This window comes from Mobula hypostoma, chromosome 6 (genome assembly GCF_963921235.1).
Source record: "Mobula hypostoma chromosome 6, sMobHyp1.1, whole genome shotgun sequence".
Classification (NCBI taxonomy): domain Eukaryota; kingdom Metazoa; phylum Chordata; class Chondrichthyes; order Myliobatiformes; family Myliobatidae; genus Mobula; species Mobula hypostoma.
In genome coordinates, this window is record NC_086102.1 from 43,062,277 (window position 1) to 43,350,634 (window position 288,358).

Below are 288,358 nucleotides of genomic sequence, written 5' to 3' on the forward strand. Positions count from 1 at the left end.
TGCTGCTAAGTTAACAAATTTCACATCTCGTGCCTGTGATAATAAACCTGATTCTGGACCTTTTCAGGACAAAGCCTGTGAAAACTATCATCTTACTGCTCCAATAACATACTCGAGCAGATAAATCTAAAACTACAGAATCAGAAAACGCTGGAGAAATAAAGTTAGTGTTGTCGGTTAGTGATCTCTTTTTAGTTATCACCTTAACAAAAAATTATCAGACTGAGTTATTAGCTGTTTTGGCCTCCATAGTTGCTGTCTGACATGCTGAGTACTTCTACCATTTACTATTTTTATCTCACTGCTGAAGTTCTTTCCTTAGCAAATAAAATTTGGTTAATAATATTTAAGTTTTTATTGTCTTGATTTCAGACAAAGTCAACACTTGGAACTCTCAATTAACATGCAGTTCTATCACAGTAAGAATTTCTCTCCATTAATGCCAATAACTGTGTGGTCTAGCACATACTACTCCTTTTCCTTTGCATCATTTGGGGTTTTGGATCCATCAAGGTAACAGAGCTCTGCTCAAATATCAAAAGCTTTACGGGCACAACTGTGTACTACATCAGTCATTCTTTGATGTCAGACTTGTTTCATGCATAAAATGTTGATTGGAATCGAAAAGAGAAGAATAGGAACTAATGCTGTGTCCTGAAAACATGGATGCACTGAAGATGCACACCACATTGAAACTGCAAGAACTGCAGAAACCCAGGCTTTATTAGAGGCCCATTCTTATGCCTATTTTGTCAGCGGCTTTTGCCATGTATTCCTCAGCTTTATGATTATCCAGCAAAGCAGCTGAACAATGGTAATGAGAAAATAATGTTCTTTAAAGAAGTAGAAGGATAATTGGATCACTTGTGACAGAGTTATTAACTTGATTGTTTCAGTCCTGAAGTTAACTCACCATCTGTCTGCTCACAGCTATTTTTGTCTACACAAGCCTAAAATAAGTGATTGCTTACTTGCTTATCTTTTGAACATCAAATGTACCATGGCATGAACTATATTTACTCCAACGCCAGCTTACAAGATGCTGTGACCACGGTATCCAGCCTCTTCATACTTGATGTGTTAATAGAAATAAATAAATAGCTCACCAATTATTATTAGGGATGAAGTCGATCCTTTCCTATGGGGAAGTTCTGTGGTCGGCAGTATCCAATCAGAGACTGATTATATGTCCTCCTTCATCTCCCTTGTCTTAATTGTTGACTATCACTGTCACTCCAATCCTGCTCTCATCCTGATTCATTTCTGAACCAGAATGAGTTGCTGTAGCACACCATTGCTCTAAGCTGTGAAATGAACTGTTCAACACAATGGGCTTTTTGATCGGAGTGACTGATTCTTCCAACATGTTCACAGTAAATGTATTATCAAGGTGCATATTTGTGACCATATACAACCCTGAGATTCATTTTCTTGTGGGTATTCACAGTAAGATAAACAACCAATGTGCAAAAGACAACAAACTGCAAATACAAAAAGTAGAAAAAACAAATAATAATGATAATAACGTTGACAAGGAAGCAACAGGCTCAGAATTGGTGACTTCTTCCCAGAAACAGAAAAGTTCCTTGTGGCAATACAGGACCAGGTGGTTAACACAAAAAATATATCAAAAATACATAATAAAAGACCAGCAAATTCAAGACAATAAATACAGAAAATGCCAAGAGAAACCAGAAACAATCCAACACATTACAGGATGCTGCAGCAGTTTAACCCAATCTGATTACTTACAAAGGCACAATTAAGTGGCAAACATCATTCACCAAACTCTTGCTTTAAAATATAAACTCATTAAAGACACCATACTTTACTATAAATGCAAACCTGATCCAGTTTTAGGGTCAGAATCCTATAAATTATATAATGACTGATCCATTATTACAGGTAGGACAGTCAATAATAAAGGTCTGGGTATAATATTAGAGGATAAACCAGCAAGAACAACTTACCTAATAGATATAGACATTCCAAACACATATAACGTACAGAAATCAATGTGAAAAACACCAGAAATATGCTGAATTAAAAGAGGAAATTGAAAGACTATGGAACATGAACAGGGTATACATAATACCAAGAGTTATATTTACAACTGGTATCATCCCAAAGTCACTACACAACAGCATTAAAGAATTAGGGTTTACAGCAATATTTACGTAAATCTTCAAAGTGCCACAATACCAAACACTACTAGAATAATACAAAAGTTCCTAGCAATTGTGAAATAAGTGTGCTTGGCTTCAGCTGACAAAAATTATAAATGAGCAATAAATACTGTATCAAGAACATGAGATGAAGACTCCTTGAAGGTGAGTCTATACGATGGGGGAACAGATCAGTGATGGAGTGAGTGAATTTGAGTGAAGTTATCCCCTTTGGTTCAAGAGCCTGATAGTTGAGGGATAATAACTGTTCCTGAACTTTGTGGTGTGGTTCCTGAGGCTTCTGTACCTTCTTTCTGAAGGCATGGGTGGGAAGAGAGCATGACCTGGGTGGTGGGGGTCCCTGGTGCTTTCCTGTAGACATGCTCAATAGTGGGGAAGGCTTTACCTATGACAGTCTGGGCCATAACCAATACTTTTTGTAAGTCTTTCCTTTCCAGGGCATTGGTATTTCCATACCAGACCATGATTCATCCAGTCAACATAGTCTCCACCACACACCTATAGAAGTTTGACAACGTTTTAGATGACATTCCAAATCTTCGCAAACTTCTAAGATAGCAGAGGCATTGTTGTGCTTTCTTCATAATGGCACTTATATATTGGACCCAAGACAGATGCTTTGAAATAATAACACTGAGGAATTTAAAGTTACTGACTTCCTGCACCTCTGATCCCCTAATGAGAACTGGCTCAAGGACCTCCGGTTTCCTCTCCTGAAATCAATAATCAGCTCCTTTGTCTTGCTGACATTGAGTGAGCAGTTGTTGCGGCACCTCTCAGCTAGATTTTCAGATCCCTTCCTATATGCTCCACTACCACCTTCGATTCAGCCAACGGCAGTGGTGTCGTCAGCAACTAAAGACCACTAACTACATTGAAATCAGGTGAGCCGCGAGAGTAATTGAATTCTCTGGTTGGATGCTTGAGCCACATGGGAAATGATTTTTCTCCAGTTAAAATTCTGTAATGTTTTTCCAATATCTTCTTTTGATTTGATGTTTAGATAGTCCATGGAATCAACTTTGCATTAATTAGTTTTCATAATTTGTTTCTCAAACATATTGTGTCATTATATTAAATATCATTGTTATCACTAAGTCACAAGAGAGAAAAGCACATATCATCAAGATCATATTGCTTGCAGCCATGCAACAAGTCAATGAAGCTTTTAGCTCGCATTATTGAAATGTAGCAAATGCTTGGTGGCTTCTGGCAGTCAAGAATATCTTAACTCTCATGGGCTATCTCAGGTCACAGCTTCCTTGTTAAATCAATATGGAAAGCACTTCATTTGATATGAATAAAAAAATGCAACTATTACAACAACCCATCCACTTTTTGTTTCATTTCCTATATAAGGGGGCAAGGAGAATTTACACCCTGAAGATGAACAAAGTATTTTTACTAGATCCCTGGACAAGGATAGTAACAGACAGTATGGGACAGTATCTAATGGGGAAGGGCAAATTATGATGCCATTAGGCAGGAACTTAAGAGCACAGATTGGGAATGGATGTGAAGGTTCCTTGAGGAGCACTTTTTTAGGGTTCAGTATAGATTTGTCCCATTGAAGCTGAGAAAGGATGGTAGGGTGAAGGGACAATGGTTGACAAGAGATGTGGAACATCTGCAGTAGTCAAGAGGAAGAAAGAATCATATTTAAGGTTTGGAAATCAAGTATTAGGTATAGCTCTTGAAAGTTACAAGTTAAGGAAGAAGGACCTTAAGATGGGACTTAGGAGAACTAGAAAGGGGCATGAGAAGGCCTTGCTGAGTAGGATTAAGGAAACCTCAAGATGTTTTACACTTACATGAAGAACACGAGGGTGACTAGAGTGACAATAGGACTTATCAGAGATAAAAGAGGAAACATGTGTCTGGAGTTGGAGAAGGCAGGGGAGGTCCTTAATGAATACCTTCCACCACGGTGAGGGACCTTGATGAATGTGAAGTGACTGTAGAACAGGCTGATATGTTGGAATATGTTGACGTCAAGAAAGAGGATGTGCAGGAACTTTTGAAACACATTAGGATAATTAGGTCCCCAGAGCAGGATAGGATATACCCTAGCTTACTGTGGGAATCAAGGGAAGAGATTGCTGCACCTTTGGCACTTATCTTTACATCTTCAGTGGCCACAAGAGTAGTGCCAGAGCGTTAAAGGGTGGTAAATGTTATTCCTTTGCTCAAGAAAGGTAATGGGAATAATCCTGGGAATTATAGAGCAGTGAATCTTATGTCAGCGGTAGGCAAACTATTGGAGAGGATTTTTAGAGACAGGATTATGAGCACTTGGAGAAGCACAGTGTGATTAGGGATAGTCAGCATGGCTTTGTGAGAGGCAAGTTAAACTTTACGAGGCTGATTGAATTCTTTGGGAACTAACAAACATATTGATGAAGAAAGAGCAGTAGATGTGGTGTATATGGACTTCAGTAAGCCATTTCACAAACATGAGAAAATCTGCAGATACTGGAAATCCAATGCAACACACACAAAATGCTGGATGAAGGGTTTCAGCTGAAACATCGACCAAAACATTCATGTCCAAAGATGCTGCTTGGCCTGCTGAGTTCCTCCAGCATTTTGTGTGTGTTGCTTAGTAAGGCATTTGACAAGGTTTTGTATAGTGCACTTGTTAAAAAATCTGAGCTGCACCCTACTCTTTGCGATTTTTATAAATGACTTGGATGAAGAAGCGAAAGGGTGTTATGGTAAGATTGCAGATGTGGTGTTGTGGATAGTGTAGAAAGTTGAAGTACAGTTGGCCCTCCATTTTCGCGGGGGTTTGGTTCTGGAACCCCCCCCCCGCGGATACCAAATTCCGCAGATGCTCAAGTCCCGTATATAAAATGGCGTAGTACGAGGGGTGATTGATAAGTTCATGGCCTAAGGTAGAAAGAGTCAATTTTAGAAAACCTAGTACACTTATTTTTCAACATAGTCCCCCCTATATTTACACACTTAGTTCAGTGGTCGTGGAGCATACGGATCCCTTCTTTCTAGAAGTCGGCATCTTGGACCTCCAGCAAGTGGTCCACAGCAGGGGTGATTGATAAGTTAGTGGCCTAAGGTAGAAAGGGACGAGTTATACAGCTCTCGTTACATGCACATGCAGTTTAATTCTTTGAGTGATCATGTAGAAGGTTTGAAGTTAATAACTCATTTCCTTCTACCTGAGGCCACCAACTTATCAATCACCCCTGCTGTGGACCACTTCTACGAAGAAGGGATCCATATGCTCCACGACCGCTGGACTAAGTGTGTACATGTAGGAGGAGACTATGATGAAAAATAAATGTGCTGGGTTTTCTAAAATTGACTCCGTCTACCTTAGGCCACAAACTTATCAATCACCCCTCGTATTTGCATGTAACCTACGCACATCCTCCCGTATACTTTAAATCATCTCTAGATTACTTATAATACTTAATACAATGCAAATGCTATGTAAATAGTTGTTATACTGTATTGTTTAAGGAATAATGACAAGTTATTTCATTTCTACTCTCTATTAGAATATAAGGTGAACTGGATTAGCAGTTATATTCCAGTATACAGTATACTTCTGTATGAAACAGATAAATCTTCTGTGCGTTTTCATGAATATTTATGCAATATTTTGCAGTTCACAACCTTTACATTGTTTGCATAGGTATGCCATACATTGCACATTTTATATAGGTTGTATAATCTTATTATAAACACAAGCAATTTGCATTAAAATATATTTTTGTAGTCCAGTGACTGGAATAATAGGGAAATATCACGTTGATTTACCTCTGATCCTGTGTTCATTTCCAACTTAATCCACATTTATACTAAGTTTATACTGACTTTATACCAAGATTGCTGTGCCAAAGAAACAATAAAACAACAAATTGGATTTTGAATACTGACTTCAGGCCATGGCCTTCGGCAACCAGACCAGCAATGAAGCAAATCAAAAAAAATACTGCCCTGGATTAACGCGTCTGATGTTGAGATGGATCACACCAGGAGTCACTCAATTCCACATTCACCAGCATCAGCACTTTCCCCTGTCCAAAATAATGTAGACAATCTGAAGAGGAGATTGGAACCTGTTACAATCCAAATATGAGATGAAAAGGGGGACTGCTAGTGATGAGCTGATAGTGAAAATAGGCTCCACAAGTTATATTCCTATCATTGTGGTTAAATTTAGTCATAATAAGTAGTCCCTCATAGTGAGGGATTGTCTTCTGAAGAAATTTTCTGTTAACTTTTTAAGACACTTTAATTCATTTGAAAATGACGATATGTTAGTCATATGCATTAAAACCCCAGATAATGTAGGTAATTGATCCTAACTTTGAACATGGAAATTTTTAAATAAATTTTAAAATGACCCAATTTATGCAATTTTAGGTTCTATTTCTGCTTCTGTTTACAAAGAAACATGCTGTGATGTCTCAATAATTCTGCAAAAATCCATTACATGTGTCTGTTATATTTAGACTGGGACATGGGAGCACAATTAGGCCATTCAGCCCATCAAGTCTGCTCTGCCATTCCATCATGGCTGATCCCAGATCCCATTCAAACCCATACATCTGCCTTCTTGCCATAATATTTGATGCTCTGAGCAATCAGGAAAGTATCATTTTTGCTTTAAATATACCCACGGTCTTGGCAGCGCATTGCAGATTCACTACTCTCTGGCTAAAAAAAATCCTCCTTACCTCTGTTCTAAAGGGTTGCCCCTCAATTTTGAGGCTGTGCCCTCTAGTTCTGGACACCTCCACCATATTTACCACAATCTCCACATTTACCTTATGTAGTCCTTATTCAGTAGGTTTCAATGAGATCCCACTGCATCCTTCTAAATTCCAGTGAGTACAGGCCCAAATCTGCCAAACGCTACTCATATGTTAACCCCTTCATTCCCGGAATCATCATTGTGAACTTCCGCTGGACTATCTCCAATGACAACACATCCTTTCTAAGATATGGGGCCTAAAGCTGAAGGGAGTAAAGGAAGGGAGGGGGAGGGAATTACCAGAAGATGGAGAATTCTATATTCATACCAAGGGGCTGGAGACTACCCAGACGGTATATGAGGTGTTGCTCCTCCAACCTGAGTTTAGCCTCATCATGGCAGTAGAGGAGGCCATGTATGGACATATCTGAATGGGGGTGGGAAGCAGAGTTGAAGTGGGTGGGGACTGGGAGATCCTGTCGATCTCGTTGAGCACCTCTGCTGCGTCCGCCAAAAGAGACAGGATCTCCCGGTAGCCACCCACTTCAACTCTGCTTCCCATTCCCATTCGGATATGTCCATACATGGCCTCCTCTACTGCCATGATGAGGCTAAACTCAGGTTGGAGGAGCAACATCTCATATACCGTCTAGGTAGTCTCCAGCCCCTTGGTATGAACATAGAATTCTCCAACTTCCGGTAATTCCCTCCCCCTTCCTTCCCCTATCCCCATTTCACTCTGCCTCCTCCCCCAGCTGCCTATCACCTCCCTCATGGTTCTGCCTCCTTCCACTACCCATTGTGTTTTCGCCGATTCCTTCTTCACCTTTCCTGCCTATCACCTCCCTGCTTCCCCTCCCCCACCCCTTTATTTTTCCCCTTACTGGTTTTTCACCTGGAACCTACCAGCCTTCTCCTTCCCATCTTCCCCCCACCTTCTTTATAGGGCCTCTGCCCCTTCCCCCTACAGTCCTGACGAAGGTTTCTGGCCCGAAACATCGACTCATCGTTTCCACGGATGCTGCCTGAACTGCTGAGTTCCACCGGCGTGTTGTGAGTGTTGCTTTGACCCCAGCATCTGCAGATTATTTTGTGTTTTAAGATACCACTGCTCCTACACTAACTCAATGGTTTTCCCAAGTAATGTTATGTCTTAGTTTGGAAAAAATTAGAAGTAGAACTTTTGACCCCCAATTTGATTTTGAGAGAAGGTGGGGCTCTTTTGCTAAATATTATCATTTAATTTGAATCAATTTACATGGTTTCCTTCCAATTTTATATTATATAAATGTGATTTGGTAGTTGTTGTTTTCTTTTTCTTTTTACACACACACACACATACACACACACACACACACACATATATATATAAATGATTGTAAGATGTATCGCTCTGGAAATTGGTTCCTAATGGGGTTTTTTTTCTCTTTTTTTTTGTTTTATAGTTAGTGATGTTTTTTTAGTTAGTTGGGGTTCTCTTTTTTTCTTCATTTTCTGTTATAAATTTTTTTAAATTAGCATATATATGTTTTTTTTCAGCTTTATTAATTATATATATACTAATTTGCTGAATTTCTGTATTTTATAGCTGTAGAAGATTATATTAATAAAATGATATAAAAATGAAATGAAATGGAAATGTGATTCAGACCGACTCAAGTCAGCTTATATAATAGTTGATGTGGGAATCCAACAGGTGATGGTAGCTTCAATTCCAGGTGCATAGTATGACAACAAAAAAAATCAGGAAAGCAAATGTGAACATATTTAATTGCCTAGAGCTGTGTGCTAGCACACATTTACAGAACCACTCTGGCGTGTAACAATAAAACATGAATTTGGCAAAGAAATGTAATTTATTATTATTTCATGTTTTAAATCCTGAAGCAAAAAATGCTAATTTACTACAGTTTACATCAGAATCAGTGGAGGATTACATGATGGATGGAAGCCACTTGGTCACAAGAAAATGGGAGCACAAGTAGACGACTCAGCACTTCAAACTTGCCCCTCCATTCAATCTGACTGTGGATGGTCTAGGCTGGCCTTAACTACCCTTCTGTGCCAATCTCCCATAACTCTCTACTCTTTGAATTCTGTCACTTCCATTGGCTCCACCACCTTTAGGGACAGAGGATTCCAAAGGTTCACCATACTTTGAAAAGAGGTGTTTCAGCATACTTCAGTTTAAATGGCAGGTCCCTTATTGTGGACCTATGTCCGTTCATTCATGACAATCTCAACAGTGGGATCTCAGTCTAGATTTCCACATCTATCCCGCCAAACCCCCTTAGGATCCTAGGTGTCCAAATAAGGTCATCTCTTCTTCTAAATTCCAAGCAATACAGAGGCAAACTGTCTAGCCTCTCAAGATAGGACTATCCTGCAATATCAGGAACTTCCCTAATAAAACTCCTTTGGAATACTTCCAATGCCACTATGCCTTTGTTTAAATAAGGTGAGCAAAACTGTACACAACTTTCCAGATGAGGTGCTACCAACATCCTGTACAACTGTAACAAAACCTTCCTATTCTTGAAATCCATCCCCTTAATAAAGGCCAGATGCTGTTTGCTCTTTCAAGAGTTTGTTGAATCTTGGTCAATTCAGAGAAATTCAGCTAGTCCTATTCCCTTATCTACTCCCCCAAATTGGAAGTGTTCAAGTTACTGATTGCCAATACTCTAAATGATTATGTGTTGACAGCGTGACAAAAAAAAGTTTCAGACTAATCGTCCATCAATTATGAAGCAATCCTTTATGGATTATGGAGACCTTCATAGATTACTCTAACTCTACAGGCAAGAACAAAATTGAAGAGGGAAGGGGGCAGGCAGGAGTCAGTCAGGAAGATACACAACTGGATCATTAATCCTCTGAGTAGTTCTGGGAACAGATTTATTAAATATATTTGATACACGACAACTACTGACACAACACCAATAACTTAGGGGAAATATCCCAAATCGTTTCATCAAGGCAAAAGAAAAGATAAACATTGAACTAAAATGGATCCAAGAAGATGAGTGATCAACGGTTTGAATAGAGCTGTGGTCATAACTCAAAGAAGAGAAGTGGAAAATTTAAAGAGTGCTTTCAATGTAGTGGGGGGCCAAGCAGTTACTGCCCAAGTCAACAACAGTGAGACAAAAATAGGGTGGAAGGCAAAATCAAACAAGATTAGATGAAAGGAATGAAGAATTTGAAAGAGGATTGCAGTCTTTAAACATCAGGGCAAAATAGAAAGATTTTGACAATAATAAATATTGTGAGGGTGGAGGGAAGAAAAGGCCAGTGTGACCTGACTTTAAGACAGGGCTTATTACTGATCTTACTTCCTTAAAATGCAGCACAATTCTAGTTAGTAATTACAATGATCACTCTGTAATACACACAGTATGCAAGGAAGTTGATAAGATTCCATAGATAACATTTAGTTTATTTCGTTACAGTTCCTTCCAGAAAATAATTGGCAATGTGGTGGTTAATGCCTGATTAAACATTTCAGCAATTGACTTCATCTGCATTGAAGTATTTATAATTCTGTAGCTCCAGGTCCCCGTTCAAAGACCCAGATCTCAGTTCCAATTAGATGATGAAATGTCAAATAAAATTACATGATCTATCATCAAAAACATTTTGTTGATATTCATGAAATAAATAGAAGTTAGCATGGAAAATTGGGCTGGTATTCTTTATTTTAAATACGAATGGACCCCAAGATCTCGTGAAAACCTGTAATCATTGCACAGAGATCACTGATTTTTTTAAATGCTGAAACAGAATTAAAAATCAATGTGTGGAAATGCTTTTACAGACTCTCTTTGAAGTGCTGTACGTATCATATTTTTTCCCTAAGGAAATGCTGGTGGAGATCCGTCACCTCCTGTAACCAGGGATCCAGCCCGTCAATGGCCAACACAGGGTACCGTTGAGTTCCTGAAAATGGGATTTCAAGATGAGATCTTAGTGATAAAAAAATTCAGAGGACATCCCCAGAAGGCTTATTGCCTTGTCACGTTGCTCCAAAATGTCATGGTCATGATGACAGCAAATAGTAAGGAAGAAAGGCCCTCTCTAATTGTGTGTTTGGAGCATACCTACATATTTCATGAATTTGCTTGGGGAATCTCCTTGCACTAGATTCACCCCATTAAACCATAGGATCCTGAGCAATGACAATGTTGAATTGAATTGAATTGAATTGACTTTATTACTTACATCCTTCACATACATGAGGAGTAAAAATCTTTACATTACGTCTCCGTCTAAATATGCAATGTATAGTAATTTATAATAAATAGTATATACAACAGAGCAGTCAGTATAACATAGAAATACAATTGTATCAGCATGAAATAATCATTCTGATGTCCTGGTGGAAGAAGCTGTCCCAGAGTTTATTGGTCCTGGCTTTTAGGCAGCGGTACCGTTTCCTCAATCGTATCAGCTGTAACAGTTTGTGGTTGGGGTGACTTGGGTCCCCACTGATCTTTCAGGCCTTTTTTACACACCTGTCTTTGTAAGTATCCTGAATAGTGGGAAGTTCACATCTACAGATGCGCTGGGCTGTCTGCACCACTCTCTGCAGAGTCCTGCGATTGAGGGAAGTACAGTTCCCATACCAGGCAGTGATGCAGCCAGTCAGGATGCTCTCAATTGTGCCCCTGTAGAAAGTTCATGCCCCTCAAAAAGTTTGGAATTTCAAACAGCAAGTTATAAAATCACACTGGTGCCTGTCAGTATCCATATAGATGTCACATCAACTTCCTGCGACTCAATGGCTTTGCCATTAGCTATACCTATTGGCTCTTCCCCAGTAGTCAAACATGGAATGGCTGGTGCTGCAACAATGTCAGTGCAGGTGGTGATGTCATGACCATCTTACCTAACAATTTGTCATGACCAAATGTGTGAAGAGCACCTCCGCTCCGTCCGCCACAACAGACACGATCTCCCAGTAGTCACCCACTTCAACTCTGCTTCCCACTCCCATTCAGACATGGCCTCCTCTACTGCCATGATGAGGCTAAACTCAGGATGGAGGAGCAACATCTCATATACCGTCTAGGTAGTCTCCAGCCCCTTGGTGTGAACATAGAATTCTCCAACTTCTGATAATTCCCTCCCCCTCCCTTCCTCTATCCCTATGTCACTCTGTCCCCTCCCCCAGCTGCCTATCACCTCCCTCATGGTTCCACCTCCTTCTACTACCCATTGTGTTCTCCCCATTCCTTCTTCACCTTTCCTGCCTATCACCTCCCTGCTTCCCCTCCCCCACCCCTTTATCTTTCCCCTTACTGGTTTTTCACCTGGAACCTACCAGCCTTCTCCTTCCCACCCTCTTTATAGGGCCTCTGCCCCTTCCCTCTACAGTCCTGATGAAGGGTTCCGGCCCGAAACGTTGACTGATCGTTTTCACTGATGCTGCTCGACCTGCTGAGTTCCTCCAGTGTGTTGTGAGTGTTGCTTTGACCCCAGAATCTGCAGATTATTTTGTGGGAAGTGAGAACTATATTGCAATATCACATTTCCCTTTGGAGTACAGTGCTTTCAAGTCATGTCATGTTCATTCCTATTCTGTTAGCCCTCTCAGCTTTCTCTTTTCCTCCCCTGCCCTCATGGCGTACCTATCACCTCTGTCTTGTTCCACATTTATCACGTGGGCCACTGTCCTCTCCTATTATATTTCTTCTTTAGCCCATTACCTCTTCTATCACCTCCCCAGCTTCTAACGGCATCTCCCCTCTCCACCCACCTCACCTGGTTTCACTACCATCTGCCATCTTGTATTCCTCCCCGTCCTGCAACCATTTTATTCTGGGTTCTGTCTCCTTTCTTGCTAGTCCTGATGAAGGGTCTTGTTCCAAAATGTCAACTGTTTATTCTCTTCCATTGATGCTGCCTGACCCATTGAGTTCCTCCAGCATGTTGTGTGTGATGCTCAAGATTTCTAGTATTTGCTGATTCTCTTGTGTCAAAACAAGTCAAGCCAAGATAATTGCAAAATGCATACCTGGTATGTAGAGGTGCAATGAGAATCTTACTTGCAATAGTATCACAGGCACATAGCATCAGAAACACAACATTAATAAGTCTAACTTATATTAAATATAAATTACACAACATTATAGTTTAAAGAAAACAATTAGAACAAAAAAAGTCCATTGCAGCACAAAGTAGTCAAGTTGTTGCTATACTGAAGTAATGATTAGAGCTGTGCAGGTTGGTTTGGGTCGAGTGTTTGAAGGGAAGTAGCTTCATTTCAGTAAGCAATGAAGCTAATTACTTGCATCTTGAAAGGAAACCTAACCACTTGACTCTACAAGATCAGCCCCTAATAAATAATCAATGCTCTGCTTTAATTATAATGTCTGACACACTACCAATTCCACGAACTGCCTTAAACTATCACTGCAATTCGTTAGTGACACAAAACTGCACTCAGTCATAGCTTGCTGAACTTTGTGAAAGTTTTCTCACCATCATGTAGAAGACTTTACCTTCTCCATCTTTAAGTGTCATGTCAGATGTTTACACGAATAGGCATTTCAAGACATTTGAAACCTTCATTTGGAAATATTCTCTTTCTGTGATCTAACTCCCCTAATGTTGCAGCTGACTCCAGGCAATATGTGTTTCCTCAGCACAGGGACCGCAATAGATTTGATTGTGTATCCTCACAACTCAAATGGAAAACATGATACACTAACAAACACTGACCAACACGTGTTGATCAATACCCAAAGGGCTAATGAATGAAGATGGATACCATAGTGATAGTATAGATACATAGCATATTTTAAAGGAGGTGCAAATGTAAAGGACAAAGATTTTTAAAAATTAGATGCTGAAATCTGAAATAAATGAGAAAAAAGGGCTTTTGGGTTTTCCGGTGACACAATTGGATTGAAAGAGGAGACTACACACTGGTTTGGGTGAGAGATTTAAAAGGGAGGGGCTTTCTGGTTATTCCAATGGTCCAATCAAATTGTGATTTATTAGCAAGGGCAAATAAAAATAAGGTAGGGAGAACTAGAGTGGCCATAGTTGAAAGTGGACCAGTGTTAGAGTAGGGAGGATTTGGCTCAACAGGGTTGGGTCAAGTAAGTTTTTGGTAAGTTTCTTCTGCATTCTTCGTCAGTTAGTGCAGTGAAAATGGCTCCAGGGACTGTATTGTGTTCTTTCTGTGGGATGTAGGAATTCTGGGAGACCTTCAGCCTCTGGGATAGCCACATCTGCACCAGAATGTGTTACGGAATGGAGCTGCAGCGTAATGACCTTCAGCTCAGACAGGAAAATGAGGTGGTGACAGATAGGCCAAAGTTGATTTCTTATTTTCATTTGATTAAAAAAATGACAATGTGTTTACTTCGTAAATACTTATGTCTGGCAGTATGTGGGCATATTAAAGTTTGCACAAGCTTCAACACAAATCAAGCAGATGAATTAGGAGCTGGAATAGGCTACATGGCTCCTTTAGCCTATCCTTGTCATTGACAAGGATCTTGTTTGTTCCTTTTACAACATCAGCTCCACACTGTCCTTGGTAACCCAGCCCCAGGACTAGTACAATTGCACTGTGTTTAATGCAGTCACCCAGTTTCAATTCCAACCTCTGTTGGTGCTTGTGTAGGATTTGGATGTTTTTCCTGTAGGCTTCACGCAGGAATTGTTTCCTCTCAAAACCAAAAATATACTGGTTGTTAAGATTAACCACTATATAAATTATTAAGTGCCAATAGGGAGGAGGGAGAATTTGGGGATGTTAATGGGTACATATGAGAGAATTGGGTACAGGGAATTAAGTGGGAGAATAAGATTCCTCTGACCGATTGCAAAAGCTAACGACGACAAAAGACCTCCTGTACGGTAACGGTCTATTAGGGAGTTGGCAAAGAAGCAAAGTGTCACCAGAGGGCCAGGCTTAGTGTGTTCTGGTTTTGGCTCAAGAGGTTTTATGTGAGAAAGAGCAAGGCATCTCAGTAAGCTTCTAGTGAGATTTTTTTCTTTTTTTATGGAATAATACGTAGCTATACTGGTGAGAATGGGCCCAGGGTCAGTGGTATGAGATGTGGGAAATTTGGGAGATCTCCTGTCTCCCTGTTAGCTACAGCTGCAAGAGGTGCATTGAGATGCAGCTCCTTAGAGGCCGTGTTAAGGAACTGGTGCTGCAGCTCGATTAACTTCAGCCCAAACAGGAAAATGAGGAAGAGATACTGGCAGGTAGCCACCCCTAAATTGCTGGAGGCAGGTGCCTGGGGGGCCTGTCAGAAGGAAAGGGAATAGGCAGCCAGTGCAAGGGACCCCCATGGCCGTTCCCCTAAATAATGCCCCTTTGGATACTGCCTAACTTCAGTGGTTGGGAACATGTTGTAATCCATAATTAAGGATGAGGTATTGGGGTATTTGGAGGCAATGGAAGTCCAAACAGGCTTGGGGTGCAGACTTTTCAAAAGCCATGGGCTTGTAAAGGCATTAATCACAAAGGCTAATTGAATTTTAGTTTTTACATCCATAGTATAAAGGAATAACTTTATTTCGACCAAGTTTGGTTAACAATAAAGGACGGTGGCCTGGTACAGCCTTAGAAACAAGACCATCCCTTTAGAACAGAGGAATTTCTTTAGCCAGAAGATGGTAAATCTGTGGAATTCATTGCCAAAGATGACTGTGGAGGCCAAGTCATGGGTATATTTAAAGCTGAGATTGATAGGCTCGATTAGTAATGGCATCAAAGGTTATGGGTAGAAGGTAGGGATTGGGTTTGAGAGGGATAATAAATCAGTTATGATAGAATGGCAGACTGGACTCAATAGGCTGAATGGCCTAATTCGGCTCCTTTGTCTTATAGTGTAAATATATGCGTTTTTTTCCCTCTGTAGTTGGGTGAGATTAGAACTAGAGGTCACAGGTTAATGTTGAAAGGTGAAATATTTAAGGGGAAATTGAGATGGAATTTAGTCACTCAGATTGGTGTGAGTGCAGAATGAGCATCAGTGGAACTGATGGAGGCAGATTCATTTGCAACACTTAGAAATCTGGATAGCTATGTGGATGAGAGGGATATAGGGTTACGGTCCAGATGCAGGTCTAATCTGGGATTAGGCAGTAAAATAGGTGAATGGACTAGATGGGCCAAAGGGCCTGTAATCTGCAGTAAATTTCTATGTTCTATGTATGGAAATGCAACTTCTTGCTCCTTGCTTATCAAGAAATTAGCTCATTCTGCCAATAAAATATTCATGGACTCTGCTTCCATTGTTATTCTAGCTGTATTTCATTAAGGCTAAGTGTTCAGAATTCTTGGGGCAGATATGGCTGAGCTGCCCTTGACAGGGATAACAGTGATTATTCAATTTTGCAAGCAGGGTGAACAGTGAACAAATGGACTTTTAAAGATGCATGAAAGCTTCAGAAATATTGTTAACAGGAGGAACTTGCATTTTAGTTAGTATGATCCTTTGTGCTTTTTCCAATTGATTCCATGTCTGAACAACACACTGATCTTGTGTTAGAACCAAGAGGACATTTCAGACCACCAAACTGCCATCATCCATCTCAGCCTGTCGTTATTCATTCCATAGCTTTAGTAAGATACAGTTAGATGGAGTTTAACAGCACTTGCACTTTCACACTAATCACAATTAAACAAGGGCACCCTCTAGTGACAGGTCCAGAGTCAGCTAGTTTCAAGGAGGTCACCAGTTGATCCTAAAGCAGATGTACATATATTTTAGAAAGATGTAATGAGAGTTCTTTCAAATATTTTAATAATTTAAACACAATTACTTTTAGGTAAATAGGATACGACAAATTTGTCCTTAGATAAGACAAAATCTGAGTCGTCAACAAATGGGTTCATAATACACAAACCAGCAAAATTTTTCTGTTCTTGTACTTCTTGAGTGATCTCGGCCAAGCCTGTTGATATTCAGTATTAACAGAACAAATGACCTCTTTTCTATTGGTGGTTAAAGAACAGAGAAGCTTAAAGCAGACCGACTTCCTGCTGTTTCCACATTTCCTTTTTACTGCTACAGAGTTTTGTGGCAGATGAGACTCTTGTAGGAGGCTGGCAGGAGTCGTATTAATAAGTATTAACTGGCAAAGTACTTGAGACTGCTTGTAAACCTCATGGAAATCCTTATCTCAGCTGGTGAAGGACTCACCTCAATCATCACACCCACGTATCCCTCAGCATCCTCTCTGCATTTACTGTATTGTTAGCAGACTTTCCTTGGCCACAGCAGACTGCTACCAGCCTCCCATCACCCTGTCACCTATATTCTGCCCAAAATATTGTCTTATATATGGTTAGAAATTGCTGGAAGGGCCTTAGGATGTAGATGTCGTGAGCAAAGCTGATACTTAAACAGTTACAAACAACAGGAATTCTGCAGATGCTGGAAATTCAAGCAACACACATCAAAGTTGCTGGTGAACGCAGCAGACCAAGCAGCATCTCTAGGAAGAGGTACAGTCGATGTTTCAGGCCGAGACCCTTCGTCAGGACTAACTGAAGGAAGAGTGAGTAAGGGATTTGAAAGTTGGAGGGGGAGGGGGAGATGCAAAATGATAGGAGAAGACAGGAGGGGGAGGGATAGAGCCGAGAGCTGGACAGGTGATAGGCAAAAGGGGATACCAGAGGATCATGGGACAGGAGGTCCGGGAAGAAAGACCGGGGGGGGGGTGACCCAGAGGATGGGCAAGAGGTATATTCAGAGGGACAGAGGGAGAAAAAGGAGAGTGAGAGAAAGAATGTGTGTATAAAAAAGAGTAACAGATGGGGTACGAGGGGGAGGTGGGGCCTAGCGGAAGTTAGAGAAGTCAATGTTCATGCCATCAGGTTGGAGGCTACCCATACGGAATATAAGGTGTTGTTCCTCCAACCTGAGTGTGGCTTCATCTTTACAGTAGAGGAGGCCGTGGATAGACATGTCAGAATGGGAATGGGATGTGGAATTAAAATGTGTGGCCACTGGGAGATCCTGCTTTCTCTGGCAGACAGAGCTTAGATGTTCAGCAAAGCGGTCTCCCAGTCTGCGTCGGGTCTCACCAATATATAAAAGGCCACATCGGGAGCACCGGACGCAGTATATCACCCCAGTCGACTCACAGGTGAAGTGATGCCTCACCTGGAAGGACTGTCTGAGGCCCTGAATGGTAGTGAGGGAGGAAGTGTAAGGGCATGTGTAGCACTTGTTCCGCTTACACGGATAAGTGCCAGGAGGGAGATCAGTGGGGAGGGATGGGGGGGACGAATGGACAAGGGAGTTGTGTAGGGAGCGATCCCTGCGGAATGCGGGGGGGTGGGAGGGAAAGATGTGCTTAGTGGTGGGATCCCGTTGGAGGTGGCGGAAGTTACGGAGAATAATATGTTGGACCCGGAGGCTGGTGGGGTGGTAGGTGAGGACCAGGGGAACCCTATTCCTAGTCGGGTGGTGGGAGGATGGAGTGAGAGCAGATGTACGTGAAATGGGGGAGATGCGTTTAAGAGCAGAGTTGATAGTGGAGGAAGGGAAGCCCCTTTCTTTAAAAAATGAAGACATCTCCCTCGTCCTAGAATGAAAAGCCTCATCCTGAGAGCAGATGCGGCGGAGACGGAGGAATTGCGAGAAGGGGATGGCGTTTTTGCAAGAGACAGGGTGAGAAGAGGAATAGTCCAGATAGCTGTGAGAGTCAGTAGGCTTATAGTAGACATCAGTGGATAAGCTGTCTCTAGAGACAGAGACAGAAAGATCTAGAAAGGGGAGGGAGGTGTCGGAAATGGACCAGGTAAACTTGAGGGCAGGGTGAAAGTTGGAGGCAAAGTTAATAAAGTCAACGAGTTCTGCATGCGTGCAGAAAGCAGCGCCAATGCAGTCGTCGATGTAGCGAAGGAAAAGTGGGGGACAGATACCAGAATAGGCACGGAACATAGATTGTTCCACAAACCCAACAAAAAGGCAGGCATAGCTAGGACCCATACGGGTGCCCATAGCTACACCTTTAGTTTGGAGGAAATGGGAGGAGCAAAAGGAGAAATTATTAAGAGTAAGGACTAATTCTGCTAGACGGAGCAGAGTGGTGGTAGAGGGGAACTGATTAGGTCTGGAATCCAAAAAGCGTAGAGCTTTGAGACCTTCCTGATGGGGGATGGAAGTATATAGGGACTGGACATCCATGGTGAAAATAAAGCGGTGGGGGCCAGGGAACTTAAAATCATCGAAAAGTTTAAGAGCGTGAGAAGTGTCACGAACATAGGTCGGAAGGGATTGAACAAGGGGTGATAAAACAGTGTCGAGGTATGCAGAAACGAGTTCGGTGGGGCAGGAGCAAGCTGAGACAATAGGTCGGCCAGGACAGGCCGGTTTGTGGATCTTGGGTAGGAGGTAGAAACGGGAAGTGCGGGGTGTGGGAACTATAAGTTTGGTAGCAGTGGATGGGAGATCCCCTGAGCGGATAAAGTCGTTGATAGTGTGGGAGACAATGGCCTGGTGCTCCTTAGTGGGGTCACGATCGAGGGGTAAATAAGAGGAGGTATCCGCGAGTTGTCGCTGTGCCTCGGCAAGGTAGAGGTCAGTACGCCAGACTACAACAGCACCCCCTTTATCAGCGGGTTTAATAATAATGTTAGGATTAGTGCGGAGGGAGTGGAGAGCATAACGTTCCGAAGGAGTGAGGTTGGAATGGGGACAAGGTGCGGTGAAGTCGAGACGGTTGATGTCCCGTCAGCAGTTGGCAATAAAGAGATCCAGAGCAGGCAGAAGACCAGAGCGGGGTGTCCATGAAGAAGAGGAGGGTTGAAGACGGGAGAAGGGGTCTAACTTAAACAGTTAGTGACACTCAAGTCATTTACACTTAACATGATGCAAGAGTGGAGTCACACACAGAGATCACAGGTGAGACTCTAGCGAGACCAGAATTTAGTTACTAAAATAAGTGATATTTTTAAACAGCAATGGCCTGGTATAAATTATGATGTAATCAAAAGGTTTGGGAAATGTATGCAATATCCATTCTCTTGAATACTGTAATTCTTAGTAACAGACCCTCAAAGCAGTGGCAGCTGACTATTAGACTTCAGCAAATGCACACAATTTGAAAAAGTAATCTTTTATTAAAGCCCATTTACACAGAGTGGCTGAGGAGCCATTTTCCAAATAAATCTACATTGAACAGACAAGGCGGCTTAGTGTGGGGATAAGCTGGATGAACTGGAATGCACTTTGACTGGATCAGATACACATTTCTCTCAATTCTGCTTGTGCAATAGGGAATTACACTTGCATGGATCTTAAGCAGTGGTGAGGATAGCTCTCTCTCTTATCTTCCTTTTCCTTTTCTTCTCGATGAACCTCTCAGTTGCATCAGCAAAAAAGGTCACATCCTCTTTCTCTTCCATCTCACGCTGCAAAAACTGTAGTCCAGCCATATTGAAACCAATGAGATCCTGTAAAAGCAGAACAGAAATAAAAAGTTACCAATGTATTCATACAAAATCCACACTACTCCCAATCAGCGATGCTAGTGCTAAATTTCTGATTTCTTACTCTGCCTGGAAGCAAACAGCAACTCTAATGCTGTGTTATACAGTATATAGTAGGCCCAATGCAGGATCTACTGTTATGCCACTTAACATTTATTTTTACACTGTACATTACTTACCGATGAAAGAATCAGTTTTTCATATGGCCATGGTAAGGTCTGGATAGCTTAATTGAAGGATCTGATATTTTTAGCAGCTGTTAGGTCTATTCCCTGTGTTACCTATTTTTACAATTACGGTTCTTCCATTTGGTTTTTGCCTTGCTCAGATTTAAAGGGTCGTTAAATTTGTTCAACAAAAATGAATGTTCGCATTAAGTGCTTTTCTCAAAAGATGCTGCATTACCAGCTGAGTATTTCCAGCACTAATTTTGTTTTTTAAAACAGTGATTACAATTATTCCATGCATTTCTACACAATTTGATAAATAAAAGCTTTTAAATCAGCTTTGTGCAAAATGTATAATTTATTTCTAACATTCTAAATGAAGTAAGATTACTTCTTTGAAATAACTTCGAGTCGGGCATAATTACTAAGTGAAACAAAATCTTATCGGAATGCATGCGCGATATTCTCTAAAGTAACCAACTACTCACTGTTGCTTATGAATAGAAAATACTGGTGAAACTCAACCGCCTTACAATATGTTCTGTATGACTCCTAAATACAGTCTAATTGAAAAAAACTTCTTGTCAAACCATCCCTTAATAATTTTGTTCCTGAATGTAGTTAGTATATTCATTCGGAAATGGTTATCTATTGTTAGCAACACACATCAAAGTTGCTGGTGAACGCAGCAGGCCAGGCAGCATCTCTAGGAAGAGGTACAGTCGATGTTTAGGGCCGAGACCCTTCGTCAGGACTAACCGAAAAAAGAGCTAGTAAGAGATTTGAAAGTGGGAGGGGGAGGGGGAGATCCAAAATGATAGGAGAAGACAGGAGGGGGAGGGATGGAGCCAAGAGCTGGACAGTTGATTGGCAAAAGGGATATGACAGGATCATGGGACAGGAGGCCTAGGGAGAAAGAAAAGGGGGAGGGGGGGAATCCCAGAGGATGGGCAAGGGGTATAGAGAGAAGGACAGAGGGAGAAAAAGGAGAGAGAGAAAAAGAATGTGTATATAAATAAATAACGGATGGGGTACGAGGGGGAGGTGGGGCATTAGTGGAAGTTTGAGAAGTCAATGTTCATGCCATCAGGTTGGAGGCTACCCAGATGGAACATAAGGTGTTGTTCCTCCAACTTGAGTGTGGCTTCATCTTTACAGTAGAGGCGGCCGTGGATAGACATATCAGTGGGAATGGGACGTGGAATTAAAATGGGTGGCCACTGGGAGATCCTGCTTTCTCTGGCGGACAGAGCATAAGTGTTCAGCGAAACGATCTCCCAGTCTGTGTCGGGTCTCGCCTCGCCAGTGTATAGAAGGCCACATCGGGAGCACCGGACGCAGTATATCACCCCAGCCGACTCACAGGTGAAGTGTCGCCTCACCTGGAAGGACTGTCTGAGGCCCTGAATGGTAGTGAGGGAGGAAGTGTAAGGGCATGTGTAGCACTTGTTCCGCTTACAAGGATAAGTGCCAGGAGGGAGATCGGTGGAGAGGGATGGGGGGGACAAATGGACAAGGGAGTCACGTAGGGAGTGATCCCTGTGGAAAGCAGAGCGGGGGAAGGGAAAGATGTGCTTAGTGGTGAGATCCCGTTGGAGGTGGCAGAAGTTACAGAGAATAATATGTTGGACCCGGAGGGTGGTGGGTTGGTAGGTAAGGACAAGGAGAACCCTATTCCTAATGGGGTGGTGGGAGAATCTGTTGTTAGCAATTGTTTGTTGCAACAGTTTTAATGTTTTATATACACTCTTGGTTTTAGTGTTAATGTATTTTAGAGGTATTATAGGTATTTTAGATTTTATTTCCTGCTCAACGCGTCAGATGATAGTCTGTTACTCTAATTTTGTCTCTGTTTACGCCTATGATCTATTGGTTTGTTATGAAAGAACTGTGTCCATACCTTCATTTCATTGATCTTTCCTATTGTGTTTTTTCTCAAACTGTCAATAACTGTAAGAAGCATCTGATTACTTGTGATCTGTCCAAAATGAATTCTGATGGGAAAAAATATTATATAAGCCATTAGTTAGTTTTATAATCTTGTACCAGAATAAGCAATCAGCTTGATCCCAAATATAGCAGAAACTCAAGAACACTCAACCCTCCTTTACTTCTGGAAAACAACAAAGGCCCCACTTTCAGCTTCTCCTCAATGGCATGGTTGAGATTCTGAATTTCCTGTGGGGAATTGTGGACAACTGCTGAAGTATGCCACTGCAGCCTAACCTAACAGTTCTTTAACCTTGGCCTAACAGTAACAATACAGACCAGTAATAACCTTTCAACATGTATATCACTCATTCATGCACCCCTCTTTGACCACAACAGCAAATTATTCAAATGTTCTGGTTAAGGTTCACACAATCAGCTTTGGGCTGTGATTGGTCAGAACGTACAGACATTAGAGACAAAATTTTCACATCATTGATATTCACTAAATCCAGCTCTAGTACCACAAACAAGAGTGTCTTTATTGGTTATGTGTATTCCTGCTATGCGTGATTTTTTCTGAAATTGCTCAGAGCACAGAAGAATTGGACTGAACAAAGCATATGCAATAGCCATGAGGAAGAAAATTGCGACTGCAACCACGCCTACTCATTGAAAGACAATCCACAAAAACAACAATTTATGCAAATTCATTTCCTTTTCTTTGCAAAAGAACAAAAGGGAACATATTTTGTGTGGAAGGTAAAGAAGAATCAAAATATTTTGGTCTAAGTACTTACCTAAGAAGAAAGAAAAGGCATCGGCAAATGAGTTCGACCTCTGAAGAATGTTGAATGTACTCATTAAATAGAGTTAGCAGATCAGGGCTGTAGGAAAATGGCAGCACAAGCAATGATTCCTCCAGTTCACTAGAAAAAAGCCAAGGTAAATATAAATGATCAAATGGTAAGCACAATTCAAATTGAAAGTGCTCATAACTTTAGATTTGTTTTTCTACATTTTTTTTTAATATTTCAAGACTGATGAATATTTATAAACATTAAAATCAGATTTTTCATTATTATTCTTTTCCACTAACTTCAAATTTTGTCCCACAGGCAAAATGTTATGATACCAGAATGCTTAACTTAGGGATTCAGTGGCACATTTCTTATGATAGTTTACAACAATTTCAATATCTGAAGTAATAGTCCAGATCAACCCTCATTCCTGCTGCATGGTCTCGACCTGAAAAGTTGACCTATACCTTTTGCCAGCACAGATCCTGTTTGAATCACTACGATTTTCCAGCACTCTGTTTTTGCTTCAGGTTCCAGCATCTGCAGTCTCTTTTCTCTTTCCATGACTCTCTGAAATGGCTAAGTAAGCCACCTAGATCAACAGCACTTTGGGACAGGCAATGAAAGCTTAGCTTACCTGAGGCACCTGCACCTCACAGTTAATGAACAACTCAATGCATTAATTAGGAAAATTACACTACAAAATAAAATCTATATTTTAAACTGCTGTTCCTTTATCACTGTCCTAGAGTGACACTGAAGATTATGTGCTGAAATTGTTGATATGGGACTAGAACACAGAAGTAAAATCTGCAATGAGTTTGACACGAATAAAGGTGTTAAATTGTCACTCACCTTGACTTGACTTTTCGAATAACGTCGAAGACATAACGTGAAGGCTAACAAAAATGTAAAGATTAACATATGTAACAAGATAAAGAAAGATACTAAATTATTAAACATACTGCAAGTTAAAAACATAAATGCATCAAAAAATTTCCATTAGCACAGGTAAACAAATAACAAAATAGTTTGGAACCGGAAAATTCCTTTCATGTCTTTATTAGTACTATCTTAAAGCAAATCTTAAACTAGTACTGCACTCAAAATCAATTAGATAGCTTTTTTCATAAGAATAGCATTATATTAAATGAGGAATAAATTTTAATCATTTGTAACTAAAACAATGTAGTACTTTCAAAAGAAGATATAAAGATGAATTAATTATGTGAGTTTAAATAAGTTCAAGACATTCACAATTTCACCTCTCTTCAGTGAACACCCTGCCACCTGCTACTGGTATGTCACAAAGCGAGACAGGCTGGACTCAGTGTTGGCAAGGAGTGGAGTATATCTCACTTCACCCCTTGCCAACACTTTACCCCAGATTGATCCAAATGATACAAACTATGGTCATTCAAATGGAACATCACATTTGATGACATTTCCCTCACTTTTCCAATTTGACTGCTGGATGGACTACTGCATATTAGTTCCCACTTTGGAGATCTCATAGTTAAGGGGTCTCATGGTTCAAATGTGTATTCACTCTGCAGCATCCTAAAAATCTTAAAGGAAGAAATATCTTCAGCATGCTAGCTCATGCTCTCTGTCATACATCAGGCTCTTGACTCTAACTAGGGCACAGCAAAAGTCACAGAGCATGTTTCCATTAATAATCCTTTACCCTCCATTCCCTCAAACATCGCCCTTCCTAAAGGTGCCTGTCAGCCCAATAATCACAGTGCCTTTTACTGATTATTTCTCGATCCTGCATGAAAGCACAGTCTACAACGTAACTCAAATCTAACCGGTAAACTGCCAAATAGAATGTTTCATAATAACAAGAATAATAAAAGTACTGGGGAGGATTAACTACTCACAGAAATATTTCCAAATGCAGCCAGTATAGGGTTGGTAGGTAGTGGAAGCTGAGGTGAATAAAGACAATGCAAGTTACCTTCCACAACATGAACACAGTCAACACTGATGTGAAAATGAGACATGCAAGATTGCTAGGTTGGAGTTATTACATTGTTATTTACACAACATGAAACGGGATTATTCTCTAACTCTGTCAAAATTCTGATGAAGGATCTCTGCATTATTATTTTGGGCAATGACATGAAACTAGTGTTGTTCACAGTAATTGTTGTGCGATACTGATATCAGCTCACTTTAAAGCAGAATTCTCAGTTACTCTCAGTAATCTTGTTCAATTCTACAGGAAAGTAAAAAGAAAACAGCTGAACTTAAGTACAAGCTACTTACAAATGAACCCCATGACAAAATACACTGAAATTCAGATCCTTTGTTGCAAAGTACAAGTTATTTTTCAAAGTGACACTAAGGCCTAATTATTGCTGAGCCAAAGCAATAGCACTAAAACCACTGATTGTATTGTGACTCACCAGCACATTTCAAGATAAAGGTTTTTAAATGAATTAAAATAGAACATGTTATATTAGAGTTTCTTGCTCAGCTGCACAATCCTTCTTTAATGTGAATGGCTGCTCAGCTTACTTGTTGACATCACAGCTGCTGTACACTAGGAACAGCTCCGCACTGACGCTTGATCGTGGATGTCAGAGAAGGAGAGTTATTTTGCTGTGATCACTTGATCTTCGTAAGCAGACACTTGGAAGGCAATGGCAAATTCTGACTGATCCTTTATCTTACTCTGCTGGCACTGTCGATCAATGCTTTGAAACAAACTAAGAGGCCAATGATATGCGGATATGGTTCCTTTTGTTAGCTTAAGGGTGACTCGCTTCCACTCCAGTTCTAGGGATTCTGAGGTGAATAATGAGACAAATACAGTAGTTGCAGATTCTGCCAAAAATGGGGCAGGAGACACTTTGCAGAACTGGAGAGTGTGTAACCTGGAGGGGTGGAAACTGCACTTCTCCCATTGCCTTTACTAGGCTTCTGTGTGCTCTATAGACCCAAAGTCCCTACTGCCATCCCGAATTTTCCTTCCCCTTTTGAGCAGTCAAGGATCAGAATCCCAAGAGCGAGTGGAAGTGTGGAGCTTTTACAAGGAGGCTTTGAGAATATCCTTTGCCTCTGATTACCTGGCTATAACAAAGCTAGGTATATCACGTGTATTTTGGAAGATTGGAATCAGTTTGATATCACTGGCATATGTCATGAAATTTGTTACCTTTGCAGCAGCAGTTCAATGCAATACATAATAATAGAAAGTAATCTTGAATTACATTAAGTATATATATTTTTAAATAGCTGAATTAAATAAGTAGTGCAAAAATCGAATAAAAAAGTAGCGAGGTAGTGCTCATGGGCTCAATGTCCATTCAGAAATCAGACGACAGAGGAGTAGAAGCTGTTCCTGAGTCAGTGGGCGTACCTTCAGGCTTCTGTAGCTCCCTCCTGATGGGAGCAAAGAGAAGAAGGCATATCCTAGATGGTGGGGGTCCTTAATGATGGGCGCTACCTTCTTGAGGCATCGCTCCTTGAAGATGTCCTGGATACTGTGGAGGCTAGTGTCCGTGACGGAGCTGACTAATTTTACAGCTGCCCGCAGCTTGCTTCAACCAAGCAAAAGAATGCAGTCATTGGATTCTAATTAGGGTTTTAACGATGAGAGTATTGGCCTAGGAGAAGATATTAGTATAGGTCTGGCTACCTTGCCACTGGATTTGGATGGTACTGTGGAAACAGTTTTGGTGCTGCCTCTTGGGGGCTTATTGTTAAGAGAAGGAGTTCCGATTGGAATAGATGGCATTCAGTTATTGAAACTGGACCTTGCCCAAACTTCCAGGATTGATTTTGGCTGAATCCCTCAAATCTCTCCACCTCGAATTCCATTGATTTCATGGTAAATGACAGCCAAAAATTTAGAATTCAAAGGGGATGAAAAGTTACTTTGAAAAATTACTTTAATTATTTACTTCACTAACTTACCACAATTAGAAACAAGATCTTTTAAACTAATTTTAAAATTAAGGTTGAGATTGAAAGCTGACTTAATCCTGTAAAATCATCACATGATAATAGGAAGAACAAGTGTTTTGAGATGTGACTAGTTGACAACATGTACAAATCTAAAATTTGTTGCTCTGCATTTGTATTGACTTGTCACATAGTTGGCCTCGCTGGCTATAGAATAGCACGTTAATAAGGAACTTTGAAAAAAATATGGAAAAACCTAACCTCTTTGCCTGCCACTATACAGGCTCTTCTGTGTTCCTCCAGTTTCCTGGTCTCTTCCCTATAAAGTTCAATTGCTTCCATGATCCGCTCAGCCTGCCAAGAACATGCAACAAATGAATTCACTGGGGCTCTCAGAGATCATGTACTAATCTATTCTATAAACTTTAGAAAATATTATTTAGTTTGATGTACTTACAGCTTTAACAGTTTCTATAGTCTTCTTCCCAGCTAACCCTGCTTCCCCTTCTTTCTCTCCAGGAATCTATAAAACAAAACTCCATCGTCATTTTCATGACAACTGTGCACAAACTTCACAGCCAGGCCTATTGATAATGGACTGGAAATATTATAAATAGCAGGAATTCAGAAGGAGAAAGTTTTTAATCTAGTACTTCTGATCAATAATCCTACTTAACATGCACAATATTACAGAAGGATTTCTATTCAACACCTAACACCATCTCAATAGTTATATAGTTCAGGCAGCTATTTTCAAGGATCAAATATTGAGAGAAACCTGGACATCCACTAAAGCTCTTCTGTATTCATGTCAAGAAGGTTAATAAGCTTCAGTGGAATATATAAAGAACCAAAATTTCCCATTTAGAAATAGTGCTACAAAACTAAGTCCTGATTGACCACCCATGATGTTGCATGAAAACAGATTAGAAGCAGGAGACAAAGAGATGGATTTTTTTTATACACTGCAGATGAGAGAAGCTCAGTTTATCATTTGCAGCCTGACAATGCAATTGACCAATTCCCAAGGGACAATTATAAATAGTGCATTAAGATATACTGGATCAGTGAAAAACTCACCACTGGTTCATCTCCTTTTCCCACACTCTCTTCAAATTCTGCTTCTCTTTGCTGTGGGAAATTAACAATTAATTTGCAAAATGCAAACAATTCAGAAATATAACGACATCCACTTCTATACACAACTGTCAGCTCAATCCTTCTAAATGCTTCCAGTAAGATGCCGGTGCGTTTGGACACAGCGGCTTCTACAGGGCCAACCAAAGGTATTATTGTCTTTGTTTAATGTATTTTTTACGATCACAACACTCAGCTGGGCATTAAGTCTACTTATCAGCAATTTCTTCATTGGCAGAGAAATTGAAGGAGCTGGACTTGGTGAAGATCGCGCAGCTGCCTGTGACAGAGAGGCGTTGGAGGAGTCAGTGCGCAAAGGAGGTGTGCGATCTAACAGCAAGTGATCGTCTTAGTCGTTTTGTGATTGCAAGACCCTACTGGACATTGTTAATGTGGAATGCTAAAAGTCCGATTCACTGGTTTATTGGTGGACGGCGGGGGAGCTGCATGGCTTTAATCATAGTGAGGACCAGGCCTCAAGCTGTAATGTCGCCTGTCTGCAGCCGCCCAGGAGAGCCACAAGCATCAGAAGGCAAGATGTATTGTGTTCAACTGCAGACTGCTGCAACATTCATGAACTCATGGATTTGAACGATTTTTTTTTGTGTGACTATATTTCACTGCAGTCTTTTATGTGCTATATGTGCCTTGTGCTGTGTATGATCATTGGCAATGTGTTTTACATCTTGATCCTGGACTCACACTGTGTTGTTTGGCTGTATGCATGCATATTTGTGTATAGTTGAATGAAAATTAAACTTGAAATGCTAGCAGAGAAATCATGAATGATCTGCTTTTAAAATAGTTCTTGTTCAGTAAAGATTTAATTTAAAGATATAGATTCCTCCAATGTCCCTACAAGATTGGCTATATTTCTTCTATTTATTTTGTCAAGATTTTGCAGCCCATTTCTCTGCTTTTTGTCCAAAACATGAGCCCAAACGTTACCGGAAAAAAAAAGCCAAGTTGACCGAGAAAAACATCTTCAATGGGTTGGGAATAAATGGAAGGAAAGTACAAAACATATTCCCCCTCAATCCAGATACTTAAAGATCTTTCCATCATTACAACATTGGTAATGCTGGTAACAGCTGAAAGCACTGAGCCCATTATATAAATTGTGCATAATTTAACTTTTTACGAAAGTTGAGCAAACACTATGGGTTCTTGAAGCCAATCGAAAAATGTTTTAATTTGTCTAGATTGATACCGTTTCTATCTGGAGACTCAACAGACTGCAGATGCTAGAACCTGGAGCAACGTACAAAATGCTGGAAGAGTTCCTGCTCGAGTCCTCAGTAACGTACTCTTGGTTTCCACCTATTTCTCAACAACCTGTTTGTCCTGAACAACATTGTTAAAATGGGTTCCGCATACTATACATGTTGAGAACATCCATTTCTACCTCAATATTATTTTTCTCACCCCAACAAATCAGGGGTAGTGGATAATTTCAGATGGACCTTTGAAGTTAAAGGCAGCAAGGGTGTCCTCAGCATTTCTGTAGAGTCTTCTCAAGGGCAGTTAAAGATCGGCAACAAACAGCTGCACTGCTAGTGATACATGATTCTGAAAAATCATTGAATCAAACACACTGCTTGTCCAAAATTCAGTGCTAGATAAACAGGAATTTCCTCCATCTAAATGCTACACAGATCTAGGCTAACCTTAAGTGTATTCTTCTCCCTATCCACTGTTTGTAATGAAGCAAGATCATTCATAAACTTTGCATTATACTTCATCTTTAGATGAATTTCTGATCTCTCTCCCTATCAACAAGGCCACCTGCTTCCATCTTCCTTACACTCCTTCCCTGTGCTCTATCTCAGCACATCTGATGCTGAAATTCTCACCTATGCCAGTTCTTGTCATGCCTAACTACTCTAGTGCTTTTCTGAGCATTTACTTTGCAACCAAGTTATTCTGCTCTATTACAGATTCATTCAAACTTGCACCTTATCTCATTCAACTCCCATCTGTGTTAATGATACAAATTAACTCCTCACCATATTTTTCAATTCCTCCAACATTTTACTTCTCCATCATCTTTGTAATGCCAGTTCTCCAATATTTCTGTCCTTCTGATCATCATATCATGATATGCAACCATCTAAGCTCTGGAATTCTCTCCCTAAATCCCTAAGCGTCTCTACCAACCTTGCTCTTTAAATCCCACTCTGACAAAATTTTAGTCATTGTAACTCACTCGTGTCCAGTGCTCCTGCAGCCTCCTCTACTTTAGTGCAACCCATCGTAAATTGAGGACTGCTTCATCCAGCACCTCCGCTCCATTCGCCAAAAGCAGAACTTCCCGTTGACCAAACACTAATTTCAATTCTCATTCCTGTTGCAACATGTCGGTCCATGGCCTACTTTTGTGCCAAGATGAGGCCACCCTCGGCTGGAGGAGCAACACCTATATTCCATCTGGGTAGCCACCAACCTGATGGCATGAATATTGATATCTCCTTCTGCTATAAAAGATTTCCCTCCCCTCTTCTCCTATATCCCATTCTGGCCTCTTACTCTCCTCACCTGCCTATCACGTCCCTCCTGGGTCTCCTCCTCCTTCCCTTTCTCCTACAGTCCACGCTTCTCTCCTATCAGATTCCTTCATCCCCAGCCCCTTATCTTCCCTCCCACCTGGCTGCACCTCTCACCTTTTAGCCCCACCTTTTATTCTGACATCCTCCCCCTTCCTTCTCAGTTCTGAAGAAGAGTCTCAGCCCGAACCGTCGACTGCTTATTCATTTCCATAGATAATGCTGGACCTGCTGAGTTCCTCCGACATTTGTATGTGTTGCCTTGGAATTCCAGCATCTGCAGATATTCTTGTGTTTACTTGTTGTGATATTTGTTCAATGTCAAATCTTAGTTGACAATGCTCCCTCCTGCAAGTTGGGGAATTATTTTTACTAAAGTTTAACTATGATTTTCAAAGAAATTTATAAAACCTGAGTGGCCTCAGCCCAGTTCCTCAAGAGCAACAGCTGTCAGCAAATAGACAGAGTTTGTTGGCGGAGAACACTGCGCCATGCTATTGTGCTCTGCCATGACCTCACTCTGCCCAGTTTGCACACTGCGCCCTCAGCTCTATGCTTGCAGTCCAGATCCTAGCTCATGTTCTGCAGTAACGGCTGAGCCAGATCGCCAAACAATCAGGCCTATTTCATCTAAATCAATATAACTTATTTCCCCTTGAACAACAGTGAATGACACATCACCATTTCTCTCTCTTCCTCCAGAATAATTGGTTCTCTCGTTCGGTCCCACAGTCGTAGAGATTTATCGTGAGAGGACGAAACTATGTGATCTCCATTTGGGCTGATGGCCAGACACCAGACCTCCCCGTGATGTCCCTATACAGAACGAAAAACAAACAATCATATTAGATCAACAAGGCTTACTGATCTATAGTGAAACTGGAAGTGGCCACATTCCATCAGCAGCTACCAGGAACTGTACATTTAAAGAACAGGTTGTCTGTGCAACAGAGAAACTAGTTCCTGTGGAATACCAGTCTATAATTCCAATCATGATGCTGTTTTAGACTTAATTAATCATTTATAAAGCAGCCAAATCAAAACTCAAGTGTTTTATCTGCCCGCGGTGATCCATGCTCAACATTTCCAACACCTTTTGCTTCAAACCAGATTTACAAACCCGCTTCCGCTCCACATTGACAAATACAGTACTGTGCAAAGATCTGTGAGGCTTTAAAATGCCTTTACTCAGAGTGCTGTGGAAGAGAGTCATGAATACATTCAAAGTTAAAATCAATAGATATTTATGGAGATTGGGTGACAAAGTGGATCTGAGACAGATGTTTAGCGATTATTTTATTGAGTGGTGAATTAGATTTAAGTGCTCACGTGAGTCATTTACTTCCACTTCTCATCATCATTTGTCTTAGTCCAGAGCAACAATTTTGCTACTGCTACTAATCAATACTGAGTACAAACTCAATGCAAGAATTCATTTCCATGTTGTAGTCAGAGCATCTAGTTTTTGTAATTATTACAATAAACAATAATTATAAATTCAAAAGCAGCCAATTAACTCCTTGAGGAACATCTTGAATGTTTAACTAGGTAATGCAACTTCCACTGAAGTTATACTTACTTCCAGAGTTTGAATATGCTCAAATTTGTCAGCATCCCACTGTTTGATTTTCCTGTCTTTCCCAGCAGTGAAGAAGAGATGAGTTTTTGCTACAAACTTCAAGGACATTACACTGCAGGGAAATAGTGAGGAAAAAAATGGCTTTTCTAAGTACTTAATCTTTTCTTCAGTTATATAGAATTTACCATTTTTTGTTGTGTAACCCTAAAATTGCTGGAAGTTGACTGCACAACAAATAATTATCACATGCAGTTGATTTGTCTCTCCACAAAAATACATGATTCTGAAAAGCACCGTGTGAAATTTCCCTTTTTAAATCTGCATGGTGCTTTATTTTTAAACGTTTTTAGTATCTTCCTCTCCAACCATTCCTGCTCCAATCCCTTGTAATCTTTATATTTTTATTGAATACTTTCAATTCAGATTCTCATTTTTACTCTAAGTGTTTATTTAGGTGCCTTTTATTATACATATGTCAGTACTCATAAATTTAAAAGATATTCTTATAAAAAATGCTTCAATTGTTTAAATCTTAAAGCACTTATTTTTCTAAACGTCAATTCCAACTTCTCATCCTCATTCCAACGTACAAAGCAAAAATGGAATGGCATAACTCATGAAGGCTAGCCCGAAGTGATACCTAATAAATGTATGTCTAAGCTCAGATTTCAAAAATCAACATAACAGTTCCCTTACTGTAAATAAACTGTGTATTACCATTCATAATACCCAAACAGCATGCAAAGTATATTCATTCATATGAGTAGTGCAGACCCTTGTCCATTGCTACAATTGTGTCTAATGCTGTAAACTATCATTTAGTTATTGCTGCCTTTATATACCAGTTCAGAGAGACCCTTGTGTGCAATTTCCCAGTACAGTTTAATGCAACAACAATGGCAATCATTACTAAAACCATTCTTTGTGTTGAAGCAACGACCGACTGAAGCCTCAGGTGACTGCTCCTCCTGTAATCTTGATAAAGACATAAATCAGGAATAATGCACTCTTCTTTATTGTGAAACTATCCCTACCTGTCATCATGAGCAAACAGTGACCTGTGGCAGTCACCAAATTCCAGTCCCCAAATCTTCACGTTCCTGTCAGCTGAACCAGTTGCTATTAGAGAGCTATCCTAGAAATTATAAATGAAGAACGATACATAAATAAAATAAGGAAGGATATATAAATAGAAAATGCTCATTGGAGGTACCTTACCAATCCTCACAAAGCATTAAGTTAAACAACTACAACCCCTTTGACCAAACAGGTAGATGTTGTAACAATTAGAACTGTTCCATAAATAAATGTCAGGTCCAATACAAAATAGGTTAAGGTGACTTGTTCCAAACAGACCACACATGACTCATCACTGTGTGCTATCCTATTTCATTAGATTGCTCTTTATTCTAAGCAGCCCCGTTTATTACATGCCAATCCACTGTTCACTGCTTCGATCTATGCCATCCATTGTTTATCGTCTGCTCAGTCCATCTTTCACCATTCTTCACCTGCTCACTCACTCTAATCTGTGCCACCTACTGCAAAGTTCGCCTCGTTTCACTGTCCAATCCAACATTCAGAGTGCTCTCCTCACTGCCGAACATATACTCATTGGTATTATGAAAAATGGAGTGGGAGGTTGCTTAACTTGAAGAAAGCACATTGGTCTTACAGGAATAGAAAACCCTACACAAAGGAGATACTTCTTTTAAGATAAAAGTGTTAGTTAGAAAGCACATCATGGGCATGATGTCAAATATACTCTCCAATCTTGCAAATAATTGGATAGCAATGACTTTCAAATTCACAGTAGAAAATCTGATGGGTTAGAATGTAGGCTGAGGGCACAAAAATCTCCAGATTTGTCTAATATTAGTAGACGATAGGTAAATGGAGGTGAATCATTGGTCAATTACAACTAAGCCTATTTTACTTTTACTTTATGAGAAATTTCATTTGTTTAGTTAGAGGTAACCAACAGAAAAAAACTATCCCGATATTTTATATCAATTTGCTCTCCTTTTATTCCACAATACACACTAATACTGAATAGAAACAAGCAATGGAGAACACACTTACGTGAGAGATATCCATACAAAGCACAGGTAGCTTGTGTCCATAAAGAGAGAGGAAAAACTGTAGGAATAAACACAAAGAAACATAGAAACTGACATTTTTCCCTTTCTGATCTTATTAATTACAATTTTATTTCTACTCACAATATTAAAGATGTTAATTCAAAGGGGTTATTGTTAGCTACGTTTAAGATCTTTTGTATCAAGGAAGCATGTTCCAAGACTGCTGGTTTATGCAACACCTCTAGTTATATGCAAAGTACAGTCGTCCCTCGGTATCCACGGGGGATTGGTTCCAGGACCCCCTGCGGATACCAATATTCGCGGATGCTCAAGTCCCTTATATAAAATGGCGTAGTATTTACATATAATCTACAAACATCCTCCCGTGTACTTTAAATCATCTCTAGATTACTTATAATACCTAATACAATGTAAATGCTATGTAAATACTTGTTATACTGTATTGTTTAGGGAATAATGACAAGAAAAAATAGTCTGTAGATGTTCAGTACAGATGCAACCATCGTAGCCAATGCCAATTCTCCTGTGATCTTTAAGTTCTTGAGGCTGTAGCGCTTTACATAGCTAGCCAACCATCCTTACTAGCCTTAAACTCCTTCCTCTCACTCACAGCACAAGTAGCGAACGAACAAGACGTGAGGCAAACAATGCTCAAACAACGAGTGCTGGAGAGAGACTGAGGATCTGTGAAATGGCGGGAGGCTACAGCAGGGTATGCCTACACATCATTTCATTCGTGTGGATTCAGCGTAGTGCTCGGCACGCAGCAAATTCAAGTTTTGCTTTTTGGAACTTTCTGGAACTTTTTTCCCCGAATATTTTTGATCTGCGGTTGGTTGAATCCGCGGATGCGGAACCCGTGGATACGGAGGGCCGACTGTAATTCAATGATTTCTCGTCCACCATGAAATCAACATACTCATACCTTTCATTTACCTTCCTATGTCATGCCACTGTTTATCTTATCTACACTAGGTAGCTGCACAATATAATTTTCCGACAACCACAGCATTAATGATCACTCATTCTTGGGAGTTTTGAAGAAATTAAGACCTTCTCTAAAGTGCGCGTAATACAAAGATTTATATAGAGTACATCTACACTATAAGCCCAGCATTGGTGCCAAGTGATCAATGGCTTTGCACAGACACTAAACTTCTAGATGAGTTTCAAAGCCCAAAATTAGTTTGAAGTGATAGGATGCTCTCTCCTCTGGAATCTTCTATTCTGTTGCTGCAGTATCAAGCTAGAACAGACTGTAATTTTCATAATACATTTGATTGGAGGATGTGGGCATCTCCATTGGTGCGAACATTTATTGGCCAACCACAATTGCACTTGAAATGGTGGTGGTGAACTGCCTCCTTCAACTGGAATGATGGCATTAATAAGTGGTGACTCTTTGTGTGCAGATCCGATGGGAATCATCAAATATTTTGGTTTAGGACTACAACAGCTGAAATCCAGTCACAGCCATATAAGCAACGCGTTTTAAAAAATCTATCAATCCTCAGAACCGGCAGACCCTGGATGTACTTCGCCTTTAAGAAAAAGTGGGCCGATCTGCAGATGTAATTGAAATGCAGAGCCCTTAGACACCCACTCCCGACTATCCTGCTGGTGAATGTACATTCTCTGGAAAATAAAACTGAAGACCTCAAAGCAAGATTGCCATACCAGATGGCTATCAGGGACTGCTGTGTACTTTGTTTCACGGAAACTCCCTCCTGCCAGTTTGGACGCAGCGTTGCAGCTCGAGGGCTACACTATTCACTGCAATGACAGGACAGTTGAGTCTTTTAAAGGTGGAATATGCTTCATGATTAACTCATTGTAGTGCAGAGAAATGGTGGTTCTGTCTCAATTCTGCTCACCAGACCTGGAACATCCAGCGGCCAAGCATCATCCATTTTATGTCAAGGGAGTGTTCCACTGAGCACCATGATCAGGAGGGGGAAAAAAAGATCAGCCATGATTGAATGGCTGAGTAGACTCGATGGACGAAATCGCCTAATTCTGCTCCTATGTCTTATGGTCTTATGATCAGCAATCATGAAACAAAGCACCCCGATGCCTTCCCTATCATTGCGAGGTATTCAAACAAGGCCAACTTAAAGAAGTCTCTGAACAACTACCACCAGCGTATCATCTGTGAACCAAAGGAGCCAACACAGTTCACCACTGTCATATCACCATCAAGAATGCTTACCATACAACTGGAAGATCTGATCACCTGGCTGTATTTCTACTTGCTGCGTACAGGCAGAGACTGAAGACCTCAGCATCAGGGGTGAGGACCAAGAAGGTATGGGCAAGGGAGGCGGAGAAATGCTCACAGGACTGCTTCGAGTCGGTGGACTGGACAATATTCAGGGATTCGACTTCAGATTGGAATGAATTTGCCACAGAGGTCAATGACTTCATTAACACCTGTGTGGATGAGAGTGTGCCTTTAAGAACATACCGGACATATCCAGAACAAAAGCTGTGGATGAACCAGGAGATTCGTAGCTTGCTAAGAGCTAAGACCTGTGCTATTCAAGACCATGATCCAGAGCTATACAAGAAGTCCAGGTATGACCTACAGAAGGCTATTTAAAAAGAGAATAAACTCCAGTTGAGGTTAGAGACAGAATCAGATGTACATTAGTTCTGGTAGGGTTTGCAGGCCATTACTTCCTACAAGCTGAAACCAAACATCATGAGTGATTGTGATGCTTCACTCCCAGAATAACCCAACACCTTTTAAGCGCGCTTTGAAAGGGAGAATAAACCTGCACCTGTGCGAATCCCTGAAGCATAAGCTGACCCTGTGATCTTTGTCTCAGAGGCCGATGACATTACATCTTTCAAGAGTGTGAACCCCTGCACAGTGCCAGGCCCTGATGGTATGTATACCTGGTAGGACACCGAAAGCCTGTGCCAACCAACTGGTGGGAGTGTTTAAGGACATCTTCAATCTCTCATTGCTGCTGTCAGAGGTCCCCACCTGCTTCAAAAGGGCAACAGTCATACCGGTACCCAGAAAGAGCAGGGTGGGCTGCCTCAACCACTAGCAGCCGATTGCAGTCACACCTACTGTGATAAAGTGCTTTGAGAGGTTGGTCGTGGCCAGAATCAACTTCTGCTTAAGCAGGGACCTGGACGCGCTGCAATTTGCCTATTACCATAATACTGTCGGTCTACAGTGGATGCGATCTTATTGGTTCTCCACTCTGCCTTGAATCACCTGGACAAGAGCAACGCTACGGTCAGGCTGCAGTGTACTGATCGTAGCTCAGCATTCAACACCATCATACCCTCAGTTCTAATCAACAAGCTCCAAACCCTGGGCCTCTGAAGCTCCCTCTGCAACTGAATCCTCTACTTTCTCTTCAGGAGACCACAGTTAGAGCACACCAGAAATAACATCGCTTCCTCGCTGACAATCAACACTGGTGCACCTCAAGTGTGTGCTTAGCCCACTGTGCTACTCTCTCACACTCATGACTGTGTGGCAAGGTGTAGCTCAAACACCATCTATAAATTTGCTGATGGCACAACTATCGTTAGCAGAATTTCAGAAGGCAATGTATAGGAGTGAGATACATCATCTGGTTGAGTGGTGTCACAACAACCACCTTGTACTCATCGTCAGCAAGACCAAGGAATTGAGTGTGGACTTCAGGAAGGGGGAAACCCAACAATTCTTACAAATTTCTACAAATGTACTGTGAAGTGCATTCTAACTGGTTGCACCACCGTTTAGAATGGAAAAAAGTTGCAGAAAGTTGCCAACTCAGCGAAGTCTATCATGGGCACTAGCCTCCCCAGCATCGAGGACATCTTCAAAAGGCGATGCCTCAAAAAAGCAGCATCCATCACTAAGGACCCCCATCACCCAGGGCATGTCCTCTTCTCATTGCTACCATCAAGGAGGAGGTACAGGACCCTGAAGACACTCAACATTTTTAGGGAACAACTTCTTCCTCTCCACCATCGAATTTCTGAATGGACAATGACCCATGGACACTACCTCACTATTTTTTGTTCTTTTTTGTACGACTCATTTAGTTTGTTTTTATATATATTTATTTCTTATTGTAATTTACTTTTTATATTACATATTCCAATTTTGCTACTGCAAAACAACAAGTTTCACGGCATATACCAGTGATATTAAACCCGATTCTGATTCACATTCTGCAGTTCCCCTACTTGTACAGGTACCCTCACTACAGGTGCACCAGGGTAAAAGGATCAGGATTTTAGCCCTTTGATAACAAAGGAACGATGATGTATTTGCAATTTGGTATGATGACCAATTTAACCCAGAAGTTGGAAGTTGTGGCACTCGATGTACCAGCAAGTGCAAGTTTTCATGAATCTTTTACCTTGAGTGTGTCCGTGTAGAATACTTTAACGGTACAATCAAGCAATGACACAGCCAGCAGCTTCTGATTAGGGCTGTAGCACACAGATAGTATATCTTCATCCAGCTGAAGTGTACGGGTGTGATTCAAAGACAGTCTGTAGTTGTGATAAAAGGAGGTTTGAGGTCAAAATCAGCCAGCTCATAAGTAATTAGAATTGAAGTATCACATCATTAGATGAAACGTACCATTCAGTTAAAAAAAATCACCAGGAAGAAAATATTTGATACAACAAATGGGATAGAGAGCAAGCTTGTAACACCATTTCAAAGTAATCTATAGAATAAAACGAGGAAGTACAGATTAAAATTGCCAAAACAATTCAGGAATGGCGTCAAAGTTGCCCAACAATGAGGAAATAGGAGCACGAGCAGGCCACCTAGCTTTCAGTGAATCCTGACTGCACTATCAGAAGCTCTCAGATTAGGTGTCAAGTTGCAGCTCCATCAGTTCTCTCTGAAGCACACAGAAGAAACTCAAAGCCCAAAAGAACTACAATTGGCATTCTCAACAAAATAAATCGTTCAGTCACCCATAAAGCTCTTTGGATAATGTCAAAGGAGCTGCTGCTTGTTTGACCAGTATGGGGAATTCTACATAAATACTTATCAGCTCTAAAGTACTTTGTCATGCATTTTTAGGAACTGGGAATGCTCGATATGAAAGTAAGTCTTTCTTTAACAATTTACATCTTTATTTACTACATCTACCCTGGGTACTAATAAGAGTATGGCTTTGACCAGCCATTTGCCATAATACACTTGTAATCAGTGATCTTTTCAGAAAATCCCTCACACTCATCTACAAAGCCACAATTCAAGTGAGATTTTCATTGACCAGCAGCTCTTAGCTGCATTTCTGATTCTTTGCTTTCAAGAACTGCGAATTTGAACACATTAGAGGCACAGTTGAAGTAGCATATGGAGAGCCCTTTCAGATCAACCCCATTAAGACAATTTTTGATGCTATGTTTGATGCACTGTCAGAAAAATATGCAGCAGGCCTGTAGCGGGTAATGAAGGATTTTCTCACTGGAGCTTTTGCAGACTATCCATATATGATTTGCTTGCTAAATGACGCTTTAAAAAGTCAAGTTTCCAAATATCACTCTACTTCTTCCCACTTGCAAATGCCCAATTTGAAAATTTGGCTGAGTGGTGCAGTCACAACAAACTCTCACTCAAAGTCCGTAAGTCCAAGGAACTGACTGTAAACTTCAGGAGAGGGAAACCAGAGGTCCATGGGTCAGCAATCATGGGAGAACCAGAGGTGGAGAGGGTCAGTGACTTTAAATTCCTGTATGTCACTACCCCAGAGGACCTGTCCTGGACCCATCATATAAATATTATGCGAAGAAAGTATAACTGTGCCTCTGTTTCCTCAGGGGTCTGCAGAGGTTTAACATGTCATCAGAAACATTGGCAAACTTCTATAGGTGGAAAGTGTGCTAGTACGGGATCTCCAATGCCTTTGAGCAGAAAATCCTATAGTAGTGGATGCAGCCCAGTACATCACAGGTAAAACCCTCCCAACCATTGAGCCTATCTACATGCAACATTGTCGTAGAAAAGCTGCATCAATCATCAAAGATCCTCACCACCCAGGCCATGCACTTTTCCTGCTTCTGCTATCAGGTAGAAGGTACAATTGCCTCAGGACCCGTCCCACCAGGTTCAAGAACAGTTACCAACCATCAGGCTCTTAAACAAAAGGGGTAACTACACTCATTCTTCTTCTGATGTTCCCACTTTTAAGATCTCGTTATCTTGTTATTTCATGCTATTTATTTATATTTGCATTTTCACAGTTTGTTGTCCATTGATCCCGTTTACAGTTACTGTTCTATAGATTTGTTAAGAATACCCGTAGTAAAGGAATCTCAAGGTTATATATGGTGATGTGTATGTACTATGATAATAAATCTTACTTTGAACTTTGAAGAACCCCTGGCTGAAAAAAAGCATATCCTTGCTCATCATGTTTTTCCAAAGACTTTGTAAAGATGTGGAAGAAGTTCTTGTGGTCGGATGAGACTAAGGTGCAACTTTTTGGCCTCGACACTAAGCGATATGTGTGGCAGAAATCTAATACTTCACATCAGCCATGTTATATGCACTTCATTCTATGGGGATGTTTTTCAGTTGCAGGGACTGGAGATCTAGTCAGGCCTGATGGGAACATGAATATTGCTCAATACAGAGAGATCCTGGATAAAAACCTGCTAGCCTCTGCCAGAAAGCTTAAACTGGAGAGGAAGTCTGTCTTTCAGCAGGACACCAACACAAAGCACACTGCCAGAGGAACCATGGAACAGTTTCAAATTAAGAAAATTGATGTCCTTGAGTGGCCCAATCAAAGTTCTGACATTAACCTGATCGAACCTCTCTGGCAAGACCTCTAGATTGCTGTCTGCTGCCACTCCCCAACTAATCTGGCACAGCTTGAGCAATTTTGCAAGGAAAAATGGGCAAATGTTGCTCCATCAAATTGTGCAAAGCTAATAGAGACTTATCCAAAAAGACTACTGTCTGTAATAGCTGCAAGAGATGGTTCAAACTAAGCAAAGAGGGATGACTGCTGATTTCTCAGTTTTTTAATTTTTAGTTCGTCATCCTTTGCAAGTTTCCTTTTTTGGGGGCTCTACTGTGAAAATCAGAGCAAGTGATTCACAAATACAAATTCTCAGTTAAATTGATCAAAATCCCTGGTTGTATTTATGTGAATAATGGGTTGGGGACTGAATATGTTTAGAAGGAACTGTAACCAGGCCCCTTGATGAGCAGAGCAGGTAGCTATTCTTTGTGCATTAAATCAAAACCTTAATTTATTCTTCCTTTTATAGCTTACCTTGTCTGTGTGGAATCTTCATCCTTCACCAACTCAAATTCCCAAAATTTCACTGTCTTGTCAGCACTTCCAGAAACAAAACCACGCTAGAAAGAGGAATTTAAACATGATAATCAACATTCATAAAATAATTCTGAGGGAATTGCCAGTTCAATGCCCAATAACTTCTTTTCAGTTCAGATTTCAATGACAGTCTAACCCAAAAAATGACCGTTTCTTCTTTCTTCATTGAATGCTATTTCACATTTCCTGGTTAGCCTTTGACAGCAGATAAGGTTCTACCCCCAGCTTTGCCTTCTGTAAGAGATTATCAGGACACTCTGGGACGGCATTACAATGCCTACTTCTGAGTTCTGTCATTGTAATCCATTACAGCTTAATGCCCGACTCCCAGATCCATAGTGTCAATGAGCTCAACCCTCTGCATCTGTAGCAGGTGTAGCAGAATGGAGGTCTTGGGCAGTGACCAGATCAATTTCACCTCATTTTTATTACCTATCAAGTGTCTTTGAGAAGGCAGCAGTCTTGAGCTGCTGCAGTCTATGTTGGGTAAGCACACCCGAAGTGGTGAACACCAGGAGTTTGGTTCTGTGATAATGAAAGAATGATTGCCTTTATAAATCTCAACCAGCATAATATGCGAAGTGGAGAGAGCTTGCAGATAGCTAGGATCCCCTGTGCCTATTCCCTTTGTCCACCTACTGTATCTTAGTATCTGCTGGACAAATTGTATCACACTCTTGGACCAGAATAGGCTCAGTGGACCACACAACTTTCCACTCTGCAAAAAAAAATCCCCAACACTACTTTTGGAAGTCAAAGGTGTCATGTTACTTGACTCTGGCCATGGATTAAGGCTTCTGCTACATGAAGAGAAATGGATTCTGGCACATAGTTTTGTGGGTTTCAGCGCCATAGCTATCTTCCACAGATGTAATTAATTTATTCAGGTAGTGGATACATTTTGATTTTCCTTTCCAGGAGAATGTATTAAATTATTTATATGTAGACTTTAAAGTTTCCTTAAGATAAATTTAGACATTTCCTGCATTTAATGTGCAGGAATGCAAAATAAGTGCAGGAACTTATTATTCCTTTATAAAATTTTCCACAACCAGCTAATATCTAAATGGTTACCATTCATTAAATTCTGTCTGCATGCTTACTCACAGCTTTTGTGGTAAGAATAACAAAGACATAAGGTTAACACAACAGCAATTTTTAGAAACAAACTATAGGCCTAAAATTGTACAGAACACGTTACCTGGTCTGGTGCCAGTGAAACAGACCACACTGCTCCATCATGGGCATCAAATGTCTCCAACATATTTCCTGAAGCTAAATCAAAGAGCTGTAGCTTTCCAAACTATATAAAACAAGAACAATGACACAAAATGTGACAACACTTTATATGTAATCTAAATCAGCTGTACGCTGATACTAAGCTGAACCTATATCAACTACTATCAATCAGCTGCTTTCATACTTTCCATATATGAACATCTGTCGATAGTTAATACATTTAGTATAAGAGCAGTAAGTTTATATTTCACATTGAACACCCAGATTGTTTCATTCTCAAATGCTTTCCACATTGATCAGATCCACATGCCTACTTTCATACATCTGAGTTTTCTTAATCCGACACAGTTACAGATTGCTTTGGAATAATGAGTTCCTACAGAATTCAGTGGAATTATTCAAGGCCAATTTGGAAATCAAATGAATTGACATTCCTTCCATAAATAAAAATGGCTAAGTTTATGAGAATATAGAGGCTGGTGGGTAAACTGTCCTCACTGGGGTTCAACAGCCCGCTCTGTAACTGGATCTTGGACTCCTTCATAGAACAACCCCAGTCAGTCCGACTTGGCAGCAACATCTCAAGCTCCATCACGCTGAGCACCGGTGCCCCCCAGGGCAGTGTGCTCAGCTTGCTGCTGACTCACGACTGCACCGCCAGATTCAGCCCCGATCGCATCATCGCGTTCGCTGATGATGCTACAGTGGTTGACCTCATCAGCAACAATGATGAGACGGCACACAGAGGGGAATGGTGCAAGAACAACAACCTCAGACTCAACATAGACAAGGCAAAAGAGATAATTGTGGACTTCAGGGAGGTACAGATCAACCACTCTTCATTGCACATCAATGGCTCTGCAGTGGAGAGAGTGAAGAGCACAAAGTTCCTTGGTGTGCACAAATGGGCAATCTAACCTGGACCCACAACACCACCTCACTAGTCAAAAAGACACAGCAGCATCTACACTTTCTGAGGAGACAGGCGTGCAAGGCTCCTCGCCCCCATTTGCACAGGAGAACCATTAGCAGAGTCCTGTCTGGCTGCATCATTGTGTGGTACAGAGGTTGCAAGGTATCAGACCAGAAGCCCATACAGAGGATGATAAAAACTGCTGAGAGGATCGCCAGGGTCTTCCTTCCCCCTAATCATGATATTTACCAGAAACATTGCTGACAAAAAGCCCAAAGCATTGTTGAGGATCCCCACCAACCATTCCACAATCTCTTTGACCCACTACCATCAGGAAAGGAGCTATACAGCATCAGGATTAGCACTGCCAGACTGGGTAACATCATCTTCCCTCAAGCTGTGAGACTAATGAATAACCTGCCACCACTGAGGTTATTGGAGAATGCATTATATTCTATATGTATTGCAGTATTTACTCAGCAGTATTTACCCAAATGTACACATTGTAACAGCATTTACTCAAAGGGACATTGTATTTTCTATATTCACTATGTAACTGCTGCTAGCTCAGTGGAAAGTATTCACTGTGTAGCCATGACTTTTGACCTAATCACTATTAATTCATGAAGAGAACTAGAATGAAACCAAGTAGAAAGATAACGGTGGCGAGTAAGGTAATGAACTATGTGGCAGTATGTCAAAATAAGACTAATTAAGAAATAACTGTGGTTAGGGATGAGGGGACACCTGGTCTAAAAAGTAAACTAGGACATAATTAAATTGGGGAGTAAAACAATAGTGGAAGGTCGAGAGCGGATGTATTGATGATATGTGATCACAGGCCGACTGGATATGATAATGTAGCTAAGATAGGAAATTGCTATAAAAATGCTGTATACAAGCCTCGGGGGGGCAGTCAGCGACTAGCTTTCTGATCGTCTCAGCTTTGATTTGCAAATTAAAGTTTAAAACTTCTTGAAGGATTTTCTGCGTCTCCTTGTCGTTTGTGAGAAACGAGAAACCACGACAAGGTCTTGTCAGTAGGTCAGCCTGCTGTTTACTGTACCGTTTACCTGTGCTGCATGGATATGGAATTATATTTTATTAACTTATTTATGGTGATAGTTTGGTTTATGTGCTGCGCTGTGTTATATTTTTGTGGGTGCACCGTGGTCTGAAGGAACATTGTTTCATTTGCTTGTATCTGCACAGTCAGATGGCGATAAACTTGAACTTGGTTACTATTGTTCCCAATTTGGATAAAACTTGAAGTGAAATTACAGAATTTGACTTCACCACGTTCTCTTCCTCTGAGAACAGGTATTAGTTTTCTTTTCTGAAAACTTTCAATAAGTTAAGATTTGCTTGCTTTTGAACCAGAAAATCAGATGTTAAACGGATTTTTAGTTTTTAAACTATTCGATGTTATGAACAACAAAAAAAATTAGATTCCTTTTCAAAACAAAAGATGAGATCTGTTTAAAAGGTCAGACGGTGGAAATAGCAAAATAATCAGTTAAGTGATCTTGGTAATGTAATTAGAGAAAAGCTTGTTTTAATCAATAAGCACCAGGTAATTGTTAATTACATTGTTAAAGAATTTTGTTATGGAATCATCTGATGATTATCTCGGTAGGTGCACTGCTTAATGCTGGATCATGATACTTTTGGAGCTTTTGTCACAATGTATGCAGAGATCTACAGACGGTGAGTATATTATTGTAAAGAGCTTTTTAATAGCAAAGAAAGTCTGTTTTCAGTTTATTCCAATTCCCCACATCAGGAATTACAGTACTCAACTGCTGAGAAATGATATCATTATTTTATCAAAACAATTCAAATCAACAAACATTAAACTGTAAATGTTGAATAACTGTTGTAGAGCAGCAGATCTCTTACCTTAGTTCCCAAAATAACTTGTCTATCTCCAGGAACAAATAGGGAACAGAGTGAGTATTCACAATCCATGGTTCTGATACACTGTAAACTAGACCTGAGGATTACAAAAGCATGGCTGTCAGGATCTGTTCAACACATTTTCTGTTTAACAAAATGGTTTAATGCTTCAAGCATGCACGTGGAAAATACTTTATAAGGCATTTTGTATGCATCAATAGTTTACCAATACTGTAACCAAAATTGATTGGCTACAAATTCAGTTGACCTTTGAATTATATTGGCTTGCATTTCCTTGGCTAGTAGGTGTTCACAGATGGAGTCTATTTCGACATGTTTGTTTATGGAGTTATCAGAAGAGAACCACGCTTTTAAAAACACTCATGCCTGCTTCACATTCGCCTGGGCCAGAACCTCTGCGGTGTCCCAGTTAAAGTACTGTCCTTCCCGGTCTTCATGTACCGAGATCATCAACAGTGGAACGTGCCTCTGTACTGCCAGTTTGTGTCTGTATCAGAACGGTGGTTCAGATAACACCGTAAACTGAAGGGGTAGCCAATCAGGACAGCGGCAAGCGAATGGGGGCACTTATAAACACAAGAACTCCCAAACAGGAACACCAACAACTGCACACTGAGATGTCACCCTGACTAGTGATCCAACATCTGCAAGCTAAACGCCAAGCTTGGCAAACACAGCCACCTCAAAAGCCTTAGCCCGTGCTACCAGTGTTCAACACCGTCCTAAACTTTACTTGTAAACATCTCTATATGGTTGCTCCTCATTCCGGGGAATAATGACCTAGCCTGGATAGCCTCTCCCTGTAATTCAAGCCCCCAATCCCTTCAACATCCTCGTAAATCTTTTCTGCACTCTTCCCAGTTTAACCACATCTTTTCCATAATAGGGATACCAAAACTATACAGAGTACTCTAAGTACAGCCACACCATCAGCTTAAATCCTGCATCCCAAATCTTAAACTCAATACCCTGATTGACGAAGGTTAGCGTGCTAAATGCCCCTATCACCACCCTACCTGTGACACTGCTTTCAACGAGATATGCACTTGTACTCCTAGGTCCCTCTGTTCCATTACACTCCCCAGAGTCCTATGATTCACAGCGTAAGTGCTATGCTAGTTTGTCTTTCCAAAATGCTTCAGTTCATACTTATTTGTACTGAAAGCCATTTGCTTTCTCTGCCCACTTCCTAACTGATCAAAATTCCCCTGTAATGAAGTGTAGGAGATGCAACACTTGTCCCTGTACCTTCTACCTCACCATATCCAAGGACTCAAGCAGCTTTTCCATGAGGTGAAGATTCAGGTGTTGTAGAAATGGGGGGGGGGGGCAGAGGTTGGTAGGTGACAGGTGGAACCATCTACAAGGGATTCCATCTACTCCATTCAGCACTTCTGACTGGCCTCATCTACATTGAGAAAAGACCACTGTTGACTAGCCAACAATTTTGCAAAGCACCGATGTTCTGTCTGAAACAATTACCTTGAGCTTCTTATTCTTAACTTGAGTTTAAGAGCCACGAGGTTGAGCTTAAGAGCCGAGAGGTAATGTTGCAGCTATATAGAACCCTGGTCGGACCCCACTTGGAGTACTGTGCTCAGTTCTGGTCACCTCACTACAGGAAGGATGTGGAAGCCATAGAAAGGGTGCAGAGGAGATTTACAAGGATGTTGCCTGGATTGGGGAGCATGACTTATGAGAATAGGTTGAGTGAACTCGGCCTTCTCTCCTTGGAGCGACAGAGGATGAGAGGTGACCTGATAGAGGTGTACAAGATAATGAGAGGCATTGATTGTGTGGACAGTCAGAGGCTTTTTCCCAGAGCTGAAATGGTTAGCATGAGAGGGCACAATTTTAAGGTGCTTGGAAGTAGGTACAGAGGAGAGGTCGGGTAAGTTTTTTACGCAGAGAGTGGTAAGTGTGTGGAATGGGCTGCCGGCGGCTGTGGTGGAGGCTGAAACAATAGAGTCTTTTAGGAGACTGCTGGATGGCTACATGGAGCTTAGAAAAATAGAGGGCTACGGGTAAAGCCCTGGGCCGGCTGGTGGCATAGTGGCATCAGCGCTTGGACTGTGGGGCGGAGGTTCCGAGTTCGCTTTCCATCCGTGCGGGGTTAAGAGCTGGTGATCCCTTTGAAAAAAAAACTCACCCGGCAGAAGGCAATGGCAAACCACTGCTGTAACTTACCTGGTATGTGATTTCCCACTACGTCAGAGTGGCGTGCGAGGAAGCCGTCCGCTACCCGGAAAAATTCCAGATGCGACCTTCATTATTATTACGGGTAAAGCCTAGCTAGTTCTAAGGTAGGGACATGTTCGGCACAGCTTTGTGGGCTGAAGGGCCTGTATTGTGCTGTATGTTTTCTATGTTTCTATGTATGGCATCTCAACTCTCCTGCCTAGTCCCACACTGACCTATCGTCAGCCTTTTCCATTGTCAGGGCGAGGTCCAAACAGAAGAACAGCATCTCAAATTTAACTTTCCATTTCCAGGTAACCCACTGCTCCTATATTCGTTTCCCATTCCCAGCTGTTCACCCAGTTCTTATATCAACTCCCATATCAAAATTCATCACCTTAACCTGACCTCCAACCTGATTCTATCTGCTCAACACCCACACACACTGGTCTACCTGGGTTTCTTCTCCCTGCCTTTCATCTGTCCTTCTCACCTGGTTCCATCTGCCCATCATACCTCACAGCTGGTTCCACCTATCACCTACCAACCTGTTTCCCTCTCACTTCTACATAGTGACCATCGTCCCTCTTAGTCCTGATGCAGGAACACAACCCAAAACATTAATCATCCCTTTAGCTTCCACAGATGCCTGACTGTCCAGTTCTTTCAGCATTTTATTTTTTGTTCCACACTCCAGCATCTGCAGTGGCTTGTGTCCTCAACACTTTGTTTGGGTTCTCTAACTCAGTACAAGCAAATGAGAGGATTGAGAACCGTTTAAGAGGCTTTTCTCTTGGACTGTCTTATTTTGTTTCCTCTGTGTTTTAAGTTTTCCCACACAGAATTTGGCATCAAATGTGGTTTTTAAAAAAAGTGATAACAGAAAGTCAAATGCCACAAACCTGTTCCATATTTTGACCGTCTCAGCCGAGGCAGAAAGTACTGCAATGTTGTCAGAACTGAAGGCAAGTGTTCTTGCATCTGTTCTATGGCCTGCAACAGTAATTCTGGCCAATTTTGTGCATTCTGATGGTTTCTCCATTGATATATTCAGATTGAATGCTTCCACTGTGTTGTTCTGCAACAGCACTACAATCTTTAGCCCCCCATTTGGCATATGAAGAACACTGAATGATCTACAGAAAACAAATCAGGGTCAAAAAGTCAAAGCAGTAATAGGTTATATTCCAAGGCCAAAGACAGAAAGCTACATTTTGTTCACATTAGTTCTTCTTCTTAAGCGCATCACCCTCTACAAGAGTCCTCTGTCGTGGGCCAGTCTTTCAATTTGACCCGAGGTGTAATGCATCTTCTTAATGTATCCTTCCTTTCCCAGGGATGAGGTCTTTGGAGCTTCTGTACCTTTGTGTTTTTAACAGGATGGGGTTGCCTCTTTTGCAGCCAGGCTTGGCGAAGCTTCACATTAGGTTGCATGGGCAAATTATAAATTAAGGTTATCCTCTGAAAATGGGGCATCAATGGATTGTTCAGCAAAATAAAAGAGCTAAACCTTCTTTTATTTCTGGTTTCAATACGATGCAGCTGTAGTGATGCCTACTAAGATTTTTTACCTTCATATAATGACAATACAGTTCCAAATTAGTAAGGTATCCAAATATATATTTAAAAGCTGAGATTAACTGAAAACACAACATATCAACATGGCTTTAAGCATTTAACCAACTGGCAGCCTGGAATTCACCACTGGCTGAAGCACAACCTTCTACCTCCATTAAGTGCTGGGCCCACATTAGCTGAACTGTCATGGAGTCCACAGAATCATATAGTTCTTTTAACATTTGAATTAATTCAATTGATTTCCATGTGTTTAATTAATTATAAATTTCTGTAGTTTATCTGATGTATTAACATTTTTTTAAAAAGGACATCATTTTTATAATATAATCTTCATTTTTAATTGTGCTTCTGTGTTTCAAAATGTTTGTGAATGTCATAAACATTCAGTGAAGGCTGTGACTGTCAGTGAGCCTGTGTAAGGCTTTATTGCCATCAAAGGCATGCTTGAACTACGGCTTTGACAGCACTTGCTGATCAGCTGGGCATCAATTTCCCAATGAAAAATTGTCCTTGGGAGTCACATTACAATAAATGGTATAGTCCAAGTGCAGGCAAATAATAAGCTTGTGCAGCTCACTGACCAAGGAGGTTCAGCTCAAAATTATCTGTTACTTACATAATATCATAACTTTACAGAGGATAATCCTATAGTTACATTGCACAGCAGAAAAGTGCAATGTATTAACCTCATCTGACCAATAAATAACGTATAGATCTGTACATACATTCCATATACAACTACGTTTCAGGTTTCCAGACTTATGTTCAGAAGAGAAACACATGGTCATTTCAATTTTAGCCAAAAATCTCAGGACTTTCTTTTTAAAAGTTGAAGCAATTATTTTTAAATATCTCAATGAGCTAGAACTCAAATTTTGGATTAAAAAAGAAATTACATCACAGGTAAACCTTACTTTTGGGACAGTTGTACAACAAAGCCGTACCTGACTTTTGCTGAGGCTTTAATTTTGGTTACCTCCTGAATCTCATCTTTTAGGGTTCGTTCCACAACAGGATCCAAGTCAATGCCAGATTCCCCTGACTCAGCTCTTTTCCTATGGAATACCAAAATAAAGTTCATTTAAATAAATACAGTAAAATAAGGTAATTCCAAACAGAAAGTTTGCTATTTACTGTACTCAACACTGAAGACCTGAAATAGTTGACAATTCTTTTTGCCTCCCACCAGATTACAACTCATTGAATAGAAAATTATCTCTTCTTCCATTAGTAAATATCTTTAATTACATTAATAAAGTGTATAGCTCCACAATAGTTATGATAAAGATATAACAAATTTTTAGGGGCACATGGTTTAATTAGTCAATGTCAGCATGGGTGTGATTTCACACATCCTCCAAACAATAAACCTATAATCATAGGATGAGCATAAGTATACAAGTAACTGGAGCCACTGGAAAGAAAATACTTCCATCGAATGGTCTCATTGTGGTGATCAAATGACACCATATAACAGACAACAGAATGTCCAACTTCCTCTCGTTGAGAGGAAGCTACGAAACAGATCCAAGATTGTATCTTTCCAGATCTCTGTAGTTCCTTCTATCTCTGCTCTCCACTGGATACAGGAAGCAATGCACCGGTACATATTAATTCATTCATTTATAATAAATGGTGTCACTCGACCACTACAATGAGTGCAGGCAACAGAAATGTTTTCCTTACTTTTTAAAGCAGTTTTTGATGAGTGGATTTGCAGAAGAAATCAAACTGCAACAATCACCAGCCCACATTTCTTCCCATCATTCTTTTGAAACTGCAGAATACAAAGCCTGACGACTGCACAATGCAATTTTCTATATCCACATACCTCAGATAAATAAAATCAGATTCCTGTATATATTCTTAATGATGTAAATTTAATATTTACTGCCAATAGCTGGCCCAAGTTGCCAACAAAAATGCCACTCACAAAAACATAGCATTTTCTGTGGTGTGAGCTTTGTTTTTCTGATGTTAATTGGCACCTGACTGCAAATGGCTCCAGGAGCCCAGTGGCCCAATGACATAAGTGCCAATTATCTTCAAAATTCTCAATGTCAGTACTGCACACAAGAAGTAGAGAGTACATTTTGTTAGCAACTGAAGAGTACTTTGATGGTAACAGAAGCATTAGATTAAGGTAGAAACTGAAACATTATAAATCCCTCGAAGAAATTAAAAATCAATTCTTAGGCTTTAAGCAATTAAGTGGACATGCTCGGGATCTTACATGCTTTCCACCTGAACAGGCCCAAGATTAATATCCTCAGAAGTAGGCTTATTTTTGCTATTGAGAATTAAGTTGCCTGGCAGAGGGATTGAAAGCTGAGCATAGATTCTGTACTGAGAAAACCTGAGCTGGAAAAAGAAGGTAGAAAACTAGTGAAAGTAGATGCCAGGCTGAACAAACAAAGGTTGGAAAATAAACAATAAAAAAGTCTGGTTGAGCCAAGAGTACAGAAAATGAGTCATAATACCTTTCAGTTAATTGGTACAAAGACACATATGCTTCTTTGAATAACATTTCCCAATCTCACATAGAAACCTTGATAGATAACATCACTTCTTTCAATATTGTATCAGACTCAGCTTGTCTACTCATTCAGTACCCCTATAACCCAGTGAGACCTTTCTCACCTTCATTTCTTCTTGTACTGTGTCATAAGCAACTTGGAAATTTTTTATTTGGTCGACTTAGCCATTCAATGAAAAGCATCAATCAATAGTTACAGCCTGCTGGCCTGAAAGGGACCTATTAATTCCCATCCATAGCTTTGTGTTAACCAATTCTCAATCTGCACTGGTATATTATCTCCAATTCTGCATGCTCTATCCTTGTCTACCAATCTGGAAACACAAATGCAGTGTCTTTAAAAGTATTTAGTCCCCAACCCTTTGTTCACGTGAGTATTAAAACCAGGGATTCTGATCAATTTAACTGAGAAGTGTTATTTGTGAATCACATGCTCCTTTTTTTTCAGAGTAGAACTGAAAAAAACAGGGAAAATTGTAAAGCATGATAAACTAAAACTTCAAAAACTGAAACATCAGTAAGTATTCAGACCACTTTGCTCGATACTTAGTTGAACCACCTCCCATAGTTATGACAGTCAGTAGTTTTTGTTTGGCTATGTCTCTATAAGCTTTGCACAATGTGATAAGCATATTTGCCTATTCCTCCTTGCAAAATTGCTCAAACTGTGTCATGTTAGTTGGGGAGCAGCGATCCATAGCAATCTTGAGGTCTTGCCAGAGATGTTCAATTGGGTTAAGGTCAGGACTCCGACTGGGCCACTCAAGGACATCAATTTTCTTTATTTGAAGCCATTCCATGGTAGCTATGGCAGTGTGCTTTGGGTCATTGTCCTGCTGAAAGATCTACTTCCTCCCCAATTTAAGCTTTCTGCCAGAGGCTAGCAGGTTTTTATCCAGGATCTATCTGCATTTAGCAGCATCCATCTTCCCATCAGCCCTGTAAAAATTTCCAGTCCCTGCTGCTGAAAATCATCCTCAGAGCATGCTACCACCTCCACCATAGTTTACAGTAGGGATGGAGTTACCTGCCTGATACACAGTATTACATTTAGGCCACATGTACCACTTAGGTGTTGAGGCCAAAACGTTGCACTTTAGTCTCTTCTGACCACAAGACCCTCCTCCACATCTTTACAGTGTCTTCTAGGTGATGCTTTGTAAAGTCCTTACAGGCAAGGATATGCTTTTTTTTTAAAGCCGAAACTTCTTTCTTTAACACTCTGCCATAAATACTGTATTTGTGCAAGGCCTTAGAGAATGTGGAGCCATGAACTTCATCTCCAGTTACAGCCACTGACTTCAGCAGCTCACTCGGAGTGACTGTTGGCATCACAGTGGCCTGTCTTATAAGTGCCATTCTTCTCCAGCGACCACGTTTAGAGGAGCAGCCTGACCTAGGCAGTGTGGCTGTGGTTTTTTTTAGATTAGATTATGAGGCCACGCAGTCCTCTTTTATTATCATTTAGTAATGCATGCGTTAAGAAATGATACAATGTTCCTCCAGTATGCTATCACAGAAACAGGAGACAAACCGAGACTAAAAAACTGACAAAAACTACATAATTATAACATATAGTTACAACAGTGCAGAGCAATACCATAATTTGATAAAGAACAGACCATGGACACGGTAAAAAAAAAAGTCTCAAAGTCTCTCGAAAATCCCATCATCTCACGCAGACGGTAGAAGGAAGAAAAACTCTCCCTGCCATGAAGCTCCAGCGCCGCAAACTTGCCGATGCAGCACCCTGAAAGCACCCGACCACAGCCGACTTGAGTCCGTCCGAAAACTTCGAGCTTCCGACCAGCCCTCCGACACCGAGCACCATCTCTGCTGAGCACTTCGCCCCCATCCCCGGCAACAGGCAATAGGCAAAGCCAAGGATTTGGGGCCTTCCCCTCCGGAGATTCTCGATCGCACAGTAGCAGCGGCAGCGAAGCAGGCATTTCAGAAGTTTCTCCAGATGTTCCTCTGTGCTTCTCACATCCGTCTCCATCAAATCAGGATTGTGCACGGTACCTACTTAACAAATACCGATATCATTTTGGAGCGGCCGCGCACGCCGCCATCTTCTCCTCCCCTCATATTTTTTCCACTTTTTCACGATGGACTGCACTGAGCTCTGAGGTATGTTCAATGACTTTGTGATGGTCTTGTGCCCTCCCCCAGATTTGTGCTTCTCTATTATCATTTCCCTGACTTGTCTTGAATGCTCTTTTGCCTTCATTTTGATTTGATCTGTTGAACATTTACTGTACCATTGGATCTTACAGAGAGAGGGGGTATTTATTCTTCTGAATTCATTGAAAAGGGGTGATTCTCCAATTTTCTACATCAGCAAATTGGTTGGGTTTGTAAGATAATATACAGTATTTCACCTGAGGAAAGTTAACATAGTAATTACAACAGGGATGCATACTTTTTCAGCCTCACAATTTTGGTTTTTAATTTTTAGCAATGTTTTGGAATTTTTCTTTTGATTTGATATGATGCAAGTTTTATTTATTGACGTATAGTGCGGAACAGGCCCTTTGAGCAACGACACCCAGCAATCCACCAATGTAATCCTAGCCCAATCACAAGAAAATTTACAATAACCAATTAACCTACTAAACACCATGTCTATGGGCTATGAGAGGAATCTGGAGCACCCAGAGGAAACCCACAGTTACTGGAAGAACGTACAAACTCATTATAGGCAGCGGTGGGAATTGAAACCCGGTCGCCTGTACTTTAAAGCCTTGTGCTAACCATACTACCATGCGACTCCCGTTTGTAGATTAATTCAAAAATCCTACTTCAATATATTTTTAATTTAGAAAATGAGCAGTAAAATGTGAAAATAAATGTGGGGGCTGAATAATGTTTTTTAGGGCGTTGTATGCCACATTCACTCATTCTCCCTTCTAAATTTACTAAACACATCCTTAAAGTCGTCCACAAGATTAGTCAAACATGATTTCCTTTCTATAAATCCACATTGTTTCTCCTCAAATATTATCACTGATGTTAAGGTTAAAAGATAATTTTGTCATGGTCATGCTTTTAGAAGTACAAGTTAATGACTTAGGCAACTGTAGGGGCATGATAAAGAAGTTGGAAGATAAAAGAATAATTAGATTTGGGGTTGAAAATGAGGAACCAAGCTTTCAACTGCTTAGCTGGACTGAAAAGGACAAGATGCATTGAATGTAAAGTCATCAGAGGTAAGCAATTTAGATAGGTCAATAAGACAAGGAAATACAGAATAAATGACAGGAAACCATGTCATGTAGAGGAACGGGGGACTTTAGAATGTTGATTTACAGATCTTTAAGGATAGCAACATCTTAAAAAAGGTATAGTAAATGCATTTTTTTTAGCCAGTGCACAGAATAAAATAATAGAGATTATGCTAGAACAGTCCTTGACTTGAGTTAAGTCACAGTTTCAGTATAATTTTGACCACAATGACACAGGAAAGATGTGATTGCCTTGAAGAAGGTGCAGAGTGCAGAGGAGATTTACAAAGAAGTTGCAATCACTGTAAAGTGTTAGCTTTGTGGAAATATTAGACAGAACGTAAGACTATAGAACAATATAGCACAGAAACAGGCCCATTAACCTATAATATCTGTAACAAACACAATGCCAAATTAAACCAAATCTCTTCTGTCTGCACATAATCCACTCTCTGCATATTCATGTGTATATCAAGAAGCTTGTTTTAAGGCCACTATCATATCTATTTCTACCAGGACCCAGGCAGCCCATTCCAGGCACCTACTTCTCTGGGTTAAAAAATTTGCCTGCATCTTGCCCTTAAACCTTTCCTCTCTCACCTTAAATATACATCCTCTAGCATTTGATATTTTCTACTGCATTACTGGCACTGGATGGAGATATTGTATGAAACACACAAAGGAATGAGAGGCAATAGAGCGGGAGGAGAAGATGGCCGCAGCGGCCACTCCGGTGGTGATGTCCGTTATTTGTCAAGTAGGGTGCTATGCACAATCCTGATTTGATGGAGACGGACGTGACAGCACGGAGGAACAGAAGTTTCACCAGATGAAATGCCTGTTTCGCTGCTACTGCTACTGTGTGGTCCAGAAACTCCGGAGGAGAAGGCCCCGAGTCCTCAGCTTTGCTTGTTGCTCGGCGGCCAAGGCAGGGTCAAAGCGCTTGGCAGAGGGTGGTGCTCAGAGAGGCTGTGTCGGAGGGGCTGGTCAGAGGCTCGAAGTTTTCAGACGGACTCAGAGTCCGCTGCGGTCGGGTGCTTCCAATGGTGCTGCATCAGCAAATTGGCAGCGCTTGGAGGTTCATGGCGCCTGCGTGAGATGTTGAGTCTACCGGGACTTTGAGACTATTTTTTTTACCGTGCCCATGGTCTGCTCTTTATCAAATTATGGTATTGCTTTGCACTGCTGTAACTATATGTTATAATTATGTGGTTGTCAGTTTTAGTCTTGGTTTATCCTGTGTTTTCTTGTGATATCATTCTGGAGGAACGCTGTATCATTTTTTTAATGCATGCATTTCTAAATGACAATAAACGAGGACTGAGTGTCCTCATAACCTAAATACTTCTCGTCAGATAAACAGGCTGTTTGCGTGACAGTGAAATTCCGAAGAAAATCAGGAAAAGCCTGAAGCAGGGGAGGCCTGAACATTCCTACCGGGGCAAGTGAAAACGCAAGGGAAGTGAAACAAAACTCCTCTGAAGTGACTTCTGGCAGATAAATAGTAACAGCTTTCCTGTTCCAAGAAGAGTTAAAATCGTAGTTGGCACTCGGTGGTGTCAGCAGATCCCAAGCTAATAAGGTCATCACGACAGCATCTTCCTTGAGGAGGGAGCACATCTATAAAATAACTTTGCAAATGAACCTTAGCCAAAGGAAGTTCTTCAGTGTCTGCCTGGTGTACAGTATATGACTGGCTCAGCAGATACAACTAGCAGAACAGTGGATCTAAACTGTACGTGTTTGGTGCCAACTGGCACATGTTCTCTGCTGAAGATGCAATGAAAGAAACCTTCAGTGTAATGAACTTCCATAAGGTTTAAGGAAACAGAAGCTCTTTACAAAATACATACAGACAGTACTCTATCCAGTTACCGTCCTCAAGTCTTTAATCCGAAAGCTCCCCCCTTAAATCAGCATTAATCAGGAAGCAAACATTTTACGCAAGAAAATAAAATACTTTCAACTTATAAGAAGTGATTTTTTTGTCCAGCAAAATCACCTGGAATGTCAATCAGCTTCCTACGTTTGCAAATTTGCTGTTTTCCAAAAATACCCAAGAGAGTATTACAGGCATTTTTTGATTTTAATAGCACTTATCTAGTTCCTTGATAGAGAAAACCTTGAAGAATTGACCAAAAGTTACAATCAGCTAAGCCGCATGGGAAAAAATATAGAACAGCTTTACAATGTTATTTGCAAGACTGCCAAGTCCAGTGCTATAGCAGAACATGAGCCAAGAACAGAATGTTCCATAGCGCTGCACGTTTGAACACTACAGGTCACGTTATGAGGATCCTGTCACTCTTTTAAGTCTGCTGATATGCTGCAACTTAACTAACATTACCTCTATTTTCTAGTAATGCAATTTATTTATTAATTTATTCTCAGTTCTTGCCTGCCTGCTCAGAAACCAACAACTGAAAGAAAAAATATGCCCATGGAGAGAAGTAGTTCTTGAGCATTTGTCAATCTTCTTATAAAATGTTTTTCAGACCATCACAGCCAAACCTTACATTGCCAACTTTCTGCTCTAGCATTCTGTAAGATCAAGATAGCAATCAAAAGATTATTGACTAATCCTTCCTTTATCAAGTGAACAGCCACTGAAATCAAAAGTAGTTACTTTACTAGCAACCTGGTAGAAATTACCTAAATGAGCATAATATCAGGAATCAAACCTGTACCCTTTGATTCTGTACCATTTACTGCAGTCTACTTAATCAAAGGTAGTAGTCTGGAGCAGGACATCAAAATACTTTGCACTGTATGTCACCTTAAAACTTCAATTACAAGTGATGAATGATATGGTAGAAAATACTGAGGAAAATTGATTCTAATTCCATGCAACACACACAAAAATGCTGGAGAAACTCAGCAGGCCAGGCAGCATCTACGGAAAAGAATACAGTCAAAATTTCAGGCTGAAACCTTTTGGCAGGATTGGAAAAAAATGCTGAGGAGTAGATTTAAAAGGTGGAGGAAAGGTAGAGAGATGTACAAGGTGATGGGTGAAACCTGAAAGGGGATGGATGAAGTAAAGAGCTGGGAAGTTGATTGGTGAGAGAGACGGTAGGCCATGGAAGAAAGAAAAGGGGGAGGAGCACCGGAGAGAGGCAATGGGCAGGCAAGGTGAGACAGGGAAAAGGGGATGGGGAATGGTGAAGGGAGGAGGGTATTACCAGAAGTTTGAGAAATCAATGTTCATGCTAACAGGCTGGAGGCTACCCAAACGGAATATCAGGTGTTGCTCCTCCAACTTGAGTGTGGCCTCATCAAGACAGTAGAGGAGGCCATGGATAGACATATCGGAATGGGAATGGGAAGTAGAATTAAAATGAGTGGCCACTGGGAGATCCCACTTTTTTTGGCAGACAGAACGTAGGTGCTCGGTGAAGCGGTCTCCCAATCTAAGTCATCCCTCACCGATATACAGGAGGCCACGTCAGGAGCACCAGACACAATAATATGACCCCAACAGACTCATAGGTGAAGTGTTGCCTCACCTGGAAGAAATGTTTAGGGCCCTGAATGGTAGTGAGGGAGGAGGTGTAGGGGCAGGTGTAGCAATTGCTCCGCTTGCAAGGATAAGTGCTGGGAGGGAGATCAGTGGGGAATGCCAAATGGACAAGGGAGTCGCTTAGGGAGTGATCCCTGCAGAAAGCAGAAAATTGTGGGGGGGGGTGGAGATGTACTTGGTGATGGGGTCCCGTTGGAGATGGTGAAAGTTTCAGAGAATTTCGTGCTGGACACGGAGGTTGGTGGACTGGAAAGTGGAAACAAGAGGACACCTATCCCTGGTAGGGTGGCGGAAGGATGGGGTAGCAGACGTGAATGAAATGGGAGAAATACGGTTGATGGCAGCGTTGATAGTGGAGGAAGGGAAGCCCCTTTCTTTGAAAAAAAGAAGACATCTCTTTTGTTCTAGAATGAAAAGCTTTACAAGAGGCCATACCGGGAGCACCGGACACAGTATGATTGGGACACCACTTTGCCGAGCACCTACACTCTGACCACCTGAAAAAGCGGCATCTCCCAGTGGCCACCCATTTTAATTCCATTTCCCATTCCCATTCTGATATGTCTATCCATGGCCTCCTCTACTGTGGTGATGAGGCCAAACTTAGGTTGGAGGAACACCTGATGTTCCATTTGGGTAGCCTCCAACCTGAAGCCATGGTCACCGGTTTCTCCAACTTCCGATAATGCCTCCATCCCCCACCCCTTCACCATTACCCATCCCCTTTTCCCTCTCTCACCATATCTCCTTGCCCGCACATTGTCTTCCTACGGTGCTCCTCCTCCTTTTCTTTCTTCCATGGCCTTCTGTCTCTTTCAGCAATCAACTTCCCAGCTCTTTACTTCATCCTTCCTCCTCCAGGTTTCACCTGTCACCTTGTGTTTTTCTCTTTCCCCTCCCCCACCTTTTAAATCTACTCCCCAGCATTTTTCCTCCAGTCCTACTGAAGGGTTTTGGCCCAAAACATTGACTGTACTCTTTTCCATAGATGCTGCCTGGCCTGTTGAGTTCCTCCAGCATTTTGTGGGTGTTGCCCGGATTTCCAGCATCTCTTGTTTTTGATTCTAATTCCTTTAGAGCAGGGGTCCTCAACCCTTTCTGCATTGAGGACCGGTTTAATATTGACAATATTCTTGTGGACCGGCCGACCGGGGTGGGGGGGGGGGTTGTTCAAGTAGGGTTAAACTCACCTCAACATGTCTTTTACAGTTAGGGGTGCCAACTTCTCACTCCCAAATAAGGGACAAAATTAGCAGTCAAATCGCGGGACACTTGCGTTTACCCTGAGGAAGACTACTGTGACCATGAAGCCTTGCGCAGGCACCTGTATGCGCATGCACGTACGTGCCAATTTTTTTCCACAAATCGGTTTTGGCTTAATCTTCCCAACTATACTGTACAGACATTATTTCTACTTTATATAGGTTGTGTATTTATCATATCATTCCTGCTTTTACTATATGTTAGTGTTATTTTCGGTTTTATGTGTTATTTGGTATGATTTGGTAGGTTAATTTTTGGGTCTGGGAATGCTCAAAAATTTTTCCCATATAAATTAATGGTAATTGCTTCTTCACTTTACGCCATTTTGGCAGGAAAGGTTTCATAGGAACGCTCTACCTTAGCGGGGGAAATACGGGTTTGTAAGGGACAAACCAATTTAGCCCAATGTACGGGATGTCCCGGCAAATTCGGGACAGTTGGCAACCCTATGTTCAAGTTCAACAGTGCATGACGGGGAATGAGGAAAGGTGCAGCTGACATATCGTTTCCTTGCGGCCTGGTAGCACATGCTTTGTGGTCCGGTACCAGTCCGCAGCCCAGTGGTTGGGGACCGCTGCTTTAGAGTTCAGGGCAGTAAAAGCTTTAATTCAGCAATACACATTGTATCAACTAAAGAGCAATGCAATTCCAAAGAATTTTACAGTTTGTCAATATGTATGTCTGTGAAGATTCTCCACATGTACAGTATTCTGAATCCATTCTATCTACATATGATGCTTTCAACTTAAAACAATTGTCAACGTGCATTTTATAACTTCTTTTTATTAGTCGCAACTTGCACTTCTGTTTTCTGTGATCATGATTTAGTTTTGTAAAATATTCCTGATTTTTTTTCTTTTCTGAACATGTCTTAAAAACTTCTCTCTTCTTCAGAGTCACAGGTCCAGTTTTATGAATCTTTCATAATACTAGGGGTCTATGACTTCTACCATAGCTCATAAGGTTGTCATCTGGGATATCCTCCTCTCTTCCATTGTGGATAGTGAGATTCCTATCGTGTCTAATACAATATAAATCTAACCAAAATATTACACTTAAATTCCAATTAACTCTAATGCTGCAAGAATGCATCAGAATCGGAATCAGGTTCATTATCACCGGCATGCGACGTGAAACTTAGCAGCAGCAGTTCAATACAATACATGATCTAGCAGAAAGAGAGAAAAAAAATAATAAAATAAAATAAAACATCATAATAAATAAACAAGTAAATCAATTATGTATATTGAATAGATTTTAAAAATGTACAACAGAAATACTGTATATTAAAAGAAGTGAGATATTTCCAAAGCTTCAATGTCCATTTAGGAATCAGATGGCAGAGGGGAAGAAGCTGTTCCTGAATCGCTGAGTGTGTGCCTTCAGGCTTCTGTATCTCCTACCTGATGGTAACAGTGAGAAAAGGGCATGCCCTGGGTGCTGGAGGTCCTTAATAATGGACACTGCCTTTCTGAGACACTGCTCCTTGAAGATGTCCTGGATACTTTGTAGGCTAGTACCCAAGATGGAGCTGACTAGATTTACAACCTTCTGAGCTTCCTTCGGTCCTGCGCTGTAGCCCCTCCATACCAGACAGTGATGCAGCCTGTCAGAATGCTCTCCACGGTACAGCTATAGAAGTTATTGAGTGTATTCGTTAACATGCCAAATCTCTTCAAACTCCTAATAAGGTATAGCCACTATCTTGCCTTCTTTATAACTACATCAGTATATTGGGACCAGGTTAGATCGTCAGAGATCTTGACACGGAGGAACTTGAAGCTGCTCACTTTCTCCATTTCTGATCCCTCTATGAGCATTGGTATGTGTTCCTTGGTCTTACTCTTTCTGAAGTCCACAATCAGCTCTTTCGTCTTACTGATGTTGAGTGCCAGGTTGTTGCTGCGACACCACTCCACTAGTTGGCATATGTCACTGCTGTACGTCCTCTCGTCACCACCTGAGATTCTACCAACAATGGTTGTATTGTCAGCAAATTTACAGATGGCATTTGAGCTATGCCTAGCCACACAATCACGTGCATACAAAGAGTAGAGCAGTGGGCTAACCACACACCTCTGAGGTGCACCAGTGTTGATCGTCAGCGACGAGGATATGTTATCACCAATCTGCACAGATTGTGGTCTTCTGGTTAGGAAGTCGAGGATCCAATTGCAGAGGAAGGTACAGAGGCCCAAGTTCTGCAACTCCTTAATCAGGATTCAGAATAAGATGTTTTTGCTATTGAAAGCAGTAACTTATTTTATGTTTGCTAATGAGTTAACTAAAACAACTTTTATTTTACTGAGGTATTTGGTGGTGAAGCAGTCTTCATCAAGTTATGGCAACCCTGTGCTAAAGACAGTGCAATTATCTCCGAACTCCACCAATTCCAACCTCTGATACTGTTTGCTCTGTGGAGTTAGCATCTTCGCCTGGAGATGACACTGCATTCCTCTGGATAATGACTTTTCTCCACATCTCAAAGATATGAGGAGATACAGGATGGTGCATTATCCGGTAACTGTAAATTTCTCTCTATTGGGGCTTGATAGTAGGGGAAATTGGATAAGTTAATGGGCTTGTGTAAGAGAATGAGTTGGAAGAATGGAACAGATAGAATTGCTCTAAGAGAATGCCTTTGTACTTCACTTACTTTGCCTTTTTCTTGGCTTTCCTTTGTTTCTTTTCGATCTTTTTATTCACCTCCTCTTCACTTAGAATCTTAAAAACCTCAAGAACACTATCTGTGCCCTGTAAGAAATAGTACAATAATTAAAAGAGATAGTCGCAAGACTGGTTAGCCTTACTTATTCAATGCAGCTCCATTAAAATTTGGAGCAACCAATTAAAAAATGTAATAATCATATGTTTAAATTGCACTTAATTTGTTCTATTCTACATAAAGAATAAATAGTTAAATTATAATATGAGAGGCAACTCGTTTCATAAGATCTTTGAATTAAGTTTGAAGGACATAAATACTGTGTGACAATTTGATTCTTGACTAAGGTAGAATATTAACACGTGGGAGTAATATTAAAACTCAAAGATAAATTTAGCTGTGCCTTGTTTAAGTTTCCTTATTAAATAACTATTTCTCTAAACTATATTAATATACTTAGCATCCCAAGCACAAGCAATTTCACAGGAAATCTGAGAGTAAAATTATCCCCATTTCATTGCACAACCTGTAGGTGCCATCAAAACATGTTTTTGTTTCTAAAAATTAGAGTAATAATTTCCAATCCCTAATAAACATAATAAACAATCAAAAAACATGACTGCATTTTAAATAGAATTGGCTCATTTGTAAATTAAAATTTATACTTGAATCCCTCAAAGTTTCGTAAAGCCCTAAATCTCGATCTGATAAATTTGCTCTGAGTTCAATTTCAGAGCACACGCTGAGAAATTGGAGCATTCAGTATTCACAATGCCACTATAGGACAGCTACACTGAAGAATATCTCTCACCTCTCCCATGTTTACCCACATCAAACAATGGTTAAAAAAAACAAATTCAGGGTAAAATGTTCCTTTCAACTTTGTAAGAGTCTGCGTTGAAGAAATAGGAAGAATACAAGTGAGACTGCATTCATTGCACATTTCTTTTCATTGAAAAACACTAGAACACTATTTTCAGTGGCTAAAATACTCTTGAGAAATGTGTAGAGACAAAGCCACCATGGGGCTTGGAGGCTGGGAGACAACTTGGGGAAGAGGGAGAGTCAAGGGAAGCTCTGTGTACAGCCTTCAAAACAAAAGAATGTTTAAAATGTTGAATTTCAACTGTTCGTCATTTGTTTGCAGGATCATTAATCAATATTTGGCCACAATTACAAATCAAAAAGGAATAGAGATAAAAATAGAAAGGGGCAGACTCATTTTTTTAAGAATTAAAGGCAGCAAATGATAAAGGTGCTGGTGGGTTTAGTACTCATTACAAAAATTATTTTATCTGATTTGTGGCAAGTTTGTGGACTTGAGTTCTACATACCTAAATCATTAGTGTCTCAAAGTAAAACATGAAAGGTACTAACCTCTGCACAACCAGCAACTGCAAGCTAAAGAGTGCACGTGCTAGCCTAATAACAGTATAAGTATAATACCAAACAAAGCTGCTACTTTTAATCAACATGTATTAAATCGCTGAATATTACAGAATTTGACTCCACTTGTTGGCTATTCAATTAACATATTTATGAACGCAGTGATACTTACATGACAGATGATAACTTCCTGACTGAGATCAGTTGCTAAGGAAACAACACGATTCCTGCCTGCCCTAAATACAGATCCAATCTTCTGACAAGATAGTAAACGCTGTAAAGACAAAAGAGGATTACAGTAATTATTTAAAGCTTCATAGGATCCATAACAACATCTCACCTAAATCACTTAATATCAGAATTTATCCCTGCATAGTTCCACAAAACAAGCTTTTCACCAACCACATACACGTTGAACTGCATTTCCAATTAAATGTATTTGGAATAACTATTATTTTATTTATAATTTCCATGTTTTTACTTTCTGAAAGCAAAGTTTAGTTTGTATACAGCTTCATCAGTTTTTTTTAATCCATGATTGCTTACAAATTCAGAAGGTTGAGAGGAGTTAACTCAAATTATTTCTTCCATTCTAACTTATGAATTTCAATGCCACCTGTAATTTAGGAAAAGAAGTGATTTTGTTCAGTTGGCATTATCTAGGATGAAGTTACAGTATAAGTCTACAATTACAGAAGTTTCACCTCCTCAGGATCTTCATTCAATTCCTCTTCAATTAGTTCAGTATTTCCCAAGGAATTTTTTGTCTTTTTTGCATCTGGTTCTCCAGCTTCTTTTGCCTGAAAAGTAATCCACAATGTATATTGTACATGAAATAAATATCTACTTTCTTTAACTAGTTGTAGACACGTTACGAGAAATGATGCACAGATGTACTGCCTTGTCAAATGCTTTATGTCGAAGTTATTAAATGAAAAGTTACTTTTTTGTACATTAATTGATGAGATACACAGTACAGTATATTCCAGTTAATTGGGTCATTGGTTACTCAGGGCAGCCACTTATTTGGGACAACTCTTAAAGAACAAAAACTAATAGCTGGGTTTCCCTTTATTTATTTGGGACAATACACTGCTTAATTGGGACAGGAGACAGTTGCTGATCAGTTTCTAACTAACATCAGTCACGTACTCAATGTGTGGCTATTAGTCATTACATTGTGCTTAGACTGAACTGCTTTTAACTATCAGTTGTACGTGTTTGTGTTCTACAAGCAGTGATTTTTATCACTGATAGCTGGTGAGATATAAGCAGTAAAACAATTCAGTTTTGCTCATTGCAGTTTCAAGTATTCAGATTTGGAGATGCCAGAAACGGCCGGGAGTGAAAATGAAATGATCACTATTTCAAAAAGTTAGATACTATGAAGAATTTGAAGCTATCAAAAATCATATTGAATGTTACCTTTGTCCCCAGTGGACACTCAGCTCTTACCTGTGGGTTCAAGTAGCTGTTTGCATGCGACAGCAGACACACACTAGTACATCACTCTGACAGGCCGACTAAACCATGTGAGAGTAGCTGGTGGGTCTCACACTCCAGTGAGACAGGGACATGTCTGTCCTAATATTTGAAGTCAGCTCCTGTGGACTGGGTGAACGGGATCTAGTGAGATCCAATGGCCTGGAAGGCGATTCTGCAATGCTACATGGAGAACGAAGAGCATACTGAGGCACAGAAGACATGGTCATCCACTGCAACCAGGGAAGACACTAGTTGTGATGTCCACTTGTCCCACTGGACCAAGACTTCCGAGATCAAGAGAGTGGAACTGCCCCAGAGCAACAGCTTTTCCACTTAAAAAAAACTCTCCCTCACAGGTTTCCTGTCATTGTCAGGAAACAACAGTCAACCACCAGTAATATTGGTAGTGTTGTAATTTTTCTGTAGTTCATTCAAATTTATACTCAGTTAAATGGTAGTTTGTTTTTAACTATTTCTATGAAGCTTTGACTAATTGGGACAGCTGCTTAATTGGGCCTAAATGTACCAGCCCTGATGTGTTCCAATTAACCAGAATCCAATGTATTGGAATTTTTCATGTGCTTTGAACTGCCTGGTTTAGGTTATCCAAGTCTCAGAAACCTATGGGAAAGCATGAATCATTGCTACTAGTAGAACATGACTTTATGCAACGTCTGCAGTCTTGACCTTCAAATCCACTTTTCTTCAATGACCAAAGACAGTGCTGGCACACTTACATTCAGTGGCGAGTTTCATCACTGATACCTGTCTTCACTAACAGGTGTCTCCAAAGACCTGTGAAGAGGTCCATGCATTCAACATCTCATTGCGAATTTTTATCATCAGAGAGCAATATTGTACAGCAGGGAGAAATAAAAGAGGACCTTCATATTGTGGACATTGAATGCAAGGCCAGTTCTCTATGTTTTAATGAAAACATCGATGATGGCTTGGAGCTTAGTCCAACTACCTTTTTTTGGATCCAACTACCTTTTTATGGTTTTCTCAGATGATATTATGCTTGAATTTGGAGAAAATTAGAAGCAATCTCTATGATTCCTCACTTAAATTTGAACAAACCTGGAGATCTTTTATTCAATATTTTCATTTAATGTAATTTTTTTTTCTTCTCTTTTTTGCTCCATATTTATATTCCCTTCTTGTTTTTTTTTACTGTTTTTAATGGAGGTCGGGTTTGAGGACGTGATTTTAAGTTCTTTAACTCTACTTGGTTCTAAGTTAGCCCATTGCTTTGCTTTGCTTTTAGTTTAGTTGCACGGTGGGTTTTTTTTTCCTTTTCTCTATTGATATATATATAAAAATGAGTATACTATTATGTTACCTTATTATGTTATGTTTAAATTACATTGTTTGTATCATTTTTTTATCTGTATTAATATCTCCTGTAATTTTATTATATTCTAACAGTGTATTAGTGCCTATATGGCTTACCTTTTTGTATACTTATTCAATGAAAAGATTTAAAAAGAAAGAAGAAAGGAGCTTAGGCTCTGGACAAACGAAACACAAATGTCAATGTCATCTGTATACTGCAGATCATCTACTGAGGTTTGGCTAACCTCTGAGTGGAGTCATGTGCAAAGACTCCTCATTTTGAACTACAATGGACCTGAAGTTAATCAGCAAAGAAAACAATTGTAAAGTAAAAAAAAAAAATTGCCAAATATTTTGTAAAACCACAACTTCAGAACTGGGTCTATGCCTGGACATTAAAACATTGGAGAGACATTTGAGTGTTCTGATCTAATTGATGCACAGCATTCGGGAACTATGTTATGAACTGGTGAAAACATACGTTGAAAGGAGATAAAGAGATGAACCTAGATATAAAATACCTTTGAAAAGGTAAACTTGTACATTCCCAAGAATAGATTACAAGAACATATGTTCAAACAAATAAAAGGCTTATTGAGGGCTGCTCCCAGAGGTTTTTCACACAAGCATTATCAACTCACTGCTTTAAAAATAACAGCTTCTGAGTCTTGTTATTCCATGTAGAACACAAAGACTGTGGGTGTAGTGGACAGTGAGGAAGGCTATCAAAGCTCCCAGCAGGATCTGGACCAGATGGAAAAATGGGCTGAAAAGCAGCAGAAGAAATTTATAGTCAAAGTTGAGGTGTTGCACTTTGGGAGGACAAACCAGGGTAGGATTTATATAGTGAATGGTAGGGTACAGAGGTATGGAGTAGAAGAGGGATCTGTGAATAAACATCCATAATTCCTTGAAAGTGTGGTCAAGGGTAGGTAGGGTTGTAAAGAAAGCTTTTGGCACACTGACCTTTGGCACAGGAAGAGCTTCTTCCCTGAGGTTGTGACCCTGCTGAACCTCACATCACAGCGCTAAGCAGTATTGCACCCATACTGTACTGTCTCAGTACTTTTATATTTGTGTGCTGTAGCACTTAACTATTTATTTGCAGTTATTTTTGCACTTCTGGTTAGATGCTAACTGCATTTCATTGACTTTGTATCTGTACTTGGCACAATGACAATAAAGCTGAATCTAATCTAATAAATCTAAGTACTAGGTACAGGATTTAGTATATTAAGCTGAAGGTGTACAAGATGTTGGTGAGCCCTAATTTGGAGTACAATGTGCAGTTTTGGTCACCTAACTACAGGAAAGATATCAGAAGGATTTAAAGATGAAGAAAATTTACAAGGTAGGTGAGGACTTTATTCCCTGGAGTGCTGGAAAATGAGGGAAGATTGAATGGAGGCATACAAAATTATCAGGGGTATAGACAGGGTAAATGCAAGCAGACTTTTTCCACTGAGGGTTAGTGACACTAAAACTAGAGTTCAGAGGTTAAGGGTGAAAGGTAAAATATTTAAGGGGATCTTCTTTACTCAGAGGAGCATGCAAGTGTGGAACAAGCTGCCAGTAGAAGTGATGGACGTGGGATCGTTTTCAATATTTAAGAGAAATTTGTTTGAATACATGGATGGCAGGGGTATGAAGGGCTATGAACCAGTTGCATATTGAGAGGACCTGACAGAATAACAGTTCAGCTCAGATTAGATGAACCAAAGGGCCTGTTGCTACACTGCAGATCTCTATGACTATGACTCTATCTGTACTGCAATATAACAACAATACAATACCAGGAAGAATGAGACACTCCTGGATTGTCAACAATACCACATCACCTTCCAACAAGCCTTTGGGGGACACTTGGAGCTTGACAGATAAATAGTACTACATCGTATGGTAGTACAGGTCGACCTTGGGTCCCAATGGTGCTGGATTAGTGAAGGTCGGCCTGTATCACTAAAGTATCGAATAATGTAAACTATATAATTTTTGTGTCATTCAAGTGATTTATTGTCATCAGCCAAACTTTGTAGGTCAGGTAGGCCAAAAAAAACCCAGATTCAATGGGGCAAAAAATTGAGAAAGTGCAGGACTTTAGTCAAAGTGCGCATTATGATGGGTTGTTCCAACATCTAAATTATACCTGTAAATTCATAACAAATTTAAAATTAAGTAAACTATAATACAAAGAAATGTCCAAACTAATTAATAATTATCTCCACGTGTCCTCACTCATGAACTTTACCTCATCTAGATACTGGATGTCCCACACCCTCAGTTCACTGTCAGATGATCCAGTCATTATTCGCTTTTCATCTGAAAGTAACACAAAATTCCATACCTGGAGCAGGAGATAAAACCAGAGTAACAATACTTAACAGTTTGTTTTTTTAATCATGATTCACACAATTTGCACATTGTACCAAACCGCAGATGAACTAAGGAAACAAGTTAAATACTTGCTTACTAAAACAAACATCTGATGTATTAAATAGTGTAGATGACCCCAGTGTTACTGCTCAGGTGACTGAGAAGACAAAAGAGAGGCACAAATCTACTTCAAAGAATAGGAATTGTGTACATGGATATTGTGCTTAACGCTACCCCGCAGAGTGTACTTTCATTGTACTGATCTTGGGAAGTAAGTAAATGAAAAAGACACTTGCTTGGGCTAAAAAAAATGCTGTGCCAGGAACCTGATGCTGAAGCAATAATGAAACTCTCTGTTGGACATTTTGGTACTAATGACAGAGGAAGGAAAAGCAAAGAGGGCCTGAAAAGAGAATTTAGAGAGCTAGGTAGAAAGCCGAGAAGCAGGACCTCCAGGGTAGTAATTTCTGGATTGCTGCCTGTGTCACATGCCAGTGAGGGTAGAAACAAGATGATTTGGTAAATTAATGATGAGAAGCTGGTGCAGGGGTCAGGGCTTCAGGTTCTTAGATCATTGGCATCTCTTCTGGGGGAGGTATGACCTGCTAAAAAGTGACGGATTGCACCTGACCCGAGGGGAATCAATATTTTCGTGGGCAGGTTTGTTGGAACTGTGGGGAGGGTTGGAATTGTTGGGGAGGGTTTAAACTAATTTGGCAGGGGGATGGGAACCAGAGTGAAGGGACTCAGGATAGAACGGATAGTACAAAAGCAAAAATAGCATGCAGTCAGAATGTCAGGAAGGGTAGGCGGATGATAGGACAAAATTGCAGCCAGCAGGGTGAGTGTCAGTGCATTAGGAATGCACAATCAAAAAGGGTAGCAGATACAGTACTCAAAGTGTTATGTCTCAGTACACGGAGTATAAGAAATAAGGTGGATGATCTTGTGGCACTATTACAGATTGTCAGATGCAATGTGGCCATCACTGAATTGTGGCTGAAGGATGGCTGTAGTTGGGAGCTGAATGTCCCAGTTTACACATTGTATCAGAGGGATACGAAGGTAGGCAGAGGGGATAGTGTGACTCTGCTTGTAAAAAATGGCATCAAATCAGTAGAAAGAGGTGACATAGGATCGGAAGATGTTGAATCCTTGTGGGTTGAGTAAAGAAATTGCAAGGGTAAGAGGACCCTGATGGCAGTTATATACAGGCCTCCCAACAGTGGATGACAGATTACTACAGGAAATCGAAAAGGCGTGTCAAAACGACGAGCTTATGATAGTCATGGGAGATTACAACATGCAGGTCAATTGGGAAAATCAGGTTGGAAATGGATCTCAAGAGAGTGAGTTTGTCGAATGCCTACAAGAAAGCTTTTTAGAGCAGTTTGTCATTGAGCCTACTAGGAGATCAGGTATACTGAATTAGGTGTTATGTAATGAACAGGAGGTGATTAGGAAACTGCAAGTAAAAGAACCCTTAGGAGGCAGTGATCGCAAAATGATTGAGCTCAACTCAAATCATAGCAAAGCAGTAATGGCGTGAGTTTCTGGGAAAAATTAGGATAGCTGTATTCCAAAAACAAAGGAATACTCAAAAAGGCAAAATAGTACAACTGTGGCTGACAGAGGATTAGGAAGCTTTTAAAACCCTACAGGGAACAACTAAGAGTCATTAGAAGGGAAGAGATGAAATATGAAAGCAAGTTAGCAAACAGTATCAAACTGAATAGTAAAAGCTTTTTCAGGTATGCAAAAAATAAAAGAGAGATGGGAGTGGATATATGACCACTAGAAAATGGGGCCAGAGAAATAATAATGGACCAAGGAGATGGCAGGTGAACTAAATGAGTATTTTTCCTTAGTCTTCACTGTGGAAGACACTAGCAGTGTGCCAGATGTTGAAGGGTGTGAGGGAAGAGAAGTGAGTGCAGTTACTATTACAAGGGAGAAGGCACACAAAAAGCTGAAAGATCTAAGGGTACATTAGTCACCTGTAACATATGAACTGCACCCTAGGGTTCTGAAAGAGGTAGTAGAGATTGTGCAGACATTAGTAATGATCTTTCAAAAATCACTGGATTCTGGCATGGTGCCAGACGACTGGAAAATTGCAAATATCACGCCTTAAGAAAGGAAGAAGGCAACAGAAAGGAAATTATAGACCAGTTAGTTTGACCTCAGTGGATGGGAAGATGTTAAGAGTCAATTGTTAAGGATGAGGTGATGGAGTACTTGGTGACACAGGACAAGATGGTACAAAGTCAGCATGGTTTCCTTCAAGGAAAATCCGGCCTGATGAACCTGTTGGAATTCTTTGAGGAGATTACAAGTAGGATAGATAAAGGGGGGGGATGCAGCTGATGTTGTATATTTGTACTTTCAGAAGGCCTTTGACAAGGTGCCACACTTGAGGCTGCTTACCAAGTTAAAAGCCCATGATATTACAGGAAAGATACTAACATGGTTAGAGCATTGGCTGATTGGTAGGAGGCAGCGAGTGGAAATAAAAGGATTCTTTTGTGGTTGGCTGCCAGTAACTAGTAGTGTTCCGCAGGAGTCGGGAGTTGGGACCACATCTTTTTATGCTGTAGATAAATGATTTAGATGATGGAATAGACAGCTTTGTTACCAAGTTTGCAGATGATACAAAGATTGGTGGAGGGGCACGTACTGTTGAGGAAACAGGTAAGCTGCGGAAGGACTTAGATTGGCAAATAAAATGCAACGTAGGAAAATGCATGGTCATGCACTTTGGTAGTGGAAATAAATGAGGAGAAAATCCAAAAATCTAAGATGCAAGGGGACTCGGGAGCTCTTGTGCAGCACACCCTAAAGCAGGGGTCCCCAACCTTTTTTGCACTGCGGACCGGTTTATTATTGACAATATTCTTGAGGACCTGCCGACCCGGGGGGGGGGGGGGGGGGAGGTGTAGGGTTGCCAACGGACAAGAGTAGCAGTCAAATACATTGTGTTTACCCCGAGAAAGACTACAATGACCATGAAGCCTTGCGCGGGCACTAGTGCGCATGCGTGTACACGCCAATTTTTCCCCTACAAATCGTTCTTGGTGATTCTGTTCGGGGGGGGGGCGGGTGTTAATCACAACCGGAATATAGGTGATAAGTGGCTAATACATTCAATTTCATGTCTAAAAGGGTTTATCTAACGAATTTAATATTAAACACACAGCGCATATTTTCCTTGCATTAATATACTGATAAGTCAATTATCAGGGGAGCTTGAAGTAAGTGTTAAATGAACTTCCAGTAGAAGTGGTAGAGGCAGGTTCGATATTATCATTTAAAGAAAAATTGGATAGCTATATGGACAGGAAAGGAATGGAGGGTTATGGGCTGAGTGCAGGTCAGTGGAACCAGGTGAGAGTAGCGTTCAGCACGGACTAGAAGGGCAGAGATGGCCCATTTCTGTACTGTAATTGTTATATGGTTATATAAGTTACTTATAAGTCAGTAACATCATAACATTTTAAGTAACGTTTGTATATTAAACACGCAGCACATATTTTCCCCGTATGAACATATAAAATCATTGTAACACAGCAATATCGCTGAATCAGTGGGAGCCCTGGGCTGAATACTTGCTTCCCTGCAACAAGACGGTGCATCGAGGGGTGACGGGAGACAGCGATACTCGAAGGGGGTTCCTTATGTCCAGTCTATTCCGCAATTTAGTTTTCATTGCATTCATTGCAGTGATATGTTGGAAATGGAAGCAACATTTTCAGTCCTTTCATGGCTATCTCAGGATATTTAGCCTTGACTTTGATCCAGAGTGCCGGTAGAGATGTTACATCAAACATACTTTTCATCCCGCCATCGTTTGCAAGCTGGAGGAGTTGATCACCTTCCTGCGCTGACATGGATGATGCGCGGGTAATGACCTTGTGTGCGTTCAAGCTCAATGGTGTGCGTGACAGGGAATGAGGAAGGGGCAGCTGACTCATATCGCCAAATCATATCGTTTCCTCTCGGCCCGGTAGCACATGCTTTGCGGCCCAGTGTTTGGGGACCACTGCCCTAAAGGTTAACTTGCAGATAGAGTCAGTAATGAGGAAGGCAAATGCAACGTTAGCATTCACTTCAAGAGGTCTAGAATACAAGAGTAGGGGTGTGATGCTGTGGCTTTATAAGGCACTGGTGAGGCCTCACCTTGTGTATTGTGAACAGTTCTGGGCTCCTCATCTAAGAAAAGATGTGCTGGCATTGGAGAAGGTTCAGAAGAGGCTCACAAGAATGATTCCAGGAATGAAAGGGTTATCATATGAGGAACGTTTGATAGCTCTGGGTCTGTACTCGCTGGAATTTAGAAGGATGGGGGAGGGATCTCATTGAAACCTTTCGAATGTTGAAAGGCCTAGGCAGAGTAGATGCGGAAAGGATGTTTCCCATGCTGGGGGAGTCTGGGACAAGAGGGCATAGCCTCAGGATAGAGGGGTGCCCATTTAAAACAGAAATGCGGAGAAATTTCTTTAGCCAGAGGGTGGTGAATTTGTGCAATTTATTACCATAAGCAACTGTGGAGGCCAGGTTGTTAGGGGTATTTAAGGCAGAGCTTGATAGGTTCTTGATTGGACACGGCATCAAAAGTTACTGCGAGAAGGCCAGGGAGTGGGGCTGAGGAGGGGAAAAGAGGATCAGCCATGATTGAATGGCGGAGCTAAATGGCCTAATTCTGCTCCTATGTCTTATGGTCTTAGGATATAATGGGAGCTATGCTGACATCCTTCTCTTTGCTTGGCCATACAACACTCCTCAGCCAAAGATTTCTGCTGTAATGACATAAAAAGCCAGTGACCACCATAAAACTTATTATGAGCTTATTACCATAGAGATATCTTTAGGTAGAAGTATTCCCGGAGGACTGATCCTTCAGCTTGTTTCCAGGCACAATAGCGAGAAGGGGTAGAGCTGTAACCAGACTACTGGTGCATTAACACTGCAGTAACATCATTGCATATATGCCCGCATTTAGCATTGACCCTTTCAGTCCTGGGAACCCATCCTGAACACAAAATAGAGGCATTTAACTGTTTATTGGATGAGATGCTAGACCAGCACAACGTGACTAACCTCACTCCGATGACCAACCAAAGTCTTGAAGCAATGCTGTGTATCCAAATCCCACCATTTAACTAATGTGTCCTTCGAGCTAAAAGACAAGTAAAAATACCCATGAAAAATCAGGATATATGTGGGCATCAAATATTTATAAATAGAAAACTCACAGAGCAAAAGCCTGGTAGAATAATTAAATAAACACTCTGTTGAACATCCGCACCAATAGTACCAAGCTGTACTGCTCCACCATAAGTGATATTAACACACTGCCATTGGAATTTTCTCCACCTCAGCCCACTGATGTTGTTGAATGGCAGAGCATAGTTGCGTGGAAATTGGCTATTCTTGCTTTCAGTTCTTCTGTTCTTGTGTTTTATGATTTGTCAAACCCTCTGCTGGCTATTGTGTCATGGAACTAGCTGGAAGGTAGAGGAATCCTCACCTACTATCAGTTGTTAATTCCTACATTAATTACTGCACCTCTATTATAACTACAATCAGCCATTGTATATTTTCTAGTTTCCATTTTAACAATATTGTTACCATAGCTAAAGATCTTGTGAGATGTTTAAATTAAGAGAATTATCACGTCTTAAGTTAAGATCTCAAAGTTCCAAAATTCCACACCTTTCTCTCTACAGTTTCTTGTTACCAGCTGCAGGTCTTTTAAAAACACAAGAATGGCTTCATCAGTAACTTGATCTTGTATCCTATGTTCCATTTTACTCTTTTCAACTCTTGATGTTTTCTTACCTTGAAACCAGAAAATTTCTGCCCTTCAGAAATTTGGCCTGTGTAATAGCATCTTTATGTCCTTTCAACCTGTATAGTCCGCTCTCATTGATAACATCCCAGACGATGATTTCTGTGTCCTGTAGAATATTAAAACAAGAGACTTGTTTTCAAACAGGTCATATTCAATGATTTGATTTTCGCTAATACGTACCGCTGACAAAACATTCCAGGAAGGTCAAAGATTTAAAATTCAACTAGCCTGCAAGATGTTTGCATGAATACTGGGAGATGCGTGCCCCTTCATTTGGTGCAAATGATCTAATTTACCTTTGATCCTGAAACCAGTCGTGCTCCAAGGCTGTCATAGCTGAGAGTTGTCACTGCTGCTTTGTGCCCATTAAAGGTGACATTGCTCTCTCCAGTTATGATATTGAATATGCGTATTGAGCCATCTTCATATCCAACTGCCAGGTGTTGGCCATCAGGAGCAGAGCACAAATAAGTTACATCATGCTTAATGCCCTTAAGAATCCACACCTGTAATTACAACAGACCACAAAGATTGCACTTCAGCTCTTCTCCGGGGGAATTTTACATTAACAGAATATGTTCAGATACTTAAGTGACATTGTTTGCTTTATCTGAACAGTAGGTCGGTATAAGAAATGAATGATGTTTTCATTAAGATTCCGAAATTGAGAAAATTTCTTCGCTACAGGTTGCAAGTCTTTAAAATTGTTCCCGCCAGATAATCACAATTGCTCAGCCATTGAATATTCAAGACTAATATTAACAGATTTCCAAAATTGGAGACAAGAATATTTGGCATGGACAGTGGACATAGGGTACAGAATGAGTTGTGCTCTTAATTAGTGACACAGCAGGCTTAAATAGGTTAGGGTTTGGGTGGATATATTCCTTCCTGCTTGTCCTTTTCTTAAGCAATCTCAGAATTTCCTCATTTAATGGTCAAATTCCTCAGGAGTCTCCGGAGATTCGGCATGTCATCAAAAGCCTTGGCAAACTTCTATAGATGTGTGGTGGAAAGTGTGCTGACTGGCTGCATTGCAGCCGGGTATGGGAACACCACTGGCTTTGAGCGGAAAATCTTAACAAAAAAAGGTGTGGATTCGGCCAAGTATATCACTGGTAAAACCCTCCCAACCATTGAGCACATCTACATGAAACACTGCCGTCGAAAAGCAGCATCCATCATCAAAGATCCTCACCACCCAGGCCATGCTCTTTTCTCACTGCTGCCATCAGGTAGAAGGTACAAGAGCCTCGGGACTCGCACCACCAGGTTCAAGATCAGTTACCACCCCTCACCCATCAGGCTCTTGAACAAAAGGGGTAAATACACTCATTCTACTTCTGGTGTTCCCACAACCAACGGTCTCACTTTTAGGGCTCTACATTGTTATTTTTGCTTGTTATTTATGGTTATTTATTTATATTTGCACAGTTTGTTGTCCATTGATGCTGTTCACAGTTACTGTTCTAGTGATTTGCTAAATATGCCCGCAGTAAAAGAATCTCAGGGTTGTATGTGGGAACATCTGTGTACTCTGACAATAATTTTTACTTTCAACTTTGATTTACAGGCAAAAATGCAGCAAATTAACCAACCAGTGCCCAGAGCGTTGCTAACCTTTTCTCCTTTTCGGATATCCCAAACAAACACGTGCTCACAGGCCGCAACTGCCACGTATCGACCTTTCTCTCCACGTAGTTGTACAAAAACAATATTTGCCTTCGGACTTGCAATTACTCCAAACACTGCACTGGCAGCGTAGCGTAGATATTGCTTTGTCAGTCCCATGATCAAGGGCTAAGCTTGGTAGAACATTTAAAAAAAATCTGATGAAAACAAAGAACAAGCAGTGAATTACTGAAACTCATATTTTATATTACTTGTGTTTTCTAATGAAAAAAGGGTAATTTTGTGAACTACATAACTGAAAAATAAAACTGGGTTATTGTAGCTTCTCAGCCTCTCTTCCAAGACTTCACTCGTTTCTACCTATCAATCATCCCCCAAGTATTTGCTCTAAACCTCATCAGTTCATCGATTTCAACAAATATTGCATCAATTCAACTTCATCGATTACTTCTCATCTGCGATTGTACTCTATCACACAAATTATTCACTCCATCCCCCTTGCTCATCTTCCCTCAATGTGCTTCAACTCCTCACCCCTTTAGAATCTTCAGCTCCTTCCCAACCCGTCGCTCCCTTCCTCAACTTTCTGCCTTCTACTCTTGTTTGCCGCACTCCCCTGGCTTTTCTTCCTCTAACGTCCCCTGCTTAATCCCCGCACACCCTTTCACTGCCTCTTCTATTCCTCAATCCCCATCTTCACCTCAACACAGTGCTCAACATCTCTCCCCTCCCTCCCTTCAACTTCCCCTTCCTTCCTCTGTTAATCCCCAACCCCACACCCGTGCCTTCCCCTTCCCCTTCCCCACATCCTCACTCTCACGTTGCTGCTCCACTCCACACCATCCGGAGGTTCCGCGGAAAGACTTCTCTCAGACTCAATCACACGATAATCGAGTCGCTGAACAGGAGACTCGCGGTTCCCAAACCACTGACGCTGGAAACTCTACAGGAACACACGCACACAAAATGCAGCGGGTCAGGCAGCATCCATACAGGGGAGTAAACAACCTGCGTTTAGTCATCTCTTGCTGAATTACCTGGGGTTTACCTTTGAAACCAAGCTGAGCACTTTCTATTCTAATATTGCATAAATCTCATACATACCCAGTGTCCAAAACACTAATATGGAAAACACGTGAGATAAAACAGTTGACATTTGTTTTAGCAACATGTGCCTACATTGATTGGAATCTGAAATGTTAAGTGCTTTCAGAATTTTCTTCATCTATTGATCACTGTCGAATCGATTTAATGAGTGAGCTGCCTTAGCTTCTGGTGCAAGGAATCCAAAGGATTCACTGCCCTCTATATGAAGAAATGTCTCTGTCCTAAATGATTCCATTTTTTAAAATAGTGACTCTGATTCTAATTTCCTCGTCCAGCAGAAATTTTCTCGAGCCCTTACTAAATTTGGAATGTTGAAATGAAATCTCTCGGACTTATAAAAGTGTCAGTGTAAGTTTCAGTCCCATCTATAAATAAACCTGTGGCGCAATAGAATTTATTCTTTTGAGATTTGGAAAGGATTAATGATTAAGCACAGGTCATAGAAACTGATAAAATCTCGTGGGGAGGGGGGTCGCCGACAATAAAACAAGATACTCAGAAGACGATTTTATACCATGTTCTCATAACTGCTAGTTGGGTCATTCGACTTTTGTAAAAATGCAGAGATAATGGAATAAGCGAAACATTTAATATCTGATATTATAGAAGCCTTACAATGAAAACCGATTTCACAGTTCAGTCCTCAGCATTTGAAGTTGCACAGAAGAAAGCGGGACATCGATCTGCGCTGGCTCGACTGGTCGAGCTTGCTTGGTGAGGGGAAGTGACGATGAGGGTTGCTCGGGGTCACGGTCGCCCTGTGCGATGGGCTGTGGAGCTTGGGTTGTTCGGCGATCCTGTGACTGCGCAGCGACTCCGGCCGCACCACTGCACTAGCACTCTGCGGGGAAGGGCGGTGAGAGGCCGTGGGCCCCAGTGGTGGAGAAGGCAGGCCATCCGCAGGGGGAGGCAGGGCAGCAGGCGGCGAGAGGAGATTGACCAGTGGCCCCACACCCCTATCTCCGTCCCTGGCTGCCCTTCCCTCTGCCTTCCCCTTCTAAGCTGACTAGCCCTTGCACCACCACCACCCCCTCCCCCCGTTCCCCACCCATCGCTGGGGCATTCATACGCACGCCCCACACCCACAAACACGCTCTCTTGTACATTCATGCACCCTCCTCCAACACACAAAACACACTTGTACATCCTCCCCTAACAACACACACCCGCCACCTTCCAGTACTCAGCAGCGAGAGTGATCGCCTTATCGATAGGGTCGGAGAGCTAAAGGCACGGTTCGGTGCGAAGACCGAACTTGGGACAGTTACCGATTGAAGAGTTGATCGTTTTCTTGGTCGAAGGAACATGGATCCCTTAGGGGCCCGCTCTCCCATTGTGGACATTCAGACTCTGTCTTGCTGGGCCAACAGTTCAAATAAACTTGACACTGAATCGGATGGACTCAGTAGAGGAGACTCGTCCATCCCTTCCCCTTTCCCTTACAGAAAAGATATTAATAACAAAGTAATTCTTTGGTAAGTATTAGGGATTTGTTTCCCTCTTTATTCAAATTGGCTCTCAAGACGTTTAACTGATTCCTGTAAAAGCATAGTAATTTTATGTTTATAATGACCCTTGCTAGATTTGTAATCAAAATTGATCATACTTGCAGTTTTTGCTAACTTTTGAATCGTGAATTTTAAAACAACCCTGCAAGTCTTTGCTCAGTTGACTGAGATAACTGGGTAAACCATTGTCCTTCGGCTCGAAATGTCGACTGTACTTTTTACCCTAGATGCTGCCTGGCTTGCTGAGTTCCTCCAGCATGTTGTGTGTGTTGCCTGGATTTCCAGCATCTGCAGATTTTCTCTTGTTTGTGAATAGCCATTGTCTTCCTGCAACTTTTATCTATGGAGGTTGGAGCTGGTATCATGCTGAGGTCACTGTGCAGCTGATAACTTGGATAGTACATGAAAATTAACAACTGCAGATGACAAAAATCAGAAAGAAAAAGAGAAAATACTAGAAAAATCTTAGATCAGACAGTATCCACAGGAAAAAACATGGTTGAGTTGCTGAGTTTTCGTTTTGCAGCATTTTCTGTTTTTTATTCTTGGACAACACATTTAGGGAGGCGAACCTTAAGTACCAGCAAGAGCAGGTGGAGTGGGCATGACTGACTGTCAAAGAGACAAAGTGGAGTAGGATCTTATAAACTGATTCATTTTCTAACAGATTTTCCCTTTTGGACATTGTTCAGGATGGTGGTTTCTGAGAGAAGTGCAGCCACGGCTAGGAGCCAGACATAATTACATACACAGAAACAGTTCATTTAGAGTGCTGAATTGCTGGGTGAACAATTGCTATTCTACACGAAACCTATCTCTTTCTCCCCCAAGTCAATTTTACTGTATGCTGGGGGAAGTTTACGTTGATGAATTAAACTACACCTTGGGACGTGGGAGAAAACTGGAACAGCTAGGGGAAACCCATGCAGAGACTGGGTAAACTGCGTACAATATTAGAAGTCGGGATTGAGCATGAGTCACTGAAGCTGTGGGGTAACGGCTGAACTGGAAAGAGCCAGGGAGATTGACAAGGAGAAAGAGGAGTTAAACACACACAAAATGCTGGAGGAACTCAGCAGGTCGAGTCAGGTTTGTTGTCATTTAATTATATCCATGCATACCATCAAATGAGACAATGTTTTTCTGAACCAGGGTATGAAGAGTAGTACACATAACACACAATAACTTATGAAAGTAAGGATAAAGTCTATAGATGAACATCAAATAAATAAACTAAAATGCATAAATTAAACATTGTAAGGAACAGAACAGATGAACCAGTGACACTTTGAATACGATGCGGCAGGGAGGTCAGAATCCTGAAGGAAGAAACTGTTTCCCATCCTGATCGTTCTTGTTTTTATGCATTGGTCTCCTGCCTGATGGTAGAATGTCAAAGAGGATGCTGCATGGATGGGTGGGACTCTTAATAATACTGAGGTTCCTGTGTACACTGCACTCCTGATCAATGTTCCCGATGGATGGTAGGGAGATCTGCTCAGCTGTTCTCACAGTTCTTTGTAGAAACATCCAGTCTGATGCTCGGCTGCTCCCGTACCAGATGGAGATGCAGCTTGTCGGGATGCTGTCAATGGTGCTGCTATAAAATGTAGTTCAGATGGTGGGGGAGGAGCCTCACTTTCCTCAAGTAGTGGAGACACTGCTGTGTTCAGGGAGGTGATATTAGGGACCAGCTGAGGTTGTCCATGATGCGAACTCCAGGAACTTGGTGCACTTAACTCTCTCTCTAAGGGGGAGCCATGTATTCGCAGAGGGGGTGGTTCATCTCTACCTTCCTGAAGTCCACAAAGATTTCTTTGGTTTTTTTCCACATTCACTTAGATTGTTCTTCTCACACCAATCCACCAGGTCAGGCAGCATCTATGAAAATGAATAAGCAGTCAATGTTTCAGGCTGAGACCCTTTTTCAGGACAGAAAAGGAGGGGGGGAAATGGGGGGAGGGGAAGGAGGCTATCTAGAAGGTGATAGATGAAGCCAGGTGGGTGGGAAAAGTTGAGGACTGGGGAAGAAGGAATCTGATAGGAGAGGAGAGTGGACCATGGGAGAAGGAGACCCAGGTGGAAGTGATAGGCAGGCGAGGAGAGGTAAAAAGCTGGAATGGGGAATAGAAGAAGAGGGGTGGGGGAGGGGAAATATTTTACTGGAAGGAAAAATCTATATTCATGCCGTCAGGTTGGAGGCTACCCAGATGAAATATAATGTGCTGCTCCTCCACCCTGAGGGTGGCTCATCTTAGAACAAAAGGCCATGGACCGACATGTCGGAATAGGAATGGGAGTTAAAATGTTTGACCACCGGGAAGTTAGAGTGCTATTGTTCTGCCATCATATAGCACTGTAAATGCTTAATTACGCTGGAGGGGAGGAAAAAGAATGAAAAAAAAATGAATAAGTATTCAAGGGGATAGATGAGCATTTCTGTAACTGTGTGAATGTGTGAACTGTGTGAAGCCTCACTGGTACGTGGATACAGAGCATTGTGAAAAGAAGGGTAAAGCCCCAGAGGTAGTTTTTGAAATAATATCAGTGACGGGAAAATGTATGAGGTTCTGCAGGCAGAGTTAGGTTGCTAGAAAAGAAGTTGAAAAGCAGGATCTCAAACATTGTAATTTCTGGATTACCATGTCCTAATAAGAACAAAAATAAGATGATGGAGCAGGTGAATGTGTGGCTGGAGAGGTGGAGAGTTGTAAATTTCTAATGCACTGGAATCATTTCTGGGATAGGAAGAACCAATACAAATTGCCTCAGCAGTACCATGAGCAATGTCCTTTCTGGATCTGCCAGTGTTATTGAGAAGGGTTTAAGATGGTTTGGCAGGAGGAATTTCAAAAGAGAAATGGGGTTAATTAGTAAATCAGAACGACAAATAAATAGCAAAAAAAATCATTCAGTAAAAGGGTTGAAGTGCAGGAAAATATTGATGATAAAATTAAAACTACTTTATCTGAATGCTTGAAGCATTTTCAAGAAAAAGAGGAACTATTGGCACAAAGTAAACAGATATGATTTTAATTATATTGGAGAAATGTGACCATTTGGTGATCAAAGCTGGGAGCTAAATATTCTAGGGTATTTGACATTTAGGAAAGACTCGAGAAAAGGAAAAGGGAGTAGTATTACCTTATTAATAAGAGAGATCAGTGTAGTAGTGAAAATGATCTTGATAGATGATCATGTAGAACACGTCTATTTTAGACAAGCCAAGGATAGCAAAAATCAGAAAATGTTGATGGGGAATTATTTGTCTGGCAGTAAGCATTTACAATATTAGCTAGATCATGTCAGCAAATTGGAGTTGCTTGTGTTATATAATACAGTAATCATAGAAGGCCTTAACTAATAATTCAAAACTGACATGATAAGGTGTTAAATAAATTCATGGAAGTATATAAAATGCTTTTCTAGAGGAGCCAACCATTGGAAAAAATAATTCAGTTCTTTTCTGCATCAAGAAATGGTTAATTGATAACATTGTTGTCAAGGGACCTACAGGGGAGAGTGACCTTTAATCCAGAGTTTAGAAGACGGTATAGTTCCATGTGTGACCTGAATTTTAAATGTAAACAAAGGACACTGAAATATGAATGAAGAATTGTCTGTGGTTAGTTGGGAAAATACATTACATGATATGATGGTGGACAGACAATGATTAGCATTTAAAGACAAATGCATGAGTTGCAAGATGCATATTATATTCCTTTCAAGCACAGAACCCAACCAGTAGAGTGTTTATCCATATCAGGCAAGAGAAATTAATGGAAGAGTTAAATCAAGAGAGAAGCTTTTAAAGTTGCCATAAATAGTTGTAGGCTGAATGGTTAAGAACATTTTTGAACTCAGCAATGGAAGGTCAAGAAATTAACAAAGAGAGGCAAGACTGACTGTGAATATAGACCAGCAAGAAACATAAAGTGGGCTTTGAGAGATTTTATAGGTATGTGCTGAGAATAATGAGGGCAAATATAGGCCCCTTAAAGAAAACTGGGAGAATTTATGATTGGGAATAAGGAAATGGTAGACAAGTAAACAACTAGTTTGCATCTGCAGATGCTCTGGTTATCATCTTCGAAAGTTCTAAAAATTTGGTGCTTTAAATGTGTGCTAAATGCTAGAATCTGTAATATGTGATGCACCTGAGAAAAATTATAGGATTGAGCAGAGCCAACATGGATTATAAACGGCAGGTCATCTATTGATGTAATCTTTTGGAATTCTTTAAGGATGTGATTGTGACTGGTCAAGTGGATAAATGGGGACTAACTGGTAGATGTCCTATTTCTTGTATCTTTAGAAGTCTTTTCAACAAGGTCCCACATAGAAGGTTGATAAAACAAAGTTATAGCATGTGAAATTGAGGATAATGTACTAATATTGATTGAGAATAAGTTATCAGACAGAAAGCAAAGATTGGGAATAAATGAACTGTTCCAAGGTTGTGACTAGCAGGTTATCACAGGAATTGATATTTGGCTGCTAGTTGTTTTATAGTCAATATCAGTGATTTGCCTGAGGGAATCAAGTGTCATATTTCCAAACTTGCTGACACTGGTGAAATTGTTGGGATCATGAGCACTGAAGAGGCTTCAAAGGGATATGAATAAATTGGATGATGGCAGATGGAATATAATGTTGAAAATGTGAAGTAATCCACTTGAATGCACATAACCAAAAATTAAGTTTTTTTTTGTTATATGGCAGTTGAGTAGTATTGATACTAAAAAAAGAAATATTGTGCTTGTACACAATTTGCTGAAGGCAAACACGCAGGTGTAGCAAGCAAAGAAGCAGGCAAATGGTATGAGAGGATTTGAATAAAGAGTAAGGAAATCTTAGTGTAGATGGATTGGGCCTTGGTGATAAATGTTGAGGAATATTATGTGTGACTTTGGTTCTGTACTTAAAAACAGATCTAGTTTACATGGATTGGATTTTTTGGACTGCCTTCAGAGATGGTGGAATTCCCATATGGGGAGAGATTAAATAGCCTACGGTTCTATGCTCTGGAGTCTAGAAAAGCTAGAGGAGATCTCACTGAAACATATCGAGCTCTTAAAGGAGGATATGGAAGATAGGGTGATATAGCAACTGTTTTGTGTGTGAACACAGGTCAGCACATTATGGAAACCAGCCTTATCCCCATGGACTCAACCTGTACCTTTTGCTGCCCTAGTAAAGCCTCTAGCATAATCAAAGACCCTACCCAGCCCAGACATTCTCTCTCCTCCCCTCTCCCATCAGGCAGAAGATAAGAAAAACCTGAAAGCACAGACCACAAGGCTCGAGGACAGCTACTAACCCCCTGTTATCAGGCTTTTGAATGGACCTCTTGTACGATGAGATGGTCTCTTGACCTCACAATCTATTTTCCTATCATCGTGCGCTGTACTTTCTCAGCAGCCGTTACACTTTATTCTGCATTGTCATTGTTTTACGTCAATGTGCTGTGTAATGATTTGCATGAACAGTATGCAGGACAAGCTTTTCACTGTATCTTGGTGTATATGTCCTCTATGTGAAGTCCAAGACCTGAGAACACAATTTGAGAATATAAAGGCTAGAGCATTCACATCTGAGAGGAGAAACCTTTTCATTCAGAGAGTGGTGAACCTTCAGAAAACAGCAAGAAAGATAGAAAGAGTTTGGCATTGATAGAGCCAAGTTTGGCACAGGTTTTCACTGAGATGGTCTCATGATGGACCTGCGGATTATTATCACAAACGACAGGAATTCTGCAGATGCTGGAAATTCAAGCAACATACATCAAAGTTGCTGGTGAACGCAGCAGGCCAAGCGGCATCTATAGGAAGAGGTGCAGTCGACGTTTCAGACCGAGACTCTTCGTCAGGACTAACTGAAGGAAGAGTGACTTCAGTTAGTCCTGACGAAGGGTCTCGGCCTGAAACATCGACTGCACCTCTTCCTATAGATGCTGCTTGGCCTGCTGCGTTCACCAGCAACTTTGATGGATGCTGCAAATTATTATTGTAGTTTGTATCATCTTACAAATATCAATCCAATCAGGCATCCTCTGCCATGTCTCTGTAAGTCTGTGGCCCCCACACTATCTTCATTAGTTACTGGGTTCAGAACGCAAGGTTCTGTTGAAGTTTGGTCACTTAGTATGTTTGAAAAGAATCATCTGTTTTTCTTTCCTCCACAGAGCTAATGACATGATCATGGCATTTTAAGGATATTGATTGGGAAATAGCAATAGTTCTGCTGTTCATGGACGGAATGCCATGTCACCTTTCCCATCTATCAGATAGAATGCTCTGTTTAACACTAATGCTGTCCTCCTTCTGAAGTATCAACTTGAACTTTATATCTTGCCTGTGAGAATAAGTACAAACAAACAATCTCACTCGACCAAGACTATTATATGATCTACTGAGGGAATCAGTGATAAAAGATGGCACCAATATAATTAGTAGCAGTTGGTTATCCTAGTACACGTGAGTTAGTATTAAGGGCAATGGTTATTAACATTAAAACAAATGCACGGTAGATTTCTCTTGATCCCTCTCGAAAAGAGGATGAGTGGTGTTTAATATGGAATTTTGTAATTATAGGTATTTGCTGATGAGGTGTGCAATTGCACTTTGTTGGGATACACCTTCTCTAAAATTGTAAGTGCAATAACTACAGTAAAACCATGTTTATTCAGACAAAATTTTAAAATTTGCATTAGTAAGTAAGAAGCATATTTTCTACTCAGACTGATCGGCAAATCTGAACATTGCTTTATGGTAGTTTTCTCATTGGCTTTGCAAAATATCTCATGCAGCTCATAATCTACTGACAGTGTAAGTACTTTGCCTTTTGGCTCAGGAGCAGCATTGTCCTTCTGCATTGTTCTGGCTTTTTACAATTGTATCTTGGTGCATCGTGGCATCTCCATTTTACTGGTGCACCCTATCCTCGTTGTCTGCGTCTTCAGACAATGCTGACCCACAGTTATGCAAGGAACCTATTTCTACCAACGTCTCGTTATATGCACCCAAAACTGACAGTTATGCGAGGAGCACCACTTTCCCGCCAATACATGTCATGTGGGCGCACCTCACAATCTCTCTCCCGCCACTCTCGCATTGGTTTTGGCAAGGTGTGGATGCGCGATCTTAAACTTCTGTTAGTTTTACCTACGGTGCAGTGATTTTGCGCTTGAAATATTTAACTATGCCTCCTAAGCATCCGATGTCATGTCCTGGGCCGTCAGCCGAGTGGCAGAGAACCGCTTTAACACTTGAAAAAAAAGTTGGAAATTATAAGCAGCACGGCATCAGCTGAAGGTAACACAACTCTGGGATGCTACTGCCGGGAACAGAATCTTGCCTTTAAAGTTCTTTTGTTGCTTGATAATGTACCAGCCCATCCTAAACATTTGGACAGCATTCATCCTAACATAACAGTGCGTTTCCCGAGTTGGGTAGGAGGCCAAGTGGTTAAGGCATTTGTCTAGTGATCTCAAGGTCGCTAGTTGGAGCCTCAGCTGTGGCGGCGTGTTTGTGCCCTTGAGCAAGGCACTGTCTACGCCCACCTGGACAAGCCAACGAGCACTGTGAGGGTCATGTTTTTTGACTTCTCCAGTGCGTTCAACACCATCCGCCCTGCTCTGCTGAAGGAGAAGCTGACAGCGATGCAGGTGGATGCTTCCCTGGTGTCATGGATTCTTGATTACCTGACTGGCAGACCACAGTACGTGTGCTTGCAGCATTGTGTGTCTGACAGAGTGATCAGCAGCACTGGGGCTCCACAGGGGACTGTCTTGTCTCCGTTTCTCTTCACCATTTACACCTCGGACTTCAACTACTGCACAGAGTCCTGTCATCTTCAGAAGTTTTCGGATGACTCTGCCATAGTTGGATGCATCAGCAAGGGAGACGAGACTGAGTACAGGGCTACGGTAGGGAACTTTGTCACATGGTGTGAGCAGAATTATCTGCAGCTTAATGTGAAAAAGGCAAAGGAGCTGGTGGTAGACCTGAGGAGAGCTATGGTACCAGTGACCCCTGTTTCCATCCAGGGGGTCAGTGTGGACATGTTGGAGGATTACAAATACCTGGGGATACGAATTGACAATAAACTGGTCTGGTCAAAGAACACTGAGGCTGTCTACAAGAAGGGTCAGAGCCATCTCTATTTCCTGAGGAGACTGAGGTCCTTTAACATCTGCCGGACGATGCTGAGAATGTTCTATGAGTCTGTGGTGGCCAGTGCTATCATGTTTGCTGTTGTGTCCTGGGGCAGCAGGCTGAGGGTAGCAGACACCAACAGAATCAACAAACTCATTCGTAAGGCCAGTGATGTTGTGGGGATGGAACTGGACTCCCTGACAGTGATGTCTGAAAAGAGGATGCTGTCCAAGTTGCATGCGGTCTTGGTCAATGTCTCCCATCCACTACATAATGTACTGGGTGGGCACAGGAGTACATTCAGCCAGAGACTCATTCCACCGAGATGCAACACAGAGCGTCATAGGAAGTCATTCCTGCCTGTGGCCATCAAACTTTACAACTCCTCCCTTGGAGGGTCAGACACCCTGAGCCGATATGCTGGTCCTGGACTTATTTCATAATTTACTGGCATAACTTACATATTACTATTTAACTATTTATGGTTCTATTGCTATTTATTATTTATGGTGCAACTGTAACGAAAACCAATTTCCCCCGGGATCAATAAAGTATGACTATGACTAACCACACATTGCTCTAGTCTGTGCTAGGAGTGGCGCCCCACACAGACTTCCAATCTGCGCCTTGTAAGGCATGAAAATGCCCGACGCAGGCCTCTCATGGTCTGAGTCGACGTTCCCTCCCTCCCCTCCTGCCACTTAATACAACATCACTGATTCAACCACTCGACCAAGGTGTGATCCACATTCAAGGTGTGCGTATTTTTTTTACCACGAACTATCTCTCAGATGCTGCAAGCAACAGACAATTTTGGAAATCCTGGGTGAAGGATTGGTGGAAGTCGGAACACTTGGCACAAATGGCAATGGACATGGACCCATGTTTAGAACGAAGTCAGCATTTCAGTCATTCCCTGCCGTCAGCCCTTCTTCCCTACAAGCAAATTTAAAACAAAATGCTGCCAAGCAAACAACCTTCACCACTTTATTCAAATCCGTAAAACCTTCTGCTGCCAGCAGTTCTAAGAGTTCTGTGAGTCTTCCTTTTCACCCCTTGCTATGATCCTGACAACCACAACCAACCACCTTATCTATGTAAAGCTGCCCGATACCACAACAACCACTCATCTCCCAGAGCGAACACACCTGCCACTGTTGGTGAGTACTCTACGCCCTCGGATGTTAACTTTCTATGATTTATTACATTGAATATTACCTTAAATTGATGAAATATAATGCAAATGTTGTCTTGTACTGCTGCTTTTGTGTCGTATTGGTATGAAAATGTGGATAAATTACAGATAAAACATATTTAGGAAGCCCTCTGGAACACATCCCTATTTTCTCCATTTAAATAATTATTCACATTATGCGTCAACTTCGAGGAATGTATCCCCCGCATATAATGAGGATAGGGTGTACTGCATTTCATCTTGCATTTATGTTCTTACAGACATGTATGTTGTTACAATACTATCAACTGAGCTTAAACAGATTAGCTTTCTTTGCTGACATAAATAAGCAGGTGCTTACATGGTGTTAATGTGATGCTATAGGAATCACAGATGGAAATTGCCACTGTCTGTTTCCTTTCCTGATCCCACCCCCTTTACTTTCTGCAGAACTGAGGTGGGTTTTGAATTGAGTGTATCGTTTCTGTTGCAAGTCATGGAGTAATAAGAGACAATGTAATACTAACCACTTCCCTTTCTCTAACCTACCTCTTCTGCTTTCTTCTGTTCCTCTGTCCTCCCTAATAGCTGAGTGCCATCCAGAACTTTGGCTTCATGTACAATCAAAATTTGGTTGTTACGAAAGATTCTGTTTCATTGACTGAGGAGTGGATGTGAATTTTGATCTGATATTTAAGAAAACCTGGTTTCAGAAGCTTCAATGACACTGATTTTATAAATGGACTGGTCGACACAGGCATTGCTTCTGTACCTCTGGAAGTTCATCCACCATCCTTTCAATTTGTCTTTCGCTCGCCACAGTAGGATTACAGCTCATGAAATCTCACTGCTTCTCCACTCAGCCTGACCAATAGCAATACCTACGTCAGGCTGTGTTTATTGTCTGCAGCTCAGCATTCAACACAGTCATACCCTTAGTTCTATTCAACAAGCTCCAGAACCTGGGCTTGTGTACTTCCTTCTGCAACTGGATGCTGGACTTCCTCACTGGGAGACCGCAATCTGCGGATCAAAAATATCGTTTCCTCACTGACAGTCAGCACTAGTGCACCTCAAGGATGTGTGCTTAGCCCATTGTTCTATTCTCCCTATACCCACGATTGTGTGGTTAGGCACAGCTCCAACGCCATCTATAAATTTTTAGACAATCAAATTAATGTTGGCAGAACTTCAGATGGTGATGAGGTGTACAGGAGCAAGATAGTGGTGTTGGAGCAACAACCTTGCACTCACTGTCAGTAAATCCAAGGAATTGATTATGGACTTCAGGGAAGGTAAGTCGAGGGTTCAGAAGTGAAAAGAGTGAGCAGTTTCAAGTTGCTGGGTGTCAACATCTCTCAGGATCTATCCTGGGCCCGACACATCGATGCAATTACAATGAAGGCATGACAACGGCTATTTCATTAAGAGTTTGAGGAGAATTAGAATGTCATCAAAGACACTGAAAAATTTCTACTGATTTACTGTGGAAAGCATTGTAACTGGTTGCATCACCGTTTGATACGGAGGCGCGGGGCCACTGCACAAGATCGGAAAAAGCTACAAGATGTTGTAAATTCTGCCAACTCTGGGCACTAGCCTCCCTGGCACCAGGGCACCTTCAAAAGGTGATGCTTCAGAAAGGTGCATCCATCATTAGGGATCTCCATCACCCAGGGCATACCCGCTTCTCATTGCTACCACTAAGGTGGTGGTATAGGAGCCTGAAGAGAGACACTCAAACTTTCAAGGACAGCTTCTTCCCGCTTTGCCATCAGATTTCTGAATGGACAATGAACCCATGGACACCACCTCAGTATTTTTTTCCTCTTTTTCAACTGCTAATTTAATTTTCTTTTTTGTATACACTTATTGTAATGTATAATTTTTATTATTATGTGTTGCAATGTACTGCTGCCGCAAAACAACAATTTCACGACATCTGCCAATGATATTAAACCTGATTCTGATTCAGATTGAAGTACTTGGGAGATGGTAGCATCCAATGTATTGCTATTTCCCTACCCAGTAGTCATGTACTCAGCAGCTGTCTTTGAATCTTTGGAACTGGTTTTCCATTTCACACACGGGACTTTAAAAAAAGTGATCATAGTGCATAATCATTGTTGATGGACTTTTGATAACTATTAACGAGGACATTTGTGACAATATTTCTAATTAGGCAAAGCATTGTTACTTAGTGGACTGGCAGAGAGGATTTGTGCCCTAGGTGTGGTTTGGTGGTACTTTAATATATTAAGTGAGCTTGAACATATTCTGGGCTTTTATTTATATCTGTCTCCAAAAACTGTCCTAATGAAGGGTCTCAGCCCGAAACGTTGACTGTTTGCTCTTTTCCATAGATGCTACCTATTCTGCTGAGTTCCCCAGCATTTTGTGTATGTTGCTAATTAACAGGAAGGGTGGCATTTAATAAGGGGAAGTTTTGAGACATAAACAGAGCCTTTAGCTTCTTGTTCTTGCTCTAGAGTTACATTTCTTAGTCCTTCTATCCCTCTTCCTAAAAGTTTTATCAAAGCATTTCTTTTCAGGATGTAGTTTGTTCATTTTTAATTACTTACTAGGTTAGCAGTTGTTTCCTTGAGAGGATCTGTGTAGTGTACTGAGATATTTTTCACATAGAAGGTTCCAAATTGTTTGCAAACTTGTGGTCTACATTGATGATACCACTGAGTGATGGGCTCTCAACTTGTTTGTTATAATTACCTATGTTGGTATTCTTTGCTTTTATTAAATGATAAATGTAACAAATTCAAATGGGCATCAAGTGTTCAAATGTTAACAGGGTGCTTCTTCTTTTAGGAAAGGCGATGTAGTCTTGCTGAGGTGCACAGCCATTGTGAATACAACTAATGAATCTCTATTTGACAAGAATCCTATAAGTGAAAGTATCCACTTGCATGCAGGACCCGAACTCAGGGACGAGTTACAGAAATTGAAAGGTGAGATCCGTCCTGTAAATCCAAAATGGTTCAAACAGGGAAGTAAACATTCTCCATTTCATCTTGGTTTGGATGTATTTAGCTAGCAAAGAAGTGTGTCTCACTTTTATAGAAAAGCTCAGTTGTCTTTGGACATTTTTCAAAGAAAAAATTTCTACTATATTTTGAATAGAAATTGTAATGGTAGATTTAATGAGATGCTATTCTATGTGATACGTTCGCCAAAGGCTCTTCCGCTCCATTACCCAAATCACCATCATATTTATAACCACCTCTGGTTGTGTTTTCTGTTGCAGTTAGTTCTAACTACTCTGACTGGTTCCATTTCTGATTTTGTTGTTGGGAATTTTCATGCTGGATTGAGTTAGGTCTGACCACTTTCTGCACACTGTCCGTCCTTCTCTTGATATTTTATGTTGCTACATCCGATGAATATTGTAAGCATGTCTTTGAGACGTGGGACAAATCTGGAGCACCCTAAGAATACCACATAGTCCGATTGGGAGATTACGTAGACAATATGGGTTTTCCTATTCTTGAAGCTAGCTTTTCTGTGTATTGCTTCCAGCAGTAGCTCCACCCAAACTGGTTGTGTTAATATGGTCACATCAACTCCTTGTACCATCTTCTACATCTCTTTCTGCCCCAGGCCATTAAAATTCCGATTTCTACAGTCTCACTCAATAAGCTATAATGAGATCACTTTGGAATATCATATTTTCCCACCATCATCCTCCCAAATGGCTGCTGTCAAGGATTTTTCTCCAGCTGCTTTAATTGTTCTGTAATGCTCCCCAAATATTCTGCCATATAATCCCTATTAATCTCATTAATTTTTCAGCTTGCATTCTTGTTTACGGCGATAGTTTTTGACTACTATTTTGAGTTCCTTACGACTTTTGTACCCCTTCAGTGCCAGCATGAAGTGGATCTTAGAATAAGTGGCTGTTCTTTATCACCTGAGTTAAGAATTTACATTAAAATATGTTGTCATTTAGAGGAATAAAATCTACTCTGCTGAATTAAATAGCTATGTTGTGTTACGAGCAACAGCAAATTCTTCTGTGATGTGAAATGTGAAATAACTTCTGTTTTTAAGTTTGCCGCACAGGGGAGGCGAAAATGACCAAAGGGTTTAATTTGGCTGCGAGGTTTATTATCCATACTGTGGGGCCGCGATATAATGCTAAATACAGAACAGCTGCTGAAAGTTCCTTGTACAGCTGCTACAGGAGTGTACTTCTGTTAGCCAGGTAAGCATTCTGGAGTTTTATAGTTACAAAAGTAGAGGAAGAAGAGATTTAGTGTCGTTCTTATGTGTAATCCTGATTTCCATTCCCATTGTTAGTAGGCAACACATGGGCAAGGGTTGAATTATATTTTTATTTTTGAAACTTATCATGCCTACTAGAATTTTCTATTTTACTGGAATTCCAATTTCCATTTTAGCTGAAAAAGCAATAGCATTGGTCCAGTTGATCTTCCAGAGCAGTACTTTGTTGCATTATTTTGGTATCAAAGTGACTTGCTTTCCATTTTTGGATTTAAGCTTTTGCTTGAGCCCTTTTGTGAGAAGAGGTGGCCACTTGGTCTATACCAAGTTTCTGAGCACATTCCCTCGGAGTCCTGTTCCCATATTTCAGGGGTCCCCAACCTTTTTTGCACCGCGGACCGGTTTAATATTGACAGTATTCTTGCGGACCGGCCAACCGGGGGCGGGGGGAGTTTCAAATATGGGACACTTGTGTTTTCCCCGAGAAAGACTACCGTGACAATGAAGCCTTGCGCGGGCACCTGTGTGCGCATGCATGACATACGCATGTGCGCACGTGCCAATTTTTTTTCCACAAATCGGTTTTGGCTTAATCTCCCTGACTATACTGTACATACATTATTTCTACTTTATATAGGCTGTGTATTTATCATATCATTCCTGCTTTTACTATATGTTAGTGTTATTTTAGGTTTTATGTGTTATTTGGTATGACTTGGTTGGGTACTTTTTGGGTCTGAGCATGCTCAAAAATTTTTCCTGTTTAAATTAATGGTAATTGCTTCTTCTCTTTACGCCACTTCGGCACAAAATGTTTCATAGGAACGCTCTACCTTAGCGGAAGAAATACGGGACAAACCAATTTAGCCCGATATACGGGATGTCCTGGCAAATATGGGACAGTTGGCAACCCTATGTTCAAGTTCAACAGTGCGTGACAGGGATTGAGGAAAGGTGCAGCTGACTCATATCGTTTCCTTGTGGCCCGGTAGCACATGCTTTGCAACCCGGTACCAGTCCGCGGCCCGGTGGTTGGGGACCGCTGCCATACTTAACAAGACAAAGGAGCAGAAGGAGGCCATTCGGCCTATCAAGTCTGCTCTGCCACTGCACCATGAGCTATACTATCCTCCCATCTAGTTCCAATTTCCGGCTTTTTTCCCATATCCCTTGATACCCTGACTAATTAGATACCTATCAATCTCCCTAAACACCCTCAATGATTGGGCCTCCATAGCCTATTTTATCCATAGCCTACTTGGTTCTCTATAGCCTATTTTATCTTCCATTCTCATCAACTCCTTGTTTCTTCCCCCTTTGATCCTGCTACCCATATACACTAAGAGCAATTTCAACAGACAATTTATAGTATCAGCTTACCTTTGGGAATACGGGAGGAAAACTGGATTAATTGTGAAACCTACACATTTTAAGGGAGAACATGCAAACTCCACATGGAAGTGACTGGAGATCAAGATCAAAGTTTGATCACTGAATTTGAGGCTAACTGCTTGCCATTATGCTGTTCTAGAGCCGTGGTATACTGTATAAAGGGTACTCTGATTTTTAGCTTTTATTCTTCTGGTCAGTGGAATCATAATTTAACAAGCGCAGATGACTAAAAGATGACTATTAAATAAAATCATTGCTTTGAAATACCCAACTGAGCATGGAAAAGGATTCTCAGTAAAATCACACATGTGATCTGGAATGTACTAGAGCAAAAAAAAACAGGCTCATTATCTTAAGAATCATTCTGATTTTTTTTTAAATGCAATTTTGTACACTGGCATAGAGCACAATTATTCTCCTTTAAACTCTACTGTACATCAAGAGATTCTAACAGTATTTTTCAATTTTTAGCACGTTGCTTTCTGTTATCATTTTAGATGTCAGTTCAGATGTGTGCACCAAAAGTGAAGTTGACTCATAGCATTCTGTTAGACCATCCTGATCTGTTTCTTTTGACCTCTTCTAGGGAGCATTCAATGTCTTCATTGGGATTATCTGTCATCAATATACCAAAAAGGGGCTACCCTTTGGAGGATGCTACCAACATAGCTCTGAGTACGTGTTGCTCCAGTTAACTTCATGAAAGCCGAAGCAGGATACTTTTGCTGCTTTAATCAAAACTGGCTAATGTCTTTTATCATCTCTACATATGTTAAGTTTCATATTCTAGGCCCTGGTTGTGAGTCACAGGAACTGTATTGTTGTAATATAGACTACATTCAGTCAAGAGTCCAGTTTTGTTATTTCATTGACTTATGATTTCTTTACAAATGATCAACTTCATTATTTGCTGTTTGCACATTTTTTAATTGCCACTCACTGTAAAATTCATCCTTTTCACCATTCCCTGTTTCCAAAAGGTATTCATAGAAAATGCAGAGCTACTAAATTTATTGGAGAAAAAATTAAGAGCTGTTCCTCAAGTTTGTTGCATTGTTGAAAAAACATTGTTATTTACACGAAGACATGAAGAATGGCTTTGGATTGGAGACAGGAAGATTACTGGTAGCAAGGAAGTCTACTTATGAGGGAAAATTGTTGATTGGATTTGCTTTTCCTTCTACAGAGCTGCTTAAGGGATAACATATTCAAAATTGTGATGGGTTTTGATAGAGCAAATAGTGAAAATTTGTTCTATCTGGCAAATGGATTGGTCACCAGGGGTAATAGAATAAAGGGAATGACAAAGCAGCTCGAGAGAAATGAGTTTCAGAGCATCGTCGGGATTTGGAATGTGTTTCTGGAAGTTTGCTGGAAACGGACTCAGCAGGAACGTTGAAAGGGTAGTTTCATTTAAAAGGTGACTAATTTGCAAGATTATAGTGAGGACAGCTAGGTTGTAGGAGAACATTTCTAAAAAGTGGAAAACAAGATGAGTCAAATCACAACATAGCGGTTAGTGATCCAGGTTCAATTAGCACTGCTGCCTGTATGGAGATTGTACGTTCGCCCCACCACCACCACCACCGCGTGTTTTTCGGGTGCTGCAGTTTCCTCCTATATCCCAAAGACACAAGGGTTAATGGGTTAATTGGTCACATTAGTGTAATTGGGCAGCACAGGCCTATTGGGCCAGAGGGGCCTGTTACTGTGCCGTATCATTAAATGAATATATTTTTTTTTAATGGTCAAGAAGATTGAGAGCTTCAAGTTCCTAGGAAAGACTATCATCAATAGCTCTGTTCTGGTCCAACCAGAAGGAAAGTTCACCTGTGCCTCTACTTCCTCAGGAGTCTTCCTCTGGTTGTATCCTAGCCTGGTATGGAAACGCCAGTGCCCCTGAATGAAAAATCTTATAAAAGGTAGCGGATACGGTCCAATCCATCATGAGTAAAGCCCTCCCAACCTTTGAGCACATCTGCACGGAGTGCTGTCGCAGGAAAATAGGATCCATCATCAAGGCCCCCCACCACTCAGGCCATGTTCTCTTCTTGCTGCTTCCATCAGGAAGGTTCAGGAACAGTTATTAACCCTCAACCATCAGGCTCTTGAACCAGTGGGGATAACTTCACTTGCCCCCTCACTGAAGTGGTCCCATAATCTATTGGCACACTTTCACTCATGTTCTCTACTTATTGCTTGTTTGTTTGTTTGTTTTCTTGTGTATTTGCTCAGCTTGTTGCCTTTTGCACATTGGTTGTCAGTCCTGTTGAGTGCGGGCTGACATTGATTCTATAGTGTTTCTTGGACTTACTGTGAACACCTAGGGTTGTATATGGTGACATATATGTTCTTTGGTAATAAATTTGCTTTGATCTTTAAAGAAATGTTGCATGTCCCCTTTGATTCTCTATAGAAAGTATACTACACCACGCTCGGTATGGCAGCTTCTCTACCTTTGACATCAAGAAACTGCAGTTTTGTGGACACAGTTCAGCCCATAATGGAAATGTTGTGGCCGTTACAGAGGCTTGACTGCCACAAGGGTAGGAAGGGATACTGGACATTCTGGAAGCGTAAACTGGGAGCAGATGTTCTTGGGGAGGAGGGAACATAGTCAGGAGGAAGAAGGAAGAATACTTAAGGTTTCGGAAGTAAGGATCATACAGGGCTCCAGAGAGTGTCAAAGTAGCCAGGAAGGAGCTTAAGAATGGATTTAGGAGAGATATAAAGGAACATAAGAAGGTATCAGCGAGTAGGAGTAAGGAAAATCTTAACATGTATAGAACAGGAGGATGGGCATAGTGAGGATAGGACTGATCAGGGATAGTAGAAGAGGTGGGGACGTCCTTAGTGAATACTTTGCTTCAGTATTTACCAGTGAGAGGGACCTTGACAATTGTGAGGACTGTGTAAAACAAGCTGATGTGTTTGAACATGTCCAGATAAAGAACTGAAAACATGGGTACATCAGAGATGTCCTTCTTTTTCAAAGATAGGAGTTTCCTTCCTCCACTATTGATGCTGCCCTCTTCCACATTTCCTGCACATCCGCCCTCTATCCATCTTCACACTGCATTAACAGGGAGAGAGTTCCTCTTGTTGTCATCTACAACCCCTTGAGATTCCATATCTGGCTCATCATTCTCCTCAACTTCAGCCATCTTCAATGGGAGCCTACCACCAATCACATCCTTTGTTTCACCCCCCCCCCCACACTCTCCACTTCCTGCAGGGATTGCTTCCTCTGTGTTTCCCTTATCCATTCATCCCTCCCCACTAATCTCCCGCCTGGCACTTATTTTTGAATGAGAAAGAAGTGCTGCGCCTACACATTCACTTCCTCCCTCGCCACCATTCAGGGCTGCAAAGCACTTCACCTGCGAAGCTGTTGGTGTCATCTATGAAGCAGACTCGATGGGCTGAATGGCCTACTTCTGCTCCTGTTGCTTTTGGTCTTATGTTACCCAACTCTCCCAACACGGCCTCTGCTTGGGCCAGACCCAGTGGAGATTGGTAGACCGCTTTTTGAGCACCTTACACAAAAAGCAGCTTTTCCTGGTGGCCATGGATTTTAACTCCAATCCCCACTCCCATTCTGACACGTCTGTGGCCTCCTTTTCTGCTTCGATGAGGTTGGAGGAGCAACACCTCATTTTCTTTCTGGGCAGCCTCCAATCTGATGACAGGAACATCGACTTCTCTAACATCCATTAATTCTCCCCCCACCCCCATTCTTCAATTCCCCACTCTGGTCTCCCTCTTACCTCTTCTCTTCACCTTATCTGCCGGTCACTTCCCCCTGGTGCCCCTCCTCCTTCCCTTTCTCACATGGTGTCCACTCTCTTGTCCTATCAGATTCCTTCTTTCCAGCATTTTACCTTGTCCACCTATCACCTCCTAGCTTCTTACTTCATCCCCCATCCCCCACACACCTGGCTTCACCTATCACCTTCTAGTTTGTACTTCTTTCCCTCTGTCCACCCTTTTCTGGCTTCCCCCTTCCTTTCCAATCCTGTGAAGGGTCTCAGCAGCCGAAACCTCCCCTCCATATGCTGACTGATCTTGCGAATTCCTCTACCATTTGTATGTGTTGCACGAGATAGATAAGTCCCTGTGGCAAGACGATATATACCCCAGGTTTCTACAGGAAACGAGAGAACAGATTGTTATGCCTTTGACTATGATCTTTGCATCCTCGTGGTCACAGGAGTAATGCCAGAAGATTGAGAGGGTGGCAAATGTTATTCCTTCAGGAAAGGAAATAGGGATAATCCTGGGAATTCAGACCAATGACTCTTACATTAGTGGTGGGCTAACTATTGGGAGAGGATTCTTAGAGAAAGGATTTACAAGCACTTGAGCACGTACAGTCTGATTAGGGATAGTCAGCATGGTTTTGAGGGGCAGGTCTTGCCTCACAAGCCTGATTGAATACATCAAGGAAATGGCAAAACAAATTAATGCTGGTGGAGGATGTGGATTTTTGTAAGGCTCTGGTTTCCTCCCACAGTCCAAAGATATGCAGGGTAGGTTAATTAAGCACTGTAAATTGTCCCATAATTTGGTTAGGGTTAAATCAGGATTGTCAGAGGTTGCTGGGTGGTGTGGTTCGAAGGACCAAAGTTTCTATTCTGCGCTGTATCTCAAAATAAAATATTCTGCCTAGAGGTCTATGAATAGTAGTGTTGTCCACAGATCTGTCTTGAGATCTCTTTGCAATTTTTGTAATTAACTTAGATGAGGAAGTGGAAGGGTGGGTTAGTAAGTTTGCAGATGACATATAAAGGTTTTTTAGTTTGTGATTGTCAAAGATTACAATGGGACATTGACTTGGGGTCTGAGAGGTTGCAGATGGAGTTCAATCCCGAAAAGTGAAATGATACACTTCGGAAGGTTGAACTTCCAAAATTAATTTTTTTTTTATAGGCATCTGTTAGTCTCATGAGACCATGGATTTGTGCCTTGGAAGGTTTCCAGGGCGCAGGCCTGGGCAAGGTTGCATGAAAGACCGGCAGTTGCCCATGCTGCAAGTCTCCCCTCTCCACACCACCTATGTTGTCAAAGGGAAGGGCATTAGGATCCATACAGCTTGGCACCGGTGTCGTTGCAGAGCAATGTGTGGTTAAGTGCCTTGCTCTAGGACACAACACGCTGCCTCAGCCAAGGCTAGAGCTAGCAACCTTCAGATCATTAGACAAACACCTTAACCACTTGGCCACGTGCCGACACTTCCAAAATTAATAATACAAGGTTAATGGCAGAATTCTTAGCAGTATGGAGGAACAGAGGAATCTTGGGGTTCACATCCATAGATTATCATGTAGGTTGATAAGGTGGTTACGAAAGCATGTGGTGTGTTGGCCTTCGTTAGCCAGGTTGAGTTCAAGAGCCATGAGGTAACGTTGCAACTTTGTTAAACTCTGGCCAGACCATAATTGGAGTATTGTGTTTGGCTCTGGTTGCCTTATTATAGGAAGGATGTGGAAGCTTTAGAAAGGGTGCAGAGAAAGATTTACCTGAATGCTGCTTGGATTAGAGAGCGCGTTTATTTATTTTGGTAAGTAAATGTTGGTAAATGTGAGGTCATCCACTTTGGAAGAAATAAGTGAAAGAGCAGATTATCATTTAAATGGTAAAAAAAAAATGAAGCATGCTGCTGTGCAGAGGGAATTGGAAATGCTTGTGCATGAATCACAAAAGGTTGGTTTGCAAGCTATCAAGAAAGTAAATGGAATGTTGGCCTTCATTGCTAGAGGGATTGAATTTAAGAGCAGGGAGTTTGTGCTGCAACTGTACAGGGTACTGGTGAGGCTGCACCTGGAATACTGCATGCAGTTCTGGTCTCCTTACTGGAAGAAGGATATACTGGCTTTGGAGGCAATGCAGAGGATGTTCCCCAGGTTGATTCCAGTGATGGGGGGGGGGGTTTGGACTATGAGGAGAGATTGAGTCGCCTGGGACTGTACTCGCTGGAATTCAGAAGAATAAGAGGAGATCTTATAGAAACATATAAAATTATGAAAGGGATAGATAAAATAGAGGCAGGAAAGATGTTTCCACTGGTAGGTGAGACTAGAACTGGGGACATAGCCTCAAGATTTGGTAGAGTAGATTTAGAATGGAGATGAGGAGGAACTGCTTTTCCCAGATTCTCTGCCCAATGAAGCAGTGAAGGCTACATCAGTAAATATATTTAAAACAAGGTTGGATAGATTTTTGCATAGTAGGGGAATTGAGGGTTATGGGGAAAAGGCAGGTGGGTGAAGATGAGTCCATGGCCAGATCAGTCAAGACGTTATTGAATGGCGGAGCAGGCTCGATGGGCCAGATGGCCTTATCCTGCTCCTATTTCTTATGTTCTTGTTTTATTGAGATGCAGCACCGAGTACATCCTTCCAGCCCTTCGTGCTGCACCGCCCAGCAGCTCCCCCACTTTAACCCTAGCCTAATCACGGGACAATTTATAATGACCAATAAACCTACCAAATGGGAGGAAACCAGAGCACCCCGAGGAAACCCACACGGTCACGGGGAGAACGTACAAACTCCTTACAGGCTTATGATAAAATGTTGAGTGAGCTTGGGCTTTTCTCTTTGTCGTGAAGGAGAATGAGAGGTGACTTGACAAAGGTCTGTAAGTTGGTAAAATGCATTGATCGGGCAGACCACCAGCACCTTTTTCCCAGGACAGCAATAGCTAGTATGAGAGGGCATCAATTTAATATGATTGGAGGAAAGTATAGGGTGGTGTCAGAAATGGGTTCTTTCACACAAAAAGTGGTTAGTACATGATCGGGTAGAGTCTAATACCTTAGGGACATTTAAGAAACTCTTAGTAAATGGATGAAAGCAAAATAAAGGGCTGTACGTTAGATTGATCTTGAAATGCGTTAAAAAGTCAGCATAACATTGTTGGCCAAAGGTTCTGTACTGTTCTATGTTCTAAATTAGCCTTCCCTCCACGTGCTTAGACTATCATTCCCGTTGCCTCATTAAGGCAGCGAGCACAATCAAGGACCCCATCTCAGACATTCTGTCTTCTCCCCTCTCCCATCAAGCAGAAGATACAAAGCACATGTCACTTGGCTCAAGAACAGCTTCTATACTGCTTTTAGCTGGTTTGCTAGATGGACTCTTGACCTCACAATCTGCCTTGTTATGACCTTGCACCTTACTGTCTGTCTGCCTGCACTTTCCCTGTAACTGTAACACTTCATTCTATACTCTGTTATTGTTTTACCCTGTTCTACATCAATGAACTGTTGTAATGAATTGACCTGCATGAATAGTATGCAGAACAAGTTTTTCACTGTAACAATAATAAACTAGTTTGTGTTGAGAGAGTGGACACTGGTTCTAGAGGCACATTTAATCAGAATCAGGTTTATTATCAGCAGCATGTGTCATGAAGTTTGTTAACTTAGCAGCAGCAGTTCAATGCAATATATAATATAGAAGAAAGTAAAATAATAATAAATAAATCAATTACAGTATACGGTATATGGAATAGATTAAAAGTGCAAAAAAAACCCAGAAATAATATATTTTTAAAAAGTGATGTAGTGTTTACGGGATCAATGTCCATTTAGGAATTGGATGGCAGAGGGGAAGAAGCTGTTCCTGAATCGCTAGGTGTATGTCTTCAGACTTCTGTATCTCCTGCCTGATGGTAACAGTGAGAAAAGGGCGTGCCCTGGGTGCTGGAGGTCCTTAATAATAGACGCTGCCTTTCTGAGAGACTGCTCCTTGAAGATGTCCTGGGTACTTTGTAGGCTAGTACCCAAGATAGAGCTGACTAAGTTTGCAACCCTCTGCAGCCTCTTTTGGTCCTGTGCAGTAGCTGCCCCCCCCCCCCCATATCAGACAGTGATGCAGCATGTCAGAATGGTCTCCACGGTCCATCTGTAGAAATTCTTGAGTGTATTTGTTGACATACCAAATCTCTTCAAACTCCTAATGAAGTATAGTCTTGCCTTCTTTATAACTGCATCGATATAACTGAATCTTTCAAACCTCTTAAAAAATGTTGTTATGTTTCAAAGAAATCATCTCTCATTCTTCTAAACTTGGGTGTTTAAGCCTAGTATGCTTGATCTCACCGCATGGGACAAATCCTACATTCACAGAGTCAGTTGGTGAATCATCATTGTAATTCTGTTGTTGAAATTATATTACTCCTTTGGTAGGGAGACCATATCTATGTGCAGTATTCTACTCCTGCTGGTGGCATTAACTCAGAATTAATCACTAATTCAATTTCAGTAATGTAATGCACATTTTGGTTTAATACTTCAAAACTGAGGTGAAAGCGACATTCTTTTAGTTCATTTCATTGTAAGTATAGGTTATGATATGTTTTAAATACATTTAAACATTTTTACACAGTGTTTATATAATTGTCTACACAAGTGAAATCTACTGCACACTGTTCTTTGATCATTAAGCTAGTGGAAGAACCAGTCATAATAAACACTTAGCTCTCTTTCTAAATAAGTTGGGGAGTGATTAATAGTTTTAATTTTTCTCCCTTTCAATTTTCAGGGACAGTTAGACGATTTTTGGAGAAACATGGAGACACCATTGAGACTGTTGTCTTTGCAGTTACAGATCTAGAAGAGGTAAAATGTCAATTGTTTTGGTTGAGGGAGTGTTTAGAGTGACAGATTTCATTTACTCATGTTAATCTTTGGAGAGAAACTCTTAATGATCATCTGATGTTACTGTCAAAGCAGCAAAGTGATGTGGCAGAGCTAGGGTTGCCTATAAATGCAGACAATCCTTCCTTCTGCAGTCATTTACAGTTTTAAGCCTGTTTTTCTTGCTGCGATTCATTTATTTCAGCCCATACGCACCACTGAAGATGTTTTATTTTAACTGGCTTTTATGAAATGTTCCTAGCTACTGGTCAGCTACCCAAAAGTCAACAGACTTCATAATATGCTTCTGATTTTTTAATGCAAGTTCCAAAGTATTGGCTGTCATTGATTCATAGAGCTGTACTGTACAGAACTGGACCATTTGTCCCAATATGTCTTTGCTGACCATGATGCCCATGCAGGATCTTAACTTTAACAAACATTTTCAAGTTTGTCAATACAGGAGAAATACTTATACATTTCAATAGCATTTTTTAAAGGCTTTTTTTAAAATGAGAAATGCTTATTCCTAAATGTATTCCTAACCTTTAATTCCTAACTTTAAAATAACAGTTGTCCTTGCCTCAATGTTAATGTTGCTGAATAAAACAATAATTAACAAATTTGGAAAAAAAGCCATCATTGAGATTTGAAGGCTACAAGCAGATTTCTAACACACTACAACAATTTTCTCCCCTCTGTCCAAAATAAGTATTAAAAGTTCGTTAATGTTTGAGATAATTGAGTGGACAGAAAGCTGCTTCCTTAAAGTAAGATTAGAAACACTGCAAGGTTTAAGTAAGTGTAACATTAAATTTTAAGCCAATATTTTTACTTAAAGGAGATTTAAAAACTTCTCAAGACACATTGGAACCTATTGAAGTCAAAGCTCAAGATATTTTGATGGTATTAGTCTTTTTTAACTGCTTTTAAATTAAAGTTGTTTTTCAGGGCTTTTGCGGACTATTATCTTTTTGCAGTGTATTACATGAGTAGGAAATATTATTGCTAGAATATTTTTGTTGGTGAAAGGAAAGATGCAATATTAATATCAGATATACTTTCCCACAGGCTACATATTTGAAATTGATGCCTTTGTATTTTCCACGGTCTTTGGAAGAAGAAAGAAGATGTTTGCCAATTCTTCCTGCTGATGTAGGAAATGCTGAAGGAGAACCAGTCATTGCAGAACGCCAGATTCGAATACTAGACAAGCCAGGGATACTGCATTGTAAGTTCTGATGTATTAATAGTTTATTAATTATTGCAATAATGTTTTATTGCAAAGTATTTTAAGGAAGCATTTCCAGGACAATAAAAGTTTCATTTCTGGAATGAGTGCTCAGTTAATGTAATCTATCTAACTCAGTCATCTTTTGTGTTACACCTGCCCCTACATCTCCTCACTCACTATCATTCAGGGCCCCAAACAGTCCTTCCAGGTTAGGTGACACTTCACCTGTGAGTCTTTTGGGTTCATCTGCTGTGTCCGGTGCTCCTGGTGTAGCCTCCTGTATATCGGTGAGACCTGACGCAGACTGGGAGACTGCTTCACTGAGTACCTATGCTCCATCCACCAGAAAAAGCGGGATCTCTCAGTGGCCACCCATTTTAGTTCCACTTCCCATTCCGACATGTCAGTTCGTGGCCTCCTCTACTGTCACGATGAGGTCACACTCAGTTTGGAGGAGCAACATCTTATATCCCATCTGGGTAGCCTCTAACCTGATGGTGTGAACATTGATTTCTCAAATGTCTGATAATGCCCACCTCCCCCAACATTCCCCATTTTGATTTCCCTCTCTCACCTTATCACTTTACCTGCCTGTCACCTCCCCCTAGTGCTCCTACCCCTTTTCTTTTTCCATGGACTGCTGTCCTCTCCTATCAGATTTCCCCCTTCTCCAGCCCTGTATCTCTTTCACCAATCAAATTCCCAGTTCTTTACTTCACCCCTCCCCCCCATTTCACTTAGCACCTTGTAGTTCTTCCTGTCCTCCCCCAACTTTCTTACTCCGACTTCTTATCTTTTTTTTCTAGTCCTGATGAAGGGTCTTGGCCTGAAACGTCGTCTGTACTCTTTTCCATAGATGCTGCCTAGCCTGCTGAGTTCCTCAAGCATATTGTGTGTTTTGCTTGGATTTCCAGCATTTTCTCTTGTTTGTAACTTGGTTTTAAGATGCAATGTCTCATTTTAGTTAAGCTAGAAAGTTAATTTATCAAGCATTAATTTTGTTCTCAATTGGTCGTTCTGTATAACTCTGCCTAGCAAAGTAATTGTGCATTCCCTTTTTTGTTGTAGTTCTTGTTTTATTTTTTTCCCTGCACCTGCCAAGGAAATTTTTTGTTGTGTCATCGTCGTGTTGCATTGGTTATACACTGCTGGCTTTATTTCTGTATTTTATTTTAATTTGGTCAATAATTCAAGGAAGATTAACTCAGCAATTGGTAAAGGTTCCATAATGATTTTTTTTTAAAAAAAACAGAAGTTTTCTTTGGAACAAGTTCTTAAATATAGTTGGATAAGCAAGAAGTACCGAAAGCTTTGCATCGGATTTTATCTATACATCATCTATACTATAATTAATAGGATTTATGCTTTGAAGTAATTAATTATCTTGAGAGATTTCACTGCAGTATTACCAATCAAAATGGAAACTATCAGAACAAAATGCTGCTGATACTGGTCATTTGAAGTAAAATAGTTGTAGAGAATATGCAGGCAGCTTCTGTGGAAAGAAAATTTCAGGTCAGTGAACTATCATTGACAAATTTATCACACCTTGCATAATCCACTTCAAATGCAAACTTGCCAGATGTGCCAAATGGGTGATTACAGATTTTATTGAAGGCAATAATTGCTCTTTTACTCCAATCCGTCTGCGAAATTTATGGTTAGCCATGATCTCATTCATTTGAGGGAATAACTGAACTTCTCCTGACCCCATGTTTTCTTCTAATTTCTTTCTCTTTTATTTATTATAATCTGGCCTGTCTTTGAGAGTATAGATTTGGAATTCAGCCATGTATCTCAAATGTTCTTCTGCTGATTATTGCAGTTACGTAATGTTGCTCTGAAACTTTGGATGTGCTTAATGAGTTTTCCACTACATCTGTTTTCAGTGATAATTATGTGTTGTCAGATTTTATGGAGCAGTGTCACACAGCTCTGTGTGAAAACTCTGAATATTTGGGGTAGCATTTGGCTTAAGAAATGCGGCTTCATTTATCGTTAATATAGCTGACTCTGAATCTGATGAGGAACATCTTGATCTAGAGGACATTGGGACACATGCATTTGCTAAGATGGAAGGAGATATAGATAAGCAGAGACGGCTGATTCTCCAAGGGCAAATGTCAGATGCAGCTGTACAAAAAGCACATCAGAGGAAGTAAGTACAGATTATGCTTGTATACATATATAAATAAATAAAATATGAATACTTCTGTATCCTGCTGAATAATAAAAGGATCACTTCATAATTTTTTCTAATCTGGATTGAATTGAAATGCAACCAATTAGGAACATATTACTCAAGAAGAAGTAATGTAACACTCCTACGTAACAAAAACAAACTTTCATTGTTTTATTCAGGTTCCTATGCCAGAAAATGAGCTGCGGATAATGCTGCATATAAAATGAAATATTTAGCAACTTCAGTATGTTCTTCAATAAACTGTTAGTAATCATTTGTCAACCCAGATAAGTGTGAGGTGGTTCATTTTGGTAGGTCAAATATGATGGCAGAATATGGCATTAATGGCAAGGCTCTTGGCAGTGTGGGGGATCAGAGGGATCTTGGGGTCCTAGTCCATAGAACACTCAAAAGCGGCTACGTAGGTTGACTCTGTGGTTAAGAACGCATATGGTGCATTGGCCTTCATCAATCGTGGGATTGAGTTTAAGAGCCGAGAGGTAATGTTGCAGCTATATAGGACCCTGGTCAGACCTCACTTGGAGTACTGTGCTGAATTCTGTTCGTCTCACTGCAGGAATGACGTGGAAACCATAGAAAGGATGCAGGGGAGATTTACAAGGATGTTGCCCGGACTGGGCATACCTTACACTCTCCCCCCACCAAATTTAGTCATGTCCTCATGACGTTGAAATAATTCGCCAACGCTTCCTGCAAAACACAAAGTCCAATCCAGGTGTAAGAGGCAGTGACGTAGCTCCCCAACACAGTAGAGGTCACACTCTATTCCCCTGGTGGTATGTAGACCAGCCTATCTGCTGGTTTCCTAATTCTCTGAGACCTCACACCCCATCATCCAACTTCAGGTTCCGACACTACTGGGGATACTTCTGGTCTACGGGCGAGGGCTCCCCCGATCTATCACTGGTGCCCACCTGCAACTTGGAGCCCTCTGTCCCGTGATCAAACCCCGCTTCCTCCCCTTCAGAGTCCTGCTGCAACCCAGGCTGCCCACACTTCCTCCCCTCACTTCACTTCACCTGTCTCAATGGGAGAAGGGCCGGGGGCCTCTTCCTCAATCAACGGGGAGTTAGCGAAAGGTGGCATATACCACACATCCAGGTCCTCATCGTCTGAATCAGTATCCCTCTCAGGGGTGGGGGCCAGCCTAACCTCGTCGGCTGCGGGCCCCACAGTCGCCCCACATTTCCACAGAGTCCTCCTACTAGGTGTAGGCTCCAAGTCGGGCTCTGGGTCCACCTGCACCTCTTGTACCGGGGCAGCAGGTGGTTCCGATGGAGAATCTTGACAAGCCCATTCCCATCCTCTGGTTTCACCCGGAAAACGGGTAGGTTTGGCATCTGACTCTCCACCATATGGGCCGTAGCTCCCCAGCGGTCAGCCAACTTATGCTTTCCAGGTAGCCACAAATTCCTTATGAGGATTCTGTCTCCTGGCTGGAGTTAGGAGAACCTCACCTTTTGATCATATCTCCTCTTATTCCCTTGATTCTGCTTGGCAGCCACAACCCCAGCTAATTCATAAGCCCTTTTCAGCTCTCTTCTCATGTCAGACACATACTTCAGATAAGTCTTTGGTGGCAAGTCACCCTCATCAGTCCCAAAACAAAGGTCAATGGGCAACCTCGCCTCATGCCCAAACAGCAGATTATATGGTGAGTACCCAGTAGCTTCATTTCATGTACAGTTGTAACTGTGAACCAGATGCCCAATATGTTGACTCCACTTGCTCTTCTTGCTGATCTCCAGGGTTCCAAGCATGTCTAGCAAGGTCTGATTAAACCTCTCTGGCTGGGGATCACCCTGCGGGTGATAGGGCGTGGTCCAAACATGCCCAGTTACTCACGGATGAGTCTGCTCTCGAAATCCCGTGCCTGATCACTATGCATATCTGGTGTAGTGGTCCGTGATGACTAAGACATTCACTGTGTTGCTGGCATCGGGTTCTATTGTCAGGAAATCCATACACACCAGGTCCAGAGGCCCCGTACTCTGCAGGTGGGACAAGTGTGCTGCCCGCGTAGGCAGTGTCTTCCGTCGTATGCATCAAATGCACGAGTTGCAGTATTCTTCAATCTCCGACTTCATTCGGGGCCAGTAGAACCGGTCTCTGAGCAATCCATAGGTCTTTTCCAACCCCAAATGTCCAGAATCATCATGAAGTGACTTCAACACAATCCTCCGATACTTCTCCGGCAGAACCAGCTGGCAACGCCGGAGTTGGTCTGGGGGTGACGTGACCCAGTATAAAATCTGGTTCTTCAACTCCAACCAAGGCCATTCTCGCAGTAATGGAGGTAGTGACGCACGTTTCGTCTTCTCCGCCTGAGCCCTATCTCCCTTTTTGACCGCCACCCAAATGGTACCAATGCCCGGATCATCTCGCTGAGCAGCTGTCACTTCCCCTGAACTCAATTCTGGCAGTTGATTGGTCTTCAGAGCAGTCACGTTACAATACACTTGGAGGATGGCGTCATCAGAAGCCCCCAATTGGTCCACCACTCGATCCTGCCCCTCCTTTTCCTCTGCCTTCACGATGATGGCAAACTGACACATGGCATTCACCCCCAGGGCAGGAACGCTCTCCCACTCCTCGTCCCTGTCCAGTCCCTCATGCCCCTGTCAGGACAAAGCGTCCACATCAATGTTCCAGCTTCCTGGCCGGTACTTCAGGCTGAAATCATAGGCAGACAACGCCGCCAACCACCGATGGCTTGTGGCATCCAGTTTCGCCGAGGTCAGGATACAAGTTAAAGGATTGTTGTCTGTCCTCACCTCAAACTTGGCCCCGTAGAGATAGTCACTCAGCTTAACCACCACCGCCCATTTTAACGCCAGAAATTCCAACTTGTGCGTGGGATAGTTTTTCTCGGAGGGTGACAGACTCCGGCTGACAAACGCAACGGGTCTCAACCCGGTGCCCTGATCCTGATACAGGACGCCCCCTAGCCCTCCTGGCTGGCATCCGTGTGCAGTACATACGGCAATCGGGGGGTCCACAAAAGCCAGCACTGGCGCTTGGGTCAGCAGCTCCTTCAATGACTGAAAGGCCTCTTCACAGTTTACATGCCACCTCGGTCCAAAGGGCTCTGACGGGTTAAGATGCTCTCTACCCTCCTGACCATTTTCCCCATTCCTTTCTTCCCCAAGGGAGGGTAACCGCCCAGAAGCTGATTCAACAGGTGACTCACTTTCGTGTAGCCTTTCAGGAGCCTCCAATAGTAACCACAGAACCCGATGAATCAGCGCAGAGCGCTCACAGTCTGGGGTCTTGGCCAAGTGGAAACCATCTCTTAGCTGGATCTGTAGCTGCTCCATCCATGAGACTGTGTGCCCAACATAGCTAACAGACATCTTGCAGAACTGGCACTTGTCCAGGGAAAGTTTTGACCCTTCAGCTTTCAGGCGGCCCAGCACCTTCAGCAGCCTCGCTTCATGTTCTTCCAAGATGGATCCAAATACTATGAGCACCCAGATACACCAATACCTCAAGTAAGTTCATATCCCCCACCGTCCTCTCCATGACTTGCTGGAAGGTTGCAGGAGCTCCTGAGATGCCCTGGGGCATCCTTTCGAACTGGAAGATTCCCGGGGGTAAATAAAGGCCGTCTTCTCTTTGTCAGCCTCATTCATGGGGAACTGGTAATATCCGCTTCTCAAATCCAGTACACTGAACCACTTTGCACCACCCAGACAGGCCGGTGCGTCTTCGATCCTCGGGACCGTGTACTGGTCAGGGACGGTACACCTGTTCAGAGTCCTATAGTCCACACACATCCGTATCTTTCCATTCTTCTTCTGGGCCACTGCTATTGGGGACGCAAAGGGACTTTGGGACTCAGTGATGATCCCAGCTTCCTTCAACTTACACAAATGCTGCTGCATGTCTTCCACGTCTGCAGGGGCCAGTTGCCGTGACCTCTCTCTAAATGGGGTGTCCTCGGTCACCTGGATAGCATGACGAGTGCTCTTGGAACAACCCACATCAAACTCGTCAGTGGAAAAGACACCTTACAGCTTCAACATATTCCCTACCAACCTCCACACCGCAGGCACCAGCGAGTCCCCGAAGTTGAATGACTCTGCTGTCAACATCCCCCCCCGCCCAATAGTTTCTCCCCGGCTTGTTTCACAGGGACAGTGGACATTACTGTCACCAGGAACAGGTGCGCCAGGGGCATCTCCCACTTGAAGGTGAGCTCCCTCTTCGTAGCGTTCGTGACAATCACTGCAATCCTGCTCGCCTGTACAACCGAGGGCTTCTGCAGCTTGGGCCTCACCAGTACCCCAGCAGGAAATCCCGACTCCTCGAGGTCTTCCGGAGCATCCACTAAGAGGGCCTCGCCCTCGGGCACTCCAGGAAATTTGGGGGTCCCCATCACTCTTGCTACTTCCCCGGGCTGGACCACCAGTGACTTCGACTGGGTGAACCGCACAGTCCCTCGTTTAAATTCGGTATCTGATCCAATGCAGCCACACACTTCCTCAAAAGCAGCACAGAACATCGGGTGCACGGGCAATGTCCCCAGAAATCTCTTGCCAGCCTTCTCCTTGCGGGCCCCCATGAGTCTCCTCACAAGAGGGGTGTTGGTTCCCAACAGAATTGAAACACCGCCCTTCTCAACCGGGTCCGGACAAATCAGCACTAAGGTATCAAGGACCTCAAACACTCCCACGTCGGCCTCCAAGAACTCCAGCTTCGCTGACAAATAACAGTCGTACGAATAATCCTGGACAAGCCCCCACAATTGTGTCCCTCAGGCTCAGCCAGCACATGTTCATCTAGGGGAAGACAGCTTCTGGCCCCCCCAAACTGAGAAATCTTGTTTGTGTGGATGTTGCGTGAGGTGTTGCACGGCTACAAATCTGCACCACAAAATATCTGACAGTACACCATATGCAATTAACTGATTGAACTTTATAAATCTTAATCCAAATATAGGGTTAGTAAAGAAAATAAAAAGAAAAGGGGCCCATTTTAAGAGAAAAGTCAAAAGTACACGTTGGAGCTCACAAATACGGCCATGCATCAGCCATCGACCTCCGAGTGTCGCCAACCTTCGGACCCTCGCTCTTGGTCTACCCCGTCCGGTGGTCTTTCAGCACTCTCCACATGCGTCTTCCTTCTTCTCCTCTCGCCGACCAAAGACGGCAAAAATCTCTCTTCCAGACTCACAAGAAAGAACAACAGCATTCCAAACACCATTATCTCTAGTCATAACCCAAACATTGCTGCTACAGAGAAACCATTACATTATCAGTGAAACCTTACAGCATGTTACACAGCAGTGAAACCTTATAGCCTGTTACATTTGTATTTGCCCAGTTTGTCTTTTTAGTTATTATTTATTTAGAGATACAGTATGGAATTGGCTCTTTTGCCTATTGAGCCCCGCTGCCAAAACCCCCTGATTTAACTATAGCCTAATTACAAGATAATTTACAATGACCAATTAACCTACTAATCGATACATCTTTGGACTGTGGGAGGAAATCAGAGCACCCGGAGGAAGCACACACATTCCAAGGGAAGGATATACAAACTCTTTACAGAGGATGCCGAGATTGAAATTTGAACCCTGCCCAAAGCTGTAATAGTGTCGCGTTAATCACTATGCTACCATTGCACATTTGTTGTTTGCCAGTCTGTGTGTGTAGTTTTTCATTGATTCCATTGTACTTTGTTGTACTGTGAATGTCTGCAAGAAAATGAATCGCAAGGTAGTATATGGTGACATATACATACTTTGATAAGAAATTTATTTTGAACATTGTTTAGTAATTATGGGGATGCATTGTCTTTAATCTTCAATTTTAACTGCATGTGAGAAGAGTGGCTTTTTTGCTTCATTTCAGAGAAACTGAATGTGTGGTGGCAACCGCTGGTCATTGTTTTCACATGCAGTTAGAACTGGCAATGAAAGACTAAGTTCACCTTCTTTTCATGCTTGCTAAATACTATTCACTCACAATTCTTCATTCTCCCTTAGCTATAACCGTTGGCTGTGTAGAGCTAGAGCAGCTGATCTCTCTGATGTTGCTTCATTAAAAGCTTTATACCAGACAGGTGAGTGACTTTTTGACTTCAAGCAAGAAAAAGCTATAATGTAGATCAAGCTGGTTCTTTCCAGCTGATCTATGATTCAAATGTTCAAGGGTCTATGCTGTCTGTACTTGGGATATTTGGCTTAGTGATTTACCATTTATGTTTATATTTGTGATCTCTTGCTGCTTTCAATTACAGCAGGAAATTAGATCAGGAGCTTAGATGAATGCTATTTTGATGCGATTGAAGTAGGAAAGATAGCAAAGAATAAAGTATAAATCTTTGCTAAAAGCCATAAGGCCACCATAAGTTGTCCTCTGGGCTTTGTCATCCTTAGTTCAGTATTTTTTCAGTGGAGCACTAATCTTTGTAGCCAAAAACACAAAATTTTCTTCTTCAAAGTGGTCAATTATTTTTTCTTTATTTGCAGTCCTTAATAATATGATCCAAATGCACCTAAAACGAGTTTTCTATTGAGACTATAGAAAATCAGCATCTTTATGTATTTTTGTAATTGTTTCCAGATTTTCACTTTCTTCCAACTCTTATGAAGTTGAAAATGAGTTTCCCAATCCTTGGATGCTTTAAATGCTTAGCCAAGAATTATTTGTTTCTGTGCAGGCATGAAGATTAGGTGATGTAGATTTGGCTTGGGCAGCTAAGTCCAAATCTTGTTGTATTTCAGTTGTTAACCCAAGTGCATTTTTCAGCAGGTTTCACTAAGTTGTTTCAGGTGCTCAAACTCCAGCTGACAACCCCTTCTACCATTCATGCCTCTGCTGTTCTGTGTTCTGGGAAAATGGAGCAATATGAACTTGGTTGTGTGGTTCATCTTCTGCCCGAGTTTTATGATGATGCGGTAGTTGGGAATATGAAGTATAACAACGTAACTTGGTCTTTTAATGTGCTGATACATCTTTTGTATTAAAAACAATCCAGTGACTTTTTGGAAGGATTATAAGCAATCACACTTTTTATGGTGCTTTTATATTTAAATATTGCTGGAAATATGCAAAGTAGAGGTTACAAAATGAAACAACACATATTGAGTAAGTAAAGGTGCTTTGAGGAGTAGTTTTTCCACCCAAGTTATTAGTGATTTTCCTCAGGCATTGTTGAGCCTTCTAAAGAGCAATTGCTATTACTTCACATTTGTAAAATTTTAAATTGTATTTTAGTATTGTTCTGTAGGTAAATATTTCCTCTAAGCACCTGCTTCCCACTTAACATAATAGTTATCTTTTTAATTTGTTGCAGGATATGATAAAAGTGGCCATATTGTTGTGGTGATAGTAGGAAGAAATATTCCTGTAACACTAATAGACCCTGATAAGGTAAGATTCATTGAAAAGCTATTACTACATCTGTAATCTTTTAAAATAAAAAAAATTATCTTGCTTCGCTGCTGTGTTTCAACACAGTTACATATCTTTCTCCATCAATAAATGTGAAGCTTTTGTTAATACCTCTGCAAAAAATGGTTTCAAAGATTTAAAAGTTTTGTTAATTCAATTCGAAACAGTGTTTTCGTAAATACTAATGCTATAAATTAGCATGTAGGAAGCTGTGTATATGTTTACTGTGTAAGGGAAGGCTTTAGTCAATGGTAATAAAAGCAAGGATGTAATATTGAGGTTTTATAAGGCATTGATCAGACCACATTTGTGAGCTGTCTTGGCCCCATATCTAATGAAGGATATACAGGTGTTGAAGAGGGTCCAGAGGAGGTTTTGCAAAAATGATTCCGGGAATGAATAGGTTAACATATGATAAACAGTTTTTGACTCTGGGCCTGTACTTGCTGGAGTTTAGACAAATGAGGCAGGGGATCTCATTGAAACCTACCGAATATTGAAAAGCCTGGATAGAGTGGACATGGAGAGGATGTTTCCACTAGTGGAGAGTCTAGATCCAGAGGGCATAGCCTCAAAATAGAAGTAAGTTTCTTTAGAACAGAGATGAGGAGGGTTAGGGTTGAAGATTAGAGACAATGTATCCCCATAATTATTAAACTATGTTCAGAGTAAATTTAATATCAAGTAAACTTCTTTAGCCAGAGGGTGGTGGGTGAATCTATGGAATCTATTTTCATAGGCATATTTAAAGCTTGATAGGTGATTGATTAGTAAGGGCATCAAAGGTTATGGGGAGAAGGCAGGAATATGGGGTTGAGAGGGAATATAAATCAGCCATGATGGAATGGTGGAGCAGACATGATGGGTCAAATGGCTTAATTTTGCTCTATGTCTTATGGTCTTAATTTAAACCTCATTTGCGGGAGATTCCTAACAGTATTGATTATAGGGAATCAATTTGAGTTTTCAAAAAGAATTGCATAGATATTGAAAGGAAAATAATTTGCAGGGGGAAATTAAGGGAATGATTGGAATAGTGTAGAAAGAATCAATGTAGACTTGATGGGCAGAATAGTAGCTTCCTCTACCGTTATGGTTCTATGATGCCATATTAGAAACGTATATGGAGTTACAAAGTGTTTCCGCTTTGTTTGCATCTGTTTTACGTTAGTGAAGTTAAAATTTTATTGACTTTTTTCTCTTGATCCCCACCTACCCAAGGGTGAGAAAAGCCATGTTTATTGCATACCATTATTAATTATTTCTAGTCTTGAGAAAATTGTTAGATAGTCTTGTTGATGCAGTTCGACATCTAGAAAGTGTTATGAAGCATTAACTGGAAGTATGCAGAGGGTCATCTTCATTTTCCAAAGCATGTGTCATTTCTAAAAATGCTGTTTCTTCAACACAAAAAAAAAGATATTTAACAGAAAAAGCAACCCATTGAAACTTAAATAAATTCAGAAAATATAGAGATACAAATCTTCAAGATATTATTCTCATTGTAACTTGTGGCAATTTCTCATTCCAAGCATCTCTATTTGTAACTTCAAAACATTAAATTAATTGCAAGAAAAAGACGGAACAGAAATGCGAGTCTAACTTTGTGTTTACTTCGTGAGGTGTACACGTATCTTGTGGTAGCGTACAGTATTACTCAAATATTACTGAAATATTAAATACACAACACTCCTCTCTGCTTACCTATAAACTCCAACTCAATATAGAACACATCTCAGCAATATGCACAATATACTATGTAATACAACTACTATACAGGCATCCACAGCATAGTAAATTTTAAATTGTCCCATTCAGACTGGAAGATTTAATTGCTGTAGAGTTTTTCTTTCTCCTTTGGGATAATGTCTTTCCTGACAAAGGGATCACACTGCTTGGCAGGTGAGACTTGTGGTTGTGAAACAACCTCAGGTTCTGGGCGTCCTCTGTGGTGGTTGTAGGAGTTGACCCTGAGACTGCAGTAAGTGGTTGTGAAGCTCTACACAACCTTTCTTCTCCTTTTCTCGGCCTTTCTCTCTGGATCTTTTTCTTCTTTCTAGGATGTGTATCTTGATCTTGGGAAGATGCATTTAGTTCACTGGAGTATTATCCTATTGCTCCTTTTATCATCTGATCTCTCCTCTTGGTTTCTTCATCTACAACATCATTTGCTGAATTCTCTGTTTCTGTATCTCCATTGACTCCTTTGTTTTTGGCCTTCCATTCATCCAGCTGGGCTTTGGTCTTTGCATCTACTTTTACAAGCAGCTTTTTGTCTCCCACTTGAAGTTCCTGCAATAACCTTAATGTACACAGTAGATTCTGGTTGGTTGTACTCACAAAAGTCGAATGCTTGCAACTTTCCTGAAGTTCCTTGAACTCTCTTTCAACTTAAAACCAAGCTATATTTCGCAAGCAACTGTCTGATTAACATTTAAAATCTTTCTCAGATATGTTGCCTACAAAAACTGTTGTAGTCCAACCACTGCTTTCATCAGTGTCACAATTCCTCTGAGCAGCATGGTCTAACATGCTTTCCAGCTAGAGGCACAGAGGTTGGCACCAACATCCGTTTACCTTCTGCTGGACACTTAATCACTTGAGGCATAGTCCAATACCTTTCTTAATTTGGATTCAGTTGCAGGAGATCTGGCATGTAGCTGGTGGATAGATCTCCAATCAAGTTGCAGCTGTCTCAGCCACTAACATCTCCACAATGTTAGTACTCCTGTTTATACCATGCACAAGCTCAATGTGGCTTGCTGGTTGTTGTATTTCACTGTCACGAATGTCATTCCCACAGGAGTTACCTTTTCTCCAGTATAAGTTCTTAGTTGGATATTTGCAGGCTTCAGTTTAATATCTTTGAAATGCCATTCAAACTCATTTTGTGGAATGACTGATACAGCCAAGCCACGTCCAATTTCATTTTAATTAATTTGCCATTCACTTCTGGTATAAGCCATATTGCTTCTCTATTGTTAGTTTTCAAATTGTAAATCTCAAGGCTACTCAAGCCTGCGTCACTCCTCATTATCAGATTTTTTATCAACAAGATGCAGTTTAGTGCTTTTTGATACTGCAACTTTTTATCTTTTTCTCTTCCCTGTACAGTCCATTTATTTTTGACTGCTTGACATGCTCTTTGTATGTGTCTTACTTTGTTGGATTTTCTGCACGTTTCACCTTTAAACCTGAATTGATCTGGCGTATGTGAGTCCCTGCCACAATGGTAACGCAATTTGTTCAGCTAGGCCTGTTTCTGTTTAGACATTGCAATTTTGTTCATACTCACTTTCATTCCTGACTGCAACCCAATTGTTTCTGTCTGCGGTTTCCATTGATATAACAGTTTCAACTGCTCTTTTAAATGTAATCTGTGCTTTGGTTAGCATTTTTGAATGCTTTCTTGTAAGACTCTACAAACTAAATGTTTGCTCAGCGAATTATTAAGCCTGTTACCAAACTGACAATGCTCAAGATAGTCTCTTCAATTCAGCCATGTATGCTGAAATGGACTCTCCTTTTTGATCCCACTTATGAACCTAAAGCGTTCTGCAATCAACAGTGGTTTTGGTTCCAAATGTTCCTGTATCACTTTCACAATATCAGCAAAACTCATTTCAGCTGGTTTGTTTGGAGCAGTCAAATTTTGTAGCAAACTGTATGCCTTTAAACTTAAAGCACTCGGCAAAATTGGTACTTCTCATTTGCTATTCCATTTACTTCAAGATACTGTTCAATGTTCAATTAGCTCAGTATACATGAGCCAGTTACCTGTTGAACAATTGAAAGTGTCAGTCTTCCCAATGTTGCTAGCCATTTCTGCCTTTTTTAATGATTTTTATCACCTGGCCCTCACTGTTTATGAACCCATGAATTTTTTACGTTTTCTGGTCTTTTTTTTAACTTGATTGTCTCTGCACATGCTGCATTGTTTTTTTTAATCGACCATTCCTTGCTGTGCCTTTTTTTTAAAACTCCATTGCTTCACTGCACTTCAACAGGTTGGTAGCTGTCTTGGGTTTGTTTTTAAAAATAACTCATCGCCACTGTTATGTTTTGTAACTTCAAAATATTAAATTAATTGCAAGAAAAAGACGGAACTGGGAATGCAAGTCTAACATTGTGTTTACTTTAAGCAAGGTGCAGACGTATAATATGGTAGCGTGATGACATGCGCAATTCACGTATTTTTACATGTAACCTGCAATGAATTATTTCAATGAACAAGAATGCTTAATCAAACTACACACACACACTCAACTATTAAATACTCAACAATACATGCTACAACATTACACTTAAAACTGCTTTACCTACCAGCTTCCAGGTTGAATGTCTGAAATCAGTCATGGTCATGTATCAAATTATAAGTATGACTCCATTTTACCAGATACGTTGCTTAATTATTCTTCACCATTTGCTATATTACTGCTCGATTAAAGCACTTCACTTCCATGTCTTTTCATTTACCACTGATTACATTTTCAAATTGGCTACAAGGATTGGACAAAAAGGGACTGGTGTATATTGTTTCCAAAGAGCAACACATAATGAGCGTGCAGTTGAAACATAGACCATGGTTTATAATACTGTTTATTTTCTTTAGGCTCTGCTGTATTTTATTCACATTATGGACCACATTGCTGTAAGGGAGTTTGTCATGGTGTACTTTCATACTCTAACCAGCGACCACAATCATCCTGACTCAGAATTCCTCAAGAAGTTATACGACATAGTTGATGTAAAGTAAGTCTTGCCGATTTTGCAGATTTACTTAATTTACATAAGTGTTGCACCAATTTTTGTTCAGATGGGAATTAAGAATTGTCAGTAATGCAGGTATCATTATCTAATGTTCTCAACTAAGGAGAGAGTTTCGAGTTGATGACATTGCTGGGTCTGAAGTCAAATACAGGCCACACCAAGTAAGAAAGGTTGTTTTCCCTCATCTGAAGAACATTGGTTTACCTTATTTTATGTTTTCTGGTATTTTCATGACTTACTGAGACCAGCTGTTCTAAACATTCCAGATTTCTGTAATTACTTTGTGGCTTTTGATCTTGTCTCTGGATCAATGGCCCAGAGCTTTGATTGGCAGCCATGTGTCTGTTCCAATTTTCTCCCCATTATGTCTTAAAAGTTTAGATTCTAATCTTTAGAGGAATATGGACCAAACACAGGAAAATGAGTTCAGCTTAGACAGAAATCTTGCTCAGTGTGTCATGGCACCTGTGAATCTGCTATTCCCATTTCTGATTTCTATTGAAAATTTAAAAGTTGAATAGCTATTGTTATCATCATTCGGAAGCCATAAGTGTCCATAGCACAAAATAAAGTTACACTTAGAACTCAAAACTGTGGATGGTGGAAATACAAAACAAAAGGTAATTGCTAGAAGAACTATGGTTGGGCAACATCATTTGGGGAGAGAAACAGAGTCAAGTTTCAGATCGGTGGCTATTCATCAGAAATGGAATAGTGAGAAAGCAAATGAGTTAAGTTCAGCGAGAGATGACAGGATGCAAACCAAAGTTGACAAGATGTCGCAATAATTTTGTTTCACTCTCACTTAAGTCCTGGTTAATCACCAAGCAAGAGGACGTTGATTTCCCATGGATAATAAAAAGAAGTGTTTAAGAAGGTGATGAGAATGAAACTACACTAAAGCCTCAAGTGTAGTGTTCAATAGTTTGTAATTTAAAACATAAGTTTTAGCTTACTGGTTTCAGTTTCAGCTTGTTCATAAACCTCCTCACATTCCTGACCTCCTACTGTTCTTCATCACTATCCCATGTCTGACCACACACCCAGCAGATCCACTGGACCACAGCTCCGGCCACAAATCTGCTCATATTTTAACCTCTCATTCATGAACCCAGTGTTGTGTGTACTTGGATCCTTAGATGGTGTGCTGGTAGATAATAAGGACTTAATTGTGGTATCATTTTTTGCCTCCAATTGCTTAGGAAAAAGGTGACATGATAATGGTAAAAATTTCTTACTTTTTGTTTGCTTACTTCAGATACAAAAGAAATATGAAGGCGTTTTACTTTGTACATCCAACATTTCGGTCAAAGGTATGACTTTTATGTGATATGATTTACAGCATTAGTGATCAGCATGCTGCTGGTGGCATTCAAAGCAAAGTTGCACAATGAGCAGGAACAAAGTATTATGCATTGCATTCATTTTAGCAAAACATAAATTTTGTATACTGCTGTGTACATACATCTATTGATGCTTCTGGACATATCTTCAGTGATGTTCCTGGAATCATCGGGTGTTTCGGGTCTTTCAACATCATACAACCTCCTCCAGGTGACCCAGCTGGGGCTGATCAGACCCCAGCTTGTGTCCAGATGGCTAGCTACTTATGACTCCATGGCTCCCCTCTTTTGAGCCACAGCCATCTTGAGGCCCTCTCTGCCGCATCGGTGGTACTGCGGACAATACATAAACAGCAAGTGCTTCAAATTGCATTCTTAGCTATTGAATGCCATTTTTTTTGGATGTAATGTTACTGACAGCATTTTTGTTCTTCTCAATCTGCATGATAAAAGATGGCCATGAGCCACCACATTGAGCCAATATAGATGGTGAAGGAGCTCCCAAGATAATGCTGGGTGGGAAGTTCCAGGAATTACTCAGCAGTAATGGAATTCCAAGTCGAGATGATATATGACATGGAGGGGTATCCACAGTATATGCTGCTCTGATGTGCCTGTTGCCCATGCCTTACAGGTGGTGGAGGTTGTGTTTTTGGAAGGTGCTGTTATTTGTCGTTGTGTCGTGCATTTTGTAGAGTAGTAATGTCACATTGTTGAGGAGGCTGCTTACTTCTGGTAGAGTAACACAAAAAATGCTGGAGGAGCTCAGCAAGTCAGGCAGCATCTGGAGAGGAGAATGAATTGTTAACATTTTGGGCCAAGACCCATCAGGACTGGAAAGAAAAGGAGCAGGAGCCAAAATAAGAAGGTGGGGGGACAGGGAGGTGTATGAACTGGCAGGTAATGGGTGAGACCAGATGAAGAGGAAGGTGGGTGAGGCTGGATGAAGTAAGAAGCTAAATCGTGATAGGTGTTAGAGGTAAAGAGCTGCAGAAGAAGGGGAGACGGTGGACCATAGAATAAAGGGAAAGAGGGGAACTAAAGTGGGGTGATGGGCAGGTAAGTAGAGAAGGATGAGAGCGTAACCAGATTGGAAACCGGGGGGGGGGGGGGCGCGGGAGATTGAGTAATTACCAGGTTAGTGAAATTGAGGTTCACACCGTCAGGTTGGAGGCTGACCACACGTAATATGAGGTATTGCTCCTCCAACGTGAGTTTGACCTTGTTGTGACAGTAGACATGCACGGAGATGCCAGAATGGGAAGTCGAATTGAAATGAGTAGCCACTGGAAGCTGCTGCTTTTTGCAGTTCCCCCAACTTCTATTTGACCTCATCGTGGCAGTAAAGGAGGCCATGCTTGTCACACCTCATATTCCATCTCAATCCTGATGGTATGACCATTGATTACACCAACTTCCAGTAATTGCTTCCACCTTCCCCTTCTCTCCTTTTTCATTCACCAGTCTGGTTACCCTCTCACCTTCTCCTCACTTGCCCATCACTGCCCTCCTTCCCTTTATTCCATGGTCCACTGTCCTCTCCTATTAGATTCTTCTTCAGCCCTTTACCTCTTCCACCTATCATCTGCTAGCCTGTAATCCTTTCCCCTCTCCCACCTTATTTTGGCTTCCTTTCCAACCCTGATAAAGGGTTTTGGCCTAAATGGTCAATACTCATTCCACTCTATAGATGCTGCCTGACTTGTTGATATTCTAAAGCATTTTGTGTGTTTTGCTCAAGATTTACAGCATCTGCAGAGTCTCATGTGTCTAAACCAGCAGGATGCTTTGTTCTGGGATGGTGTTAACTTTCTTGACTTTTATCAGAGCTGCACTCATCCAGATGATTGGAGAGTGTTCCATCATGCCCTTGATATCTACCTTGCAGGTGATGGGAAAGATTTGGTGTGTTAGGAAGTGAATCACTCACCACGGGAAACTAGCCTCTGACTTGCTCATGTAGTGAAGGTAACATACACAAATGCTGGAAGAACTCAGCAAGTTAAGCACCATCTATGGAGAGCAATAAATAATTGATGTAAGTTTACTACCCTCCATAGGTGCTGCCTGACTTGATGAGTTTCTCCAGCATTTTGTGTGTGTTGCTGAAGATTTACAGCATCTATAGCATCTCTTGTGTTTACGGAGTGAAGGTACTTGGGTTATTCGACCAATTGTCTGGTTGAGACCCCAGGAAGTTAGTGTTTGGGAGGACTCATTGATGATAGTGTCATTAAATATCAAAACTAAGTGGTTAGACTCTCTTGTTGGAGATCGTCATCGCCCAACATTTGTCGCATGGATGTTATTTGCCACATAACAGTCGCCTGCATATTGAGGAATGTTGTAATACCAGTAAACTCATACTTTGAAAGTTCTGTAATGATTGAACCCATTACAGCTGTAGTATCTGCAGATTTTTAGCATCTACAAGAATATTTAATAACCAGAGAGTCTATAATTCTTGGTATGCATGCTTTTACTTAACATTGTTCCCAAGTACCTAATTAATATTAGATTATTTTATCTAACTAAAATAGTTGGCAGATTTAAGAGCAACAGTGGCCAATGCGGAGGGCAATCATATCGTAGATGTTCCAAAACTTCATTACACCCTGGATGATCAATTGTTACAAAAGTGTAGCATAGCTTTCCAGAAGCATGCAATGTACAAAAGAACACCACACCTGATGTCTGTGTAAATCAAAATATACTTCCATTCATCTTAGCTGTCTAATTTATCCAAATCTAAATTATATAAATGCAACCTTAAGTCTTTGACTATTTGCAGCTACTAAATGTTTTTGCTCTTTAAAAACTTATTAGAAATCAGAAATATTCCTTCTATCATATTTTAGTTGAAATTTTGAATGCAAATTAAATTTAAGTTTGATTTCCCCTGGTCTCTTTTCTCTTTCTCTCAGTCTTCTGTTCTAGTTATATTTTTAACTTTTGAAATTGAATCCAACTTGTATTTGCTTCACCTTTTTCCTTTTCTGAAAAATGTGGTTGACCTGTCTTTTTGTTTTTATGGTGCATACGTAAGCTTCCAAAAACTTGGAATGACTCAAAAGCAATTAGCATAGCTAACATTTTAATCTAAAATAAAACACAGCATTGGAAAATCTCAGTAGATTAAGCAGTATCTTTATGGAAGAAAAAGTTAATATTTCAGGTTGATGAGCCTGAAGTGTTTGCATCTGTTAGGAGAAAATTGTTCTTGCCTGACTTGCTGTGAGATTCCAACATTTTCTGTTTTCTGCAATATTTTGCTTTGTACTAGCATTTCAGTCATTTGTTGTCTAGACATGAGTATTATACAGCTCGTCTAAAATGAGATCAGTGTTGCCATAAAAGTAATGGCAAAGCACCGAGATCTGCCGACAGCAAGTACACTTTATAAGTTATTTCAGAAGATTTTAAGGAGACATAATTAATTACTCATTTCCACCACTAATCTGCATGCATTGTGTAGCAATTCAGCTTGAAGTTCCAGACTAAAGCAAAAGAGCATATTAAGAATGTCACTACCTAATTGCTTATCTAATTAAAATGTAAAAAATACATTTTGGAGCTTTCAAGCTCATGGTTTATTTTTGATTATGTTTCTGTTTACCAGATGATGACCTGGATGTTCACAACATTTTCTGTTTCGGGATTAAAGGACAAAGTGCATTATGTTGAGACCCTTCCTCAGCTGTTTACACTTATTTCTCCGGAGCAGATCGACATTCCTCCTTTTGTGCTGGAATATGATGCTAGGGTAAAACAATAAATCTCTTATCCTACTGCTTCGTTTAAAATTTCTTCTTGGAAAATGTCATACTTTTTATTTAAAATTTCATAATATTTATTTGTAATTGGATGTATTTTGCTGCAAATTAGGAATCTTATGTACTTCCTAAATCTTCAAGTCTAATCATTCTAAGTGAATAAGAGACTTATTTTGAACTATGTAAGACACTTGTCAAAATGACATGGCTAAAGATAGTGAATAAAAAGTTTTTAATTCTAATAAGAAAACCTGAACAGGGTGATGTATCTACAATTACAGTAACTTGCTGGGCCTTCTTCCTTCATCTTCTTCCTGTTGTGGTTTATACCAGCTCCTTGCCATGCATCTTATCATCTTATAGCAGAGTAAAGCGACAAATGATCATGGCAGGGTACCTGAGAAATTTGGATAGTGAAATTATTTAACTGCTTGGACACATGAAATTTTAATACCTTTGGTAAGGGAAATAGTCTGGTCAAACGGCTGTCCCTATTTTAGTTTACATGCATGCAACACTGTAGGTGATAACAGCGCGTCTTCTCTTCTGCCTGTCAGCTTTGCCCTCCATAGAGAATAAAAAATGAAGTGTGTCTAATGCATTGAATTTTGCTGTGCTTTGGTGGTGTATCACTAAATAATGCCAGTTACAATGGAAATCTTGTGTAGTCAGTTCATCAGGTAGTGTAACTGGAATATTAATGATAGTCTTTCTGAATAAGAAGGAGCCATTGCACTAATGAAACATGAGTATTTTAGCAGGTTACGTACAGTGATGGTACGTCAAAGGGGAAAGGTTTGAGAGCATTGTTTTATCTTTTTAAGAAGTACTGGGTTGACAGGTGGAGGAAAACCTAAATGTTAGAGGAAACCAGAGAACACTGGAGATGGTCAGCCCATCAGGAAACATTTGTAAAAGGAACTGGAAGCTATTGTTTCAGGTCAATTACCTTTTGAAAGCTTTTTTTTAAGAAAAAAGTATCCTTTCAGATGCTACCTGTCCTCTTTGACTACCATTTCCTGTTTTTATTTCAGGTTTGCAGTTCCGTAGTATTCTGCTATGGGAAAAATGCTACTCTGAAGGGCATGGAGGGTAGGGAGATGAGTGTGGAGAGTACAAACGTGTTGGAATATTTTGAGATAAAGAGTGAGGTTGTGTTGGGTCTCTTAAAAAGAACATTTAGGTGGATGTCCCCAGGAGCTTATGAGATATAGCACATATTATTGAGAAGCGAGAAATGAGTTTGCTGAGGCCTTGACCAAGATCTTTTCTCTGGACAAATGTGCTGTCTTGGAGGACTGGCTAATGTTGCTCTTCTATATTGGGCTGGGTAGCCCAAGTGTATTGTGGCGCTGGAGTGAGACATCACCTGGTATTTGGACAATAAGATTGAGAGGCATAGATAAGTTGACAGCAAGTATCTTTTTCCCAGGGTTTGAAATGTCTAATACTAGAGGGCATGCATTTAAGGTGGAGCTGTTCAAAGGAACTGTGCAGAGCAAGTTTTTGTAGAGTGGTGAGTGCCTGGAATGCACTGCTAAGGGTGGTGGTAGAAGCAAATAGCATAGCAGTGTTTAAGATAATCCTAAATAAACACATAAATGTTCAGGAGATAGACATTGTGTAGACAGAAGAGATTAGTTTAGTTAGGCATTTGATTACTAATTGAACTAGTTTGCCATAACAACGTGGGCCAAAGGCCTGTCCTGTCCTGTGCTGTACTTACTGTTCTATGTTTCATGAAGGAAATTCCAATAACCACTTCTCTATATTTTGTTCACAGGTTAATGGACCTTACCAGTATTCATGCCCTTCCTCTCCAGACTTCTGAAGAATTAGCATGTGTTTCTATGTAAAACTGCAAATGAGAAACAATGTTCTGAATGAAATATGTTTATAGTAAAGAAATTTTATTTCCTCAGATTTTTTAAGATGTTTTGCAGCAGCAATCAAATAATTGTATTTGTCACAATTTGCAAAGGGACAGCAACATTTATTTTTAAGATTCAAGCTTTTACAGTATGTTTCTAGTTTAATTTAAAATTGATTTTAAGGTCATTTATTTCAAATCCTAATAGTTCCTGGATAACTGGTTATTAATATACTGCCTAAGGCTATAATTAACTTCGATTCAAAATTGAGGAAATTGCTGGAGGTGGAATGGGGGAAGATTAACTATAATGTCAAGGTTTCCTCCTAACAATACTTAGTGATGGAATATAAACTGTTTCAGATCCTGACATCAGAAATTGGAGAGTAACAATCACTTCTGGTATTACTACTTTTATCTTTGAGTACAGCCTATAATATTTTCACAGTTCATTTGGGATGTGTTTTAATAGATTTGTTTTTAACAATGGTACATGTGTGCTAATATTTGTTGTTAAATTGTGTTACTAAATGAAGGTCAGCATTTCTCCGGCAATTCAGATTCAGTGCACTAAAGCAAACCTGCACATTCTACTCTTAATGATGACCAGTTTTACATGTGTCTTGCAATTAATTTATCTTATTCCAAAGGCATTTATTAAAGTTTAGGAAATTTACTTTCACTTTAGGTAATGATGACACAAGGCATCCATCAAAGAGTATTTTATTTAGAGATACAGCATGGCAACAGCCACTTCCAGCCCAAAGAGCCCAGACCCATACTGCCCAATTACTTATTTTTACATCTTTTATTCAGAGATACAGCACAGAATAGGTCTTTCCAGCCTTCAAGCTGCACCGCCCAGCAACTCCTGACAACCCCAATTTAATACTAACCTAATCACAGGACAATTTACAATGACCAATTAACCCACCTGGTACTTCTTTGGACTGTGGGAGGAAACCCACACATCCCATGGGGAGGACATACAGATACTCCTGACAGAGGACACCGGAGACTGAACTCCAAACTCTGATGCCCCGACCTGTAATAGCGTTGTGCTGACTGCTGCGCGATTACACGTTTGGGCATCGGACTTTGAAGTCCAAAAATCTTTTAAATATTGTAAATCTTCTCTGGCTTCTCACTGCAGATACTCACCACCCTTTGTATGGTAAAACTTACCACCAAGTTCTCCTTTAAATTTCTCCCCCTCTTCTGTTAAGCCTGTGCTGTCTATTTCTATATTCCCCTGCCTTGGGGTTAAAAAAATTCTGATATGCTTGGCTTAAGATGAATTCAGACTGCCTTTGGATATTTTTTCTTGACCAAACTGTGATTAAAATATGATCAACAGTTACCTCAATTAATGCGCTTAATTTTTGTGTTATGTATCTCTATGACAAGTTAGTTTACACGAGTTCCAGCTGATAATCACAAATTTCAGTGCCACTTTTTGGGGGGTGTTACCACCTACAGAGAATGCTGCACAAAATTAATTGTGAATTACTTTATATAATTGTGAATTACTTTATACTATCACTCAGATAGCACTCTAGATGTCATGCTGGTACAAATGTTATTTTATATGAAATTGGAGTTATTTTGTGCCATATTTCATATTTTAGGTTTGATAAAACTATTAAAATTCAAAAATAGTCTTGAATATTTTAGGTCTTATTCTATTTTTTCTCAAGTGCAAAATCTATTCTCTGCATTTTTTTTGTTTATACCACAACTACAGTTGCAATTGTAAAGTCATTGCATTTTCATCAGTTTGGAGCTTTCTACTGCCTCTTGATTTGCTTTGTAGGGTGAATACTTAAACAGACATTTATTGTAATATTTTCATATTTTGGCCCTTCAAATCTATGCCAGAGCAATTCTGTCAATAGCATTCTATTACTATTTCTTCGCAACTTTTTTTCACACAGCACCCTGATTCTCCTACTACCAACTTGCACTAAGGAGCATTTAAAGTGGGCAATTAATTTACTAACCATCAAGCCTTTCGGATGTGAGGGGAAAGCGGGGCACTTGAAGGAAATCCCCAGTCTGACACAGAGTGTGTACAAAATCCATACAGACACCACCAGAGGTTTCTTTATACCCGAGGTTGCTGGGCTGTAAAATTCTGGCACTACATGCAGTACCATTGTGTCACTCTTAATTCTGTTAGTTTTTTTTAGTATACGTTATTTGAACTTCAAACATAAATTGGATTTGTTTGGATGTGTAGTTTTAGTGAAATTGGGGGACCTTTTTCTTGAATCTAATAGTGGCTAATTCTCCTTTGGTGATGAATTATATATTTACACTTTGAGCTTATGACTTATTTCATTCATGGGAGAGCCACTAATATTTCAGAAACCAATCTGGCAAAATATTCAGTGGTTTTGCTTAATGCTAAATATTAGCTTTTCTGCTGAGTGAGCTTTTCCCTGCCTCCCTGGTGAAAAACCAAAGCAATGGATTTATTATCAGAGTACTGGTATTTGACTCTTCATGAATGTGATGCTAACATCTCAAAAGTTGTGCAATTTGACTAAAACCTTGTATAAGCCTTTAAAATGGTGTATATCTTTCTATTGAGTTATTATGTAATATTAGCAAGATTCTTGAAGCCTTTTTTCCAAATTACACACCAGCAGTTGAGGAGATTCAGGGTGCCTGATTTAGTTTTCTCAATTAGAAAAAAATTCTTTCCCTAGTTGGATTTTTGAGGTATATGTTTGTATTAGGGCAGAAAATCTAAAAGATTTATCAGTTCCTTGCTACATAACCTCATAAACAAAAAAAATGCTATACTTCATTCGTCCTTGAATCTCTTGTATTACCAATCCTCATTCTAGTTAATTGCAGCCTTGGACATATTGCCTATATACATACATCAAATATTTCTCTTGCCTTACTAAGAGTTAATAACCAAAACTTCAAGATAGTAAGAACTTTGATATCTGAGAGCTTTCTAAAAGTTTCCAATGTCAAAAAATGTTGCCGTGTAATAACAGCTCTTTTGTGGGAAGAAAAAATTAGTAACTCCAATGGGAATGGTATAAGGGAGGAAATATCAGATTTTACAATGACACAATGAATTTGGTGGTATCACTGAAATATTTTTTCTCACTTAGGGACTTTAAATGCTATGCAAATAAAGTTGTAGCAAGCCATCAATAATATGCAGCTTAGATTAAAATAAAGCAGGGAACTGTTTGTTTAAACTGCAATTTTCTGACATAAAAATAGCTTAAGTTAACTTAAAACTGAAATGAAACAGCAAGAATCTCAGTGTTCACAATCAGGAAAATTATGCAAGAAAAAGGCAGTTTAAATTTTATATCTATTCAAATAGAAAATTCTTTATTAGTCTTAACAGAATTTAATCTTTAGATTTTTAGTATTGCTTTACACTGCTGGGTGTTCTCTTCATGCTCTCAGCAAAGCCAGGTCTGATTCCATTGTGCCATCGATTGTATTCGGAAGAATTGGGCTCACTTCATCTTTTTCAATGGGAGCCAGATACTATGATGTATAGCCATACAAAAAGTCTCTGACTGGACGCAGACAACGTTGAACCTGTAAAGCTAATGTGCTTGTGAATGAGATTGTAACCAGGTTATTTATTTCAGCAAAGGTATCTTTTACTTATTATTGTAGCTTATCTTTACACTAATCCAGCTCATGGCTGTTCACATGTTTATGTGTACATTATGTTGATTCTATTAGCATTTGTGTTTAAACTGATTTCACTTTATTTGTATATATTTTTTTCATTTGGGTACAACCCCCCGTGAGATTACTTCTGAAATCTATAAGAACTGCCAGATTTATGGCTTGGAAATTTTATTTTGTGTTAATAAAATTATCAATCAAATAAAACCTTGAATACGTTAATGGGTTTGTTACTTGGTTTTCAGTTGCTTATAAAGTATCAAATCTTAATAGGGTCTTTCTACCCTTTTATTTCTTTATACGCATTCAAATAAATCCAGATTTAACAAAAAAACGAAAATCTAAATTCAATGTGGATGTTGGCTGAATTTATAGGAATCCAGTTTCTTTTCTTTAAGTCAACCATGTAGTGCTGCTTTTCTGGTTGAACACAATGTTGACAGCATATCAGATCTCAGAGCTGGTGCTCTTTAAACTTATAAAAATAGAAGGTTCTTTTGTCCTGCCTTTCATTCTTTATTGCTATATTTTACTGTGTAGATCTTAAGTCAAACCACGTATAGCCTTTTGTACTGCTATTTCTGAAGCACATTGTGAATGTGAATGAAAAACTTTCATCTGAGTGACCTCACTATTAAATTGCATTTTGTCTCAATGAAAGGAAGGCTAAGGAATTTGTTCTGAACTTGTTGAGAATGGCTGTGGTGACTGAGGATTTAAATTGGAATTTACATTTTTCACAGTAGTGAAAAAAGGAAGCATATTTTTTAGGAAGACTATGTGGAATCTGTCCAGAAGTTTTACAGAGGAAAACACTTGGTAAAAGTTGCTAGGGAAATCTAGCTGATGCAAAAATAAAAGTCAGATGCTTCTAGAGAAATATCAGATCTGAGGACAATACTAAATAAGGTCATAATAGGATATTAAGATCACTGGTCAACTTTAACTGAATGAATCCTAAAGTATTTCTGATTAAATTCATGATCTACGGTTATCATTTAATTATACTCAGATAATATTAACCACTTTCAAGGTCAAAACATGTTCTTGGAAATTTGTTAAATTCCAACCACATCATTAAATCAAGGAACCAACTTAATCCCCATAGCTACCTTTGTCTTCCTCAAGGATTCTTTTCCTGGTGGTAAGTCCCACTAGTTGACTGCTGGAGGAAGTGCACATGGGTTTGATCAGGTTATAGAATTTACATTTTTAAAAAGATAAATATTAGTATTCACACAACATTTTGCAATGAAGAGTAATAAAATACAAATATTACAGAAAGGGGACTTTAAATGAAAGGCCAGTGAGCATTTATAAACTTAACTGTTGTTACAACTCCAAACTGATCTGAAGTGCTCTATGGGACAATCAAGGTGCTTATAAGCAGGAGGAAATAAAACTTGTATTATTTTGGTCAAGAAATGTGATGTGACAATGGAATAGACTTTTTATTTGCTCTATTCCAGATTTCATGTAAGTGGGAAAGGAAACCTCAGCTTTCAAATTACTGACAGGATATTGAAAGTGTCTAATCTAACTTGCTAAATGTTGCTTCTGCAGATTAAAAAAAAATGAAGAGCTTGTGCAGATTACCATCCTTGTATTAGAAAAAAATAGATGCATTTATGTTGAGCACTAATTACATGGCTTGATTTTTGAGATCTGCAATTTAACAACAAATAAAAAGCAATGAGAAGAGAAAAAGGTGAAATATGCAGGTAAGCTAGTTAATAATATAAGAGGATATTAAAAGTTTTCTTCAGCAATACATAACATTAAAGAAGAAAGAGTAGACATTGGGCAGCTGGAAAATTATGCTGGAGGGTTAGTAATGGGGGACAAGCTGATTGTGTCAGTCTTCATTAGCAGTATACCAGAAGTTCAAGTGTTGGGACAGAAGTGAGTGTAGTCACTACTACTTAGGAGAAGGTGTGTGGGAAGCTGAAAATTCTGAAGGTAGGTAAGTCACCTGGACCTGATGGACTCCACCCCAGGATTCTGAAAAAGATAGCTGAATCACTAGATCTGAAATGGTTCTGGAGGATTGGAAAATTGCAATTGTTACTCTACTCTTTAAGAAAGAAGGAAGGCAAAAGACAGGAACTTAACTTACAGGATCTGGGTGATGGAATTGATAAATTTGTAGCCAAATATGCAGATGAGGAGGAGCAGGTAATGTTGAGGAAGCCGGGAGTCTGCAGAAGGGCATGGACGGATTGGGAGAATGGGCAAAGAAGTGGCAGATGGACTGTAGGGAAGCATATTGTCATACACTTTAATATAAGGAATAGACTATTTTCTAAACAAGGAGCAAAGTCAGAAATCATATTCGTAGTTATAGTCATAGTCATACTTTATTGATCCCGGGGGAAATTAGTTTTCGTGACAGTTGCACCATAAATAATTAAGTAGTAATATGGGAGGTGCAAAGGGAATTGGGAATCCAAGTGTAGGATTCCCAAAATCTTAACTTGCAGGTTGAGTCAGTGGTAAGGAAAGCAAATGCAATGTTAGCATTAATTTCAAGAGGACTTGAATATGAAAGCAAGGATATATTGCTGAGGCTTTATAAGGCATTGGTCAGACCATATTTAGAGAATTGTGAGCAGTTTGGCACCTAAGAAAGGATGCACTGACATTGGCGGTAGGGGGGGGGGCTTCAGAGGTTTACAAGAATTATCCCGAGAATAAAAGGGTTAATGTTGGGTGGTTCTGGGCTTGTGCTTGCTGGAATTTAGAAAACTGAGGTGGGCTGGGGGGGGGGGGGAATATCATTGAAACTTACCCAAATATTGGAAGGTTTAGATTGAATGGACTTGAGAGGATGTTTCCAGTAGTAAGAGAGTCTAGGTCCAGAGGGCACAGTCTCAGAATAGGATGACTTCCCTTTAGAAAAGAGAGAGAAGAAATTTCTTGAGCCAGAGAATGGTGAATCTGTGGAGTCAAAGTCTTTGGATCTATTTAGAGTGGAGGTTGATCGTTTCTTGAATAGTAAAGGCAGCAAGGGTTACAGGGAGAAGGCAGGAAAATGGGATGGAGAGGGAAAATAAATCAGCCATGATTGAATGGTGGAGAAGACTTAATGGGCCTATTGGTCTAATTCTGCTCTTATGCCTTAACAAAGTTATCTTTAATAGAAAATATGAGGGGTGATTGATATGTTCATGGTCTAAGGTAGGAGGAGTCAATTTTAGAAAACCTAGCACATTTATTTTTCAGCATAGTCCCCTCCTACATTTACGCACTTAGTCCAGCGGTCGTGGAGCATACGGATCTCTTCTTTGTAGAAGTTGGCGTCTTGGACCTCCAGAAAGTGGTCCACAGCAGGGGCGATTGATAAGGTAGAAGGAGATAAGTTATTAACTTCAAACCTTCTGCATTTTCACTCAAAGAGTTGTACTGCACGTGCATGTAACGAGAGCTGTATAACTCATCTCCTTCTACCTTAGGCCACAAACTTATCAATCACCCCTGCTGCGGACCACTTTCTGGAGGTCCAAGATGCCGACTTCTACAAAGAAGGGATCCGTATGCTCCACAACCGCTGGACTAAGTGTGTAAATGTAGGTGGGGACTATGTTGAAAAATAAATGTGCTAGGTTTTCTAAAATTGACTCCTTCTACCTTAGGCCACGAACTTATCAATCACCCCTCGTAGTATTGTTCACAAAATATTCATTCAATTTTTAAAGTGAAGGTTACCTTGTTTTACAGTGTCTGAGTCCTAATGTGTTCCCAAATCATATACAGTGCATTCCAGTTAATTGCGACACTATGTGACCAGTACATTTTGGCCTAATTAAGTTGCTGCCTCAATTAGCTGAAGTTTCATGGAAAACATATATAAAATTAAAACTGCCATAACAAATTATGTGTTTAAATGAAATACAACTTAATACAGAGCACTACCAATATTACTACAGTACTATAAAACAGTGCATTGATCTCCAATATTTATCAATGGAGGAATTCATCCAGCATATGCTGCTGTGTTCTTTTGAGTGACTGCAAATGAATAAAATCAGCACAGACATCTAGTACAGATAATGGACTGCTTCAGTGGCTTCCTGCATGAAGTAGTGTCAAAATCACTGCTTTTTAATTCAGCATCAGTCAGCCCAAATGACTAACAACACAAGCATACGCAACTGACATTATTTTTAAACTGTTTGCTCTATGCATGGTGTAGTGTCTAACAGCTACGGAAGTACATGTGACTGTCGCTAGTAAGAAACTGTTCAGCAAGTCTCCTGTCCCAATTATGCGGCAGGTCCCAAATAAATGAAGGAAATTCTGGCTATTTTCTTCATTGGAAACATAGAAAACCTACAGCATAATACAGGCCCTTCGGCCCACAAAGCTGTGCTGAACATGGCCTTACCTTAGAAATTACATAGGGTTAACCATAGCCCTCTATTTTTCTGAGCTCCATGTATCTGTCCAGGTATCTCTTAAAAGACCCTATCGTATTTGCCTCCACCACCTTTGCCAGCAGCCCACCCCACACACTCACCACTCCCAGTGTAAAAAAAAACTTACCCCTGACATCTCCTCTGTACCTACTTCCAAGCGCCTTAAGACTGCCCTCTCGTGCTAGCCATTTCAGCCCTGGGAAAAATACCTCTGACTATCTGCACGATCAATGCCTCTCATTAGTTTCTGTTCCTCAAGAGTTGTCCCAACTACAAAAATAAGTGGCTGTCCCAATTAACTGGAATCAAATTATATGACAATTATTACATTAAATTTTGAAATCTCTGCAAAGATGAAGCAAACCCTGGGTATCAACAAGTTTTTGTTTATGTGAGTGTCAGCTCTGACTTTGCATGAGTGGACTCCACAAGAGGCATTGTACAAGTAGATTTGTGTGGCAGTGTTTCTGTAATGGGAGACTGCACATATGGGTAGATAACTTGTTTCTCAGTGTATGATGACACAGGGATAGTCACATTTACTGACAATCATAACTTGCCCAAACAGCTGTAGGACTAGGCACAATCAGCAAAGGCAGTTGTGTCACAAACAAGAGAAAATCTGCAGATGCTGGAAATTCAAAAAACACACACAAAATACTGGAGCAACTCGGGAGGCCTGGCAGCGTCTATGGGAAAGACTAAATAGTCGACCTTTCAGGCTGAGACCCTTCGTCGGGCATTTTTGTATCTGTTGGAGTTTCAACCACAATTCTTGTAGTTAATTGCAAGAGAAAAATAGAAGGATAAATGGAATTTTAGCCTTTGTAATTAGAGGAACAGAACATGGGAGGAGGATATTTTCAGATTTTACACAGCCTTGATTACATCACACCTGGAAGCATACAATTTGGTGTAATATACATTGGAAAGATCAGTATACTATGGGTTTGAAGGGCAGGGTGAACATAAGAAAGAATTAACTCTGCAGTGGAAATACTCAATACCCCTCACAGAGGTTTTGTATTTATTTTATTTCTTACATCCAAGGGAGTAAAAATCATTCTGTTGTGTCTTCATCGCAATATACAAGCAATAAAGTGGGGAAATGTGGGAGGATATTGCCCACACACTAAAATTGTATACATGCAACATACATCAAAGTTGCAGGTGAACGCAGCAGGCCAGGCAGCATCTATAGGAAGAGGCGCAGTCGACGTTTCAGGCCGAGACCCTTCGTCAGGACTAACTGAAGGAAGAGTGAGTAAGGGATTTGAAAGCTGGAGGGGGAGGGGGAGATGCAAAATGATAGGAGAAGACAGGAGGGGGAGGGATGGAGCCGAGAGCTGGACAGGTGATAGGCAGAAGGGGATACGAGAGGATCATGGGACAGGAGGTCCGGGAAGAAAGACGGGGGGGGGGTGACCCAGAGGATGGGCAAGAGGTATATTCAGAGGGACAGAGGGAGAAAAAGGAGAGTGAGAGAAAGAATGTGTGCATTAAAAAGAGTAACAGATGGGGTACGAGGGGGAGGTGGGGCCGAGCGGAAGTTAGAGAAGTCAATGTTCATGCCATCAGGTTGGAGGCTACCCATACGGAATATAGGGTGTTGTTCCTCCAACCTGAGTGTGGCTTCATCTTTACAGTAGAGGAGGCCGTGGATAGACATGTCAGAATGGGAATGGGATGTGGAATTAAAATGTGTGGCCACTGGGAGATCCTGCTTTCTCTGGCGGACAGAGCGTAGATGTTCAGCAAAGCGGTCTCCCAGTCTGCGTCGGGTCTCACCAATATATAAAAGGCCACATCGGGACCACCGGACGCAGTATATCACCCCAGTCGACTCACAGGTGAAGTGATGCCTCACCTGGAAGGACTGTTTGGGGCCCTGAATGGTGATAAGGGAGGAAGTGTAAGGGCATGTGTAGCACTTGTTCCGCTTACACGGATAAGTGCCAGGAGGGAGATCAGTGGGGAGGGATGGGGGGGACGAATGGACAAGGGAGTTGTGTAGGGAGCGATCCCTGCGGAATGCAGAGAGAGGGGGGGAGGGAAAGATATGCTTAGTGGTGGGATCCCGTTGGAGGTGGCGGAAGTTACGGAGAATAATATGTTGGACCCGGAGGCTGGTGGGGTGGTAGGTGAGGACCAGGGGAACCCTATTCCTAGTGGGGTGGTGGGAGGATGGAGTGAGAGCAGATGTACGTGAAATGGGGGAGATGCGTTTAAGAGCAGAGTTGATAGTGGAGGAAGGGAAGCCCCTTTCTTTAAAAAATGAAGACATCTCCCTCGTCCTAGAATGAAAAGCCTCATCCTGAGAGCAGATGCGGCGGAGACGGAGGAATTGCGAGAAGGGGATGGCGTTTTTGCAAGAGACAGGGTGAGAAGAGGAATAGTCCAGATAGTTGTGAGAGTCAGTAGGCTTATAGTAGACATCAGTGGATAAGCTGTCTCCAGAGACAGAGACAGAAAGATCTAGAAAGGGGAGGGAGGTGTCAGAAATGGACCAGGTAAACTTGAGGGCAGGGTGAAAGTTGGAGGCAAAGTTAATAAAGTCAACGAGTTCTGCATGCGTGCAGGAAGCAGCGCCAATGCAGTCGTCGATGTAGCGAAGGAAAAGTGGGGGACAGATACCAGAATAGGCACGGAACATAGATTGTTCCACAAACCCAACAAAAAGGCAGGCATAGCTAGGACCCATACGGGTGCCCATAGCTACACCTTTAGTTTGGAGGGAATGGGAGGAGCAAAAGGAGAAATTATTAAGAGTAAGGACTAATTCTGCTAGACGGAGCAGAGTGGTGGTAGAGGGGAACTGATTAGGTCTGGAATCCAAAAAGAAGCGTAGAGCTTTGAGACCTTCCTGATGGGGGATGGAAGTATATAGGGACTGGACATCCAAGGTGAAAATAAAGCGGTGGGGGCCAGGGAACTTAAAATCATCGAAAAGTTTAAGAGCGTGAGAAGTGTCACGAACATAGGTCGGAAGGGATTGAACGAGGGGTGATAAAAATTGTATACATAATTGTTTTGTATATGTGTATGTATAGTCAGATCCGCAAGTCAGATCGACACACAGATTCACAGTCAAATCGACGCACAGTCAGGTTCACAATCAGATCGATGCACAGATAGGCAATCAGATCGACGCACAGTCAGATACGCAATCAGAACGACACACAGATTCACAATCAGATCAATGCACAGTCAGATAGGCAATCAGATTGATGCACAGTCTGATACGCAATCAGATTGACGCACAGTCAGATACGCAATCAGATTGATGCACAGTCAGATCGACGCACAGATTCGCAATCAGATTGATGCACAGTCAGATATCCAATCAAATCGATGCACAGATTCAAAATCAGATCAACGCACAGTCAGATATGCAATCAGATCAACGCACAGTCAGATTCACAATCAGATCGACGCAGTCAGATTCACAATCAGATTGATGCACACTCAGATATGCAATCAGATCGACACACAGTCAGATGTGCAATCAGATCAACGCACAGATTCACAATCAGATCGACGCACAGTCAGATTCACAATCAGATCAACGCACAGATTTGCAATCAGATCGAAACACAGTCAGATACACAATCAGAAAGATGCACCGATTCGCAATCAGATCGACGCACATTCAGATACGCAATCAGATCAACGCACAGTCAGATACACAATCAGATCGACGCACAGATTCGCAATCAGATCGAAACACAGTCAGATTCGCAATCAGATCGACACACAGATTCGCAAACACATCGAAACACAGTCAGATACACAATCAGATCGACGCACAGATTCGCAATCAGATCGACGCACAGTCAGATACACAATCAGATTGATGCACAGATTCGCAATCAGGTCAAAACACAGTCAGATTCACAATCAGATCGACACGCAGTCAGATACACAATCAGATCGAAACACAGTCAAATTTGCTATCAGATCGACGCAGAGTCAGATACACAATCAGATCGAAACACAGTCAGATTCGCAATCAGGTCGACGCACAGTCAGATTCGCAATCAGATTGACGCACAGTCAGATACACAATCAGATTGATGCACAGATTCACAATCAGGTCAAAATACAGTCAGATTCGCAATCAGATCGACACGCAGTCAGATTCGCAATCAGACCGATGCACAGATTCACAATCAGATCGACGCACAGTCAAATACAGAATCAGATCGACGCACAGATTCGCAATCAGATTGACACACAGTCAGATATGCAATCAGATCGATGCACAGTCAGATTCGCAATCTGATTGACGCACAATCAGATATGCAGTCAGGTTGATGTACAGTCAGATTCACAATCAGATCGACGCACAGTCAGATTCGCAATCAGATTGACACACAGTCAGATACACAATCAGATCGATGCACAGATTTGCAATCAGGTCAAATCACAGTCAGATTCGCAATCAGATCGACATGCAGTCAGATACACAATCAGATCGAAACACAGTCAAATTTGCAATCAGATCGACGCAGATTCAGATACGTAATCAGATCGGAACACAGTCAGATTCGTAATCAGGTCAACGCACAGTCAGATTCGCAATCAGATTGACGCACAGTCAGATACACAATCAGATTGATGCACAGATTCGCAATCAGGTCAAAACACAATCAGATACGCAATCAGGTCGACACGCAGTCAGATTCGCAATCAGACTGATGCACAGATTCACAATCAGATCGACGCACAGTCAGATTCGCAATCAGACCACTGCACAGATTCACAATCAGATTGACGCACAGTCAGATACAGAATCAGATCGACGCACAGATTTGCCATCAGATCGACACACAGTCAGATATGCAATCAGATCGATGCACAGATTCGCAATCAGATCGATGCACGGTCAGATTAGCAATCAGATTGATGCACAATCAGATATGCAATCAGATTGACGTACAGTCATATTCACAATCAGATCGACGCACAGTCAGATTCGCAATCAGACCGATGCACAGATTCACAATCAGATCGACGCACAGTCAGATACAGAATCAGATCGACGCACAGATTCGCAATCAGATTGACACACATTCAGATACACAATCAGATCGATGCACAGATTCGCAATCAGGTCAAAACACAGTCAGATTCGCAATCAGATCGACACGCAGTCAGATTCGCAAACAGACCGATGCACAGATTCGCAATCAGATCGACGCACAGTCAGATACAGAATCAGATCGACGCATAGATTCGCAATCAGATCGACACACAGTCAGATATGCAATCAGATCGATGCACAGATTCACAATCAGGTCAAAACACAGTCAGATTCTCAATCAGATTGACAAGCAGTCAGATACACAATCAGATTGAAACACAGTCAAATTTGCAATCAGATCGAAACACAGTCAAATTTGCAATCAGTTCGACACACAGTCAGATTCGCAATCAGATTGACGCACAGTCAGATACACAATCAGATTGATGCACAGATTCGCAATCAGATCGACACACAGTCAGATATGCAATCAGATCGATGCACAGATTCGCAGACAGATCGAAACACAGTCAGATACACAATCAGATCGACGCACAGATTCGCAATCAGATCGACGCACAGTCAGATACGCAATCAGATCAACGCACAGTCAGATACACAATCAGATTGATGCACAGATTCGCAATCAGGTCAAAACACAGTCAGATTCACAATCAGATCGACACGAGGTCAGATACAAAATCAGATCGAAACACAGTCAAATTTGCTATCAGATCGACGCAGAGTCAGATACACAATCAGATCGAAACACAGTCAGATTCGCAATCAGGTCGATGCACAGTCAGATTCACAATCAGATTGACGCACAGTCAGATACACAATCAGATTGATGCACAGATTCGCAATCAGGTCAAAACACAGTCAGATTCGCAATCAGATCGACACGCAGTCAGATTCGCAATCAGACCGATGCACAGATTCACAATCAGATCGACGCACAGTCAAATACAGAATCAGATCGACGCACAGATTCGCAATCAGATCAACACACAGTCAGATATGTAATCGGATCGACGCACAGTCAGATTCGCAATCAGATTGACGCACAATCAGATATGCAGTCAGGTTGATGTACAGTCAGATTCACAATCAGATCGACGCACAGTCAGATTCGCAATCAGATTGACACACAGTCAGATACACAATTAGATCGAAACACAGTCAAATTTGCAATCAGATCGACGCAGAGTCAGATACGTAATCAGATCGAAACACAGTCAGATTCGTAATCAGGTTAACGCACAGTCAGATTCGCAATCAGATTGACGCACAGTCAGATACACAATCAGATTGATGCACAGATTCACAATCAGGTCGACACGCAGTCAGATTCGCAATCAGACTGATGCACAGATTCACAATCAGATCGACGCACAGTCAGATTCGCAATCAGACCGATGCACAGATTCACAATCAGATCGACGCACAGTCAGATACAGAATCAGATCGACGCACAGATTTGCAATCAGATCGACACACAGTCAGATATGCAATCAGATCGATGCACAGATTCGCAATCAGATCGATGCACAGTCAGATTAGCAATCAGATTGATGCACAATCAGATATGCAATCAGATTGACGTACAGTCATATTCACAATCAGATCGACGCACAGTCAGATTCGCAATCAGACCGATGCACAGATTCACAATCAGATCGACGCACAGTCAGATACAGAATCAGATCGACGCACAGATTCGCAATCAGATTGACACACAGTCAGATACACAATCAGATCGATGCACAGATTCGCAATCAGGTCAAAACACAGTCAGATTCGCAATCAGATCGACACGCAGTCAGATTCGCAATCAGATTGACACACAGTCAGATATGCAATCAGATCGATGCACAGATTCGCAATCAGGTCAAAACACAGTCAGATTCGCAATCAGATCGACAAGCAGTCAGATACACAATCAGATCGAAACACAGTCAAATTTGCAATCAGATCGAAACACAGTCAAATTTGCAATCAGATCGACGCAGAGTCAGATACGCAATCAGATCAAAACACAGTCAGATTCGCAATCAGGTCGACACACAGTCAGATTCGCAATCAGATTGACGCACAGACAGATACACAATCAGATCGATGCACAGATTCGCAATCAGGTCAAAACACAGTCAGATTCGCAATCAGATTGACCCGCAGTCAGATACACAATCAGATCGAAACACAGTCAAATTTGCAATCAGATCGACACAGAGTCAGATACGCAATCAGATTAATGCACAATCAGATATGCAATCAGATTGATGTACAGTCAGATTCACAATCAGATCAATGCACAGATTCGCCATCAGGTCAAAACACAGTCAGATTCACAATCCGATCGACACGCAGTCAGATACACAATCAGATCGAAACACAGTCAGATTTGCAATCAGGTCAACACACAGTCAGATTCGCAATCAGATTGACGCACAGTCAGATACACAATCAGATTGATGCACAGATTCGCAATCAAGTCAAAACACAGTCAGATTCGCAATCGGATCGACACGCAGTCAGATTCGCAATCTGACCGATGCACAGATTCACAATCAGATCGATGCACAGTCAGATTCGCAATCAGACCGATGCACAGATTCGCGACAGATCGACGCACAGTCAGATACAGAATCAGATCGACACACAGATTCGCAATCAGATCGACACACAGTCAGATTCGCAATCAGATTGACGCACAATCAGATATGCAATCAGATTGATGTACAGTCAGATTCACAATCAGATCGACGCACAGTCAGATTCGCAATCAGATTTACACACAGTCAGATACAAAATCAGATCGATGCACAGATTCGCAATCAGGTCAAAACACAGTCAGATTCACAATCAGATCAACACGCAGTCAGATACACAATCAGATCGAAACACAGTCAAATTTGCAATCAGATCGAAACACAGTCAAATTTGCAATCAGATCGACGCAGAGTCAGATACGCAATCAGATCAAAACACAGTCAGATTCGCAATCAGGTCGACACACAGTCAGATTCGCAATCAGATTGACGCACAGACAGATACACAATCAGATTGATGCACAGATTCGCAATCAGATCGACACACAGTCAGATATGCAATCAGATTGACACACAGTCAGATACACAATCAGATCGATGCACAGATTCGCAATCAGGTCAAAACACAGTCAGATTCGCAATCAGATCGACCCGCAGTCAGATACACAATCAGATCGAAACACAGTCAAATTTGCAATCAGATCGACACAGAGTCAGATACGCAATCAGATTAATGCACAATCAGATATGCAATCAGATTGATGTACAGTCAGATTCACAATCAGATCAATGCACAGATTCGCCATCAGGTCAAAACACAGTCAGATTCACAATCCGATCGACACGCAGTCAGATACACAATCAGATCGAAACACAGTCAGATTTGCAATCAGGTCAACACACAGTCAGATTCGCAATCAGATTGACGCACAGTCAGATACACAATCAGATTGATGCACAGATTCGCAATCAAGTCAAAACACAGTCAGATTCGCAATCGGATCGACACGCAGTCAGATTCGCAATCTGACCGATGCACAGATTCACAATCAGATCGATGCACAGTCAGATTCGCAATCAGACCAATGCACAGATTCGCGACAGATCGACGCACAGTCAGATACAGAATCAGATCGACACACAGATTCGCAATCAGATCGACACACAGTCAGATTCGCAATCAGATTGACGCACAATCAGATATGCAATCAGATTGATGTACAGTCAGATTCACAATCAGATTGACGCACAGTCAGATTCGCAATCAGATTTACACACAGTCAGATACAAAATCAGATCGATGCACAGATTCACAATCAGGTCAAAACACAGTCAGATTCACAATCAGATCAGCACGCAGTCAGATACACAATCAGATCGAAACACAGTCAAATTTGCAATCAGATCGACACAGAGTCAGATATGCAATCAGATCGAAACACAGTCAGATTCGCAATCAGGTCAACGCATCGATTCGCAATCAGATCGACACACAGTCAGATACACAATCAGATTGTTGCACAGATTCGCAATCAGGTCAAAACACAGTCAGATTCGCAATCAGATCGACAAGCAGTCAGATACACAATCAGATCGAAACACAGTCAAATTTGCAATCAGATCGAAACACAGTCAAATTTGCAATCAGATCGACGCAGAGTCAGATACGCAATCAGATCAAAACACAGTCAGATTCGCAATCAGGTCGACACACAGTCAGATTCGCAATCAGATTGACGCACAGACAGATACACAATCAGATCGATGCACAGATTCGCAATCAGGTCAAAACACAGTCAGATTCGCAATCAGATTGACCCGCAGTCAGATACACAATCAGATCGAAACACAGTCAAATTTGCAATCAGATCGACACAGAGTCAGATACGCAATCAGATTAATGCACAATCAGATATGCAATCAGATTGATGTACAGTCAGATTCACAATCAGATCAATGCACAGATTCGCAATCAGGTCAAAACACAGTCAGATTCACAATCCGATCGACACGCAGTCAGATACACAATCAGATCGAAACACAGTCAGATTTGCAATCAGGTCAACACACAGTCAGATTCGCAATCAGATTGACGCACAGTCAGATACACAATCAGATTGATGCACAGATTCGCAATCAGGTCAAAACACAGTCAGATTCGCAATCGGATCGACACGCAGTCAGATTCGCAATCTGACCGATGCACAGATTCACAATCAGATCGACGCACAGTCAGATTCGCAATCAGACCGATGCACAGATTCGCGACAGATCGACGCACAGTCAGATACAGAATCAGATCGACACACAGATTCGCAATCAGATCGACACACAGTCAGATTCGCAATCAGATTGACGCACAGTCAGATATGCAATCAGATTGATGTACAGTCAGATTCACAATCAGATCGATGCACAGTCAGATTCGCAATCAGACCGATGCACAGATTCGCAGTCAGATCGACGCACAGTCAGATACAGAATCAGATCGACACACAGATTCACAATCAGATCGACACACAGTCAGATTCGCAATCAGATTGACGCACAATCAGATATGCAATCAGATTGATGTACAGTCAGATTCACAATCAGATCGACGCACAGTCAGATTCGCAATCAGATCGACACACAGTCAGATACAAAATCAGATCGATGCACAGATTCGCAATCAGGTCAAAACACAGTCAGATTCGCAATCAGATTGACACACAGTCAGATACACAATCAGATCGATGCACAGATTCGCAATCAGATCGACACACAGTCAGATTCGCAATCAGATCGACGCACAGTCAGATACACAATCAGATCGATGCACAGATTCGCAATCAGGTCAAAACACAGTCAGATTCGCAATCAGATTGACGCACAGACAGATACACAATCAGATTGATGCACAGATTCGCAATCAGATCGACACACAGTCAGATATGCAATCAGATCGACACACAGTCAGATACACAATCAGATCGATGCACAGATTCGCAATCAGGTCAAAACACAGTCAGATTCGCAATCAGATCGACCCGCAGTCAGATACACAATCAGATCGAAACACAGTCAAATTTGCAATCAGATCGACACAGAGTCAGATACGCAATCAGATTAATGCACAATCAGATATGCAATCAGATTGATGTACAGTCAGATTCACAATCAGATCGATGCACAGATTCGCCATCAGGTCAAAACATAGTCAGATTCACAATCCGATCGACACGCAGTCAGATACACAATCAGATCGAAACACAGTCAGATTTGCAATCAGGTCAACACACAGTCAGATTCGCAATCAGATTGACGCACAGTCAGATACACAATCAGATTGATGCACAGATTCGCAATCAAGTCAAAACACAGTCAGATTCGCAATCGGATCGACACGCAGTCAGATTCGCAATCTGACCGATGCACAGATTCACAATCAGATCGATGCACAGTCAGATTCGCAATCAGACCAATGCACAGATTCGCGACAGATTGACGCACAGTCAGATACAGAATCAGATCGACACACAGATTCGCAATCAGATCGACACACAGTCAGATTCGCAATCAGATTGACGCACAATCAGATATGCAATCAGATTGATGTACAGTCAGATTCACAATCAGATCGACGCACAGTCAGATTCGCAATCAGATTTACACACAGTCAGATACAAAATCAGATCGATGCACAGATTCGCAATCAGGTCAAAACACAGTCAGATTCACAATCAGATCAACACGCAGTCAGATACACAATCAGATCGAAACACAGTCAAATTTGCAACCAGATCGACACAGAGTCAGATACGCAATCAGATTGAAACACAGTCAGATTCGCAATCAGGTCAACGCATAGATTCGCAATCAGATCGACACACAGTCAGATACACAATCAGATTGTTGCACAGATTCGCAATCAGGTCAGAACACAGATTCTCAGATAACACGCAGTCAGATTCGCAATCAGACCGATGCACAGATTCACAATCAGATCGACGCACAGTCAGATTCGCAATCAGACCGATGCACAGATTCGCAACAGATCGACGCACAGTCAGATACAGAATCAGATCGACACACAGATTCGCAATCAGATCGACGCACAGACAGATACGAAATCAGATCAACGCACAGTCAGATACACAATCAGATTGATGCACAGATTCGCAATCAGATTGACGCAGACAATTTCGCAATCAGGTCGAGGCACAGTCAGATTCACAATCAGATTGATGCACAGTCAGATACACAATCAGATCGATGCACAGATTCGCAATCAGGTCAAAACACAGTCAGATTCACAATCAGATCGACACGCAGTCAGATACACAATCAGATCGAAACACAGTCAAATTTGCAATCAGATCGACGCAGAGTCAGATACACAATCAGATCGAAACACAGTCAGATTCGCAATCAGGTCGACGCACAGTCAGATTCGCAATCAGATTGACGCACAGTCAGATACACAATCAGATTGATGCACAGATTCGCAATCAGGTCAAAACACAGTCAGATTCGCAATCAGATCGACACGCAGTCAGATTCGCAATCAGATCGACACGCAGTCAGATTCACAATCAGACCGATGCACAGATTCACAATCAGATCGACGCACAGTCAGATACAGAATCAGATCGACGCACAGATTCGCAATCAGATCGACACACAGTCAGATATGCAATCAGATCGACGCACAGTCAGATTCGCAATCAGATTGACGCACAATCAGATATGCAGTCAGGTTGATGTACAGTCAGATTCACAATCAGATCAACGCACAGTCAGATACACAATCAGATTGATGCACAGATTCGCAATCAGATTGACGCAGACAATTTCGCAATCAGGTCGATGCACAGTCAGATTCGCAATCAGATTGATGCACAGTCAGATACACAATCAGATTGATGCACAGATTCGCAATCAGGTCAAAACACAGTCAGATTCGCAATCAGGTCGACGCACAGTCAGATTCGCAATCAGATTGACGCACAGTCAGATACACAATCAGATTGATGCACAGATTCGCAATCAGGTCAAAACACTGTCAGATTCGCAATCAGATCGACATGCAGTCAGATTCGCAATCAGACCGATGCACAGATTCACAATCAGATCGACGCACAGTCAAATACAGAATCAGATCGACGCACAGATTCGCAATCAGATCGACACACAGTCAGATATGCAATCAGATCGACGCACAGTCAGATTCGCAATCAGATTGACGCACAATCAGATATGCAGTCAGGTTGATGTACAGTCAGATTCACAATCAGATCGACGCACAGTCAGATTCGCAATCAGATTGACACACAGTCAGATACACAATCAGATCGATACACAGATTCGCAATCAGGTCAAAACACAGTCAGATTCGCATTCAGATTCGCAATCAGACTGATGCACAGATTCACAATCAAATCGACGCACAGTCAGATTCGCAATCAGACCGATGCACAGATTCACAATCAGATTGACGCACAGTCAGATACAGAATCAGATCGACGCACAGATTTGCCATCAGATCGACACACAGTCAGATATGCAATCAGATCGATGCACAGATTCGCAATCAGATCGATGCACGGTCAGATTAGCAATCAGATTGATGCACAATCAGATATGCAATCAGATTGACGTACAGTCAGATTCACAATCAGATTGATGCACAGTCAGATTCGCAATCAGATTGACGCACAGTCAGATTCACAATCAGATCGACGCACAGTCAGATACACAATCAGATCAACGTACAGTCAGATTCGCAATCAGATTGACACACAGTCAGATACACAATCAGATCGATGCACAGGATCGCAATCAGGTCAAAACACAGTCAGATTCACAATCAGATCGACACGCAGTCAGATACACAATCAGATCGACAGAGTCAGATACGCAATCAGATCGAAACACAGTCAGATTCGCAATCAGATTGACGCACAGATACACAATCAGATTGATTCAAGTCAGATATGCAATCAGATTGACGCAGACAATTTCGCAATCAGGTCGATGCACAGTCAGATTCGCAATCAGATTGATGCACAGTCAGATACACAATCAGATTGATGCACAGATTCGCAATCAGGTCAAAACACAGTCAGATTCGCAATCAGGTCGACGCACAGTCAGATTCGCAATCAGATTGACGCACAGTCAGATACACAATCAGATTGATGCACAGATTCGCAATCAGGTCAAAACACTGTCAGATTCGCAATCAGATCGACATGCAGTCAGATTCGCAATCAGACCGATGCACAGATTCACAATCAGATCGACGCACAGTCAAATACAGAATCAGATCGACGCACAGATTCGCAATCAGATCGACACACAGTCAGATATGCAATCAGATCGACGCACAGTCAGATTCGCAATCAGATTGACGCACAATCAGATATGCAGTCAGGTTGATGTACAGTCAGATTCACAATCAGATCGACGCACAGCCAGATTCGCAATCAGATCAACACACAGTCAGATATGCAATCAGATTGAAACACACATTCACAATCAGGTCGATGCACAGTAAGATTCGCAATCAGTTTGACGTACAGTCAGATAGGCAATCAGATCGACGCACAGTCAGATTCACAATCAAGTCGATGCACGGTCAGATATTCAATCAGATCGATGTACAGTCAGATTCGCAATCAGATTGACGCACAGTCAGATACTCAATCAGATTGACACACAGATTCGGAATCAGATCGACACACAGTCAGATATGCAATCAGATCAGTGTGCATTGATAAATCTGATGGCCTGGTGAAGGAAGCTGTCCCAGAACCTGTTGCTTGTTCCGTTTGCCAGACCGAAGCCCCGAAACAGTTTGTGGTAGGGGTGCTGGAGCCCGTAATGATCCTCTGGGTCCTTTTTACACACCTGCTGCTGTAAATGTCCTGAATAGAGGACAGTTGACATCCACAGATCCGCTGGGCTGTCCATACCACTCTCTGCAGATTGAGAGTAGTACAGTTCCTGTACCAGGCGATGATACAACCAGTCAAGATGCTCTCGATGGTGCCCCTGCAGAAAGTCCTGAGGATCTGGGGACTCATGCTGAACTTCTTCAGCTGTGAGGTGAAAGAGGCGCTGTTGTGCTTTTTCACCACACAGCCGGTATGTAGGGCCGAGTAGAGATCCTCAGTGATGCATATACCGAGGAACTTAAAACGACTCACCCTCTCAGCTACAGTCTCATTAATGCCAACGGGGCTAGCCTGTTTCCATTCCTCTTGTAATCCATGATCAATTATTTTGTTTTTTTGACATTGAGGGGGAGGTTGTTGTTTTCTTGGCACTGCTGTATTAGGACGTTAACTTCTCCTCTGTCGGCTATCTCATCGTTATTGGAAATAAGACCCATTTATGTTCTGTTGCTCAAGAGGATTTTGGTTAAACGTTCACCAGTGCTGAGCCCATATCCCCAAATTCCTTTAAATCAAAATACTTTTTTTTTACCATATTAAAGACTAAGTTATGGGGAGAAGTTGACTAAACCAGGCTTATTTGCTTGAAATTAAGACTGGTGTTTGATTTGACATTTGGATTTTGTAAGGGGATTAAAATATATAGAGAAACTAGAAGAAATCTAGGACAGGAGGATGATGATATTAACTTAGGAGAAGTTAGAAAGCTGTTTTTTCAGAAAACAGTATTGAAAATCTGGAACACTCCTACAAATGGTAGGTAATGACTGTAGATTTGAAATCTTAATGATGGTTGTTTGCCAAACACCATTGTATCCTACACAGAGTAAATATGCAGTCAAGGTGCTTGAGGTTTGGAAATATATCTGCTGTTTTATAGGCTCAATAACGTCCAGTTCTTTTCCTTCTAAGGCATTTCCCATGACAGTTTTTTCTGGGTCTGGATTTCACAAATTTGGTTTTCCCTCTGCAGATAGTGATGGTGAGTATGCAGCAGGACGGTTATTCTTGCGACAATTAGTTTTGTTTAATTGTGTTTTAATCTTCCATGCAGAATTAATATATTGCAAAACTTTCATTTAGTTAAAAAAAAGAGCGTGCCATTTTAACAACCGGCATTTTTTTCCCAAAAACTTTTAAATAGGTCAAATATTTCAGAGTTGTTTTATTAAGTGTTATTTCTTAGCAGTTTCAAAAGTACATGCGACTCGAATGGTACCACTTATTGGAATACAAATCATTGGCTCCAGCTCAAAAATGAGTACAATGAGAAATGAACTGCGTGCATAAAAGATTAGTAGATGTAAACTGTTATTTGCATTTTCCCTTCTCCGGCTTTTGAACTAAGTTAGTTTCCGAAACTCCTTTTAACCAAATTAAATTAGGAGTGATAACATAAAAGGAACAGATATATATGCAGAGAGAGACAGGGAGGCATGATGGAGGGAGTCCAGGGGTTAGAATATTACACAATGATGTTGTCGCTGTGACATTTTGAGCTGTGTATTGGTTGGCGCCTCCTCTTGCCGTGAGTTTTTACTGACAGCAGAGGGGGTGTTGTCCTCAGCTTTAGACCGTCAGTTTGGCTTTTCTCCGAAAGGTCTGACGAAATGGTCGCCATGGAGATAAGTTTACGTACGGATCACAGGGAGGATAAGAGCGGAGATCCCATTTATACAGGATGATTCGGAGAGAGCGATAGATCACAGTTTAGGTGGAGGTGAAGCGAGCAAACCGAGAAGGATCCTCACAAGTTACCCAACACGGACTTCAAGTGGGACTGAATCCAAGACATTAAAAAAACATTTTAGCATATCATGCTGTAATTCACTTACGAAGCTTTGGCTGTGAATTTCTGAAAATCATAAAGTCTGGCTGGCAGTTCCATTGATTGCTCTGCTTGCAGAGGTGAGTAGCACTGCAGAGTATCTCCGTCTGTGAACTGTCACAAAATCACCGCAGGCAACGCCACCACTAATGCCGCTGAGTCAGCTAATACTATTTTTACAAACTGACCGATAAGGATATTAGCGCCTACGTTAACTAGTATCTATATATAATTCATCTGCTTAAATAAGGTAACGCTAACTATCAACTTCCAGCAGAACTAGCTGTTACGTTGCATGTTGGAAAGCATGTGTAGTGCGATGCTTTTTAATGTCTGTCGATTTCAACTTCTAAAATATAGATAAATAGATTTATTATAACGAACAAGTCTTGACGTTAGCTGATTGATGAGCGGGTAATGGGGTTCTAAAATAAAAACAGAAAATGCTGGAAATACAAAGCAGATCAGGCCGTATCTGTGGGAAGAGGAAATCGGGTTAACGCTTCAGGTCGGTGATTCTTCATTGAGAATGGTAAAGTTTAATGGCACAGAGATGATTGTTTTTTTTGTATTCTCTTCGAAAGTCTTATATGTTAAGACGAAATGTATGTACTGTACACCAAATTCTACAGCTACTTTCATGGGAAGTAGTTTTAAATAGTATTTTAGAAGCTGTGAATTAGAAGGCCCTTTTTAAAAAACAAGATAAATGTGACATTTTAACTGCATCAGTTATTAGCTTTAATTTGCAGGATCTTGTACTATAGGCCCAAGAATGAACGTTGGTCGTTAACATGAACTACCTTTTAAAATTAATGTGGAGAGTGGCGTTTAATGACAGATTTATTTGAAAGAACACGTTGTTCTACAAATGTTAGGAAATAAGACAAGAACCGCGTCTGAGTCTGTTCCTGATTTGGCAGCTCAGGCCGCGAACAAAATGCGACCACTGATCTTAAAACGATCCTTAAGTTACTGGCGAGTTCTTACGCGAACCTAAATAGGGGCTTTGAGTTAATGTGTGAAAGAGACGTTTGGTTGACTCTTGGGATCGAGAGATCTTTTCGTTGCGGACAGAAATAGAAAACGAATCGAGGTGTCAACTCTGCATTGTGATAGAGTTGTGAACATTGTGAACGATATACAGAGTGGCAAAATCGTCAATCGCCGATTATCTCCTGCATTCCAGATCTGGGTTGCTCAAAACTGTAAGCATTCCTTGTGCAGTTGCAGGAGATAGTAAAAGTAGGAAAACGTAAAGTTCCAATTACACCATAAACATATGTCAATAAAAATTAGGTGTACTGTATTGTTTACCAAACATTTGATTTAGAAAGAACTTTTTGCGTCGCCACATGAAGGATTAAAGTTCTGGAGTCAGGCGCAGCTTTGTTGGATTAGAAAGTAGCACATGGATTGTAAAATACTTACTAATGTATCACTGATTGCAGACGACGGATAATGATTAAAATTTTGCTCAATGCTTCAGGTTAAACCGAATTTATATTAGCAAATAATTTAAAGGCTAATGGAAGAAGGAATCCCATCGACAGCTACAGAGTTGTCATAGATAGAAATGATAGAAGCGTGTAAAAATGGATATTTAAAATGCACGCTGCTAATTTAGGTCAGGCAGCGTCCGGAGTGTGTCACAAGTTAATTACATATAAATGCTCAATCCATCATAGTTTAGCTGGTGGAATTCTACTGCCCTCAACTTCTTTTAACGGTCTGAGTTTTTTTTTTCTTTTTGCATCCTTTACTCGTCTGGAAATAAATTTCCTGTAAAATGAACCAGTCTTTGAAGCAAAATTCCTGATGTCAAGCTATAGGTCCAGATCTACTTCCACAGCTTATCTCTGGGTTATCTTTTTCTACACACTTAACAAATTGTTTACCTCAAAAATTTCCAGTATCTACATTATTGTAAATGGTTTCACCAACGCTACAACAATTTAGAAGTTGAATTTACGCCGGGCGGTTCTGAACTCGTCCTGCTGCCCGTCACCTGGTGGCAAGGAGGCGCACGTGCCTTCTTCGACCAAATAAAATAAACAGAATTCTGCCAACTCCTCCTATTGTTTCTTGCCATTTACCTGTTTTTTTTTAATCCAAATTCCCCACCCCACAATACTATCTTAATCTTCTAGCTGTCTGCATGGAAGCCTTTTGAAAATACAGATACCTCAGGTCATGGTGTTTCCATGCTGGTATTTCTCAAAAGGAAATGAAAGGAGAAGGGTACCATCCTTCCAAATCCAGGCTGGCTGGTAGTCAATAAATTATTCTTGCACTGTGATCCTTAAGATCCTTTCCATTATTTATAATTTCTAAATGTCTGTCTGGAACCTAACCTAAAACTGGCAGAATAAGAGCTTGAGTAGTTCAGGGTACTTGAGAGTAGGACAATGTTTTTTTTGAAATGAAGTACACTGCAGATGGATTACATATACAGCGAGCTTGGTCAATGGTGGTTCTTGGTTTTTGGTATTTAGGTTGGTGGGAGGGGGTTGTTCTGTTTTCGCTCCATTCTCATTGTATGGGATACACAACATTGGGCTTCTTCACGGGTCTAGGGGCAATATCAGTGCAATTTTCAAGAAATCACATTGTTTGTTTCATTTTTGCTCAAAGATTGGAAGTTTTATCCTGTGCACTGGGGTCCTATTCTAACAATTCATCTTGTTGTTTTAAGATTTATTGTGGAACTGAAAAACAACCAAATACATTAAATGTTACAGAGCATCCCAATTCTTTGGCTCTCCCAAATAAGACCCAGACTGCTTTTTTCTCTAATTTCAGTTTCTGAGATTGCCACTCATCTCTCCCCTGCATACTGTCACACTAACAAAATAGTTTTTGTTTATTACATTGTCTAACACTTTAAAGAAAGTTATTTAAATGCATTTGACAAATCCCAACAGCTTTGTTACAATGATCCCTCCCCTGTTCCCCGGATATCCTGGCAGACTCCAAAAAATACAGGATGTGTGATGTCACCTATGGCATTTCAGGTTAATTATTGTGTTGTTTGGATTAAGATCAAAGTTCCTCTTGAGAGAGAAAAAAAAACAATCTCCCCTGTTGAAACTGCTCCATTACATTTAAGGTCTGTAACTACACAAGTGCAGCAGATTTCATACCACTGCTAAATTATTCTATTTGGTCAATTATTTAATGCAAATTGATTTACATATTTACAAAATATTCTTTGGGACCAAAGCACAGCCATTCTTATCTAAGTACTGTTTTAATTTAACTAAATTATGGGGCTGCAAATTGTAAAAAAAAAAATAGGGTAACCATTGTCTTTCTTTCCATATACAGGCTTCCCAACACTCCAGGATTGTCTTGGTGTCCCCAGGAATTGAATGTTAATCTCTTACACCCTGCTGGTAGCACCCAGGAGAAAAATCATAGATACATTAAAAAAAGTTCTGTATACTTGTAAATGTCTTTAAACAGCGCTATTTACTATAGAGACTTTGAAGAGTAGAAATAAGTTTTCATGATTTTTCAATTTATTTATTCTTGTGATATAGCCCTCACTGAAAGTGCCAGCCTTTACTTGCACTTGAACTGAGGAGATAACAATGTAACTGGAACTGGAGTCATAAATAGATTGGACTGTGTAAGGACCACAGATTTCCTTCCTGAAGGGTATAAATGAAGCAGGTGCATTTTTCCAACAATCCTGGAGTTTCAGTGTTACCACTTTTGATACTAGCCTTTTATTCCCAATTTATTGAATCTAAACTCCATTGATGTCATGGTGGGATTTGAACCTCATGCTTCTGGGGGTAAGGTGTAAGCCTCCGGCTGCCAGCCTTGTAATTTAACCGCAACCCCAATCAACTATCATGAACCACCCACACGAAAATCTCTTCACTTTCCAAGTTCCAAGAGAAGGTGAACCACAAGGGTGATGGTATTGGTTGACCATTCACAAAATTGATGGATTGAATCAATTGGAGGTAAAATTCATTCAGTGACATTCCTGAAATACTGTAGATTCCAGATAATTGGGACACATTGGGACTAGTACATTTTGGCCCAATTAAGCAGCTGTTCCAATTAGCCAAAGTTCTATAGAAGTAGTTAAAAAAGACAAACTACCATTTAACTGAGTCATAAATTAGGTATTTAAATGAAATACAGAAAAAATTAAAACAGTACTAATACCGCTACAGTACTATAAAACTGTGTATTAGTTCCTACTAGTTATTGACAGAGGAATTCATCAGCTGTGTTCTTTTGATTGACTGTAATTGAACAAAATCAGTGCAGCCAGCTTCTGCATTCGTACAATGCTTTAGACAATTTCATACTCCAGATCTTCTTTTTCATTGTAACATTCAAGATACCTACAAATTCTTCATAATTTAGAATTTGTTGAAATAGTGAAATCATTTCATTTTCACTCCTGGCCTTTTCTAGCATCTCCAAGCCTGAATGCTTGAAACCCCAGAGAGCAAAACCGTTCTAGAATGCCCTACTACTTATTTCTTTCCAACTATCAGTGACAAAAATCTCTGTTTTTTGAACCTGAACACACAACTGATGCAACTTAAAAACTGATTGCTCTAAGCACAGTCTAATGGCCACAGAAGTGCATGACTGTTGCTAGTCATATAGAAACTGTTCAGCAACAGTCTCCTGCCCCAACTGAGCATCATAGTATCCCAAATAAATGAAGGGGATCCAGGCTATTTTCTCTATTTAACTTCTATACTTTAAGAGTTGTCCCAAATAATTTCTGTTCCGATTAAACGATGGCCCAATTAACCGGAATCCACTGTATATCCAGATTTGGCAACTATGCATAATGCATGCAAACAGACTTTTCTAAAGACTATCAGAATGAAAACAAGGTTTTTAATTTATGCTGCCATTTCAGTTCTCTTTGCTAATAAGCATTCACCGATGTCTCAAATTAAAATACGACTGTATTTTGCGAAGAAGTGCACAATACAAGAGTACAATAGAAAAGGTATGCAGAGGTTTTCAGATATGTTATATTGTAAAAGCCTGGGTTTACTTCATGGATTCTCAATTGTCATTTTATGGTTGAAGAGTGTCACTGATCAGGGAAGAGGGAAGAGGAACAAGCACAAACCAGGCACTGCTGGTTTATGATAATATTTTTCAGAAGCCTGGGAGAAGCTGATTTGTCTGCTTTCTTCAGGATAATGAATTAACAAAAGCTTACTTGCGGTACATTGTTATTTCTTAGCTGTATATGGATTTTATTGATATTTCTCTCATTCAGCTGAAATAACAGTAACATCTCCAAAGTTTTAGGGCTTAAAATTCAATCACCAGCAGTGCATCCAAGGACCATCTTGCACTTGCTCCCATCACTTCTGATACAGGCAGCAATTCACTGTTCCTATGTCTGATCACTGGCATTATTGCTCCAGTTGCCTGCGTTAATCACACTGATTACTCGCTGCTTGTCTTGATATTCAACTTCCCATAAAGCTGATCTGCACCATTTGGCGATTTCTGGCCATGGACAGGCATCGTGGAACTCATTCTGAAGAGGGAGACAATGAACAATGACTTTTCACTACTTAGGAAAGGCCAGGCCTTAAGGCCTTCTGATGCACTGAAGTTTTGCTGGAGGGCATGGAGAGAATCATAGGTTTCATTCTTCCACAAAGGCTAGGAGCAGAGAAAGTCTGCGAAAAACATTGGGGGGGGGGGGGCGGGGGAAGGCACCTGTTGTATGAAAGCTAGAAGCAATGATTGAGGACAGAGACGTTCAATGATTTCATAGTTGTGGCCCAATTCATTAGCTGTATCTTCAAATGCAGTACACCATCAAAGCTCAATGCAGCCTACTCTCAACACCCACCAACAGCTTCAATCAAACATTAATTATCCTTATCATTCAAATGGTACAATGTATTTTACCTGCCTATCCCTACTGTAAACTTCACATCTCCATCACTCAGCATGCATAAGCTGCTGACTGGTCATCGAAGACAGGAATATCACACCTTGCATGTCACTAACTAATATGCTTTTGCCCCATTCTCTTGCATGACGGGGTGATGCACAAGGGCAGGCAGCATTTGCAAACCAGCACAGGCGGATCACCCCAGACATGGTGGAGAGACTTCTTCCCATCATTGGAGCAGCCGTGGCAGAAGCCCTGGCAAAGAGCATGGGAGATAACAGTATCATCAACCCTAATTCTGTTTATATCCCAATCCCACAGTCCCTTCTGATTAGCAGATCGTAGGATGCATGCACCTCTGCCCTTCCCAATGGCTGCAATACAACTCCACCCTCATGACTTTGTTTATTTATGTGGAAAAGACCAGCACCTTTCTTACCTGATGATAAAATTATGAGAGTGAAGATGAAAACCCTCCTTCACTCATTGTAATGCTTACAGCCATCATTATCACAAATACAGACACAGTAGGCAGCAGGAGGCAGAATGGGCTTGTGATGAGGCATCAGGCAAGAGTAGTGAAAGCTGATTGAAGTAGAGAACTGTAAGATTTTGATGGATGTTATTAACATGGACTTTGAGAAGATGTTTGATAAGATTCCTGATAAGAGATTCTTAGCTGACATTGATTTTCATTGAATTGTTGGGAAATTCACTGAAACACTCCAAGGTTGTAAAATGCCTGAGTATGTTGATGGTAAGAACACAAACTGATAGCTTATATTTATTGGTCTCTTCCAAGGATCTATGTTGCAAAGATAAATATTAACATTATTTTTAAATGAGTTATATGTTAGAATAAAAAGTAATATACCTGTGTTATTTAAAGCCACAAAGCTGGGTAACATTTTAAGCAGCATGTGTAAAAGGAAAAAAAATGAATGGATTGAATAAACTGGCAGAACCTTGCAAAATGGATTTCGAGGCTGCTAAATGTGAGGTCAGCTAATTTGGATAGAATAATTACTGAATGGTAACAAGCCAGACAGAGTGGTTTTAAAGATAGCTAGTCACTTGAGTACATGGATCATGAAGATATTATGGCCACAAAAAGTCCTGAATGTACTAAAGAATACCCTGAACTATGCGTGAAGGCAACAGCCTCACAAAGCCGCAAATGTTGATTTTGTGACCCAAATTGTTTTGCAAAAGAAAGTCATTGTGTTAGTGTTGATGTGGTAGGCAAATAGGACTGTGAAACCCTTAGGCAGAAATCTGAATGGTGAGATAATGGTGAGCAAAAGATGAAGCTAAGAGCATACAAAATCTGAACGGTCGGTCATTGGTTCTCGGCTGGTGGCGCAGTGAGATCAGCGCCGGGCTCGTGAACGGAGGTTCCCGAGTTCGATCCAGTGAAAGACCACTCCCAAGTGCGCTCTCCATCTGTGCCGGGTTGATGACAAGTTCGCAACTCGACCTCGTTAAAAAAAACACTGCCACCTCCAGTTTAAGTTCCCACGCGGAATGTTGTGGAGGATCAAATACCCAAACCCTACTCCGCCTTTCAATAAAGTTACAGTTGTCTTTCCTCAGCTCCAATTATTTGCTTTCCCCACATCCCACAGTTTCACTGAAAAGGTGATATAGGGTCTAGAGTAATAAAGAGGTACATAAAAACAGGCCCTTTGGCCTACCAAGTCTGCATTGACCATTCAACGGTGAATTTAAATAATTAATTTCCAGTATTCTATTTGTCATTAAAAAGAGCTGCACACAGATTTCCTTACTATTAAGGTTGACAGCCCAGGTCGTAGATAGTGTTACTGAGTGGATCAACAGGGCCTCTGAAGTACTAAATAATTTAAAGTTCACTTCAGGTTCAAAAATAACATATAGGTTGGGATTCAGCATGGTGGAAGGGCAGAGAATGATCAGTGGCATTTCTGAACGAATGCATCAGGCCATTTTCTGATCCAGAACTCAGAAATTCTTGAAACAATGAGATAACCATCCAGTTCCTCTTATTTCAGGAAATCAAAGTGGAATTATATCAATAACATATTGTTCACAAGTCACATTCATTAGATCTATTTGAATATTTTAATATGTATATAAAATAGCCACTGAGGACTGGCAAATATTTTTTTTCCTAAACTACAAACCATGATTTATGATCTATTCCATTATATTCAATTTCTCTTTGGGTACTTGCAAGTATACTTAGATCTAATTCTGCTGTAGATACTTAGCTTCCTTTTCTCATCATCGATCAACGCCTTGGCATTTTGAAATTGCATTTAAAAATAGATGTTGAGGACAAAAAGTTACACATAATTTGACAAAATGTTTGCAATTTATCCTAGAAACTATATGAGGGTAATTGACGTGGAAATTAAGAATACAATGGATTCCTGTTAATTGGGACACATCAGAACCAGTACATTTTGGCCAATTTAAGCAGCTGCTCCAATTAGCTGAAGTTTCATTGAAATAGTTAAAAAGGTATAAAAAAGACAAACTATCATTTAACTAAGTAACAAATTATGTATTTAAAATGAAATACAGTACACATTAGAACACTATCAATACTACTACAGTACCATAAAACTGAGTATTAGTTCCTAGAATTTATCGATGGAGGAATTCATCCAATGTATGCGTGATTTTGATAAACTGTAAATGAACAAAGTCAGCACAGTCACCTAATGCAGGTAATGGACTGCCTTCAAATGGAAAGCTTCGGACGATTGCATCCTTCACGCCTTCATTTTCATTGTAACATTCAAGATGATTGTTGATACCTTCAAATTCTTCATAGTTTCTAACTTCTTGAAGTAATCCAAAAAAAGGTTTCATTTTCACTTCAGGCCATTTCTGGCAATCAATGCTTGAAACTGCAATGAGTAAAACAGGTCTGAATTGTCTTTCTGCTTATTACTCACCAACTATCGGTGACAAAAATTACTGCCTTTTTGAACACAAATACTCACATCTGACATTATTTAAAAACTGTTTGCTCTAATCAAAGTGTAGTATCTAACAGCCGCACAAATGCACATGTCTAACGCTAGTTAGAAATTATTTGGCAACAGTGTCCTGCCTCAATTAAACAGTATAGTATTCCATTTTGCTAATGGGACTTTGCTGTGCCCAAATGGAGTACCACATTGACCTATATAACAGGAATCACAATGTCAAAAATAAATAGTTGATTGTTAATTTTCTTGATTTCTCTTCCTTTTTGAGGACTTGCTAAGTTCTCAGAATACAAGCTTTTTAAAATGGTTTCTTTCTGTATTATTTTCTCAGATCAATATCTCACCACAATCCAACATTGTATGTCAAAAGCAAACAGAAGAAATTCTACTTTTAATCTCTTCGTTTAGGTCATTTTTGTGGATTGTAGGAAGTGAAGGACTGATTCCAGATTGAGAAAGCTGTGAACAAGTTACTAGCAAGCAGTTATCTAAAGGTAGGTAACTGGTCAAATTTATACATTACCATCATCTGCCTTTCAGATACGAAGCTTCACGTGTTCTATAAGGGTATGTAAAATAAGACCCCTGCACCATTCAAAGAAGAGCAGAACGAACCCCATGTCTTGCCCAACATGCACTGTATCCACCAACCAAATCCCAATGCACTTATGTCTTCACTATTTCTGAAAATTTCCTGCATTCAAATTGGATGTTGTGTTTCCTACAATGCAACAATAATAATATTTCAAAAATACCTCTTTGAGTATAAGGTATCTTGCATTGTGGAATGTACCTTTATAAATGCAAGCCGTTTTCTTTCTTTACTTGCAATCATTTACTGTATATTGGAGTACCAAGTGTAATACATGTATCTTTATATTGCTTGTGAGATCCCAGAAGAATGACACCAGTGTTCCAGTCTCCATAAAACTACTGAAACTGGATTTGGCATGGTAATGAATGCATGTGGCCATGCACATGATTATAGTTCATGTCTTCTGCTGCATGCAATGGCAAACTGACATCACAAAGCTATTATTCTGCAGAAGGAACAAGGTGTATGCTAGACCACAGAATCCATCAAGAAAAGACACCCATTAAAAAGCATCTTCTTGATTGCCAACCTTACACATTCAATAGGTTTTTGGAATCAGATGGATAAAACACCTCCAGTCATATCACATGGCATCAGTGTATAACTACATCTGACAAAGAGCACAAGGAGAGTGCCTAGCACTTGGGAATTCAATTTCAATCTTTTTTCCAATTCTCTTCTCTTTTTTTTCTCTCATTTGTTTTCTCTTCCCATTTTTTCTCCTTTTTTTTGTGATCTGGGCCACTATTTTTTGCGTGAGTTATCATATGGCTGCACATATTACATTAGGAGCCCCTGCAACTTACCTGGCAAAAATTATGCCCTGTTGTCATTGAACTATCTAGTAAATACCTTGTCAGAGAGTAACAATCTCAGATTAATGCCCAAGCTTCTCCAAACTTCATTATTATGGGGGCACAGATAAGAATTGTGTGGGCGATGCCAGGGAATGGACTAAGCAATTCTCTTATGGCAACTTTGATCCGACTTCTCCTTGTCTTCAAAGAACAATTATACAGTGTTTGACTGAGAGAAATCAAAGAAACCTAATGATTTGATCACATGTTTCTAATAAGCACAATGTTTATGGCCTTGCAAGTTAAAATAAACAGCTTTGTGAATGAGACTGATTCATGAATTCTAAAGTCAGGAATATATTATGTGACAGGCTCACATGCTAACAATTTTATACTGAAGTAAAGTCTACGTCATATACATTCCATGCATAGTATTTGAAAGTGCTGAATGAAAAGTGGGAAAAAAGTATAATCAGTGCTCTTTTCAACCAGTAAAATCAGATGAGATGTTTTATGATGTCATAGTGATGTCACGGCTGTGGAAATATTTTTAGCCCCAATGTCAGATTTCTTTCTTGCTGTTATAACGTGGGTACTTTAAGCAGCCAGGGCATGGAGCTCCTGTCCTTTAAAGATGTGTGACAGTCAAGTAGTACCTCAGTGGCCCCCATCCTCAGTTTTCCAAATAGTAATGTAACTGTAAATGAAGCAGGTCAGTTTGAGATCTATTCTTCCCCAATAACTAACAGAAATTTTACCAGTATAAATTTTATTTATTTAAATAATTCTATTATAAATATGAAGTAATAATTTTGTAAAAAGTGTAATGGAGTTACAGGACATTTATATTATACAGTAGTATAACCAAAGTAATTTCTAACATTGCTCCGAGTCACTCTTCAGCTAAGCCATACGGAAATGTCCTAGATTCAATTCACAGTATTAATTAAATAGGTAATTTTCACAGAGGGAGAAACTGAAAATCCTGCATACTGATCTGTCAACAAAAGCTCCCTGTGCAAATGTCAGTTATAGGATCTTGGCTGAAAATGTCTAAAACCCAGACAATAATTCCTTCATAACCGTGTAGTCTGTGGCACTGTCAAAGTTCATGGCCAAATAAAGGTGTGTTTAGCTGAGTACTAGAGAATGGCCAATAACGTCTTCCATAGATAATCATAATCCAAAATAAATGTTGGAAGTTTAGTTTGACTCTATTTGGTATTGCTTCCTCCTTTCATTCACACAAAAAGTAGAGTCTGGTTTTGTGTATTCAGTCAGGTGTGCACCACTGGACCTTCCCTTGCTCCTTGCTTCAGTGTCAATACTATTACTGGACCAGTTCGTCATAGGCACAAGCTCCAATTCAGAAAAGTGAGCACACAAATTCAGGTTGGCTCTACAGTGCCGAGGAAGTGCTAAATTCTCATCAGTCTTATCACCCAGAAGACAAAAGCACTGACTGCCTGTGGAGCTGAACATAAATCATAGTTACTTTTCATTGCATAGCTGTAGCCATTGGACACAACTGCGGCGGACATTTACACTGTAACAATTCCCACCAAAGTAGATTTTCTACATAGTGAAACTGAGATTGTTATCAGCAAACCGATAGTTTAACATTCCTTCAAGCCCATTGTTGCATTGCAAAGGATCTAGCTAACAGATCGTGTATTACTTTGGAGCATGCTACAGGTGTGGAAGACATAATGTAACTAGCTTTAAAAAAATTACATAATGGTGTAAGTATCTTTATTGAATTAGTACTGGCTTCCACTTTTTAAGCTGTCACATGAAGTGCTTACTGCTGTAAACCTCATTTGTGTCTAGGATGAACCTTGCACCAGGGCATGATCGAAGTATTCGGCACATGAAGCCAAATTATTATCTCTCTCCCTCTCTCTCAGTCACATAGAAAAGGACCCAGCTAAAGCAAAAATTAAATTTTACAGCCCTCGTGTTCTTTAAAATGGTGATCTTAATACTTTTATCTCCACTTAAGGCAAAAAAAAACAGGGCTTCTGTTTAAATTCATAACCAAAAGACAAATTATGTGGTTACATATTGCTATGCAAACCATTGTGAACTTCCAATCAGTGGCCACATTATTAGGTACAGGAGTGGAACTCGCAGTCTTCTGCTGATGTAGCCCATCCAATTCAAGGTTCGATGTCTTGTGTGTTCAGAGTTGCTCTTCTGCACATCACTGTCAGCTTGAACCAGTCTGGCCATTCTCCTCTGATCTCTCATTAACAAGGCTTTTCACCCACAGAACTGCCACTCACCAGATGGTTCGTTGTTTCTTGTGCCATTCTCTGTAAACTCTAGAGACTGTTGTACATGAAAACCCTTGGAGTTCAGCAGACTCAGAGGTACTCAAACCATCTCATCTGGCACTAACAATCATTGTGGCTTTAACATGGTCAAAGTCACTTATATCACATTTCTTCCCCATTTGGTCTGAACAACATCCAAACCTCTTGACTATGTCTACCTTTTTTAATGCATTGAGTTACTGCCACATGATTGGCTGATTAGATATCTGCATAATGAGCAGTTGTGGAGGTGTACCTAATAAAGTGGCCACTGAGTATATTTTCCAGACATACAATAGTGATTGTACTTCAAAAAACCGTCATTGGCTGGAAACTCTGAACATTTTATTGTCTTAAAGTTATGTTAATACAAGTTCTTTCCTGTATAATGAGCATCAGAAGGTGTCTCATAGATCAGTGGAAACTAATGTTCACGTTGCAATCTACGAGAAGTCAATCACTGATGTATACCACCTCTGCTGCAAGGTTAATGGGAGGGGGAATCCCATAGTGTACCAGCCTGGAACTGTAACCAGTTCGGAGAATGCTTCCATAGCAGACAGTACAACTTGATTTGAATAAGTGGCTAAAAGTGCAATACCTCTGAAACACAGAACTGACTTATGAGATAGTTAAAAATCAAATTAGGCTGGTTGTGTAAACTCTGTTTTGGAGAATAGCACATGTGTTCTTAATGGAATATAGGAAAACTTTCAGCCAGGAATTTAGACTGGAAATCAAGCCTGGTAATGTGTATGTCAGCATTCACTTCAAGGCGAGAATATAAAAACAAGGATGTAATGCTGAGGCTTTATAGGGCATTGGTCAGACCACACTGGGAGTATTGAAGTAGTTTTGGACCCCATGTTAAAGGATGTGCTGTTGTTGGAGAAGGTCCAGAGGAGGTTTATAAGAATGATTCCGGGAATTAAAGAGTTGACATTTGAGCAGCATTTGATGGCTGTGAACCTGCACTCACTGCTACTTAGAAGAATGAGAGGGTCTCTCATTGTAACTTACCACATATTGAAAGGCCTAGGTAGAGCAGGTGTGGAGAGGCTGTGAGAGGATCTAGGATCAGAGGACACAGCCTCAGAATAGAAACATGGAAAACCTACAGGACAATACAGGCCCTTCGGCCCACAAAGCTGTGCCGAATATATCCTTACCTGAGAAATTACCTTGGGTTACCCATAGCACTCTATTTTTCTGAGCTCCATATTCCTGTCCAGGAGTCTCTTAAAAGACCCTATCGTATCTGCCTCCACCACTGTTGCCAGCAGCCCATTCCACACACTCACCACTCTCTGTGTAAACAACTTACCCCTGATATCTCCTCTGTACCTACTTCAAAGCACCTTAAAACTGTGCCCTCTCATGCTAGCCATTTCAGCCCTGAGAAAAAGCCTCTGACTATCCACACGATCAATGCCTCTCATCATCATATACACCTCTATCAGGTCAACTCTCATCCTCTGTTGTTCCAAGGAAAAAAGGCTGAGTTCACTCAACCTATTCTCATAAGACATGCTCCCCAATCTAGGCAACATCCTTGTAAATCTCCTCTGCACCCTTTCTATTGTTTCCACATCCTTCCTATAGTGAGGCGACCAGAACTGAGCACAGTACTCCAAGTGAGGTCTGACCAGGGTCCTATATAGCTGCAATATTACCTCTCGGCTCCTAAACTCAATCCCACGACTGATGAAGGCCAATGCACCATATACTTTCTTAACCACAGAGTCAACCTGTGCAGCAGCCTTGAGTGTCCTATGGACTCGGACCCCAAGATCCCTCTGATCCTCCACACTGCCAAGAGTCTTACCATTAATACTATATTCTATCATCATATTTGACCTTCCAAATCGAACCACCTCTTGCTTATCTGGGTTGAACTCCATCTGCCACTTCTCAGTCCATTTTGCATCCTGTCAATATCCCACTGTAACCTTTGACAACCCTCCACACTATCCACAACAACTCCAACCTTTGTGTCATCAGCAAATTTACTAACCCATCCGTCCACTTCTTCATCAGGTCATTTATAAAAATCACAATGAGTAAGGGTCTCAGAGCAGATCCCTGAGGCACACCACTGATGACTGACCTCCATGCAGAATATGACCCATCTACAACCACTCTGCCTTCTGTGGGCAAGCCAGTTCTGGATCCACAAAGCAATTTCCCCTTGGATCCCATGCCTCCTTACTTTCTTAATAGGCCTTGCATGGGGCACCTTATCAAATGCCTTGCTGAAAACCATATACACTACATCTACTGCTCTACTTTCATCAATGTGTTTAGTCACATCCTCAAAAAGTTCAATCAGGCTCGTAAGACACGACCTGCTCTTCCCAAGGCCATGCTGACTCTTAATTAGAAGCAGAAGGACATCCTTTTAGAACAAAGAGGAAAAAGTTCTTCAGTCAGAGGGTGGTGAATCTGTGGAATTCATTGCCTCAGGCCAACTCATTGGGTATATTTCAAAAGGAGGTTGATTCTTGATTAGTAAGGGCACGAATGGTTAAGAGGAGAAGACAGAAGAAAGAAATTGAGGGGGAAAATAAATCAGCCATGATTGTATGGTGGAACAGTCTCAGTGGGCTGAACAGCCTAATATCTGGTTCTCTATCCTAAGATCTTAGGGTAATCTGTTTGGATATATTGTATGTTAATAGTACATATTACAGCTTTACTACTCGAAATACACAGGCTCCCATTCACCAATCTACTATTCTATTTAAGCATTTTGCATCAACATGGAAACAACCAATCAGGAGGCCCACTTGGATAATCCTTATGGTCTGGATCCCTTGTAATGAAGTTGCACTAAGAATTAAAATTAAACAATCATAATTTTAAAAATGTAAGCATTCTTAACAAAATAAGTGAAATTATGGGAAGAATGGATTCAGACCTGTACTCACTCCAAACAACAGCAATCTAGCTGGGCCTATCCCTTCACTCCTTCCTGAAGTGTAGTGACTAGTTTGCCATTGCACTCATTTGGTTCCATTTCAGGTAATACAATTTTCTCCTGACAATCCCACTTTGGATCCAAACCAATGATGTTTTTAGAAATCTTTCATTGTGTTTTGTTGTTTTGCAAATGACCTATATTCTAATGTCCCCAGCTCTTAATCCTTCTTCCCAAGTAAACAGTTTCTATGACTAAATTTCTCCGCCACGTGCGCTGTCAACCTCCTCTGCTGCAAGCAGAAAACCCCAGTTTCTCCATTCCACTTATGTAATTGAAGCCCTTCAGAAGAACATAGGAATTAGGAACAGGAGCTTGGCTGCCGTAGATCATAGCTAATGTTCTACCTCAACGCCATTTTCCTGTAGCATCCCTTATCACTCGATTCTCTTCATATCCAGCGATGTATTGATCTGTGTTTCCAGTGAACACAATATACAAGCCACTATAGCCCCCATGGTACCCCATGCTCTGCATCCTACTGTGTGGTGCCCAGAACTGAACACAGTGTTCCACTTGTTACCAAAGCCATGTTTTACAAGGAGGTGTATGATTTTTTTTCTCTTGCTCCTGTACTCTGTGCCTTGATGTATAATCCCACATGCCTTTTGTCTGCTTTCGTAGACTGCTCTGCCACTATTCATGTATACTTCCAGATCTTTATATTCCTCAGCGCCTCGAGAATTACGTTTACAGTTTAAATTGCCTCTCGTTTTTCCTATCAGTTTTGGGTCATTTAATCTGCCACTTGTCCACTGATTCCATCACCTTGTCAGTGCAGCCTCCTTCCGCTTTCAAATATCATTTAGATTTAGTGCAGTCTGAAGGGACACTGTAACTTCTGTACAATTGGAAGAGTGACAATCTAATCTCAATGGAAGCCATCTCAATAGGCGCCTTCAAGTAGCGATCAACAGTTTCTCCAAAAGAGGGAGCCGTTGCCCAGCTACGGGTTGCGGCTCGATAAAGTATTAAGTGTGTAGTAGTGTTCGCAATGAGAGGACTTACGTCCTCACGAGCAAGTTTTGATATATCTCTCTGTAACGTCTGACAAGAAAACAGTAGATTTTTCAATAAAGCCCCCTCTTAAGAAACAGTTAGTATTACCCTTTAAAAAGAAACAAGGGATACAGTACTTGCATACTCCCGTTTTGCTACCCTAGTGATACTAACCAGTTGTGAGAACCTTAAAGGCAACAATGAATGTCGCAACTCTACTGCTCGTCGATCAGCAAACACGCACCCCCTTATCCCTTCCCAAGTTCGGAAGCAATGGGCTGTGGTGACACCACAAGTTCAAGTATACTCCCCTCGAGGGAGCTGAGCATTCTTATGATGTTAAATACCCTTATCACAACGCAACCGTTGATTGCAGGTTTATCCAGACCCAGAGGTAACAAGTGGAGCAGTGGTATATAATTTTTAACCATGGAACGAGTAAGAAGAAAGCAATTTGTTAGAATACTTTAACAGGAGAACATTTTAAAAGGCAAAAACATGAATATGTGCATTAACAAATTTATTTTGATTTCCTAGGTTGATCTTATAGCTTTTGTTACGTTGCAAGTGCAAACTTCTTGATGGTAAACCTAACGTGAAATGCTGATAAGTGTTTAAGTATAATGTTGCTGTACAGTCACAGTTATATAATTCAGAGATAGGAGAACACTACCCTAAAATACAGAAGCTTTAGATTCCCAATGTACCTGTACAATCGCAGAGGACCCAATCAGCACGTGAACAAGTAGCCAATCAGGCAGGGAGTTCGGATTAATTTTATTAGCGCGACCTTTGCCAACGAAATAGTCAAAGAAAAGAATAAGTGCTTGAAGGTTTTTTTTCAACCTAATAAAAAAAACCATTTTCTTTTGAAGGCGGGTTTTTGCCCTTGCCACCTTTTGTAATAAAGTTATTTGTGTGGTGGAGGGGTACACTCACAATTGTGTGTGAAGCGGTCTGAAATCTATAAATTGCTACAAGGCCGATAGTAGGGGACTCATTAGAAGTTAGTGTAAATTCCGTGTGTGTGTGGGAGAGTGAGCGAACGTGAGTAGTTCTGGAGTTTCCTTCTCTGTAAAACTGGTTAAGTAGTTCTGTGAGATAACTGAAAGAGTTCTTTTCCTATTTTCCAGGGGGCTGAAGGTTGTTTTATAACATTAATGGCCTTAATTAATTTTGCATTACTACCGTTAGATGGTCTTAATTTAGGGAATAGATCAATCTAGTTATATAACTCCTGTTAACCTTTTTTACTCCTTTAGTGTTTGTGTTGGGGACTAAAGTTAAATTTGGTACTTTCTAATATGCAAGTTACAATTTTACCTTCACTTGACTCCCTGCAAAGGACTTAATAAAGCTTAACAGTTATTACCTCGGAAGTAAATTTAAGTTTATTTCTTAATTTATGATCTACTTGTAGTAGAAATTATTTTACATTTAAGCTATCACTGTTTCCCACTTTAACTTTGTTAAATAAGCAATGTTTAATACTTGTTTTGATATTTGCTGGGACCATTTTTAACTTGCGTTAACAATGTTTGTAATTCAGTACTGTATTGGTGATGAAGTTTTCTTTAATAGTTCCATTCATAGTGGGTTTTCAAGTGGGTGTTCTTTCAATATATTTTCTACTTTCAGATGGTCCTAGTATCATTTTAATGCTATAATCAGTCTTTTATTTTACTAATTTAGTAATTTAAAGAAAAATGAAGTTTTGCTTTGAATTCTGTAGGCTACCAAATCAGTATGGGATTGAAAGTATTTTGAGTTACTTAACAAGTGGTGCTGAAGAGATTTGCCAGGATCTAGCCTGGGTTAGAGATCTGAGCAATAGGGTGAGGTTGCTGTGCTGGATTTTAATTCTTGGAGTTTAGATTAATGATTGGTGACCTCAAAGAAGTTTATAAAATCAGAATGAGTATGGGTAAGGTGGGCAGCTAGGACTGGGGTGTCCATTTCTAGAGGGTTCAGATACAAGATAGGAGGGGAGAGGTTTAAAAGGCCTGGGGGGGGGGTAACTTGCTTCCAGAGAAGGTAGTGAATATCTGAAATGACCTACGAGAAGCGGTTGAGATGGGTTCAAGTGCAGCATTTAAGGGGCATTTGAACAGAGGGAAAAGACATGGACAGGTATGGGCATTTGGGATGTCTAGGGAGGGGTCGGCAGTCAGCTCTGAGGAGGTGGGCTAAAGGGACAATTTTGGTGCTATATTCTATGAATTCACTATAGGGGCTCTCATTTCAGATAAGCCTGAAATTAAAATCTACTCTTTTAAATTAAGTTGGTCCAAATTTTAAAATAGATGTTATTAATGATTAGCAACACAAACTATTTTGATAAATTTGAATGTTTGACTAAAAGCTATCAATAGGTGGTTAAACTTGATTTCCAGCACGTGCCATTAGAATACAGTTCACTTTCATTCTATGACTTTTAAAGTTGCTTGAATCATAAGGTGATAAACGGGGTGCATTTTGGTTGATTGCCAGAGATTAGTTTCCAGGATTCCTTAATCAGTCCACTTTTTGTTCTAGGAATGTATTGAGGTGACCTAGGCATTTTTTTTTTGTTGGCTTTAAAAATGGTTAAGAAATGTATGGTGAGGAGCAAAGTTTTGCTCTGAAGTGGCAAGCTAGTAGGTATAATCCCATATGGATAAGCACTTTTTTCATTAAGTGCAATTGTGAACAATAGCCAGATCAGAAATGCTGATCAAGTCAACTAGTTCCCAAAGAGAACTCTGATAGGCCAATCAGATAGTTCACTGCTGCTCAGCGATAGAACACAAAAGAGACACAAGGGTCGCTAGCCCCTGTACCTCAGAAACACACCTGAGCGGTGTGGCGGAGGTATGTGCTGTGCATGACCCGATCTGAAAGCATCATGTTGACTCATAACAGATCGTGTTCATGGTGGAACAGCTTAGTCAAGGATGGGGTGATCAGCACAGATGGACAAATTAAACCTCCACTACCCCAGGTAGTTAATTTTTGAGGAAGCCGAGGGTCACTGAATGCTGCAGATCAGCTCTGACCAATAGTTCACCGTCCTATTTCACTGAAAATAGAATAGTTCACGCTCCTATTTCACTGAAAATAGAATTGCAGGCAAATATTTCACTGAAAATAGAATCTGATTCTAGTTTTTATGAATAGAGCTAATGAAGAGATAAGAACAGTAAGTAGTTTTTAGAAAGCATTTCTAAGACCTCACCATATATTATAACAAGTATACAATGTAGAGTGGTACCAAGGATGGAAACAACATATTGCAGAATTGTACTTGTGATTCCTGGCTCTTTGACAGAATACAATAATGCAGCAAGTATAACTTGGAGGGAAAAAATCATGATTGGCAAGATATTGGTAAATCATGCAGAAGAAAATTTAGGATTCCTCTTAATAGTTGAAACAAGAATTATTGTATCCTTTAAGGGAGAATCAAATACACCGGGTAAACTGCAGAGTGGCAGTAGGGGTAGTCTGGGGAAAGGCTCCAATAAGCACCATGGGTTGTTGCCAAACCGCTAGCACCCTGCAATAGTTAGAAATGCAAAATACATATTGCTTTTCCTGTCCTTGGTGCTCTGAAGTTGTTATACTCGCATCAGTGCTGGATCTTCGCGCAGAACAAATCCATTTGCTCTGCTCAGTTCACTACTAAAGTTTGATATCTGAGAGGTAGCCTTTAGATGTTTAATTTCCAACAAATTGATGAATTATGCAGCAATAGCATTTAACTGAACGTCCTCATGGCTCTGTCTGTGTTCTGATACAGTATTTTCTTACTGTGGGAGCTGGCATTATTTTCACTGGTGGCTGCATTTCCTACATAGTGATGACTTTTTATATTAAAAAAAATTGGCTTTAAAGTCGTTTGACTGCCTGGAAAACATGGAAGTTGCAATATAAATAGATGAATTATCATTTAAAATGCAACTTAAATTGTAAATTATTCATGTAGTGACCTCAAACTTTTGGATGTTATTTGCTCTTAAAAGTACTTTGAGAACTTCAGTGTTTCGGGGACTTCAATAGTTTTCAGTTTCATTTTATGAATGGTTGCAGCAATTGATTAGGTTCCTTTTTGACCTTTGGCTGCTAAAGCAATGCTGTCAAAGTGCCCTGACATGAACTTGGATGACCTTATTGGTTATTTGCTGTGTGGTTATTTTTACTATGTAACAAATTAACTTTTGTAAACAAAACTGGCGGATTGATACCAGCTAAATACAGGAGCTTCGGTCATTTCTTTTATTTCATCTTGGGCATTGGATTTTCTGAAAACTTGGATTTTCTTTTTGAAGTCACTTTTGGTCATTGATAAAACACCAAGCTGTGGTCTCAATCTAATTGATGCAAGAGCATTTATTACAAGTATTTTTAACTGACTTGAGCAAAACAAGACTACAATTAGTGGCACACAGAATGTTGGAGGAATTCAGCAGGCCAGGCAGCATCTACAAAAGTGTCTTTCTCCTCTTCTTCCCCCCTGCCTTCTCTCCCTCCCTCCCTCCCCCCCACTTTGCTCACTCTGGCCTTTCAATTCACACCTTATTACTTCTGCCTGGGTTCCCCCCCATTGTCCACCCTCCTCTCCTATCAGATTCTTTCTTCAGCCCTTGACCTTTGACCTTTCCCACCTGCCTGGCTTTACCTGTTACCTGCACATGCTGGAAATCCAAAGCAACACACAAAATGCTGGAGCAACACCTTTTTACTGTGGTATCTTTCCCCCTTCTCAGTCCTGAGGAAGGGTCTTGGCCTTAAACATCGACTGTTTACTCATTTCCATAGATGCTGCCTGACCTGAGTTCTGCAAGTGTTGCAAACAAGAGAGTTTGCAGATGCTGGAAAAGCAAGCAACGCAATGCTGGAGGAACTCAGCAGGCCAGGCAGTATCTATAGAAAAGGGTACAGTTAACACCAACTGAACTTTTTTGCATCGATGCTGCCTGGCCTGCTGAGTTCCTCCAGCATTTTGTCTGAGTGTTACTGTAGATTTCCAGCATCTGCAAACTCTCTCGTGTTTATGATTTTTCAATTAGTGGTTCTCTTTCACTTCTGAAAAATGTTTGGATTGTCTCTGGTGTGTTAATTGCTGTTTTGATCTCTTTCAAGAAGTTGTACATAAACGTAGATGTGGTTATAGTTTACCTGTTTTTGTTTCTTTCCAGCTGATTGAAGACCAAAGACCCAGTATGGCAGAAAGTAAAGCCACTAGTGTATTGAGCTGGGATCAAATCAGCAGCTTGAATGATGTCCTTACTGAGGTGGTACTTATTCATGGCCGTGGGAATTTTCCAACATTAGAAGTCAGGCTGAAAGATGTGGTTAAGACTGTGAGAAACAGGCTTTTGGAAAGTGGGATTCCAGTTCGTGACATCCGTCTTAATGGGTCAGCAGCTAGCCATGTCCTAGTAAAGGATAATGGCTTAAACTACAAAGATTTGGACTTGATTTTTGGGGTTAATTTACCAGGAGAACTCGAATTCCAGATGGTAAAAGATGTGGTCTTGGGTTGCCTGTTGGAATTTCTTCCAGAAGGTGTCAACAAGGAACGAATCACACCGCTTACACTCAAGGAGGCTTATGTGCAAAAAATGGTAAAAGTTTGCACAGATACAGACCGCTGGAGCTTAATCTCCCTCTGCAACAACAGTGGAAAGAACATAGAGTTGAAATTTGTGGATTCCCTCCGTCGCCAGTTTGAGTTCAGTGTTGACTCTTTCCAGATCATCTTGGATTCCCTTCTATTTTACTATGATTATTCTGACAACCCAATGAGTGAGCACTTTCACCCAACAGTGATTGGAGAGAGTGTATATGGGGACTTTGAGGAAGCATTAGGTCACCTCAGGAATACACTAATTGCAACCAAGACTCCAGAGGAGATCAGAGGAGGAGGACTGCTGAAGTACTGTAATCTTCTGGTGAGAGAGTTCAAACCAGCCAGTGAAGAGGTGATCAAATCCTTGGAGCGATACATGTGTTCTCGCTTCTTTATTGATTTCCCAGACATTAGTGAACAACAAAGAAAACTGGAAGTGTATCTCCAGAACCACTTCATCGGCGAGGAGAAAAGCAAATATGACTACTTGATGATCTTGAGAAATGTTGTGAATGAGAGCACTGTCTGTCTGATGGGACATGAAAGGCGCCAGACTCTCAACCTCATCAGCCTTTTGGCTCTCAGGGTGCTGGCAGAGCAGAACATCATCCCCAGTGTTACCAATGTAACTTGCTATTACCAGCCTGCTCCATATGTCAGTGATGCCAACTTTAGCAACTACTATGTAGCACACAGTACCACCTCATACCAACAGTCATACCCTACTTGGCTTCCATGCAACTAATAAGCAATGTTATGTTCACAGTTGACTTGTGTGCAGATTGATGCAGTTCAACTTGCCTTAATGGCTTCTTTCATTCACATTAGCTGAGAAGGGAGCAAACCTGTGGCTGTTGTACATGTTGCATGTATTAAACTGCAATGACAATACAATGATAATATGCACACTAATTTTTGGTGTAGGGAAAATCCAAAAACAAATGGCACTACATTGTTTGGAACATCTAAAGGAGACTCGTCTCTAGCAAGAGTCCTGATTGTACACTGTGTCATACTGTTCTGGAAATGAAACTTTTGCTTTCTATGAAGGGAGTTCAAAAAGAATGTTTATCTTTCAAGCTGTATTGTAAAAATATTTTTAGATCAAAAGTACAAGTAAGCAGTTTGCAAAATACTCCAAAAGGAGACAAAAAAACTTTATCTAATGGTGAATAAATAAAGGGGCTGCACATTGAGCATTTATCACAACTTTTTTTTTGATTTAGTAGGTTACAGACAGAAATTTATTGTGCTTAGCTTTAATAAGCAATTTCTGAAGTAGATTGTCGGGGGTGTTGTTGGGAGAAAAGAATTGTTATATTATGGGGGTGTTAAGCTGCCAAATGCCAATTCAAAACCAAATTGCATAATTTGGTTGGTTAATTTGCATGTAACCTAGGCTCTTAGTATCCTAAGAAATTGTGATCTGAATTTATGCCTCCTGAATAAATAACAAAATCTTCCATTTCAAAACTTAAGGGAGAACAAACCTTTGACAAAGCATTTGAATGATTTTCAGAACTGTCACACTCGCTTAATCATACTAAGCTAATCAGAAAATAGAGATGAGAGTTAGATGATACTCTGCCAATTTAGTTCATGTTTGTGAGTTCAGTGTGTTTCCTTTGAGTTGAGTTAGTGTTGAATTATTTTTGGTGCTGAAAATTGCGCTACTGCTTTTGTTGATTCTGCACCGTGAGTGTTTTTGTTTTTGGTTGCATGCATCAGCCTTTTAAACTAAATAACATTCCCAGGCAATGAAAATGTAGGGAAATGATTGTACTCTTCTTTAATTCAGTAAAGCAGGCTTCAGAGGGTATGGGGACTACAGGTGTCAATTTTGCCCTATGTTCAGTGAGTATACTGGAGTCAGGACGGATGAAGCACAATTTAAAGTCTGTCAGAAGCTTTATTCACAGAATAAAAAAAACAGGTGGAGGAAAAATCTCTTGCAGACATTGCTGTCTAAAGCTAGGATATTGCTGATAAGAAAACTGTCTTTTCTGTGGATTTGGATCACTTTGAATAAGTTTTGTAAACTATGCATCAAGATGGCATTTGAAATTTGATTTGCACTTCGCCTCAGGCTGAAGTTTGGTTCTTGTTCGTTTTGCTTTCCAAGGTGATGTGAGAATTGTTCTTTTGACCATTTGCAGCAAACTGAAGATTCTTGGAGTGTTGAAAACAAATAAATGTTATTTGTCATCTGGCATTAATAACTCCTTTTAAATACTGCAAGCAATTTAAAGCAGAAAGGATATTCAGTTTATAAATTCTTTTTGCATGGCACATTAAATAAAAAGTCAACACCAGGCATAATATAGAACTTGTTTTTTTTTAAAGAAAACGGTGGTGAGGTTTTGTCTTTAAGACTTCATTATACTAATAAGGTGAAAAATGTAGTCAGTGTAGAAATCCTGGTCCAGTGTGCATTCCAGATCCAGTGTGAACATAGTATTGCTGTACTTTAAATGCAGGGGACAAAAAATATTGGCAATTTGTATCTTTTTAATAAAAAACTGTGTATTTCCAAACACCAGCTCTAGAATACATGGAATTGAAAATAGGATAAACTTTGCAAATGGAAAAGCTTTCCATCTATTTTTGATATTTATTTTTCACTGCCCACCAAGAAGTACAATTTCATCAAAAGTGCTCAGGGTGTGCAAATAGAAAATGCAACTCGTATTATGACCGTTGGAGTTGAGAGTTGTGATAAAATGAATTGAAGTGCGTTGTACAAAATATGAATATTGCAACATCTATCACAAATATTTATCAATGTTTGGCAGTGAATCCTGGTTTGAAATGTATGTGTGAAAAGAAATGTGCCCAATCTCTGGAACACATTTTTGCATATGGAAAATGGAGTATTCTGTGAATTTTAAACTCACTTTAGATTCTCTCTTGCACTGGGAGTTCTATATATTGTTGACTTTTGTTGCAATGTATACAAGCAATGCCAGACTCCTAATATCTTGCACAATTTGGTGAGGTTGTTAACGAGTTGCTATATCTTGGGGCATTATAGCTACACCCGGTCCTGTCCTCCAAATAAACACATAATTATGCACTTTGAGAGAGTCACTAGTAAATGACCTGAATTGGAAATGTGGACATAGGAGGTGATGGTCAGTGGAAGGGGGGAACACAGGCTAAATAGTGAGGTAATAGTACTACAGATAGTCAAACCTGGGGTACTCCTGGTCTTCATGGTTTGTTGTAATCACATAGTGGATTTAACTAAAACATTATCACAGCTAGAGAGGGTATTTCTGTGGATCTACAAGTATGCTCAGTCTTGTGGGTGCTTTATGTTGCATTAATAAATATGCAGCTAAATGAGACTCATTAATGCATTCAGGATTATGTAAATGCCAGTACAAATGATATACTGGAATTCTTGTGCAGTGTACATTTTTGTTTGGGGTTTTACACTCAAACCAGTTATCCTGCAAGAGCCTGAGAATGAAATGATAATGACCTATCTCAACCCATTTATTTTTCCATTTCATGCTGGTATATGGTAAAGCATGAATGTTGGGACTGAGACCTCTCTGGAGTTTGAAGTTGCATTTTTATTTCCAGATTTAATGAGCTGTTATTGGCAGTGTTTGTATATTAAATTTGTTTTCAGATTTTGCTGCTGTACGTGCTTTGTACAAACCAAAGAACCTGTAGACTTTTGGTCCCTATTTGACAATAAAGACTATCTGATGAAAAGGACAGCTCTCTTGTGTTTATTAAAGGGTAATTAACAATTTTATTTGACTTGCAATGAAACTGAAACTTCTGAAGTGGTTTGCAGTAATGGAACATGAGACAAAACGTATGATCTAACCCACTTTAATTCCAGATGATGGAAGTTTAAGTACTGCTAATGGTATACAATAGCCTTTTCTAAATACATTTACTGTTTTAGCTGTACATAATTGCTACAGCTATGTTTGAGAAGGATATCAAATTTCTTGCCAGATAGATTATTTGCCTTCAGTTATGTAGGCCTAAACTCTGAAATTCCCTCTATTCTGAATGTTTAAAGCTGTACTAAGTGATTATCTATACTAAAAAAACAATTTTTGACCATCAATTTTCTGATCAAGGTTGTTAACAACTTAACTATCACTTTAAGAACCCAAATTCTTGTTTAATCTATGAATGCATGAGGAATCTTGAATTATTAATGCTTTAAGATGAAAGTTTGATAAAATATTTAATGTAAACTTGTTTCTGCAGAATGCTGCACTGACCACCACTCTGGAAAGCTCCACATTCATTTGAGTCAAGATCACTGAACTTACTAAGATTAGTAACCTTGTATTCAGCAGTTTGATTATTGATGTTCCATTGGCCTTGAATGAAAATGTTGAATTGACCTACACTTGATAGAAACTAATCTGAACTAGATATTTAGTATTTTAAAATTATACCAAACAATGGAAATACTCAGCAGGTTGTGTGCCAGCAACTGTGGAAAGAAACTGTTAATGTTTTGGGGGTTTGTACTTTTTCATCAGTATGCTGAGAAATTTTAAGTAATTCTTGGTCTTAAATTCTGAATAAAGGGGGGCAGAAAGCAAGAACGACGGCATGGATAAATGTAATCTGAAAGGTGTTGGAGGTGATGCAAGTAAGGGGGGGGGGAAAAAGAGTTAAGAGGAGAGAACTGCAAGTGAGATTCAAGACTGCAATGGTTGATTATCAAAAAATGAGTCTTGTGCCAAGATGGATGCTCTTCAGTCTTGGGTTTTGTTGGGTGGGGGTGGAAATGTAGTGGGCTTGAAGGTAGGTCAAAGTGGGAGTCTGGCAGTTCGTGCCAGACAGATGCTTGGGTCAACACTGCACTTTGAACATAGATGCTATGCAAACAAATTGGGTAGAACAGAAGTAAAGGACAGGTGTTTTCTCATTGGCATGCTGGCAAAAGTATAAAGAGCAAATATTAATCCCTAATCATCTCTATCATAGAAGTCAACATGATCTATTAGAGACATGAGATGCTGGAATCTGGACCAACAATCTGTTGAACTCAGCAAACCGAGCACTGAAGACACACACTTGACATTTTAGGAACACCTTCCCCTCTGCCATCAGACTTCTGAATGGTCAATGAAATAACCTATGAATGCTACCTCACTACTTTTATTATAACTTTGCACCGATATAATTTTTATATATTATAATTTAGCTTTTTGCATTGCACTGTATTGCTCCAAAACCTGATGTGAAATTTTGACCCCAAAACATCAATAATGGAGTTTATTAAGCATTTTTTGTCTAGGAGTGCATAATGCTGGCTCAGCACTTTCTTGTCAGCAAGTGATTTGATTTCCTCAAATTCCAAGCCACGGAGTAAATTAACCCTTAAATTCAAAGGAAAATGAGTTAATGTGCTATTTGCTATTGTAAATATTGCAATTAGCAATAAGTGTATCAACCTGTATCGTGATTTTGACCACACTGACCAATGTTAGTCATTGATCAAAGATTTCAAATAATTCTGTTCCTTGTTTTCAAGATCTCCTGCTCCCTACAATTTCCATTCATGTGCCACTCAGCGGTATATTCTAATACTGATCTATTTGAGCATCACAGAAAGTTCGTCTCCAAGATGTGGAATTCCAACCCAATCTCTTGCTTTCACATCTGCTTCGAATTGTGATAGCTAATTTCTAAAATGTAGTAACATCACTAATTTTGATGTGTCAAGATAACTTCATGACAGCGGAAGCCAATTCAGGCCCAATGACTCAGTACCAGTTCGGTGCGTGAGCTGTCATTTCCAATGTCACAATTGAATCTGTCCATGCTATCCAGGCAGTGTACTCCAGAACATAATCACTTAATGTATTTTTGATTCTTTGCCAATTACTTTCTTTCTGTTTTCATCCAATGCATCTTGCTAGTTTCTCCATTCCAAGGAGAATGATGTCAGCCTCTTCAAACTGGACATATGTCAAGTGCCTTAAAAGTGACTCATTTTGGTAAATTGCTTCTGTGCACTGTTTTGGTGCTCTAATGGTAGCTGAAAAGCTGTTGGACAAACATTCGTCATGGCTTGTTCTTCACCACTTACCAAGCTCTCAACTTCAGACCATCAAGGGGATGAAAGAATAACTAAAGAGCAAGGGACTGAAAGGAAAGTTTGAAGTCGGTTCTTGGGGATAATTGTGATATGATTATGGTTGTTAATGTTCTAAAGAGGTTGGGTAATGTGGATTAAGCTGAACATTAATGAGGGAAAGGAGCCAGCTACCAGATTGCACTGGCTGAGGCCTTGCATAGCACGAGAGAATCAATGTCGGTTCAAAGATTGAAGTACATCTATTGTCAAAATGTGTATGCCAAATACAACCTTCAGATTTAACTTTTTGCCATAGAACAAAGCAACAGCGTAAAATTCACGAGAAACCACACACCAGAAAGCCAGTCATACAACCAATGTGCAATGGGGAAAAAACAAATGGTGTGAGCGATAATAATTTTAAAAAAAAGCAAACAATCCACAGATCATGAGCCAGAGAGTTGGTTCAGTGCTGCGGCCAGTGCAGGAGCTTGATGGCTGCAGGCGAGAGCTGTGGCGCAGGTTTAGTGCTGAGGCAAATGCTCCAGCTCCAGCGTCAGTTCAGTGCTAAGGTGAGTAGTGAGCTGAACACTGGCTCATTTTCCACCCCCTGCCTTAATCTTTTTAATCTGGTTTGGCATTCAAATTGACCAAACATCAGTTTGTTATCTGCTCTCTGGAGCAGGTCCTGCCACTTCAGTCTAGGCCGAAGATCCAGTCTGGCGAGTCTCTTCCCTTCTGGGCTTTTTATGTTATCTTCAGAAAGCTAGATGTTGGTGTCTCTGTGTTATAGCTGCTGCTGTTCATTAAAATTTAATTTTGATTCAGAACACTGGCAACTATTCAGCTAACTGGGTTAAAGAAATGTGGCATTATTGCCTGGATTTAATTTTCTGCTCATTTTATGTGCAGGTGTGAGCTAGCTTCCATCTGTAGAAATTTAATCAGGAATGTAACGTGTCTTTGGGTGACGAAGTACTATCATAACATGAAGCAGGTGTAGCCAATTCTTAGCAGTTTATTCAGTTATGTTTTTGATCCAGTCTGTGCAAAGGGTTCTTCCAATGTTTTTTTTCCTTGTGGATCTGAGACTTGTGAGCTGTCACAATAGTTAGCACAATCCTAAAATCTTCACTTAAAAAAAAATGCAGCTCCAGAGGCTTGAAATGTTTTTGTTATTGGACAGATCAGCAGTGTCCTCTGGGAATCAATTCTTCTGCTCAGTGCCACTTACTGCTTATAACCAGACATCCCACCTCTCCCGGGAGTCTCCAGCATATTAATAGTGGCTCCCTGATGCCCGCAAATTATATACAATATCATGGAAATCAATTTTTTGAGAGCGAGCGTGAGAGAGAGAAAGCAAGAGAGAGAGCGAGAGAATGCGCCACGACAGTGTTCCAAAAAAAAGAAAGTATAAAACATACATCACCCCAGACTACACTAAAGTGTACCCCTAATAGGGGTCAAAAGTAATGACAGTGTTGCTCGCTGCACTCTTTGCAACAGTGACTTTTCTATTGCCCATGGTGGGTTAAGACTGTAAAAGACATGTTGAGGTGAGTTTAACAGGTGTCATTCGTTCATTAGCATAGCTAACATTATTTAAACTAGCTGGCCAGCTGCTAAGGAGCTACTCTATTGCAGACATCCCACCTCTCCTGGAAGTTCTGGGAGTCTCCCACAAATTAATGGTGCTACCTCCCTGAAATTAGTTTTTGCAGGGTGGGATGTCTGTTATAACCCTATTCTCCACCCGAATACAAAGCTGATCTTTGTCAATACTTAACAAGTATCCCTTGCATATTAAATAACAGGATTGGGGTGCATAAACAGATGCCTCGGATAAAGAATTCCAAAGATATGCAGTTCTATAACAAATTTTCTCATTAGTTCCAAATGGCTGCCTTGACACTCCATTTTGGCTGTCTCAAACATGAGACAATGCCCCCCTTGTCATCAATGCTGTTGAGGTGTCTCATCTGTGAGATTAGAAAACGGGGATGGTCCTGCTGCTTTTACCAATTAAAATCCCCACGTACTTGTGAAATTTACCTCCTGTAAAACAGAACTGATAGGCCTAGTAAAGCTTGAGATAACACCATCATTCATGAAGTCATTTGTTTACTGCCTTACACCACTTTACTGCGCTCACTTTAACAGGTGCTTATACTGCAAGGGACCTGATCAACTGTTTGAATACATTCCATAACTCTGCCTCTTCAGCTCTAGGATGAAGATTGCAAACCACCTTTGGTGTACCTTCCTTGGGTAATCTATTATTTTGAAATCTCACCCCTTTTTTCTAAATAACCCCACTAGAGAGAACATCCTGTTGACATCCACCTTATTAATGACCCTTGAAACAATATTTCAATCAGAACATCTTTCTTCAATGACGGTAGGCTGAATTGTCCAAAATTTCAGATGCTTCAGTCTATGAATCAACTTGGTGAACCCACTTTACAGTGCCTCCAATGTGAGTATGTTCTCAAATACGGTAGTTGAAATTGCATATGTAAATACATATCAATGGTAATGAAAGGCAGAGAGGCCCTTTGTTTGCTACAGAGTTCTTGCTGAAGATAGCAAGAGTCAGGCAAATTGCTTCCTTGAATCCAGAAAATTATTGACTGTATACGCTTGTAATTAGGGGTTATTTCTCTAAGCGATATTGATTTTGGGGCAATATTAGTTGAAGGTGCGTTGTTGGCATGTGGCCAAGTGGTTAAGGCGTTCGTCTAGTGATCTGAAGGTCGCTAGTTCAAGCCTTGGCTGAGGCAGCGTGTGTGTCCTTGAGCAAGGCACTTAACCACACATTGCTCTGCGACGACACCGGTGCCAAGCTGTATGGGTCCTAATGCCCTTCCCTTGGACAACATCAGTGGCGTGGAGAGGGGAGACTTGCAGCATAGGCAACTGCTGGTCTTCCATACAACCTTGCCCAGGCCTGTGCCCTGGAAACCTTCCAAGGTGCAAATCCATGGTCTCATGAGACTAACGGATGCCTATTATTAATTAATTAGTTGAAGGCTTAGATGGGTAGCTAGATAAGATTTATCATTGGTTGAGCAATGGATGAAAAGATTAAATGACAAAAGAACTTCGGCATTTTCTGACTCAAATATTAAAGTTCAAGATTAGATTACATTGCCTAGGTCAATGACAGTGAAGGACATAAAGGTACAGCAACCTTTAGTGAACATTTGCATGTTGGCAATAAATCTGCTGGTTAGACTGAGGCTACATCCACACTAGACCGGATAATTTTGAAAATGCCGGTTCTGAGTAAAAACAAGAGGTGTCCACACCAGGTGTTTTTGAAAATACCTCTGTCCACATTAAAACGGGTATCTGGGCGAATCTCCTCCTACTGGGCACGCACAGGACACATCTATAGAATGCAAGTAAAGAGGAAACTGTATATGTGGTGCGCGGTTGTCCAGTTACAGACTAGAAAAACTTAAAAGGAAATTGCCAAATGACGGACAGCTGTTGGCTCACGCGCAGGAGGACTTAAAACTGAAAAAACAAATACTGAAACATATGGAGGCAACTGGCAGGGAGTTCACAGACAGTATGACCTGGCTGATGATGAACATTGAAAAACTGACTATCTCTGTTGCAGAGGGATTTGCAATGATGAAGAATATGATGGCTCCCCCCGCAGTACTTTTCACCACCATAATACCAGCCTCACAGTCACTACAATAACTACACATACGGACACACAGACCCCTGGGTGGCCCCACCAACATCTTCCCCACTCCCACAGAGGGGTCACCCTGGAAACATTTCCTACAGCCATAGTCTCTTCACCAATGAAAGGGGCGACAGGTTTTGTAAAAGCTCCGGTTACCCCGTACACACTACAATGCCCAACCGGCATTTTCAGATTTAAACGCTCTGGAGAGCGTTTTAGAAAAGTTCCATTTTCGGGGGAGGAAAATGCTGTTTCAGTGTGGACGGAGGGTCAAAATGAAGAGAAAAAGCTTTGGTTTACGGGTTTATCCAGTCTAGTGTGGACGTAGCCTGAGGAACCAGTTTCTCTGTCCAATTTGTGTACTTATGTAAAACGCCTACTTGTGTACTACCCTTCACAGCAGTGCCTTCGACACACATTGCAACTGTTAATAAGGGAATAGCTTTTTCACAAAGAAGACCAAGATCAACTTGATTTGGGTGGCAAAAGAATAGATAATGCTCAGTACACTAGAGAGAAGTTTTCTCCCCCGAATCATACCAAAAGGATTCTTTTCATCCACTTTAGACCTTTGTCTTTAGCAATTTGTCAGAAAGTTAACAATTCTAGTGCAGCAGAACATTGGGCTATCAAGCTAGACTGTGAGATTTGATCCCCATTCATCATTCAGGCACACTTAAGTGAAGTGTGAAATTTTATTTTCAAAAAGGGCACTATACTCAATAGTGTTCCTTGATAGCACCTTCACAAATGTTTTACATTTTCATCCATGGTTTTAATTTGTTGGTATCATGCAGGGCATAGTAGATCCAGAGTACAAACATCCCTCTAACCTGTTACAATCCGACATAGTAGATTACAACTCACTGCATAATTGGATGCCACCTTGACATATTCCTTTGTCGTCACTGTATCACCCTTGCCAGTGGCATAATGGGAATAAGGTAACAATCTGAGAATGTCCACCAAAGGTGACTTGTAGAAAGTGTAAGAAATCAAGAGAGAAGTTCTTGAGAAGAAGAAGGAGAGAGCATCCATTCTTTCTACACGTCCATCGTCATCAGGAAAGTATTGGTTCCCTCTTTTACCTTCTGGAACAAAGATCCAACCAGTTCTCATCTACCAACTCCATCATCCTGGCTGAACTTGTTCTTACTCTCAACAACTTCTCTTTTCCTCCCACTTTTTACAAATCAGAGGCATAGCCAAGTGCATCTACAGGAGCCTTATTTATTCCTGTCCTTTTATTGGCCAAGTTCATGCACCTACTCTTGGAGCAGGTCAAAAGGTTGGCACAACAAATTTTCCAGGAATGATTGCCTGGAAACCAGATCAGTGCTGGTTTAGAGTTCCAGTGGATGAAGAGGGTCAGTTTTCTGGGAATGGAGATGGAATCAAAGTACTATTGATTGGTTTTCCCTAACACTGACAAAATAAAGCAACAGAATATTTTTGGAACAACACACATCAAAGTTGCTGGTGAACGCAGCAGGCCAAGCAGCATCTATAGGAAGAGGCGCAGTCGACGTTTCAGACCGAGACTCTTCGTCAGGACTAACTGAAGGAAGAGTGAGTAAGGGATTCTTACTCACTCTTCCTTCAGTTAGTCCTGACGAAGGGTCTCGGCCTGAAACGTCGACTGCGCCTCTTCCTATAGATGCTGCTTGGCCTGCTGCGTTCACCAGCAACTTTGATGTGTGTTGCTTGAATTTCCAGCATCTGCAGAATTCCTGTTGTTTGAGAATATTTTTGGGTTATTTTGAGTATTTAAAGAGGTTAGGAAGTCAGGTCTGCTGCAGATTTGTTGTCCTTCATTCAGTTTTTATTAGAAACACTGATTCCTAGTTTTCTCTCTATCAACCTAGGGGGAAAAAAAACCTTACAGCTCTCAGGCCCTGAAACACAAGCCACACAATGCATGATAGGAAAGTGAGGTGCAACCATTGTACTTGAGTAACACATGCAAATTAGGCCCTGGGCCTTTCTATCAAGTAGTCAGTAGGTTGTCAGCAATCATGCTCTTCTGCTGCTGTAACCCATTCACTTCAAGTTTTGACCTGTTGTGTATTCAGGATGCTCTTTTGCACACCACTGTTGTAATACATGGTTATTTGAGTTACTGTTCAAAGTACAGTTATTATCAAAGTACTGTATGTATAAGTTATGCAACCTTGTGATTTGTCTGCTTACAGACAGGCACAAGACAAGAAACCTGAAAGAGCCCAATTTAAAATAAAATCAACACCCAATGCGAGGTGAGAGAGGGGGACGAGACAAACAATAAAGCAATTATCAGCATTCAGAATGAAAATGACTCAGTGAACCCAGAGCAGTCGGAGCAGCCCATAGTCTTTGTCTCGGTTCATCGGACAGAGGGGCGAATTGCCGTGAAGCTGGCAGACACTAGGCCCAGGGCAGCCAGAGCACAACACACATCAGCACTGATGAGAGTGGAGTAAAACTTTGCGGGGCAGAACTGGTGCGACCCTCGCCTCCAGTCCTGACACCCTGCCTTTTCAGTCCCTCTGGCCCAGTGTGAAATTGTCCACGTACCGGGTCATCCCCTGCACTCAGATCCAGGCCCTGCCACAGGGATATGCTCTGAACCACTTCCCATACTACTCGGACCTGTCTCATTAACAAGGGATATATAGCCACAGAAATGCTGCTCACTGGATGATTTTTTTTGTTTTTCACACCATCTCTGCATTCTCTAGATGCTGTTGGTACCCGGAGCTTAGAAAAATAGAGGGCTATAGGTAACCCTAGGTAATTTCTAAGGTAAGGACATGGTCGGCACAGTTTTGTGGGCCGAAGGGCCTGTATTGTGCTGTAGGGTTTCTATGTTTCTAAATCCCAGGAGAGCAGGAATTTTTCCAGATACTCAAACCACCAACAATCATTCCACGGTCAAAGTCACTTGGAACATATTTCTCCCTCATTCTGCTGTTTGGTTTGAACAACAGCTGAGCCTTTTGACGGTGTCTGCATGCTTCTATGCATTGAGGTGCTCTCACCTGATTGGCTGTTCAGATATTTGCATTAGCAAGCCAGTGTACCTAATAAAGTGGCGTCTGAGTGTTCATCACCTCTCCAGAAAACAGGATTTGAAGATCTTGTGCACTCATTAAAGGAGGGTCTAGAAAGAAAAAGTGGTCATTAGATAGATGGTTTGAAGAGGTAGTGTTTAGCAGTGAGGGGGAATCTTTGACTAGAGAATTGAGTGATAACTAATAACTATCTTGATGGCGCAAACACGAGGAATTTGTTTGAGAAGTTTGACTTCTCAAACTTCCGCTAATGCCCCACCTCCCCTCGTACCCCATCCGTTATTTATTTATATACACATGTTCTTTCTCTCTCTCTCCTTTTTATCTCTCTGTCCCTCTGACTATACCCCTTGCCCATCCTCTGAGTTTTTCCCCCCCTCCCCCTTTTCTTTCTCCCTGGGCCTCCTGTCCCATGATCCTCTCATATCCCTTTTGCCAATCACCTGTCCAGCTCTTGGCTCCATCCCTCCCCCTCCTGTCTTCTCCTATCATTTTGGATCTCCCCCTCCCCCTCCCACTTTCAAATCTCTTACTAGCTCTTCCTTCAGTTAGTCCTGACGAAGGGTCTCGGCCCGAAACGTCGACTGTACCTCTTCCTAGAGATGCTGCCTGGCCTGCTGCGTTCACCAGCAACTTTGATGTGTGTAACTATCTTGATGGATTGAGCGAAGAGCTGACAAGATCTCCTCAGTCCACATTCATAAGTTATACCTTTGTCGATTGTATTCTGCAGTTGTCCCTTTTAAAAAAAAATAAAGCAACACTGGTTGGATGGCACAAATGCGGCTTTTCCTCATGTGAAGATATTTAAAGGTGTAAAGAGGGTTGGTGAGATTGCACGCAAAGATATGATTGGGAAATCAGTGTGAGTGGAGAAAAAGCCCATTGAGGTCACACTGAATAGCAGAGTGAATGGTGAGAGAGGCACCGATGACTGCTAGTGATTTGTGCAAACAGGATTCAAGCCGGTAGTGAAGAGGAAAGAAGACTTAGTAATATGGGTTAGGTGTGAAGTGAGGCAAATCATCTACAGACATGGATATTAAATTTTGAATTGGCAAGGCAAGTATGCAAGTGAGTTTTCAGAGCAATTAAATTACAACCTTTAAAAATTATAACAGAAGCATTAAGCTGTCCTTATTTAGCTATCTAGAGTACTGGAATGCACTTCTGGAATGAATGGAATTTCCTCTAATCGTGAAGAATATTTTACATATGCTGAATCTGTTAACCAGGTTTTTTTAGAAGTCCAGATATTGGAAAAGGCAGTGATTATTCTGCTGAGAAGAGGTTTGCTGTTATTGTCAAATTGGACTAGATTTATAAGATAATGGAAAGGCTATTGTCATGCTAAGAGATTTAAAAGAGATGGCTGCAGAGTGAATGGACGCCTTGGATCTAATCATCTAGTATTCCATACCTTCCAGGATGACTTCCGCAAATTCTAAGTCAAAGTAAATTTATTTTCAATGTACATATATGTCACCATATACCACCTTGAGATTCATTATCTTGCTGGCATTTACATGACAATAAAGAATTGATGAAAAACAAAGACTGATGATGTGCAAAAGACAAATAGTGCAAATAAAATAAATGCATAAATAATACTGAGCACACAAGTTGTAGAGTTCTTGAAAATGAGTCTGTAGGTTGCGAGATCAGTTCAGAGCTGAGGTGAGTTATATTATTCAGGAGCCTGATGTTTGTAGGGTAATAGCTGTTCCTGAACCTGGTTGTGTGGGCTCCTCTACCTTCTGCCTGATGGTAGTAATGAGAGGAGAGCATAGCCTGGATGATGGGGTTTTTTTTAGGATGGATGCTGTTTTCTTGTGGCAATGGTCCTTGTAGACATGCTCAATAATGGGGAGGGCTTTGTGATAGGGTTGTACCCACCACTTTCTGTAGGCTTTTCTATTCCCAGGAATTGGTATTTCCATATCCGGCCATGAATCAACCAGTTAGGAAACTCTCTACTGTACACCTAGAGGAATTTGTCAAAGTTTTGTATAACATGCCAACTCTACGCAAACTTTTAAGAAAGTAGAGGGACTGCAATGTCTTCTCTGTGATGGCTCTACATACTGGTACCAGGACAGGTCCATGGTATGATAACGCCAAGAAATTTAAAATTCCTGCCCCTTTCCACCTCTGATCCCCTATTGGGGAGTGGCTCATGGACCTCCAGGTTCTTCCTCTTGTAGTCAGTAAATCAGCTCTTTGGTTTTGCTGATACTGAGTGAGAGTTTATTGTGGCACCATTCAACCAGATTTTCAATCTCTGTCCAATATGTTGATTGCTCTCCACTTTAACATAGAAAGGTACAACATGGGAACAGGCCATTCAGCCCACAAAGTTGTAGCGAACCAGGTAAAAAGCAATCAAATACACCCAAACACTAACCCCTCATACCTACACCATGTCCATATTCTTCCATCTCACTTACGTCCATGTGCCTATTCAAACATCTCTTAAAAGCCTCTAATCTATTTGCTTCTATTACCACAGCAGACAGTGCATTCCAGACATCTATGACTCTGAGATAAAAACATCCCCTTGAACCTACCTCTCCTCACCTTCAATGCATATCCTCTGATACTAGACATTTTAACCCTGGGAAACAGATATTCTCAGTCCACTGTACCTATGCTTGTGATAATCTTGTAAACTTCTATCAGATCTTCCATCATCCTTCAGTTCGCCAGAAAAAAACAACTCAAGTTTATCCAACCTCTCATAATAGCACATACCCTCTAAGCCAGACAGCACTGCGGTAAACCTCCCCTGAACGCTCTCCAAAGTCTCAGCACCCTTCCTATAGTGGGGTGACCAGAACTGTACACAATACTCCAGATATGGCCCAACCGGTGTTTTATAAAACTGCATATAACCTCCTGACTCTTGAACCCAGTGCCTCGACAAATAAAAGCAAGCATTCCATTAGCCTTTTTAACCACCTTATCAGCCTGTGTAGCCACTTTCAAGGAGCTATGAACTTGGATCCCAAGATCTCTCTGCTCAGCTGTACTGTCTCCTTGCATTTGGCCTACCGAGGTGCAACACCTCACACTTATCTAGGTTAAACCCAATTGCCATTTCTCAGCCCATATCTACAACTGATTTATCTTGTGCTGTATTCTTTGCCAGTCTTCTAAACTGTACCAATCTTGGTATCATCCACAAATTTACTCACCTACCCATCTTTATTTAGATTATGAAGACACTCAGTCCTCTTTTATTGTCATTTAGTAATGCATGCATTAAGAAATGATACAATATTTCCTTCGGTTTGGTAACACAAAACACAGGACAGACCAAGACTGAAAAAAAACTAACAAAACCACATAATTATAACATATAGTTACAACAGTGCAACAATACCATAACTTGATGAAGAAATCCATGAGCACAGTAAAAGTTCAAAGTGTCTCAAATGTCCCACATCTCACGCAGATGGGAGAAGGAAGAAAAACTCTCCCTGCCATACCCGGCCACTGTCCGACTCTGAGTCATCCGAAAACTTCGAGCTCTGATCAGCTCTCCGACACCGAGTGCTGAGTGCCATTTCTATTCGAACGATTCGACCTCCATCTCGGTTGCCAACAGCAGGCAAGGCCGGGGATTTTGAGGCCTTCCCTCTGAAAGATTCCCGACCGCGCAGTAACGACAGCAGTGAATGAGCGTTTCAGAAATTTTCCCAGATGCTCCTCTGTGTTTTCACGTCCGTCTCCATCAAATCAGAATTGTCCTCGGCCCTTATTTAACGGATACAATATCATTTTTCACCGGAGGGCTGCACAGGCGCGCTGCTCTCTCTCCTCCCGTCCAGATCATTTATATACATCAGAGGTCCCAGCACAGATCTCTGAAAAACTGTACTAATTACAGACCTCCAACTCAAATAAATCCCTTCAAATACTCCCCTCTGTCTTCTATGCACTAACGAGTGCTGAATCCAAATCCACTGTGGACCCCATGCATCTTAATCTTGTGGATTAGTCTCCTATGAGGGATTTTTCAAATGCCTTACTAAAATCCATATAGACAACATACACCACCCTACCTTCATCATTCTCTCTCATCACCTTGTCAAAAAAAAATCAGCCAAGTTGGTAAGGCATGACCTGCCACACACAAAGTCATGCTGTCTCTCCCTAATTACACCATGGGTTTCCAAATGCTCATATATTCTATCCCTAAGAATTTTCTTCAACAATTTCTCTACAAATGACATGAGACTTACCAGTCTATAACTCCCAGGATTTTCCATTTTCCCTTCTTAAATAGAGATACAACCTTAGCCATGTGCCAGTCCTCTGGGAGCTTGCCTGTGGCTAGAGAGGATACAAAGATACTGGTCAAGTGCCTAGAAATCTTGTCTCTTACCTCCTTCAATAACCTGGAGTAAATCCCATCAGACTTATCGACCTTAATACTCATTAGGAGCCTCAACACTTCCTCCTCCTTGACCTCTAAATGCCCTAACTTATTTATACACTCAGCACTGATCTCCTGGTCATCCGTAACGTCTTCCTTGGTAAATACTGAAGCACTGAGTACCTCATTCTCTGTATCCAAACAGATATTCCTCCCTTTATCCTTAAGTGGCCCAACACTCTCCCTAGTTATCTTCTCGCTCTTGATGTATGTATACAATGCTTTATGGTTCACTTTGATACAACTTGCCAAGGACTTTTCATAACACCGCCCGGCTTTCCATTTCCCTTCCTTAGTTCTTTTCTGGTTCTCATGTGCTTCATTTAATCCCAACTTCCAAAGCTTTACATACTTTCCGTTTTTCTTTGTAACTAAATTCGTCACCTCTCTGGACATCCAAGGTTCTGTTATATTTTCATCTTGTACATCCTTCTAACAGGAACATTGCTTTCCTGTACTTTCTGCAATTAATCTTTAAACACCCTCCACATGTCTGGTGTGGACTTGCCAGAAATAAGGTGCTCCCAGTTAACGCTTCTTAGTTCCTGTCTAATGCCCTCATAATTTGCCCTACTCCAAATGAAAACCCTCCCATTAAGGATAAGCCTATCCTTAAAAATAGTTGTCGTGAAAGTTAAGGGGTTGTGGTCATTGTTTCACCGCTGAAAGGTCAGTTACCTGGCCAGGCTCATTACCCAATACCAGGTCCAGAATAGACCCTCTTCTTGTTGGACTGTCCACATATTGATTTAAAAAACCTTCTTGGATGCACTTAGAAACTCTGCTCCATTTACTGACCTGGGGCTTTAAATTTCATAATTCAATCTTTTTTTCTACATGATTGATTTGGAATATGGGATACTGTGATCACATTACTGTAATTTAAATATAATGTAATTCGTATTATTTACTTGTATCCTTACGAACTTTGTATTTGTATTCATGCAATTTATATAATATCAATAAAAATATTGAAAGAGAACTTCCAGTATGGCAACACAAAATTCCATAACCTTCAGTTATTCACCATATACTTGTATGATGTAACGGACAGTAATATTTGTATCTGAGTAAGTTGATGTTATCATATAGATGATAAAATAGATTGAGGAGGATGCAAAGAAACTACTAAGTTGTCTGTACCATAACTGGGCAGGAAGGTGACAGGTAAAATATATTGTGAAGATGTGTGAATTGTCCTGTCTTGGAAGTTGACATTTGTCTCTATATGATGATGCTTACATGAGGATTCTACATTCAACAATGCCCATATGTTGTTTGTAACATCAGCCAAAAAAAAAAATCAAATAATGCAAACTTCATTACATGTGGCTCAGAGCATGAATATTCTTGTACCTTTTCCATTTAACTTCTTTTATATCTTTGTTTCAATGTCCTGGCATGTCATCAACAAGTCTCCTCTTGCTGCTGCTTGGAAGTCACTTCCTTTCACTTTAGCAAATCACCCTGCTGGCCACAAGGAACTTTTCATTTAGATGGCTATCTTCTTTCTGCTGCCCGGGACCAACTGAGAGAAGAATCTGGGATGTGTCTGTGGTGAGAGGTTGTCTACTGCTTATGTGTGGAGGGGCTGTCAGTACTTTGAACTACATACTGGGTGACTTCTCAAGAAGAGGCAGCTGGCAGCACAGCATTCTATGTTGTTTTGTAACTCGAGAAATTAACTGAAAGGAAAACGAGGAGCCGAGGATAACATGTACAGTTCTTAGTTTTACTTTTAATAATCTTTAGTCTTGGAGGCACTGAAATAAAGCAATGACATAAATAAAAATTAATAGGTCATATTAAACTTGGATTTCAGAAGCTAGCATTATTTATTTGAGGAATGCATTGTATAATATTTAATAACTTAATAAAATTCATATTGCCATCCTTCTAGCAAAAACTACACAGTTGTGCTGGAAAGTTTGTGAACCCTGTAGAATTTTTTCCATTTCTGCATAAATCTAAAATCTTCAGTACGTCCTAAAACTAGATAAAGAGAACCCAATTAAATAAATAGCATCTACAACATAATACTTGTTCATTTATTTATTGAGAAAAATGTTCCAATATTACAAGTATTTGTTGGAAAAAGTATATGAACCTCTGGGTGTAAAGCCTTCTACAAAAGCTACAGTGTTTGGAGTCAGGTGTTCCAATCAATGAGATAAGATTGGAGGTGTGGGTTGTACAGGTGCCCTGCCCAATAGAAAACACATGTACAAAGTCAGGCTGCTGACAGAGCCTGCTCTTCTCAAAAAAGATCTGTTTATGTGCACCGTACCTCAATCAAAACAACTTTCAGAGGACCTTAGAAAAATTGTAAAGAAGCATGAAGCTGGAAAAGGCTACGAAAGCATTTCTAAACATCATAGTGTTCATCAGTCCACAGCAAGAAAAATTGTCTACAAATGGAGGAAACTCAGTATTATTGCTACTCTCCCTAGGAGTGGGCATCCTGTAAAGATCACACCAGTGCTGAAGGAGATGAAAAAGAACCCAAGCGTAACAGCAATAAGACCTGCAGAAATCTTTAGGACTTGCTAAACTGAACAGGAATAGTGTTCGTGGAAGGACACCACAGAGGAAACCACTGCTCTCCAAAACAAAACATTGTTGCACGTCTCAAGTTTCCCAAGGACCATCTAGATGTTCTACAGTGCTTCCTGGATAATGTTCTGTGGATAGATGAGACGAAAGTTGAACTTTTTGGCAGAAATGGACATTGCTATGTTTGGAGAAAGAAGGGCACTGCACACCAACACCAAAACCTCATCCCAACTGTGAAGCATGGTGGAAGGAACATCATGGTTTGGGGCGGCTTTGCTGCCTCAGGGACTGGTCAGCTTGCAATCATTGAGGGAACAATGAATTCAAAATTGTATCAAGATATTTTAGAGGAGAATGTCAGGGTAGCAGTCCATCATATGAAGCTTAATAGAAGTTGGATAATGCAACAAGACCATGAAAGACAAGAGTAAATCAACAAAAGAACGGCTGACAAAGAAACTCTGTGTTTTGGAATGACCAAGTCAAAGTTCTGACCTTAATCCTATAGAAATGTTTTGGAAGGACCTGAAGCAAGCAGTTCATGTAAGGAAGCCCACCAACGTCCCAGAGAGATAGCAGGCAACTGCAGAAAACATAAAGTTGTGGTGGTAGGGGATTTTAATTTTCTATACATTGATTGGGACTCCCATACTGTTAGGGGTCTAGATGGTTTAGAGTTTGTAAAATGTGTTCAGGAAAGTTTTCTAAATCAATATATAGAGGGACCAACTAGAGGGGATGCAATATTGGATCTCCTGTTAGGAAACGAGTTAGGACAAGTGACGGAAGTCTGTGTAGGGGAGCACTTTGGTTCCAGTGATCATAACACCATTAGTTTCAATTTGATCATGGACAAGGATAGATCTGGTCCTAGGGTTGAGGTTCTGAACTGGAAGAAGGCCAAATTTGAAGAAATGAGAAAGGATCTAAAAAGCGTGGATTGGGACAGGTTGTTCTCTGGCAAAGATGTGATTTGTAGGTGGGAAGCATTCAAAGGGGAAATTTTGAGAGTGCAGGGTTTGTATGTTCCTGTCAGGATTAAAGGCAAATTGAATAGGAATAAGGAACCTTGGTTCTCAAGGGATATTGCAACTCTGATAAAGAAGAAGAGAGAGTTGTATGAAATGTATAGGAAACAGGGAGTAAATCAGGTGCTTGAGGAGTATAAGAAGTGCAAGAAAATACTTAAGAAAGTAATCAGGAGGGCTAAAAGAAGACATGAGGTTGCCTTGGCAGTCAAAGTGACGGATAATCCAAAGAGCTTTTACAGGTATATTAAGAGCAAAAGGATTGTAAGGGATAAAATTGGTCCTCTTGAAGATCAGAGTGGTCAGCTATGTGCGGAACCAAAGGAAATGGGGGAGATCTTAAATAGGTTTTTTGCGTCTGTATTTACTAAGGAAGCTGGCATGAAGTCTATGGAATTGAGGGAATCAAGTAGTGAGATCATGGAAACTGTACAGATTGAAAAGGAGGAGGTGCTTGCTGTCTTGAGGAAAATTAAAGAGGATAAATCCCCGGGACCTGACAGAGTGTTCCCTCAGACCTTGAAGGAGACTAGTGTTGAAATTGCGGGGGCCCTGAAATGTCGCTGTCTACGAGTGAGGTGCTGGAGGATTGGAGAGTGGCTCATGTTGTTCTGTTGTTTAAAAAGGGATTGAAAAGTAATCCGGGAAATTATAGGCTGGTGAGTTTAACGTCAGTAGTAGGTAAGTTATTGGAGTGAGTACTAAGAGACAGAATCTACAAGCATTTGGATAGACAGGAACTAATTAGGGAGAGTCAACATGGCTTTGTGCGTGGTAGGTCATGTATGACCAATCTGTTGGAGTTTTTCAAAGAGGTTACCAGGAAAGTGGATGAAGGGAAGGCAGTGGATATTGTCTACGTGGATTTCAGTAAGGCCTTTGACAAGGTCCCGCATGGGAGGTTAGTTAGGAAAATTCAGTCGCTAGGTATACATGGAGAGGTGGTAAATTGGATTAGCATTGGCTCAATGGAAGAAGCCAAAGAGTGGTGGTAGAGAATTGCTTCTCTGAGTGGAGGCCTGTGACTAGTGGTGTGCCACAGGGATCAGTGCTGGGTCCATTGTTATTTGTCATCTATATCAATGATCTGGATGATAATGTGGTAAATTGGATCAGCAAATTTGCTGATGATACAAAGATTGGAAGTGTAGTAGACAGTGAGGAAGGTTTTCAGAGCCTGCAGAGGGACTTGGACCAGCTGGAAAAATGGGCTGAAAAATGGCAGCTGGAGTTTAATACAGACAAGTGTGAGGTATTGCACGTTGGAAGGACAAACCAAGGTAGAACATACAGGATTAATGGTAAGGCACTGAGGAGTGCAGTAGAACAGAGGGATCTGGGAATACAGATACAAAATTCCCTAAAAGTGGCATCACAAGTAGATAGGGTTGTAAAGAGAGCTTTTGGTACATTGGCCTTTATTAATCAAAGTATTGAGTATAAGAGCTGGAATGTTATGATGAGGTTGTATAAGGCATTGGTGAGGCCAAATCTGGAGTATTGTGTTCAGTTTTGGTCACCAAATTACAGGAAGGATATAAATAAGGTTGAAAGAGTGCAGAGAAGGTTTACAAGGATGTTGCCAGGACTTGAGAAACTCAGTTACCGAGAAAGGTTGAATAGGTTAGGACTTTATTCCCTGGAGCGTAGAAGAATGAGAGGAGATTTGATAGAGGTATATAAAATTATGATGGGTATAGATAGAGTGAATGCAAGCAGGCTTTTTCCACTGAGGCAAGGGGAGAAAAAAACCAGAGGACATGGGTTAAGTGTGAGGAGGGAAAAGTTTAAATGGAACATTGGGAGGGGGCCGCTTCTTCACACAGAGAGTGGTGGGAGTATGGAAAGAGCTGCCAGACGAGGTGGTAAATGCGGGTTCTTTTTTTAACATTTAAGAATAAATTGGACAGATACATGGATGGGAGGTGTATGGAGGGATATGGTCCGTGTGCAGGTTCAGTGGGACTAGGCAGAAAATGGTTCAGCACAGCCAAGAAGGGCCAAAAGGCCTGTTTCTGTGCTGTAGTTTCTATGGTTCTATGGTTCTATGGTTCTAGTTGAAGCAGTTTTGTAAGGAGGAATGGCCTAAAATTCCTCCAAGCTGATGTGAAGGACAGAGCAACCATTACCAGAAATGATTGGTTGAAGTTATTGCTGTTCAAGGGGGTCACACCAGTTATTGAAAGCAAGGGTTCACATGCTTTTTCCAACAAATACATATAATATTCGATCATTTTTCTCAATAAGTAAATGAACAAGTATAATGTTTTTGTGTTATTTATGTAGTTGGGTTTTCTTTGTCTGGTTTTAGGATTTGTGTGAAGATCTGATCACATGCTCGGTCATACTTATGCAGAAATAGAGAATGTTCTACAGGGTTCACAAACTTTCTAGCGCTACTGTATATTCATTGCACTTAGTTGAATAAGCTTTTACGGGAGCTGTGTAAGCCTCTGCTTTTTCTCGTAAGTGAATTATAATCCCAGCTAGTCAATGCACAGAAGATTTATTAATTTCATAGTGATTTGGCAGATGATACTAAGAATGACACAAAGCATATTATTGTATACAAGTGGTAAATGCTGTTAAATTTGCCTCCCTCCTTTTCATTCCTCACCGTAGAATGGCCAAATCATTTGGGTGTTCCATTGAGTAGCTGGGCTGAAGGTGAAGCTTTCTGTTTTTTAAAAAGATTTTCTACACAAAACAAATTAATATTAGCTTTCATTTTGTTTTGAAAATTTCTGCTAAATCATCAGCTCTTAAACATCAGCATCCTAAGAATGTTCTTTGACTAAAAGAAAATGCCCTGATGCATCTTTTTATTCTGGCATTTTTGTTTATGCTATGAAAAATCAAAAAAATATTAACTGAGTTTTCTGGTAATGTACTGTTTCTAATTGAAATATTTTATGCCGTAATTTTTAGTATGTCACATATAGTTGTTATTTTATATTGATGCACCATAGAAAACATTTTGTCTGGATGCATAATAGCTTGGGATGGCAACTGTTATACATGTGACCACAAGAAACTGTAGAGAATTGTGGATACAACTCAGCACATCGCAGGAAACAGCCTCCCCTCTATGTACTCTGTATGTATTTCTCGCAGCCTTAGTAAAGCAGCCTGCATTATCAAAGACCCCACCTACCTCAGACATTCTCTCTTCTCCCTTCTTCCACTGGGTGAAGAAACAAATGCCTGAAAGCACATACCACCAGACTCATTGACAACCTCTGTTATCAGACTCTGAACGGACCTCTTATCTGATACAATGGATTCTTGGCCTCACAATCTGCCTTGTTATTGTTTACAGGCACTGCACTTTTTCAGTAGCTTTTACACTTCATTCTGCATTGTTATTCTCTTACCTTGTTCGAGCTCAGGAGTTCCCTAGCTTTTTTATGCCATGGACCCCTACCACTCACCAAGGGGTTCATGGACCCCAGCTTGAGAACCCCTGTTCTAGCTCAATGCACTGTGTAATGATTTGAGCTGAACAGACAGCGTGCAAGACAAACTCTTCACTGCATCTTTGTATGTGTGACAGTAATAAACCAACACCAATAAGGAGCACAGCATGCCAGGAAGGTACTGATGATCACCTTTATTTATGGGGTATCAATCAAGTTTGTTTAGTCAGTTTCAGTTTTAGTTCCTATTTTGCTTCATGCAATAAAATGGAAGAACTGAATGCTGGAAGAAGTATCAATTATTGATGAATATTATTTGCTCAAGTACCTCAAATTTTGCATTAAATTTAAAGCAAAACTTAATTATTGCTCCTGTTATATTCCTTGAATTTTTACAATACAATGTTGTGAGTTTAAGAATTACTGAAACTTTTGAGTATTCAAGATGAGCTAGGCACTCACAAGCTTCAGTATGCATACACAGAGAAGTAGGCAAGACTTCACTGGAGGGGGAGGGGAACAAATTCTACAATGGTCTAATTGCAAGTCTATGTGTGTAAAAGATAATGGAGGTGCAGGGTATCTGCTGAAGGGGGGGTCACAGAGAGGGGTGTATAGGACACAGTTGATTGTGACAGGCAATTGACAATTAAAGAGTTAATATATAATAAGACATTGAAAGAAGATGGGAAACTGGAGGAGAGCACATGACTCTGGGACCTCTAATTTAAGCCCACACTTCATTGTAGCAGTAAGGAAATGTAGACCAGCTTTACAGGAGGGGCTTTAAACTTAGTTTGCTCACTTGGAGTCGATCATGATGTGCTTCTTCTTCAACAAAAGCAGGAATTATCCTTCTAGCCATCAACAGCAGATTAGCAATTTTTTTCCATCATGGGCCTCTTTGTAAAACTGTTCACTGTCCTAAAAGGAACAGAGTGCGTGTTACAGAGGAATGTTGTATCTGTAGGCATCCGAATTGCTGTTTGAATCAGACTCCCATTTTCTCCATTCTTTGCAATAGCTCTTATTTTCCAGTAATAAATGGGATGGCCTAATCTGCAATAAATTTAACGAGACAGGTAATGGCGGATTCTCTAACCAGTATCTCTGGTAGTTCTAGAGCAGGGTTGGAGAAAGCATCACATTCTATTCACAAAGATGGGTGTAAATCTGAAAGAACCAACGCTGAAACTCACTACAATGAATAATGCCCCACCACTCTTTTGTGATCATGATTATGAGAAGATCAGAAACATTGCTAGTTGTGATCTTGATCTATGTGGCCCAATCCTGAAAGCTTACCTTGTATGTAACTTCCGTGTTCATTTATTTGGGTTTAGAGGAATGCCTAAATTGCAAGTGATCATATACCATCTGCCCAGCAATACCTGAGAGTTATCAGATTTCATTCATGAAAGAAGGGTAACTCCTTGTAATTGGCTTTAAAGACCTTAGGATCCTGGAAAAAAATCATGACAAGCTCTTTATAATCGTACATCTTTCATTTATTCTTTCAGTTGACCCAGTTTAAAGGCTGAACAGCTCATTCAAAATGCTTTCGAAATCTGAATTTATCTGGAGTTTGAGGATGATGTGGAAATGTAAATGTAGCTGAATGCCATCATGATCATAATTGCTGTCAATATTCACAATGGACACTTCCAACATTGACCTCTTTGTGTGATATCTGTGTTTTTTTCTACCTTCCATAATATCCAGATCCACGAGCATTCATGTTCACCAATCACTAGGGAAACTGCCAGAAGTAACATAGAAAATGCAAGAAAAATATTAAATTGAGAGAGTGAATGGGGATATTGCAGTTATATTGTAGGTATAGATATTCAGCGGGAATTTTCTAAAATATACACAATAGATGTAAGACAAATCCCGTATAGACTGAAAAAGAGGACAATGTTTGCATAGGTATGATAGCCTAGGAACATGAAGCAGTAGGTGGTGATGAAAAAGTTCTTTTTTCTGAGAGATGTTTAATGTTCCCTTAAAGGGAGGTTGGCGTGTGACCAGGTGGTTAAGGCATTTGCCTAGTGACCTGAAGGTCATTAGTTCGAGACTTGGCTGAGGCAGCGTGTGTGTCCTTGAGCAAGGCACTTAACCACACATTGCTCTGCGACGACACCGGTGCCAAGCTGTATGGGTCCTAATGCCCTCCCCTTGGACGACATCGGTGGCGTGGAGAGGGGAGACTTGCAACTGCTGGTCTTCCATACAACCTTGCCCAGGCCTGCGCCCTGGAAACTTTCCAAGGCGCAAATCCATGGTCTGATGAGACTAACAGATTATTATAAATAAAAGGGAGATTCAGAGTTGTTGCTCCCCCTGAAATGGATTTTAAGTGTACAGTTTAGAGTTGGCACAAATTACAAACAGAGTTAAGGATGCAGAAGGAATTGGTATTTCCAATAGTACAACAGTGATTCTACTTCAATAGTTGTATGACATGCTGAGGCAGGTTTTCACAAATAGAACAGCGGAGGCATTTTATGTTTCAGAAAAACTATAGCAACTCATTTATTGAACACCAAAAAAACTGAACACAAAACGCTCTAAAAACCCTTTACTTAATTATGTCATCACGTCAGACCAGGCTCTTAAGGTGAAACACTGACTCAATGTTGGTGGATGTGAATTTTATACATTTCCACCAATGACATTACCCTACACAGCACCCCCACCCCCAGCAGCATTCACTAAAACCGGCATTGTGAGCCTGTCTGGAACTCAGACCAGTCGCCCGGCTCAGGTCCTGTGTTCCAGGGGTGGAGGAACAGCAGGTGGCTCTGGTTTGTCCAGAGGTGTTTTGACACACACACACAGTCATGTCTTGATGGAAGGGCAGGGTGGCGGAGTCTCCCGAAACCTGGTGGACCAGTTTAAGGCGATCTTCCGAAATATGTTTGGGTTTAGCCCTCTTATCAGTGATAAAAGTCTTTTCTCCCTGTTCCAAAATGCAGAACAGGCCTTTGTCAGGGGCCTAAGAAAATGTTGGTATGCATCATGGCGGACAAAACAAATGAGGTGGAACGTGGGACAACAGGAACCCAAGAGTGCTGTACGCCATGATAGGAAGTAGAAATAGGTGCAAAGGAATTGAATTTACTGAGGAGGGTGGGACGCTGTAGAGAGGGCAACCAGGCGGTCCTGGCTTCAGAAATAAAATTATCTGGCATTCATAACGGCTGCCCGTATTCCAGCTCAGCCGTGGACGACCGCAGGACCTCTTTTGGAGCTGTTCTGAGCCCCAGTAGGAGCCATGGGAGCTGATCAAGCTAATACTCATTAGTTAGTGGAGACGTCAGAGCAGCCTTTAAGGAGCGGTGAAACTGTGGGTGACATTGGACTGTGGGTGACACACTGTGGTGTGATGTAACCTAGCGCTGAGGTTCTGGGCCGTCGCAGCCCAGAGGTTTGATATGAATTGGGGACTGCGGTCAGAGGAAATATCAGATGGGGTACCAAATCAAGCAGCCCTGGTGCTGAAGAACGCCCAAGCCATGTCAGCAGCCATAGCCGATGCTAGAGGGATGACCTCTGGCCACCTTTTGGTGAGGTCCACCATGGTAAGGAGGTGTGTGAAACCACGGGGGGGGGGGTTGGTTAGGGTGGAGGAAGAGGGCCAACAAGGTCCACATTGACACAGTCAAACCGTCACTTAGCCACCTCAGAAGGTGCCAATGGCGCCTGAATATGACAGTTAGTTTTTGCCTGCTGGCACTCCACACAGACTGCAGTCCAATCACTCACGTCTTTTCGAAGGCAATGCCACACAAACTTTAGTGCAACCAGTTTCTGTGAGGCCTTCCGGCCCAGATGCAAGAAGCCATGAATAGAGTCATAAATAGTCTATCTCCAGTTTGTGGACATCGTGGGGCGAGAGCAACCAGTTGAGACATTGCAGAGGAGAGAAACCCAGCTTCCTCGAACTTAATGTCAGCCAACCACAGGCCCGCAACTGCCATTTGGTAAGCCTAGGCCTCTGGGCCAGTAGCTTGGTCAGCTGCCATGCTGGCAGAGTCAACCCTTATGTATATGGCCTCAACACCTGGCTGTGAGAGGCAATCAGCCATAGAATTATTTTCTCCCTTGTTATGTTGTACATCAGTTGTGAACTCTGATATGGAGGCCAGGTGGCATTGCTGACATGCAGACCAGGGGTCTGATATTTTGCCCATTGCGTGCATGAGGTGCTTGTGGTGAATGAATGCTGTGAAATGGCGACCCTCTAAAAGGAAATGAAAATGGCGGACAGCTAGACAGAGACCGAGAAGCTCACGGTCAAACACGCCGTTCTTCCTTTCGGGGGACGGAGCTGGTGGCTGAAGAAGGTGGGTGGCTGCCACACATCTCCGACCAACTGTTCGTGCACAGCACCCTCAACATAGACATCAGTAGTAATGGCTACGGGTGCATTGGGGAGTGGGTGCACCAGTACAATCGCATTGGAAGGAACTTGTTTATGATCATCAAATGCCCTGATTGTGTCCGCTGACCAGTCAAGCACATGATTAGGAGTATTAAATGCACTATACAGGGGTAGTATAAGTACAGCAGCTCAAAGAATGAAGTGGTGATGAAATTTACCATGCCTAAAAACTCCTGTAGTTTTTTTGGTAGAGCAGGGCAGTGGGAATTCCATAACAGTGGCTACTTAGATAGGAGGGGTTTCACATCTTTTGCGAAGATGTGATGGCTGAGAAAGTCAATGGCCAAGTCAACCCAAACTGGCATTTAGCAGAGTTGATAATCAACCCCCTGTTGGCTTAAGCATTCACAGCTGCAGAGTGCAGAGATGGGACACATGTTTGGATTTGGATGTACTGGCGACAGGTATGTTATCCAGGTAAATCAAAAGGAAAGGAAGTTTAAGTCTTTTAATACAAAGTCTATCAGCTGTTGGAAGGTCTGTGCTGCATTTTTCAGCCCAAATGGCATGTGCAGAAACTCAGAGGTCAAATGGGGTTATGACAGCTGTGTTGGGAATGTCCTCAGAGCATACAGGCACCTGATAGTAGCCGCTAACTAAATCCACTTTGGAAAAAATTGACCTTCTGGCTAAATGTGCTTAAAAACCTTGGATGTTTGGGATTGGTTAGTGATCGGGCATCATTAAGGTGTTGGTAATAGCCACATAGCAGCAACCACCATTGGACTTAGAGACCACATGGAGTGGCAAAGCCCAGGGGCTATTCAACCGGCATACAGTGCCAAGTGCGTGCACTTGACAGAGTCATTGTGGGGAACTTACTGGGGGAGAAGGGTAACAACCCAAATGTCCCTGCCATCTACAAGCAGGCAGTTCCTAAGATCGACCAGCATTCCTTGGGCACACCGGAATTCTGTACCGACAGAGATCTAGCTACTTTAGTCAGGACAAAGTCCCACATGTAACGTTGCCCACTGAAACAGAGTGTCACCTATTATTTGGCAGGAGGAGAAGATAGCAGCGCGCTGCGCGTGCGCAGCTCTCCAGTGAAATGATATCGTATCTGTTAAATAGGGGCGGTGGACAATTCTGATTTGATGGAGACAAACGTGAAAGCACAGAGGAACATCTGGAGAGATTTCTGAAATGCCGGTTCGCTGCCACTGTTACTGGGCAATCAAGAATCTTCTAGAAGGAAGGCCCCAAAATCCCCAGCTTTGCCTGCTGCTGGCAACCGAGACTGAGGTCGAATCGTTCAGATAGAGATGGTGCTCGGTACTCGGTGTCGGAGGGCTGATCGGAGGCTCGAAGTTTTCGGACGACTCGGAGTCGGACTGTGGTCGTGCATGGCAGGGAGAGTTTTCTTCCTTCTCCCGTCTGCGTGAGATGTGGGACGTTTGAGAGACTTGAACTTTTTTACTGTGCCATGGCTCGTTCTTCATCAAGTTGTGGTATTGTTGCACTGTTGTAACTATATGTTATAACTATGTGGTTTTGTTAGTTTTTTCAGTCTTGGTCTGTCCTGTGTTTTGTGATATCACACCGGAGGAATATTGTATCATTTCTTAATGCATGCATTACTAAATGACAATAAAAGAGGACTGCGTGTCCTCATAATCTAATCTAATAATCTAATGTCCTGTCATTGGGGCCTTCAGTGAGGTTTCATCGGTCTTTGCCTTGTCATTAACAGAAGATGCTGGCAGCATAATCACTTAGAATATAGAACACAGAACATAGACACCTACAATACATTACAGGCCATTCAGCCCACAATGTTGTTCTGACCATGAAAACTACTCTGGAAACTGCCTAGAGTTTCCCTACTGCATAGTCCTCTATTTTTCTGAGCTCCATATACCTATCTAAGAGTCTCTTAAAAGACCCTATTGTATCCGCCTCCACCACTGCCGCCGGCAGTGCATTCCATGCACACACTACTCTCTGTGTGAAAAACTTACCCCTGACATCCCCCTTGTACCTACTTCCAAGCACCTTAAAACTATGCCCCCTCGTGTTAGCCATTTCAGCCCTGGGAAAAAGCCTCTGGCTATCCACATGATCAATGCCTCTCATCATCTTATACACCTCTATCAGGTCACCTCTCATCTTCTGTCGCTCCAAGGAGAAAAGGCCAAGTACACTCAACCTATTCTCATAAGGCATGCTCCCCAATCCGGGCAACATCCTTGTAATTCTCCTCTGCACCCTTTCTATAGTATCCACTTGTGCTCCCACGTCACACAAGAGGTGTCACCCTGAAACACCCATGGCACTTCCTAGAGTAACTACCAAAGCAAGGATGGTAAAACCACAGGCCCGGTGTTGTCTGTTTCACAGGCACCAGCGTGCTTATGCTGGGGGCCTTGCTTACTGGGCATATTGAGGTAGAGAAAGGAGGAGGAATTATGCGTCGCTGCCCAGTTGAGTGTAGACTATCAGCTATTTTTAGCAAGCTCCCTATAGTCTATCATGGCTGCATCACAGGGACTATATGAACCTGATTAGGCACTTGCGGCATGAAAAGCTCTTTAAAAATAAAATGACGATGGTGATATTCCAGGAGGGACAGCATATGGTCCATTAGCTCCAGTGGCTTAGTATCCATGAGGCTGGCCAAGGAGAGTAACTGTTTGGCACGCTCAGACTACGATAGTCCAAAAGTCTGTACAAGGTGAGTGTTCAGCGATCAATATTTATGATGTTCAGGTGGGTGTTCTAGTAGACTCACCACTCTTGCATCAGTGGAGTTGCTGAGCAATGCTAGTACAGGGAAGTATTTGGTGCTGTCTGCGGAGATTTCTCAAAGCACAAATTGAGCCTTGGCTTGTATGGACCAAGTGACGGCATTTTGCTCCCAAAACTCTGGCAGTTTCAAAGTGACTGCATTGGCTAACATGTTCAGTAACTATGGAATCGTCCTAGAGCGAAGGGGTCACCAATGTATGTTTTCGCAAATAAAACAGTGGAGGCATTTTATGTTTCAGAAAAGCTGTAAAGCAACTCATTTCTTGAACACCATAAAACTGAACACAAAGCACGCTAAAAACACTTCACATAATTATATCATCATGTCAGACCAGGCTCTTAAATGAAACCCCAACTAAATGTCGGTGGTTGTGAATTATGTGCATTTCCACCAATTACATTACCCTATAATATAAGTCCCATACAAATACAGCCAAATTTAAAAAATTGTTACAATGATATAGAATGAAATGGGGAGCCACAGAGCAGATACAACTTAATGAAGAGAAGTGTGAAGGGAGTTATTGTGTAGGAAGAACAAAGAGGAGAAACATAAAGCAACAGATACGATTTTAAATCAGGGTTAAAAATAAGGTTTGAAAAATGAAGAACATATCAAAAGCTGTTAAAATATAGAAGGAATGCTTGACATTCAAAATACCCAAATATATAGTACAAAAATAGAAGTTAAGCCAAAATTTTATAAAGCACTGCTCTGGCATCACCTAGACTTCCGTGGATAATTCTACGCATAAGTACTCAGTATGGTTCTGGAGACATTTTCTTGGGTATCCAGCATGAAAGACATAACAATATGTTAACATGAAAAACAGAAGTTTCTTTAGACCATGTATATTAAATCAAGAAATCTTTACACTTGTAGTCAAATGCAACAAAGACTGCCCAATTACTGGCTGCATTTGTATGTTTATTTCCAGTGGTCCATGCACAAGGATAGTGGTCTCTCTGAGAACCAACAACATTCAATCCTTCATAACTTAAGAAATACTCCATTTCTCCAGCTGTTCTACATATTTTTCTGCATATTTTTCCATAGTACATTTCAATATTCCCTCACCCTTTTACCAGCATGTGTACATTCTCCTGAAGCCTTTATGCATCCACTTTACTACCCAATCTGCCAACTATCTTTTCACAAGCAGCAAACCTCGATATGATATATTTAGTCCTCTTATTCAAATCAGTGATATTGAGCATTTTAGCTGACAGGGCCGGTCCCTGTGGTATACCACTGACCACAACCTCCCAGCCTGACAAGGGCCAGTTTTATCCTACTTAACTTTCTGCCCCATTAACCACCCTGAACTTATTCCAGTGTATCCCTCCCAATTCTCGGTATTTCAATCTTGTTCAATAACCTCTTGCATTGCATCCCATCAAAGTACAGATACACAACCTCTTTCTTCCCCCTTGTTTTATTCTGCCACTTACAAACCCAAAAATCTGGGTTTATTAAGTGTTATAGACACAGGGAAGTCAGCAGATGTTGGAAATCCAAATCCACGCACACACAGAGTGCTGGAGGAACTCAACAGATCAGGCAGCATCTATGGAAAAGAATAAATAGTCAATGTTCCAGGCCGAGAGGCTTCTTCAGGACTGAGAAGGAAGGGGGAAGACACTGAAATAATATGTTGGTGGGGGGAGGGAAAGGAGGCTAGCTGGAAGGTGAGAGGTGAAGAGAGGTGGGTGGGAAAGATCAAGGGCTCGGGAAGAAGGAATCTGATAGAAGAGGAGAGTGGACCATAGGAGAAAAGGAAGGAGAGGACCCAGGGGAAAATAATTGGCAGGTGAGAGATAAAAGGTCAGAGGGGGGAATAGAGGAAGGAGAAATCGATATTCATGCCATCAGGTTGGAGACTACTCAGACGGAACATAAGGCATTGCTCCTCCACCCTTCTTGGGCCAAGAGGAGGCCAAGGACAGAGCTATCGGAACAGGGATGGGAATCAAAATCAAAACATTTTGCCACCGGGAAGTTCCACTTACGGTGGATGGAGCGGAGGTGTTTGATGAAGTAGTCCCCCAATTTACAATGGATCTCACCAGTGTAGAGAAGGTTGCATTGCGAACACTGGACCCCAGTAGGTTCGCAGGTGAAGTGTTGCATCACCTGAAAGGACTGTTTGGGGTGCTGAATGGAGGTGAGGGAGGAGGTGTCTGAGCAGGGGTGGCTCATAGGCAAGTGCTGGGAGGAAATTAGTGGGCAGCGGTGAATGGACAAGGGAATCATGGAGGGAGTGATCCCTGTAGAAGGTGGAGAAGGGTGGGGAGGTAAGGGGGTGTTAAACATAATTTAGTTTAAAATATTAAACAGAGTGAATGTGGGCTAGTGACAGGGGAGTTGTGGGTGACACACTCTGCCTCTATTTTCCTTATTAATGGGTTCCAGTACTTTTTCCTCTTCCTCCTCCTGATTTCATATAAAAGTACAACAAGGAAACAGAGCCTTTGGCCCAGTGGTCCGAACTGACCAGCAACCATCCATTTACACTAATCCTACATTAATCCTCATATTTAAAGATGGCGCCGGTAACTGGCGACTTTGCGCGTGATCTCCCGAGCAAAGTGCCCTCTTCACTATCCCATACCCGAGAAACCCTTTTAAGCCTCCAATTTAGCAAGATAAAGATCAACAACACCCTGGCGAAGCAATGACCCAGCTGGAGACCACTGCGCCAGAACTGCTTCTTAAATTCCGGACCGCACCTGGACCCGACCAACAAGACGCATCACGTTCCCGGAGACCCGCGGTCTGCTACCGTGCTGGAGCACTTGGAGACACGGCCCATTCCAACCAGCACCTCTCCGGAGCAGACGACCACACAGAAGACCTCAAGATGCCCCAGATGCTTCCCCGGAGAGACCACCGTAAAGCCCCGTTGGTGGCCATCCACAGTTGCCGGAAGTGAGGCCTCCACCGCCGACCTCGGAAATCAAGCCCGAGGCTCGACTGGAGCGGAGGCCTCCGCAACCATGACTCAGCTTAAGGACTTGTTTCAACAAGAAGCCCGGCCATCCGGGATTAAGTGTCGGCTTCGGGGCCTGACCCAATCGACAGCCTGGGCCCCCAGCAGCTGGAAGTGGCAGCAGAGCTTCCCTCGTTACTCGGCCCGACCAGGAGCACACAATGACGCCACCCGCCAACATCAAAGAGCTGACAACAACACATTGCATCGATGGAGACCTGGAAAAATGCACTACTTACCAAGGAAGCGTGGGAAAAGAGCTGGGCTGCTGGTCAGATTGAAGCTGAGGGGCTTCAGGGTCCCTATGCCCACCATCCTGCTAGCTAATGTGCAAGCCATAGAGAACAAGGTGGATGATCTTAAAGGGAGACTCAACTACTGCAGGGAGATGCAGAACTGCTGTGTATTCTGTTTCACCGAGACCTGGCTCTCCCCGGCCACCCCCGACTGTGCCATCCGACTGGAGGGATCTTCGATCCATCAGATGGACCGCACGGTGTCTTCGGGCAAGACGAGGGGAAGTGGTATCTGCCTACTGATCAACACTGGGTGGTGCTCGGACACAGAGGCACTGACAAGCTCCTGCAGCCCAGACCTGGAACACCTGTCAGTGAAGTGTCGTCCCTACTATCTGCCACGGGAATTCACCTTGGTCCTGCTGACAGCAGTCTACATTCCCCCCCAGGCGGACATGGAGTGTGCTCTGAACATACTGTATGCCAACATCAGTGAACTTGAGACCAGGTATCCGGAGGCTTTGCTCATTACAGCCGAGGACTTTAACTAGGCCAACCTCAGAAAGGTGCTGCCAAGGTTATACCAACATGTCTCCTGCCCCACTAGAGGCCCGAATATACTTGCCCACTGCTACACAGCAGTCAAGGATGCCTACCGTTCCGTCCCACGACCTCACTTCAGAAAATCGGACCATCAGGCCGTACTCTTCCTCCCAGCTTACAAACAGAAACTGAAGCGGGAGGTCATGGTGTCAAAAGTAGTGTCGCGTTGGACGGAGGAAACAGATGAGGTCCTCCGTGACTGCTTTGAATCGGTGGACTGGTTAATATTCAAAGACTCGGCAGCTAACCTCGATGAGTATGCCTCAACTGTCACGGACTTTATTTGGAAATGCACGGAGGACTGTGTGTCTCGCAAGACGATCCGGGTATTCCCTAACTGGAAACCTTGGACGAATTATGAGGTCAAGGCCCTTTTAAAGGCTACAGCTGTGGCTTTTAGGTCCGAGGATACCAGTCGCTACACGGAATCCAGGCGTGAACTGCGGAAAGCCATTAAGGGCGCCAAGAGGCAATATAGAGCCAAGTTGGAGGCCCAGGCTAACCAAAGGGATGACAGTAGACTATGGCAGAGTCTAAATGAGATGACTGGGCGCAAAGAAAAGGCTGGGAATATCAATAACTGTGGCGTTTCTCTTCCTGACGAACTTAACGTATCCTACGCAAGATTCGAACAGAAGAGGAGCGTCCTGCTCCCTCTGGATGAACCGGACCTGGTGGCATCGAGATTCATCGTCACCAAGGAGGACGTTAGAAGGACCTTCCTGAAGATAAATCCAAGGAAGGCGACGGGCCCAGATGGCGTCCCAGGACGGTTTCTCCGGGCCTGTGCAAGCGAGCTAGCTGGAGTGTTTGCTGACATCTTCAACTGCTCCTTGCTTCAGTCTAAGATCCCCTCGTGTTTTAAGAAGGCAACGATAATCCCAGTGCCGAAGAAGAGCAAGATGGCATGCCTGAATGACTATCGACCTGTGGCTCTGACATCAATTGCTATGAAGTGCTTCGAGAGATTGGTTATGGCACACATCAACCACAGCCTACCAGTCAACCTCGACGCTTTGCAATTCGCCTACTGGAGCAACAGGTCAACGGCAGATGCCATCTCTCTGGCCCTACATTCCTCCTTAGAACACCTGGAGAATAAAGACGCATATGTAAGGCTCCTTTTCATTGACTACAGCCTGCCTATAATACCATCATTCCAAATAAACTGATTCCTTAGCTCCGGAACCTGGGCCTTAGCACTCAGATCTGCAGCTGGATCTTCAAATTCCTCACAGACAGGACCCAGGCTGTAAAAATAGGGGAGAAGCTCTCCTCTACAATCACTCTGAGCACCGGTGCCCCACAAGGCTGTGTACTCAGCCCCCTGCTTTACTCACTGTACATCCATGATTGTGTAGCCAAGTTTCCATCAAACTCAATATATAAGTTTGCTGATGACACAACAATTGTAGGCCGTATCTCGGGTAATGATGAGTTTGAGTACAGAGAGGAAATTAAGAACCTGGTGGCATGGTGCGAAGACAATAACCTATCCCTCAACGTCAGCAAGACGAAGGAATTGGTTGTTGACTTCAGAAAGAGTAGCGGACCGCACGACCCAATTTACATCGGTGGTGCACAAGTGGAACAGGTCAAAAGCTTTGAGTTCCTCGGGGTCAATATCACAAATGACCTGACTTGTTCCAACCAAGCAGAGTACTCTGCCAAGGAGGCCCACCAGCACCCCTACTTCCTGAGAAAACTAAAGAAATTTGTCCTGTCCCCTAAAACCCTCACTAATTTTTATAGATGCACCGTAGAAAGCATTCTTCTAGGGTGAATCACAACCTGGTATGGAAGTTGTCCTGTCCAAGACCGAAAGAAGCTGCAGAAGATCGTGAACACAGTGCAGCACATCACACAAACCAATCTTCCGTCCGTGGACTCACTTTACACCGCACGCTGTTGGAGCAGTGCTGCCAGGATAATCAAGGACACGACCCACCCAGCCAACAGACTTTTCATCCTTCTTCCCTCTGGGAGAAGGCTCAGGAGCTTGAAGACTCGTATGGCCCAGATTTGGGAACAGCTTCTTTCCAACTGTGATAAGACTGCTGAACAGATCCTGACCCAGGTCTGGGCCGTACCCTCCAAATTTCCAGACCTGCCTCTCGGATTTTTTTGTACTACCTTACTTCCCAGTTTTCTGTTTTCTATTTATGATTTATAATTTAAATTTTTAATATTTACTAATTTTAACTATTTTTAATATATTTAATATTTAATATTTGTAATCCAGGGAGTGGGAAGCGCAGAATCAAATATTGCTGTGATGACTATACGTTCTATTACCAATTGTTTGGCGACAATAAAGTATAACGTATAAAGTATTTACTTTCATTATCATTATGCCTGTTGACTGCCCCTGGCTCATCTGCATGCTGGTGGTGATTTCCAGTGGCCAGTAACCTACCAGCCTACAAGTCCTAAGAATGTGGAAGGAAAACTGAGTATTTGAAGGAAACCCATGTGGTTACAGGGAAAACATGCAAACTCCACACAGACAGCACCCAAGTCAGAATTGAATGTAGGTCTCTGGTGCTGTGAGATGGAGTCTCTATTTGCTATGCTACTTTGCCACAGTGTGTTGCAATGCGCGGCAGCTGGAGCGACTGGAGGGGCACCCAAGTGCAGGACACAGGCATGGAGATAGAGTTGGACTTGACTAGGAACTCGGAACCAGGACTTGGACTTGACTTGGAACTGGGAACCAGGACCTGGACTTGACTTGGAACTGGGAACCAGGACCTGGACTGAACTTGGACTCAGAGCATGGAACTGGAACACGGAGACGCCAACACCAAACAAAGACAGACAAGTAATATCTTGGCTCAGAGGAGCGGCATGCAGCCAGCAATCCTCAGCTAGACACGAAGAGACAGAATTCCCAACTTGGAGTAGTGGCAAATGGCCGGACCTACTCAGCTGGGAATGAGACGACTAAACCAACCAATGACTGACAATACAAATCTTGACATGGAGTAGCTCATGAAGCAGCAAAGGGCCGGCAATCACTTAGCTGGAAACGAAGAGACAGAATACCCAACTCGGAGTAGCGGCAAACGGCCGGGCCTACTCAGCTGGAAACGAGACAACAGAAACCAAACAATGGCAGTCCACTTGTATCTAGACACAGAGAAGCTCATGAAGATGGTCCCTTATTCTTGGCGGCTTGGACGGTCTCTTATTCTTGGTGGCTCAGAGTGGCAACAATCGGCCAGCAAATCTCAGCCGAACAGGAAGACGACAGAATTCGCATCTTAGCTTGGAGTAGCGGCAAAATGACTGGCAACTCAGCTGGACATGAAAATGACTGAATTCACTAAGCAGCCACAGGCATCAAAGCAACTAGAGTCCACGATTCTCGGCTGCCGCGGGACAAGCATGGCCGCACTGGCTATGGTGACGAGCCAGCAGCGAGTAGGTGAAACCCAGAGTTTTTATGCTGCCGGTTCGAATGAGGATCAGGTGCTTTAACCAAGGAGCCCAGTGGAACACGAGGAAAAGGAAATTAACTGAAATGAGTGGTTAACGGACCGGACCATGACAGTAACTCAATGGGAGTCTCCAGGCGATCTAACAGTCTTGCCCGGATTAATGACGACCTGGGCTGGGGGGGTGGGTGGGAGTTTGCAGGAGGGGACTCTGGTTAGCAAGAGTCTGTAAGACCATGTCTGTGTCCATTGGGTTCGTGTTTGGCTGGTCCATTCTGTTGCAATCTGCGTCGACTGGAGTGACTGGAGGCGGACTCAGGTGCAGGGCACAGGCACAGAGACAGACTTGGACTTGACTAGGAACTCATCACCAGGACCTGGACTGAACAACTGGGACTCGGAGCCTGGAACTGGAACACGGAGATGACAACATCAAACAAAGACAGACGAGTCATACCTTGGCTCGGAGGAGCGGCAAGCGGCCAGCAATCCTCAGCTAGACACGAAGAGACGGAATTCCCAACTTGGATTAGTAGCAAACGGCCGGATCTACTCAGCTCGGAACAAGACGACTAAACCAACCAACGACTGACAATACGAATCTTGACATGGAATAGCTCATGAAGCAGCAAACGGCCAGCAATCACTTAGCTGGAAACGAAGAGACAGAATTGCCAACTCGGAGTAGTGGCAAACGGCCGGACCTACTCAGCTGGAAATGAGACAACAGAAACCAAACAATGACAATCCATTTGTATCTAGACATGGAGAAGCTCATGAAGACGGTCCCTTATTCTTGGCAGCTCGCAAGACGTTCCCTTATTCTTGGTGGCTTGGAGTAGCGACAATCGGCCAGCAAATCCCAGCCGAACATGAAAATGATAGAATTCGCATCTTAGCTCAGAGTAGCGGCACAACAGCCAGCAACTCAGCTGGACACGAAAACGACTGAATTCACTATGCAGCCACAGGTACCGAAGCAACTAGAGTCCACGATTCTCGGCTGCTGCGGGACGAGCATAGCCGCACTGACTATGGTGACGAACCAGCAGCGAGTAGGTGAAAGTCGGAGTTTTTATGCTGCCAGTTCAAATGAGGATCAGATGCCCTAATCAAGGAGCCTAGTGGAACACAAGGAAAAGGAAATTAACTGAAATGAGTGGTTAACAGACTGGACCATGACACAGTGTCTGTGATGTCAGGCTAACTGGTTTTTAGTTTGTGATTATGTTCGAACTTGTATAGTTTCTGTTACATGGAGATGAGCAAGAAGAAACATCTAAGGTTTAAATGGGTTCAGGGAGGTGTACATGGATAATTTGGTATAGGTCAGTATTAAGACAGAGGAAGTTTTAGATATTATGAGATGCGTGAAGATTGATAACTGCAGTGCCAGAGTGGATGTTGATAAACACTTAATTAGCTAGGGTATCAAAGGTTATGGGGAGAAGGTAAGAGAATCAGACGGAGAGGAAAATAAATCAGCCATAATTGAATTGTGGAGAAGACTCAATGGGCTGAAAGGCCTAATTCTGCATCTATGTCTTATGGTTTTATGGACAGGTGCTTGAGGTGTCACACGCAAGAGGGCATGGGTTTAAGGTGAGAGGTAAGAGTTTTAAAGGGGATTTAAGAAAGTTGTTGATATTTAGAACTCACTGCCAGTGGAGGTGGAGTCATATACAATTCCTATACCTTCAAGGGTCATTTATACACTTGAATAGGAGAGGCACAGGAGGATATTGAGCTAGGACAGGCAAATATGACTGATGAAGGTTTCGTCAAAACAGAACTGGATAAATAATTAAAAGAGACGATATTTCAAGCCAAAAAGAAGCAGAAGAGTAAGATAGAAAGTTCTTTCTAAGAACTGGTATGCCACCTATCCTGTTTCTCTTCTGGAACATTCTATGAATCTATTCTGTAAGTATTGCATATGCAAAGCTTAATCCAGCCGTGCAAATTAATTTCAGAATCCAGCATTATTTGCAGGTGAAAACATAATTAAATTCCTGACCACATCCACTCAGAGTTAAAACCATTTGTAATAAATTTCCAGTCATCCAGCTATCATCACGAGTGTCTAGTGAATGTGAATGGTTACTTTAACATTATGTAATGTGAATGTTCTAAAATGCTTTTGAGGCTGATTTTTTTAATTGATTAATTTATGTGAAGTCTGATGATAAACTATTATCTCAGGCAGTGAATTTATGTTTCAGGATATTTGTGCAGTAAAGTGAACAGGAATTAATAAAGCCAACATTCTTATAAACACACTGGGACAATTCCAGCATCAATCTTGCTGGCATTCCTGTTGTCAGTGAGAGGGAGCCTACCTGTTCTGTGCAACTCAGAGCAGATCTCAGCTGATAACTGTTACATGATGTGATAGAATTTTCTCAGCTTGCTATTTATTCATTGTACATAAGTGATCCAGTTCCAAAACCGGATTAGCATACAGCTTACTAACAAAAGGTATTCATATTTCACGAAAACATTTTGGGATGAAAACTCTGCTTTGTTTCCATGGGTGCTTTGATCTCCCACTGGAAATTTATGGACCTGCTGGTATTTTGCTGAAGAAGCATTCATAACAACAGAGTAGATGTGGAACCAAGAAAGAGATAATTTGAATCAAGTGTTGTATGTACTTGGTGTGGGACAACATAGATAACAAAATGTTATTGAGTGTGACGAATGTGATACCAGCGGTGGAGGCCTGAACTGAGGTGAATGCTGTTAGTCTTCGATTGTCTGATACACCCTAAATGTCAAACCAATGTATATAACTACCATCTAATAGTTGCAGCACACTGATATTCACTTCATAATTTTTTGCCTTAGCCTTATAAATTAAAAATTGTTTTTCCTTTGAGAAATATCTCATCAGACTTCTTTTAACTGATAACATTCTGGATAATCCAGAACAAAACCGATGTGAGTGGTAATGTATATTTACATGCGTAGTGTTCAGCACTAAAACACAATGGATGAAAGCAACATAAATTATGCACTGCTGGAATTATTTATTGAATCCATTCAACTGTTCTGGGCACTCTGACATCAACCCATATTTTGCATTTTACATCCTCCATAGGTCCGCTTTCAGTTTTAATATTTTATAACTTTAATCTTGAAGATTGTTAATCATTTCTAGTTCCACCCATATTAGTAATAGAAAATATACTGAGTAGATCTGCCACCGATTTCTGAACTGCTGGTATGGTATATTTCTTCACGCTTCTGAATTTTACAACACTGAAGGACATTTACCGCAGTGTGTGGAACATCTTCCCCAGTTTTCTTCCTCCTGCTCTGCAGCATTGCTGGAGTATGGTGCTCATGTGAGCAGACCTCTGCCGATGGGTTTCATGACCATCTTTCTAAAATCTTAATAGATAGCTTATAAGGACATTTAATCTTGAGAAGAACGTTGTGACCAACCGATTTTAAGGAAGCAATGTGTTAGGTCTGGACTGCAGCTCAAAGACAGTACCTGCAGTGCCCATCCACATTCATTAACCTGATCAGCATACAAAGGATAGATGGAGCAACACACATCAAAGTTGCTGGTGAACGCAGCAGGCCAGGCAGCATCTCTAGGAAGAGGTACAGTCGACGTTTCGGGCCGAGACCCTTCGTCAGGACTAACTGAAGGAAGAGTGAGTAAGGGATTTGAAAGTGGGATGGGGAGGGGGAGATCCAAAATGATAGGAGAAGACAGGAGGGGGAGGGATAGAGCCAAGAGCCGGACAGGTGATTGGCAAAAGGGATATGAGAGGATCATGGGACAGGAGGCCCAGGGAGAAGGAAAAGGGGGAGGAGGGGAAACTAGAGGGTGGGCAAGGGGTATAGTCAGAAGGACAGAGGGAGAAAAAGGAGAGTGAGAGAAAGATTGTGTGTATATAAATAACGGATGGGGTACGAGGGGGAGGTGGGGCATTAGCGGAAGTTTGAGAAGTCAATTTTCATGCCATCAGGTTGGAGGCTACCCAGGTGGAATATAAGGTGTTGTTTCTCCAACATGAGTGTGGCTTCATCTTTACAGTAGAGGAGGCTGTGGATAGACATATCAGAATGGGAATGGGATGTGGAATTAAAATGTGTGGCCACTGGGAGATCCTGGAGGCAACTTACCTACTGATGTCCACTATAAGCTGACTGACTCTCACAGCTATCTGGACTATTCCTCTTCTCACCCTGTCTCTTGCAAAAATGCCGTCCCCTTCTCGCAATTCCTCCGTCTCCGCCGCATCTGCTCTCAGGATGAGGATTTTCATTCCAGGACGAGGGAGATGTCCTCCTTTTTTCAAAGAAAGGGGCTTCCCTTCCTCCACCATCAACTCTGCTCTCAAACGCATCTCCCCCATTTCACGCACACCTGCTGTCACTCCATCCTTCCGCCACCCAACTAGGAATAGGGTTCCCCTGGTCCTCACCTACCAGCCCACCAGCCTTCGGGTCCAACATATTATTCCCCATAACTTCCGCCACCTCCAACAGGATCCCACCACTAAGCACATCTTTCCCTCCCCCCCCCCGCATTCCGCAGGGATCGCTCCCTACATAACTCCCTTGTCCATTCGTCCCCCCATCCCTCCCCACTGATCTCCCTCCTGGCACTTATCCTTGTAAGCAGAACAAGTGCTACACATGCACTTACATTTCCTCCCTTACCACCATTCAGGGCCCCAGACAGTCTTTCCAGGTGAGGCGACACGTCACCTGTGAGTCGGCTGGGGTGATATACTGCGTCCGGTGCTCCTGATGTGGCCTTCTATATATTGGCGAGACCCGACGCAGATTGGGAGATCGTTTTGCTGAACACCTACACTCTGTCCGCCAGAGAAAGCAGGATCTCCCAGTGGACACACATTTTAATTCCATATCCCATTCCCATTCTGACATGTCTATCCACGGCCTCCTCTACTGTAAGGATGAAGCCACACTCAGGTTGGAGGAATAACACCTTATATTCCGTCTGGGTAGCCTCCAACCTGATGGCATGAACATTGACTTCTCTAACTTCCACTAATGCCCCACCTCCCCCTCGTACCCCATCCGTTATTTATTTATATACACACATTCTTTCTCTCACTCTCCTTTTTCTCCATCTGTCCCTCTGACTATACCCCTTGCCCACCCTCTAGTTTCCCCCCCCCCCGTCTTTCTTCCCGGACCTCCTGTCCCATGATCCTCTTGTATCCCCTTTTGCCAATCAACTGTCCAGCTCTTGGCTCCATCCCTCCCCCTCCTGTCTTCTCCTATCATTTTGGATCTCCCCCTCCCCCCACCACTTTCAAATCTCTTACTAACTCTTCCTTCAGTTAGTCCTGACGAAGGGTCTCTGCCCGAAACGTCGACTGTACCTCTTCCTAGAGATGTTGCCTGGCCTGCTGTGTTCACCAGCAACTTTGATGTATGTTAAATGATAAACTATATGGCAGCATTCAAAGGATTTTCATTCAAAGAGAAAATTCATCTTTCTTTGCCAGTATCTGGAATAATCATATGGAAAGAGTGTCCTTATCTTCTTCCAAAAGATGCAGTTGACCTATAACTTCAGCCATTCAATCACCCTCAAAACTTTAGTCCATTTATTTTGGAGGAATTTGGAATTTGACCTGACATTATAGAGATTCATAAAGAACTTAAAAAATGTCTATTTAGAGATTTTCCCAATTTAACATTTAACAGTTTGGAACATATCACCATTATTTGGTGTTTGTTCTCTTTGTTCCTTCAGATGGGCCTGGATCAGATCTTGGCTGAGGCAAAGATTACATTATATAGAAGGTATGCACATGGAGACTTCTGATCCAGGTGAACTCCTGGTTTGGTTTCTATAGCCAGAGTTGAATTTCCAGCCTTATTTTTACAATTATCCCAAGTTTGTCTCTTCCTGGTGATTGCATAGTTGAAGAGCTGAGCTGGGAAAATGATGGTGCTGAAGCTATGGATTATAAGGAAGGAAGTGTGTCTTTCTTCATGATGTTCTAGCTATGATGATATAAAGAATCATCAAATGGACAATAAATCCTTTTTGCATCAGTTTCACATTTCATCAGAATTACGCTCTCTAAATAGGGAACGGTCCCTTTAAGACTCAATGTAGCTCTGCAGACAAATCTAAAAAAAAAGCTAGTATCAGGCAGAATATTCTCAAACTATTCATGACTGAAACAGATGTTGACAATAACTGCTTTCTGGAATTGTGGTTTTATTTGCTAAACAAATGATGTGGCTGGCAATGAAAGTGTGAGAGACAGCAGAAAGCAAATTGCATTGTACAGCAGAGGATGATGTGAATCACATTGGGGCTGGGGACCAATGCAATGGGGAGAAAACAGAAATCAAAATTGTACATCAAGTCTTCATTATCCAGCTTATCAAATCTTGTACTTTTAACTCTGAGCTTCTACCAATAAGTGGTCAGGTCTGGTATCCTTCATATCAATGGCCTGATTACGCAAGTGGGGAGAATGTTACTTCTATCAGCACTTAATGCTGGGTTGAAAACATTTTAATTGCGTTCAAATTAATTACAAGAAGAAAAATATATTTGAAGTCTGAAATATATTTGAAGTCTCCCCACTTTTTAAAAAAGGAGGGAGAGAGAAACCGGGGAATTATAGACCGGTTAGCCTAACGTCGGTGGTGGGGAAACTGCTGGAGTCAGTTATTAAGGATGTGATAACAGCACATTTGGAAAGCGGTGAAATGATCGGACAAAGTCAGCATGGATTTGTGAAAGGAAAATCATGTCTGACGAATCTCATAGAATTTTTTGAGGATGTAACTAGTAGAGTGGATGGGGAGAACCAGTGGATGTGGTATATTTGGATTTTCAAAAGGCTTTTGACAAGGTCCCACACAGGAGATTAGTGTGCAACCTTAAAGCACACGGTATTGGGGGTAAGGTATTGGTGTGGGTGGAGAATTGGTTAGCAGACAGGAAGCAAAGAGTGGGAATAAACGGGACCTTTTCAGAATGGCAGGCGGTGACTAGTGGGGTACCGCAAGGCTCAGTGCTGGGACCCCAGTTGTTTACAATATATATTATTGACTTGGATGAGGGAATTAAATGCAGCATCTCCAAGTTTGCGGATGACACGAAGCTGGGTGGCAGTGTTAGCAGTGAGGAGGATGCTAAGAGGATGCAGGGTGACTTGGATAGGTTGGGTGAGTGGGCAAATTCATGGCAGATGCAATTTAATGTGGATAAATGTGAAGTTATCCACTTTGGTGGCAAAAATAGGAAAACAGATTATCATCTGAATGGTGGCCGATTAGGAAAAGGGGAGGTGCAATGAGACCTGGGTGTCATTATACACCAGTCATTGAAAGTGGGCATGCAGGTACAGCAGGCGGTGAAAAAGGCGAATGGTATGCTGGCATTTATAGCGAGAGGATTCGAGTACAGGAGCAGGGAGGTACTACTGCAGTTGTACAAGGCCTTGGTGAGACCACACCTGGAGTATTGTGTGCAGTTTTGGTCCCCTAATCTGAGGAAAGACATCTTTGCCATAGAGGGAGTACAAAGAAGGTTCACCAGATTGATTCCTGGGATCGCAGGACTTTCATATGAAGAAAGACTGGATGAACTGGGCTTGTACTCGTTGGAATTTAGAAGATTGAGGGGGGGATCTGATTGAAACGTATAAGATCCTAAAGGGATTGGACAGGCTAGATGCAGGAAGATTGTTCCCGATGTTGGGGAAGTCCAGAATGAGGGGTCACAGTTTGAGGATAGAGGGGAAGCCTTTTAGGACCGAGATTAGGAGAAACTTCTTCATACAGAGAGTGGTGAATCTGTGGAATTCTCTGCCACAGGAAACTGTTGAGGCTAGTTCATTGGCTATATTTAAGAGGGAGTTAGATATGGCCCTTGTGGCTACGGGGGTCAGGGGGTATGGAGGGAAGGCTGGGGCGGGGTTCTGAGTTGGATGATCAGCCATGATCATAATAAATGGCGGTGCAGGCTCGAAGGGCCGAATGGCCTACTCCTGCACCTATTTTCTATGTTTCTATGATTTATTGAAGTTTCACACAACGTGTTGCTAGGAGTCACGCAGTGTGGAGGGCCCTGTGGTAAAATCAATATGGAGTAAACGTCTTATTACTTGGCATTAGTAAAAGGCTTGAAAGGATTCAGACTACGAGCAAGGTATGCAAGTAATGTATGAAAGACTTAAGTCCTGGTGCCCAATAACATCACAACATGCTCACAATGCTTTTAAGTCAGAACAGTAATCATTTCAGTGAATTGAACTCACTGTTCTGCAAAGGGTGGTGAAATTCACCAAAAAAAATCACAAGTTCACTTAACTTTTTGGCAGCTGTGTTTCATTTGTTTCCATCATCTATCTAGAGACACGGGAGCCTCAGGATCCACACCACTAGGTTCATGTACAGTTACTACCCCTCAGCTATCAGGTTCTTGAACCAATGGGGATAATTTCACTCAACATCACTCATTCCATCACTGACTCACAGCCTATGTACTCACTTTCAAGGACTCTTCATTTCATGTTGTCAATATTTATTGCTTATTTATTTATTATTATAATTATTTATTTTTCTTTTATATTTACACGGTTTTTTGTCTTCTGCACACTGGCTGTCTGTCGGTCCTGTTGGTTTAGTCCTTCATTGATTCCATTGTGTTTCTTGGATTTACTTTTTATGCCCGCAAGAAAATGAATTTCAGGGTTGTATATGGTGACATATATGTACTGAGATAGTGAATTTACTGTTTAGGATTTGGCACGAAGAGCATATTTGTGTACTGCAGAAGTAACTGTAATAATGGCAAACGTTATTCTTTCTTTTCACCCAGGTAGCAGAGTGATGCTACAAGTGGTTAGGTGTCTCACAGCTGCAGAGACCCAGCTTCAATTCAGAGTGGAGCTTGTTTATTTTCCATCTGACCATGTGAGTTTCCCCAGAGAGCTTCCTCCCTATCCCAAGGAAATGCTGTTTCTTAGGATAATTGGACAATGTAAATTACTCCTAGTGAATTCCTCCTTTCACACACAAACGTAGAGGAAAGACCTTTGACTGCATTAAACAGGTAAAGTCTACTCTCTGCATGAAACCTTGGGCTTTGAGAAATAGAGGGGAGGGTGGTGAGAGAATAGGTTGCAAGGCAATACGGGGAAATGAGGTTGATAAGATTGCTGTCAGAGCCAGTATAGACTCAACGGGCTGAATAGCCTTCTTCTATGTCATGTGGAGAAAACTGAGAAACCCCAGCCCAATGAGGTTGAGAGCTGCAGTGAGAATTGTACTGTTCCTGATGGATTTCTTGGTTTCCATATTGACCTATTCTTTGAAGTCATTGATGCGTATGCAGAAACTTGGCAAGAATTGCCCCAGAAAGTTTTACAGCCTATTTAATCTCTTCCCCATCCCCCCCACCTCCTTCACTACACAAACGTTAGCCCTGTGGCGGGAAATGTTGCCATTGCTCGGAAATACCAAGCCGAGTTTCTATGAAGAGTGGGAGAACATCAAGTACTGAACAACACTCTTTTCTTTATGACTGCGTTGAACCGAAATTCAAAGGGACCTATAATTTCCCCTGATGTTTAGTAGAATACAGCTGTAAGCTCAACTATCGTGTGGATGACAAATTTCTAGTTGTAACCTCGAATGGGAAAATCCCCATTGCCCTGTTACTGTGTGAACTATATGCAGTATGAAAGTTCAAAGGTTAGTTTCCATTACTCCTCAACTAGTATGACTATATTGAAGCCCTCATTCTTCGGTGGGTTATTATCTAATGCAGTTTATTCAGTTAGAGGCCAGATGAAAGATCAGGGATGTGTAAATTCCCTTCTTTAACTGTTGACACTAAAAGAACTGAGAGGATGGTTTTGTGGTTTTATTGTCATTTTAACCAAAAAAATGAAAGCAGCTGCATTTAGGCCTCCACAATTTTAGAACAGCAAGACTTAATTTTTAATTTAATATTTAACCTGCATCCATTTTCCACGTGCTCAATTGTGAAAAGGTCTGTTTGCAATAGGCAATATATAAATAATTTAAAAACTGATAAGCAACAGATAGCCTTAGAGTAAATGACATCAAAGGCTAATAAAGCCTTGAAACATGTTATGTTTTTTCAATATATAAAACCAGGTGGCAACTCAGACACAAAATATTTATTCTGTAACTGCAGCGAAACTTCTCTCAGTGGCTGCTTACTACTTTCTCAATGGGATCCGGGGATGGACAAAACAGTGTTGGTCATTTTACCAATGGCCATACCTCATATCAGGCTCATTAGAACTGGGTTTCAATTTCTACTTCTTCAGAAGACTGAGGTACTGAAGAGGGTAGATAAGAAACTAAACATCGTCAGAGTCTCCCTGATCATGGCTCAAATTATGACCAAGTCTGATCTACATGAGGATAGTAACTTTCATGTTGTAACATTCCCCAACGTACTTCACAGGAAATGTGACAATGACCCACTCGAAGAGATATCGGCACATGCCATCTAAGTGGCTGGTTTAAGTGGGATTCTTAGAGGAGGGAAGTGGAGATTCCGGGCCTTGGGGCCTTGGTATATGAGCACACTGTTACCATTAGAACAGGGATGGAGATCTGAACTGAAAGTTAAGCCTGAGTTGGAAGTTCACCAGTTCATAGAGCTGTAAAAAACTACGGAGTTGTAGGAGGGCAAGATCATAGACTGATTGGCGCATAAACGGTGAGAATGTTAAATGACAACTGGACATAGTAGTAGGCCTCTTGGCTCCCTGAGCCTCCTCTGCCGTTGAATAAACTAATCTGATTTTAACTCCACATTTTCATTTACCCCAGTACCCCCTCACAAACGCTTATCAAGCATCCAGTATTGAAATACCCAGTCAGAATGGGCACGGAGAGGATTTTTCCTCCAATGGGTGAGTCTGAGACCAGAGGACTCGGCCTCAGAATACAAGCACCTCCTTTTAGACAGGAATGAGGAGGAATTTCTTTAACCAAAGGGGGCGAATTTGTGGAATTCATTGCCATGGATGGCTTTTGAGGCCAAGACATTGGATGTACTTAAAAGAGAGGTTAATAGGTTCCTATTTTTAAGGGCGTCAAAGGTTATGGAGAGAATGGGGTTGAGAGGGAGAATAAATCGGCACTAATGGAATGATGGAGTAGATTCAATGGGTTGAATGGCCTAATTCTGCTCTACTTCTGCTTTAAAATGCTTAAAGACTCAGGCCTTTGCCCTTTGAAGAGAGTTTCAATGAATTGTGACTTTCAGAAAGGGGGAAAATTCCTCTGCCCTATGTTAAATGGGTGAATCCGAATTCGATGGATTAATAAATGGGCATACAGCATGATGGGAAAGTATGACATGATGTAGAATGGAATGGCAGTAGTAGTGTTTTGGATGAGCTTGTTTCTAGAAGACAAGAGATCAGTCAGGATAGTTTTGATACCCTTTCTCTTTTAGCAATCACTTATTCAATGGTTCAATGGTCCCACTTAATATCAGAGAATGTATACAGTATACAACCTGAATTTCTTACTCTTCATTGACATCATGAAATAGAGAGAGAATACCATATACTGTGCTGTGTTGTAGGTTTGTAAAATATGCCCTTTTTTCCAATCAATTGCACTTATCCTTTAACCAAGGCATAACCAAACCATTACTCACTCCAAGCATAGCAAGGAAGCTCTAGAATGCTCTGATTGAAAGTGTCCAATATTTGGCAAGGTTTATTCAAGCAAGTGAAATGAATTGCTTATTTTGGTCAGATTTCATGAGCAGAATTGAATAACTAGATTCACCTTCAATTGCCTTGTGTGCACTTAAATAGAATTCTGTAAATGTGTTCAAGGTTACTTGATAATCAGTAAACCTTTATCAATATCTGCTTATTAAATAGTTAACCTTTTGGCCTGCGGGTTATTATAAAATACTCAACTCTTTGTGATGAGAGACATGCCGATGCCATTATGCCCAAAAATCATAGCGATATCTTCAGTGGCCACTCCTATGTCCATAGATCCTTTAAAGTGTCAAATGCTGGAAATATTGAGTAACACACACAAAGTGCTGGAAGAACTCAGCAGGTCAGGAAGCATCTATGAAGAGGAATAGACAGGACCTGATGAAGGGGCTTAGCCCAAAATATTAAGTGGTTTATTCCTCTCCTGAGACGCCGTCTGAATTACTGAGCTCCTTTGGCACCTTTGTCGAGCACCTCCGCTCCGTCCTCCGCCACAATAGACAAGATCTCCCGGTAGCCACCCACTTCAACTCTGCTTCACATTCCCATTCGGATCTGTCCATACATGGCCTCCTCTACTGCCATGATGAGGCTAAACTCGGGTTGGAGGAGCAACACCTCATATACCGTCTACGTAGTCTCCAGCCACTTGGTATGAACATAGAATTCTCCAACTTCCGGTAATTCCCTCCCCCTCCCTTCCCCATCCCTATGTCACTCTGCCCCCTCCCCCAGCTGCCTATCACCTCCCTCTTGGTTCCACCTCCTTCTACTACCCATTGTGTTTTCCCCCATTCTTTCTTTACCTTTCCTGCCTATCACCTCCCTGCTTCCCCTCGCCCCCTTTATCTTTCCCCTTACTGGTTTTTCACCTGGAACCTACCAGCCTCCTCCTTCTCACCCTCCCCCCACCTTCTTTATAGGGCCTCTGCCCCTTCCCTCTTCAGTCCTGACGAAGGGTTCGGGCCCGAAACATTGACTCATCGTTTCCACAGATGCTGCCCGACCTGCTGAGTTCCTCCAGCATGTTGTGAGTGTTGCTTTGACCCCAGCATCGGCAGAGTATTTTGTGCTTACGAGCTCCTTTGGCACTTTGTGTGTGTTACTCAGATACAGGCATTGCCAATGGGATACCTTAACGAATGTAACCATGCGGCTGCTGTTTACAGGGGGAAGGCAATGTTTAAGAATGGTCTGGCGCATGCTCCTGCAGCATGTATTGTGTTCTCAAACTTCCTCCATGAAACTGCAGTCCGAACAGCAGGGTCAGCACCTGACACAGTGGTTTCAGGCGTCTCCACACAGTGACAGGTGTAATCAAAACGATGTGAGAACACATTCCAGCTGCAATGTGGATGTGTTTATAACTGTAACAATTGAAACTGCACAGAAATATTCAAAGGAGAAATTTGTCTTAAATGTGAAGTCCTAGAGCTACTGTGGCTCACTCTCTCACATGTGGGTTTTCAAGTGCAGGCACCATGTGGCTTTAGCTTAGCTATTGGAAGGCTACTGCCTATTCCAGTAATAGCGCAGCACCATAAATATTTACTTGTCTGGAATACCATGCTCAGACTGTTGCCAACAGCCAATTAGTGGAAAAGCGTGGACTTCTGCTTATCCTGAGGCAAGTGAGAGCCTGCTCTGAGAACTCAGGGAAGAAAGCAGACAATGCTCTCAAAATGCTGGAGGAACTTAACAGGCCAGGCAGTATCTACAGAAAGGAGTAAACAGTTGATGTTTCGGGCCGAGACCCTTCATCAGCTAACTGTTTACTCTTTTCCAGAGATGCTGCCTGGCCTGCTGAGACCGTCTAGCATCTTTTGTGTGTTACTTCACCCCATCTTAAAAGTTTCTCCCCCCATTAGTTAATCTGATCAACCATTCTAGTTAGCCGCCTCCACCTCCCTCTATCTATTACCCCTCTCACTACACTGCGTGGTAAACACTTTAAACCACTTTTTATAATGTTGATACATTGTGAATACCTGTTGGTATATACGTATTTATACACATTTTATTCCATATTCTACTTCAACCTCTAACATTATTTTTATATGATTCTTTATAATTGTTGAATGTTACAGTTTTTCATTGCAATACACCACAGCAAATTCCCAATCCATGGAAATATATACGGCAAGTAAAGCTGATTCTTGATCCTCGATCCAACTATGGAAGCTATTTGTTTCACACTCTGCATCCCAATCTGAAGTAACTTCATCGGCAGCTGTGAGAGGAGGGTGATTTCTGCTTCTGTATATGAAGCGAATTCCTTCATGTTCTGTTCCCTGGTAGGGAAGGAATGGCCAGCATTATTTGAGATGTTCGGGAGAGCAATATGCTGAGAAGCTGCAACTCTCTCTGTTCATGGATAACAGATGGCTAAACATTGGCAGCATCCCTTTGTTCCCAAGTCTTAATTCTCTGGAACCTGGAGAGATGATGGTTAATTGGAAAGTTGCACATGTAAAGCCAGTATTCAAGGAAGGAGAGAAGCAGCAAACAGGAAACATTATTCTTTTTGCTTCTGCTTTTCTCTCAATATAAATAACTCAATAGGTCTGGCAATTCGTTCCATCACTGCAAATCATCTAGGAGAAGTATCATCTTTCTGGAATAGGAACAGCTCAACTTTTCCAACACAGGCTGGAAGAATTTAGAAAACATCATTATTCTAATTGACAACGATCAGTTATCATTAGGAAGCTGCAGTCATGGGCCACACCTCTGCTAGGATCTGCCTTGTTATTTATACAGATTCATGCATTCGAGCCTGGAGCACTGGCAGAATAACTGGCAAGATTTCAAAGTGCTATCTCTCCACCACATATGCCTCATATGACATTAATATAAAGAAGCACAGATGCTTGTTACACATTCCATGTCTTGTATCGTGCACAGATATTGACAATGTAAACACAGTGGAACCGTGTTCCATCTTGAATCCTGTGGCCATACCATCCCAGCGATGATGTTGCTAGTTAGCACCCACATATTAACCTCCTCTCTCCACCCATGCATCTCACCAGCCTCCAGGCCTAGGTAGTTTGTGATCCTGCTAGAATGAAAGAGCCTGCAGATTCTAACGATGTACACAGCAGATCTTCAGTTATACACTCAGTGTCCATTTTATTAGGTGCACCTGTCAATGCAGATATCTAAACAGCCAATCATGTGGCAGCAGCTCAGTGCATAAATGCATGCAGACATGGTCAGGCAGCTGAGTTGTTATCCAGACCAAACATCAGAATGGGAAAGGAATGAGATCTAAGTGACTTTGGCCGTGGAATGATTGTGGGTGGCTTGATTATCTCAGAAACTGCTGAACTCCTGGGATTTTCACGCACAACAGTCCCTAGAGTTTACAGAGAATGGTGTGAGAAACAAAAATCATCCAGTGAGTGGAAGTTCTTTGGGCGAAAATGCCTTGTTAAAGAGCGGGGTCATGGGTGAATGGACAGATTGGTACTGGAAGTGGCCACTGAGTGTACTTTTCCTGCATTAAAGCATTTTCAAATAACTTGTCATAATACCCATTAAAAATAATTCCCTTCTCTGTAGATTTATATTGTCTACAAAACCTTAAATGGAATAACACTTTAAAACATTACTTCTCCAATACTTAAATAACAAAGCTGTAGCTTTAAGAAATAATCTTCTGGATAACTTCATTTTGCAACATTGTCAGATCAAAAACATCTTTTAATGTATTTTTATTTGTGAGACAATCAGACATACAGATCTATATCCATGTCTCTTTTCATCTTGTACATCTCTACCAAGTTACTTCTCATTCATCCTCCTTCACTCCAAAGAGAACATCCTTAGCTTGCTCAACCTATCCTCATAAGACATGCTCTTTAATCCAGGTAGCATCCTGGCAAATGTTCTCTGCACCCTTCCTAAAGCATCCACATCCTTCCTATAATAAGTTGACCAGAACAGAACACAATACCCCAAGTGCGGCCTAACCAGTTTCATCGAACTGCAACATTACCCTTGCAGCTCTTGAACTCAATCCCCTGACTGACTAATGAAGGCAAACACACCATACGTCTTCTTAACCACCCTATCAACTTGCGAAGCATTTCTAAGGGATCTATGAATGTGGACTTTCCACAGCGCTAAGAATCCTTCCATTAACTCTGACACAGTGGTATCAACAAAACACCCTCTCCCTGAATGTCACAAGAACAAAGGAGTTGGTCATGAACACAAAATAATCTGCAGATGCTGGGGTCAAAGCAACACACACAACACACTGGAGAAACTCAGCAGGTCGGGCAGCATCCGTGGAAAAGATCGGTTGACGTTTCGGGCCGGAACCCTTCGTCAGGACTTTTTCCATGGATGCTGCCCGACCTGCTGAGTTCCTCCAGCGTGTTGTGTGTGTTGGAGTTGGTCATGGATTGCAGGAGGAATGGAGATGGGCTAACCCTTATTGTCATCAATGGATCTGGGGTGGAGTGGGTAAACAGCTTTAAGTTCCTCGGCATCCATAATCACTGAGAACCTCATGTGGCCTGTACACACCAGCTGTGTGGTGAAAAAGGAACAACGCTGCCTCCTTCACCTCAGATGGTTGAGGAAATTTGGTATGGCCCCCAAATTCGAATAAATTTCTACAGGGGCAAAATTGAGAGCATCCTGACTGGCTGCATCACTGCCTGGTACGGGAACTGTACCTCCCTTGATTGCAGGATTCTGCAGAGAGTGGTGCAGACAGCCCAGCACATCTGTAGTTGTGAACTTCCCACTATTCAGGACATTTACAAAGGCAGTTGTGTAAAAAGGGCCTGAAGGATCATTGGGAACCCGAGTCATCCCAAACACAAACTGTTCCAGCTGTTACCATCTGGGAAACAGTACTGCAGCATAAAAACCAGGACCAACAGGCTCTGAGAAAGTTTATTCGAACAGGCTATCAGACTGATTAACTCACGCTGATTTGAGTGTATTTCTATGTTACATTGAATTTTCTATTTATTATAAATGATTATAAATTATTATGATTGCACCTTGCACATTTAGACGGAGACGTAACGTAAAGATTTTTACTCCTCATGTATGTGAAGGATGTAAGAAATATAGTCAAATCAATTCAATATCCTACTTTCAAATTCAAACTTCCGAAATGTATTACTTGACATTTTCTGAATTGAACACAATCTGTTACTTCTCAGCCAAGCTCTGCACCCTATTAATGTCCTGTTGTAACCTACAGCAACCTTCTACACTGTACACAGCACCACCAACTACTGGTAAGTCAAATAATTTAAAAAAATTCTGTGACAACATTGTTTAATGTACGTAGGTCTGCTGCTATCTTCCAGTGTTTTGTGGTTTTACTCAGGAGTTGGTCTGTATCTCCACGTATGCATCAGAAGTCTGTGTTATCCCCATTACAGAGTATAATGTAATTACACATTCTTCAAAAAGTAGCTGAATTTACTTGTTATTAAGCTCCAATGAAATAACCAAATACAGACAGTATAAACCATTTTGTCTTCAAATATTAATATTTGATTTGTTTGTATTTATAATGTGATGACAAAATTCATAACACCTAATCATTTAAAACTAGTTTCTTAGTCATGCAGCAAATACCCTTGTTGGCTTAAGAATATGATCTACAACCTTAAGTGACTGGTCAGGCCGTGACATCCTAAAATTGATTTGGAGAGGTTAAGAGTACTTGAAGGCCAGCAGAATTGATCTAGGTTTCAATTATGAATCAGTCGTGTAGAGTTGACCTTACCATTTCTTTAGGGAGGACCATATATGAAATCCAAATCAGCCCAGAAAGCCGTTGTGGTATTACATGTTTTATTTTAACCATATTGATAATTTTTGTTATGCTTATCAGCACAGATGCTAGAATGTACACACAGACTAATTTCAGGTTCATAGGGCAGATAATGGCATGCATTCTATAAACAGATGAAACTCTGTTTCACACTCTGTAAACATTCTTAAGCTGCTGCTCGGACATGGATGAACGATGCCTCTGCAGAATCTGTAGTGGCCAAACAGATGAAGCTTCCTTTCTGTCTCTGTCTCTGGATACAGCTTATCCACTGATGTCTACTATAAGCCTACTGACTCTCACAGCTATCTGGACTATTCCTCTTCTCACCCTGTCTCTTGCAAAAACGCCATCCCCTTCTCGCAATTCCTCCGTCTCCGCCGCATCTGCTCTCAGGATGAGGCTTTTCATTCTAGGACGAGGGAGATGTCTTCATTTTTTAAAGAAAGGGGCTTCCCTTCCTCCACTATCAACTCTGCTCTTAAACGCATCTCCCCCATTTCACGTACATCTGCTCTCACTCCATCCTCCCACCACCCCACTAGGAATAGGGTTCCCCTGGTCCTCACCTACCACCCCACCAGCCTCCGGGTCCAACATATTATTCTCCGTAACTTCCGCCACCTCCAACGGGATCCCACCACTAAGCATATCTTTCCCTCCCCCCCTCTCTCTGCATTCCGCAGGGATCGCTCCCTACACAACTCCCTTGTCCATTCGTCCCCCCCATCCCTCCCCACTGATCTCCCTCCTGGCACTTATCCGTGTAAGCGGAACAAGTGCTACACATGCCCTTACACTTCCTCCCTTACCAAACAGGGCCCCAAACAGTCCTTCCAGGTGAGGCATCACTTCACCTGTGAGTCGACTGGGGTGATATACTGCATCCGGTGCTCCAGATGTGGCCTTTTATATATTGGTGAGACCCGACGCAGACTGGGAGACCGCTTTGCTGAACATCTACGCTCTGTCCGCCAGAGAAAGCAGGATCTCCCAGTGGCCACACATTTTAATTCCACATCCCATTCCCATTCTGACATGTCTATCCACGGCCTCCTCTACTGTAAAGATGAAGCCACACTCAGGTTGGAGGAACAACACCTTATATTCCGTATGGGTAGCCTCCAACCTGATGGCATGAACATTGACTTCTCTAACTTCCGCTAGGCCCCACCTCCCCCTCGTACCCCATCTGTTACTCTTTTTAATGCACACATTCTTTCTCTCACTCTCCTTTTTCTCCCTCTGTCCCTCTGAATATACCTCTTGCCCATCCTCTGGGTCACCCCCCCCCCCGTCTTTCTTCCCGGACCTCCTGTCCCATGATCCTCTCGTATCCCCTTCTGCCTATCACCTGTCCAGCTCTCGGCTCCATCCCTCCCCCTCCTGTCTTCTCCTATCATTTTGCATCTCCCCCTCCCCCACCCCCTCCAGCTTTCAAATCCCTTACTCACTCTTCCTTCAGTTAGTCCTGACGAAGGGTCTCGGCCTGAAACGTCGACTGCGCTTCTTCCTATAGATGCTGCCTGGCCTGCTGCGTTCACCAGCAACTTTGATGTATGTTGCTTGAATTTCCAGCATCTGCAGAATTCCTGTTGTTTGCGTTTAAATTCACTACTGCGAAGCCTCTTCCGGTGATGCCTACACCGAAGAAATTTAGATCCTCTCTTCGACGGGAGTTCAGTGAAACCATCTCTCACTGCTCCCCATCTGTGATTTCTTCGGCTCTTCAACTTTTCGACCAGACTTTGACTCAAACTCGCTATCACTGCCATGTATCCTCTCTTGGAACGTGCCTCCGTCGCCAACTTACTCCAGTTGGCTTTAGGATTCGTTTCCAAGCCTCTCAATTTGGACCTTCTGAGGATCCCAGGTACTCACATTTCATTGACTCTGCCTCTCGCCGCTTCTCCCGTCAAGCTCTGAAGGCGACGCTCTCCGCCATGAGGAGGTACTTGGTGTCCCTATCCCAGACCCTTCCACACCTTCGGGACACTTTCTTCGCCGTCTGTAATGGTCCTACCCGCTATTTCATCCTCCGTCGGATCCACGCCTGCAATCGCCGTTTCTTTGACTTTGTCATGTTAGGCAAAGATCGCAAGATCTTACATCTACGGACTGCAGAGCCTGCCGGCCCCGACGCTAGCAGGCATGAACTTTCGGTTGCGGCCCCTGCCGTTGGTCTCGGCGGCTCCAACACCTCAGGACATATTCAAAACCCGGACTCCAGCAACGACCATGGAGACATTCAAAGCGATCGCGCAACCACCAACTGCGACTCCAGCCTTGAACTCCAGGCCGGGTCTTTATGTGCTGCTCTTGTGACTCCCGTCTCCCCTTCCCCCACCACCACTCCGCAGCCCCGTCTTCCTCAGATCCCACCGTCAGCTCCTGGGCCCTCAGAGGCTCCATCTTCCTCTCACCCCAACCCTCCCCTCTCCATTGACACCCCCAGCCTCCCCCCTCCCCCCTCTGATCCCAGCTCTCATCCGTGCCGGGTCTTTACCATCCCCTCGGACCTTCAACTGTCGGAGGCAGAACGCTCTGTTCTCAGTAAGGGCCTCACGTTTGTCCCCCTTCGCCCACACCTCAGCGAGTTCCGTGTTCGCCATGATGCGGAACTTTTCTTCCGCCGTCTCCGTCTCCGAGCCTACTTCTTCGGCAAGGACTCTTCCACCCCCACCGATGACCCCTTCTCCCGTCTTCATCCCTCCTCTTCTTCATGGACACCCCGCTCTGGTCTTCTGCCTGCTCTGGATCTCTTTATTGCCAACTGCCGACGGGACATCAACCGTCTCGACTTCACCGCACCTTGTCCCCATTCCAACCTCACTCCTTCGGAACGCTCTGCTCTCCACTCCCTCCGCACTAATCCTAACATTATTATTAAACCCGCTGATAAGGGGGGTGCTGTTGTAGTCTGGCGTACTGACCTCTACCTTGCCGAGGCACAGCGACAACTCGCGGATACCTCCTCTTATTTACCCCTCGATCGTGACCCCACTAAGGAGCACCAGGCCATTGTCTCCCACACTATCAACGACTTTATCCGCTCAGGGGATCTCCCATCCACTGCTACCAACCTTATAGTTCCCACACCCCGCACTTCCCGTTTCTACCTCCTACCCAAGATCCACAAACCTGCCTGTCCTGGCCGACCTATTGTCTCAGCTTGCTCCTGCCCCACCGAACTCGTTTCTGCATACCTCGACACTGTTTTATCACCCCTTGTTCAATCTCTTCCGACCTATGTTCGTGACACTTCTCACGCTCTTAAACTTTTCGATGATTTTAAGTTCCCTGGCCCCCACCGCTTTATTTTCACCTTGGATGTCCAGTCCCTATATACTTCCATCCCCCATCAGGAAGGTCTCAAAGCTCTACGCTTCTTTTTGGATTCCAGACCTAATCAGTTCCCCTCTACCACCACTCTGCTCCGTCTAGCAGAATTAGTCCTTACTCTTAATAATTTCTCCTTTTGCTCCTCCCATTTCCTCCAAACTAAAGGTGTAGCTATGGGCACCCGTATGGGTCCTAGCTATGCCTGCCTTTTTGTTGGGTTTGTGGAACAATCTATGTTCCGTGCCTATTCTGGTATCTGTCCCCCACTTTTCCTTCGCTACATCGACGACTGCATTGGCGCTGCTTCCTGCACGCATGCAGAACTCGTTGACTTTATTAACTTTGCCTCCAACTTTCACCCTGCCCTCAAGTTTACCTGGTCCATTTCTGACACCTCCCTCCCCTTTCTAGATCTTTCTGTCTCTGTCTCTGGAGACAGCTTATCCACTGATGTCTACTATAAGCCTACTGACTCTCACAACTATCTGGACTATTCCTCTTCTCACCCTGTCTCTTGCAAAAACGCCATCCCCTTCTCGCAATTCCTCCGTCTCCGCCGCATCTGCTCTCAGGATGAGGCTTTTCATTCTAGGACGAGGGAGATGTCTTCATTTTTTAAAGAAAGGGGCTTCCCTTCCTCCACTATCAACTCTGCTCTTAAACGCATCTCCCCCATTTCACGTACATCTGCTCTCACTCCATCCTCCCACCACCCCACTAGGAATAGGGTTCCCCTGGTCCTCACCTACCACCCCACCAGCCTCCGGGTCCAACATATTATTCTCCGTAACTTCCGCCACCTCCAACGGGATCCCACCACTAAGCATATCTTTCCCTCCCCCCTCTCTCTGCATTCCGCAGGGATCGCTCCCTACACAACTCCCTTGTCCATTCGTCCCCCCCATCCCTCCCCACTGATCTCCCTCCTGGCACTTATCCGTGTAAGCGGAACAAGTGCTACACATGCCCTTACACTTCCTCCCTTACCAAACAGGGCCCCAAACAGTCCTTCCAGGTGAGGCATCACTTCACCTGTGAGTCGACTGGGGTGATATACTGCGTCCGGTGCTCCAGATGTGGCCTTTTATATATTGGTGAGACCCGACGCAGACTGGGAGACCGCTTTGCTGAACATCTACGCTCTGTCCGCCAGAGAAAGCAGGATCTCCCAGTGGCCACACATTTTAATTCCACATCCCATTCCCATTCTGACATGTCTATCCACGGCCTCCTCTACTGTAAAGATGAAGCCACACTCAGGTTGGAGGAACAACACCTTATATTCCGTATGGGTAGCCTCCAACCTGATGGCATGAACATTGACTTCTCTAACTTCCGCTAGGCCCCACCTCCCCCTCGTACCCCATCTGTTACTCTTTTTAATGCACACATTCTTTCTCTCACTCTCCTTTTTCTCCCTCTGTCCCTCTGAATATACCTCTTGCCCATCCTCTGGGTCACCCCCCCCCGTCTTTCTTCCCGGACCTCCTGTCCCATGATCCTCTCGTATCCCCTTCTGCCTATCACCTGTCCAGCTCTCGGCTCCATCCCTCCCCCTCCTGTCTTCTCCTATCATTTTGCATCTCCCCCTCCCCCTCCCCCTCCAGCTTTCAAATCCCTTACTCACTCTTCCTTCAGTTAGTCCTGACGAAGGGTCTCGGCCTGAAACGTCGACTGCGCTTCTTCCTATAGATGCTGCCTGGCCTGCTGCGTTCACCAGCAACTTTGATGTATGAAGCTTCCTTTCCTGCCGTACCTCCACCTCTTCACCCCACAGCATTTCCCAACAACAGCGTCAGCACCGTGCCTGAGAGCAGACAGGAAGAAAATTTTTTAAAAACTGCAGATGCAGGAAATCTGAACTAAAATCAGAAGATGTTGGAAACACTCAGTGAAAAAAGAAACCAGGTTAATGTTTCAGTTTCTTTGCCCAAAGATTCCTATATTTTCTGTTTTCTAACCCAACCTTTTTTGCATCGCGGACTGGTTTAACATTGACAATATTCTTGTGGACCGGCGGACCGGCTGACCGGCGGGGAGTGTTCAAGTAGGGTTAAACTCACCTCACATGTCTTTTACAGTTAGGGTTGCCAACTTTCTCACTCCCAAATAAGGGACAAAAGTTGCAGTCAAATCCCAGGACACTTTACCCCAGAAAAGACTACCATGACCATGAAGTCTTTGCGTAGGCACCTGTGTGCGCATGCGTGACGTGCACTTTAAATGCGCATGCGTGTTTGTGCCGATTTCTCCCCCACAGATCGGTTTTGCCTTCATCTTCCCGACCATACTGTACATACATTATCTCTACTTTGTATAGGCTGTGTATTTATCATATCATTCCTGCTTTTACTATATGTTAGTGTTATTTATTTTTGGTTTTATGTGTTATTTGGTATGATTTGTTAGGTTAATTTTTGGGTCTGGTAATGCTCAAAAACTTTTCCCATATTAATTAATGGTAATTGCTTCTTCGCTTCACACCATTTCGGCATGAAAGGTTTCAAAGGAACGCTCTACCTTAGCAGGGGGAATATGGGACAAACCAATTTAGCCCAATATAAGGGATGTCCCGGCAAATACAGGACAGTTGGCTACCCTATGTTCAAGTTCAACAGTGCGTGACAGGGAATGAGGAAAGGTGCAGCTGACTCATAGCGTTTCTTCACGGCCCGGTAGCACATGCTTTGCGGCCCGGTGGTTGGGGACCACTGTTCTAACAGACAATTCCCTCTCAAGCTGGCTTGAGACCTAATGCGGTTACCCAAGTTCGGAATACAGGAAGAGTAAAATGAAATGCTTTGGGCTGGACTTAGACAGGTGTCCAGAGATGGGTGTGGCCCTTGTACTGCTTGTATTGCACCAAAAATTGAGTTCAATGCTTTAAAGTTCAAGGGACTAATCAGGATATTTCTGCTTTGCACCATTTCTACTTTTAAAGCTAGCATTGGCAGGATATATTTCAATAAACCAAAAAGTTCTGCGGGAAAGACAGAAGATTATCTGAATTTAAGAATAAGTTGCGTTTGAGACTTCAGTGCATAGACATTATCAGATTGTCAGTGCTGATGTGTTGCACTTTCATGCGTGCTATCATTCCAATATACTGCATGTTTACGTTACCCATCATTCTAATAAATGAAAACCAAAATAGATTCATTAAAGGTAATACATGTCAAGCTGATTCACTTCTCTGAAGAACTAATGTAAGGGGTTGATGTGGCTAGTGCAGCTGGTGGTGTAAACCTGGGTACACCAACACAACTTGATTTTATTTAATGCTCTTAGGACTTTCATTTGAATTGTGGGTCAATTTTCAAGCATTGGAATCTCACTAATAGTAAATAGATAAGCATTCCGTTAATACTTTCCTCCTCTTTATATACTGAATGATACAGCACAGAAAAAGTCCTCATAGAAACATAGAAACAGAAAATAGGTGCAGAAGTAGGCCATTCGGCCCTTCGAGCCTGCACTGCCATTCAGTATGATCATGGCTGATCATCCAACTCAGAACCCTCCACCAGCCTTCCCTCCATACCCCCTGATCCCCGTAGCCACAAGGGCCATATCTAACTCCCTCTTAAATATAGCCAATGAACTGGCCTCAACTGTTTCCTGCGGCAGAGAATTCCACAGATTCACCACTCTCTGTGTGAAGAAGTTTTTCCTAATCTCAGTCCTAAAAGGCTTCCCCTTTATCCTCAAACGATGACCCCTTGTTCTGGACTTCCCCAACATCAGGAACAATCTTCCTGCATCTAGCCTGTCCAATCCCTTTAGGATTTTATACGTTTCAATAAGATCCCCCCCTCAATCTTCTAAATTCCAACGAATATAAGCCTAGTTGATCCAGTCTTTCATCATATGAAAGTCCTGCCATCCCAGAAATCAATCTGGTGAACCTTCTTTGTACTCCCTCTATGGCAAGGATGTCTTTCCTCAGATTAGGGGACCAAAACTCATGCTTATTATAGTTAGGTTGGGCTTTTTCTGGAAATACAGTATGTTATTAATCCCACTCTCCTGCTCTTTCCCAACATCCACCATCCTTTTCCTTTAAAGTGTTTTTTTCAATCCTCTTTTGAATATTATTAAACCTAGTTCTGCTATGTTTTCAGGCAATGCATTCTGCAAACATTTCTTCAAGTGTCTCCTTGAACCACCTCTGCTCCTTCTGATAGTGTCAGTCCTTCCTTGACTCAGAGTCCCCCTCACTGACCACAGCAAAATAATCCATGACTTTGATTTTAGTTGTGACGTCAACTCGGTCAGCATGGACCAGTTCTATGCTATATGACTCTTTGACTCTGTACATCCTCTCTTAGTCTCTGTTCCAACAAGAACTAAATCTTCCCAAGTCTCTCCACATAACTGGAATTCCTCATCACTCATTCCATCCTAGTAACATAATTCCAATAACTTGAATTTCACACTGTATCCATCACTGACTACAGCACCAACATATCAGTCTAGATTCATTGTGATCCACTGTGGCTAAAGCTGACAGAGACAAGTAGGAAAAATGCTAGCCGTGGGGGGGGGGTGGGGGGGAGGGGGGGTGTGATGGCAGATTCAAAATGGTTCTAGTACTCCTTCCAGGGCTCAGGAAGTAAATTAATGTTAGCTGAAAATTGCATAAATTAATATAATGATATAAAAAACCAACTCCATGACTGTGGAGAAGACCTGTGGAATTTGACACTCTGTGTGTTTCCACTCAACCCAACAGTTCTCAATCTATTTCCCATCTCATGCTCGTGGTGTGATGACTACCCTGAAACATGAAACAAGAGAGCTACTTGAAGCACAGCGAGACATTCAAGTTAAAAAAAAAGCACAGTAAGAAAGGGTGAGTATTAAAAATCAGCGCAGCCCCTGCAGAGGTGTCAAGTTAAAAAAAAAGGCAGAAAACAGAAGAATTCAAAATTCATAAACAGTGAGTAGAACGACATATTACATAGAACATAGAAATCTGTCCATACTGATATCTTTCCTGTAATACCATAGGCTCTGTTTTGTTTAGCAGCCTCATGCACAGCACCTTGTCAAAGGCCTTCTGAAAATCCAAGTAAACAACATTCTGCGATTCTCCTTTGTTTATCCCTTATTATTTCCTCAAAGAAGTCAAAGAGATTTGACAGGCAAAATTTCCCTCCAAGGAAACCATGCTGACTTCAGTGAATTTTATCATGTGCTTCCAAGTACCCTGGAACCTCATCCTTAATAATGGACCCCGTCATCTTGCCAACCACTGAAGTCAGGCTAATTAGGCTGTAGTTTCCTGTTTTTTTTTATCTTGTTCCTTTTTAAAGAGTGATGTTGATATTTAAGTATATATATTGGTTGATTAAGCATTCTTGTTTGTTGAAACAATTCATTAGGAGTTATATGTATAAGTACGTGAAATACAGACATCATGATGCTTCCATATGATAAACGCAAGCCTCACTTAAAAGTAAACCCGAAGTTATGCTCACATTTCAGACTCCCATGTCTTCCTTTGAATTAGTTTAGTGTTGTGAAGTTATAAAACATAATAGCGGTGGTGAGCCGTTTTCAAAACAAACCCAAGATATTGTTGAAGCACAGCGAGACATTCAAGTTAAAAAAAAAGCACAGTAAGAAAGGGTGAGTATTAAAAATTAGCGCAGCCCCTGCAGAGGTGTCAAGTTAAAAAAAAAGGCAGAAAACGGAAGAATTCAAAGTTCATAAACAGTGAGTAGAACGACATATTACATAGAACATAGAAATCTACAGCACATCACAGGCCCTTCGGACCACAATGTTGTGCTGATATGTAACCTATGTTAGAAACTGCCTAGAAATACCCTACCACATAGCCCTATATATTTCTAAGCTCTATGTACCTATCTAAGAGGCTCTTAAAAGACCCTATTGTATCCGCTTCCACCACCACTGCTGACAGTGCATTTTATGCAGCCACCACCCTCTGTGTGGAAAAACTTACCCCAGATATCCCCTCCGTACCTACTTCCAAGCACCTTAATACTATGCCCCTCATGTTAGCCATTTCAGCCCTGGGAAAATGCCTCTGGCTATCCACACATTCAATACCTCTCATTATGTTTACACCTCTATCAGGTGACCTCTCATCCTCCATTGCTCCAAGGAGAAAAGGCCAAGTTCTCTCAACCTAATCTCATAAGGTACGCCCTCCAATCCATGCAACATCCTTGTAAATCTCCTCTGCACTCTCTCCATAGTATCTATATCCTTCTAGCAGTGAGGTGACCAGCACTGAACACAGTACTCCAAGTGGTTTAACCAAGGTCTTATACAGCTGTAACATTACCTCATGGCTCTTGAACTCAATCCCATGGTAATGAATGCTAACAACATACACTTTAACAACATTGATAACTTGCGCAGTAGCTTTGAGTGTCCTATCGACATGGACCCCAAGATCTCTCTCATCCTCCACACTGCCAAGAGTCTTACCATTAATGCTATATTCTGACTTCAAATTTGACCTACCAAAATGAGCCACTTCACACTTATCTGGGTTGAACTCCTTCTGCCACTTCTCAGCCCAGTTCTGCATCCTATTGATGCCACACTGTAACCTCTGACAACCCTCCAGACTATCCACAAAACCCTCAACCTTTATGTCATCAGCAAGTTTACATGATGACACCCTTCTACTTCTTCATCTAGGTCATTTACAAAAATCATAAAGATGAGGGGTCTCAGATCAGATCCCTGCAGAACACCACTGGTCACCAACCTCCATGCAGAATACAAACTATCTACTTTGCCTTCTGTGGACAAGCCAATTCTGGATTCACAAAGCAAGGTCTCCTTGGATCCCATGCCTCCTTACTCCTTACCTTGCATGGGGAACCTTATCAAATGCCTTTCTGAAATCTATATACACTACAGTCACTGCTTTATCTTCATTGATCTGTTTTGTTACATCTTCAAAGAATTTAATCAGGCTCATAAGGCATGACCTTCCCTTGATAAAGCCATGCTGACTACCCCTAATCAGATTATGTCTCTCCAAATGATCATAAATCCTGCCTCTCAGGACCTTCTCCAACAAACTTTCCCACAAATGAAGTAAGACTCACTGGTCTATAATTTTCTAGGCTATCTCTACACCCTTTCTTGAACAAGAGAACAACATTTGCAATCCTCCAATCCTTCAGTACTTCTCCCATCCCTACTGATGGAGGCTCAGCAATCTCCTCTCTGACTTCCCACAATAGCCTGGGGTATATCTCGTCTGGTTCAGGCGACTTATCTAACTTAATGCTTTTCAAAAGCTCCAGCACATCCTCTTTCTTAATGCCTATATGCGCAAGCATTTCAGTTCACTGTGAGTCATCCCTGCAATTGCCAAGGTCTTTTCCCTGGTGAATATTGAAATGAAATATTCCTTAAGTACCCCTGTTACCTCCTCTGACTCCATGCACATAATAATCATTAGAAAAGCAGAAATGACTGACTACATTGGAAAGATTGACATGCTTGTTTACAGAACAGTTATCTGGATTTTATATACTGAGCAAATCGAATAGTATTTTGAATCAAATGAAATAGCCAATGAGAAACAAATAGCAATTTTGCAGTGTGTATTTGGTTTAAAGCAATACAGTTTGCTTCAAAATTGGACTACTCCAACCAAACCAGCTGATATTGTCAAAGTAATGCAGGAATATTTAAAACCAAAGCCATTGTTGATTGCAGAGCACTTTAGGTTTCATAAGTGGAATCAAAAGGAAAGGCAATCCATTTCTGCCTACAAGGCTGAATTGAAGAGATTGTCTGAGCATCGTCAGTTTGGTGATGCACTCAGAGATTGTTTAGTTTGTGGGATCTTACAAGAAAGCATTCAAAAATGGATTTATAACTGAAGCACAACCTACATTTATAAGAGTAATTGAAATTGCTGCTTCAATGGAAACCACGAAGACACAATTGAGTTGCAATCAGGAATGAAAGTAAATTTTAACAAAATTGCAGAGTCTAGATGGAGACCTGCCTGACCAAACAAATTGTGCTACCATTTTGACAGGGGCTCACATAGATCAAACCAATGCATATTTAAGAGAGAAACGTGCAGAAAATACAACAAAAGTAGGACATATACAGAGAGCATGTCAGGCAGACAAAAATAAATGGACTCCACAGGGAAGAGAATATGGAATAAAAGTAAATTAGGTATGGAAAATACTAGGTAAGAATTAGGTATGGAAATAAAGGTTGTCCTTTCCAACCCATTGGTTTACAGTAAGACCACTAGACCATAAAATATAGGAACAGAATTAGGCCATTTGTCCCATCAAGTCTGATCCACCATTTCATCATGGCTGATCTATTTTCCCTCTCAGCACCAATCTCCTGCCTTCTTCCCATATCCCTTCTCAGCTCGACTAATCAAGAATCAATCAACCTCTGCCTTAAATATACCCAATGACTTGGCCTCCCCAGCCACCTATGGCAACAGACTCCACAGATTCACCACTCTCTGGGTAAAGAAATTCTTCATCATTTCCATTCTAAAAGGATGCCCTGCTATTCTGAGGTAGTACTCTCTGGTCTTAGACTCCCCAACCATAGGGAACATCCTCCCCACATCCATTCCATTGAGGCTTTACATCATTTGATAGGTTTCAATGAGGTCACTGTCATGGTCTGGATCGGGTTCCCTTTAAGTTTACTTTGTTTGTGTTACGATCCGGACCATTGACTCCCTGTTTCCCTTTGGTTCCCTGTTTTCCCGTGTCCCTCAGGCTTGGTCATTGGAGGCAATTTACTCTCGGCTGAACCGGCAATTTATAGTCTTTGGCTTTCAGCCGTTTGGCGCGAGAGTGTTAATGAAGCACGCCAAAGGTAGTTGCGAGCCAATGTCATCTGGCTGGAGTCAACTAAGTTCTTGCCGGAGCAAGCCTAGTCTCCTCCCGAAGCAAGTGCTAGCAAGCCGCCTTCCCTTGCCGGAGCGGATCTGTCAAAGTTAACCCGCCAAGGTGAGTCAAGAGCTGGCCGCTGCTTGGAGCGTACTTGGGGCCCAGTTATAGCACTGTCCATCATTGTGTGGTTTCCGTATCCATGTCCAGTGTCTAAACCCTGTACCCTGGAAGGGTCCTGACCCTGTGTCAAGTAGAGTCCTGACTCTGTCCTGTGTCTAAGGAGGATTCCCAGCTCAGTGTTTTATGTCCTGTGTCTGAATCTGTCCTGTGAATAAGAGGAGTCCCTGGCTGGCCCTGGAGGTTCCAAGTGTCAAGTTCTGGCCCTGGAGGTTCCAAGTGTCAAGTTCTGGCCCTAGAGGTTCCAAGTATCAAGTCCCGGCCTTGGAGGTTCCAAGTATCAAGTATCAAGTCCTGGCCCTGGAGGTTCCAAGTATCAAGTCCTGGCCCTGGAGGTTCCAAGTATCAAGTTCTGGCCCTGGAGGTTCCACGTATCAAGTCCTGGCCCTGGAGGTTCCAAGTATCAAGTATCAGGTCTTGGCCCTGGAGGTTCCAAGTATTAAGTCCTGGCCCTGGAGGTTCCAAGTATCAAGTCCTGGCCCTGGAGGTTCCAAGTATTAAGTCTTGGCCCTGGAGGTTCCAAATATCAAGTCCTGGCCCTGGAGGTTCCAAGGATCAAGTATCAAGTCCTGGCCCTGGAGGTTCCAAGGATCAAGTATCAAGTCCTGGCCCTGGAGGTTCCAAGGATCAAGGCCATGTCTGGATCCCGAGTTCCATGTCCTGTCCCTAAGACCAAGTCTGTGTTCCTGTCCTTGCTCCTAGTCTGTGTCCTGTCCATGTGCCTTGTCCTGTAGCCCAGCCACATCTTGTCTTCACCTGGATCTGGGGTCTGAGCCCGAGTCAAGACCTAGGTTCCGGGTCCCTGTCCAGTCTCTGGCTCGGAGTCCTTGTCCAGGTTCCTAGTTCCTAGTTCCTTGACCTGGTCCCACTTTCTTAGTCTTAGCCTTAGCACAGTACCTGTGTCCCAGCCTTAGTCCAAGGCCTGTTCCCTATTCATTATGCTATTTCCCACTTCTGCTTTGCTCTCCTTGCAATGAGCAATAAACTCAATTTAGTTTACCTCATATAGTGTTTTTGCATCTTGCATTTGGGTCCACTCCCAGTGAACCCCCCCCCCCACTCCATTGTGACAGTCACCCCCTTCATTCTTCTGAATTCCAATGAGTAGAGGCCCAGATCTATCAAACACATTTCATATGACAAATGTTTAATCCTGGAATCATTTTTGTGACCTTCCTTGGGGCCCTCTCCAATGTCAGTGCATCCTTTCTTAGATATGGGGCCCAAAACTGCTCATGATATTCCAAGTGAGGCCTCACCAGTGCTTTATAAAGCATCAGCATTACATCCTTGCTTTTATATTATAGTCCTCTTGAGATGAATGGTAACATTGCATTTGCCTTCCTCACCACCAACTCAAACTGCAAATTAACCTTTCAGGAATTCTGCACAAGACTCTCAAGTCCCTTTGTACCTCAGAATTTTGAATTTTCTCTCCATTTAGAAAATAGTTTACTATTTTATTTCTTCTACCAAAGTGCATGACCATACACTTCTCTTCAATGTATTCCATCTGCTACTTCTTTGCCTTCTCCTAATCTGTCTAAGTCCTTCTGTAGACTCTCTACTTCCTCAAAACCACCTGCTCCTCCACCTACCTTTGTATTGCCCACAGACCTGGCCACAAAACCATCAATTCTGTCACCCAAGACATTGACATATAACATAAAAAGAAGTGGTCCCAACACAGACCCCTGTGGACACCACTGGTCACCAGCAGCTAACCAGAAAAGGCTCCCTTTATTCCCATTGTTTGCCTCCTGCTAAGTAGCCACTGCTTTATCCATGCTAGTATCTTTTCTGTAATCGCATAGGTCCTTAACCTGTTAAGCAGCCTCATGTGTGGCACCTTGTCAAAGGATTTCTGAAGTACAAGTACACAACATCCATCGACTCTCCTTTGTCTATCCCACTTGTTATTTCTCTAATGAATTCCAACAGACGTGGCAGGCAAGATTTTCCCTTAAGGAAACCATGCTGACAACACCCTATTTTATCAGGTGCCTCCAAGTGCCCTGAAACCACACCCTTAACAATTGACTCCAACCGCCACCCAACCACTGAGTTTAGGCTAACTGGCCTAAAATTTCCTTTCTTCTGCTTCTCACCGTTCTTGAAGATTGGAGTGAAATTTGCAATTTTCCATTCTTTTTGAACCATGCCAGAAACAATTGACTCTTGAAAGATCATTACTAATGCCTCCACAGTATCTTCAGCCACCTCTTTTAGAACCCTGGGGTGTATACTATCTGGTCCAGGTGACTTATCTATCTTCAGCCCTTTCAGCTTCCCATGAGCCTTCAGCCTAGTAATAGCAGCTTCACACACTTTGTGACCCCTGACAAACTTGAACTTCTGGCATACTGCTAGTGTCTTCCATAGCGACAAATGCTCATTCAGTTTGTCCACCATTTCCTTGTCCCACATTACTACCTCTCCAGCATCATTTTCCAGTGGTCCAATATATACTTTCGCCTCTCTTTTACACTTTATGTATCTGAAGAAGCCTTTGGTGTTCTCTTTAATATTATTGACTAGCTTACTTTCATATTCCATCTTTATCTTCTTTATGACTTTTTTGTTGCCTTCTGTAGTTTTTAAAAACTTCCCAATCCTCTGACTTCCCACTCATTTTTGCTCTCCTATATGCCCTCTCTTTGCCTTTTATGTTGGCTTTGACTTCTCTTGTCAGCCACTGTTGTGCCATCTGGCCTTTAGAATCTTCTTCCTCTTTGAAACGTATATATCCTGTGCCTTCCGAATTACTCCCAGAAATTCAAGCCGTGCTCTGCCATCATCCCTGCCAGTGTTCATTTGCAATCAATTTTGGCCTGCTCCTCTCTCATGTGTCTTTAATTCCCTTTACTCCACTGTACACTCTTAATTGCCCTGAACGTTATCTTAACAAAGGTTATGTTCTTTAATGATTTTAATATTTCAGGCACTTTTTCCTGTTCTTACATTGGATCTTGCGATTAAATATATCCTAATTCAGTCTTCCCTCAAACTATTGCGGTCACTTTGTAAAACAATAATGTTTTTAGCTGAATTCCATCGTTATGTCACTTGGAATAAAACAAAATGCCCTCATGTGGTCAAATTAATATTTCAGTTTAAGGATGTCAACTATCAGACTGCCTCTGGGTCCCAGAAAAGCAAGTGCCAAGAGGGTCAAACTTCAATTGATTGGATTCCCATTTGCTTTATCATGTTTATGTCATATTTAGCATTCAGTTATGTTCTACAAGAATGTTCAGTGCTGTCTGAGCTGAATTTAAACTAGGATAAGGAGAGAAAAAGATTCTATTAGAACCTTTGCAATTTTGAGAAAATGTAAGGTTTGTCTTCCCAAGCAAAAATATAATGGGAGTGCTAGCGATAGAAACAGGTCTGTATTACACTCATTCCCTGAGCAGCAAACAAACCAAGTTTCACATTGCAACATTTGGTATTTGATATTTGCCCATGAAAGAATATAAATGTTGCTACATTGGTAGTAATGACTTTGCAAGAATGTGGCTATTCCAGGAATTTCACCTCACTTCTCACTGTAGTAGTCAATGTTGATTGGTTGCATTTTACTTTCCTTCACAGGGATGAATTTTAACCTTCTTGTACTGGACAGACCACAGTGCCATTATAGAACTCAATTCTGCATGTTGTTAAAATCAGGATATAGAAATCAGACAAGTTCTCTGATGGATGGGTGCTTGTGTGTGCTAGATTGCTGCCACATGCTGACAGTAATTTCTGCTATTTCACAGGTCTTCGGTTTTCCTAGAATTCTTATTCAATCAATTCTTTGTCCTTTCTCCTACAGTTTCCAGACTCCTACAACCAAAACCTGGCACAATTTGATCACTAAACCCAAAGGTAGTCTGCTGCTTTCTTTCCTCCACTTTTATTGCTGGTCCAGACTATGCCTCTCAGCCATTCTCTCTGTTGCCTCTATGACAAAACAATGTTGTTGCTCACCACAGGAAGTATAAAACATTGCATTAGTTAATTAGAGGCACATACCCACCTTGAATGCAAATTTATTTTTATGATCACAATAGAACAAAGTTCTGTAACTATTTAGCTTGAATATCATGTTAAAGAAATATCAGTTAGCATCATTATATAGACCATAAGACCATAAGATATAGGAGCAGAAGTAGGCCGTTCGGCCCATCGAGTCTGCTCTGCCATTCAATCATGGGCTGATCCAATTCTTCCAGTCATCCCCACTCCCCTGCTTTCACCCCATACTCTTTGATGCCCAGGCTAATCAAGAACCTATCTATCTCTGTCTTAAATGCACCCAATGACTTGGCCTCCACAGCCGCTCGTGGCAACAAATTCCACAGACTTACCACCCTCTGATTAAAGTAATTTCTCCGCATCTCAGTTCTAAAAGGACGTCCTTTAATCCTGAAGTCGTGCCCTCTTGTCCTAGAATCCCCTACCACGGGAAATAACTTTGCCATAGCTAATCTGTTCAGGCCTTTCAAGATTCTGTATGTTTCTATGAGATCAGAATCAGAATCAGGTTTATTATCACCGGCATGTACGTGAAATTTGTTAATTTAGCATCAGCAGTTCAATGCAATACATAATCTAGCAGAGAGAGAAAAAATAATAATAAAATAAAAGATAATAAATAAACAAGTAAATCAATTACATATGTTGAATATATTTTTTTAAATGTGCAAAAGCAGAAATACTGTATATTAAAAAAAGTGAGGTAGTGTCCAAAGCTTCAATGTCCATTTAGGAATCAAATGGCAGAGGGGAAGAAGCTGTTCCTGAATTGCTGAGTGTGTGCCTTCAGGCTTCTGTATCCCCTACCTCATGGTAACTCCAGGGAATACAGCCCAAGAGCTGCTAGACGTTCCTCATACGGTAACCCTTTCTTTCCTGGAATCATTCTCATGAATCTTCTCTGAACCCTCCCCACTGTCAGTATATCCCTCTTAAAATGAGGATCCCAAAACTGCACATAATATATAGTTAGAGTAGCTGTTAGAAGAGTAAATTATTGGTAATTATAGTGTGCATGCCAATTTGTCATTCAAAGTCATGGTTAAAGTAAAATCCTTGATCAAATTATTATACATTAACATATACTACCAGACACTTACTGGATGTTAAAGAAATACAATGGAGTTTACGAAAAACTATTGATAAAGACTGATAAATAACCAATATGCAAAAGAAGGTCAATGTTAGTGCATGGTGTTAAGATATCGATATCCTTATCCCAGAAGTCTGTGATCCACTGAAAAGACAGTCTACACATCAGCAGAACTAAGTCAAGAATACAGAGCAAAACAAATGACAGGATGCACTCAGCAAGTTAGGCCGTTTCTATGGAGAAGAACAGATTCAGAGCTGTGAGGTGGTTCTATTACTACATTCTACCCTCATACAGTCCAATATAGTGTTTCTTAACTTGTCCAATTTTGCTGATTAAGCTGTCCCACTTTCCAATCCATCAAAGACATTTAATTGTGTTCTTTCCTTCTCTCCCAATTTTGCCTTCCTATATCCCTAACATTGGCTGGTTCCAGTTCATATTCTCAGAACATGCAGCATTTTGCTTTTGTATCCCTGAGCCGAGGAATCGATAAAGGGGAGAAGGATATGAATGTCCGCGTGATTCTGTGAAAAAGGCAAATTTTGAGGGGGCTTGTGATCTCTGCAGATTTTGCAGAATTAGTAAAGAAGTGGAAGAGGAATTAATGAACAATCTGGCAATCACGGGAACAGCAGACTTGGGCCAGATCAGAGACAGAAAAAGAAGTTATTCACAATAGATGAGAAGTTCTCTGTAAGAAAAGACTGAAAACAGTTATAATTTTTCTATAGTTTTCCTTTGGTCCTGCTCATCATGAGTCAATGATGGATTACTGTGGTCTGGCAAACAGAGAACTCCCATCTGTTCCTCTTGGATTAAAAGTATTCCATAAATCAAACAGACCTGTTCCTGGATGAGTGTGGCACATTGCCTGCCAGATCCTTTCTTGACCACATCATGGAGATACTTCAGAGTTGTAAGTGCTGTACATATGTACGTCTGGACCAACATCAAAAAGAGTTTGTGTTTACGCCAGGAATAAAAGATCTGTTGCAGTTGCTCCTCAGTAATACATATTGGGGTAAACAACAACCTATATGAAATTCTTGGCGTGCCTAGACAGCTTTCTTCCATTGCCCTTGCTCCAAATAATTACCTATCTGGATAAGCCCTGGACTGACCACATCTGGAGACAGAGCAGAGTGATGATGGCACTAAACAGTGACTCCCTTGCTTACATCTTCGGAAACAGCTCTATTTCCATCTTTAATATTTTTATTTTTCCCTTTCAGGGTTCTTTTGAAGACCCTGACCTGGAGTTACATGCTGACTACGGTTCTTTGCGGGAATGGGACCTGCTCTCAGGTTTCATAACCGGCCATTGTCATTCGACACGCCAAGGGCTCAGCCTAAGAGTCCGGCTTGGCTTTGGAGGCCTGGGATCTCAGAGCTCTGGAGAGGGGCAGATCAAAGGTCGGTGTCATGGCAGGAGACCCGTGTGTCATCGGGGGAGTCAGAATATCAATGGCAGTGTGCCCAGATCTTTGGGCACAGAGCTAAAAAAAAAAGCGACATAACGGACTTCTAACATCGTAAACTAGCGAGTTGTTTGTTATGTCTCTCCTGTCACTGTGAAATCGGAGACACCTCTTTCTCCCTTATTCAGGAGAGAGAGAGCCTGTGGTATGTCGAGTACTGGGTGAAACACGAAGTTTTTGGGTTAACTGCAAGTCTGTGTCTTTGCTGTTGCTTTGCCCACGCTTGAGTGCTCAGTGGCGGGTGCTGATGCTTTTTTTGCTAGTGGGGAGAGGGGGGATCGTTGCTTGCTGCCGCTTATGCATGGGAGGGAGGGAAGCTGGGGGGGAAGACTTTGGGGTTCTAACATTTACCTGTCATTCATTCTTTGGGGCACTTCTCTGTTTTCGTGGATGGTTGTGAAGAAAAAGCATTTCAGGATGTATATTGCATACATTTCTCTGACATTACATGTACCTTTGAAACCTTTGAAACCTTGCTGAGGCCAGACAGCAGCTCTCAGACACCCCTTCTTACTTACCCCTTGAATAGGATCAAACTAAGGAGCATCAGGCCATTGTCTCTTGTACCAACACTGACCTCATCGACTCTGGAGACCTCTCATCCACTGCCACCAACCTCATAGTTCGCTTATCCTGCACCTATCGGTTCTACCTCCTACCCAAGATCCAAAAACCTGACTATCCAGGTAGACCCATTGTTTCTGACTGCTCCTGCCCCACAGAACTCATATCTACATATCTTGACTCTGTTTTATCCCCCTTGGTTCAGTCCCTTCCTACCTGCATCCATGACACTGCATATGCTTGCAATCTTTTCAATGACTTTACATTCCCTGGCCCACTTTCACTATAGATGTCTAGTCCCTATACACTTCCATCCCCCATTAGGAGGGACTTCATGCTTTCTGCTTGTCCCAGCCAGGTCCCCTTCATCACCATTGTCCTCCGTCTGGCAGAACTGATTCTCACCCCAACAATTTCTCTTTTGGCTCCTCTCTCTTCCTTCAAACGCAAGCTGTAGCCATGGCACTCGCATAGGTCACAGCTATGCCTGCCTTTTCGTCAGCGACATGGAACAGTCCATATTCTAAGCCTTCCATGGTAATGCTCCCTAACTCTTTCTGCTCTGCATCGACGACTGCATTGGTGCTGCTTCCTGCACCCATGCTGAGCACATGAATTTCATCAACTTTGCCTCCAACTTCCACCCTGCTCTCAAATTTACCTGGTCCACTTACAACAACTCTCTCCCCTTTCTCAATCTCTCTGCCTCCATTTCTGAAGACTGTCTATCTACTGATATCTTTTGTAAACACAGTGACTCTCACAGCTATCTGGACAATACTTAGGCAGATGGAGTGCAACCCAGATAAGTGTGAAGTGGTTCATTTTGGTAGGTCAAATATAATGGCAGAATATAGTATTAATGGTAAGACTCTTGGCAGTGTGGAGGATCAGAGGGATCTTGGGGTCCGAGTCCATAGGACGCTCAAAGCAGCTGCGCAGGCTGACTCTGTGGTTAAGAAGGCATACAGTGTATTGGCTTTCATTAATCATGGAATCGAGTTTAGGAGCCGAGAGGTAATGTTACCGCTATATAGGACCCTGGTCAGACCCCATTTGGAGTACTGTACTCAGTTCTGGTCGCCTCACTACAGGAAGGATGTGGAAACCATAGAAAGGGTGCAGAGGAGATTTACGAGGATATTGCCTGGATTGGGGAGCATGCCTTATGAAAACAGATTGAGTGAACTTGGCCTTTTCTCCTTGGAGCGACGGAGGATGAGCGGTGACCTGATAGAGATGTATAAGATGATGAGAGGAACTGATCGTGTGGATAGTCAGAGGCTTTTTCCCAGGGCTGAAATGGCTGCCACAAGAGGCACAGGTCTAAGGTGCTTGGAAGTAGGTACAGAGGAGATACCAGGTTTTTTATGCAGAGAGTGGTGAGTGCGTGGAATGGACTGCCGACAACGGTGGTGGAGGCGGATACGATAGGGTCTTTTAAGAGGCTTTTGGATAGGTACATGGAGCTTAGAAAAATATAGGGCTATGGGTAAGCCTAGTAATTTCTAAGGTAGGAACATGTTTGGCACAACTTTGTGGGCCGAAGGGCCTGTATCGTGCGGTAGGTTTTCTGTGTTTATAGTACTTCTTCCTGTCCTGCCAGTTGTAAAAATGCCATTCTCTTTTCCCAGTTCCTCTGTCTCCGCAATATCTGCTTTCGGGATGAGGTTTTCATTCTAGAACAACTGAGGTGGCCTCCTTCTTGAAAGAAAGGGGCTTCCCTTCCTCTGCCATCAAAGCTGCCATAGCCTTAATTTCTTTCATTTTACCATATCTACCCTTGCCCCATCCTCCCACGCCACACGAGGGATAGGGTTCCTCTTGACCTCACCTACCTCTGTGTCCAGCACATAATTCTCCGTAACTTCTGCCACTTCCAATGGGATCCCACCGTCAAGCACATCTTTCCCTTGCCCCCTCCACTCCCCCACTTTCCACTTGCCACAGGGATCGCTCCTACTTGACTCCCTTATCCACTCATCCCTCCCCACTGATCTCCCTCCTGGTACTTATCATTGGAAGCAAAAGAAATGCCAGACCTCCCCCTATACCTCCTCCCTCACTACCATTCAGAGCCCCAACCGTCCTTCTAGGTGAGGTGACACTTCATCTGCAAGTCTCTTGGTATTATCAACCGTATTTGGTGCTGGCTTTGGAGAGGGTCCAGAGGAGGTTCACAAAGATGACTCTGGGAATGACAAGGTTATCATACAGCGAACATTTGATAGCTCTGGGGCCTATATTCACTGGAAATTAGAAGGATGAGGGGGGAATCTCATTGAAACCTTTCAAACGTTGAAAGGCCTATTGAGAATAGACATGGGAAGGATGTTTCCGTTAGTGAGGAAGTCTAGAACAAAAGGGCACAGCCTCAGGATAGAGGGGTATCTATTTAAAACGGCGATGCGTAGAAATTTCTTTATTCAGCGGGCAGTCAGTTTGTGGAATTTCTTATCACACACAGCTGTGGAGGCAAGGTTGTTGAGTGTACTTAAGGTGGAGTTTGATAGGTTCTTGATTGGATATGGCATAAAGGGTTACGGGGAGAAGGCTGGGGAGTGGGACTGAGGAGGGGAAAAAAGTATCAGCCATAGATGAATAGCAGAGCAGGCTCGATGGGCCAGATGCCTAATTCCACTCCTATGTCTCATGGTCTTATGGTCTAAATGTGAAGACTGTTTTATAAACGGGGAGAAAATCCAAAAATCTGAGGTGCAAAGGGACTTGGGAGTCCTTGTGCAGAACACCCTAACGGTTAACTTGCAGGTAGAGTCGGCAAGAGAAAGGCAAATGCAATGTTAGCATTCATTTCAAGAGGTCTAGAATATAGGAGCAGGTATGTGATGCAGCGGCTTTATAAGGAACCGGTGAGGCCTCACCTTGAGTATTATGAATAGTTTTGGGCTCCTCATCTAAGAAAAAGATGTGCTGGCATTGGAGAGGGTCCAGAGGAGGTTCACAAGGATGATTGCAGGAATGGAAGTGTTATCATACGAGGAACATTTGATAGCTCTGGGTCTATACTTGCTGAAATTTAGAAGGATGAGGGGGGGCCCTCATTGAAACCTTTTGAATGTTGAAAGGCCTAGACAGAGTAGATGTGGAAAGGGTGTTTCTCATGGTGGAGGAGTCTAGGACAAGAGGGCACAGGCTCAGTATAGAGGGGCGTCCATTTAAAACAGAGATGGGAAGAAATTTCTTTATCCAGAAGGTGGTGAATTTGTGGAATTTGTTACCACAGGCAGCTGCGGAGGCCAGGTCATTGGGTATATTTAAGGGGGTGATTGATAAGTTCTTGATTGGCCACAGCATCAAAAATTACGGGGAGAAGGCTGGGGAGTGGAGCTGAGGAGGGTAAAAAAAAATCAACCATGATTGAATAGTGGAGCAGACTCGATTGGTCAAATGGCCTAATTGTGCTCCTATGTCTTATGATCCTATTTTTCTTATGGTAATCAACCAAAAGTCATGTCAAATCAAAGTAAATTTATCATCAAAGTGTGTGTGTGACCATATACTACTTTGAGATTCATTTTCTTGTTGGCACTTACAGGAAAGTAAAGAAATACAATAGGATTTATGATAAATTACACATAACCAAAAAGTGGCAATCAACCAATGTTCAAAGGAAGACAAATTGTGCAAATAAAAAAAAAATAATGCCTAGAAGATGAATTGTAGGTTATGGACACAGTTCACAGTTGAGGTGAGTGAATTTTGTACAATATCTTTACATTTTCTACAATGATTGTACAATATATGGTTATGAGCAGACAACATACTTTTGCCCTAAGAGATTCAGCATGTTAGTATGAGTGTAGGTCTTTATTTACTGGCAGGCAAATTGTACACAGCTCTACTGAAATAGTGAATAAATGAATAGTGAACAGACACTTTAAACACTGGTCAACTGAATGTGTAAAGTAATTTCTAACACTTAATCACATTTTGTCATCTGAAATTGAATGTGAGATTAGCTGTTATAATATTTTACTAAATTATCATAGAGTTTAAAATTAACATATACATGGAAAAACAAATTTGCTATGAAATATCTTTTAAAGATGATGAATGAAGAAACTCAAGGCCTTTAAGTAGCTGATAAGAGAAGGTTGAATTCAACAGCTGTTCTGTGGTCTGCTCTGGGCTGTCCAGTATCCCAATTTAAACAATGGCAGTATCAGTTTCAACAATACATATAGACTTATGCAAATTTATCAGAAGTTGGATGCTTAACTCTTAGATTGCTTTTGCTACCTGCATGCAAGCCGTGCAGCAAAGAATGATTAAACACATGCTCTGTTAAAACGTAACCTAATTTGGCAGAGGGTGGGGACGAGAGTGATAGGGCTGAGGATGGGGCTGTTGGTATACAAGTCGATGCAATGTGTAGAGAGACTATGAGGAAGGACAGCCAGATGATAAAGTAAAATTGCAGTCAGTGGGATGAGTTGAAGTGTGTCAGAGGGGCAAAATCAAAAAGGGTGATAAATACAGGACAGAAGGTGTTATACATGCAAAAATTAGTGGGAAATTGTAGGATTGGAAAGCTTTTGACAACCAAAAAAAAGATGAAATATGAAGGTAAGCTAGCCAATGATTTAAAATACTTTTTTTCAGATATACATACATAGAGTTATAGAGAGGTGAGAGTGGATATTAGCCTTGTGGAAAATGTTGCAGTGGGGACAAAGAAATGGTAGATAAACTGAGCAAGTATTTTGCATCAGACTTTACTGTGGAATTCACCTGCAGCATGCTAGAAATTCAAGAGTGTCAGCAGGCAGAAGTGAATGCAGTCACTATTACTAGGGAGAAGGTGCTTGAGAAGCTGACACATCTGAAAGTAGACAAGTTATCTAGACCTGCTGAACTATAATCTAAGATTCTGAAGGAGGTGGGTGAAGAGAATGTGGAGGCATTAATAATGATGTTTCAAGAATAGGACTGGAAAGTTGCTCATGTCACTCCACTCTTTAAAAAGGGAGGGAGGCAGAAGAAAGGAAATTATAGGCGAGTTAGTCATGCGTCAGTGTTTGGGAAGATGTTGGAGTCCATTGTTAAGGATGTGGTTTTGGGATACTTGGAGTCACATGACAAAACAGACCAAGTCATCATTTTCCTTAAGGGAAAATCTTGCCTCACAAAATAAAAAGGGTGGACAAAGGAGAGTCGGTGGATGTTGCACACTTGGAATTTCAGCAGGCCTTTTACAAGGTGCCACATATGAGGCTGCTTAACAAGATAAGAGCCCATAGTATTACAGGAAAGATATTAGCATGAACAGAAGATTGTCTGACTGGCAGGAGGCAAGGAGTAGAAATAAAAGGGACCTGTTCTATAACCTACTCTAGAAATTGCCTAGAATCCCCCTACTGCATAACCCTCTATATTTCTAAGCCCCATGTACCTATCGAAGAGTCTCTTAAAAGACTCTATTGTATCTGCCTCTACCACCATCGCCGGCACCCACCACTCTCTGTGTGAAAAACTTACCCCTGACGACATCCCCTCGGTACCTATTTCCAAGCACCTTAAAACTATGCAACCTTGTGTTAGCCATTTCAGCCCTGGGAAAAAGCCTCAGGCTATCCACACAATCAATGCCTCTCATTATCTTATACACTTCTATCAGGTCACCTCTCATTCTCCATCACTCCAAGGAGAAAAGGCCAAGTTCATTCAACCTCTTCTTATAAGGCATGCTCTCCAATGCAGGCAACATCCTTTGTGAATCTTCTCTGCACTCTCTCTATAGTATTCACATCCTTCCTGCAGTGAGGTGACCAAAACTGAAAACAATACTCCAGGTGGGTCTTACATTTGGTCTTATATAGCTGTAACATTACCTCAAGGCTCTTGAACTCAATCCCGTGATTGATGAAGGCCGTTGCACCATATGCCTTCTTAACAACACTGTCAACCTGCGCAGCAGCTTTACGTGTCCTATGGACACTGACCCACAGGTCCCTCTGATGCTCCACACTGCTAAGAGTCTTGCCATTAATACTATATTCTGTCTTCAAGTTTGACCTACCAAGATGAACCAATTCACACTTATCTGGGTTGAACTCCATCTGCCACTTTCCAGCCCAATTCTGCATCCTATCGATGTCCTGACAACACTCCAGACTATCCGCAAAACCTCCAACCTTTGTGTCATCAGGAAACTTACTAACCCACCCTTCTACTTCTTCATCCAGGTCATTTATGAAAATCACAAAGAGGAAGGGTCCCAGATCAGATTCCTGCGGAACACCACTGGTCACTGACCTCCATGCAGAACTGTCTACAACCACTCTTTGCCTTCTGTGGCAAGCCAATTCTGGATCCACAAAGCAACGTCTCCTTGGATCCCATGCCTCGTTACTGTCTGAATGAGCCTTGTATGGGGAACCTTATTAAATGCCTTTCTGATATTCATATACACTACATCCACTGCTCTACCTTCAACAATCTGTTTTATTACATCCTCGAAGAATTCATTCAGGCTCGTAAGGCACAACCTGCCCTTGACAAAGACATGCTGACTATCCCTAATCAGGTTATGTCTCTCCAAATGCTCGTAAGTCCTGCCTCTCAGGACCTTTTCCAACAACTTGCCCACCACTGAAGTAAGACTCACTGGTCTATAATTTCCTGGCTTATCTCTTCTCCCTTTCTTGAACAAGGGAACAACATTTGCAACCCTCCAATCCTCTGGAACTTCTCCCATCCCTATTGATGATGCAAAGATCATGCCTGAGGTTCAGCAATCTCCTCCCTCGCTTCCTACAGTAGCCCAGGGTATATCTTGTCCAGTCCCAGTGACTTATCTAACTTAATGCTTTTCAAAAGCTCCAGCACATATTGAGAAAACAGGGAAGCAGCAGAAAGACAGACAGATTGGAAAAATGAGCAAAGAAGTGCCAGATGGAATATAGTGTAGGGAATTGCATGGACATACATTTTGGTAGAAGGAATAAAGGCATAGACTATTTTGTAAATGGAGAGAAAATTCAAAATCAGAGTTGCAGAGGTACTTGGGAGTCTTTGTGCAGTATTTCCTCAAGGATAACTTGCAGGTTCATTCAGTGGTAAGGGAGGCAAATGCAATGTTAGAATTTATCCTGAGAGGACAACAATATAAGAGCTAGATAGAGTAGCTAAGGAGAGAATGTTTCCTATAGTGGGTGAGTCTGGGACAGAGGGCACAGCCTTATAATAGATGGATGCCCATTTAGAATGGAGATGAGGAGGAATTTCTTTAGTCAGAACGTAGTGAATCTGTGGGATTCATTACCAAGAACGTCTGTGGAGGCAAATTAATTGAGTATATTTAATTGGAGGTTGATAGCGTCACGGTCTGGTCTGTTGACTCCTCATTTCAGTTAGTTTCCTTTTCCCGTGTTCCACTGGGCTCCTTGATTAGGGCACCTGATCCTCATTCAAACCGGCAGCATTCCGAGCAGCCAAGAATAAGGGACTGTCTTCATGAGCTTCTCTGTGTCAAGATATGTATTGTCTGTTGTTGTTTGGTTTGGTCATCTCCTTTCCAGCTGAGTAGGTCCGGCCGTTTGCCGCTACTCCAATTTCAGAATTTTGTTGTCTTGTGTCCGGCTGAGTTTTGCAGGCCGTTTGCCGCTGCTCCAAGCCGCGATACAAATTGCCTGTCGTTTGTTTTTGTCGTCTTTTGTCCGGCTGAGTATTGTTGGCTGTTTGCCGCTGCTCCGAGCCGCGATACGATTTGTCTGTCATTTTTTGTTTTTGTCGTCTTGTGTCTGGCTGAGTATTGCCGGCCGTTTGCCGCTGTTCCAAGCCGCGATACGAATTGTTTGTCGTTGTTTGGTTTTGTTGCTCTGTGTCCAAGTCCAGGCTCCGGCTCCAAGTCCAAGTCCAAGTCCAAGTCCAAGTCCAAGTCCAAGTCCAAGTCCAAGTCCAAGTCCAAGTCCAAGTCCAAGTCCAAGTCCAGGCTCTGTGTTCCAGTCAAGTCCAAGTCCAGGCTCTGTGTTCGCCTCGCCTCGCCTCGCCTCGCCTGAAGCCTCGCCTTACCTGCAACCTTTGCCTGCACTGCTGTCAAGTTCAACTGCCGGAGCAAGATAAGGAACTGTCTATCGTTGTTTTGAACTGTCTCTGTGACCATGTCTTCACTAGGTAGGTCCGGCCGTTTGCCGCTACCTGATGTTTGGATGTATCTCTGTGTCCACGACTTCGCTAGGTAGGTCTGGCCGTTTGCCATTACCTTGAGTGGAGTTCTGTCTCTCAGTGTTCTGTGTATGAGTCCTGGCCCTATGTCCTGTTTCCAAGGAGGGGTCCTGGCTCTGTGTTCCACGTTCCTCTCTCTCAAGGTTACCAAGGCTCTGCGTTCCTGTCTCCCTTGACCAAGGCTCTGTATTCCTGTCTCCCTCGACCAGGTCAAGGCTTCGTGTTCTCGTCCTGTCCATGTGCCTCACCCAGCCCTGTGCTGGGCTTCCCTCATTCTGTCCAGGAATCTCTCGTCCTGTCCAAGCCACGTCCAAGAATCTCATCCTGTCCAAGCCACGTCCAAGAATCTCGTCCTGTCCAAGCCACGTCCAAGAACCTCGTCCTGTCCAAGTGCCTTGTCCTGTGCAGGAGTTCCATGTCCTGTCCTTGCCAAGATCCTAGTCACGAGTCCTAGCCTAGACCCGTGTTCCAGTTCCGAGTCAAGACCCAGGTTCCAAGTCCCAACCAAGACCCAGGTTTTGGGTCCTTGTCCAGGCTCTGGTTCCGGAGTTCCGTGTCACTAGTCCAGGCTCCCTGTTCCTAGTTCCACATCCAGGTTCTGTGCCTCTTGTCCAAGTCCTAGCCTAGGCCCTGAATCCTTGTCTCGTCCAGTGCCTGTGTCAATGTCCAGCGTCATTTCTTCCCCTCTTCCCTTGCTGCCTTGTCTTGCCTAGTCCTGTTCCTAGTGCTTCAGTGTCTGTGTCTTGCATTTCGGTGTTCTCCCAGTGTGCCCCCATATGACACCTCCAAGAGGACCACAAACTTATCATAGGGTTTGGAGGTTTGTGTGCCTCAGTCTCCTGGAGAGCAATGTTGGCTGGAGTCAGGGCCTTGTGTTTTGACTTCTGGTACAGTCACCCATGCCAAACAGATCAAAAGGTAGAGGCCAGACTAAGAGTGGTCCACTGGTCCTCCAGGTTCAAGGGTTCAGCTCAGGGCTAATGACCCTGGCTGTTCAAAAAAAAATTGTTACAGAAACAGAAATGAAGAATCCTATATCTGTGTGTGACAGTATTCCTGAGTGTCCACCTGGGATTTGCATGTCAGACAGTAGTGAAAACCGCGAGGAAGCTACTGGCATGATGAAGCAAGCCCTGAACACGACCAAGATCAAGACCAAAATTAGATTTCGGGACGTAAGAACCAAAATTAGATTTTGGGGCTATTCCCTTGTTCAAGCATAATTTAGATGGGCCGGATAGCCTACTCCTGCTCCTATTTCTTATGTTCTTAACCATGTACAACACTGGCAAACTAGCAGAAATAGCTGCTGAAATTTGTCATTGCAACCTACACATACTGGATGTCAATGAAAGCAGGTGGACAGGGTCCGGCAGGCTAAAGGCTGCAACTAGTGAAACGGTTTTGTACTCAGAAAGGGAAGTCGGTACAGCAACCACACTAAGGTGAAGCTGTACCAGAGCTGTGTTCTGTTTACATTCTTGTATTGGTCAGAACGCTGGCAGATGACAGGGGAACAAACTTGCCAAGCTGTTGTTATTCCACATCATTGAGACGACACTTTCTTGGACCCTTGAACATGGAGGAAATGTGGGAGAGCAAAGGCAACTTGGTGCCATGCTGTAGGGGAAGAAATGAGGACCCTGACCCACACCTGTAGCACAATATAGAAGATGGCCAAGGTCAGACAGAGATGGAGGACCTTCATTGCTGCCCTAAGCACAAGTGGTGTAACAGACTGTAACTAACTGGAACATAAGGGTTACATTATCTTTCAAAAATCTCACAAGCCAATCCCACTGAAATGTCAGCATTTCCTAAACCGACAATCTTTACCATTCACAAGGCAGAATCAGTGAGTGAATATGAACACCACCAGTTATAAATTCCTTCAGAATCATGTCACGTTCTAACTTAATATACACATGTCTTTTTTGGGTCAAATGTAATGAAGGTCTTACCTTCATTAAATAATTGTATCTGTTTTCCCAAAAGCTATAAGCATATTAGCTTTGGCTTTGCCTTAGATGCTGATGTCACATGATGAATTAAATAAATTCTATGTTCCAGTACAATGCCCATTTTGCCTTCCTTTTTGTAACTGATTAACTCGGTCTACTGTTTGACCACAATTATTGACTATAAGACCATCTGAGCTCAACATTTGCATAGAACATAGCTCTTCAAACAGTAGAGCACAAAAACAGGCCCTTTAGCCCACGATGCTGTGCAGGACTAATTAAACTAGTAAAAAAATGCCCAACTGAACTAATCCTTTCTGCCTAAGCGATATCCATATATACCTCTAGACTTCTAGTCCAGATGAATGGTCTCCATTCGAAACATTGTCCGTCCATTTCCCTCTGAGGAAGCTTCCTTGACCTGCTAAGTTCCTACAGAAAATCATGTGGAAAGTAAATGAACGTTGGATGCACAAATGTTGAAATGGATTGTGGACCACCTCTGTGCTGAAAAGGAAGGGCTGCAGATTCTGTACAAAACACATACTGGTCTATCAAAAGCTTCCTGATGCATGGAAAATCCCTGCATTTCGTTATACACACCCTTCAGCCCTCAGTGTAGGATGTCTCTTCGGAGTCTTCATTCAAGTCTTGGTAACAAAATTCATTTGTGATTTCACCCTCCTGGAAAATCAGCATCTGAATTACCCTTTGCCCTTCCCCGGACTCCAGAATCACCAGGCACAGATCTCACCTCCAAGCTGAACATTACAGTAAAGAGAGGATGCAATGAGTAGAAACATTGAATTTTTTGAAGGGCACCTTTTTATTATGCTCCTGGTACTGTCCCACAGTCTGGACCAAATGGAGATTACACCATGCAACTTGTGAACTCTAAGAGATATCAAAAGAAGGGATAAGGAGAGACGATAAGGAAGATTGGGTATAAATATACATATATTAACAATGGGCTCAAGTTTTACATTCATTGAAAGAGAATTCAGTAACAGCCATTATCGTTTCCAATGACAGGGTAAGATATTCCACCTTGTATTGCAAAAGAGAGAGAGAGAAGTGTATTCGAGGCCTGCAATGAGTTTCTGTGATGTACTAGTACAATTGAATAGCTCACAGTATTTGGAAGCTGGAAGTGGTTTGAAATGGTGATGATTGTGTGAGGTCTCTTGCCTATTTGTATGTTAGGTTTGAGCCCTGTATAAACTGACTAAGCCATTCATTTTGATCGTGACTAATTTGATTTTAATTTTCTTGTGAATCTCCATAATCCTTGATTTCCCCTTTGGTCCAATACCTTCCCAAGTATGTATTGGAGAGATATCTATGAGGTTAGTGATGAAGTTGATTGAAGGTGAGGAAAATTTTGTGATGTATTCTCTGATGTTGAGCCAGTCGGAGAGATCATTGAGTTTCTCTGGCAATATGTCCATATCCTTGACTACTCTTATTGATTGTACTGTTACGTACCCCGTAACTGGGTTGCCAAACCAGCAGAAATGGATCACTCAGTTGGAGTCTGGATTACTAGAACTAAGAAAGTTTTATTGAAGAAACAAGCAACACAGTACTCTAATCAAAAGGATAATAAATGCAACAGTTCAGCAATGATAAACACACATGTACACAGAATTAAGATAACAGGATTAATCAAGCTCTATCGTTGTCTAGGGGTAAATGACCAGTTTCAAAGTGACGCAAAGTTCAGTTCAATTTAGTTCAGTTCAGTTCGCAGTAATCGCTGCCGTGGCGATGGACAGTGGGGGGAAGGAGAGAGAGAGCAAAACGAATGAATATTCAAGGTTTCCAGACAGACCTTCGCAGTCAGCTTTCGGGCGAGTCCTTTGTGATGTCATCTGAGGTCACCGACCGTGACCCCTCCGTTTCCAGATACGATCGTTTCCCGGCGCTGAACCTGGCACCCAGGCAAGGGTGGACACACACCAGGTTCCCGCCGATCGTGCCTTTTCACCCTGTGCATTTATGGCCCGGTACTTCCCACCGACTTGTGAGAGATGCACCGCTTCCAGGGTCTTGTTACCTCGAGTGTCGTGTGTGTCCTGCCTTAGCGAACCTGTCCCTTTTTATCCCCCTGCTGGGGTATCGCCTGTCCATCACTTCAAACAGTTCAGGGTTCAAAGGGGGAGCTGCTGTTGACAGCTCCCTCCTTCTGTTACTCTCTCTCCCCCGTCCCGTCCCTTCATTACACATCTCCAAATGCTGCAACATTGTTTTCCTTATCTCTCTCTCTCCTGAAGACAGGTGGCAGACCAACTGCTGATCACACAGGACAGCTAACATCTTAATGTATGTGTATTCTGTCACAGTACAAACTGTTCGCTCTCAATCCATTTGGATACACATTAAGAGGCTTTCTTGTTTCCTTTGTCTAGAGAACACCCTCTCTGTCTGTCTCCTCATTCAGTGGTTTTCCATATTCACGTACAAAATCAAGGTGCTTATTCTTACCCTTGCCATCTCTTCTTTCAAGCTTCCATAGAACTAAGAAAGTATTTCATTCTGGTCTGAGCCGTAATCTTATCTCATTTAAGAAGTACAGACACAGCTAAGATATCCAGTAAGGCAGAAAACAACATGGTTGGCAGAGGCTGATCACTGAAGTCTTCATAACGTAAGTGCAGCATGAACTCTGATTTGGATCAAATAAATATTGATTAATCACCTATTGGAATCCTTGCACCTATTTTCTGGCCTCCATGTAATTTTGTATCTGTGAATCCGGAAGACTTGGAAAAAGCCTGCAGTGGATCACAAACTTTTGTTCAGCTCCATCATGGGCCATAGCTTTCCTACCTTCGAGGACAACTTCAAACAGTGATGCCTCAAGAATCAGCATCCATCATGAAGGATGACCACCACCCGGGACATGCCTTGTTCTCATCAAAGTTAATGTACAGAAGCCTGAAGGCAACAGTCAACATTTTAGGAAAAGCATATCCTCTGGGTAGTACTCTCTGGATTGCTGACTCTGACACACACCAGTGAGAACAGGAATAGGATAACTTTGCATCCAATTTGGATGAATGTATGGCTGAGAAACAAGTACAGGGGTTAGCGGTTCAGATTGATGGATCATTGGAATCTGTTCTAGGGAAGGTAGGACCTGTACAAAAGGGATGGATTACCCCGAACCCAAGGGAGACCAATAAGCTCTAACAAACCTTGCAAGCAGTTTTGTTAGAGCTGATTGGGAGGGCTGAAACTAATTTAGCTGGGGGATGGGAACCAGAGTGATAGTGGTCAGAGGTAGCTGGTTGACAAACAGAGGCAGTGTGTAGTGAGACTCCCAGCAAGGAGAGGCTGATGATCGGGCAAAATTGTAGTCAACAGGATGAGTTGTAATGTAAAAGGTGGACATCATTGAAAAGGGTAAATACAGGACTGAAGGTGTTATACTTGAATGTCTGCAGTGTAGGGAATATGGGAGAAAAACTTGAAGCACATTTGCTGATTGTCATATGTGACATTGTGGGTTTCACTAAATCGTGGGTGAAAGTAGATTTTAGCTGGGAGCTCTATGTCCAAGTATACATATTGTATTCAGAGGACAGGCAGGTAGGCAGAGGGGGTGGCGTGGCTCTGTTGGTAAAAAAATTAAATCATCAGACCATAGACTATAAGATATAGGAGTAGAATTAGATAATATACACCCCAGGGTTCTATAAGTAGTTGAAGAGATTGTGGAGGAATTAATAATGATCTTTCAAGAAGCAATTGATTTGAGCTTGGTTCAGGAGGAATGGAAAATTGCAAATGTCACTCCACTTTTCAGGAAAGGAGAGAACAGAAGAAAGGAAATTATAGGCCGGATAGCCTGACTTCAGTGGTTGGGAAGATGTTGGAGTTGATTGTTAATGATGTGATTTCAGGTACTTGGAGGCATATGATAAAATTGCCATGGTTTCCTTGAGGGAAAATCCTGCCTGAAAAACTTGTTGACATTCTTTAAATAAATATCATGCAGGATAGACAAAGGAGAATTGGTTGATGTTGTTAACCTGGATTCTCAGAAGGCCTTTGACAAGGTGCTGCACATGAGGTTGCTTAACAAGTTAAGAGCCCATGGTATTACAGGAAAGATACCAGCATGGATAGAGCATTGGCTGATTGGCAGGAGGCAAAAGGTGTTAATAAAGAAAGCCTTTTCTATTTGGCTGCTTGTGGTGTTCCACAAGGGTCTGTGTTGGGACTGCTTCTATTTGCATTATATGCCAATGATTTGGATGACAGCATTGATGGCTTTGTGGCCAAGTTTACAGATGATATGAAGATAAGTGGAGGCCAGGTAGTTTTATAGAACATAGAATAGTACAACACAGTACAGGCCCTTCGACCCACAATGTTGTGCCGACCCTTAAATCCTGCCTCCCATATAAACCCCACTTTAAATTCCTCCATATACCTGTCCAGTAGTCTCTTAAATTTCACTAGTGTATCTGCCTCCACCACTGACTCAGGCAGTGCATTCCATGCACCAACCACTCTGAGTAAAAAACCTTCCTCTAATATCCCCCTTGAACATTCCACCCCTTACCTTAAAGCCATGTCCTCTTGTATTGAGCAGTGGTGCCCTGGGGAAGAGGCGCTGTCTGTCCACTCTATCTATTCCTCTTAATATATTGTATACCTCTATCATTTCTCCTCTCATCCTCCTTCTCTCCAAAGAGTAAAGCCCTAGCTCCCTTAATCTCTGGTCATAATGCATCGTCTCTAAACCAGGCAGCATCCTGGTAAATCTCCTCTGTACCTTTTCCAATGCTTCCACATCCTTCCTATAGTGAGGTGACCAGAACTGGACACAGTACTCCAAGTGTGGCCTAACCAGAGTTTTGCAGAGCTGCATCATTACCTCACCACTCTTAAACTCTATCCCTTGACTTATGAAAGCTAACACCCCATAAGCTTTCTTAACTACCCTATCTACCTGTGAGGCAACTTTCAGGGATCTGTGGACATGTACCCCCGGATCCCTCTGCTACTCCACACTACCAAGTATCCTGCCATTTACTTTGTATTCTGCCTTGGAGTTTGTCCTTCCAAAGTGTACCACCTCAGACTTCTCCGGGTTGAACTCCATCTGCCACTTCTCAGCCCACTTCTGCATCCTATCAATGTCTCTCTGCAATCTTTGACAATCCTCTACACTATTCACAATACTACCAACCTTTGTGTCGTCTGCAAACTTGCCAACCCACCCTTCTACCCCCACATCCAGGTCATTAATAAAAATCACAAAAAGTAGAGGTCCCAGAACCGATCCTTGTGGGACACCACCCGTCACAACCCTCCAATATAAATGTACTCCCTCCACCACCACCCTCTGCCTTCTGCAGCCAAGCCAATTCTGAATCCACCTGGCCAAACTTCCCTGGATCCCATGCCTTCTGACTTTTTGAATAAGCCTACCATGTGGAACCTTTTCAAATGCCTTACTAAATTGCATGTAGATCACATCCACTGCACTATCCTCATCTATATGCCTGGTCACCTCCTCAAAGAACTCTATCAGGCATATATAATTTTGAAACTTAATAAAAAGATAGAAAAAGAAAGAAAAATTTTCCTGTCCTCTCTGATTCTATCCTTTTCCATGATAATGCTAAAAGCCAGGGAGCGGTGGTCACTGTTCCCCAGATGCTCACCCACTGAGAGATCTGTTACCTGACCCGGTTCGTTACCTAATATTAGATCTAGTATGGCATCCCCCCTCGTCGGCCTGTCAACATACTGTGACGGGAATCCATTCTGGACACACTTAACAAACTCTGCCTCATCTAAACCATTGGAACTAAACAGGTGCCGATCAATATTGGGGAAGTTAAAGTCACCCATGATAACAACCCTCTTATTTTTGTACCTTTCCAAAATCTGCCTCCCAATCTGCTCCTTGGTATCTCTGCTGCTACCAGGGGGCCTATAGAATAATCCCAATAGAGTAACTGCTCCCTTCCTATTCCTGACTTCCACCCATATTGACTCAAGAGAGGATCCTGCTACATTACCCACCCTTTCTGTAGCTGTAATAGTAACCCTGACCAGTAATGCCAACCCTCCTCCCCTTTTTCCGCCCTCTCTATCCCTTTTAAAGCATTGAAATCCAGGAATATTGAGAATCCATTCCTGCCCTGGTGCCAGCCATGTCTCTGTAATGGCCAGTACATCATAATTCCATGTATGTATCCAAGCTCTCAGTTCATCACCTTTGTTCCTGATGCTTCTTGCATTGAAGTACATGCACTTTAGCCCTTCTACCTTACTACTTTTACACTCTTTATTCTGCTTCTCTTTCCTCAAAGCCTCTTTATGTTAGATCTGGCTTTACTCCATGCACTTCTTCCACTGCTCTATCGCTCCAGGTACCATCCCCCTTGCAAATTAGTTTAAACCCTCCCGAACCATGCTAGCAAACCTACCTGCAAGGATATTGCTCCCCCTCAAGTTCAGGTGCAACCTATCCAATCTGTACAGGTCCCACCTTCCCCAGAAGAGATCCCGATGATCTAAAACCCTTCCCCCTGCACCAACTCCTTAGGCACGCATTCAACTGCCATCTCCTTCAATTCTTACCATCACTATTATGTAGCACTGGCAGCAATCCTGAGAACACCACCCTTGAGGTCCTGTTCTTCCTGTATACTTACTGTTCAGGGGAATGGCTACAGGGGTGCTCTGCACTACCTGTCTACTCACCTTCGCTTTCCCCCCTTTGACTCTCACCCAACAACCTGCTTCCAGCAGCCTAGGTTTGACTACCCCTTTGTAGCTCTCATCTATGACCACCTCATTCTCCCTTATGAGTCGAAGGTCATCCAGCTGCTGATCCAGATTCCTTACACAGTCTTCCAGATCGCACAGCCATATGCACTTCTGGCAGATATGACTCTGCGGGAGAGGGCTGTTCCCCCAAGACTGCTACATCTCACATGAGAGGCACATCACTGTCTCAGGAGGCATTGTAAAGACTAACTGGAAGCAAGCTTGTCCTCCGCCTCTTCTCATTGAAGCCTCTCGAGTCAAAGCCTCAAAGCTCCACTCCTTCACTGACCCACTTACTCACTGGCCGCTCTGCTTGAGCTACCCCTCTATTTATTTGTTTGAGTTTTTCAAACTGCTTGGTCACCTGACCTCAATTGCCCAATCAGCTGCTTCCTGCTGAGCTTTTCAAATCTTGACTGACTTGATTGCACAGTCCAACTGCCAAAACTGCCAGAATTTCTCAAGTGAAAGCCTCAAAGCTCCACTCCTTCACTGGCCACACAGTTTTGAGGAAGTAGAGAGGGTACAAAAGGATTTAGACCAATTAGGAAAATGGGCACAGAAATGGCAGATAGAATACAGTGTTGGGAAGTGTATGGTTATGCACTTTGGTGGAAGAAATAAAAGTGTAGACCCTTTTCTAAATGGAGAGATAATTCAAAAATCTGAGTTGCAAAGGGATTTGGGAGTCTTTGTGCAGGATTCCATAAATGTTAATTTGCAGGTTGAGTCTGTGCTGAGGAAGGCAAAAATGATGTTAGTATTCATTTCAAGTGGACTAGAATATAGAAGGAAGGATGTAAAGTTGAGGCCTTATAAAGTACTGGTGAGGCCTCACTTGGAGTATTGTGAGATCTTTTGGGCACCTTGTCTAAGAAAGGTTGTGCTGTCATTTGTGAGGATTCAAAGAAGGTTCACAAAAATGATTCTGGGATTGAGTAGCTTGTCATACGAGGAGCGTTTGATGGCTCTGAGCCTGCATTGACTAGAATTCAGAAGAATGATGAGTGACCTAAATGAAACCCATCAAATGGTAAAAGGCCTTGATAGAGCGGATGTGGGGAGGATGTTTCCTGTGATGGGGAAATTGAAAACCAGAGGACACATCCTCAGAATAGAGGGGCTTCCTTTTAGTATGATGAGGAGTTATTTCTTTAGCCAGAGAGTAGTGAATCGGTGGAATTCACTGCACAGGCAGCTGTGGAGGCCAAATCATAGAGTATATTTAAGGCAGAGGTAACAGATTCTTGATTACTTAGGGCAAGAAGGTGTACAGGGAGAAAGCCTAATTCTGCTCCTAAGTCTTATGGTCTTTTGGTTTCTACCATCCGATTTCCGAATGGTCCAGAAATCCTTACTATATTTGCTCTCCTTATGCACTATTTATATATTTTGTATTTATCTTATTGTAATTTATAGTAATTTTATGTATTGCAATGTACTACTGCCGCAAGCAACAAATTTCATGACCTATGTCAATGGTAATAAACTTGATTCTGATCATGCCCTCCTGGTTTACACAAAAGCAGTAAATTTGGGCAACCATGAAATGATGCTTGTCTCCATTCGTCCAGTCCACCCAAATTATCTTCCTGGACTAAGCCTTTGGAGACTGGCATCATTTCATCCTTGCTCATGCTCATAGAACTGCACCACACAAAACTTGTTGTTGGTACTAGCAGGCAGCAGGCCACTGATTTATGCAGATGAATACTGTTTTGAAAATGAGTTGAATCTGTTCTGATTTTTGTAGACAAGGCATGTTGTTTTAATATTGCATATTAGCAATTGATAACAGTGTTACAGCTACTTTGGAACAAATTGATATGAAGCATAAGGCTTCACCAACCACAAGGCCATAAGACTTAGGAGCAGAATTAGGCCATTCAGCCCATTGAGTCTTCCCCACCATTCCATCATGGATGATTTATTATCCCTCTCAACTTCATCCTCCTGCATTCTCCCTATAACTTTTGACACCATTACTAATCAAGAGCCTACCAAACTCTGCTATGAATATACATATCCCCCGCTTTTCAAATGTTCGCTTTATGAACCCTCGCTGTTACGAAAGACCTACATTAGTTCCCTGTTTTCGCTAACAGAAGGTGTTTACACTGTTACGAAAAAAGCAGCGCGCGAGAAAAGCAGTGCGTGCCCCGAGCACCCAAGCTCCTCCCCCGAACTGCATTCTAGCCGTCATGGCTTAAACACGTACCTGTGAGCAGCCGTTTGCAAGATGAGTTCTAAGGTATCAGAAAAGCCTAAAAGAGCTCGTAAGGGTGTTACACTTAGCGTAAAACTAGACATAATTAAGTGTTTCGATCGTGGTGAACGAAGTAAGGACAAAGTGAGTTTGGCTTGCGGAAGTTGACGAAGGTGATGTTGAAGAGGTTTTGGCATCCCATGACCAAGAACTGATAAATGAAGAGCTGATGCATTCATGAAGAGCTAATTGGAAGAGGAAAGGATAACAATCGAAACCGAATACAGTAGTGAACGGACCGAAAGTGAAGTCGTCCCGGAACTGAACGTGAAGCAACTGCTTGAGATTTTCACTGCAATGATTGCAGAAAAGTACGACTTTAATTTTGAAAGGGTATGTAGCTTTAGGGCATATTTGCACGATGGTTTGAGTGCTTACAAAGAACTGTATGATAGAAAAATGCACGAGGCTAAGCAGTCAAGCACACTGTCATTTTTCAAGCCTTCCACATCAGCCACAGCAGACGACGAACCTCGACCTTCGACATCAAGGCGGTCAGTTATAGGAGAAGATGACCTGCCTGCCCTGATGGAAACAGACAACGATGAGATGACACCTCAGTGTCCCACCACCCCAGTGGTCCCAACCTCCGGGCCGCGGACCGTTACATTGCCGTGGAGAATGCAGCGGTAGCTGGGATGCACCCAAAATACCTTTAAGAAAAAAGCCGAAATAAACAAGCTAATTAATTAGGTGCCGCTTGGCACGTAAATGTCGGCCCAGATCAGAGGCGACAGCCGATTAGGAGACCTGTATCCAATCATTGCTTGGCCTCCGCAGGCATCTATGGCAATGAATTCCCCAGGCTCACTACCTACTGGCTACAGAAATTCCTCTTCATCTCTGCTCCCTCTATTCTGGGCTATGCCTTCTGATCCTAGACCCCTGCACTACAGGAAACATCCTCCACATGCTCACTCTGTCTAGCCTTTCGATTATTAATACGTTTAAATGAAATCCCGCCTCACTCTTCTAAAGTCCAGCGAGTACAGGCTCCTCATTTGTTAACTCTTCTATTCCCAGGCTCATTCTTATCAACCTCCTCTGGACACTCTCCAATGCCAGCACATCCTTTCTTAGGTAAGGGGCCCAAAACTACTCACAATACTCCAACTGCCTTATAAAGCCTTAGCATTACCATGAGACATAAGAGCAGAATTTGGCCCTTTGACCCATTGAGTCTGCTCCGCCTTTCACTCATGGCTGATACTTTTTCCCCTCCTCAACCCCATTCCCCGATCTTCGCCCCGTAAACATTGATGCCGTGTCCAATCAAGAACCTGTCAAGCTCTGCCTTAAATACACCCAACAACCTGACCTCCACAGTTGCCTGTGGTAACAAATTCACCACCCTCTGGATAAAGAAATTTCTCTGTATCTCTGTTTTAAATTGACGCCCCTCTATCCTGAGGCTGTGCCCTCTTGTCCTAGACTCCTCCACCATGGGGAACAGCTTTTCAACATCTACCCTGTTTAGGCCTTTCAACATTTGATAGGTTTCAATGAGATCCCCCCTCATCCTTCTAATTTCCAGCGAGTACAGACCCAGAGGCATCAAATGTTTCTCAAATGCTAACCCTTTCTTTCCTGGAATAATCCGTGTGAACCTCCTCTGGACCCTCTCCAATGCCAGCACATCTTTTCTTGGATGAGGAGCCCAAAACTGTTCACAATACTCAAGGTGAGGCCTCAGCAATGCCTTATAAAGCCCCAGCATCACTCCCTGCTCTTTTATTCAAGACCTCTTGAAATGAATGCTAACGTTGCATTTTGTCTTATCACTGACTCAACCTGCAAGTTAACCGTTAGGGTGTTCAACACAAGAACTCCCAAGTCCCTTTGCATCTCAGATATTTGGATTTTCTCCCCATTTAGCAAACAGTCTGCACATTCATTTCTACTACCAAAGAGTATGATCATGCATTTTCCAGCATTGTATTTTATTTCCCACTTTCTTGCCCATTGTCCTAGTCTGTCCAAGACCTTCAGCAGCCTACCTGTTTCCTCAACACTACCTGCCCCTCCACCAATCTTCGAATCATTGACTGTAGGGATGACTTGAAGCTTCAGCATATAGATATTAAGAAAGATGTGCTGGAGCTTTTGGAAAGCATCAAGTTGGATAAGTCTCCGGGACCAGACGAGATGAACTCCAGGCTACTGTGGGAGGTGAGGGAGGAGATTGCTGAGCCTCTGGCGATGATCTTTGCATCATCAATGGGGATGGGAGAGGTTCCGGAGGATTGGAGGGTTGCAGATGTTGTTCCTTTATTCAAGAAAGGGAGTAGAGATAGCCCAGAATGTCCAGGGTGCTTGGAAGAAGGTACAGAGGAGGTGTCAGGGGTAAGTTTTTTTAGGCAGAGAGTGGTGAGTGCATGGAATGGGCTGCTGCCAACAGTAGTGGAGGCAGATACGAGAGGGTCTTTTAAGAGACTCCTGGATAGGTGCATGGAGCTCAGAAAAATAGAGGGCTATGGGTAACCCTAGGTGAGTTCTAAAGTAAGTATATCTTTGGCACAGCATTGTGGGCCAAAGGGCCTGTATTGTGCTGTAGGTTTTCTATGTTTCTAGGTTACTATCTGCAAACTTGGCAACAAAGCCATTTGTTCCAATATCTAAATCATTGATATACAGCATAAAAAGAAGCGGTCCTAACACTTCTGTGGAACACCACTAGTTACTAGCAACCAACCACAAAAGGATCCTTTTATTCCCACTTGCTGCCTCCTACCAATCAGCCAATCATAAAACTATAAGACCATAAGACAAAGGAGCAGAAGTTGGCTATTCGGCCCATCGAGTCTGCTCTGCCATTTTATCATGCGCTGATCCATTCTCCCATTTATATTCCAACCATATTGTGATCCAATCATATTGTGATCACTGCCTCCTAAGGGCTCTTTTACCTTAAGCTCCATTAATCGCCTCCAGTTCATTACATAACACCCAATCCAGTATAGCTAGTCCCCTAGCAGACACAACAACAAACTGCTCGAAGAAGCCATCTGGCAGGCATTCAACAAGATTACTCCCTTAAGATCCATTATCAACATGATTTTCCCAATTGACCTGCATGTTAAAGTCTCCCATAATGATCATAATATTGTCCTTTTGACACTCCTTTCCTATTTCCCATTGTAACCTGTGGTCCACTTCCCAGCTACTGCTGGGTAGACCGTATATAACTGCCATCAGGGTCCTTTTACCCTTTCAGTTTCTTAATTCAAACCACAAGGATTCAACATCTTCCAATCCCATGAAACATGTTCCTACTGATTTGATGCCATTCTTTACCAGCAGAGCCACGCCAGTCCATCTGCCTACCTCCCTATCCCTCTGATATAAAGTGTAACCTTGGACATTCAGCTCCCAACTACAACCATCCTTCAACCATGAATCAGTGATGGCCACAACATAATACTTGGCAATCTGAAATAGTGCAATGAGATCATCCACATTATTTCTTATACTCTGTGCATTGAGATATCACAGTTTGAGTGCTGTATTTACTATTTTTTTGATTTTGCATCCTGAATGCACTGATACTCACCCAGCTGGCTGCAATTTTGTTCTATCATCTGCCTGCTCTTCCTGACAGTCTGACGGCACCCTAAATTTGCTTTTTTACCATCTGACCTACCCTGCCTCCCTTAATTCTGGTTCCCACACCCCTGACAAATTATTTTAGACTCTCCCCAACAGCTCTAACAAACCTGCCCAGGAGAATATGGTCCCCTCGGGTTCAGATGTAATCCACCCTTTTCTACAGGTCATTCCCCCCAGAAGAGATTCGACTGATCCAAGAACCTAAAGCCCTGACCCCTGCAGCAGCTTCTCAGCCACACATTCATCTACCAAGTCATCCTGCTTCTAACCGCACTAGCATGTGGCACAGGTAGCAATCCAGAAATTACTTTCCGAGAGGTCCTGCTTCTCAGCTTGTTGCCTAGCTCTCTAAATTCTCTCTTTAGATCCTCATTTCTTTTCCTTCCTCTGTCGTTGCTACCAATATGTACCAAGATGTCTGGCTGCTCTCCCTCCCTCTCTAAAATGCTGTGGATGCGATCCTAGCACCCTGGCACCTGGGAGGCAACATACCATTCAGGTGTCTCGTTCACGTCCACAGAATCTCCTGTCTGTTACCCTGAGTATTGAGTCCCCTCTCACTGCGGCTCCCCTCTTCTCCCTTTACCTTCTGCACCATAGACCCATGCTCTCAGTGCCAGTTCCTTGGTCTGCATGGCATTCTTCTGGGAGGTCATCCCGCACAAAAGTATCTAAAACGATATACTTATATTGAGAGGAATGACAACACAGGTGTACTCTGCGCTAATTGCCTATTAATATTTCCATTTCTCCTGACAGTCACCCAGCTACTCACCTCCTGCAACTTTGTGGTGACTACTTTCCTGTACCCCTGATTAATTATCTCCTCACTCTCCCATACAAGCCGAAGGGTCTCCCAGGAGTCCAACATTCAGCATGAAGAACACACATCAGCCATTTACTACACTAAGTACAGCAAGAGAGGGGAAAAAAGGGAACCTTAACAGAAACTCACCCAGAGCCAATGCCTCTTCAGAGCCGAAGCCTGACACTCCTATTCTCACCACTAGCCTACTCCCAACAATGGCCGCTCCACTTGTATGTTCTAATCCTCTCAAAATGGATACTAACATTGCATTTGGCTTCCTACCACCAACTCAACCTGCAAGTTAACATTTAGGGACTCCCAAGTTCCTTTGCATCTCCAATTTCTGAAATTACTCCCCTTTTAGGAAATAGCTTATGCTATATTATTTCTATGAAAGAGCATGAACATACAATTCCATACACTGTAGTGCCAAAAGATTGGACGGGTGACAAATGTTACTCCTTTGATCAAGGAAGGTAATAGGGAATACTTTGGGAATTATAGACCATGATTCCTACATCAGTGGTGGGAAAACTACTGGAGAGGGTAGTTAGAGACAGAATTTGCAAGCATTTGGAGAAGCATAGTCTGATTAAGGATAATGAGCATGGCTTTGTGAGGGGTAGCTCTTGCCTCCTGAGCCTGTTTGAAATCTTCAAAGAAGTACTGAAAAACATTGATGAAGGAAGAGCAGCGGATGTGGTGTATATGGATTTTCGTAAGACATTTGACAAGGTTCCCCATGGCAGACTCAATCAGAACGTTGGGAAGCCTTGGATGCAAGGGCACTGGTCTGCACAGATTCAGAAATGACTTGCCATCAGAAGTTAGAGAGTGGTGGTAGACAGAGGTCAGTGATGAGTGATGTTCCACAGGGAGCTTTTCAAACTTCAAAGTAAGTTCATTATAAAAGTACATATATGTCCCCATATACAACTCTGAGATTCATTTTTTGTGGGCAGACTCAATAAATTCAGAGAATAATTATAGTAATAGAATCAATGAAACACAACAGCAACTGAGTGATTCAACCAGTGTGGAAAAGACAATCAACTGTGCAAATGCAAAAGGAAAGAAATAATAATAAATAAATAAGCAATAAATATCGAGACCATGAGATGAGGAGTCCTTAAAAGTGAGTCCACTTGACAGTGTTTGTAGGAACATTTCAAAGATGGACCGATTGAAGTTGAGTGAAGTTAGCCTCTTTGGTTCAAGAGCCTGATGATTGAGGAGTAGTAACTTCTTGAACCTAGTGTTGTGTGTCTTGAGGCTCCTGTACCTTCTTCCTGATTGCAATGAGAAGAGAGCACTCCTGGCTGGTGGGTGTCCCTGATAATGGATGCTGGTTTTCTGCAACAGCATTTCAAGTAGATGTGCTCAATGGTGGGAAGGGCCTTACCCTCAATAGACTGGGCTATACCCACTGTGTTTTGTAGTATTTTCTGTTCAAGGGCTTTGGTGTTTCCATACCAGGCTGTGATGCTGCCAGTCAATGTATTCTCCACTACACGTCTATACAAGTTTGTCTATGTTCCAGTTGTCATGCTGAACCTTTGCAAACTCCTAAGGGAGTGGAGGCACTGCTGTCCTTTCATTGTAATTGCATTTACATGCTGCACCTAGAACAAGTCCTCCAGAATAGTAACACCAAGGAACTTAAAGTTACTGACCCTGTCCACCTCTGATCCTCCGATGAGGACTGGCTCGTGGACTTCTGTTTTCCTTCTCCTGAAGCTGATAATCAGCTCATTTGTCTTGCTGACATTGAGTAACAGGTTGTTATGAAGTCAACACTCAGCCAGATTTTCAATCTCCCTCCTATATGCTGTTTCATCATCATCTTTGATTTGACCAACGCCGTGGTGTCGTCAGCAAACTTGAATATGGCATTGGAGCTGTGCTTAGCCACACAGTCATAAGCATAAAGCAAGTAGAGCACACAGCCTAGTGGTGCACCTGTGCTGATGGAGAAGGTGGAGGAGATGTTGCCAATCCGAACTGACAGGGGTCTACAAGTCAGGAAACCAAAAGATCCAATTGCACAGTAAAGTATTGAGGCCAAGGTCTGGGATCTTGTTGATTAGTTCTACACCCCTGCTCTGAGTGATTTTTATATATGATTTGGATAATTAAGTAGAAGTGTGGGTCAGTAAGTTTGCAGATGATATGAAGGTTGCTGGTACTGTAGATAATGTAAAAGGTTGTCCTCGATAACAGACGGCATTTCTGGCTAAGGCCCTTCATCAAGTATTTTGTGTGTGTTGCTTTGGTTTCCATCATCTGCAGTTTCTCTGTTGTTTGTGATTTTAATCATTGTTCCATGTACAGCTTTTAACTCCTACTTTCAATAGCACTTACGAAAGGCTTTAAGCACACAATAGTTAAAGGAGTTACAATTGATTATTACTGGAAGTTTCATACCACTTTTAATGTTATGGAAAGCAATGTCTTCAGAGTGTATGAATTTCCAAAACAATGGCTTCCAGTATAACAGCTGTGACTTTTACCATAAGCTGCAAAATACATAGTATATTCTATTTTTGGTGGGATAGAATTGTCATATTTAATAAAATATAGAGATAAATAATTTAGACAATATAGAGGAGTACTTCATACTTTCCATAATAAAGTTTTCTTCAAGACCAGTGGAAATCTGTAAGAAAATTTTTGCTCTCAAATATTCATTTGTTAACAATAAGCAGAGAGCAGTCCAAGAAGCGACTGGTCATTCACTGCACAGACAAAACCATCAACCCAACCTTCATTCTAATCTTCATTTTCACTGCTGTCATTTTTAGCACACTGAATCTGCAGTGGCAAACCTGTGGAATTCATTGCCACAGTTGGTTGTGGAGGCCAAGGCATTGGGTGTATTTAAAGCAGAGGTTGCTAGGTTCTTGGTTAGTAAAGACATCAAATGTTACGAGAGAAAGTTGGATAATTAAATTGAGAGAGGGACAATAAATCATCCATGATGGGATGGAGGAGCAGACTTGATGGGCCAAAAGGCCTAATTCTGCTCCTCTGTCTTACGGTCTGAAAAACATTTGCCCTGGGGTAAGCAGTGGCTTGCTGAACTTAAGTTACTTTGTGTCATGATCCCAAACATTATTTAATATTCAGGCAGGTCATATGCTTGCAGAATAAACCTAGTAGCAATTATATTTATAAATAGATATTGGATCGGTCTTCCAACTATATGCCAGAGATTTTGTTGGAGCCATCTAAATATCAGTGCTGAAAGCTAATATTGGAGCAGGTTTAACCAGAGGTGCCATCTACACTGCTACTCTGCTGAACTCTCCATGGAGTCATTCAGGGCAACAAAGATATCTGTGGACTTTCCAGATGGGACACTTGCCCACTGACTCCATGCCTAGTTAATGTTGGTACATGCACAATAGCCTTATTAACCTCAGTAGAAAGAAGTTAGACATTTACATTTTCATTATTTTTTGCAGCACTAAAGTAATTTTGCTCTATTTTTCACCACATATGAATAAAACAAACGTCCTTTCTGGCCTCAAATGGACGTAAAACAGTGTGATTGTGCTAGTACCTTGGCCAAATCTTATCTCACAACCAAACTCACTTAATATATTGTCAGAGTATTAACATCACTGATGTTGAGATGTTTCAGCAAATGAATAGACCATTACCTTAACCTAACCTGGATGTTACATCTGTATTTATTTGGGAGATAGACACAGTGTCTATAGAAGTAAGGCAAAGCAGCAGTGATGCCACAGACCATACACAGATTACTTAGGAGGAAATGCCTGCTGTCTTGAGGCAAATTAGGGTGGATAAATCCCCAGGGCCTGACAAGGTGCTCCCTCAGTCCTTGTGGGGGGCTGGTGCAAAAATTGCTGTGGCCCTAGCAGAGGTATTTAAAATGTCCTTAGCCACGCATGAGGTGCCAGAGGATTGGAGGATAGCTAATGTTGTTCCGTTGTGTAAGAAAGGCTCTAAGAATAAGTTGGGAAACTATAGGCCACTGAGCCTGACATTGGTAGTGGGTAAGTTATTGGAAGATATTCTAGGGAACCAGATACATAACTATTTGGATAGACAGGGACTGATTAGTGATGGTCAACATGGCTTTGTGCCTGGTAGGTCATATCTAACCAGTCTTACAGATATTTTTGAGGAGATTACCAGGAAAGTTGACAAAAGTAAGCCAGTGAATGTTGTCTACATGGACTTCAGCAAGGCCTTTGAAGAGTTCCCACTTGGGAGGTTCGTCAAGGAGGTTCAGTCACTTGGCATTTAGGACGAGAGAGTAAATTGGATTTTTCATTGGCTTTTTGGAAGAAACCAGAGAGCATTAGTAGATGCTTGCCTCTCTGACTGTTGGTGTGCCGCAGGCATTGGTGCCGTGTCCATTATTGTTTGTAATCTATATCAATTATCTGGATGACAATGTAGGAAACTGGATCAGTAAATTTGCAGATGACACCAAGATTGGAGGTAGAGTGGACAGCAAGGAAGGATATCAAAGCTCGCAGTAGGATCTGGACCAGCTGGAAAGATGACAGATGGAATTTAATGCAGTTAAGTGCATGTTGCACTTTAGAAGGGCAAACCAGGGTAGAACCTATACAGTGAACAGCAGGGCACAGAGGAGTGTGGTAGAACAGACGGATTGAGAGTACAGATCTCTAATTTCTTGAAAGAAGCGTCAGAGGTAGATAGGGTTGTACATTGGCTTTCACAAAACAAAGTATTGAGTAGAGTTCGTAATATTGTATAAAACATTGGTGAGGCTAAATTGGAGTATGGTGTGCAGCTTCTGTCAACTATCTACAGGAAAGATATCAATGATTAAAAAAAGTACAAAGAAAATTTACAAGTGTGTTGCTGGGACTTGAGGATGTTAGTTATATGTATAGGTTAGGACTTTATTGCCTGGAGTGTTGGAGAATGAGGGGAGAGTTGATAAAGCTGAGTGATATGGACAGGGTAAATGCAAACAGGTTTTTTCCACTGAGGTTGGGAGAGACGAAAATTAGATCTAATGGGTTAAGGGTGAAAGGTGAAATGTTGAAGGGGAACATGAAGGGCAACTTCTTCACTCAGAGTGTGGTGAGAGTGTGGAACGAACTACCAACGGTTGGGAGGGGTATGGAGGGCTATGGTCCAGATGCAGGTTGGTGGGTCTGGCAAGAATAATAGTTTGGCATGGACTAGATGGGCCGAAGGGCCGGTTTCTGAGCTGTGGTGCTCTATGACACAATGACTCTACCTCCTGATGAAGTGTCTCAGTCCAAAATGCCAACTGTTTATTTCCCTCCATTAATGCTGCCTGAGCTGCTGAGTCCTCCCAGTACTTTTTATGTGTAACTTAACAATTCCCACATCTGCAGAGTCTCTTGTGTCAACCTTTCCCCTACCTTTGCAACAGTGCCAATGTTTCAGATATGAAATACCCTGTGTCTCAGAGCGACTGAAAAATGGTTCACACCATGAGGACTATCACGTCCTTCCAGGAGAGTCAGAAACTACCATCGGTCTACTGGGCAATCGACAAGCACGTTCTACAGAGCTGATCTGGCCATAGACTGGCACACTACACTATGGGGCAAATGACTGTTTAATTAAGCTGTGGGCATGAGAATATTGTTTGGCATTTACTGTTGGTAACGTTAGGCAACCAGTTGAAATTCTTCACTGGTTACAATCAGATAACCAATCCACGTGTTTCCCTGAGGATTCTATATGTTCCTCACTGGGATTTTGAATGAATGAATGCCATTCCCACCCAGCATTGTCACTCTGTCTCATAGTCTGATGTTTGTTAGCTGGACAGCAACCAAAACTGGTCTTGTGCTACAAGTTATCTTAATGCCTGTTTGTAAAATACACGAGTTAAAACCCAACCACTTGAGGTGATGTATAATTAGGCAGTTTTCATCTGTGGGATGTGACCACAGGCATGATAAGTCATCTACTGAATATTTGCATTGCACATTTCTGAATCATTCACATCAGAAATGCTACCACAGAAGCACACTTCCAGGAACTTGAACTGATTTAGATTATCACCACGTGGAATTACTAAAATCTATTGACTGCTTGAGTTCAACAGGATCCATGGTGAATCCATGTGGACACAATTTGGATGAGAATTATAAGAAGTACTTCAAGTGAATATTACTTAATGGTACTTATCATGACCAATGCCCCTACTTCAGTCCCATAGCAAATTACAAGCTCAGTACAATGAGCTAATTTTACATTTATACAATGCTTTGCCTTTAGTCTTCTTCTGAGAGAATGCAGCTTTTATACAAAGCTTTAAAATCTCTTTCTACTTTCCATGGGAAATATAATGATGAGTGTCACTAATGTTGTGCCTGAGTTTTGCAGTGAACCCAAAAGACAGATCTAGGCCTTTCAACATTTGAAAGGTTTCAATGAGATCCCCTCATCCTTCTAATTTCCAGTGAGTATAGACCCAGAGGCATCAAATGTTTCTCAAATGCTAACCCTTTCTTTCCTGGAATCATCCTTGTGAACCTCCTCTGAACTCTCTCCAATGCCAGCACATCTTTTCTTGGATGAGGAGCCCAAAACTGCTCACAATACTCAAGGTGAGGCCTCACCAGTGTTTTATAAAGCCTCAGCATCACATCTCTACTCTTTTATTCAAGATCTCTTGAAATGAATGCTAACATTGCATTTGCCTTCCTTATCACCAACTCAGCCTGCAAGTTAACTTTTAGGGTGTTCAGCACAAGAACTCCCAAGACCCTTTGCATCTCAGATATTTGGATTTTCTCCCCATTTAGAAAACAGTCTGCACATTTATTTCTACTACCAAAGAGTATGATCATGCATTTTCCAACATTGTATTTTATTTGCCACTTTCTTGCCCATTCTCCTAATCTGTCTAAGACCTCCTGCAGCCCACCTGTTTCCTCAACACCACCTACCCCTCCACCAGTCTTCGTATCATTGACTGTAGTGATGATTTAAACCTTGAGCATATAGACATTAAGAAAGAAGATGTGCTGGAGCTTTTGGAAAGCATCAAGTTGGATAAGTCTCCGGGACCAGACGAGATGAACTCCAGGCTACTGTGGGAGACGATGGAGGAGATTGTTGAGTTTCTGGCAATGATCTTTGCATCATCATTGGGGACGGGAGAGGTTCCAGAGGATTTGAGGGTTGCAGATGTTGTTCCTTTATTCAAGAAAGGGTGCAGAGATAGCCCAGGATGCCCAGGGTGCTTGGAAGAAGGTACAGAGGAGATGTCGGGTAAGTTTTTTTAGGCAGAGAGTGCTGAGCGCATGGAATGGGCTGCCGCCAACAGTAGTGGAGGCAGATACGAGAGGGTCTTTTAAGAGACTCCTGGATAGGTACATGGAGCTTAGAAAAATAGAGGGCTATGGGTAACCCTAGGTAAGTTCTAAAGTAAGTATATCTTCGGCACAGCATTGTGGGCCGAAGGGCCTGTATTGTGCTGTAGGTTTTCTATGTTTCTAGGTTATTATCTGCAAACTTGGCAACAAAGCCATCTATTCCACTATCTAAATCATTGATATACAGCATAAAAAGAAGTGGCCCCAACACTGACTCCTGCGGAACATCACTAGTTACTGGCAGCCAACCACAAAAGGATCCTTTTATTCTCACTTGCTGCCTCCTACCAATTAGCCAATGCTCTAACTATGTTAGTAACTTTCCTATAATACCATGGGCTCTTAACTTGGTAAGCAGCCTCATGTGTGGCACCTTATCAAAGGCCTTTTGAAAGTACAAATATACAACATCCGCTGCATCCCCCCCCCCCCCTTTATCTATCCTACATGTTAATCTCCTCAAAGAATTCCAACTGGCTCATCAGGCAGGATTTTCCCATAAACCATGCTGACTTTGTCCTATCTTCTCCTGTGTCACCAAGTACTCCATAACGTCATCCTTAACAATTCACTCCAACATCTTCCCAACCACTGAGGTCAGGCTAACTGGTCTATATCTTCCTTTCTGCTGACTTCCTCCTTCCTTAAAGAGCAGAGTGACATTTGCAATTTTCCAGTCCTCTGGCACCATGCGAGAGACTAATGATTTTTGAAAGATCATTACTAATGCCTCCACAATCTCTATCACTACCTCTTTCAGAACCCTAGGGTGCAGTTCATCGGGACTAGGTGACTTATGCATCCTTGGCTTTCAACTTTTTGAGCACCTTCTCCCTTGTAATAGTAATTGCATGTATTTCTCTTCCCTCACACCCTTCAACATCTGGCATACTGTTAGTATCTTCCACAGTGCAGACTAATGCAAAATACTCATTCAGTAAATCTGCCATCTCCTTGGCCCTCATTTCTTCGGCCTCATTTTCCAGTGGTCCTATATCTACTCACATCTCTCTATTTTTTTACATTCTACAAAAGCTTTTACTATCCACTTCAATATTATTTGTTAGCTTGCTTTCCTATTTCATGTTTTCCCTTCTAATGATTCTTTTACTTGCTTTCTGTAGGTTTTTAAAAGCTGCTGAACCCTCCACCTTCCCATTATTTTTTGCTCTGTTGTATGCCCTGTCTTTTGCTATTCCATTAGCTTTGACTTCCCTTGTCAGCCATGGTTGTACTATTTTGCCATTTGAGTATTTCTTTGTTTTTGGAATACTCCTGTCCTGCACTTTCCTTATTTTTCACAGAAACTTACGCCATTGCTGCTCTGCTGTCATCCCTGCCAGCAGCTCCTTCCAATTTACTTTGGCCAACTTCTCTCTCAGACCAATGTAATTTCCTTTAGTCCACTGAAATACTGCTACATCAGACTTTTCTTTCTCCCTATCAAATTTCAAGTTGAACTCAATCATATTGTGATCACTGTCTCCTAAGTGTTCTTTTACCTTAAGCTCCCTAATCGCCTCCGGTTCATTACATAACACCCAATCCAGTATAAATGATCCCCCTAGTAGTCTCAATGACAGATTGCTCTAAAAAGCCATCTTGCAGGCATTCAACAAGATTACTCCCTTAAGATCCATTATCAACATGATTTTCCCAATTGACCTGCATGTTAAAGTCTCCCATAACTATCATAATATTGTCCTTTTGACACTCCTTTTCTATTTCCCATTGTAACCTGTGGTCCACTTCCCAGCTACTGCTGGGTAGACTGTATATAACTGCCATCAGGGTCCTTTTACCCTTTCAGTTTCTTAACTCAAACCACAAGGATTGAACATCTTCCAATCCCATGACACATGTACCTACTGATTTGATGCCATTCTTTACCAGCAGAGCCACGCCAGTCCATCTGCCTACCTCCCTATCCCTCTAATATGAAGTGTAACCTTGGACATTCAGCTCCCAACTACAACCATCCTTCAACCATGAATCAGTGATGGCCACAACATAATACTTGGCAATCTGAAGTAGTGCAATAAGATCATCCACATTATTTCTTATACTCTGTGCATTGAGATATCACAGTTTGAGTGCTGTATTTACTATTTTTTTGATTTTGCATCCCGAATGCACTGATACTCACCCAGCTGGCTGCAATTTTGTTCTGTTATCTGCCTGCTCTTCCTGACAGTCTGACTGCATGCTAAACTTGCTTTTTTACCATCCACCCTGTCCTGACTCCCTTAATTCTGGTTCCCACCCCCCCGACAAATTATTTTAGGCTCTCCCCAACAGCTCTAACAAACCTGCCCACAAGAATATGGTTCCCTCGTGTTCAGGTGTAATCCACCCTTTTCTACAGGTCATTCCCCCCAGAAGAGATTCTACTGATCCAAGAACCTAAAGCCCTGACCCTTGCAGCAGCTTCTCAGCCACACATTCATCTACCAAGTCATCCTGTTTCTAACTACACCTCATGTGGCACAGGTAGCAATCCAGAAATTACTATCCGAGAGATCCTGCTTCTCAGCCTGCTGCCAAACTCTCTAAATTCTCTCTTTAGATCCTCATTTCCTTTCCTTCCTATGTCGTTGGTACCAATATGTACCAAGACGTCTGGCTGCTCTCCCTCCCTCTCTAAAATGGTGTGGCCATGATCCTAGATGTCCCTGACTCTGGCACCTGGGAGGTAACATACCATTCGGGTGTCTCGTTCACGTCCACAGAATCTCCTGTCTGTTCTCCTACTATTGAGTCCCCTATCACTACTGCTCTCCTCTTTCCCCTTTACCTTCTGTACCATGGACCCATGCTCAGTGCCAGTTACCTGGTCTGCATGGCATTCTTCTGGGAGGTCATCCTGCACAAAAGTATCTAAAACGATATACTTATTATTGAGAGGAATGACAACACAGGTGTACTCTGCGCTAATTGCCTTTTAACATTTCCATTTCTCCTGACAGTCACCCAGCTACTCACCTCCTGCAACTTTGTGGTGACTACTTTCCTGTACCCCTGATTAATTATCTCCTCACTCTCCCATACAAGCCGAAGGGTCTCCCAGGAGTCCAACATTCAGCATGAAGAACACACATCAGCCATTTACTACACTAAGTTCAGCAAGAGAGGGGAAAAAAGGGAACCTTAACAGAAACTTAACCAGAGCCAATGCATTTGGCTTCCTACCACCAACTCAACCTGCAAGTTAACATTTAGGGACTCCCAAGTCCCTTTGCATCTCCAATTTCTGAAATTACTCCCCTTTTAGGAAATAGCTTATGCTATATTATTTCTACGAAAGAGCATGAACATACAATTCCATACACTGTAGTGCCAAAAGATTGGATGGGTGACAAATGTTACTCCTTTGATCAAGGAAGGTATTAGGGATAATTTTGGGAATTATAGACCATGAGTGGTGGGAAAACTATTGGAGAGGGTAGTTAGAGACAGGATTTGCAAGCATTTGGAGAAGCATAGTCTGATTAAGGATAATGAGCATGGCTTTGTGAGGGGTAGCTCTTGCCTCCTAAGTCTGTTTGAATTCATCTGTGACCTCCCAGGTGCCAGAGTCCGGGATGTTTTAGATTGTGTCCAAGATATCCTGCAGTGGGAGGGAGAAAAGCCGGAGGTCGTGGTACATATTGGTACAAACGACATAGGTAGAAAAAGGGAAGAGGTCCTGAAAAAAGACTACGGAGAGTTAGGAAGGAAGTTGAGAAATAGGGCTGCAAAGGTATTAATCTCAGGATTACTGCCTGTGCCATGCGACAGTGAGAATAAGAATAGAATGAGGTGGAGGATGAATGCGTGGCTGAGGGATTGGAGCATGGGGCAGGGATTCAGATTGCTGGATCATTGGGACCTCTTTTGGGGCAGGTGTGACCTATACGAAAAGGACGGGTTGCACTTGAATCCCGGGGAACCAATATCCTGGCGGAAGTTTGCTAAGGCTACTGGGGAGAGTTTAAACTAGAATTGTTGGGTGTGGGAACCAAATTGAAGAGACTGGGGAAGAGGATGTTGGCTCACAAATAGAGAAAACTTATAGACAGTGCGAGAGGGAGGATAGGCAGGTGATAGAGAAGGGACGCACTCAGACCGAAGGTTTGAGATGTGTCTATTTTAATGCAAGTAGTATTGTGAACAAAGCTTGGATCAGTACTTGGACATATGATGTGGTGGCCATTACAGAGACTTGGATGGCTCAAGTACTGGGTTTTAGATGTTTCAGAAAGGACAGGGAGGGAGGCAAAAGAGGTTGGGACGTGGCACTGTTAATCAGAGATAGTGTCACAGCTGCAGAAAAGGTGATTGCCATGGAGGGATTGTCTACAGAGTCTCTGTGGGTGGAGGTTAGGAACAAGAAGGGGTCAATAACTTTACTGGGTGTTTTTTATAGGCTGCCCAATAGTAATAGGGATATCAAGGAGCAGATAGGGAAACAGATCCTGGAAAGGTGTAATAATAACAGAGTTGTTGTGATGGGAAATTTTAATTTCCCAAATATCGATTGGAATCTCCCTAGAGCAAGGGGTTTAGATGGGGTGGAGTTTGTTAGGTGTCTTCAGGAAGGTTTCTTGACACAATATGTAGATAAGCCTACAAGAGGAGAGGCTGTACTTGATCTGGTGTTGGGAAATGAACCTGGTCAAGTGTCAGATCTCTCAGTGGGAGAGCATTTTGGAGATAGTGATCACAATTCTATCTCCTTAACCATAGCACTGGAGAGAGAAATGAATGGACAAATGTGAAAAGCGTTTAATTGAAGTAAGGGGAATTATGAGGCTATCAGGCCGGTAATTGGAGGTTAAATTGGAAACAGATGTTTTCAGGGAAAAGTACAGAAGAAATGTGGCAAATATTTTTTGCCCATTGTCCTAATTTGTCTTAGACCTTCTGCAGCCTACCTGTTTCCTCAACACTACCTGCCCATCCACCAGCCTTTGTATCATCAACGGTAGGGGTAACTTAAAGCTTGAGCATATAGACATTAAGAAAGAAGATGTGCTGGAGCTTTTGGAAAGCATCAAATTGGATAAGTCTCCGGGACCAGAAGAGATGAACTCCAGGCTACTGTGGGAGGGGAGGGAGGAGATTGCTGAGCCTCTGGAGGACTATAGGTAAGCCTAGTAATTTCTGAGATAGCGACATGTTATCTGTGGGCCAAAGGGCCTGTATTGTGCTGTAGGTTTTTTATGTTTCTATGTTTCTAAATACTTAAAAACATTGATGAAGGTAGAGCAGTAGATGTGGTGTATATGGATTTTAGTAAGGCATTTGACAAGGTTCCCCATGGTAGACTCAATCAGAATGTTGGGAAGCATTGGATGCAAGGGAACTAGGCTGCGCAGATTCAGAAATGACTTGCCATCATAAGTCAAAGAGTGGTAGTAGACGGAGGTCAGTGACGAGTGATGTTCCACAGGGATCTGTTCAAACTTCAGAGTAAGTTCATTATAAAAGTACATATATATCCCCATATACAACTCTGAGATTCATTTTTTTTGTGGGCAGACTCAATAAACTCAGAGAATAATTACTGTAATAGAACATACATAGAACATAGAATAGTACAGCACAGTACAGGCCCTTCAGCCCACAATGTTGTGCCGACCCTCAAACCCTGCCTTCCATATAAGACCTCACCTTAAATTCCTCCATATACCTGTCTAGTAGTCTCTTAAACTTCACGAGTGTATCTGCCTCCACCACTGACTCAGGCAGTGCATTCCACGCACCAACCACTCTCTGAGTCAAAAAACCTTCCTCTAATATCCCCCTTGAACTTCCCACCCCTTACCTTAAAGCCATGTTCTCTTGTATTGAGCAGTGGTGCCCTGGGGCAGAGGCGCTGGCTATCCACTCTATCTATTCCTCTTATTATCTTCTACACTTCTATCATGAATCCTCGCATCCTCCTCCTCTCCAAAGAGTAAAGCCCTAGCTCCCTTAATCTCTGATCATAATGCATACACTCTAAGCCAGGCAGCATCCCGGTAAATCTCCTCTGTACCCTTTCCAATGCTTCCACATCCTTCCTATAGTGAGGCGACCAGAACTGGACACAGTACTCCAAGTGTGGCCTGACCAGAGTTTTATAGAGCTGCATCATTACATCGTGACTCTTAAACTCTAACCCTCGAGCTATGAAAGCTAACACCCCATAAGCTTTCTTATCTACTCTATCCACCTGTGAGGCAACTTTCAGGGATCTGTGGACATGTACCCCCAGATCCCTCTGCTCCTCCACACTACTAAGTATCCTGCCATTTACTTTGTATTCTGTCTTGGAGTTTGTCCTTCCAAACTGTACCACCTCACACTTCTCCGGGTTGAACTCCATCTGCCACTTCTCAGCCCACTTCTGCATCCTACCAATGTCTCTCTGCAATCTTTGACAATCCTCTACACTATCTACAACACCACCAATCTTTGTGTCGTCTGCAAACTTGCCAACCCACCCTTCCACCCCTACATCCAGGTTGTTAATAAAAATCACAAAAATAGAGGTCCCAGAACAGATCCTTGTGGGACCCCACTAGTCACAATCCTCCAATCTGAATGTACTCCCTCCACCACGACCCTCTGCCTTCTGCAGGCAAGCCAATTCTGAATCCACCTGGCCAAACTTCCGTGGATCCCATGCCTTCTGACTTTCTGAATAAGCCTACCGTGTGGAACCTTGTCAAGTGTCTTACTAAGACCCATATAGATCACATCCACTGCACTACCCTCATCTATATGCCTGGTCACCACCTCAAAGAATTCTATCAGGCTTGTTAGACACGATCTGCCCTTCACAAAGCCATGCTGACTGTCCCTGATCAGACCATGATTCTCTAAATGCCCAGCGATCCTATCCCTAAGAATCTTTTCCAACAGCTTTCCCACCACTGACGTAAGGCTCACTGGTCTATAATTACCCGGACTATTCCTACTACCTTTTTTGAACAAGGGGACAACATTCGCCTCCCTCCAATCCTCCGGTACCATTCCCGTGGACAACGAGGACATAAAGATCCTAGCCAGAGGCTCAGCAATCTTCCCTCGCCTCGTGGAGCAGCCTGGGGAATATTCCATCAGGCCCCGGGGACTTATCCGTCCTAATGTATTTTAACAACTCCAATACCTCCTCTCCCTTAATATCAACATGCTCCAAAACATCAACCTCACTCATATTGTCCTCACCATCATCAAGTTCCCTCTCATTGGTGAATACCGAAGAGAAGTATTCATTGAGGATCTCGCTCACTTCCACAGCCTCCAGGCACATCTTCCCACCTAAACCTCTAATCAGTCCTACCTTCACTCCTGTCATCCTTTTTTTCTTCACATAATTGAAGAACGCCTTGGGGTTTTCCTTCACCCTACTCACCAAGGCCTTCTCATGCCCCCTTCTTGCTCTTCTCAGCCCCTTCTTAAGCTCCTTTCTTGTTTCCCTATATTCCTCAATAGACCCATCTAATCCTTGCTTCCTAAACTTCAAGTATGCTGCCTTCTTCCACCTGACTAGATTTTCCACCTCACTTGTCACCCATGGTTCCTTCACCCTACCATTCTTTATCTTCCTCACCGGGACAAATTTATCCCTAACCTCCTACAAGAGATCTCTAAACATCGACCACATGTCCATAGTACATCTCCCTGCAAAAACATCATCCCAATTCACACCCGCAAGTTCTAGCCTTTTAGCCTCATAATTTGCCCTTCCCCAACTAAAAATTTTCCTGTCCTCTCTGATTCTATCCTTTTCCATGATAATGCTGAAGGCTAGGGAGCGGTGGTCACTGTCCCCCAGATGCTCACCCACTGAGAGATCTGTGACCTGACCCAGTTCATTACCTAGTACTAGATCTAGTATGGCATTCCTACAAACAAGAGAAAATCTGCAGATGCTGGAAATCCGAGCAACACACACAAAATGCTGGAGGAATTCAGCAGGCCAGGCAGCATTTATGGAAAAGAGTACAGTCGGCGTTTCTGGCTAAGGCCCTTCATCAGATATTTTGTGTGTGTTGCTTGGGTTTCCAACATCTGCAGATTCTCTGTTGTTCATGATTTTAATCATTGTTGCATGTACAGCTTTTAATTCCTACTTTCAATAGCAGTTACTAAAGGCTTTAAGCACAACAATAGTTAAAGGAGTTACAGTTGATTATTACTGGAAGTTTCATACCACTTTTAATGTTACGGAAAGCAATGTCTTCAGAGTGTATGAATTCCGAAAACAATGGCTTCCAGTATAACAGCTGTGACTTTTACCGTAAGCTGCAAAATACACAGTATGTTCTATTTTTGGTGGGATAGAATTGTCATATTTAATGAAATATAGAGATAAATAATTTGAACAATATAGAGGAGTATTTCGTACTTTCCATAATAAAGTTTTCTTCAAGACCAGTGGAAATCTGTAAGAGAATTTTTGCTCTCAAATATTCATTTGTTACCAATAAGCAGAGAGCAGTTCAAGAAGCGACTGGTCATTCACTGCACAGACAAAACCATCAACCCAACCTTCTTTCTAATCTTCATTTTCACTGCTGTCATTTTTAGCACACTGAATCTGCAGTGGCAAATCTGTGGAATTCATTGCCACAGTTGGCTGTGGAGGCCAAGGCATTGGGTGTATTTAAAGCAGAGGTTGCTAGGTTCTTGGTTAGTAAAGACATCAAATGTTACGAGTGAAAGTTGGATAATTAAATTGAGAGAGGGACAATAAATCATCCATGATGGGATAGAGGAGCAGACTTGATGGGCCGAAAGGCCTATTTCTGTTCCTCTGTCTTACAGTCTGAAAAACATTTGCCCTGGGGTAAGCAGTGGTTTGCTGAACTTAAGTTACTTTGTGTCATGATCCCTAACATTATTTAATATTCAGGCAGGTCATATGCTTGCATAATAAACCTACTAGCAATTATATTTATAAACAGGTTGAGTGAACTTGGCCTTTTCTCCTTGGAGCGACGGAGGATGAGGGGTGACCTGATAGAGGTGTATAAGATGATGAGAGGCATTGATCCTGTGGATAGTCAGAGGCTTTTTCCCAGGGCTGAAATGGTTGCCACAAGAGGACACAGGTTTAAGGTGCTGGGGAGTAGGTACAGAGGAAATGTCAGGGGTAAGTTTTTTAATCAGAGAGTAGTGCGGTTGCGTGGAATGGGCTGCCAGCA

General features: G+C 41.8%; 3 protein-coding genes and 1 long non-coding RNA gene across 11 annotated transcripts; 2 read left to right on the forward strand and 2 right to left on the reverse strand.

Moving 5' to 3' along the window:
- Positions 1-19,988: 19,988 nt before the first annotated feature.
- On the reverse strand, positions 19,989-77,906 carry wdr3 (WD repeat domain 3). 3 transcript variants are annotated; one of them, XM_063050698.1, is made up of 27 exons: positions 77,778-77,906; positions 76,952-77,160; positions 75,628-75,837; positions 75,319-75,437; positions 74,578-74,656; positions 69,356-69,451; positions 64,992-65,087; positions 64,460-64,561; positions 62,893-62,990; positions 50,638-50,748; positions 49,018-49,251; positions 45,920-46,013; positions 43,070-43,171; positions 41,806-41,891; positions 38,920-39,055; positions 34,527-34,583; positions 33,479-33,579; positions 32,445-32,556; positions 31,547-31,681; positions 28,266-28,316; positions 27,643-27,708; positions 27,447-27,539; positions 25,157-25,204; positions 24,129-24,172; positions 23,274-23,402; positions 22,445-22,538; positions 19,989-20,341 (listed from the first exon to the last, which is right to left on the reverse strand). In XM_063050698.1, exons 2-27 carry the CDS (start codon positions 77,120-77,122, stop codon positions 20,186-20,188), a joined length of 2,820 nt encoding a protein of 939 aa, XP_062906768.1. In that variant the 5' UTR covers positions 77,123-77,160; positions 77,778-77,906; the 3' UTR covers positions 19,989-20,185. The 3 variants fall into 3 exon arrangements, with proteins under 3 accessions (XP_062906768.1, XP_062906769.1, XP_062906770.1); XM_063050699.1 differs by having other exon boundaries at positions 77,784-77,837; XM_063050700.1 differs by lacking the exon at positions 77,778-77,906 and adding an exon at positions 77,260-77,491.
- Positions 77,907-78,788: 882 nt separating this feature from the next.
- Positions 78,789-130,035, forward strand: gdap2 (ganglioside induced differentiation associated protein 2). Of its 2 annotated transcripts, none has more exons than XM_063050706.1 (13): positions 78,789-79,545; positions 91,732-91,871; positions 92,971-93,124; positions 95,123-95,211; positions 103,081-103,157; positions 104,247-104,406; positions 106,417-106,567; positions 112,602-112,678; positions 113,915-113,991; positions 118,625-118,764; positions 120,041-120,095; positions 123,745-123,888; positions 125,682-130,035. In XM_063050706.1, the coding sequence occupies exons 1-13, from the start codon at positions 79,376-79,378 to the stop codon at positions 125,727-125,729; spliced, it is 1,482 nt and encodes a 493-aa protein (XP_062906776.1). In that variant the 5' UTR covers positions 78,789-79,375; the 3' UTR covers positions 125,730-130,035. The 2 variants fall into 2 exon arrangements, with proteins under 2 accessions (XP_062906776.1, XP_062906777.1); XM_063050707.1 differs by lacking the exon at positions 78,789-79,545 and adding an exon at positions 87,700-88,894.
- On the reverse strand, positions 120,122-150,294 carry LOC134347991 (uncharacterized). The gene is made up of 3 exons (XR_010018314.1): positions 150,204-150,294; positions 130,553-130,605; positions 120,122-120,458 (listed from the first exon to the last, which is right to left on the reverse strand). It is a non-coding gene; the product is annotated as an uncharacterized LOC134347991 (long non-coding RNA).
- tent5c (terminal nucleotidyltransferase 5C) lies at positions 150,062-176,087 on the forward strand. 5 transcript variants are annotated; one of them, XM_063050715.1, is made up of 3 exons: positions 150,062-150,276; positions 159,408-159,570; positions 171,937-176,087. In XM_063050715.1, exon 3 carries the CDS (start codon positions 171,961-171,963, stop codon positions 173,113-173,115), a length of 1,155 nt encoding a protein of 384 aa, XP_062906785.1. In that variant the 5' UTR covers positions 150,062-150,276; positions 159,408-159,570; positions 171,937-171,960; the 3' UTR covers positions 173,116-176,087. The 5 variants fall into 5 exon arrangements, with proteins under 5 accessions (XP_062906785.1, XP_062906787.1, XP_062906789.1 ...); XM_063050717.1 differs by having other exon boundaries at positions 159,485-159,570; XM_063050716.1 differs by lacking the exon at positions 150,062-150,276 and adding an exon at positions 150,311-150,704.
- Positions 176,088-288,358: the final 112,271 nt, after the last annotated feature.

Excerpts from the sequence above, each read along its gene's own strand:
- gdap2 (XM_063050706.1), top strand. The coding sequence starts at position 79,376 with ATGGATCCCTTAGGGGCCCGCTCTCCCATTGTGGACATTCAGACTCTG. Across the intron at positions 91,872-92,970 it reads CGAGTTACAGAAATTGAAAG|TTTGCCGCACAGGGGAGGCG; the intron begins GTGAGATCCGTC and ends TCTGTTTTTAAG. Across the intron at positions 93,125-95,122 it reads AGTGTACTTCTGTTAGCCAG|GGAGCATTCAATGTCTTCAT; the intron begins GTAAGCATTCTG and ends GACCTCTTCTAG.
- tent5c (XM_063050715.1), top strand. The coding sequence starts at position 171,961 with ATGGCAGAAAGTAAAGCCACTAGTGTATTGAGCTGGGATCAAATCAGC.
- wdr3 (XM_063050698.1), bottom strand. The coding sequence starts at position 77,122 with ATGGGACTGACAAAGCAATATCTACGCTACGCTGCCAGTGCAGTGTTT. Across the intron at positions 64,562-64,991 it reads TGAATGAAGATCCTGAGGAG|CGTTTACTATCTTGTCAGAA; the intron begins GTGAAACTTCTG and ends TTGTCTTTACAG. Across the intron at positions 27,709-28,265 it reads GAAAAGGAGATGAACCAGTG|ATTCCTGGAGAGAAAGAAGG; the intron begins GTGAGTTTTTCA and ends TTTGTTTTATAG.